General features: G+C 40.7%; 1 long non-coding RNA gene across 1 annotated transcript; it reads right to left on the reverse strand.

The window, feature by feature from the left end:
* Positions 1–46,482: 46,482 nt before the first annotated feature.
* Positions 46,483–198,563, reverse strand: LOC145543019 (uncharacterized). Its single transcript, XR_014080358.1, has 15 exons — positions 198,386–198,563; positions 197,198–197,441; positions 194,480–194,617; positions 77,244–77,407; positions 72,738–73,206; positions 70,986–71,166; positions 70,100–70,292; positions 69,026–69,115; positions 68,655–68,804; positions 67,174–67,402; positions 66,478–66,626; positions 51,620–51,814; positions 51,075–51,220; positions 50,660–50,926; positions 46,483–46,952 (listed from the first exon to the last, which is right to left on the reverse strand). It is a non-coding gene; the product is annotated as an uncharacterized LOC145543019 (long non-coding RNA).
* Between the last annotated feature and the right edge of the window lie 71,477 nt (positions 198,564–270,040).

Here is a 270,040-nt window from a genome sequence, read left to right on the forward strand (position 1 = left end):
GTGTACCATCTATGTGCAGATGGTACAGCCAGGCCACGGAGAGAGAGAGAATCATAGACTGCTGCTCTCAACGCTCAGGTCTTCCATTCAGAATGAGGGTCTTTCCTCCCCATCGTGAGGGACAGCCCCTTCATCCTCTCTGTACCAGAGGCTACTTGCCTTAAAAAATGATTCTTATATAACATAACTAGGGTGGACATACATCCTGATTTGTCCTTAACAGCCCACTTTGTGCTTTTTGTGACAGAATACATATAATAGCTCTCCCACCAACTTTTTAAGTGTTTGAGTTTGGACAATAAATTATATGACACACCAAATACAACAGATTCATTTTTCTGTTGGCACCTTCTCCACCCTCAACAAATACCTCATGTCTATTGCCAATATCCCCTCTGTCTTCAGCTTAGTTGTTTACGCTATACAAATAAAGATAAAGTTTTACTTTATGATTTTCACACAGCAATGTATATTCATCAGTATCATTTTCAGGGCACTCCTGACATGAGGGGAGACTCATTACAAAGAATTGTACTTTATAAAATGTGATAGTTCTAATGAGGAAGGATTAGTGGGAATCAACTAACATAATTTTTTATAAAGTGCCAATCAAATGGAAGCTACTATTATTAATAATTCTGAAATAATGACAACTAAAGAATTGTTTTATTCACTCATTCTTCAATTAAGCAATTATTCAAACATTAAACATTTGTATAATGTTTCCAGGCACTATACTAGATATTGAAAATACGAAAAACAATCTCTTTGAGCTCAAGGAATTCATAGAAAACAAGGTAAAGAGACAAGGCAGTGATGACAATCTGCTCATGTTAGCATGGAACAGGAGCCCTTAATGCGGTGTCAGGCCACTAGGCTGGAAGGGAAGGGGAAGGTGGTGAGGGAAGGCATTCAAGAGGCAGTGATGCAGAGTGGGTTTTTTTCCTTTTTTTAAAGATTTTTAAAAAATGTGTACCATTTTTAAAGTCTTTATTGAATTTGTCACAATATTGTTTCTGTCTTATGGTTTTATTTTTTTGTTTGGTTGGTTGGTTTTTTAGCCAAGAGGTATGTGGGAGCTTAGCTCCCCAACTGGGGACCAAACCCACATCTCCAGCATTGGAAGGCAAAGTCTTAACCACTGGACCACCAGGGAAGACCCTGGAATGGATCTTAAAGGATGCATAGGAGGTAGCCAAGGGAGGAAGATGTGAAAAGCATTCTCTTTCAGATCTTTCTAATATTAGAAAATAAGAAAAACAGGAAATTCCCTGGCCAGTCCAGTGGTTAGGATTCCATTCTCTCACTGCTGGAACCCTGGGTTCAGTTCCTGGTCAGGGAACTAAGCTCCTGAAAAACGTTAGACAGTGCCAAAAAAAAAGATAAAAGAGAAGAAGAAAGACAAATTCAGAAGTCAGAAACATTCTGATGTGTTCCTGTTGATTCTAAAGGAAGCTGTTTCTATTAGCGGAGGCTTCGTGGGGACTCTGTGAATAAACTTTCCTAATTAGGAGACTCTTAAAAAGCTAGAATCCTGTTGAAGCACTTTCCAATAGAGAGTTGTCACCCACATGTGAAATTGTAAATTTTCTAGTAACCATGTTATAAACATAAAAAGAAACAGGTGAAATTAACTTTAATAATAAGTTGTTTTTAACCCAGTATACCCAAAATATTATCATTTCCACAGGGAGTCAATATAAAAAATGAGATGTTTTGCTATCTTGTTTTCACATTAAGATTTTTAAAATCTTAATTTTTAAAGTAAGTGATTGCCTCAGAGATTGTCTGAGGCCGACGTCTGAGTTGGGAGAGTGAAGAAGGAATAGAATGAGGTATGCTTTGGGAGTGGTGAACATGTTCTATATCTTGATTTTTATTTGTTTATTTATAAACTCATTGAACTGTGAGTTCAATTAATGCATTTTATTGGGCATATGCTGTATCTCAATAAAGTTGATTAAAAACAAACAAAAAAAGATGTTAACGTTCAGTCTGGGACTTCCCGGTGGTCCAGTGGTTAAGAATCTGCCTGCCAAAGCAGGAGACACAGCTTCGACCACTGTTCTGGGGCATCACTGCCACGGGGCAACTAAGCCCTTGAGCCACAGCTACTGAAGCCTGCACGCCTAGAGGCCCTGCTCTGTGACAAGAGAAGCCACCGCAATGAGAAGCCTGCACACGGGCAACAAAGAGTAGTCGCTGCTCACCTCAACTAGAGAAAGCCGGCATGCAGCAACAAAGACCCAGTGTAGCCAAAAATAAATAAAAAATGTTTTTAAATTCCAGTCTGTATTTCACTCTCGGAGAACATTTCAGTTCGTAGTAGGCACAGGTGACTGGTGGCTCCCACACTGAACACTGCAGTTTTACGATATCTAACCTCACTGTGGTCACAGCTGAAAATGAAACCAGAGTGTCCTGGCTGGGTTTATTCATGACAGTTTATTCCCTCACCTACATAAATAACACACACTTCTTGAAGAAGGGAGAAACAAAGTTTCTACAGAGATCTATATTCTGTCCTAGGTATTTCTCTTATACTTGAGAGTCAACAGCTTATGACAGGTCTCTATACCTCATAAGCCAACTATACATACAGTCTTTGAAATATAAGAGTTTTAATTGTGGGGAGAGCCAAAACACTGGTTATACATTACAAAACTCTGGTTATACACTACCACCAGGGCAGGTTTGTATCTGTGAGATAATTCAGAACCAATTATTCCATCACAAAAGATCAAAAGATGTCGTCAAGGCAAACCTTCACACTTGCTGTCACTCATGCTAATTTCTCTCTTATTGAAATAGTCTATTTGTATACAGTATGTTATCATTTTGTGAATCAAAACAGAAGAATGATATTAGGAAGAGAGTCCCGTTAACAATTCACTGTTGGGCACGTGAGTCATCTCAGGCTCTGAATTCCCCTGTCTCTGCAATGGTGATAACAACTTGGGCCTCGAAGTCTTAGTACCTTGAAGACATGAACAAACACTTCTCATCTTTCTGATTCTTGGTTTAGCACAGAGCTGATAATTACAAAAGATTTCTTCCACCTCTGAAAGTGTTCATGAGCTATAGGGCCATCCGGAGAGTCACTTTTTCTCCTTTCTCTTTAGTGGGTCACTCACAGTTTGTGACAAGAACACTACTAATTGCATAGCTGGTGCCAGGGGCACTATGGAGTCGCTGAGGAAGTCGCTGTTAGCTACAACCCATATAAAAACTGATTATTCTCTAGAGAGGCCGCATGCCATCCTGCGAGAATGCAGACTGATGCCTTGAAGTTCTTCCACCGACAAGGTGCACAGCCTGGGGCCAACTATTTTAACTGCAGCCTTCTCAGCTGTGAAAAATGAGAACAGCGATCTTCACGGCTTTAGAAGAGAGTTGTGTTTATTAATTAGTCTGTATTTCAAAGTGCTTCACAACTGGAAAGTTTCACTATTGAATAAAGGAAGATTCCCTTTCATTTTATCCCCATCACATTAGGATGAAAAGAAACTGTGCTCACTGAAGCTGTGAGAAAAATGGAGGGGATTCAGGCAAAAAAGCTAACAAACCTGACTTCCAAAGGTAGTGGCTCATTTCCCTGACTGTAAGATGACACCCATTAAAGGCAACTTTTGTAAATTAGGTATCTCAAAGGGCAGCCAAACCTGCTATCTGAAGAACTGCTTTTCTTTTAGACTTAATTTTTATGATCCCTTCAAGAAAAAAAAAAAGAAAAGAAAATGAGCCAAATCACACAGTGATGGATATTTGAAAAGCAAAGCTTCCCCTTCTTCCTAGGAACTGACATAGACTTTATCATATTTTCTTTCTTGAGAAATACAACCTAGACCTGCTTGTATCTCCACCATTAGATCCTCAGACCTCTTTGCCCTTTTCCTAGCTTATAATAGAAAGCAGGCCCACCAGAATTTTCCTAAGTGTTCCATTATCACCAGAATATCAGTTGATTAAAAAGAGAAAAAAAGAATTGGTTCCTTGTTCTTCTTGTAGCTCTCTGTCCACTCATTTTTTCATCTCCTTCTATACTATAAAAATGTAGTTGCCTGACTGAAACTGGTCTTTCTGGTGTACTTTGCATCTAGCTGGGGTTGCATGATAAGTTCTCACCAATGGAAGGTAAGAAAAATGGGATTTTTAAGATGTGAATGTGCATGTTTACTCTCTCTGAGGGCTGGAAGAGATTCTGAAGACCTCGGGCAAGTCTGAACCTCCAGACAGAAACCTGAATCCTGTATCCTGCAGCTAAGGGACATCTGCTTTGGATTGTTATCTGAGTGAGAAACTTCTAGTGTGTTAAGTCAATTTTTTTGAAGTTTATTGTTATAGCAGCTAATAGTACCCTAACACATACATTTGCCAAAGCTGACACTCTTCCCCAAATTTCCCATTATAGCTGTCTTTTCCATGCCAGACCACAAAACTCCTTCAGGACTTTCATGACACTCAGGATAGTATGAGGTAAGATATTTGATAAATGCATGTGGAATAGAGGGAGGGAGGGAAGAAGGGAGAAAAGAAGGAAGGGAGGGAGGGAGAAGCGAATGAATTAATGTGAATGCACATCAAGTGACTCAGTTATTTTCTTTGAAGCTTTCAAGCTCAGCATGGCCACCACCCCATTAAGTGGTAAAGGTGGGAAATATTTCTCCTTTCTATACAGTCTTCTAAAGGATGGACACAGAGCCATGAGAGAAATCACTGACCAGAGAAAAGCAATCCCTTAGAGAAAGCAATCCAAATATCATCTCCCTCGAGAGCTGGGCCACCGCCAGCGTCTCCATCAGCAACTTGGAAGAGTTGTCTGTCTTCCCGACACAATAAAACCGGAGACATGAGCACACAGAGCTCTAGCCAGCACAATTACATGAAGCCAGAGCACATTATCACTTCTAGCTTGCAGGATTTATGACCAACTATGATGGAAAATAAAGACAGAGATATTTTACTTGTCTGAATTCATCACTCACAGAAGGCAATACCTTTTAATCAGAGAAAATTTGTATAAATGGTTCTTTTTCTAATGAAAACCCTCGCAAACAGCAGAAACAGATGCTGGCATCTTAGAAAGAAAAAGATGGCAACTTTGCTCCTGGTCAGAAAATATGCAGTTGATAGCCCTTATTACTGAAAAACTTCCAAATGCATTGAGGCAAGTAATGCTATTTTGGTGGTTTCCTGGGTTTGGGAAACGGCTTTTAACTTGAGTGGAACAGGGAGCAGGTTTGTATACCCTTTTGGTGTCTGCTGATCCAAGTATTGTGTGTCTGTACATGCTCAGTCATGTCTCACTCTTTTTGACCCCAGGGACTGTAGCCCACCAGGCCTCTGTCCATGGGATTTTCCAGGCAAGAATACTGCAGTGAGTTGCCATTCCTACTCCAGGGGATCTTCGTTTCTTGAGTCTCCTGAATTGGCAGGCGGATTCTTGACCACTGTGCCACCTGGGAAGCCAAGTATTAAGTAGTGAAGCTAAAATCACTCTACTTGTAAGAAGCCTGTGATTTCTATTTGCTGAGAGGGCGTTACTTCCTGTGGCAGTTCCCCTGCCATAAACTCGCTTAGAGCCAGGCTCTTCCAGCAGCAGATCATTCGTAGGCTTTATGCTCATTAGTTGCTCATTAGTTGTCTCCACTCTGTGAGCGCAGGGCCTGCAGTGTTCCTCGCCCAATGTTGATACGTGGTGAAAGCTCAGAAAATATTGAAGAGTTCTGATTAGGTTGTGACTTTATGTAATTAAATGGTCTTCTTTACACAGACCATTTGTTTTCACCATCAGTTAGCTCCTGTTGTTTTTGTTGTTGTTCAGTCACTCGTTCGTGTCCAATTCTTCACAACCCCATGGACTGCAGCGCGCCAGGCTTTCCTGTCCTTCACCATCTCCCAGAACTTGCTCAAACTCATGTCCATTGAGTCAGTGATGCCATTCAACCATCTCATCCTCTGTCGTCCCCTTCTCCTCCTGCCTTCAACCTTTCCCAGCATCAGGGTCTTTTCTAATGAGTCACTCGCAGACAACGAAAAGGTAAACCAGGTAGTTTTTGTCTAATGTTTTAAAATTTGCATCATTGAAATACATGTTGGTGAAACCACTGTTTATGGGAGCCAAAATTTTAGCCTCTAAATTTCTGCAAGATGGAAAAGCTTGAGAAAAAAATGGAAAGTGTTACATAATCCTTCAAGTGCAGAATATGTCCCTGCATTCTGTTGATGTTTGGTGGGGCACCCAAAACCCTAAAGGCAAGTTTGTTTTCAGAACACCTGAAACAGAGACCACATTTTTATGATGTTTGCCTCTCACGGTCAAGTTTACATTAAGGAGCTATATTTTCCTTATATTTATTTTAAAATTATTTGGGTTTTCCAATAAAATAACATTTTCATTTTTTCTCCCTCTTCCCAGATGAACATATTTATTGTTTTTATCCAAGAACATGGGGCTGTGGTTGGTGGTTGGGATGCCCTGAAGTGATATACTTGGAAAGGATATGTTGTTTGCATTTAACAAATTACTTAGTCGGCTGAATATCTAGTGACTAAAATAATAACACTTCATCAAAACACAGTTATCCCAGATATCCTTTCAAGAGCGGCAATCAGATGTCCTAAAGACTCCAAGAAAAGGGTGAGAATTGTGAGGAGGAGAAGACCAGAGGGACAAATGGTGTTTGGAAGCAGGAAGTAAGTCAAGGAACTAAGGATTTGAAATAAAACAGAATCTTCCCCTCTGAAGTCATCCAGTTTGAACCTAACCCAGGTTCAGTTCAGTTCAGTTCAGTCGCTCAGTCGTGTCCGACTCTTTGTGACCCCATGAATTGCAGCACATCAGGCCTCTCTGTCCATCACCAACTCCCGGAGTCTACCCAAACCCATGTCCATCGAGTCGGTTATGCCATCCAACCATCTCATCCTCTGTCGCCCCCTTCTCCTCCTGCCCCCAATCCTACCCAGCATTAGGGTCTTTTCCAATGAGTCAACTCTTTGCATCAGGTGGCCAAAGTATTGGAGTTTCAGCTTCAACATCAGACCTTCCAATGAACACCCAGGATTGATCTCCTTTAGGATGGATTGACTGGATCTCCTTGCAGTGCAAGGGACTCTCAAGAGTCTTCTCCAACACCACAGTTCAAAAGCATCAATTCTTCGGCGCTCAGCTTTCTTCACCGTCCAACTCTCACATCCATACATGACCACTGGAAAAACCATAGCCTTGACTAGATGTACTTTTGTTGGCAAAGTGATGTCTCTGCTTTTAAACATGCTATCTAGGTTGGCCATAACCTTCCTTCCAAGGAGCAGCCAGGTTAGGGGGAGTAAAATCATTATCTGATGTTCTGAGGCCACTTCAAAAATGCATTGGTACTTTCAATCAGGCTAGAATGAACATTGAAAAACCACCAGCACCTCTGACTTGGGCTGCAAGGCCCAGCTCTGGGTTCATATCTACCTGGAAGGGCCCACTGCCACTTAGTCAGGATGAGGGTCAGGGCAAGGGCAGAGCAGCCTGCTCACTCAAGCTGGCCTCAAGGGGAGGCTGGTGGTGTCCAACCCGGGGCTACTCGCACAACTCCTTTCTGGAGCGATAAACAGAAAAGTGGCAAGACGCTAAGCTCCTTTAAGTTAGGTGTTCTTAATCCTCTAAGGTGACTGGAGATTTATTTTTTAATTCAATAATAACTTAGAGTATATGTATATGTATATGTATAGACATATTCGCACATATACATACACACATACATATATACACACACACACACATATATATGACTATATAGTTACGGGTGTACATATATACATGCATATGTGTATATATATGGGCTTCCCTGGTGGCTCAGATGGTAAAGAGTCCATCTGCAATGCAGGTGACCTAGGTTTGATCTCTGGATTGGGAAGATACCCTGGAAATGGGAATGGCAGCCCACTTCAGTACTCTTGCCTGGTGAATTCCAGGAACAGAGGAGCATGGTGGACTACAGTCCAAGGGGTTGTACATTCATAATTGGTGTTTACATAAAAGTGAATGTAAAACATTCTAAACTTAGATTGTAAGGTGGTTGTACAACTCTATGAATACCCCAAAAACTGTTAAGTTGTACATTTTAAATGGGTAAGTTTTATATGTGAATTATATCTCAATAAAAATGGTTCTTAAAAGTGTATTTATCCCTTTATTTTTCTAAAAACATCATACACCAGGTTTTGTTATTGTTGTTGACTTCCTCCTATGCTTTTAACTTTTTCAAGTCTCAGTAGTACTAGCATATACTCCAAGATTGCTAAATGTTGATTAATGAATGATCCAGTTTTAGAGCTTCCAGGCCACATTGTCCATGTTATGGGGTCAGTGAGAAAAATTATACCAAAAAAATAAAACTCATCCAAAGTGCTGCTCTTCATGTGCTCCTGCCCCCTTTCCCCATACCTTCCGGCTTCCCATCATTCTCTGAGGGTGGATGCTTATTGTGGTTTCAGGCATCATCATTTTAAAGATGACATTTTGGATGATACTTTCTACTTATAATAGTCTATGATGTGGATGAGACTGGCAGAAACGGTTGTAAATGTAAGAATTGGTGGTTTTTTTTTTCAACCTGTCTTCAAAGCCAGTTCATATGCAATAATTCAGCCTTACAATGTCTTGTGTGGCATATATAATTGCAGTTGTTTTATAGATGATAAAATCTTATAGGGGTTATATTAGTCAGTTTCATAGGAGCTATACATTTTTTTTTTCTTTTGACAGTTGGTAAATCAAGTGAATAGCATAGGGCAGTGCTTCCCAAACTATTGTAAAAGATCAAATTTTATAAAATCTCCAAGAGATTGGTAACTTTTGTAAAAATCAATAAAAAATAAATTACCAGCTTAGACTACAAAATACAAGCCCCCTTTTTGTTTATTTTGTTTGGGGAGTTTAAATTTTCAAATTACACCTCTCCCTACTTCCCTGGTGGCTCAGACAGTAAAAGCATCTGCCTACAATGTGGGAGACCTGGTCTCAACCCCTGGGTTGGGAAGATCCCGTGGAGAAGGAAATGGCAACTCACGCCAGTAGTCTTGCCTGGAAAATCCCATGGACAGAGGAGCCTGGCAGGCTACAGTCCATGGGGTTGCAAAGAGTTGGACACGACTGAGCGACTTCACTTCACTACTCTCCCTTCTGTGAAGTGAAACTGTTAGTCACTCAGTCATGTCTGACTCTTTGCGACCCCATGGACTTGTGACCCCAAGCCCTCCAGACTTGTCTGTCCATGGAATTCTCCAGGCAAGAATACTGGAGTGGGTTGCCATTCCTTTCTCCCGGGGATCTTCCCAACCCAGGGATTGAACCTGTGTCTCCTGCATCACAGGCAGATTCTTTACCATCTGAGACACCAGGGAAGTCTACTTTCTCTATCTGCTTGCAAACTCCAGTAGCTCCTCCCACCACCCCCTCACCAGTCCTCTCAGATGCTCCCTGCCCGCCTGATCCCCCACCTGCAACTCCTACCGGGTCACTCCCATTCAGAAAAACACCTCCAAGCACTGGCCTTCCAACCACCCTCAAGGCCCTGTCCCTTGCCCTTCATTTTGAATATTAAATTATTGAATAGACATTAAGATGCATTTCAATAAATAGTATCCAAACAAACATGGCATAGAAAAAAAATTGAATTTTTAAAAACTAAATATTATAGGTTGTTCACTGAAAATATCTTTAGAGGTGAATAATAGAGAAAAGTGCTGTTACACTCAGAATTTTTATAACTCTGCCATCATAACATTAAATAATAAGTAGAATAAATTCACATGCTAAATACCTATATTCATGCTTTTAATGAACAATTTGTATATCAATATTTAATTTCAATGTGATGGATGAGTTTGCTTCTTGCTTTGTAACTTACCTAATCTAGGATAGATTGATGACAATAATACTCATAAGGGAAAATGTGTATCAAAACTCTTTCTATGTTTCAATAATACTTAAAAGAGAGAAACCTGTCTTGTAGAGATGTATCCATAGTAACAAGGACAAAACAGGATATTGGTTTTTAATTTTTTTCCAAAATGAAGCAAGTGATACTCTATTTGCAAAATTTCTCAATTCTCAGTATCAGTAACCAGTTCCAACTACTCATTCTGTAAAGTTATAGTTAAATTTAATTAATTTTGTATGAAAGACAAGGTTTCTGTCTTTAAAACTTTTGGGTTACAACTGACTAATTAACCTTAATATATCACGTGCTTAACATGGTCCTACTGCTCATTTTATAGACTTACTTCACAAGTTCAATACTCCTTGATCTGATCTGTATGCTATTCAGTGAAATGAATTCATTGATCATGCATTTGGAAGTCAAGGCAATGCCAAGTTGCTAAAAAAAATTTGTATCCACTTACTCTCAATTTCTGTACATATCTCATTGTGGGCTAGTAATAGTTGATAGTCCAGCACTGGGCCCATGGAGCACACTTTGAGTGGCACTGCCATGTAGATATAGCATTCCTTTGCTTCACCAAAGCAATTGAAGTCATCTCTCATGATGAAGTCAAGCATAAGATGGATGCTTGTGTTCAAAAAGCTGAGATTTTATGATCCCATGGATTGATGTTAACCTAAATGGAAGATTTAGAAAAACTGCTAATGAGTTCTTCATTTGCATCTTTTCTCTTCAGTAATTTTACCAATGACTTAGATGAAGGTGTGAAATTATACTCATCAGATTCAAAAAATAGTTTATATTTATGAAATACTTTGTATGACCCACACACTGGACTAATTATTTTACATTGATTGTTTCACTTAATCCTTAGAGTGATAATTCTGTGATGTAGGTACTGTAATTATCCCTGATTTAGAGATGGGAAAAGTTAAGTAACTTCCCAAAGTTCACACAGCTTCTTCATGGTGGAGTTAGGATTTGAATTCAGGCCACCTGACTTGACATACAAATCGCTGAACCACCTAACTGGCCACCAAAACTGGCCAGGATTGGCACAATTATATGTGATGGAAGCAGGAGACTTAAAAATATTCTCTAGGCAAAATTGCTGGGCAAAAATCAATCCTGTGAAACTTAAGAGGAATAAATATCAGTCAACACAAGTCAATTACACAAAAGCTGGCGGAGGAAAGCCTGGCATGTCAGAGTCCCTTGGGATTATCTCATATCCTGCCAGCTTCATCTCGGTTACCAGCCACCACAGCAGCATGTGTCCGCAGGCCACTTCTGCTAACAGCACCTCATTTAAAGAGCTTACCTCTTTGCCCTGACATTCCTAGGAACCATGCCTGGAGAAGACTGCTCAGGATACAGGCTATAGCAGCTGGAGTAATCCCTAACCAACCAGAGATGAGAGCTGATGGATAAATGTTTTGCTGTCAATGCTTCGTATTGAAAGCAACTCTGACAAGCATTCTACAGCCTCAGATGGTCCTGGTAAAATCCAGTCCCAGTTGCCTGCTGCCAGAACCAGCTTCACAAGGATGCTTTGATTGGTTTTTCCTCCCTCTTCATTTCATGCTCCCTGGTCCACCCCTGATCCCCGATATCACCTCCAAAGACACCACCTGTAGGCATGTTCTTGTCTTAGACTCTGCATTGGGATGCTGTCTTAGTTTAGGCAGCTATTTTAAAAAATACCATAGACTGGGTAGATTAAACAACAACCATCTATTTGTCATAGTCCTGGAGGCCAGGAAGTCCAAAATAAAGGTACTGGAGGATTTGGTGTCTGGTGAGGGTCCACTTCCTAGTTCACAGAGGACTGATTTCTCATAGTATCCTCATAGGGTGGAAGGGAGGAGAGCTCTCTCTGGAGCCTTTTGCATAAGGGCATGAATCCATTCATGAGGGCACCACCCTCATGATATAATCATCCCCAAAGCCCAACCCTCCTAATGCCACCGCATTGGGGATTAGGTTTAATTTAGAAGTTTGAGGAGAAACAGAGTCTATTGTACCAGGTGAACACATTATCCTGGCAATGAATTGTGTTTTGGCTGAAGATAGAAATGTAATATGACAGAAAGAAAGAAGGGGAGAGGAAAAGAGAGGGGAGGAGAGTGAGAGAAAAGAAGAAAATTGGGGAAAAGAGACAGAGAGACAGAGAGAGGGAGAAACTGGCATAAAGGCATTACCATCTGAAGACCTGCAACATCACCTTACAGTTGGCAACATCACCTTACAATTCTCAGCATTCATAGAGAATGCAGCATCTCATGTTAGGGCCTTTTGAGTCATTTTTGTGGGTACCAGAAGGGTCTGATAGACACACAGCCCCCAACATATACACACCGTCATGAGCTACAATTTGGTCCCCTTGCAATCCAGCTCTGTGCTCAGCCCTCTGCAGCCTTCCTGAGGGCAGAGTGCCCACACCCATCATATGATGCTCAGCTGGGCACTCCCAGATTGTCAAATGGGGTGCTCTTTCCTTTGTTTGTCTTGTTTTGTTGCTTTTACTTATTGGGCTTTTTACGAATGCCTCCTATGCTGCAGCATCCTTAAAAAAAAAGGCCTGCCACAAAAGGCAATGGGAATAACAGTAAAACCTTGGGTTTTATATAGCACCTTTTTTCTTAAATGCTTAAGGTGTCTTCACATCTATAATATCTTGCTGACATCCCTAAGTGGGCCAAAGCAGACAGCACATGGGTTAGGATCTAACCTGTCAGGTTTCCAGTGTTCCTAATAGAAAACTTAAGAGATACTTGACCGAGTCCTGAGTGTGTGCATGCTAGGTTGCTTCAGTTGTGTCTGACTCTTTGCGACGCTTTGGACCGTAGTCCACCAGGCTCCTCTGTCCGTGGAATTCTCCAGGCAAGAATACTGGAGTGGGTTGTCATGCCCTCCTCCAGGGGACCTTCCCAACCCAGGGATCAAACTCACATTTCTAACATCTCTTGCACTGGGAGGCAGGCTCTTTACCATTGGGCTTCCCTGGTGGCTCAGTTGATAAAGAATCTGCCTGCAATGCAGGAGACGTGGGTTCCATCCCTGGGTTGGAATACCCTGGAGAAGGGAAAGGCTACCCACTCCAGTATTTTCTCCTGGAGAATTCCATGGACTGTATAGTCCATGGTGTTGCAAAGAGTTGCAAAATTTACAAAATCTTTCACTCTAGTAGTTTGGCTTCTCTGATGATGGTTTATCTCTTTAAAAAAGGAGACGTATGGAGAAGGAAATGGCAACCCATTCCAATATTCTTGCCTGGAAAATTCCGTAGACAGAGGAGCCTGACTGGCTACAGTCCATGTGGTCGCAAAGAGTCGGACATGATTGAGCACACATGCCTTGTCTTTTTGTTGTTAAAAGGGTTGTTTATGTTGTCCACTGTAAGTCCTTTATCTGAAATGTGATTTGCAAATATTTTCTCACATTCTATAGGTTGGCTTTTCACTTTCTTGATAGTGTCTTTTTATGTACAAGTGTTTAATTTGATGAAATCTGGTTTGCCTATTTTTTCTTCTGTTGCTCATACTTTTAGTGTCATATCTAAAATCCATTGTCAAATACAAATAAAAGAGAAGACTTGCTTCTAAAAAAAAAAAAAAAGGAGACGTAGAGATATCCAGCCTTAGTGCCTAAAGCTTGCAGAAAATGGAAGAGCTTTTACCTCCCCTGATTTTGCCTTCTGTGCTTTAGCTTTAATTAGAGTCTGTGTGAGCAGGACAGGTTGGAGTGGTGTGAAACACGTAAATTACCATGGTATTAAAGAGGGTCGCTGTATCAAAGATGAGGAGAGTCAAATGTGTAAGCTTAAATAACGAACACAGGTCTTTCCACATTGATGGCTTTGTGGTGTCCAAAAAATGAAAAACTGTTTTCAAGGTACCCTTGAATGACCTGTTCCTGCCCAGGTTTATCCAGGGTACCTTGACCATGTCTACAGACTACACCACTCACCAAGAATCTGAGCCATTTGTCTGAATCTGAAATTATTCTACCATAAATGCTTAGAGAAGACCCACATGTATGTTCAGATGAGAAAAAAGAATGGTCCACAGCTTAACTGCTGTGTTTATTAGCTAAAAGTATTTCGATATATTCCAAGGTAACAAATCATCACATGTGCCAGGAGAGTTTTTTGATAATTAGATCTATCTATATGACCCTACTGTACACTGCCATCTAATAACAATAATACTAACGGACACCTGACATTTGTGTACCATTCTGCAAGTTTCAAAGCACTTTCCCACTTACAATAAACATGTCAATAGAGGTAACTTGGGCTGACCCTAATCCTAACCCTATTAAGGTGGTATGGTATATGAAGGTTCTCTCTCAAGAATGTAAGTGGAAATAAACAGATCAAATGAGGGTTAGCAGTAAAAGTTTGGGGGGGAAAGGTGCTGAGCATATTATTTGAATGAGGGTCGAGGGCATGAAGAGTCATAGAAGACCAAACCGAAAGTTACAAATAGTAAAAAAAAAAAACAAAAATGACTAAACAGAAGGAAGTACAGAAAATATGTAACGTACATAAATCTTTATAGTACAGTGCCTTAAGTAAATGTGTAAATTGGCAAATATATGACAATGATGCATGCTTTGTCAAAAACAATCAAATTCAAAATTTGCTCTAAAAACTGAGCTGGCCAAATAAAACACATTTTTCTGGGTCACCATTTTCCAAATCCTGGAGGATGAGGAAGGAAGAGCCTGTCAGTGTGGAGAGGCAGTGAGGCCCCAGAGAACAGATGCTGTGTGATGATGACCATGTCACTTGTGTGTGAGAGAGAGAGTGAGAGAGAACTGGCTGGAACAGACCCTCCAGGGCCCTCCATCCGCCACCCCACCTTACCCCACACCCCGGGACTCTGCTTTCCCCTCCCAATTCCAGCCCACGTGGGATCTGACAGTAAATGCCTTTTCTGATGAAGAGTGAGAGTTTTCTTAAAGTCAGAACAGCCGAACAGAAACCCTTCATATGACTTTTCTGATTTTCACAAAACCCTGCACAGGAGAGGAATGGAGGTTGGGGCCCATGGGGTCTAGTGCTACTTTCAGTAAACCCTGCCTGCTTTACCTTCTGAATAAGGTCAAGAGGCAAGGGTACACGCATCCTCCTAGTGAAGCGTGACATTTCAACCTACTTGATTCACAGAGGCCACACAATGATCTCTTTTCTGCCCCTCAGAGAAAAGGGGCTCCATAGAGAGGAATTAATGGTGGTCTTGCCAGTGCTGGGAGGGTTATCCCCTCAAACTGATCCAATTATATCTTCCAAAAGACCATGCAGAGGGACTCCTCTGGTGGTCCAGTGTTCAAGACTCCATGTCTTCCAGTGCAGGAGGTGAGGGTTTGATTCCTGGTCAGGGAACTAAGATCCTACCTGTCACACAATGCTACCAAAAAAAAAACAATGCAAACAACTACACAGAGGATCTGGAACACCTAAATATGTCATCATGTGAAGAATATAAAGTAGATATGTAAAGTAATACAGCCATACATAAATAGCACTAATAAACTCTTAGGCTTAGCAGGAAATGGAAAATAGCTAATGGAATAATGCAGAATTTGTTTATTCGTGGAGCGGACGGCCATCATCCATCATGTTCCCAGGTCCCCTACCAATGGCAGCAGCTAATAGGCTTGCTTGGGGTGATAAGGTGAGCCCAGGAAACCACTCTTTCTGAATTCCAAGGGAAGTGCAGTTGTCAGCCACACAAGGGAACTTTGTAGCAAGAACCTGTGATGCAGTAGAATCCAGTGGTGGTTAGGATCATGGCATTTGGAGGTGGTCAGTGTTATATCTGTGAATACAGATTTTTGGAGCAGGAGAGGTCACCTGACCCAAAGGAGATTAGTCCATAGGCTAGCATCCAACCTATTGTATATGTAGCCTTGAAAGTTTACCTAGCCTGGCTAAATCTCAGTTTTCTCTCTTATAAAATGAAAAAATAATACCTAACTCAAAAAGCTATTTCAAGTACCACATGAGATCTGGCAAGTGATGTGCCTCAGACATGGAACACACTCAATAATCGTTCGTCATGTTAACCTTTAGCCAAAGCAGCGGCCACAGAGCCCAGAGGCCAAGATTCCATATCTTTAAGGCCAGACTAGGAGGGCAAGTTTTCCCAGGCTTCTCTTCACCCTCAGAGGGAACAGGAGGAAGTCTGTTTAATCTCAGGTGAGCAGACCATCGTACCAGTGATGATTCACTTACTCATTCAAGAGACAAAATTCACTCTTGGATTAAAGAAGAAGACAAAATAATTATATCAGAAATTATCAAAACCTGGTTTGTAAGATATAATTTTATAACAAAAATTGGAGAAAGTAAATTGCCTTTCTATTTGACTATGAAGGAAAAAAATAGCACAATCACTTGTCATTGGTATAAGGCGACATAATAATATGCATGGGCAATCTTGCATTGACATACAAGTCAGTGTAGGTTGAGGCTGATAGTGCTGCCAGGATATCAGTGTGGATCTCGTGAGGTCGGTACTACGGCCCATCTTGAAGGATGCCCACCTGTTCCCCACGCTCCCATCCTTCCTGGAGCAGTGTGACCTCGGGACAGATGAAAGCCTGAGAGACTACTAAGGGGGCGACCTAGTTTTGTTATGATTTTCAGTTCTAAGGCTTTAGAAGAAAGGAACTGTATCTCATGTAGGCTCTCTAGGTTGTATTTATAGGCATCAATGATCAAATTAAAGAACTTCTGGAAATAAAAATGCATAGTTATTCACTGCAATAGCCTTAGTATCCAGGAGTCATTTTCTTTCTTTGAAGTGCTATGTGAACTTGAGTTATGTGTTCAAACAGTCCAAGGTCAGTTTGAGGGATAGGCTTTTTCAGCTTGCTCATGATAAGTGATTAAGTGAGGCAGAGAAATGACGAGAAATGTGGGATTCCATCACCTTTCCCTCCACATTCACTCTCCTCTCTGGTCCAAGGCCAAACTCATCACTTCGTGAGGTCATAGAGGCAGGCAAATCTGAGAGGCCAGACCAGGGGAGAGATTGGGCAACTATGGACCTCATTAGAGGCCACTTCCTTTCAGCCCAGCCTGTCTGTCTTCTCCATATTCTTGGAGTTACTGCTCCAACACCCACAGGAAAGCCTGGCTAGTCACTGAGTGCAACAGGGGCTGAAGACGTTTTCCCCCTTCTCACTGACATGAACAGCAAATGATTCTGCCAGGAAGTAATACATCTAATGCCACATTATTCCACTACACCGAGTCTTGGGGCTCAGATACTGCGTTCTAACACAGCAAAACACATGGACACTAAAATAAATGCTTTTAATAAATGAAAATACTTCTGAGCTAAGCGAGAGCTGTCAGCTGCTTAGGAAGCCTCCTTGGTCACTAGGGCTGCCCATTACAGATCAAACTATTTAGAAACATTAGAACCACAAAAGGGATGGGATTCTCAGACTCATCCACAGAAAGGCTTTTTGGTTCACTCTGCAGAATATTTTTTCCCTATTTGTAATAAACGAGTTTAAACTAGAATCAAATTTTGATACTTAAAAAATAAATCAACCAGTGCAATTGATAGCACCAGTTAAAAGAATGAAACACTTTTGCATGGAAACAATGATTCATGAACTGAGATTCCCTACAGGAGATGAAACCATTTGGGCTTTCCTCAGAGATGCTTATATTACCAGCAATGTTTTTTTGTTTTTTTGTTTTGTTTTGTTTTTTAAACTTCATTATATAGAGAAAATTCCAGCCTTCAATTTTTCTTCTTGAGAGGGCTCAGTGGTTGCTTTGGTATATGTGCATCTCTTGGTTAGTATGTGTGTGTGTTCATGGGCACACACACAAGTGTGTTTCGTAAAATTAGATTCTAGCAAAGGGAAAGAGCATTTATGCAAAAGCAATTCATCAACCACTTCTGTGCTCAGAATTCACGGAGGTAATTTAGATACTTTAATGGCAAGGTAGTTGAGGTAGGTAGGAGGCGATGTCCCCTCCCCCATCCTACAGCTATGGTAATAGAAAACGTGTGCTCTAAATGAATCTTTTCAGGAAAGTAATTCTCGTTTTAATTATTTATCCACTACCAAATATAAAATATAATTACATAGCCAATGTCCATGGGAACAAAATCTATGGCGCAGGATAGAGTAGAAGAGTGCTCTGCTTTGAGAAAATTTCCGTTTAGAAAAGAAGATATAAAACAAATAAGATTAGCCAAAAGCAGCTTTTAGTGCTAATCTGATTTTCATAATGTTAGTGTTTAGTAAGAGCCCACTGCTTGCTCAAACACAATGGCTCCAGAATTTGCAGTGTTTTTACTATGGCCTCGACCTTCATGATGTCAGACATATATTATTTCTCTGCTATAATTTACTATTGACATCATGGATTAAATTTGTTGTTTCAGCTAATGTAACTGAGCAAGCAAGGTAGATTGTGAAACCGAAGCCTGCTACTGAAATACGAGGGTTGTCAAGTATAAATTTACAAAAGATATTCAGACTGGGTGTGGAAGACAAAAATAAATGGACAAAGAAGCTGTTTTTGACAGACTGCAAGGGGCTAGAGACTTCAACTTGAACATTATAAATCCAAATGTCACGAAACACTGCTGCAGAGTGAGAGATGTATCTAGTCCTCAGGAATATAAATGGTGATAGGAAACCAAACTTTCAAGATGCTGTGTGTTTTTGAAACGTATATCCCAGCTGCCTACCTTATCAACTCTTCCTCCTCTCCCCCTACCCCAGCTTGAAAATCACTGCAAGACCCCACCCCAGAACCTGTAATGACCACAAAGCCAGGGTTCCCCCAAGATACCATATGGACAAGAAACCAAGGTATGTCAAGAAATATGTTAAGCTGTATTTTTTTTTTTAAAAGAAAAATAAATGACCTCAATGACTATATTCCCCAGACGTGAGCCATGACCAGTTTTCAAGTCCCATAAAATAATGTTTTTAATACCAAAGTGCAAGTTGCTTAGGAGGGAATATTGTAACCACTGAAACACATAAGGTGCTCACATCACTCAGCACAGAACCTCTAGGAAAGCAATCGAGCCACCTCCACGACAGGTCTCTTAGAATAACAGTCTGGCTGGCAGGGCTGTGGCCATATGAGACGGTTAGTTCATAGTCAGGTTTTCTTTGTAACCTCCCTAATGTTTTATTTTCCCAGATACCCTTCTAGCTAAAAGGATTTTAGGATAACTGAAATCAGAATACAATAAATGTGGACTCTATAGATCAGTTGATAGGTGGAAAGCACAAGAAACACAAGACATCTAGAAAGTGAAAATGCTCTTCTGTGTCACAGCCTGTTGTTAAAGATGACATCCACGTGGACTACCCACTGTAGTCTAGGGTTAGAGGGTTCATGGGCATGTTCAGCTGGCATGCATTTGGGGGCACTTTTAGGAGGATGGATAGCCTGGGGTTCCTCTTGTCTCTATAAGCTCATTTAATAGCTTGTTATCCAACCTCATCTATCAAAGGTGGGAGAACTCTATCCGAGTCTGTGAGTCATATAAGCAATGAACATTTATGGAATGCTGGACTAGGCCTTGAAATTACATAGTATCATTACATCTAGACTTTGTCCTCAGGTCCAGAGTCCAATGTCTTGTCTATGTGTAAGAGAGAAAATGCATATTCTAAGAGCGAATTTAATGTGAGAAATTGAGGAAATACATTTCTTGGCTCCTTGGCCCAGATAGTTCCTTTGAATAAGCTGTCAAACACGAGGGTGAGGCCAGGCAGTGTTTTCAGGTAGTCACGTAGAGAAATAACACTGAAAGTACTCATTTACATCTGCTTTGGTGAGCCACGGCAATCCTAGAAGGAGAATGGGGTGACCTTCAGAGGCCCGTCATCATTTTTGGTATAAGAAGCCTGGGAGGAAGACGCACTGTGAATCTAATCCAAAAAGAGAGACCAAGAGCCCCTTGAGCTGACTCCAGAGCAACCTCAGGGAGATTCACAACCTGCAAGGGAAGCTCAAACTCACCTAGACCTCTTGACATCTCTTTCAGTTAATTTTCAGGTGATTGACTGCAGGTTAATTGGACATCCTCCAGGGCTCCCTCTTCTGGTATAATTCAAATGCTCATGGTCCCAGAGCCTTAACATTTGTGTACTACATTCTTACAGCTACATGGGTAGGAAACGGATCATAAAAGCTGATGGCTTAACTCCTTCTGAAGAAAATATTACTATTTCTTTATTTAGAAAAATACCTCTTTTGTTTAAGGAAATTCACAACTTTCACTTTGCCTGACACTAGCACTTAGTCAACATCCCATCTCATATTTCCATGAGCTGTTTATGTTGGATTGGAGCCACTGTGTGTTAATTTATCTCTATTCCCCTCTGGGCCAGTGGATTAGTTCAGAAGTGTTCAGCTGCATTTAACAAAAATCCAAATACAGTGGCTTAACCCATATCTCCTCATATATCATAAATTTCACAAGTAACGTGAGCACAGTTGGTACAGCAGCTTTTAAACCATCCCTGCAGCTTATTGCTCTGCCATTTTAACATGTACCTTTCATTCTCCTGGTTTCACATGAGGAAGGAGAAAACAGCAAGGATGTAGGAAGAAATGGAGCCTTTATCAAGACAAGAAAACTTTTCCACAAATCTTCAGCAAAATTTAACTTGAAGTAAGAGTAATTTTACTAAGAGTTACTTTACTAAGTAATTCTACTCCGAGTAACCTCATTTGGGGGAGACTGGGAAATAGATGTGTTACCTGAGCATAACACCATCAAGAACAAAACAAAAAACAAACAAAAAAAAGGGAGTCTGTGGGCAAGGAGAAAGGAAATGAATGGAGACCAGATAGACAACGGGGTTATTGCCACACCCATACACTGGTAAGTCTGCCGCCGGATGTGCTTATTGACATGAGTTAGAAACTTTAAGACTGCTCTCAGTTTTTCTAATACACACACACACATACTTGAAAGTTTTCCATAATAATATTTTTTCTGAAGACTGGGAATATGATAAAGTTTCCAGATGCTCCTGTATAAATAGTCATTTAAGTCCCTTGGATATTTCCTTATTTGTAAAATGATAAGAACACAGAAACTTGAGGCAGAAAACCTGGACTCTGGAACTGATTTTTGCTCCCAACTCTGTTATTTTTCCTCTAACTGGTTTGACGCCTACACTCTTGGTACCTCTACAAGTCCATTCTCCACCGAGCAGATACATATCTCGCCAGTTCAAATGCTTCAGTGGCTTGGGCTGAAACCCAAAGTACTCAGGATCTGGTTCTTACCCAGATCCTGCTTATCTCCTGCTTCACCTGTACCCTCTCCTCGCCCACCCCTTGCTCACCCTGCTCACCGTGGGCCTTTTTCTCTTGCTATTCTGTCTGGAACGCTAACACCAAGGTCTTCAGTGACAGGCTCCTTCTCATAGTTCAAGTCTCAGTTCAAATGTCACCTCCTAACAATGATATCCAAATACAATTTTCCACCCAGACCTTCTCTATCATAAGACACTGTTCATTTCCTGCAGGAGACATACCACAGTCTTTAATCATCTTGATAATTTATGTATTTGCTTAGTGTCTGCCTCCTATTGAGAATGTACATTTTTTGAGAACAAGAACCTCCTTTATCTTATTCACCAAGGGTAATTTTGGCATAGTTTCTGTTAAATACACGTATCACAAATATTTGTTGAATAAATGAATGTATAATGAAGGTCTTTAACTTGATCTCACAGATCTTTCCAACGCTAAAATCCTATGATTTCTATCTCACAGGGCTACTCTGAGGATAAAATGAGACAATGAGTGTGAGTCTATTTTTTTTTTAGACTGGCAAATAGTGCACAAATGTTAAGGCTCTTTTTAAAATCACGTGATTTAGTGATTTAGGGCAATTTGTAAACTGTTAAACAAAACTGGGCTCTTTGAACATGGTTTATAAAACAGTGCCCGAAATAACAGAAATTAGATCCAGAGCAAATGAACCATTTTAAAATAAAGTGTTTTCTAAAGGGGTGACATTCTGGAAAACAATACCAACCAAGCAATTTTTTCCCCTCAATCAGCTCTGTAGAAAGTAATACTTGTTCTTCCTCCTATAATATTGGAGGATGTTCTATTTGCAAGTCATTTCTAAAGGGCAACCATTTATTTTGTATTAGTGATTCTGTGAACTGCAGACCCCACTCGGTAAAATCATATATCTCTGTAACGTCCTCCAGATATGTTACTAGATATGAAATTGCATTGGGGTGAGCTCAAGATTACAGAAGATATGCCCATCTGAAAACTTTCATTGACTCAATGGTGTTTCCAGGTGGAGTACCAGACAAGAAGCAACCTAAGAGTTGGCCTTCATGTTGTGTGCAGACTTGACCGGAGCCAGTCAATACTTGTTTTTAATGATAGAATAAGCATGTATTCCCAAGCGGTGACTCGAAGCAATCACCTCACTTCATGCAGACATTCATGTCACCTTGGTTTTGAGTAGTTCTCTTAGGAATGCCTGGCCTCATGTCACTCTTCTGCATCTACATAGTCACTGCATCTAAGTTTCCACTGTCCCAAAGGGAAGTCTGATCTCCTGGCTTTCAAGAGCCTCACAACACAGCCCAGCCTAACCCCTAAGCATGTAAACTTCCTGCCTCTTTATAGATAAACACCATATTCTGACTAAACAGAATTGCATGGAATTTTCAGCATATAACTGGTCCCTTCTTACTACCTGGTTTTGCCATGCTGTCCTCTTCCACAATCCCCACCACACCCACCAGGAAAAAAAAATTTACCTTCTTAAATCCTGGAATTCTTCACCTGGAAGCCATCTCTCCATCTTCGTTGTATTTGATCAATCATAGTAATTACAGGTCACACTTACTGAGGTCATGCACCAGACACTGTTCTAAATTCTTTACATGGCTCACCTTAAGGAACGCTCAAATAACTCTGTGCGACAAGTACTACCATAATCCCACTTTTCAGATGAAGATGCTGAAGCCTAAGGGGGTTAATAACTAAACCACAACCACAACTAGCATGTGACAGAACTGAGACTCAAGCCCAGGCAGATCATCTCTAGAGCCAGTGCTGTGCTGGTGTGGGCTGGTACTAGCTAGAGAGAGCCCACTGTTAGCATCTCTTTCCAACTCTGCCTTCAGAGATGTCATATTGACAGCTTAAAAAGAAGCTACAGTGTATGTATCTACACTAAAGAAACAGGCACAGTCTACAAACTGGCACAGCCCTCATTTTGTTCCGGATCACCAATTGTTAAAGTAAACAACTAGCTAGAGCCCACCGTCTCAACCATTATGCTATGCTGCCAGAGTCTTGCCTATTTCTGTGTTTAAGCTTTATTCCCACTAGATTGTGATTTCCTTGAGGTAAGGACATCACACTCAATTCTATTTCCTGCTTTCTGGGCACGTGGTCATCCTCTACACAATAAGTATGCAATACACAGTTACTGGTGTGATTCACATTCATTCCAAGATAGCTAATATCAATATTCTATATAAAGATGTAAAAATCAGTACCTTTTCTGGTTAAACCAAAGTATTCCTAACTTTTAAAAATATTACATATTCTGATATGATGTGGTCGGCACGAGCAAACCTTGAGAAAAGAATCCTGGACTCTGAACTCGAAAAAGATCTTAGGTATCATTGAATACAGTCCGGCCAAAACTGAACTCTAGAATCTAGTGGTTGTTCCACTTGGGACCAGAGATTGTCATGGAGCACTGGGGTGTAGTAATGGTCTTTTCAAAATAAAATCTTCCTTCATCAGTTCAGATATCTGTCTCCACCACAAACACACCACCTCCTCCCTACTGGGGACCAATGACTCACAGCACCTCAGTTACTGACAGAGAGTTGGTGTGGAAGAAGGATATTTAAGCAGTGAATTCCTCTAGAGATGCCTGCAATGTGGGAGACCTGGGTTCGATCCTTGGGTTGAGAAGATTCCGCTGGAGAAGGGCCTGGCAAACCACTCCAGTATTCTTGCCTGAAAAACCCCGTGGATAGAGGAGCCTGGTGGCCTACAGTCCATGGGGTCGCAAAGAGTCAGACACTACTGAGTGACTAATTGTCGGGACCAGCCCAACAACGAACCAACCCGAGGGAGCGGTGCCGCAGAAGAATAAAGAAAAAGAAGACTCAAATAAAGTGGGGATCAGAGGGCTGATGCCATTCGCAGGCAAAAGCCCAGACCCTAATCCTCACATGCATTTTATTGTTAACTTCTACTTCCTTATTCGTGCTCTAGCGATATCTGCTCTTTACAATCTCAGATCGGGGATAAAGATATAAAATGCACAGTCCTCAATGTCAAACCTTCAGCCCTTTCATGACTTTGTTTACCCTTTTGGCTAGTGACACCCTTTCTCAGCAACTCCCTCAAGGCTCTGGTTACAGGAACAGTCACTAATGGTTTTCCATCAGTCACATCAGTACTTCAACATCTTGTTTTCAAGATGTCTTTCCACGGTATACTTTGTACTGCTCCCAGCCCTTTGCCTGGGGGTGATGAGAAAGTCATTCTTATTTTTCAAAAAGCCCCATTAATTATAGTACAGGCCTGTGCATAGCATATTCCCTTCATATCCCCCTTTTTTATTTTTTGAAGCTTATTTTTGGTGATTATTGGCAATCATAGATGCCAAAGCGATAGTCACTAATTGCTGTTGTTGTCCATCGGCTTTCTTGGTGATTCGCTGCCAGACTATGTAGAAACAAAAAAAAAGACATACAAAATTAACATAAAACCAGCCATCGATACTCTGATAGTTTTCAAGTGAGGGATGGGATTTAATTGAGAAATCCCATCTGCTGCTGCATCCAACAGATTAGATCCTTGCAAAAGGTATAGTTTCTGAGAGAAAGTTTCCATAATCTCTTGTTGTAAGTTATTTAAATCCAAAGATAGGTTATGTTCATTTAAAAGGTGTTGTTTAACTTTGCCTCAATGAAATGATGATTCATTATATTTGTGAGGAGTGACACATAAAAAGGTAATATTCCAATCACACTTAAGACGAATCTGTTTTTGCAGACTATTTACTTGATCACCTAGTAGTATAACAACCTGTTGTAAATCAGCCATTTGTGCAGCTAATTTGCCATCTATTTGTCTTTGGGTAGACCAAAGAACAGCAGAATCTTTATGCCATTTTTGCACAAAGTACACAGTCTGTTCACTCTGATGTAATGCCACTCCTGCTACAGCTGCTGTAGTAGCTATAGCAATAGTTCCTAAAATGGCAGCAATTAACAGTCCAACAAACCATTTAGATCTGATAGAGTGCCTGATGAACTATGGACAGAGGTTTGTGACATTGTACAGGAAACAGGGATCAAGACCATCCCCATGGATAAGAAATGCAAAAAAAGCAAAATGGCTGTCTGAGGAGGCCTTACAAATAGCTGTGAAAAGAAGAGAAGCAAAAAGCAAAGGAGAAAGGAAAGATATTCCCATTTGAATGCAGAGTTCCAAAGAATAGCAAGGAGAGATAAGAAAGCCTTCCTCAGCCATCAATGCAAAGAAATAGAGGAAAACAACAGAATGGGAAAGACTAGAGATCTCTTCAAGAAAATTAGAGATACCAAGGGAAAATTTCCTGCAAAGATGGGCTCGATAAACGACAGAAATGGTATGGACCTAACAGAAGCATAAGATATTAAGAAGAGGTGGAAAGAATACAAAGAAGAACTGTACAAAAAAGATCTTCACGACCCAGATAATCACGATGATGTGATCATTCACTTAGAGCCAGACATCCTGGAATGTGAAGTCAAGTGGGCCTTAGAAAGCATCACTATGAACAAAGCTAGTGGAGGTGAAGGAATTCCAGTTGAGCTATTTCAAATCCTGAAAGATGATACTGTGAAAGTGCTGCATTCAATATGCCAGCAAATCTGGAAAACTCAGCAGTGGCCACAGGACTAGACAAGGTCAGTTTTCATTCCAATCCCAAAGAAAGGCAATGCCAAAGAATACTCAAACTACCACACAATTGCACTCATCTCACACGCTAGTAAAGTAATGCTCAAAATTCTCCAAGCCAGGCTTCAGCAATACATGAACCATGAACTTCCAGATGTTCAAGCTGGTTTTAGAAAAGGCAGAGGAACCATAGATCAAATTACCAACATCTGATGGATCATCGAAAAAGCAAGAGAGTTCCAGAAAACATCTATTTCTACTTTATTGACTATGCCAAAGCCTTTGACTGTGTGGATCACAATAAACTGTGGAAAATTCTGAAAGGCATGGGAATACCAGACCATCTGACCTGTCCCTTGAGAAACCTGTATGCAGGTCAGGAAGCAACAGTTTGATCTGTACATGGAACAACAGACTGGTTCCAAATAGGAAAAGGAGTACGTCAAGGCTGTATATTGTCACCCTGCTTATTTAACTTATATGCAGAGTACATCATGAGAAACGCTGGGCTGGAAGAAGTACAAGCTGGAATCAAGATTGCCAGGAGACATATCAATAACCTCAGATATGCAGATGACACCACCCTTATGGCAGACAGTGAGAGGAAGTAAAAAGCCTCTTGATGAAAGTGAAAGAGGAGAGTGAAAAAGTTGGCTTAAAGCTCAACATTCAGAAAACTAAAATCATGGCATCTGGTCCCATCACTTCATGGGAAATAGATGGGGAAACAGTGTCAGACTTTATTTTTGGGGGCTCCAAAATCACTGCAGATGGTGACTGCAGCCATGAAATTGAAAAACACTAACTCCTTGAAAGGAAATTTATGACCAACCTAGATAGCATATTAAAAAGCAGAGACATTACTTTGCCGACAAAGGTCCGTCTAGTCAAGGTTATGGTTTTTCCAGTGGTCATGAATGGATGTGAGAGTTGGACTGTGAAGAAAGCTGAGTGCCAAAGAATTGATGCTTTTGAACTGTGGTGTTGGAGAAGACTCTTGAGAGTCCTTTGGACTGCAAGGAGATCCAACCCATCCATCCTAAAGGAGATCAGTCTTGGGTGTTCATTGGAAAGACTGATGTTGAAGCTGAAACTCCAGTACTTTGGCCACCTGATACGAAGAGTTGACTCATTGGAAAAGACCCTGATGCTGGGAAGGATTGGGGGCAGGAGGAGAAGGGGATGACAGAGGATGAGATGGCTGGATGGCATCACCGACTTGATGGACATGAATTTAGGTAAACTCCGGGAGTGGTGATGAACAGGGAGGCCTGGCGTGCTGCGGCTCATGGGGTCGCAAAGAGTCGGACATGACTGAGCAACTGAACTGAAACCATTTAGTGCGTTTTAACACTTTCTTAAGGATTTCTTCTACAGTATAGACTGTGGGGCTATCCTGCCATGGTCTATTCATTTTTACAGGAAGCCATATTCCAGATCTGGTTTTTAGAATATATAGAGAATAGTCATTCTGAAATTAGAGAGAAGAATTAATTCAAGTGTAAAAGGAATGATTTTGACAAGTAAGTAGCCCAGAAGAGGCATTATAAAAAGTAGGTCCTATCAAAAATATGAAAGGTAGACGAACACATGCTTTAATCCAATGGGTTGAATTTTTATCAGAATGTAAGGAATGACCAGTTACTGTCAAATTAAATTGCCCCTTCCATGCTGTTACGGGTTAGAAAGCAGCTGATATTTTCCACAATTCTGAATGTAAAGGCATATAGGATAATTGAGCTAAGGGAGGAGAGAAACTCCCTCCATGCTAATATATAGAGCTATTAACAATGTTATTCATGGAGTCTAAAGTATTGTTTAACAATATAGGCAAATCCAAATTATTGTTTTTATCCAAAGGACCTCCTTTGGGACTCCAATCAATAATTTTTCCATCAGAAGTATTGGCCATAATATGTCCAGTATTAACTTTACATAATTTCCATTGTACCCAATGTTCTATTCCAGATTTTATAGAAATAATACAGTTAGGAAGATGGGGCGGAAACATAGTAGTATTTTCTCCTGTGATATTAAAAGAAAATGCCACTAATAACAAAAAATGAATTTTGTTCACTTGAGGTTCTTTAACTATAGATAGCCAACTTTGTAATCCTCTTTTAAGACAATGAGTTTCTGCCCCCATGCATATAGGGGTAAGATCTGTTCCCACAGTATAATTAACACTAACATTTGAAAGTTGTTGGCTTTCTTTTTCTGGTTTTAAAGAAAGGCTTGGGTAACCAAGAAGAGTCATTTATGAAAATTGGAACAGAAGAATCCTCCCATGTAATTGGTCTTAATAGGGGAGGATTGGGCAGATATGCCAAATAAGTATGATTGGCACCTACCATGGTAGTTGCCACAGATAACATTGCCAAGAACATGGTAGCTGATGTCAAAGGCTGTCCTTGTTCTTTGACCAATTTTTCCCTTTCAATGGTCAATTTCTTCTATTGACCCCAAGTGGGTGGTTTGGCTTTGCTGGTCCTTGGACTGGTTCAGAGCAGTTGCTGACCATCAGCCTTGTTAAACCTATCACTGGTGGCTCTCCAGGAGGATCAATGTTGAACCATGTCCTCTTCTTTCCTTTCTTTGACATGCCTTCCTGGTACCCAGTGGCATTGTCCATTATCTGAAATGACAAGAGCATAATCTTGTCCTTTCCTAAGTCTAAGGCCTTTACACCAATTGTTCATAACATTTTTCCACCATACAGGAGTATTATCTGCAATCATTTGACCAGGAGTATAATTTTCACTAAAAATAGTGTTCTGAAAATGCAACATTGCTGCTGGCTTTGTATGATCCAATCTTAAATCCAAAAAATTTAAAGTAAACAAAGCTTGCGCTAATTTTTCTTTTGGTATCATCAATATGCCATACTTTTCTCCCCCTTCCTGTTTAAATAACATATTTTTTAGAGTACGATGAGTGCATTCAATAATAGCCTGACCTTGAGAATTATTTGGAATACCTGTAGAATGAGAAATATTCCAATCAGATAAAACTTTCACAAAACCATGACTCACATAGGCAGAGCCATTATCAGTTTTAACATGTTTTGGTAGGCCCATGTAAGAAGAGGCTTATAAAAAATGTGAGATAACATGAGTAGATGTTTCTCCAGAATGAGCAGAAATATAAATCATGCCCAAATAAGTATCCACAGAAACATGAACAGCTCCCAAATGTCCAAAAGAAGGGACATGAGTAACATCAGTCTGCCAAATATCATTGGGATAAAGGCCTCTGGGATTAACCCCTGTAGTTGTAGGAACGTGGTGAGTAAGAGTACATGTGGGGCAGGCAGAAACAATATCTCAGACTTCTTGTCTGGATAACTGAAATTTATTCATCAACCCATGTGTATTTATATGTGTGAGTTGATGAAATTTATAAGGAGTAAGAAAACCAATTAACAATGAGTTGATGAAATCATTGCCCTTTGCCAATGGTCCAGGCGATTTAGAATGAGATCTGATATGTGTAATGTAAAAAGGGGCAGAACGAAGTCTTACTATATTTTGTAATTGAGATAATATCGTAATAATAGATGATTTAGAAGAAGCCTTTGGTAGAGATATGGCTTCAATAATTTTTGTTATCCATACAGCATATTGAGAATCTGATATAATATTTAATGCTGTGGGAGCATCCTGTAATAAGGTAGCAATAGCCTCTAATTCGGCTTATTGAACAGAAGTTAGGCTAGATTGCCACACCTTTGTTGTGGGTCCAGTATAACCAGCTTTGAGAGTTTTATTTGCATCAATAAAATAAACAGGGGCATTAGTAAGAGGAATTGTTTTAGTAATAATTGGAATTATCCATTTGTGTTTAACAGCAATAGTAATCAAAGGTGACTTTGGAAAACGGTTATGAACCTCATCTATGAAATCAGCAATGGCAATTTGCCAATCCATACTGGTAACAAATATTCTATGGATTTGATCATTAGTGAAAGGAAGAACAATTTCATACAGATCATAACCAGAAAGTTGTATACATCTGGATCTCATTTTTGTAGCAAGAAAGGAAATAAGCATTATGTAAGTAGTCGTTACTTTCTTAGGAGTGTGGGACAAAAATCCCCATTCAAGGGGACTGCGGGTACCGTAATATTCCTGTAGGGGAATCTAAAGTAGAAAGAATAAGTAAAGAAATTGGCACAGTCAAATCTACTTGTTTAAGTTGTCTTTGCTGGATGGCTTGATTCACAAGATCTAATTCCTATTTAGCTTGTTCTGTTAGTACCCCGGGGGCTATTTAAATCAAAGTCTCCTTGTAGGATTTGAAATAGATGTGTAAAGGAATGATTAGGAATTCCTAAAGATGGTAATAACCAATTTATATCTCCTAATAATTTTTGAAAATCATTTAAAGTTTTCAATGAATCAGTTCTAATTTATATTTTTTGCGGTTTAATAATATTTCTTTGCAATATATATTCTAAATAGGTACATGGTTCCTGACCTTGTAATTTATTAACAGCAATATGTAACTCATGTTCTTTTAACTTAATCTCTGTATTTAAGAAAATACATTGAAGTTCCTTGGCAGAAGGAGAAGCTAAAAGAATATCATCCATATACTGGATAATATAAGCATGAGGGAATTGTTTTCTAATAAATTCAAGTGGTTGGGAGACATATAATTGACATAATGTAGGACTATTAAGCATTCCTTGTGGCAATACCTTCCAGTAATATTGAGACACTGGTTTTTTATTATTAATTGGTGGTACAGTAAGAGCAAAACGAATAGCCTCAGATTCTTGTAGAGGAATAGTATAGAAATAATCTTTAAGATCAATGATTTTTATTTTGCAATATTGTGGTATCATAGAGGGTCACGGAATGCCTGACTGTAAAGCATCCATAAGTTCAATTATAGCGTTAATTTTTCTTAAATCAGTTAACATTCTCCATTTTCCAGATTTCTTCTTAATAACAAAGACAGGAGAATTCCAATGACTAGTAGTTGAGGCAATATGATTAATAGGTAATTGTTCCTCTACTAGCTGTTCAAGAGCCTGTAACTTTTCATGAGCCAAATGGGCTCATCAGATTTCCATGTTAATTTAAGTGCTCTTTTTTGTTGTTTGGCAGTGGCCCTCACTAAAAAGCCCGTGTATTTTGAACAGGATTATATCCCATATTTGCCATCATTTGTTTAGCTTGAGAAGATATAGTAGGAATTGTTGCATAAGCTCCCCATTGCATCAATAGATCTCATCCCCATAATTGTTGTTCGGGACCTGAACAGGTCAAAATATTAGTACTTTTTTGAATATTTTGCACAGTTCCAATTCCAGTTAACATAATAGGAACATCTGTTAAAGGCCAAGAAATTGGCTAATGCTTTTTAGATATAATAGAAACATCAGCTCCAGTATCTACAAGTCCTGAAAATTGCTTATTATTAATATATACAGATAATGTGGGTCTAGAATCAGACACAAAAGTTTGCCAATATACCTGTTTTCCTGTACTTCCAAATCCTCCGGTTCTTTTAATATGAGATTTACTAGTAGTGATATAAAGTAATAATAACAATTGAGCTATACGATCTCCTTTTATTATTTGATAAGGATACTCTGTTTTCATCATAATAGAAATTTCACCCTCATAATCTTCATCTATAATCCCCATTAGGACTTGAACTCCCTACTGCATCCTTATAATAATCCCACACTTCCTTTAGGTATTGGACCTTTAATTCCAGTAGGGATTTTATAAATTCCTGTAGCTGGCATAAGAAGTAAATTATCAATGGCAGGGATATCTAATGCTGCACTCCCAGATGTTGCAGGAAGGAGGTCGGCAACCCGGGTGTATGGTTTGGAAAGGCTGGATGGGGTTGCTGTTCACTGGCTGGGTACACAAAAGGAAGAGTGTTCCAGGTTTGTTGAGAGCTCATATTGTTTGCTGGGCCCTGAACGGGGCCCTTCTTCCAGTTTCCTGACAAAGGGGATCCATTTTTATAAAATTTAGATCTACACTGATTAGCCCAACGATTGCCTTTATTACAACGAGGGCATAATCCAGGTGTCTTTTCATTTGTGAGAGTAGGTTTATTAGGTTTATTTTTATTAGTCTTGCAATTTTTCTGCACATGTCCTCTTTTACCACAGCTAAAACATTTAACCTGCTGATTCGCTTGTTGTTTCAAGCCTGTAATGTCTTGGGCCAACAATTGCACCTTATAGGGTTCTGATCCAATATCATGACAAGCCTTAATATAATCCCCTAGAGGCTTTCTTTGTGCTTTGAGAGGCTGTAAAACCTTTTGACATTCTGAATTTGCATTATCATAGGCAAGCATCAATAATAACATATCCCTTAATTCAGTTTGAGCAACAGTTCTCACCAGATTTTGTTTTAATCAGGCATTAAAATCAGTATATGGTTCTCCATTAGGTTGTTTCACATTAACAAAAGAAGAATGAGACTGTCCTGGGGGGCTAACCTTTTCCCATGCCCTAAGACAAATAAATCTAATTTGACTTATAAGTTGATCATCCAATTGTAGTTGTCTCTGAACCCCTTGATACGCCCCTGACCCCATTAATTGTTCCACAGTAATATTAAGAGGAGGATTAGCAGCTGTATTTCTTTGAGCCTGTTGAGAGGCTTCATCTTACCACCATGTTTGAAACTGTAAAATTCTGAAGTGGATAAGCAAGTTCTAGCAATCATTTCCCAATTATATGGAATGAGTCGTTCAGACTCAGCCAACCCCTGAATAAGACCTGTGGTGTAAGGGGATGTAGTTCCATATTGTGTGCATGACTGTTTAATCTCCTTAATAGTTTTAAAAAATAGAGGAATATGTTCAAATTGTACCCTGCCTTGTGGAAGTTGAGCATTAGGGGGCACCTCAGTCATGATAACAGGCAAAACCAAAGCATCAAGGTCACCTTCTCACCTCACTGCTCATACGGCTTGTTGAAAAGATGAGAGAGCAGGTGTAGACGTCTTTGGTATTGTGACTGCAGCTCTAAATACCCCATCATCGCACGGTATATTGGGATCTAGTGCAGGGGGTTCCTGAACTATAGGGGGCTCCAGCCAAGGAGCTGAAGGCTGTGAGACTGGTGATAAAGGGAAAGCTTCAGGATGTTGCTCAGTACCATAGTTAACATGGGATTTAGGACTCAAAAATTGAGCCTCTCTCTCCCCTTCCAAAGGATTATATTTCCCTTTATACAGATTTTCATAAATATGAGGCAGCCAGACAGGTGATTCCTGAGATGCAGGAGGAGCAGGAGTATCAGATTCTGAATCAGAAGAGTCAAACTGTTCAGATTGTAAAGGAGCCAAAGTAGTATAAATAAGATTACAGAGAGGCCACACACTTATAGGAATGGGTTCCTCAGACTGATAGGCTATACGCAAACAATGCATCACTTCTTTCCACTCATTAAGACGCAAAGTCCCTTTTTCTGGGTCCAACCAGTGACAGTGCTTATGAATTGCTTGATATAATTCCTGAAAATTCTCTTCTTTCACTTTCACTCCAGAGCTACGTAGTAAGGTTTTTAGAAGCACAATATAGTCACCATGCTTAGAAGGAGATTGCCCCCATTGTGTCCCTGATTGACAAATCCACGGGAGTGTACTCACCAAGTACTTTCACTGTCCTCTGATCTCTCGGCTGGAATTCCCCGCATTTTCTGGCACTGTCAAAAAAGAGCCTCGAAAGCTATTTGCACCCTCAGGTCCCTGTTCAGGCGCCAAACGTCGGGACCAGCCCAACAACGAACTGACCCGAGGGAGTGGTGTTGCAGAAGAATAAAGAAAAAGAAGACTCAGAAAGTGGGGATCAGGAGGCTGATGCCATTAGCAGGCAAAAGCCCAGATCCTAATCCTCACATGCATTTTATTGTTAACTTCTACTTCCTTATTCGTGCTCTAGAGGTATCTGTTCTTTAGAATCTCAGATCAGGGATAAAGATATACAATGCACAGTCCTCAATGTCAAACCTTCAGGCCTTTCATGACTTTGTTTAGCCTTTTGGCTAGTGACGCCCTTTCTCAGCAACTCCCTCAAGGCTTTGGTTATAGGAACAGTCACTAATGGTTTTCCATCAGTCACATCAGTACTTCAACATCTTGTTTTCAAGATGTCTTTCTATGTGTACTTTTTACTGCTCCCAGCCCTTTGCCTGGGGGTGATGAGAAAATCATTCTTATTTTTCAAAGAAGCCCCATTAATTATAGTACAAGCCTATGCGTAGCATATTCCAGTCAACTAATCACAGCACAGCACAGATATTATGAACAGGTTCACATTACCTTCAGAATGAGACCATTAATGTGATTATTCTAGAGACAATGATGACTTTACTGAATAATTTTCCCAACTTGTAAACTTAAATTTTCTAAATATATCTCACTCTCACCTTCCACTTCCTCACCCCTGCATCTTTGCTCTTTCCTTTCCATCCACAAGGATTGTGCTCCTGTCCATTCTCTTCTGTGAAATCATACCAATATTAACATCTTACTATGCTATGCTGTGCTTAGTAGTTCAGTTATGTTCGACTCTTCAGGACCAGACTATAGCCCCCAGGCTCCTCTGCCCATGGGGATTCTTGAGGCAAGGATACCAGAGTGGTTTGCCATACACTCCTCCAGGGGATCTTCCTGACTCAGGGATCAAACACAGGTCTCCCACATTGCAGGTGGATTCTTTTACTGTCTGAGCCATGAGGGAAGCCCAATAATACTGGAGTGTGTAGTCTGTCCCTTCTTCAGGGGATCTTCTGGACCCAGAAATTGAACTGGGGTCTCCTGCATTGCAGGCAGATTCTTTACCAGCTGAGCTACTAGGCCTAGCTTATTGCCACATTGTCAGTGAATACCCCTAGCAAAGAAGAAATCACTGCTAAAACAGGTAGACCTCTGGGTTTGGAAAGCTGACGTTACTCTCATCTAGAATTTGACCATGAATGCTATTTGGGAACATAGTGCTTTTTCTTGGCAGGACTGCAAAGGCCCTCACCTCCTCTGTACCCTCCCCCTCCCCACCTCTTAGGCCCAGGCTGACCATGATGGAGCTCAATAAGAACTAGGTCTCCTTTGTACACAGAGACAAGTAGGAGCATGACCCAGAACTGGTTGGGAGGCCTACTCTTGTTAGACTCTGAGTGAATGGAGACTCAGATTCCTTCATATCCTGTTTTGTGGGCTGGCTCTCTGTTGGGCCTTCTGCCTTGGTATTTGGTTTCTCTTCAGAATGTTTGCAAAAATCACAGTCCAGAGTTGACTGCTGACTGAACAGGACCCTCTACCTCTTCCTATTTCCTGCCATTGTCTTCAGTATAGCATGGATACCAGGCAGGCAGAACACTAACTGTACTGGCCAGGGTTCTCCAGAGAAACAGAGCCAATAAGATAAATTTATGTATGTATATACATATGGGCTCCTATGATTATGGAGGTTGAGAAGCAGAATGGGAAATACTAGAGGTTTCTTCAAGAAAATTAGAGATACCAAGGGAACATTTCATGCAAAGATGGGCACAATAAAGGACAGAAACGGTATGGACATAACAGAAGCAGAAGATATTAAGAAGAGGTGGCAAAAATACACAGAAGAACTATATAAAAAAGATCTTCATGACCCAGATAACCATGATGGTGTGATCACTCACTTAGAGCCAGACATCCTGGAATGTGAAGTCAAGTGGGCCTTAGGAAGCATTACTATGAGCAAAGCTAGTGGAGGTGATGGTATTCCAGTTAAGCTATTTCAAATCCTGAAAGATGATGCTGTGAAAGTGCAGCATTCAATATGCCAGCAGATTTGGAAAACTCAGCAGTGACCACAGGACTGGCAAAGGTCAGTTTTCATTTCAACCCCAAAGAAAGGCAATGCCAAAGAATGCTCAAACGACTGCACAATTGTACTCCTCTCACATACTAGCAAAGTAATGCTCAAAATTCTCCAAGCCAGGCTTCAACAGTATGTGAACCGTGAACTTCCAGATATTCAAGCTGTATTTAGAAAAGGCAGAGGAACCAGAGATCAAATTGCCAACATTTGATGGATCATTGAAAAAGCAACAGAATTCCATAAAACATCTATTTCTGCTTTATTGACTACGCCAAAGCCTTTGACTGCATGGATCACAACAAACTGGAAAATTCTTAAAGAGATGGGAATACTAGACTACCTTACCTGCCTCCTGAGAAATCCATATGCAGGTCAAGAAGCAACAGTTAGAACTGGATATGAAACAGCAGACTGGTTCCAAATCAGGAAAGGAGTACATCAAGGCTGTATATTGTCACCCTGCTTATTTAACTTATATGCAGAGTACATCATGACAAATGCTGGGCTGGATGAAGCACAAGCTGGAATCAAGATTGCCGGGAGAAATACCAATAACCTCAGATACGCAGATAACACCACCCTTATGGCAGAAAGTAAAGAAGAATTAAAGAGCTTCTTGATGAAAGTGAAAGTGGAGAGTGAAAAAGTTGGCTTAAAACTTAACATTCAGAAAACTAAGATCATGGCATCCGGTTTCATCACTTCACAGCAAATAGACAGGGAAACAATGGAAACAGCAAGAGATTTTCATTTTGGGGGGCTCCAAAATCACTGCAGATGGTGACTGCAGCCATGAAATTAGAAGAAGCTTGCTCCTTGGAAGAAAAGCTATGACCAACCTAGACAGCATATTAAAAAGCAGACATTACTTTGCTGACAAAGATCCATCTAGTCAAGGCTATGGTTTTTCCAGTAGTCATGTATGGACGTGAGAGTTGGACTAGAAAGAAACCTGAGTGCCAAAGAATTGATGCTTTTGAGCTATGGTGTTGGATAAGACTCGTGAGAGTCCCTTAGACTGCAAGGAGATCCAACCAGTCCATCCTAAAGGAAATTAGTCCTGAATATTTATTGGAAGGACTGATGTTGAAGCTGAAACTCCACTCCTTTGGCCACCTGATAGGAAGAACTGACTCACTGGAAAAGACCCTGATACTGGAAAGATTAAAGGTGGGAGGAGAAGGAAACAACAGAGAATGAGATGGTTGGATGGTATCACTGATTCGATGGGTATGAGTTTGAGCAAGCTCTGGGAGTTGGTGATGGACAGGGAAGCCTAGTGTACTGCAGTCCATGGGGTCACAAAAAAATCGGACATGACTGAATGACTGAACTGAACTGTACTGAGAAGTCCTCCAAACCACCTCTGCAAGAAGGGCTAGTGGTTTGGTTCTGGTCTGAGCTCTGAGTCCCAAGGTCTGAGAACCAGGAGAACCAGTGATATAAGTTCTAGTTGAAATCTAAAGGTCTGAGAACTAGAGGGGCTATGAAGAGTATAAGTCCCATACTGAAGGCAGAAGGCTGATGGCCCAGCTCAAACAGTCAGAGAGAGAGTGCATTTTTCCTGCCTTCCTCTTTTTTCCTATCCAGTCCCTCAGTGGGTTGGACGAGGCTCATCCACATTAGCGAGGGCAATCTGCTTTACTCAGTTTATGGACTCAGATGCTAAAGTCTTCTGGAAATACCCTCACATACACACCAGAAATAATGTTTTCCCAGATTTCTGGGCCTCCTGTGGCCCAGCCAAGGTGACAACTAAAATTAACCTTCACACCAACCATTAAGCAGGAGAGATGCTGAGTAAACATTGATTATCCCCTGACCTCATCAGACCTCTGTGATTGACCCTAAAGCATCTTTCCAGATTCCAAGAACTATCCCCACCAGGAGTCCCCACTGTCAAGTTCTGCCCCATCCCACCCCTTTTAACTCAGACTTCTGGTCATATCTATCCCTCTTGCACTGGGCAGACTAAACTGCTGATCCCCTAGGAAGGGGCCAGCCTGTAGGACTCTGGTGGCCCCCTTAGTGCCTAATCCATCCCACATGCCTGAACTTATTCTCTCTTCCCTACTGGGGCCTCCTAACAAGCCACATGGCGAGGACAATGCCTTTTGTTTTGTTTTTGACCAACCTTAAGCTCCCTGAGGACAAAGACTGCATTATTCATCTGTTCTTGTCTAGTTGTACTTAGCACAGTCCTGACCCTAAAGGAGGGATAGCCTAAGGATGAAAGAAATTATAACATATCAGATGATAGTCAGTGTTCTGACAATGACATTCAAGTGAGTGACAGCCTCTATGGAACATCTAAAAGGAGTAAGTAATTAATGGGGCTCAATCAAGCAAAATGTTACCTGAAAAGGTAGGAAATAGCAAGAGGCAGATGGTTTGCACTTTATTTAATAAACACTCATAATGTTTACTAGGTGCCAGGCATAGTTCTAAGCACTTTTAAGATCATAACTCAATTACTCTTGAGGAAATAGAGAGGTTAAGTAACTTGCCTGAAGTCAAACAGCTGAGTTGTACAGCCAAGTGTTCTGGGAGCAGCGTCTAGCTATTAAACAGGACCTGATGCTGCTTCGGAAACAGTGGAACAGTGTCAGACTTTATTTTTGGGGGCTCCAAAATCACTGCTGATGGTGATTGCAGCCATGAAATTAAAAGACGCTCATTCCTTGGAAGGAAGGTTATGGCCAACCTAGATAGCATATTTAAAAGCAGAAACATTACTTTGCCAACAAAAGTCCATCTAGTCAAGGCTATGGTTTTTCCAGTGGTCATGTATGGATGTGAGAGTTGGACTATAAAGAAAGCTGAGCACTGCAGAATTGATGCTTTTGAACTGTGGTGTTGGAGAAGACTCTTGAGAGTCCCTTGGACTGCAAGGAGATCCAATCAATCCATCCTAAAGGAGATCAATCCTGGGTGTTCATTGGAAGGACTGATGTTGAAGCTGAAACTGCAATACTTTGGCCACCTCATGCGAAGAGTTGACTCATTGGAAAAGACCCTAATGCTGGGTAGGATTGGGGGCAGGAGGAGAAGGGGATGACAGAGGATGAGATGGTTGGATGGCATCACTGACATGATGGACATGGGTTTGGGTGGACTCAGGGAGTTGGTGATGGACAGGGAGGCCTGGCGTGCTGCAATTCATGGGGTCGCAAAGAGTCGGACATGACTGAGCGACTGGACTGAACTGAACTGAACTGATGCTGCTTCATGAACCAGGCAGTTATGATTGAGGCCTGAAGTTGGGCCATTTGGGCAGAATCAAGCTTGGGGAACTACTTAAGAGCCTGGAGCCAAGAAGCCAGAGTGTTGGAGAAGCCACAAGTGACCAGGACAAAGCTGTGACTGGGACACAACAGTGTCCCGGGACAGAGCAGTGACCAGGAGAGATGGTAGGCTGTCCTCAGCAACATTGGGGTAGCTGGGCTCAACAGGGGCAGAGCCAAAGGAAGCAGTTGCATCATGCCAGTCCCATTCTCTTCTGAGAGTAAAAGGCTATTGGTCCATCCTTGGCATGTAGCCTGATGGCCGGAGGCAGGCTCTGGAGGCAGAGAACCCCGGACCTAGATCTCAGTTCGGTCACTGAACAGCTATTGACCTTGGACAAGTGACCTGACCTTGCTGACCCTCTTGCTTCCACACTGAGGACAAAATCAGAGCTCCTCCCTCTTGAGATTTTCATGGACTATGAGATAATGTACATAGAGGGCCATACACTTGGTAAGCACTTACTACCTGTTGGTTAATATTATTATAAATGTTGTTGTTGTTGTTGTTACTAATTTCAAATCCCATTTGGCTTTCTATGCCAACAAAGCCAATTTAAGATTTATAATCTGCTCCTAAATTATGTCTGGTGCTGTTCTTGGGCCAAGTACATCTTCATTATGAGGAATTAACTCATTCTCAAAAGTTTGTGTGTTCCTACCATGTGAATGTGCCAAGAACTATCTTAGATACTCAAGAGACAAAGATGAATAAGACACTTTGTGCTTTAGGGTAAAAAAAGAGGTAAAAAAAAAAAAAACCCTGAAAATTATAATAATTGGTATCCCAGTGGTATGAATGGGCTTCCCTGGTGGCTCAGATGGTAAAGAATCTGCCTGCAATGCAGAAGATCCAGGTTCGATCCCTGGAAAAGGGAATGGCTACCCACTCCAGTATTCTTGCCTGGAAAATTCCATGGACTAAGGAGCCTGGTGGGCTACAGTCCCATGGGGTTGCAAAGAGTCGGACATGACTGAGCAACTTTCACTTTTCACTTTTATAGTGGTATGAATAAGCTGCTATGTGGGAATGGAGCCTGGAGTGTCAGCTGCTTGGGCAAGACCTGGAGCTTTCATATTTGAGCCAAGCCTTGAGGGTCAAGGACAAGCTTATGGTGGCAGAAGTGTCTGGCATTCCAACCACTTCCTGCCAAGGAAGGTACAGAATGGGCAAAGGCACAGAAGTGAAACAGAACAGATTTTTCAGCTGGGTTGTGAGTGGGGCTGTAGAAGGAGATGTATTTGGAAAAGGAGGCAGACATCAGATCCTGTAGACAGTGGGACAGTACTAAGGAATTTTATGTAGAGGAAAGGATGGGATTTAATTTGATTTTAGAAAGATTATTCTGGCAATAGTTTTAAAAATTGATTAATAGTCTCAACTTTAGCAAAAACTTGAATGATTTCCATATGCTGATCATAATTTTTGCCCTAACCATGTTCCTCCTGTACTCTAAGTTCCTTAATATTTTTCTTTAAATTAGCTTTTTCCCTCTAAGCTATTTTAAGAGAAACTTTATATCATAAGCATAAATGGAGAGTCAGTGTCATTTGCCTTAAAAAATGAACACAATAAATATAATATCAACAAAACAATATTACAACATTTGATCCAGATAGTTTTCTTATCAAAACTGTTGAATCTAATTTTGTTAAAAACAATAAGAATGAAAAGTAGGAGGTGTCAGTGAGTGGTAAGTATAGCTAGCGCCAACCTGAGACATTCTTCATGATCCAATTAGATAGACTGAATAGAGAAATTAGATAGCCTGGAAGAGAAACAGCAACAGTATTGTCATCACATGATCCAGTATCAAGAGCCCAAATTGCCTGGAAGCATTTTACACTTTGGGAAGCATGGATTAGAGCAGTTTTCAAACTTTTGTTTTTTGTCAGAACCTACAGAAGAAACACATTTTATATCTGGAACCAATGAGAGCAGGAGTATGCAGACACACACACGTGTGTGCACACACACACAGCTGTCACACACACGTGTGCACACACGCACATGGCTGAAGAAGAGTGCCAGGCGATAACACTTGCCCTTTCTTTGTGTGATGTGCTGCAATGTGCTTTGCCTCATTCTGCTCTGTTTCTTTTTTTTAATGTTAATAGGGGAACACTAAATTGATTTCACCACCACTAATGGGTTGTGGAAATCTACTCTGAAAACCTCTGAAGTAAAGGAAGCTGGACTTGGAGGTAAGAAAACAACAGAAGAGGTTATTGTAATAGTCTAGTTAAGGAATGATGGGTCTTAATGGACTCTAGTGGCACTAGAAATGAAATAGAGGTAAACTGACATGACTATTGTACTCACCTTGAAAAAGTTGTAACATGTCACACAGGGAGGTGGCATTTATAAATTTGTTTCTTTTAAGTTGGATTAATGTGAACTGAGCTCCCTTGCAAACAGTTAACTTTGGGATGACTCCTGATGGGGAAGCCTCACTTCCTGGAAAACTGGCTGCTGGCATTAAACTGTCAAGCCACACATTCAATAAGCACCAAACCTGACCACGTTGGGTTTTTTCCCACATTGGAAAGTATCAGTTCAGTTCAGTCCCTCAGTTGTGTCTGACTCTTTGCGACCCCATGAACCGCAGCACACTAGGCCTCCCTGTCCATCACCAACTCCCGGAGTCCACCCAAACCCATGTCCATCGAGTCGATGATGCCAACCAGCCATCTCATTCTCTGTCGGTCCCCTTCTCCTCCTGCCCTCAATCTTTCCCAGCATCAGGGTCTTTTCAAATGAGTCAGCTCTTTGCATCAGGTGGCCAAAGTATTAGAGTTTCAGCTTCAACATCAGTCCTTCCAATGAACACAGAGAACTGATCTCCTTTAGGATGGACTGGTTGGATCTCCTTGCAGTCCAAGGGACTCTCAAGAGTCTTCTCCAACACCACAGTTCAAAAGCATCAATTCTTCGGTGCTCAGCTTTCTTCACAGTCCAACCCTCACATCCATTCATGACCACTGGAAAAACCATAGCCTTGACTAGACAGACCTTTGTTGGCAAAGTAATGTCTCTGCTTTTTAATATGCTATCTAGGTTGGTCATAACTTTCCTGCCTTGCAAATTCTATTCATATTATACTCTTCAGGAAATCTCCAACTATGGACACACTTGGGTTTTTAAGTCTGTACTGCAATTGTTGTCTTGGTGGTTAGCTTGTTCTGTAACCCTCTGGTAACTGAGTGTGACAGTGATGGAATTAAAATCATAATTACATTGTGCTCACATTATTTGCTCGAGTGAAGGTTAATAACTGGGTTCCCTTGAGCAAATGCAAAGTATGAAAACGAATCAAGTTTATAGGACTGGGAAAAAATACATTTTCTGGAATGGCTCTATTTACAAGTGTGGCTGTAAAATAAACATTCTTCATCTTTAATTTACCTTTGCAACCTCACCAAGATGCCTAGGTGTTAAGAAAGGAGGCCTGTACAGCAATGCATCTGCCAGACAAAAAGCTTTCCCCGTTATTAATGACTGGTGGTGCCCCAGTGTAATCAAAGGGCACGGCTGCAGTGATATACAGCAGTGACAAACCTCAGGATCTTTCCTTCTCAATGCTAACCTAACAGCTAGCAGCTGACAACTTCTAGCACCGTATATCTACAAGATAAATAGCACAAGATACGAATATACGTATTGCTTACAGTCTTGAAAAGTATTGTTATATCCCCCCTCCACTATCATTCTAAATATGACGCACATGCATTTTTCACCATTTCAGTACAATGCTTGTTGTTCATAAATGGCATCAGTTTTCTAGTGGAGATTTAAAACCCCTCAACTCTACCAGTTACTGCAGTCTGATTTGAAAACCGGTGCCAACGCTGCTGATGGTGTCAGTAAAGCAGGTTTCCGGAAATTCATAACCTCTTTTACGCTGACAGGTGGCATCAAAAGAAGAAATCACTTCAACAATATACTAGAAATCATTTTTATTTTTGCTCCTCGATCATGCCAAGATGATCTAAACAGAAAACTCAGAGTCACTCATGATATGAATTTGACATGAAGGAATCCATAAGAAAAATTCACTGGTGTTTTTATTTTCAGCCATTTCCCCCCTCTCTCTCCTGCTTTGAGCTTGTGACCAGTAAGTGCCATATTTTGCTTTGTTAAGGGTACAAGAAATGCATTTAATTGGGAGTTATGGCCAAGGTAAAACACAGGCTAAATAACCAGCGTGAAGAGAGGTTAGCTTTCTGCACTTACTCAGGTGTGAATTCCGGTGGAAAAATTCTATAATTACTGATCAGGTTTCTATTAAAAATAAAGTGAACAAAACCACTGAATGGACAAAGCCAGGTCTTTTCCCAGATCAATAGCCAAGACACGTCCATGCACACACAGAGGAAGTCAGTGCAGCTCCATGACCTTTTCATGAACTTTCTGGGAGACGGAAAGATCATTCAAAGGACAGAGGTCAGCATTCATGCTGGTCACAAACAAAAATCAGATTTAGGCTCGTAATGAAGGATTTGGGGTTCTCACCTACTGGTGCAAATTAAATACTATTATTGCACATTTTCATGCATTATCAATTGCAGAAGAAACTACTTTTGTATTTGTAGCATGTATTAACATTTAGTTGTCAACTCATATTGTTTTGCTACCCTTATCAAGCATCACAAGATTAAAGGTGAGGTTGAAAAGCCAGAAACCTTCAGTTAGGATGGGCGTCTTAAGCTTATCACAAAGGACAGACACTCAAGATGGTCCTCTCTGAGTGATCTTCCCCACCACATACAGACACCAGCCCCAGCACACGCAGCACAAAGGGAAGAGTGGAATTCTTGAAAAACAAGACAACAGTGAGTTAAGGAGAGCGCTTCAGCTAGAAATAAATGACTCAGGTCATGAGGGGAAACCTAAGCATTGCTGCTCCGTGGATACAGACCCACCTCACAAAGAAATAGAGCAGCTCAAATCCCTAGGGATGTGCAGGGTGGAAGAGACAGAAGAATAACTAGGAATCTAGAACATTTTACAAAAGAACCTCATTTCCAGTAGCTCAGACTCAGATCATTATCAAGTGTGAAATTGAAAACTAAAGACGTTTCCTGGACTAGTGTCCACACAGAGGTGCCAACTGCTAACTTTTTTTATTCTCTGACACAGGGAAGCCCAAACAGAGCAAAGTCTGTTAGAATCATTTAGTGATGAGGTGTCTTTGGGGCTTTGAAGAATCACAGAAGTATCAAAATAGGCAAATCTTTCTATTCTGAAAATTCAATATCTTACCTCTCAATTAAAAAGAAAAAGCACTTACAGAGCAACTGATGAAACAACTACAGGTCACAAATGGCTCTGCCTCCCTCTCTGGTTGCTGCACAGTAGTTCAAAAATCAGAGAATTCTAAAGTCTTTAATAAATGCACATGAAACATATAGCGAAATTTAGACACAAGTTCTCTTGTGTTTCAACATGTGTCTTAGGACACTCATTATTCCTGTCTGGCCATGTTCTGGCAATTCCTGGCTGGCTCAGCGGGTAAAGCATCTGTCTGCAGTGCAGGAAACATAGGAGACAGAGGCCCATGTTCTACTTTCCTGGGTATCCGAGTTAATTCTCTTAGTTACTTGACATATGACATGAACAAATTTCAATATGTCCCGAGGCCATTCCCACCAGTTGCTTTGTGAAACTTTAGTTCTCCATATTGTGCGCTAAATTGGAAATTAGCTCTTAGTAAAACAAGTTTATCTACACGGGCATTTGAGGAGCGGAGTAGGCCTCGGAGGGCGGATGCCCACAAAGCCTGCAAAACTTAAAATTTAGAAGGAGTCTTGGGAAGGGCATTCCAGAAAAGGAACCTGTGCTTAGTGATGGGGATGTGTGTGTGTGTGTGTGTGTGTGTGTGTGTGTGTGCGCGCGCGAGCATGTGCGCACCCACGCGTGCATAGCACTAACCAGTCAGAACAGAGAGGCCTTGATGAATCACAATGGATTGTGGGTCTGTGCTGGGGCAGGATCCTGAAAATCTTTTGCAGTTCCTAGCCATATTGTTTGGCTGTGAAATGGTGGGTAAGTCGAGTATATACTAAGAAAGGGATTATTAGCTCAGGTAACAAATGACTTATAGCATTGTCCTGGGAGAAAGATGAAAGATGATGTTTGGTTAAATATCCATCTGCCTGGGTTAGAATCCTGACTCTATCACTTACAGGATAAATATATTTGGACAAGTTATCTAACTTCTTTAGGCCTCAGTTTACTCATCTGTACAATGGAGCTAATAATAGTGACTTCATAGGATTATAGAGAGAACCATATATAATGCTGCACTAAATGTTTTAAAAAGCACTGTTTATCTACCCTCAATGATCCCCTGAGATGGACATCTTTTACTATTTGCTCTTTACAGATGAAGGAATTGAGGCTCTGGCAGGATAACTAACCTGCCACCATCTTACATCGGGTAAGAGACAGAATAGGTGCTCAAGTCAGGAAGTCCTCCACGGAGCCCTGTGTCAACTGCACAGATTGACCCAAAAAGCTCTATTCAATGTTGGTCTTAATGGCTCTGCTTAAATACTTCCTACTGAAAGTTGTAGTATTTACTTAAACAAGGTGCTTATAAAGGGACTTAAGGTAATACATTTCTGCCTAGCTTTTTCCAGAGAGATTAGCTTGCCCACATTTGCACAACTAATTCATGACAGAATTGCATTGAGAGCCTATCTTTTGGCCTTAGTTAGTGCTATGATCTTTCCACTTGCACAAGGCCTTGAATATAAGGTTCAAAACAGGTTGTAAGACCACTCTCTGAACATGGCATAGTGGACAGAAATGTGAACTCTTGAGTCAAACTGCCTGAATTAGAATCCTGGCTCTACTGATATGACTTATGACCTTATGATCAATGACCTCTTTGGGCCTTACCTTCCTCATCTGGAAAATGGGTATGATGATAATAACATGACTTGTCTCTTCCAGGTTATTGTGGAGATTAAGTGAGCAATGCTCACAGAGCAATTAGAACGATGCCAAGACATTAAAACTACTCAATAAACTACTCAAAAATATTATTCTTTTTCATATTATTATGTAGGCTCTGTATAATCAGATCAACAGTTGAATTTCAGAAATGTTGCCTTGTACTTTTCAGAACTATGCTGGGTCAGGAGGACTGAAGTGCATGTGTAGTAGATTAAAGTACTAAATTAGAAGACTAGGAGTGATTTTAAGTCTCCTGAAGAAGAATGGTTAAGCCTTAGTTCTTAAATCAGATAATACTTCAAAGAATCTTGGTAACACTATAGAGAAGGAGACCTGAGAAAATATTTTAGTTAAAAAAGGAAAAAAAACAGAGGGGAAATCATGAAAGCATACCATATCCTAGTGACAGTAAATTTCACAAAGGGAAGAACTGGGCTTGCAAGGATCATGGTATTATTCAAGTCAAAAGGGAGCGAGAACTCAGCTAAATAATTAGTGTGAAATGTTTTATTTTAAGTGTCTATTTTTTTAAAGAAGATATAACAGGGGACATAACATAGCTGCATATTGCAATGAATGGCCAATTACAATAAACCTGAAGTAAATAGCAAATGCAACTTTTTAGGGAGAGAGCACAAAGATTTTTAAGAATCTATTTCCCTTTCACCTACTCTCATTAAAAAAAAATGTTTAATTCTTCACAGAGCACAGTGAGTAGGTTCCTGCCTCTTCTCCCTTTTAACATGTTCAATTTGATTGTAAGTACGCATTAGAAAGCAGCTCACAAATAAAACCTTTTGTTGTCCATAGAAACGTCAGAAGCTGAGTCCTGGCCAGCTCAAGGTATGAAAGAATTCCCTTCATGCCATCTGTCCTTCAAGGTCAAGCCCCACACAGCTGCCCACTTGGGATGGTCTGGGGTCACCTGGGTAACTTCTGGGTGACGTTTGTATTTGAGATGTGACCTAGGATGGAGAAGAAGGGGAGAAATAGCAACATGATACATAACAGATTCTGGTCCCAGTGCTCACACATTTGGCTTTCTGCAAGGTATAAATCCATTATTTTCAAAACCAGGCTGCTCATAGTGCAGGCATTTCTCCTAAACAGCTGCAAATGATAAGCCTCCCTCTACATAGTTTTCTTTACAGCACTTTAGAGATGTGATTACCCATATGCATTGATATGATGGACTCTATCTTCTCTGCTTCAGTATAAAAAATCTAGAGATTTCAGCGCCCCCCTCCGTTTGTAATCAACCCTATAAATAGGTCCGCCAAAACCGCCTCATTCTATAGAAATTCAGATTCCAATAATGATGCCATACCTTAAAAAAATAAACTTTTAAAAATTACAGAGCTAGATCACCATTATAATCTACCATTCTATTTTTCCTCATGTACGGAATTGTTTTCCTACAAGATTTTGTTAAACAAGGTGATTGTAACCAAGAGCTTCTGGGAAAAGACATGTGTTGGCACTGGTTTCTTGCAGTGCTTGAGTAAGGTCAGCACACATTGATACCTGGGGGCATGGGACACAGTTGTTTTCATAGCTTCTGGATAAAAAAAAAATTTTTAACCAATGGAGCTCTCCTTTCCCAATCTGTCAAATAGTCATAGAAACACAGCAGTGTAACTTGGAGGGGCCTACAGGAATGTGTGGAAACCAGCTTGTAGCTGGTGGCAAGAGTCAATCATGCATGCATGTTCAGCTGTGTCCAATATTTTTGCCACCCTGTGGACTGCAGTTTGCCAGGCTCCTCTATCCGTGGGATTTTTCAGGCAAGAATACTAGAACGGGTTGCCATTTCCTCCTCCAGGGGATCTTCCCAACCCAGGGATCTTCCCAACCCAGGGATCAAACCCACGTCTCCTGCGTCTCCTGCATTGCAGGCGGATTCTTTACCACTGAGCCACCAAAGAAGCCCCAGTCATGTGTATCTCTTCCCAACTCTTGCGAAAGTATTTACACCTCGGACACTGGTAAATGCTTCTTCTTCTACAGCCCCAGGAGTCGGTTGTTAAACATTTACTAGCACACCACAGATTTCACAGAGTCCTGCTTTCAGTATTGGACCCTAAACCTGGGAAAGATTATTTCTGTGGACACCAGTTCATTAAGATACATTAGATTCTTGAATGGTGTCTATTGAATTCAATGTCTTAAACAGATATGAAAGGACAATATGATGCAGAGGAGAGGGAAAATGCAAATAATGATGTTTATTTAGCTAGTTTTAATAAAACTTTGTTGTTATTGTTTAGTCTCTAAGCCATATCCAACTTTTTGTGACCCCATGCACTGTAGCCTGCCAGGCTCCTCTGTCTGTGGGATTTCCCAGGCAAAAACACTGGAGTGGGTTGCCATGACCTCCTCCAGGGGATCTTCCCAACCGAGGGATCGAACTCAGGTCTCCTGCACTGCAGGTGGATTCTTTACCACTGAGCCACCAGAGGAGCTCTTAATAAAACTATCTTTCAATAAATTAGAAAACTACTATTCAATCTTTATGTTTATTGATTGATATGGCCATGATTGTCAGCCAGATCCTGTAAAAGTATAGGAAAGTTGAGGGTAATGAATCTGCTAAAAACAGCCTTTATTAATCAAAAGAAAATATTTCTACTCAATGTTCTTTTCTTCCCCTAAAGAAAAATATTTACCTCATGTATTAAAAAACAGCAACAACAAAATAAGAATCTTCCCATATGCTTTACATTAATAAAGCAAGTTCTGCTCAGAGAGAGGTTAAACAAAGTGGATTTAACTCTAATGCATCGTTAGTTCTGCCTCCTTCCTTGCTCTAGCTTTCTTGACTTTCAGTACTACGTATCCTTCCAGGAGAGTTTCCTAGTAAAATCATAGAGGGAGTTAAGCTTTTATTGATTCTGAAAGAACAATATAACAAGATACTGACAATAATAAACAGATACAAAGTTGTTTCAGCCTAGAAACAATTGCAGCCATATCACCCTTGGTGGCCTCTTTTATATGAACTGTTATTTGTCTCTGCACAATGACTAACAGGGGAACTATCACCCACCCAATTAAGCAGGTTCTGGTTACTCAGGAAATGGTTAAACTATTACAGGTCAGTCCTGCAACCTCATGGAAATCCTTTGATTTGTCTCCCACACAAAACCAATTTGAGTCACTTATTTTACTAACAATTGCTAGCAGAATCAAGGCACTGCACTTTTCCTTTTCAGAAAAATTTACCCTCACACATGACTTTGGCAAGGAAGTTTCTTCTGAGAAAGACATGGACTTCATGGATTTTCATGAAGTGTCTGTTGAGCCTTTACTTAATATTAAGGAATTACACAAACTGGCAATCTTTATAAGCAACCGCACAATTTCCATCTAGTTTAATCAGATGCTATTTCTGTTACATAAAATAAAAGTTCGACTCAGGAATTCTCTGGGGGAAACAGTTCAAATGCAATAATTCCTCCAAGTGTTTCTAGTCACAGAAGAGAAGAATGCGGGTCCCTGATGAATAACCCTGGGGGTTATTCAGTCAGTCAACAAATACATACCTAGTATCCTCTGGATACATGATTTTGTAATAGGTACATGTATAAGTTATTCTTGTTTGAGAAGTCCAAATATTTCTACATCTTGTCTTCCAAAACAGAATCTCCAAGGGACAAAATCAAACAGTTAGCAATATATGTCTCAAATATCAACTCTTATTCCAAAATGGGTGATTTATAATAGAGTCAGCTTGTCCCTGCTTGAAGGTCACTGAAGGAGCAGCCAGGAGGGAGGGTGACATTCTCCTGTGATGTCATGACCCCTAGAGGGTCATCCTACAGCTAACAAATCACGGGCTTCAACCCATGTCCACCTGAGTAAGATTTTGGGTGATGCTTAAAGAGAAGAAGAAAAAAGAGAAAGAGGACAAAGAAATTTCTGGACTTTGAGATAGAAAATAAAATCCCTCTTTTGTATTCCAATTTCAAAGTCAGCCAAGTTCCACACATGCCCACCCTCAAACAGTAGAGCTTAAGAACACCAGCCTGCATCAAGTCGTTAACCTTTTAGGACCTACTCAAAGCAGTGTAGTGTGACTTTATTAATGAAAGCTTTAATGTGGTCTATAAAAGCTAACAAATACAGACACTTGCTATGATTCATCAAATTTAATATTCCAGCAAACCTTTCAGTTTAAAGACCAATGATTTTTTTAAATACCAAAACCTCAGAATGGAAGTCCTATGCTCCAATTAAATGTAATGCATCAAAAATTAAAACTGTAAGAATTTAATACCAGGTCAAATTTTTGAATAAATGAACAACAAAAGAAACAAATGCTGTGCAGCAAGAATTAACAACTCCAGAAAATGTTTTACTAAAACCACAGACAACCAAGACATGTAACCCGTGAAAACAGACTAGCTCTTTAAGGCACACATTATGTTGCTAGGAGGCAAAAGACTCTATTGTAAGACAGCTGGGCTTTTCACTCCAGGCAAAGGCAAATTTTACAGTCAAAAACTTAATGAGCAATTTCTAGAATCGCATTGCTTTACTCAATGATCTTTATATTTTGGAAACCCATACTTATGTGCCTGACTTTATACAATCCCTTCTTGTATAGTTACAATACACTGTATACGTTTTCCCATTGATATTTTATAATCTGTTCTACAAAAGAACAGTTCACCTTGCTTGATTCAGTGTTCATCTGCAAGAGTTCTTCGACAAAGTTTTCAAAATGTCATTTTGCTTTAAAAACACCTTGATGTCTCTCTTTGTAGATGTTTTGTGATGTGCTGTGGCATTTGTCGGAAGAAAAATGAAGCAGGAGAACTTTGGTGGTCAAATTTGGCCTTCTTGATCTTGTGTTCAAAATCTAGGTCACGATCAGTGCCTGATAGGTGTCAAAAATGAGTATGGTCCTAGGGAAACACAGTCTCAGGTCCTGAGAGAGCTTTGTGAACAAAGAAAAGGGCTTGTAAATTATGTCACCAGGACAATCTACCATATTATCAAAGAAAAATCCAAGTGGATTATTATCTTTTTCTCTTCAAATCATCCTATAGAGGTCTTCAGTGTTTTGGAGCTTTATTCCTACTTACCTGGTTGTCAGATAGGTCATCTCTCATTTTACTAATGAAGGCTAGACACCGTGACATTAACTGATGAGATGAGGCTCCAATAAAACTAAACCAGGAGGCTACAACATCAGAATCTTCCCCTCATTCAGAATGCCATTTCTTACCTCCTGGAACAGAGAATGTCAGATTATGCGAAGTTTACCCAGTTAAATTCATTTCTCTCAGATACACTTTTCATAGTGCAAACTTCTGAAGCACACTCTAAAACAAAGAACGTGTGCATGTGCACTAGATTTTTTTTTTTTAATGCAAACATAGAATCTAGGAGATATTTTACTGACACGGGAAATGAAAAGCTACTGTGTTTCTATTATGAACTGTGAATAATTCACTCACATCTTCTGAGATTTGTGTGGCAAACTGACTCATGAATCATAGGGTAATCATTAAAAAAAAAATAGTGTCCATATGACAAAAAGTGGAACAATTTTACAATTTCAGCTATATGTCAATCCCTCTTAGAAATAAATGAGGCTACATTCTTAGTCAGAATTAAACTTACGTACAGGAAGAGAGTTTGGTATGATTCAACGCCACAGAATTTATGCCTAGTCAGGACTTTCAAAGATATACTCCAAACCACTCAGCTGAGAGATTAGGATGCTAAGGTCTGAGAACTTCTCTCCTATAGCCCTAGTCAGGGCCACAGTTGACACTGTCAAATTCAGCTCTCTCTCTCATTTCAACTATAAAATGGGCCTCTGTGAAAAGAAAGGCTTGTATTAGCCATGGTTCGAGCTCCCTTCCAGCTAGTCGTTACCTCTTCTCAGGGAATATTCAGGTCCCCTGCTTTTCATTTGGTGCTCTACTCATTCTTATTTCATTCCCTGAACTTTGAAAAACAGATGTATGATATTGTGAAACTACATCACAAGTCACTTCATTTTGAATTCGGATTTGTTGGTGAGGATAGTTGGTAGCAGGCTTCCCTGGTGACTCAGACGGTGAAGAGTCTGCCTGCAATTCAAGAGACGCAGATTCAATCCCTGGGTGGGAAAGATCCCCCGGGAAGGTAATGGTAATCCACTCCAGTATTCTTGCCTGGAGAATTCCACAGACAGAGGAGCCTGGCGGGCTACAGTCCATGGGGTCGCAGAGAGTCAGACATGACCAAGTGACTTACAGACGCAAACTCATGTTGTTGGTAGCAGAGACCAGTGAAATCCAAGAAGTTTGGAACATGGCTCTGGTACCCTTTAGGAAACAAGAGGAACAAAGGCTTGTCCAAAGGAGCAGTTGATGGATGGTGCTGTGGAGCCTGGGTGACAGTGAGGTGAAAGCTCTCAATCTATGCAATTGTGCTAGGTAAGGGCAAGTGCTGACACTCAGTCCCCAACTTGGCCCTGGGCTAGCCCTCACTAGCTCCATCCACACCTCTAGGTCTTAATCCCTACAGATACACCCAAGAATTCAACTTTTTTAGCAGCAGAAGGAAGGATAGGGCAGCCACATTTAGCCAGGAACACAGTAGTAGAGGGGGATGAGACTCCACCCTCTATAGAAGGTATAGAAGACTTTGTTTTAGGAGCTGACTGAGCATGTACTCTTATGCATCTGCAAGTCCTCATCAAATATAATGTAACATGAGGGACAAGAAATTAGAAGCCCACAGGGCTAGCATTCCCTTCATTTAACTATTATGTGATGCAGCACTATGCTGAGTACTGCAGACTTTACAGGGAGCAAAAACATAACATAAGGTCACTGAAGTCTGGCCACATGTCTTTGCTGGTCAAAGCTGCCTCATACAATAAACTCATTCAGCACACACAGCATCAGACTCCATCAGGAGTGTTTTGTCATGAGCTCATCTCTGCCCAGTTCCCAAGAACTGTCTGCTCCCTTTAACTCCTATCTTCCAGAAAAACTGAATTAATAACTATTCTCCAGAGCCTCCATGGGATCTCTCATCTATACATCTTTCATTTCACTTTCTCACTACAATTATCTTCCCACTACCACTTTGCTGATTAATTCCTTTGAATCTCCTCTAAAATACCCAGGAATCTTTCTCTTTTCCTCCAACCCCATCCCGGATTGACCTGGGTCCTTTCATGTCTTCTCTCATAGTGCTCTATACACCTCCTAGCAGAGTTTTCAGTTGCCTTTTGCTTTGTTGTTGCTCCCACCTGGCTCTAAGCTCTATGAGGGCGATGTTCCCTTAATTCCTGTTATTTTATGTCCTAGTATCCAGCATAGGATCTGTGGCAGATTTTTTCCCCTTGGGCTCCAAAATCACTGTGAGTGGTGAATGCAGCCAAAAAATTTAAAAAGGTTTGCTCCTTGGAAGAAAAGCTATGACAAACCTGTGCTTAGTCACTCAGTCATATCTGACTCTTTGCAACCCCATGGACTGTAGCCTGCCAGGCTCCTCTGCCCATGGGGATTCTCCAGGCAAGAATACTGGAGTGGGTTTCCATGCCCTCTTTCAGGGGATCTCCCCAACTCAGGGATCGAACCCAAGTCTCCCACACTGCAGACAGATTCTTTACCATCTGAGCCACCAGGGAAGCCCATGACAAACCTAGATAGAGTTTTAAAAAGCAGAGACATCACTTTGCCAACAAAGGTCCGTATAGTCAAAGCTATCGTCTTTCCAGTAGTCATGTATGGATGTGAGAGTTGAACCATAAAGAAGGCTGAGTGCCAAAGAAGTGATGCTTTCGAACTGTGGTGCTGGAGAAGACTTTTGAGAGTCCCTTGGACAACAAGGAGACCAAACCAATCAGTCCTAAAGGAAATCAACCCTGAATGCTCATTCGAAGGACTTAGGCTGAAGCTCTGATACTTTGGCCACCTGATGTGACGAGCTGACTCACTGGAAAAGACCGTGATGCTGGGAAAGATCGAGGGTAGGAGGACAAGGGGGCAACAGAGGATGAGATGGTTGGATGGCATCACTGACTCAATGAACATGAGTTTGAGCAAACTCTGGGAGATAGTGAAGGACAGGGAAGTCTGGTGTGCTGCAGTCAATAAGGTTGCAAAGAGTCGGACATGACTGAGCGACAAGAACAACAATCCAGCATAGAATCTAGCCACAGCATGCCAGGATGAACTGTATTTCAATTAAATTGGTTTCTTTTATAATTCTGTGTATTTTTAAGTGCTTCTTAAAACCTCATTCTGCGAAGACATCTGTAGGTTTCATCTGACTGTCAAAAGAGTCCATGACATAAAATAAATCTAAGAACATCTCCTGAAGTGAAGTGAAGTGAAAGTCACTCAGTCATGTTGGACTCTTCACAACTCTGTGGACTATAGTCTGCCAGGCTCCTCTGTCCATGGAATTCTCCAAGCCAGAATACTGGAATGGGTAGCCATTCACCTCTCCAGGTGATCTTCCCAACCCAGGGATCGAACCCAGGTCTCCCACATGTGGGCAGATTCTTTACTGTCTGAGCCACCAAGGAAGCCCAAGAATACCAGAGTGGGTAGCCTATCCCTTCTCCAAGGGATCTGCCGGACCCAGGAATCAAACTGGGGTCTCCTGAATTGCAGGCGGATTCTTTACCAGCTGAGCTACCAGAATGATCAATAAACATATGATGAATTAGTTGGGCAAATAAATGAATGAATTAATTAAATGAAAGAAAAGTTCCCCATCATCCAGCAAAGAAAGGAGGCTTGACTCCAAGTGTGATAGTCGTGAGAACCTGCTCCTCATGAACATGATTTTATTTCACAAGGTGGAGACATGAAAGTTGCAGAAAAGATTCAGAATTTCCTGGATACCCAATACACATGTGGTCTGTGGAAAACCTTTTTGATTGCCTACTCTACCACCAACCCCTCCCCTTTCTTCCATGCTAGCAAAGCCTGCCTCTAATACCAGTGCTAAAATAGCTGGATACAACTCTGTGGCTATTCCTGGCCATGTTGCCTCATTCTGATCAAACAGATGTAAGGGTGAGTCTGCTAGAGCTTCTGGGAAACAGATCCTTCTCTGACAAACAGGGAAGGATATTGAGAGAAGCTTGCTTACACCCTGCCTTTGAGCACAGCTCTGTGAAGTTGTGGCATCTAGAGCTATGATGGCCCTATGATGTCCAAGATGATGAAAAGAAAACACCCTGAGTGAAATGGATGACCCTGGGCCCTCAGTGCAGGTAGAAATGGAAGAGTCCAGTCCTCAGTGATATAGTTAAGCCTCTAAATAGTCTGTGAGACCACCTATCCCAAACATCTTTATCTGTGAGATCATTAAATATCTTTACTGTTTAGTTCACTCATTCTTCAGTGGGTCTAATATTCAATGCCTGCCCCTTCTCATGTAGCCATATAACCCAATGACAAATTTGGCTGTCATGAGAACCAGGGCTGTGGTCCCAAGCTAGCTAAAGACACCACTCCTTGTTTTCAGTTATTGGTTAACATTTCCCTGTGCAAAGTTCAGGCTCATTCAATAATTATTTTACCCTAGAATACACCAGACAGAAGAGGAGTATTGGCTCTGTAGTAAGGATTACTTCATGATCCTATAATCCAGTTCAACAGTAGACCTTCCTGAAAAGCTTTTATTTAACTTTCCTGTGCCCTGACCTAACATGCCAGTCCTGGACGGAAGGCAGCATACACAGGAGGCTAAGGTCCAATACGAAATGGGAGGCTGCAATTCACACCCAGCCTCCCTACATCATTGTTTCCAACCCCAGCTCATCCCCTAACATACCTCCTGACAGCCTTCACTTTCTAATTCTGCTGATTGACATACCTCTCCACCAGACTATCAGCTCCTTCAGAGTGAAGGAGAGCATCCCAGGGATAGCTTATATTCTTCCTCAGTATCCAAACAGGGGGTCGATAAATGTTTATTTGATAATACTTTATCAACTCAATGGACATGAGCTTGAGTAAACTCCAGGAGTTGGTGATGGACAGGGGGGCCTGGCATGCTGCAGTCCATGGAGTTGCAAAGAGTCGGACACGACTGAGCAACTGAACTGACTAAACTATAAAAAGCTTAAGATCATTTGTAAGCTGGAGTTGAGAGTATTTAACAATGTCCCTGCAGAGAAAACACAGGTACGAAAAGATAATTCGGATTCCAAGCAGCAGGCACTATAATGCTGCATAAAGGAGAAAGCCAAGGTCACTTGGGCCTGAGATGGTAAAGAAAAGCTCTACAGAAGAGTTATATTTCAAACTAGTCCTGAAAGTGGATAAAGATTTAGACAGAAGAGGAATAGAAGGGCATTCAGTGCAGGACACATGATGTGAACAATGTCAGGAGCCGAAGGACTGTTTCTGGAGAGTAAAGGATCAGTGAAGAGAAATTAGGAAATAAAATGGGGAAAGGTAGTTTGATGTTAGAGGGTAGACAGTCTTTATTGCCAAGCTCAGGAGTTCTGACTTTACATTACAGGAAATAGGAAGCTATTGAAAGTTCTTGAGGAGAGTTACAAGTATGTAACTTACAAATACCATTTACTATGAAATCTAAGTCACTCACTGATAACAATGCCAGAGGCTCTACTGTCCATTAGACCAAAAAGTAGAAACATCTGGACCAAAGTTCCCATCTTCTTGGTGAATAGGTTGTATGGGACAGACACAAATGCCTTCTCATTTATGAACTATGGCTTCCTGCTAACAATCATATCTTATTTGAAGGAAAATATTTCCATTACATTCTCAGAGACAAACTAAAATTATAATCACTCTTTATCTTTCATTTTTGACCTCAGGAGCAGAGGTCTGTAATAATTCCATACTTCATTTGACAGCACACTATCTCATCATTCCAGTAGGATGCTTCTCTTATTTCATTATTTTCTCCTCCTTTCCCCAGAGTCCACATCACCTTTCCTCACCCCCACACAGGCATTCTCATGTTTTCACATCACATACATGTTTGTATGTCTAGTGCTAGATTGTAGTTAACAAATTTGAATTCATTTTTAAAATTTGGACAAAAGGCATTATGCTTTAAATCTTACTCCTTTTTATTTTTTAACACATAATTTTGCTTTTAAAATTTATCTACTAATGAGAACCTGCTGTATAGCCCAAGGAACTCTACTCAGTGCTTTGTGGTGACCTAAATGGGAAGGAAATCCAAAAAAGAGGGGATATATGTATATGTATAGCTGATTCACTTTGCTGTACAGCAGAAGTTAACAGAACATTGTAAAGGAACTATTCTTCAATAAAATTTTTAAAAGTAATAAAAATAATAAAATTTATTCACAGTGTATAGCCATTTGTCATTGTTCAGTTGCTCAGTCTTGTCTGACTCTTTGCAACCCAATGGACCGCAGCACAACAGGTTTCCCTATCCTTCACTATCTCCCAGAGTTTGCTCAAACTCATGTCCATTAAGTCAGTGATGCCATCCAACCATCTCATTCTCTGTCACCTCCTTCTCCTCCTGCCTTCAGTCTTTCCCAGCATCACGGTCTTTTCCAGTGAGTTGGCTCTTCACATCAAGTGGCTAAAGTACAGTCCTTCAGCACAGTCCTTCCAATGAATATTCAGGGTTGATTTCCTTTAGGATTGACTGGTTTGATATCCTTGCTGTCCCAGGGACTCTCAAGAGTCTTCTCCAACACCACAATTTGAAGACATCAATTCTTCAACACTCAGCCTTCTATATGGTCCAATTCTCACATCCGTACTTGACTGCTTGAAAGACCATAGCTCTATACGAACCTTTGTTGACAAACTGATATCTCTGCTTTTTAATACACTGTCTAGATTTGTCATAACTTTTCTTCCAAAGAGCAACTGTCTTTTAATTCCATGGCTACAGTTACCATCTTCAGTAGCATAGACATCTAAAATATTGCCTCCACTTGCTACACAGTATTCCACAGAATGCAAGCACCTAGCTTACTTATTCACCACCCTAGTGAAGGGCCTCCATGTTAACTCCAACTCTCAGTCACCACAAACAATGCTAAAACGACATCTTTGTACATGGAGCCTTTCTGAAAATTTCTCTGGGATATGTCTTCAGTAGTGGGCTTGCAGAAGTAGGGCAACTATACAATTTATCATCTTTCCTTAGACAAATATTTTGGGATGTGGAAAAGGGGCATGGATTACACGACCTGCTGTCCTCGGTACACGGGACCTCTCGTCACCTACACCTTGCTTAATCTCACTAAGATTGTCAGATCACTACAGTAATTTACTCTTCACCCAGCAACCAAATAGAGCTTCTATCACCCCATATGTTTGCAAACACCTAGCATTTTCCAGCTTTCTCATTTCAACATTCTAATGTCTTCAATGGTCCATGTTGTCTGATTACTAGTGATTTTGGGTACCGCTTCTGATGCCAGTTCCTCGTTTGAGCTTCTTCTCTGGTGAATGGCTTCTTCATACCCTTTGTGCATTTGTCTATGGGTTTTCCTGTGTTTTTCTGGTCAATTTTCAGGTGACTTCTGGATATTCTGGGCTTCCCAGTGGTGCTAGTGATAAAGAACCTGCCTGCCAACGCAGGAGACATCAGAATGACACATCAGACTGTGTCTCTACAAAGACACATCAGAATGTTGAAATGAGAAAGCTGGAAAATGCCAAGTGTTTGCAAACATATGGGGCGATGGGAGCTCTATTTGGTTGCTAGGTGAAGAGTAAATGACTGTAGCGATCTGACAATCTTAGTGAGATTAAGCATAGTGTAGGTGACGAGAGATCCTGTGTACCTGTGTCCCATGTAAGGGACACAGGTTCGATCCCTGGGTCAGGAAGTTCCCTGGAGGAGGGCATGGCAACCCACTCCAGTATTCTAGCGTGGAGAATCCCATGGATGAGGAGCGTGGCGGGTTATAGTTCATAGGGTTGCAAAGAGTTGGAAGCAACTGAGCACTCTGTATGTTCTAGGTATTAATACAGTGTCACTTTTTCTGTCAGAGTCAGTTTTAAGCATGGCAAATATCTTCTCCCAGTCTGTCATCTGTCCATTAACATTATTGATGAGGCTTATAGTTAATGGTGGTCAAGATCACCACCATTTTGTCTTTAAAAATGAAAAGCTATTATTATCTTCTTCCCCAGGCTCTGGCTGCCTCTCCAGCTCTTTGCACGTTCTCTACAAAACAACAGTATGTCTACAGTGACTGCAGCCAAGTCACTGACATCTCTCATGACAGCAGTGCTTAAACTTCACTGTGCACCCAACCACATGTGTGGCACCTGGACTCAGCATCTTTAAGGAGCTCTTTGGAAAGGTTGATGCCAAAGTCCAAGGGCCACCTGTAAGGAAACATGGCCCAGGATAGAAGACATTGGTGCTTGCAAAATGGGATAAAGGAACTAAAGGGACCTTGGCAGTAACCTAGTTCAAACCCTTCACTCTGCAGCTACAACATTCAGAATTACAAGAGAACAAGCAACTTGACTGAGGGGCCAAAGGCACCATCTCCTGCCTGGTTTCAAGCCAGGGCTCTTGTTTGCACGGCAGGCAGGTGAGTCTCCTATTTAATCAAATGGTTCCCTACTGACATCCATCAGGCCCAACCCTCCCATTTCACACAATGTGGAGTGAGCCTTGTTTTTGTTTCACAGTTGACTTCTTATCCTGGGTTGGAGTGGAAAAATGATGAAATGCTTTCATTTTAGGATGTCATTATCATCAGCGCGTGTATATTTTTGCATTTTCAACATTTTCAAAGTAAAGCAAGAGACAGATAACCCCACCTTGCTGTGGGTAACATTTCTGAAAACAGTCCATCAAACCTCCCCAAGACCGATGCAGACAGAGCTCAGCTCCATGGCTTCCCTGTTTCGTATTCACATGATGCAAAACACATGGGCCAAATTTATGTCACTGCAATTTGCCTGGCAGCCTGCGTTTAAATCACCAGGCTTTGCGGCTCCATGTTTTAGGGTGTCGTTTGCAGTCCTGTAGCCAAGAGCTCTGGAGGAACAAGCTCACATGAGGCATTGTTAGCCAGCGCACTGTGATAGGGCTCTTCTAACAGAACTCATTAGTATGCTGCAACGTATCTGCGTATCTCTCAAACAGACATTGTTTGTGTCTTTCCTCAGTGACAGGGGAGATTGTTCAGTAGGACACCTTACCTTTTAATATGCAGGGTTTGTTAGAAGAACAGCTCAATTCATATTTCCCCTGCTTTGATGGTAAGTGAACAGCAGTGGCAATATTAATCTGTAGTAACCTGTCAGTGAACTCTACAGCTAATATGATGTAGTTATGATTTTACCATCAATCAGGACTGAACAGGCTCTGGGCAATCCTTACAGCACAGCCTCAAAAAAATCTAATTGTGCAAAAGCTTCATTGGTTTCCAACATTTCTTTTTTATCTGTCACAGGCTTTAGGCCTAGTACACAACCTTGTATTATTGGCCTTATTGCATTAGCCTGTCGGACAAAGAAGAAAAGGCTAGAGCAGAGGGTTCCCCTGCATTCCATCATTTGTTTGCATGCAGGATTTTATTTGACAGTCCTGTATTGTTTTAGATGTAGATAAAAATGATTAGGACATGTGGCATCATATGAACTTTTGAACTGCCAATTGCCAATGTATCCTAGAGGACTAAAGGCATTTAAAAATTCTGCTCTACCTACAGAGATGGAGATGTTCTACGGACGAGCAAATAAGGTCTCCCTGGGGAATTGCATTTTAGAGTCAACATAATCTTGCAGGTTCTCCTTGACCAATTTTTATGCAGGGGAGGAGTAAACTCACTAGGAGATGGAACATTAGCAACTGATATGATTTTTAGCCAAAATGAAGGTTGAATATTTGTGATATGATCATAAAAAGCAGTTCCCTGTCTCCACGAACCTGCACAACCAGTGAGAAGTAGCATGGGACCACATGGCCTCCGTTCATGTGCAGAATGTTTTTCTGGGTGTCTGAGATGCAAATTCTGTTGCAGTGAAAGCATGTCCTTAAAACATAGATTCACATCAAAGGAGCTCCCGCCCTTGAGTCCACAGGGTTGGGAGGGACTCAAAGCCCTAAAACAAGTAAAAGCATTTAGGAAGATGAACTATTAACTATATCTATTTAGGCATTTTAATCTTTTGCATCTTAAATGCAATCGGGCTTTTTGGATCTGGGAAATTGCTAATCAGCATGTTGGATAAATGTTTCTCTTTTGAAACTGTGCACATTTAGAAATAACAGCTGGCCATAAAGTATATATTTATGCTTGTGATTTAATGTATCACAAACTTTATATTTTATTTCACTTAGCTTCACAAAGAGACCACACTATTTTTTTTGCAAGCATTATATAACTTTTACAACAGCTTTATGACTCAAAAACACGTATGGTTGTAAATCAGACATGTACACAATGCCCAAGATTTTTTCAAATTCAGAATGCCTTTTAATAAAAAAAAAAAAATTAAGGATTACATTCACTTCTTATACTGTTCTAACTCATTTAAAGGTTCAATTGAAAATTCCTCAATCATCAATCAGGAAAAATCTGCATAGAATTAGAGCAATTGTCTTTTGAAACACTGCACCCTTGCTTCAAAGGAAACATATTTGTGACTAAGGGCACATCCACAGCACAGCTGAGTGTTAACCCTTCATGAACCTGTGTGCACATTGTCCACAACCTAATGAAAACATCGGCACAAAATAAGGAAATGGCTGTGGCATCCTGCACTGAGCATGCAGAAACGCTCCTGGGAACGACTGCGGCAGCTGCTGGAGCAGAAAGACAAAAACAGGATGTGACAATAGTTGCAGCATGGTGGTGATTTTAAGAGCTCTCTGGCTACTGCGCTGTCATCTAAGGCATTTGTTTTAGGGAGAAAAAAAAAGTCTCCACATGATCTTGGCAAATATCCAAACCTCAGTGATTTTGAGGAAGATCACCTGAAATCATCTCCACTTTGCAGCCCCCTTAAATATTTACAGCTCCCAGTGGAAGTGTTCTTAACAATGTGGTCAGCACAGCAGTGGCAGTGGTCATTGTCAGGATAGGGAAATGTTTGCATTTGTCTTGTCAGAGCAAGTTGAGTTCCAAAGTAGTTAAGTAACGGGTAAAACTTACTATTAGGTCCTGCTGTGTTGTTAACAAGCAAAACATGACATAGAATGTTCATCTGAGCAGGTTAAAAGTGAAAAACTAGGAAAGAGCCCCAAACTGGATTATGACCATCAAATATAGAAAATCTAGACAGCTTAACTCAGGCATTGCTGGATACCCACACTTCTTTAATTAAAAAAGAGTCTACAGAGACAATGGTACACAGACAGGTACAATTCAAGTCAAATGATAATGACAATGGAAGTTCTCTCCAGGAGTAAACAGTGCTAAACCAGTGAAGAGTGCTATTTCATCAACATTTTCCTTGGGTAAACTGGAAAAAAAAGATAGCTGGATTCACCATATTAATGTCTCAATAAGTGTAAGTTGAGAAAATCATCTTTCAAAAGAGTTTGCTTATAACAAAGGCAAAAGGTTTATGAGGGCAGAGAAAGGGTGGAATTCCTTTAAAAGGTCTGTTAGAGGAAGCACACTGACTGAAACTGCTCACCCTGACCAGGCACCATAGCTACTATTTGCACGAGTTGTTTTACGACAGGAGGTCCTGGTAAGGAACACGGAAATAATAAGCCACCACCAACCGGAAGAGCTCAGGAAAGGTCAAAAGGTGACACCATGTGTCCAACCACCTCCCAGAATCCTTCTCGCTGGCATCCATCTTGGCTGAGCAATGAGTGTGCCACCAGAAAGGACTCTGAGTCAGAATGATTGGTCAGAGACAACCCAGAAACTAATCCCATCACCATAAAACCCAAGACCGTGAGCCATGTGGCAGAGCAGTTCTCCTGGGTTCCCTTACCCTACTGCTCTCTGCCTGGGTGCCCCTTCCCACTAAAATCTCTTGCTGTGTCAGACATGTCTCCTTGGACAATTCATTTCTAAGTCTTAGGCAAGAGCCCACTTTCCGGCCCTGGAAGGGGTCCTCCTTCCTGCAACAGGACTATCTGAGCATAGTGATAAAGATACAGAGTTATGGAGGAGGAAGGGAGAAAAATTTACAAAACCCACTATTAACCAACTGTAAATCTAAAGTATAGATAATAAAAATGATTGTGTAAATTGTATTTTCAAACCTTCATCTCAATATGTATATATTACATGTAAATGTAAAATATACATTTTCATGCCATCATAATGGTTTCTAGTAAAATGTCAACTAAAATGCATCACCGGTACATTTTTGGTGGATTTTGTCCTTTTTGAGAATATTTTCTAGAACCAAGAGAACCTAATGCAGTTTCATATAATTTAAATATTTTAAATTATACTCCTGCTTGAAGGTATTGTTATTGTTGTTATTTAGTTGCTAAGTCATGTCTGACTCTTTTGTGACCCCATGGACTGTAGCCCACTAGGCTCAAAGAGCAATAATCACTCAGGCAATATTGAGGAACTCAGCGTGGAAAGAACTGAGAAATAATATAAAAATCATAATGGCAAAATGAGTGAAGTTCAGCAGCCAAGGAGAGGGAAACACAATTATAAGCTCAGTTGGTCACAATACAATAAAGCTGATAAAAAAATACAAAGATTAATTTCAAAATTATTAGAAAAATGTCAAGACGTGTATGAATCATTAAGGTAGGATCAGTCAGGTACTCTGGTATTTTGCCACAGAAAAATTAGAGGAACTGAATTAGTCTTCAAATACAATCACATTTACTTGTATTCCTTTCTGAGTAATTTTATGGCATCAATATAGAATTTCAGATTAAGTCTATAGTTCAAACGAACTATATGTTCTGGGTCAAAAAGTTTTGGTTGAGCTATATGACTATGCCATTTTGTAAGCCAAAATTTTTTGAACTTTATCAATTTCATGTGATTCATGTATTGTTATATATTTTGCAACATAGACAATTTAGGATAGTTTTTGGAGTCAAATGGGACATGTATGGGATCCCTCTCAGTTCTACCCCCACTTTGCTGGCTGTGAACCCTTAGGCAAGTAATATGCTTTTATCTTTCCCGTGGTGTCCCCACCTAGATAACAGGCATCTGGTGTCCATTCTTGGAGTGCTGTGTGAATTTGTGTGGATCAGATGAGTGACCTACGTAAGTGCCTCACACAGGGCTTTGTCCCCATCTAATGAAAACATGGTTCTTCAAACATTTATGTTTCAAGTCAGCAGTTTAGAATTCAGGAAGGAGGGACATTTCCTAGGTTTTAATGAACCTTCTGAGATGTTCCAAGATTTTAAGTGTTCTGGACTTCTGGTCACCTTCCAGAAAAGCCACACCTAACACATGCCAGCTGTCCATACAGGTGAGAGCATCCCACCAGAATATCTGCTTTGAATTAATGTCAGCTTCACGTCTGAAAGATATCTCGAGTTTTGTTTCTACACCTCACTCTGCCAGGGACAGTAGAATTGAAAATAACCAAGAAGACGCAGAGAATAACGCTTTGAAATCCACAGCTGTTAAACTGTGAAGTAGGGTGGGTGGGGAGCTTATGTCAAGCCCCTCACACTTCATTAGCAATTTGATGACTCCTGAATGCCTGATGGTATTATTCCAATTGGCCTTACAAGTTTTGGTTAATTTCCTTCAGGGTAAGCTTTCTCACTCCTGGTCCGACCAGAGAAGTAGGTGCTGGGCAAACTCTGGAGGGCACTAGGGGGTGTTTTTTTTCTCAGTGGAGTCCTGATCTCAACACCCACTCTGCTTTCCTCAATCAGCCTACAAAGTGAATCCACTGCCAATAAGCATTCTGACTGAAGAACAGTGAGCCCTGAGAGTGAGTAACGATGAGCCCAAGGCTGTGATAAGTGATTTCCATGTAATATTTCATCCCATTCTAACAAGTCTGCTGTAGTATCACTGCCAGGTATAGAAAAGGAACTAAGTTCAAAGTCACACTACTAAGTAGGAAGGAACTCTGGAATCTGACATCTCTTCTAATATACCCCAGTGCTTCTGAAGACCAAGAATAGCTTAAGAATAGGCGTGATATAGAGGGCCTTTTTAAAAGTAGAATTTCCACATCAAATGATTACTGAGATTATATTTCTTCATTACATCCTCCAACTCATTCCCATTACCCTTCAAAATGGGTCAAAACACCACCCTGACTTCATTAATATGATTAAAAGGGTGCTCTTTCTTCTATATGATTTCCATTGTTTTAACACTAAAGGGGACTCTCTCAATGAACTGATACATTGTTTTCAATCTCAGCTTTCCTTCCAATCCTTGTCAGGGGTATTTTTCAACTTCAGCAACAGTGTCCCATACCACAGCTTCTTCTGGTGTTAAAAATATCAGACTTTGCCCATTTGCACCTTTAGAATTTGTGCGGGCCCAGTTTACAGGGGACAAATCAATATTCTGCATTAGAGAAATGCAGGAGTGAGCCAATAGAGTTTGCAGTCATTTGCTTTGCCTCAGCTACAGCTGGCAGGGACCTCAGAGGGAAGCTAGCAGATGTTTGTTTGCTAACGGTGGCTTCCTCAAGCAGTCAGAGCCAAGGCCCCGTACCTTCATCAGCCAGTCTGTCAAGCTTAACACGAAAGGATAAGGGACATTTGGGCTTCCTCAGTTCCTGAAACCAAGTGAGTTCTCCTTCTACTACTATTCACTGTAAATTTCCATGTTTTTTCATGGTTATTATATGAAATAATATTGTATGAAGACTTAGATTTGTAGTGCAAAGGGGAAAGGATTTTGACGTGGGACAAGCCAGAAACTGATATCGGGGTCATAATTACTTAAATCAATAATTATAGGAATTTCCTATAATTTGAGTGTTCAGAAAATCATGGCAAGTAAAGCCCCACTACGAGCTTGGTAGATAGAAAATAAAATGGCAGCAAGAGGCACTTGTAAGAACATGTGGTCTTCCCTTTGTTATAGCGATATAGTAATTTACAGACCTTTTCTTTTATCTCCCTAAAAAACAATGAATAAACATGTAACAATAAAACATAGAGTTAAGGAAAACCCTGTTTCCTTTGGAGTAATCTCTGTCCTGCCTACATGTGCACCCTCCTGGGAGGAAAACCAAGACTTCAAGTGTAGCAGTGCCCTCGTTTATAAGGCTGCTGAGGAGATAGAACACTGTGAAGCCACAGTAATGCTTGGTGACTATTTTTGGTTCTGTTTCCGCTTCTGGATTTTACATATTTCACTGGGATTTTTATCTATCAAAACTATTACCCTGAGATACATTTTCTGAAGATTACAATGGCTAGGTATGAGTCAGGTTCATGGGGGAGACAGTCTCTCAAATGGGAGAATGGTAAATGTACAAATGAATAATAAACCCAGAAATGGGTATAAACTTTGGGGCATGAGGTCAGGGAGGGTGTCTAAAAGAAGCAGATGAAATAATAATATAAAAGAGTGTTACTTCAGTTTGAAATCATGGTGGGACTTACACACAGCAGAAGGTGTGGAGGGGGAGCTTGATGGGGGAGCTGGAAAGAGACACAGACTTTGTGAAAAATGAGATTTTATACTTGAAGAACAAGGAGGAGTCACTTGGGCTGGACATCAGCTGTTGGTGAGGAAGTGGTCAGTGATAAGCCTGGAAAAGAAAAGTTTAGAGCTTAGAAAACTTTGGATGCCCAGCTCAGCCATGTGGACTTTATGTGGCAGACACTGGGCATCACTGTCAAGGTGGGGTGGCGGGTGGATCTCTCAGCATGACCTTCCCAATCAGTTCTGTTATTCAACGTAATTTGTCATCAATGTATAGGTTGAATTTGAGGGTACAGACTAGTAGGAAATTAGGGGAAAATGGAGGTGTGAACTAAGGTGGTGATATGGGAATGAAATGGAAGCTAAGGTGAGGATTTAATGTTAAAGGGCTAGAAAATGCAGACCTCCCCAAATGACTCAGTGATGTGCTGGGAGTAGGGTGGTTTAGGAGGAAGGAAGAGCCGGTGGCAACTGAGTTTTCAACCTTTGGAACTGGGTGATTTTTTTTAAAGAACTGATTTGAAGACACTGCTGATCATCTCAGCATGTCAAGTATTTTGCATGCACCATTTCATCATATGCTCACAATTTTTATTGATATTATTCCCACCTTACTTCTGAGGAAACTAGGATTCCAATAAAAACCAACTTGCCTAAAGTCACACAGATAGCACATAGAATCTTGAGGACTTGAACTCGGCTCTCTCTGGCTCCAGCGTATATGCCCTATTTCAGATGTTCTCCATCTTTCTTCTGAAGAATTCTAGAGATCCTCAGAAGTTCCTTGGGGTCTCCTGGAGGGACCTGAGAGAAGCTAGGCTCCTGGATTCCATTTTGGCTTCAACCTGGCTTAAGTTGTCCTTTGATGAGAGGGTTCTCCTACTAGCAAAACCAACATGTTCTATTCCATCTTAAGAGAAAGGCATGTTTTCAGACATGTTTAATTTTAAGAGCAAATAACACAGGTAGAGGTGTCCAAAGGTTAAATATGAAGAGTTGATCTTAGAGATGAACATACAGGTTCAAGAGCATGTCTATGGAAAAAACTGGTGAAAGGAAATTCCTAGTTCTATGCCAAGATTAGCTTTCTAGGGTAAGAGATCACATTCTGGTATTTCTAATATTGGTAAATCATGTTCAGCTGTCCCATGCTGGAAGGGCTACATGTTCCCAGTTTTCCTTTGATGCTGGGTGCCCCTCTCTCGAGCACCTACATACCTCTGCTCCCACCAACTGAGTGTCCAACTTATCAAGAGCTCTTGGGCTTATTCCCAACCCAGATCTTGTCAGCTGCCATTTATTTTTGTAATTCATCATTTTATTGAATAATATGTAAACCAGAGCAATGTGAATGCAAAAGAAAAGAAAAAATTTTCCTTGAAAACTAACTGGAAATTATTTGAAAGAAACAAGCAAATTATTCCAACTTCAAATGAAGGTAGAATGAGCCTGTTGTAAAATATTGGGGGAAAACCATAAAAATCTAGACAAATTCTGGGCTCAGATTGTTTTTCAACTGTCTTTAAATTCTTAGAGCATGAAGAAAGTAACACTGGAAGCTATAGGTGACACATTATAGGTACAGCTTATATAAGAAAGTTGACTTGGCCTTCAAGCCCCGGATCTTGGTTCTGCATCAAAAGAGTGGGAGATTGAAATATATTTGTAATTTTCAAGTGAAAATAAAATGTTACATGAGTTTGTGTTATCACTTTTTATGATGTCTTGCTTTAAATGACCCCTTTATTAACCTACAGCAACTAGTCCTAGCCAAGTCTCGTAAGAATAGGTGGGTCCATCAACTCAATAGGTATTGAATTGGCAAAAAAAAATTGTTCAGATTTTTCTGTAACATTTTATGGAAAAACTCGAATAAACTTTTTTGCCAATCCAATATTTCTAGTCCTTGAACAGAAAGGGGATTTTTACTACTTGAGCACAGGTCAATCACTTGACTCTCGAAATCTTTAGGTCAAATCAACCAGGCCGCCATGTGGCCAGAAACAAAAAATTATGAATTGGGCTGAAGCTTCCTTGACCTCATAAACATGAGAAGGCGGTGAGAGTTTAGATTTTACATGACTTAGTTACAATTTCCATTTAGCAAATCATGTGGAAAGAAATTCCTTCTTACTTTGTATGCAAGTTCCTTCATTGCTAATAGGCATAATTCTGCCAATCTCCACGGTGACAGGAAGGAGGGTTTCCGGCTAGGCTAGCAGGAGATGGACTGTTGTAAAGCATTTCTCACAGCGTGTGCAAGGTCGGATTTTACTGGGCTGCCCTGGAGAAATACGAGGAGCTGGAGCAAGCAGAAGGAGAGGCTGCCTTGCTCCCCAACAGCTGCTGCATTGTGACCCGGAAGCCCCATGAGTTCAGCACCAGCCATGAGGCCTGTGTCTCTAATTGGCACTGCAGCAGTTGAGACTCCTCCCTTTGTGTGCCCTAGACTGCCAGAGCCAGAGAGAGGGGGGAGAATAATACGCGTGTGTGGTGGGCGATCACCTGCTTCCCTTCTCTTGTTGCTATGGGTTACAGAGCCCAGAGCTGGAGAGTAGGGCCAAGCGCTCAGGGTGGAAATAACTGTGTCAGCCTCTGGGAAAAAAAAGAAAAAAAGAAAGAAATTAGAAATAGGGAGCAGGGAAACAATGGGCAAAAGAACAAGAATCAACATCCCAAGGCAGCCCAACTGTGAGCAAGGAAGCCAGGCAGGCAAATAAATCTCACTCCCACAAGACACACTGGTTTAATCAGTGATGAAGAGAAAAGAATACATGCAAATCTGTACAGCAATCCTGTGCCTCCACCCACTGGGGCCTTAGTTGCATGTGTGCGATCCACCTTGGAGATAAACAAACAACGTCTGTTAAGAGTTAAGTCAACAGCTGTCAGGGAGCCCATGCTTTGCATCCCATTATGGAGCACCAGGCACTGAGCAGAGAGATACACCAACAGGAAGGAGGCTGTGACCTTGGGGAGGCCATCATTTAATTAGGCAGCTTGAGTTTGTAAGTCAGGCTTATTGTGAACCCTGCACCCAAATACTCATTACTCTTGTTATTTGATGGCCCATCAGGGAAAAGAATGCGTTTCCTCCTCTTTCCTATGGTCTCTGACTATTCTGGATGAAACATCATAGACTAGGAATAGTGAGAACTTTTCACCCAGTTTAATCCCCTCGTTTTGCAACTGAAAAAACAAGCTCAGAGAGGTTTTGTGCCTTGATCAAGATAACCCAGCTAGTTTAGGGCTGTTTGGTTCAGCTTTGGTTTTGTTTGTTCACTTGCTTGCTCTTTGTGGAGGGAGGAAAAAGGGGGAAAGGGGATGAAATTGATGAAGCAAATGTTGAGTTGTGTGAACCTCAGACTGGATGGCCAGAAGGTTAGATCCCACATCTCTTCCGACTGAACGATCAAGAAATGACTAAGACCTCGGCATTGGGATAGGGCCCCCGCACTGCCTCTGGTCATGAGGACAAGGGCTGCGTCCTGTTAGTGTTGCTTGGTTCACGTCTCACGGTAGGGCATTTGGAGGGACACGGTCATGTGGCTGTGATCTACAAGCATTTTTAATTCAGACCTGGACACCGCCATGAGCTTCCAGGAGCGATTTCTTCCTTCTCTGACTCCGGTCAAAGAAGACAGTCCTCAGGATCTTGCAGGTGCTTGTAGACTTCAGCCTTTCTCTCCTTCCTGGTTTCCTGCACTCTCCTCTGGTTACCATCTGCTACTGGCAGGAAACGGATTCCGTGAGAGGCCGTGGCTGATCTGTGCTAAGGAGAAAGTGTTTCTCTATGCTGATGGACCGACTTGCGCTTTGCCATCTCCCTTTTTTGCTCTATCTCCCACTTGCTAAATACCATGAGGTGCCTGTCCTCTTCTTGGCTTCCATTGTATTTAGCCTCAAGAATTTAGCCCCTCACATTAAAACATGTGGGAAATGGTGTCACTTGCATGCTTCTGGCAGCTATTCAGAAGACGTAATATCTACCCAATGCCAACAGAGTAGAAATAACAACCATGGCAGCCTGCCTCCAGGCCCCTCCTAGAGAAGGCTGTCATCAGAGAGGGGCGAGTGTGACCCCCGCATAGAAGTGTGTTGGGCATGTCTAGCTCGTCTCTCTCTCCCTAGCTCCGTATGGGGTTGGGTGGGCAGGACACAAGGAGCAGAGCGTAGCCCAGGTTTCTTAAAGGGCAAATAACCTATTCCACAGACTTCTGAGAATCTTTATGAGGAAGAAGTAGAAATCTCTGGACTTGGGGAACACATAGGGAGCTGTAGGCCACATTTCTGAATGCAGGTTGTCCCAGGAAACAGACATCATCTAGGTCCATCCCATCTGAAGCACCACAGGTATTCTAAATGCTTTAGGAGGGAGTTGGACCCTTTTCTCTGCTAAAGAAATTAATCCAGAGTCTAAATCCTGACTTGTTGTTAAAGGCTAGATATCCTTGAGACAGATTACCCAGCAAGGTCCTTTGATCTTGGCCAGCCCTCTGTAGGCTGCATATTTCTCTCAGTAGCCAAAGTCCACAGATGGTTTTGCTGCCTTCAAAGGTCCATCCATATTCCACGTGCTTTTCAAAATCCTCATACTGTGTGCTCTACCTCACTTCATCACTTAATCATTTAATCGGTGGAAAAGACTGAAAGCAGGAGGAGAAGGGGACATTAGAGGACAAGATGGTAGGATGGCATCACCTACTCAATGGACATGAGCTTGAGCAGGCTCTGGGAGTTGATGATGGACAGGAAAGCCTGGTGCGCTGCAGTCCATGGGGTCGCAGAGTCGGACACAACTGAGTGACAACAATTACCTCACTTCACTCTATTTCTCTCATCCTTCCTCCAAATCACTCTTTCACTTACCTTTCACTCTTTGAGTTCCATCCAGAAATGATAGCTTCTTGGGGTTCTAGGATTCAGCAGCCTGCCCACAAGAAATGTTTACAGAGGACCTACCGTGTGCAGTTCCGGTCCAAGGGGCTAGCGGCAAACACAGTCAGTGTGCTCCCTGTCCCCACCAGATAGTCTAGGGAGACAGAAAAGTCAGAGGAAGTGAAGTTTCAGCTGAGAAGGAGAGGGAGCTAATGATGGGCAAAGGGAGAAGCAGGTACAAAGTCTCCAAGGCAAGAGAGAATACAGCAGGCATGAGAAACAGGCAGGAGCTGAGTTGAATAGAGCTTGAAGTAGGGATGGTGAGAGATGATCATCTGGCAGGCAGCAGGTCATGGAACACTTTAAACCTTCTAAACCACACCAAGGACTTAGATTTTACCCTTTGGGCGATGAGGAGCCATTGAATATTATAAGCAGGGTGTGGTGTGATCAGGTTTGAACTGTAGAAAGGTTGATGCAAGACTAGAGGAACATGGCAGCGTTAGCAGAGCGTTACAGAGAAATCAGGGGTGGGTAGGTATGACCTGAGCAAGGCTAGTTGCTGTGAGGATGGGAAAACCTGAACAGATTAGAGACTTCTTTAGAAGCAGAATAGACGTCTGATAGCTGTGTGGGCTGGTACAGGAGAACAGCATGGGTTGCTCTGAGGGACCTCACTAATTATGGAATGGGAATACAACAGTGACCTCAGATGTCAACCACTGCACTTGTCCAGTCACCGCCCTGCTGAAGGGACAGATCTAGAGGAGCCTGTGTTAAACAATGTAACTCCTCTCTATCTGTCCATGTGGATAAAGCCAGGAGTAAGCACCTGACCCAAAGGCAGGCCACACACAGGCTGGCCAGCAAACCATGATGTAGCCTGGCCCATAACTATAATCTGGACCAGTTAAACTTGCTCTCTTGGAAATATGGACTATGAAAATGCAAAAAAAAAAAAAAAGTGAATCAATTCATCCTTTTAATTGACTTTTAATTTAACCCTGTTTAATTCATCCTTTCTGAACTTCACAGAGGGTGGAACAAGAGAGAACCTGTTCTTGTAAACTCATAAGAAGGGAGGATGTTATGAGCAAGCAAGGAAGCCAGTCCACAAAGAGGGCAGGATGGAGTGGATGACAAAATAAGCAGTTAAACCCGTAGAGACATCCCTGTAGCTCCTTAGAGCAACAGAGAGCACAGGTGGTTTCTAGAACTATCTCGGACCCTGAGCATTTTCTATTTCTATGCTATTCCACAAGCATCCCTGAAATAAATCACTCCTGCAACTTGAGAGTGTCTGTTCATTGCAATGAAAGAGCGTTACCAAAACACTCACCTAATATTTTGCCCAGCGTCACATGCTTTTCTCTGCCCATCTTGCAGCTTGTCTCTGGTGTGGTCCAGAGATGCTTGCCTGCCTTGGATCCCTCAGGAGAAATTCTTCCATTCCTGATGACTTTCCAAGAGCTGCATTTGGTACACTCCATAGGTACATTAAAATCAGAAAGAAAGTAAAGTTTCATTCCAGAGATTCTGCTCTGTGGCAGAATTTTAAATCCATGACGTGTTTCAGTGGGTTGAAAATGTCTTTGAACGTGTGCGCCCATCTCAGAGCTATGATTAATTACTGGCGGTTGCTGCTGGTTATGCCTGCAGCTCTCAGCCAGAAAAAAAGTATTTGAGCTTTTACATTCTCTGAGAAAGAGTCTCTTGAAAAAAAGAATGAAGGAAAAGAAAAAGCTGGGTATAACTTGCAACAAGGTGTCTGTATTTTCCAGGGAGCTTTGGCCCAGCCAGCACCTGTCCTAAGATGAGATATGATGGAGACAGGTGAGGTATGCGGCTCTTCCCCACACACCAAGTTATCCTCATCATGCTCTGTGCACATTTCTGAATTAGTTCCAGCTAGTTAGCATCACTGCAGGACAATTTAGACTGCCATTGTTTGAGTATTCAACATATTCTTCGATGATGGATTCTCAGAAAAGGCAAAATCCATTATTTACACACAGTAGGAAAATAAACCTCCCCAGCCTAAGACAGGAAGATAGAAAAAGCTTTTCATTTTAGATAGTTGGAAATTTTGCTTTCAAGTGGCATTGTCAACTCTTTTAATCAATGTCCTTTGGAAAAACAAATTTAGCTATTCGGCTCCCTTATTCAGTATGGGTGAGGTGTAACTAGGGTATTAGCTATCAATGGTTCATGGTCTGTTAGCCAGCACTGGCTTTATAATAAAGTGCTACTAACTGACAGCTATGCCTTGAAGAAGCATCACAGTAAAAAAAAAAAAGTAATAATGCAAACAAACCTCCAGATTTAACAAGTACAATGAAGGGAAATAGGGAGAAAAGGGTATTTCTCTTCAGCTAGCAGAAAAATACTTTTCCCAGTGCATCAAAGCTGTTCTGTAGCATAGTCACGAAAGTTTTCAGGTCTTATAGCAGGTTATTCATGTTCTCTGAGCTACATTTCATCAGATGCCAAATGTCCTCAGGGTCAGGATGGGAATAGTGATCTTGCCTCCTATGGATGGGTGATTAGGAGATGGGGAAACCTCTGCTCCCCAGCAAACACTCTGCAGGGCACCACCTTTGTGGCCAGGAAGGCTTCAGGTGGGTAGTCAGTGTATTATAATTAGACTGGGAGAAAGAGCTATAAAAGGGTGTTTCCCAAAGGGTGTTTCTAGGAATGGATTAGTTATAATGTAAGATTAAAAGCCAAGGTCAAATTAATTGGGAAAATGATGGGTTAAGTACATCCAAGCAGGTCTATTTGTTGTAGGACTTCTTGAACCACTCAACTGTAAGAAGACTGTAGTTTGCAGTCTTCTCAGTCTCTTTTTCTGGGGACGTGGGTAGCATGGGAGACTTTTCTAGAGAAGCTCATCTCACCAAACCAGCACACTGTGAGAAAAGTCTTTGGGAGAGTTTCTGTACTCACAGTCTCCCTCCTAACCCCCTCCCCACATCCTATTCACAAGGTCTTTTGTACCCAGCTGTAGTTCCAAGAGCTTCCCTCATAGCTCAGTCGGTAAAGAATTTGCCTGCAATGCAGGAGCCCTGGGTTCGATCCCTGGGTCAGGAAGATCTCCTGGAGAAGGAAATGGCAACCCACTCCAGTATTCTTGCCTGGAAAATCCCGTGGACAGAGGAGCCTGGGAGGCTACAGTCCATGGGGTCACAGACTCCACTTGGCCCCTGCCCCATCCTATTTTCTCCTTCTTTGAGCTTGACCATACCACACCCATCTCACTCTGACTGGTTTCTCCTAGATTATACTCCTGAGAACACTCTTTGCAGCAGCCTTGAACAAATATCCCCCTGCTTTCCCCTTGCACTGGACCACAGGGCCAGGCTCACTGGTGAGTCCTGCTCAGCCCCCCTTGAAAACTTGTGCTGATTATCCAGTGGCTGATGCCCCAAAGAGCTGGGTTGGGTGCCTGCCTTCCCCCTCCTCCCTTCCAGGCCCCAGAAGGAGGCATACACTGAGCTGCCTCCATGGTCTATGGGCCCCTGAGGTGCCCTGAGGGGCTTGCAGGCTCCACGAGGCTTCCAGGGAAAGAAGCAGAGCTAATGTTGCTCCCTACTCCAGCACCTTCCTTTCCCAAGTCTGCCACCTTCTCCCTCTAATTTCAGTCCCTTCCTGTCTGGCATGGGCTTTCCTGGTAACTTGGATGGTAAAGAATCTGCCTGCAATACAGGAGACCTGGGTTTGATCCCTGGGTCAAGAAGATCCCCCGGAGAAGGAAATGGCAACCCACTCCAGTATTCTTGTCTGGAGAATTCCATGGACAGAGGAGCCTGAAGGTCTGCAGTCTATGGGGTTGCAGAGTCAGACACGACTGAGCCACTAACACCTGTCTTGCATAAACAGAACTGGCTTCGGGCATAGTCTCTGGCTTGTGCGCCCCTTCCTTCCCAGCACAACCTGCTCTTACCTAATATCTGTCATTTATACATAGGTATAATTTTAAGCCAGTTTTCACCTCTCTGAAGACATTTATTTTATATTAGGGAATGGAATGAGTGGCCTTAGGAAGTAGGATAGGGATATGTATTCTCCGCATGCTGAAAGCAAGATTGCCTTTGCAGAAAGCTGGTCCTGGTGATGATATTAAGCAGGAGAGCAAATTTGGGAACTAAATAATTTTGTGCCACTGGCTAGGCTCCCAGGTGTTGAGGGTGAATAAAAAGATCCCATATTTTGAAAAAGTTATACCTGGAGCTAACCATTCAATACCGTGATTATGGTTCTTACTGGCTGAACTTGCATGCCCTTTTAAAAATATTTTTATGTCTTGTACAGAAAAATGGTTTTATTATTTGAATCTTCAATATGGGTGAGAAGACAAGAAAGTAAACAGAGTTCTAATAATACATTTTCCCTCTTAACTTTGATGGGTCAGTCATTCAACCCTGGAAACCTGAGACCTAGTGAATCTGAGAGATGGCTGATGGGAACAAGAGAAGGCCTGCCTGACAGGGAACTACACGGCCACTTACTGAGAATGGTGAGTGTATCTGCTAACAAGCAAGCAAGCAAACTGGCTGGTTAAGAGCAAGATAATTGCTGAGTTAGTGAATATTCGATTCCCCACAACGCTGCAAAAATCCGTCGCTAAGTTATAGGCCTTTATGGATTCTTTTGTCTGTGGTGTCTGCCATTGGTGCTCACAAGAGAAACCCATTTTAGCAACCCCTCTCAGCTGGCCAGCTTGGGCATGGTATGAGAAAGGACACTTAGGTTTTGTATCATCTCTTGAGTCCAGGTGTATAGACTTTCTCAGGATGGAACTTTCTTGATATGGAAATGAAGCTGCACACTGAGATCCAGCAGCCATCTCTGCCTTCCAGATTCATGTCCACTTCACAGAAGCCTTCCTAGACGACCCTACATCCATTTGTACCCATCCCAAACACACGTGTTCCCTACCCTGACAAAGCTTATTTCTCTCATTTATCACCTTCTAATGAATTAAATACTCAGATCTTTTACTTTATCTATTTCTGTCTCCTTCACGCGTTCCTCATAATGCAGGACCATCCAACCAGAGATCTTTTTACATGTTTTGTTCCCGGCCTAGAAAAGATTCTGGCACATACTATATGCTCAATAAAAATATGTTGACAACAAACTATATAAATTAAAATTATTAACTCTCTGGAAACGGACAGTACCCTCCCTTAAACTATGAAGTCTATTGTTCTACCTGTACAACTTCAATTTGATGCATGTTTTTGAAAATGCATTACGTCCAAAGTAGGGTACTACCAGTCCTAATATTTAGAAGTAAAACTGTTATGTTTTGGTGGATAGGAATAATTATTTCAAAGTCATTAAAGGTGATTTTTTATTGTGTAATAAGTCATGTCTGAGTTATTTCTTCCTAATATATATTGTTGAGGTAGTACCTTACTTGACCTGTTTTCCCATATCTTCAAATTCAGTAACTTTCCCAAAAGATACCTAAGAGAATTTTAGGATATAAACAGCAACCTGAGGAGAAGAAATGTGACTCGCAAAGGTCAAGAGCTTTCCCAAAGATCACACAGCTGGAAACAGACAAGTTTACATCAGGAATTTGGCATCACAACTTCCTCATCACTGAGATTTCTGTTTACCATAAATGTTGTAGTAGAATAGTACCAAGCATTTGCACATTATTTACTAGTAAATATAGTTCATTCAATTTTCAAGATTAAAAGTGAATTCCATAGGAAAATTTGAGCAAAGACCCTAAAAGTTATATTTACAAGATCCATAGCTTCTAAAGCATCCATTTTGAGCTGAAAGTCTATTTTAAGCCATATGGAATATTTCTAATTAATTTGTCACCTACCCCAAAATCAGGTTTCCTTGGTAGTTCAGCTGATAAAGAATCCTCCTACATTGCAGGAGACCCTGGTTTGATTCCTGGGTCAGAAAGATCTGCTGGAGAAGGGATAGGCTACCCACTCCAGTGTTCTTGGGCTTCCCTGGTACCGCAGCTGGTAAAGAATCCACCTGCAATGAGGGAGACCTTGGTTCAGTCCCTGGGTTGGGAAGATTCCCTGGAGAAGGGAGTGGCTACCCACTCCAGTATTCTGTCCTGGAGAATTCCATGGACTGTATAATCCATGGGGTCGCAAAGAGTCGGACGCGACTAAGCGACCTCCACTTTCATCCAAAAATTAGAAGCCTGTACCACCAAGAAACCCTTTTAACATTTGCTTTATAAAGATAGCACTGGAAAGGACCTTGGTCGTTGTCTTAGTCCATTTGGACTGCTCTAAAAAAATGGCATAAACTGAGTGGTTTGAACAACAAACATTTTTTTTTCATTGTCCTGGAGGCTGAGAAGTTCAAGATTAAGGCACCAGCAGGTTTGGTGTCTGCTTTGTAAACAGCTGTCTCTTCACTCTCCTCTCAGGGTGGAAGGGGTGAGGAACTCTCTGGGGTCTCTTTCACAAGGGCAAAAATCCCCTGCATGAGAGCTCCACCCTCATGACTTAATCACAACTCAAAGGCCCACCTCCAAAAACCATCACATGGGGTATTAAGATTTCAGAATATCAATTTGAAGGGATACAAATAGTCCATCCGTAACAGCCATCATTGACTGAATCCCCTTGCCTTTATTTGAGAAATCTAAGACCTTTGACTATGTGGATCACAATAAACTGTGGAAAATTCTGAAAGAGATGGGAATACCAGACCATCTGAACTGTCTCTTGAGAAACCTGTATGCAGGTCAGGAAGCAACAGTTAGAACTGGACATGGAACAACAGACTGGTTCCAAATAGCAAAAGGAGTACGTCAAGGCTGTATATTGTCACCCTGCTTATTTAACTTCTATGCAGAGTACATCATGAGAAACGCTGGGCTGGAAGAAACACAAGCTGGAATCAAGATTGCCAGGAGAAATATCAATAACCTCAGATATGCAGATGACACCACCCTTATGGCAGAAAGTGAAGAAGAACTAAAGAGCCTCTTGATGAAAGTGAAAGAGGAGAGTGAAAAAGTTGGCTTAAAGCTCAACATTCAGAAAACTAAGATCATGGCATCTGGTCCCATCACTTCATGGGAAATAGATGGGGAAACAGTGGAAACAGTGTCAGACTTTATTTTTGGGGGCTCCAAAATCACTGCAGATGGTGATTGCAGCCATGAAATTAAAAGACGCTTACTCCTTGGAAGGAAAGTTATGACCAACCTAGACAGCATATTAAAAAGCAGAGACATTACTTTGCCAACAAAGGTACGTCTAGTCAAGGCTATGGTTTTTCCAGTAGTCGTGTATGGATGTGAGAGTTGGACGGTGAAGAAAGCTGAGCGCCAAAGAATTGATGCTTTTGAACTGTGGTGTTGAAGAAGACTCTTGAGAGTCCCTTAGACTGCAAGGAGATGCAATCAATCCATCCTAAAGGAGATCAATCCTGGGTGTTCATCGGAAGGTCTGATGTTGAAGCTGAAACTCCAATACTTTGGCCACCTCATGCGAAGAGTTGACTCATTGGAAATGACCCTAATGCTGGGTAGGATTGGGGGCAGGAGGAGAAGGGGATGACAGAGGATGAGATGATTGGATGGCATCACTGACATGATGGACATGGGTTTGGGTAGACTCCGGGAGTTGGTGATGGACAGGGAGGCTTGGCGTGCTGCAGTTCATGGGGTCGCAAAGAGTCAGACACGACTGAGCGACTGAACTGAACTGAACTGAACTGAAGACCCTTGGAAGTTCATATATCACACAGGGGTTAGTGGCAAAGGCAACAACACTAGCGGGGAGCTCTGACTCCCAGTCTAGTGTTCTTCTAGGTACTCCCTATTCTCCAGTGGCCTGCTTGGACCAGTGAAAACAACCATTAAATTACCTGTCAGTTCTCCTTGTTCCAGGGTGGCTAATTCAAATCATGTTGGTATTTTCGTGATGGTTTAGTCACCAAATCATGTCCGACTCTTGCAACCCCATGGACTATAGCCCACCAGGCTCCTCTATCCATGGGCTTTTCCAGGCAAGAATACTGGAGTGGGTTGCCATTTCCTCCTCCAGGTGATCTCCCCAAGCCAGGGATCAAACTCTGGTCTCCTGCATGGCAAGTGGATTCTTTACCACTGAGCCACCAGGTTGGTATTTTCCCTAGCATATCATGACTTTATGAATACTCAAGTATTTGAAGGTGTAAAATCTCAAAAACAAAACCAGTAAGGAAGAATTAAAATGATCAGGCCCTCCTAGTCCTGTCAGAGGCGACTCTGCACCAAGTCATTCAGGAGGAATGAATTTTGTCCCCAGGGCTCTGGAGAGCTGAGGCTGGCCCTGGTAATTGGAGGATCTCAGGAGAAGACCTGACACGGGGAGTGTGTGACTCGTGCTGAGCAATGCACTTTGTCAGCACCTGTAATCCCTTCATCACCCAGATCAGTGCTCAATATTTACTGAATTGAATCTGTATCAAATTTAAAACTGGGCTTGAAGCAAATATCTGATGTGTTAGAAGACAAGACATCAGGTGAGTCGTAAGTTTTCTTTGTTTAATTTTACCTTTGTTATCCTTTTAAATGAATGCAGTTTGTTTTTTTTTTAAAAAGTACCTCATAAGATTTTTGCAAAAACTAAATGAAATCATATGAAACAATTAACACAATCAGAGCATAGCATTTAATAAATGCATGTGATAATAATGATGATACATATACATGCCTTCTCACCATAGACAAGACATCTAGGCTCAATAATTTATTTTAATATTATACAGGGGTAGTATGAGGTATTTTTGTGGCAATGGGACAGTTCTTATCTTGATTGTGGTGGTGGTTTGTGCGTTTATACATGTGACAAAATTGCATAGAACTACACACATATATACTAAGTGCAAGTAAAACAGATGAAATCTAAATAAATTCTATGAGTACACCAATGTTAATTTCTAGGTTTTCATATTGTATCATAGTAATATAAGATGTTACCATGGAGGAAACTGGATGAAGGTACAGAGGACCTCTCTGTACTATTTTTGCAACTTCCTGTAACTTCATAATTGTTTAAAAATAAAAAGTCTTTTCAAATAATAGATGTTGGCAAGGATGTGGAGAAAAGGGAACCCTTGTACGCTCTTGGTGAGAATGTAAATTGGTGCAGCCACTGTGGAAAACAGTATGGAGGTTTCTCAAACAGCTAAAAGTAGAACTACCATATGACTCAGCAATTCCACTCCTAGGTATACATCTGTTTAAAAAAAAAACAACACAAAATCAAAAAGATAAAGATACATGCATCTCAATGTTCATAATAGCATTATTTACAATTGCCAAGATATAGAAACAACCTAAGTGCTCATCAACAGATGAACGGATTTGAAAGTTGTATGTATATACAATAGAATACTACTCAGCCATAAAAAGGAACAAAATTTTGCCATTTGCAGCACTATGGATGGAGTTGGAGGGCCTTATGCTAAGTGAAATAAGACAGAGAAAGACAAATACTGTATGATATCACTTATATGTAGAATCTAAAAAATATAACAAAAAAGGAAGTAGATTCACAGATATAGAGAATAAACTAATGGTTACCAGTGGGTGGAGGAGTGGGAGGTACAAATTACTTGTTGTAAGACATGCTCAAGGACATTATTGTACAACCTGGGGGATATAGCTAATATCTTGTAATAATTATAAATGGAAAGTAACCTTTCAAATAGCATTATAAATAAATAGTGTTTTTAGAAGGATTCATGGTTTTGCCGTATTTTCGTAACCTCTTAAAGATTTCATTTAAAATGTAGATGTTTTTATGTTTCCTCATTTATTGGAAACATTCTTGAGAGAAAGATTCTCACCTCTTACTGGACATTACTATCATTAAAATGGAAACTATTTTTACCTGTAAATGTGGTTCTAAGAGTTTGAGACAGATTTATGCAAATGGCTGATTTGTAATACCACTCATTTTAAAATATTTTATCTTTGAGTATACATTATAGGTGTTGAAATTTAAAATATTGCTGAGCAGCTTCCAACTTTTAAAGTTATAATAAAATCAAACTGCCCATTATCTAAGAAACCAAGCACAAGCCTGTAAAACTGTAAAGAAAATAGATAAAACAGCTCCAATATGTTTTTAAGAAATAATTATACACTTGCCTTGTACCCTTAAATAATATATTTTAGCTATGCATTATGAAGGCTATGTCTTCAAAGAAAGATGCATTCAAATAAAGATGTAAAGTTATCTTTATTTGCTCCTAAAGGAAATTTTATTTTCTGTAAAAAGCTGCCTAACTCGGAATGAAAGGTCTAATTTATATTTGACCACTAGGTGTCACTGTTGGTGGTTGCGTGAACGGTAAGGAGGGGGAGGGGAAATTGAAAGCAATCCCAGAGGATTTGGGGGGCGGGGGGGAGGTGAGATCTTTTTTTTTCCTAGAGCATAAAATTCTCACATTATTGCCATTCTCCCTTTCTGTGTTCAAAGCGGTGACATGGAAAGGAAATAGAGAAGTATAAAGATACAGCTCATGGAGAGTTTCCATACTCAGAGGCCATCACACCACCTTAGGAGATGGGATAAAAATACCCAACAAAAACTGACTATTAAAGACCAGTCCATTTTAATAATTCCCTAACCACATAACAGGAAAACAGAAAAACGTCAGTTACTTCACTTTCAGAAAAGGAGGCATTCCTCAGCTATGTCTGCCTGGTGCTGAAGAAATTAGATGAATAATTTATATCACAAAGCAGAGTGAGGGTCAGCGTGTGTGTGGAGGGGAGTTGAGGAAGGAGCTATCGCAGCACGTCAGAAACATCATCCGTGAGGCTGCAAACAAAGCCAGTCGGAAAAGCCTTAGCAAGTTGAATGGGATTTATTCTTCAGCAACTGTCAGCGAAGTCCAATTTAATTCTGGACTTGGCTATAAGAAATGGGAACTTTTTCAAAGCCCGTGGAAAAGCAAACAATGAGAAAGAGGTTTTCCTGGTGTTGTGCTTGGCACACACTCCAACGATAGCAAGATGGGTGGTGCCTGGCTGGCCTCGGGAAGGGGGTCGTCCCTTTCTTCAGAACACCCCCGGGCCTGCCGCCAGGCCACAGGGTCAGGGGCCGGCTCCCGGGGCCCCAGCGGCACCTCCAGGCTATGCGATGGCTGGATTCATCTGCAGAGAACTGCAAAGGAAGCTGCTGTGTGCCAGTGCTATTTCAAGCAAGCGTCTCTAGCTGGAGCTGTTATTCTTTGACTTTCCGAAGGGGGAAAAACAGATTAAGAAAACCAAGGAGCTAAAGTGGGTTGAGAGGTTGGAGGGAAGAGCCCAAATGAGGGGTAGAAGGGGAGAATTTTTTAAATGGGGAGGGGGGAGAAGTTGAACCTCAAGGGCCCAAACTTTTCATACTTGAAAATATTTCCTTGTTATAAATTAATGCATGAAATGATCGTTTCTGTCCTTTGCTTTAGACTTGTCTCAGGGCAATGTTAGTGGTTTATTCTGAACTACATTCACTGGAGGCAAGTTAGTGGGACAATCATTCAATTAGTGAAAGAAATGAAGAAAAGGAGAAGTAAGGAACTAACAAAGAGTGCTAATCATATGCTAGGTTAGCACTCTCAGCGTTTCCTGGGTATTAACTCATTTAATCATCAAACCGCCCTGTGAAGCAGGTACTATTTTATTCCCATGATAGATAAGGAAACTGAGGCAGAGAGGTCAAGCATCTCACCCAAGGTCACAGAGCCAGTGAGCAGCAGTCTGTCTCCTTGGTCACCCAGCAAGGCAGCCACAAAATCAGGACCCAGACTTGGAGGTCTGACTGGGATCATCCAGTCTCTTTATTAGAGCTTTCTGCATCTTGTAACTTGTAGAATATTTCTGCTAAAGTCAAGACACTAACCACTGAGACCCGCAAAATGGTAGGATTTCTCCACTTGCTACGGTCCGACAAAGTGCTGTACCAAAAGATGGGCTACATGCTGGAATGAGAGGTGCAGTCACGCTTGTCATGGCTGACAGCTCGAAACACTACCTGAGGCAACCCCTTGATACATCTCTCTCGACCAGCTTTTGTTTACATGTCCACATAATGCCTAGTGAGAGTCCACCAGCTGTATGAGACACCGTCATTTCTTTGTGATTTACGTGAAGTTGACTTCCAGAAAGTACAAGTCATGGTACTTCTGTATGAAAACACATTATGCCCATGATGCATCTACACACTAAGCTTTTGCCAAAATAAGTTTGAGCCAGTTGTGTAATTATACTCAAAACAGCTGAAGCAACAACAACAACAAGAAAAAACCAGCTTTGGGGCACTGACTCAGGGTGGGGAAAAGACAAGGAAAACACCACTGTGCTCTCTAATAACCCTGTAGCACTGATTCTAACGGATAGTTTTCTAGTTCAGCAACAGTACGGCAACTTGTTGTTAATGAATGCAAGGAGGCCAGTTTCCTTAGCTGGAACGAAACCATAACTATTAGTAGATAGCCTCCCCACTTCCCCCACCCCTAGCTCCCGCCAGTTAAAAATAAAAGCAAAAACACAACACAAGAAGCAGTACCAGGAGATAAACTCAGAGGAAGCATTTGCTAATATTAAAAACGAATATCAGAATACAGTCAAAAGATTTTGTGGAGTTTCTTCTTGTATTAATTTTAGGACAGATTCTAAGCCTGAAAAATGAGATCATCTGTCAGATTTCTCATTCCTTTTGTGCTTCTAATGAGCCAGGGTCATGTGACAGCCAGTGATTTGCCCAGGGAGCCAATTACACAACCAGAATTAGGGGATTTCAGAGTTAAACCATCTTCAATTCAAGTGACCAAAGAAACTTCACTTTCAAAATTCCCCCTAAGTTCTGATAGATTCCTGGAAAATGTTTTCTCTTTTATTTTGCCACATACATATCCAGATACCAATTCTACATTATTACTGGGGAAACTACAATAGGTAAGGAAAAATTAAAAATTAGGACACAAATGTTTGTTAAGAGAATTGCACTCAAACGCAAAATTTCGGAAAGTTTAATTCTTCCATATTTATGAAACCTAACTACAACAAGCAATCAATTGTCAATCTGTTGGAAGTAATTTTTCATTAATGGCTGTATTTTATAGTCATATTTTTGACAAATATTGTTGGACTCTGCTGTGGACAGAATTGTGCCCCTCCTCTAAAATTCATACATTGAAGTCCTAATCCCTAATATAACTGTATTTGGAGACAGGTCTTTTAAACTGTATTTGGAGACAGGTAATTAAAGTTAAGTGAAATCATAATAGGGTCCTATTATGATAAAATTGGTGTGCTTATAAGGTCCCTTTTTTTCTCTCTCTCTCCACACATGCACATACTTTGAGCCATAAACAACTAGTGCCCAGATGTGGTGTTTTCAGAAATGGGAAAGACTAACAAAGGAGCAGACCTGGGAGGTGAGAGACACTGTTTGGAATTGCCCTTGCACTTGCTTCTGTCTAGGACGCTGATCGTCATACTGACCATGAGACTGTTCGTAAGACTATGGATGTATAATAAGCATCAAATTCAGTTCCAGTGAGACTCCTTGGATGTAGGTTAGTGCAGGCTGGGGCTGAGCTCCTCCTGTGGACCTCCTTCTGGGGTCAGCAGTATCTGTCACTGGGCAGGTGTCAGGGGAGTATCAGAAAAGGAGAGCTTGTGAACTTTGTCCAATCCTCACCTCGCATGGAAGGGCTGGATCACAAATGAACTGAGGAAATTCTCTAACTGAGCCATTACATGACTCAAGAAATGAGGGTGAGGGGGTTTCTAGAGTGGATTTTGCCCTACTTGTTCCTTTCCCCCACAGAGAGGGTGCCACCACCACTGTGGTCTGTTAAGACACAGGACTTAGGAACGCCTTTGCCAAAAGCCTTGAAGAGACAAGATCCTTCCTCGGTCTTTTAAAGGGTTACTCAGTTGTGTCCGACTTTTTGCGACCCCATGGACTATATATAGTCTGTCAGGCTCCTCTGTCCATTGAATTCTCCAGGCAAGAATAGCGGAGTAGATAGTCATTCCCTTCTCCAGGAAATCTTCCCAACCCAGGGATCGAACCCAGATATCCTGCATTGCAAGCAGATTCTTTCCCATCTGAGAGCCACCAGGGAAGCCCCTTTAAATGGTCTAGTATTGAAGAATAAGATACAAACTTGAGACATGTGTTTTTATTGACTATTTTCCTAATAGCAAAGGATACTGTTGGTTTCCTTCCAACTTCCCTTCTTTCCTCCCTCCATACCTGTGGAACCTCAGTGCTTAGTGAGGGATGATGGAAGTTTGTCCTAGCATTGTGGTGTAGAGATGAAAAAATACGGTGAGCAGGAGAGCTGCCTAAACCAGGTAAAACCAGAAGGAGTTAGTAGTTTATGGATATAGGGGATGAGGGAGGGAAAAGCCTCCAGCATAACCGTGTCTGACATGCAAAAGAGAATAAACAATGATGCTGTTTCCAGGGAGGAGAGAGAGAAAAGAGAGAAAAAAAGACCAGTTTGGGGAGGGGAGGTCATAAGCTCCATTTTGGATATGTTGATACCCATGAAGAGATCTGAAGGATGCAGCTGGACATACAAGTCTGGAGTTGAAAGAGGGATCTGGACTGGAAATATATATTCGTCAGTCATCTGAGTATAGAAATGAAAGATCGCCTAGGGGAGAATTACTGAGGGGAAATGTGAGAGGGCCTTGTGAACATCAATATCTCTTGATTGGGTAGTAAAGATGAGCCTGCAAATAAGGCTGAATAGAAAATGTAAATGATGAAGAAAACTAGGAGAGTGTAGTATCTTGGAAACCACAGGAAGAAAGTATTTCAAGTAGGAGGGCTGACTTATGGCATAAAATACTTCTGAGAGTCTAAGTTAAATGTGGACTGAAAACTAACCCTTAAATTTAGCCATATGGAGGCCTGGTGACTTTGGGAAGAATTCTTTCCAATGAGAGAAGGCAAATTAGACTGAGTGGAACAGTGAATAGCATGTGAGAAATGGAGCCAACGAGGATGGGCTCATTTCCTTGCCAGCTACTCCCTGCTGGTCACAATTATTCATAAGTAGTGGTCAGCAGCTCCCCTCATTATAGTCTTTTCTATAAAGATCACTATTACCATCAAGAGTAACACTAATCAGGGCACTGTTGTAGGCTCTTCATTGGCTTTTGAAGATGTTCATCTTTGATGGAAGAAGAGTCTGAATGGCTTTGATGTCAATGATGATAGATGTGGATGCTGACTTGTCCACCTTCTTGAACTCAATCCCCATTGTAAGAAGGTTGAACACAGGGTAGGAGTGCAGTCCATGGCCATGGAAGTGACTAAAGCTTCAGTTGGGATTTGATGTCTGACCCTCTTTGTTCTACTATCAGCAGACAACCCACGGAAATCTCCCATTGTGAGTAGCAAGTAAATAAGGAACCAGGCAACAGTATCCCTGTTCTGTGAGCCATCTGACATAAGGGAACAGGGAAAAGCAAGTGTGTCCTCTAAGGACAGATCAAGGAAGCATTCTTTCACCCAAGGCCAGCAATATAAATCTATTCATAGTACAGATGCAAGTTTCGACTTCAGGGGAAAGGAATAAAAAAAGATGGGGGCCATTAACTAAAGAATGGGATGTACATACCAAGGGGAGAATCCTCAAGAAATGATTTTGAAGTGAGAATTCTGTAGTTTGGCACAGATTAGAAAGGATATTTATAGCCAAGGAGAATGGAATACTTGGAAATGGCTTAGACATCTGAGGAACAGAAACAAAGGATGAGCAGTCAATTCTAGCTCTAGGGTTTCTACAGGTTCAAAATTTCTAATTGGTAACCTCAAATTTGAAAAAGGTCTGAAAACTGAAAGATTTTCCTTAACTCATTTGGCCATTAATTCTTACTTGATCCGAACACATTTTCTTGCTAAACCTAATCTGAAAATATGTGTAATATAGTCATAATTATCTCACTTCAAGGTGAATAGTCATACATGTCACTGCAGAAATACTAATGATTCCTGAGGGCCACCTGGACCCCATGAGGGTGTTAAGCACTATAAAGCAGACAGCACTGAGTTATCTTTCTGAAATACATCTGGCCCTGGAGATCTGGATAAAGTCTTGTGGACCTGTAGTGGGAGGAGCCAAGAGGACTGTATTCCTGACAGTGTGAGAACCATTAACACAGAACAGATGCGGAGTTCACAGCCTGGGCAGTCCACCTTTGTGGAGCACGTGTGGGGCCTGCGGTCGTGGCAAGGGGCTATGAATCAGCCTGGGACTGTGTTCTTGTAAGAGGAGGGTCTAAGGGGCCCTGATGGTTTCTAGTTAGGAAACTCGTGTTCTTTGAGAGCCTGCAGCATGCCAGGCACAACTTACTACCTCATTTGGTTCCTCATGCTAGCGCTCAGAAGGGAAAATTAGGATCAGAGAGTAAGGTCACAGAGTAAATGGCACAGCTGGGGATCATACCGGGTCTGAGTGGCTCTAAGCCCCATTCATTGCCCATTATGCTGTGCAGATAGCTTGTGGAACGCAAGTCAATGGGGCTGTGGGCTAGAGAGCAATTAAAGCTAATTGTTTGTATTCTACATGCAAGCACCTTGTTTAATTCTCAAAACAACCAAGCTGGGTTGGCGTACCATGACCCCATTTTTTTCTACAAGAAGAAACCAAGATTTAGAGAGGAGAAGTAATTTGTCCAAGACCTTATCAACCTAGTAAGTGGTGGAGCTGGATTTCAAACCAACATGGAGATATCTGCAAAGCTGGCCCTGTTCCCTTGTATGCTATGTGCGTCCTCCTGAATGTAGATTGCTGGTGCCAGTGGCTGAATATTTACACACACACAAATATAAACATACAATCCCTTTATTAAGAGCCACGTGATTACCCAGAGTTCAGTGTCAGTGGCCTTCTGGGATCCCTCTGACAGTGAAAGGATAAAGGTTATAGTGATGGCCACAGAAACCTGGTTATTATCAGGAGATAACATTTCCTGTCACTTTAAATGAGTAAGAGAGCTCCAGACACTCCAGAAAGTCTCCCATTACACAGGAGAACAGCTTTAACATCAAAAGGGAAAGAGATATGGGCAAAAGATGGGGAGACGTGCTTTTCTTCAGCTGCTGATGGTTGGTCAAGAGAGTCTAATGGCTTATTAATAAGAAGCAATTAATTGTGTAGCCAGCCCAGTAGTTCTAAGAAATGAAATCCCTAATCTGATACATGAAGGGCATCAGGGATTGAATAACTGTTAAAAAGTAGTTTCTGGCACTGCTTTGCATCAATAAAGATGTAAAGAACAAAAGAATAGTGTGCAACAATTGCACGATCGATAGACACCTGAAATACAAAGCTGAAAAAGCCAAGAAGCGTGGAACCTAGTAAAACATTACTATTTGCCTTCCAGAGAGAGAATCAGAATTATGGAGACACAGAGCTGGAAGAGACTTCAAGAGGTCATCCTGTCCCATAGCTTAAATTCTCCCAGGCTGAGGACAGTCTCTTAATTGAAGACATCCAGAGAATTACAGACTGTATTCCAGAGAAATGGGAGAATGTGCATTTACATATTGTGGGCACTGAACATCTAGTCCTCTAGGAGCAGTAAATCAGAGTCCAAAATAATGAAATACAAGGAATTTCTGGATTCATCAGACCTCTTCTGATAAACAAGACTGACATCTGCCTGCATTCCAAGAGAAGTCTTATAAAGTCAAAATTTCAGCCAGAAGAGGTCTGGACCCTGGATCCAGGTAATTCTTATCATTCTAAAGCCAGAACTCCTAAGTTCCAGCCACTTAAATGAAAGGATGCAGAGACCAGCTGGGGGAAGCCTGTGGTCAATGTGACAACCTGTACTACTTGGCAGGAAATAATACCCATGTAGAAGTGATATTCATAGTTTGTAATCATAAGCTAAGAGAATCCCAATGCCAGACTGAAATTAAAAGACAAGCACACACACCCATCTATACACATTTGGAGACTCCAGGAATATGAGAGCAGAGGATAATAGCATTTGTACAACACCACCAGTTTATTGGGCTTCCCAAGTGGCTCATTGGTAAACAGTGTGCCTGCCAATGCAGGAGACACTGGAGATGCAAGTTTGATCCCTGGGTAGGGAAGATTCCCTGGAGGAGGAAATGGCAACCTACTCCAGTATTCTTGCCTGAAAAATCCCATGGATGGAGAACCCTGGCTGTCTTCAGTCCATAGGGTCACAAAGAGTCAGACACAACTGAGTGACAAATGTTAAGATTTCCATTTTAAGTGAATTTACACCAGCAATGTGCCTGCATCCTTAATGTCCTCAGTTCCTATTAATAAAGGTAAAAGAAGATTCTTAGTGAAATGTTTGGGATGTTTTGAGATCTTTGAAGCCCTTGGGAACACTAGTCAAAACAATAGAACAGATCTAATGATCTCTGTATCATGCAAAGCTGGTTGCCTAGAAACATACCCCAAAGATTAGTGGATGCGGCTTTTGTCCACAGTCTGTATTTCCAAGCCTTTTTCACTTGTCCTTTTAATCAGAGAGAAGATATGTACAATTTATATCTAATCAGACATTGTTTTGGAGAAGGCAATGGCAACCCACTCCAGTACTCTTGCCTGGAAAATCCCATGGACGGAGGAGTCTGGTAGGCTGCAGTCCATGGGGTCGCTACGAGTCGGACACGACTGAGTGACTTTGCTTTCATGTTTCACTTTCATGCATTGGAGAAGGAAATGGCAACCCACTCCAGTGTTCTTGCGTGGAGAATCCCAGGGACGAGGGAGCCTGGTAGGCTGCTGTCTATGGGGTCGCACAGAGTCGGACACAACTGAAGTCAGACATGACTGAAGCGACTTAGCGGCAGCAACAGCAGATATTGTTTCATTTCTAGATGCCTTTTAGGGAAGTGTCGAAGAACTCAGGGGACCTAGAGAATCGTTTCACTAGTTGTCAGAGCATTTCTGAGAGGTTAAATACATTTGGTCTTTAAGTATTGCCATATCAGTGCTGTAACTGATGAAACGGAATCAAAGACGCAGGGTTGAGACCTACATTTATAACAGTGATTTCTATTTTCAGTCTAAGAGACTACCTTGGTAAGAACAATCCCCTTTAAGGGACTTGAAGCTGCCAAGTAAAGGCCATTTGTAATGAGACTTTTCCTTTAGTTACAAGATTGTCTTCTAAATTAGTTAAATTCCATGGGCCTTAAATATAAAACTGGTGTAACCTAATTTTAATATGGCAGTGCACCATACTATGTTTGAAATATGTGCAAGTGATGGGAAATTAGGCCTGTTCTTTAAGAGAGTTGGATAGCTATTTGTTTCTAGGCAGCCTAGCCCCTAAAAGACTGATCACTCTCTACAAGTCAGGGCTACACCCTGCTGACTCCATAAAGGAGGACCTGGTGACTGTCCCTGGGATGCAGGAGACAACAACAGGATATGCACTGCCCATGTTGCTACTGTCACACCTTCTGAAATCCAAAGTTCTTCCACCCTGGAGTATAAAAGGAAAGGCCTGGCTTCTTTGGAGACATGTAGTTGGAGTAACTCATCAAGATGCATAGTACTCTGCCTAGATGGTGAGAAATCCTTCACATTTCTCTTTGACTATGCATTCTGCACTTTCTTCACTGGGTCATGGAAGGGAAGGGTGTGGCATTAAAACATGCTTTGTGCTTTATCATGTCTGTGAGCCTGTGGCTTGGGGTAAAGGCTCAGTCGTTAAGAGGGAGAAAAACCTGTTTCAAATTCCAAATCCAGACTAGAAAGTTAATCCTCAATTAGACAAATGGTAAGATCAGTAACAATTAGAAATCATACCCAGAATCCTACCAAATTATAAGGTCTGTGAACCATTGTGTTTCTTTAAGAGCAAAGGAATGAAGGACTGACTCACTTTCATTTGGCTTCTTGAGGAGGATTGAAAATAGTACAATGAATTCTTTCTACAGAGTTGTTTTCCCCCTCTCTATTACTCTTCTTGTTTGGTGTTTATATGAAATTGCAAGAAAGAGCCACTATTAATGAATATACACTGAGTGTCAAAGATGTACTAAGGGATTTTGAAGTACAGAAACATGATACTGTGAGCCAACAGATTAATGCAGGCACATACGTTATTCGTATGTAGGCTCTGATGTTTTTATGCATTGAGCCCATCCCACAAATCAAATAAATAAACAAATACAGTTGGCAATAGCTCATGTTCATCTGTGGATTATCTAGATGATTGCAAGTGGGAATGAATTTTTTTTCATATTTCACCAAATTTGCTAATTTTATGATGTGGAATGCCTTCTTTTTCTGAGGGTTTAAATGTTAAAAGTCTCTAGATGAACATAGTATAAATTAATTGAATGCTAGATTGGAGAAAGACGTGAAACCTTATACAATGGTTATTTTTTTCCCCGTTGAGTCACAGAATGCAAATAATATAAGCCATCTCTGATTTTTGAGAGTATAAGTTGAAGCACTATAAAGATGAGGAATCCTTCATTGCATCAAGTTTTAGAGTTAGAACCAGAGATAATGAACAATTAGAAAAATAACAAGAGGAAAGTTTATGAGACTATAACCTGAAACTATAGCCTTAAAAAAGGAAAAGAGATGAATCAACACACAAGTTATCAGGCAATGTCCCCATGTAGTGCAACTCTGGTGTTCAGGCCTGCCCAGAATTTACTTTCCCTTTTTCTGCTAACCATACCTTTGATTTCCGGGATAAAACTAGAAATCTCAGGGCACCCTGAGATTAGGCATACTGCCACTGCAGGCGTGCAATACAAGCTTTTATCATGAATGTATTCACTCTCCCTGGCAACAATGATTGGCTCAAAGATAGGCCCATGACTCTATTTTAAGCAGTCATAACCAGGCCTAGAAGCTCTTTGCTGAATTCAACATGAACCCAGGAGGATATAAATCTGAAGTTGCTGGGGGTCATCATAAGAAGAGGATTTATCTAAGAGTGAAGCCAACAAATGGGAAAGTAAGTGAGTGAGACTGAGTCCAAATACATTTGAACTCCAGGATCCAGCCATGCCTAAAATGTGCCTAGATGATGATAATGATTATGATGATACGATCTATTAAAAATGATTTTTTAACCTAAGTCATCTTAGAGGTGGGTTATCTTTCCCTAGTAACTGAGACAGTCCTGACTAATACACTCCAAAATTGTAGTAAGTCAGTGAATATAAAGTCTGAATCTGTTGTTCTGGTAGATGTCATGGAAGAGCTCCCATCTGTGCCCCAGATGAACCAAGACTCTTCACTTGCTAAGTCCATGTGCCAAACCCAGGGTCAGCTGGAGGTGGAAGGGTACCATGAATAATTACAATCCTCATATTGGGGACAAACCATTTCCAGGCTAAGATGATTTGACTCAATTAAGAAACTGAAGTCCAAATTGACACAGGTAATCTCTCATTTATCCACTGCCAACAGCAAATGCAGAAAAGAGAAGATAGGAATGGAGACCAGCTGGTGGACATGTTTTGGATTTTCAGAGCATCAGCGCAATCTAAGATGAGGGAACATAGTGGATTGTAGAGGTTCTAGGTCAGCAGACCAAGTACAAACTTCCAGGAAGCTTTTGATAGGCAGGTTTCCCTGGGTTGTTTCCACCATTCCATCAAGTTTCCTCTGACCTCTGTCTGATATGATTGACAAGTATCCAGAATTTTACAGTGGAAAAGAAGCAGAGAGAAGGAACTCCTTTCATTTGATCAACTTGGTACAGTTTTATAACAACATATCAAGAAAGAGCTGCTCTGTAAAACAAAAATATAAGCCAAAGTTCTGTGTAGGAGGAATAGGAGGCCAGGAAAAGTACATCAAAGGGTGTTCTGTGCAGAGAATCTAAAATCTAATTGTTAAATGTTGACATTCTAAAAAGAAAACTGAAAAGGAGAACAGGCAACAGATGAAATATGAAGAAAAAGATTTTTAACACTGGTGAGAAGTAATTCAAGTCTCGAAAACATGATCTAGGATAATGATAAAAAGCAAAGTGTCAATAAAGGCTTAAAAATCCAGACAGATTCAGGAGACATCCCTGGATTTGACATATCCTATGTGATTTTGAGAACCAGATCTTCCCAAGGGAACTACTTACTCATCCATTTTCTTTACCCTATCTAGAAGAAGCATTGACTGGGAGATTCTCAAGGGCAGAAGAGATTTCTTTTTTTTCCCCTAAACCCAGGACTTTTCATAATGGCTGTCAAATAATGTTGAATTAATTAATTCCAAATGGAAGTGACAATGGCAGTCTGAACTAACTCCTAATTTTACTGATGAGAAACTAAGGGTAAGAAAGGTGAGGAGTTTAGCTCAGTCACAGAGTAAATTAGAGGATCTTCTAAGACAACAGTTGGATATTCCCAAGCTGAGAGAAAAAATGTTCATATGCCTAAGAAAGTATCCTGGATGGTAGTGACTCTGCTAATGGATTAGAAGAACATTATGGAAGAGGGTGATAGATATCTCATTAATTACTGGGAATAGAAGATTCCTTTCTGTCTTGTTTTGCCCACAGACAATTCAAACAAGGATAGCAGTGAACTTAGGAACAGAGAACAGAGTGAGCAGGAATAAATAGAGTCTTTTGCAGAAAGTTCATTTGGACAGAAGCATCTATATATCAGCCTGCTGGTAAGCCAGTGGTGTTTATTAGTGCCTTTACCTGTGGACCCTGGATTAGGGACAGAGGAGGAAGCCAGAGAGACAGTCCAGGAGAGTGGGAGACCTCACTTACAAACACTGGTTTAATTCCATATGGCACGTTATGTGGAAATTGTTAGACTGGGACTACTTCTGTCTTCAACATTATCTAAGTGTGCAGCCCTCTGCAGATGGTGGTTGCCACATCGGCCACTGAGGGCTGAGGATGGAGTGATCTCTGAGATCTCTTCTGTCTCTAACATTACCAAATTCTGAGTACTGTAAGGATGTGGCTTAATGGCCTAATTAAATCCAGTTGAGGTTACTGGAATTGTCCACCCTGACTTCCTCTTCTGGCTTTCACTGACAAATGAATGTAAACTTGAAATTCATTATGTTTCCAGAATGCCTGGGATGCTGAAATTATTCATATTTTAATTGACTTTTAACAAGAATGGGTAAAAAAGAAAATTAGGACAATTAAGAAATAATGAAGCCATTATAAAAACAGTAATGATTTAAAAGAGGGTAAGGGAATACTCTTATTGGAAATGTTGAATACCTGCAAATGAGAAGTGAGATGACAAGCACACGATGGGAATAAGGGGTTTCACTAATGCATAAACAGAACCATTTATAATAATTCCTTCCCAAAATTGAGGATAATGCAAGTGTCCTGATTATTGCTGGAAATGTATATTCTCTTGAAAATTGACCATCCTGCAGAACGTTGGATATTATCTCTGAAGATGTTGTTAGTGCTTTGCTCAAATGTATTCTTTTTAAAGAGAGCAACTTCCTGGAGTTGTTCTTGTAAATCGAAACATACTTTTGAAAACTACTAGAATCAGAATTGCTTTCTTAAAAATAATAATAATAAATAAGTCATGGTGTGATGCTAGCAGCTGTAACAAATCTCAGGCACTAGCTCACTCTGGACCCGTGTGGACATCCCTGTCTGGGAAGGGTACCTGGGGCCACTTCTATGCCATGAGTCAAGGGTCTGAGCCCCTTCCTTCATGAAGATCCTCCATCTTCTCGGCCCTCTGATGAGCTGAGTCTTAGCTCCAAGGACAGTGATGAGGAGAGGACAGAAGGTTTTATGGCCAGGCCTGGCGGTAGCCGAAGTACCTTCTGCCCACATTTCATCATCCAGAACTCAGTCTCATGGTTTCACTTAGCTCTCTGGGGGTGGGAAGAAAAGCTTAGCTCTGTGCTCAGGAAGAAGAGGAGAACTGGAGACTGGGGAACACTAGCAATCTCTGCCACAATTCAGGAATCACCACACACAGAGAGAAGCTGAGGAGAGCTGGAAGACAGGCAGGGTTTTGCACTGGTCATTCAATACACGTGCATGTTCACCCCCAGTCCAACAGTCTACAGAGCTTCTGGGTGGCCCTGTATGCATGGTTCAGGGGCTCTAGGAAGAGGGAAGGAGCTGAGCAAATGCACCCTCACTGAGACAAGGTCCTTGCCCTCATGAGTCTTATAGTATGGATGAGGGGATAACATATGGAGATATAAATACCAAGATACAAATAAATAAATAAATAAATAAATAAATACCAAGATACCATATAATGATATGAGACAATATTACCCTGAGCTTTAAGGATAGAGTTTTGGCTTTCTTTTCCATCCCTAGTAACAGGCATAGAGCATGGCATAAGTTGGCACAGCATAGATATATTTGATTTCAAAATATACTATAATCAAATATAATATATTTGATTTTATATATACTATATAAATATACTGAAACAGATAGTACACAACAGTAGACTGATAGTAGACATTGGTTTGTTTCTTCCATAGCATAGCCACTACTCCCATCTCCACCAAATAGTTTTCTAAAGGGGACTTTCCTCTTCTTAGATGTGTGGTTTATCCACCCTCAATTTCAGAGGTAGGCACCAGTTTAGCTTGTACTGAAATTCTCGATACACAGATTGGTGCAGGTCTAGGCATGTGATCTGTTAAGGTTAAAGAGAGACACACAGAGATAATGAATCTAGAAGCAGGTGCTACCACAAGAAGTATTCCCTCCTTCCCTAGAGGAGAGGGAAGATGTCAGATCTGGGACAGCCAAGCCAGTCTGGTATCCTACGGGGAGATCTCTGAGCTGTGGGGTGGATGCCACATAGAACCCAAAGACAGAGCATCACCAGGGCCAGGGGTTCTCCAGCATCCCTTCCCCTTAATTCTGCTAGAAGTCCCTAGTTATTCTCAAAGGAAGTTACATACTCAGCTCCCTGCATGGTACATATTCTGGTGGGGCCATATATTGATGTGTATTTGATTTACAATGTTCATTTACAATCATTTACATTCTGTTCATTTCAGATGCATAGCAAAGTAATTCAGTTTTACATACACACACACACACACACACACATATATATATAGTATTTTCAGATTCTTTCCTATCATAGATTATTACAAGATATTGAATATAGTTCCCTGTGCTATACAGTAGGTCCCTGTTGTTTATCTACTTGATATATAGTAGTGTGTATCTGTTACAAAGCCTCTGATCCTTAAAGAGGGTGATTAGGTGAACAGTGAGGGAACAGAAAAATTGGAAATGGTCCCAAAGGAAGCCTCAGTATCCCTCTGCTAAAAATCGTAAAGCCAGGAGTGGCTATTAGCCCTGGTTGGCAATTTACTGTGTAAAGAATCGGGATATGACTAGAGCAAGAAGGAATCCTCAGCCTGTTCTCTTTCCCAACTTCTTTCAGTTTTCTCTGTCTTTCTCTCTCTGTCTCTTTACACCACACATCACACACACACACACACACACACACACACACACACACACTCACACTCTCACACAGAGGCTGTGAGAACTGAGAAATGTACAGACATAAAACAAATGGAACTGAAAGAAATCCACCACCACAACCCCTGGGAACGATAATGATGAAGAAAAGCTGCTGCCAGATGCATCTTGTGATGACGCCAATGATCTAATTCTTGTATTATCGAAAGACGCAGGTAAAGGCAGCCTTGACAGAAGGCTTTGAAAAATCAAAAGAACACAGCATCACTGGAACTGTTATCTGATTTATGTCTTTTCAAAGACCAGGCTTGTGTCATATGCTGATAATAGACTCTAGCCATCAAAACATTGTTTTATCTGGCATCTTGATTTTAAAGAATTGTGGAAACTAGCAAATGGAACTGGGCTATTTATACAATGTTTGAAACTACATTAGTCCACTAGGGGAAAACAGCAACACATACACAGCAAATTTCAAAACCCAAACTGGATAATAATATAACAAAAAAGCAATAGCCTTGATTTTATAAATGGTCAATGATGTGGAATATAATTTGAAAATTAGAGCAGACAGTTTTGTTTCATAATTTCTTAATTAAAGTATGAATGAGTGATCAGTTGTTGTGTGAGTGCCTACCAGATGAGACCCTTACCCACAAGGGCTTGGGCACTACCAGATTTCAAAGCCAACACTACCAGCAGATGGAGACTTGTGCTAAAGAAGAATTCACATCAGGAAACAACCTCATCTTTTAAGTTACGCAGGGAAAGGAGGATCTCCTTGGAGCAGATACAACAGACACACACACATTTTTTTTTAAGTTTTCAAAGAAGTTTAAGTAATTGAACATAAAAACTCTCCAGAAGCATGACCTAATCATTTCACATTTCATGCAACTTAGAGAAGACATCTTTTTCCTTAAATGACTAGACATTAATCAAATGGACCTCCACACTTGAGAAGATAAATGCTAAGCAAAGAAAAGGAAGCCTTCTGTATATTTACCTTTTAAAGCACAGACGTTAGAAATGAATGAGATTTTTGACCATTTATCATACAGCGAGACCAATTGTCTCACAGAAATTTTTATGTCAAACCACACCTGGCTATACATGTTTGTCTCTTGATTCATGAGCTCTAAATATCACGTTGCAACATTGTTGGGTTTAAGCCAAAAGTAATGTGTTTAAAACTCTTACCTTGCAGTCTTAAATTAGCTGCACTACTAGAAGGAAAAAGCTGCCTTGATGATCCAAAACTATGGATAATCTAAGTGTTATTTATTTAGTGTTTTAAACATATTATTTAATGGGGCTGGGGCAGTATATTGACCTTCCTAATGAGGTTTGACTAAAGCCAATATTAAAATTAATGTGCCCTCCCTGAACACCCGGTGACACTGTGTAAGAGGAGCTATCTCAGAAGGGTCTGTGTGGCAGGAGAAACCAGCCTGGCAATAAAAATACGGCCTTGGACCATCCATACGCAGATGGTCAAGAACCAACTTCATCCCTGTTAGGGATTCCAGGAACCAACTTTTCAGACCAGTCTCAGTGTTCAACAGTCAGAATATACTGACAGAAAATATTGCCCACAGTGGTTATAGTTTAAGGAAACACAAGAAGAGAACATAAAAGTTCTTGAAAGTGGCTTTAAATGGCAAGACCAGTACTGCATGCATCAGAATGCCATGGTTGTTGGAAACCACTGCAGGGTTGTATCAATGCTTAGGACTGGCCAAGTCCTACAGCACATCTACACTCTCTTCTGGTGGTGGTTTAGTCACTAAGTTGTGTCCGACTCTTTGTTACCCCATGGACTGTAGCTTCCCAGGCTCCTCTGTCCATGGGATTCTCCAGCCAAGAATACTGGAGTGGGTTGCCATTTCCTTCTCCAGGGGATCTTTGCAACCTAGTAATCGAACCCACATCCCCTGCGTTGAAGGCAGATTCTTTACTGACTGAGCTACGAGGGAAGCCCAAGCTTGTACATTTTCCAGTATCACATACATTTTTAAGACGTTATCAAAATGCTCGCTTGCTAACTGATCTCCCCAAAGAGTCCTGATTCTTATTCCCACACGTCAGAGAACCATGTCACCCCTCACTTCTGACTGCACAGCCAGGCCAGGCCAATGGTAACACAGGTGAAGGTTGTCATTTTCATCTTCCAGCTGCCCCATTTCATATGCCTCACTCTCCTCCTCTCCCTGGACCTCCAGGCTGAAATACTAATCATGACTTATATCATGATGTCTGCTGGAGATCCAGGGCAGATTTCAGAGTATGGCCTTTAGTGAGAATAAGCCTGGGTTCCACTTAGGAAAACTTTCCTGGTCACCTCACAGTTGTGTGACTTTGGGTGAGTTATTTTACCTTTCTCATAGTTTCTCCACTGGGGAAAAAAAATAGGGATAAGGAATGAAATTATAGTCATAAAGTTCTTAATATCAAGACATCTTTCTTAATAATAGAAAGGATATAAGTGGAACAGCTTTCTCGTTATTCTGAGTCTGGAGATTCTAAAACTGGATGCTGGTTTATTTAATATAATTCATCTGGATATTTCAAACTCCAGAAGGAATCTGCAGAACAAATGACTTCATTCATCCTCCGAATAACTGGCTGCTTATGCCACTGTGCCCTACACAGAATAATCCCTATCTCAGACCCACTTTGGTGAAATCCTTTGGCTGTGCTTTTTAAGATGATTATAGATGCTCTCTTTTCTTTGTTTTGAATCTTCAGCCCGAGTGGACAAGGCGAGCAGGTCGGGGAGAAAGGAAAAAGGCAAGCAAAGGGCAAGGACTGACTTTCTGGCAAACTTGCCCAACTTCCATTTCAAGTTTAAGATACCAAAATAGTTCTTCAAGTATGCTTGCAAGCAGCGGTACTGCCCTTGAATATGTTCTCCTGGCTCCCATCTGAGTCAGTGTAATGAGTCTGTATTTTATAAGAGCTGAGCCTGGTCCAAATGGAACCATGTAACTGTTAGAAAGATTAATGGAGTGTATCATCCCACAGTTGACTATAAACTTCTAATTGTGTGAATCTCAGTGTGGCGTCTAGAGCTAAGTCAGAGTCTGTTTCCTCAGTCACTAATATCCACTGATATTGTTCATTATTTTTCTAATGCCAACCCTAGGTACATCGGGGCTGGGCAGATCCCTGAGGAAAACAACAACTCTTGTTGTAGGTACTTGAGAGCAGTCATTATCACCGTTGCCAATTAATTCATCAATCAGTGTTTACCAAGCTGCCACAGAGAACAGGGACCAGCACAGAGCCCTGCTGAGCAAAGGAAGGATGAAGGAGGCTGTGAAGACAGGGCAGCTGCAAGCAAGAGCCAAGAACTCTCTTTCCAGGTAGGGACTGCGTGACCTCAAGCAACTCGCTTACTCCTTTTAGCCTTAAACTGGGAAACAAGACACCAGTCAGGCCACCTACCTAAGGAATAATGGACTCATTGTGTATGAGCAAGCTTCAAAAAATGTTAATCTTGACATAAATGAAAACATTCATCGTGACCTATAATAGAAAATATACTAATGAGAACCACTGTCAAACACAGGGAACTCTACTCAGTGTCCGTAGTGACCTAAATGGGAATGAAATCCAAAAAAGAGGGGATATGAGTATATGTATGGGCTTTCTGATAGTTCAGCATGTAGAGAATCCTCCTGCAATGCAGCAGATCCTGGTTCAATTCTAGGGTCAGGAAGATCCCCTGGAGAAGGGATAGGTGACCCACTCCAGTATTCTTGGGGTTCCCTGGTGGCTCAGACAGTAAAGAATCCACCTGCAATGCAAGAGACCTGGGTTCGATCCTGGGTCGGGAAGATGCCCTGGAGGAGGGCATGGCAACCCGCTCCAGTATTCTTGCCTGGAGAATCCCCATGGACAGAGGAGCCTGGCAGGCTACAGTCCGTGGGGTCGCAAAGAGTCAGACTCGACTGAAGTGACTTAGCATGCACACACATGTCTATGTATAGCTGATTCACTTTGTTGTACAGTAGAAACTAACACAACTTTGTAAAGCAACTATACTCCAATAAAGATTTTTTAAAAAAGAAAATATAGATCCTATAGCACTAGGAACAAACCTGGTTAACAGGGGTGTATTTGCACCTATTTTCTTCCTTATAAATTCACACTCCTCTCTTCCCACATTACAGAACGTTTTGAGTGGTTTCTCTACCTAAGCACCCATATTCTCTTTCAGCTTTAAAATCAGGTGTGGAGACTTCTGTAAGCTGCATTTGCTCTGTCCTTGGCAGAACCACATTCTATTAAAAGAACTGTCAAGTGTTGGCCCCTGGTTAAGATCAAGGGAAAGCTTAGAGCAGACTTCTTTCCCCCACCCCTCCCCACCTGCTCCTTCCCCGAGTCCCTCTCTTCCTGCTCTCCTCGGCTTCCTCTGAACAGGAAACACAGAGCTCTCAGCCACAGGATGCCCCGCTATCCTACAGGACACGGACCTCTGAGCGGAAGTCATCACCACCTCTGGGTCCTTCGTCCCGGGCACCTACTTTTATAAGTCGCTTTTAATCACTGCAAAAATGTCCCTCTCTCCTCCCTTAAAGCTACATTAAACAAACACACTCATGTTCTGAACAGCCTTTTCTTTTCAATAGATGGAGGAGAGAGAACTATTATCTCTGTTGTTGCAATGTGTTGTGAAGCTCTGGATGGCATCAAGCTTGTTGTCAAATGGGACTGTAAGTCTCCAAAGTTAAGGAAGTTGCTGAGGTTTTGAGGATCTGGATGCTGGCAGAATTTGCTCACACACACACACCCCTGCCAAGTTGGATGGTTAACTATCTGAGGAACAGTAAATATAGAACACACCACTGCAGCATTAAAAAGGATGACGGTTGCAGTCCTGTATAGCCAGCATGTCCCCGAGTGTTTTCAAAACTTCCCTTTTTACTAAATGGGGAATAATAATGTATATATGCCTTCCTCAGTCCTGGAAAGAGCTTTGCTGTCACTCTCAAAAACACTGGGGCATTTGCCTACAACCTCATTTACAAAAAACTAATTTATGCTCTGTAGATCAGAGAAATGGATTGATTAGGAACAGATCTGTATAGGTTTGAATCAGCCCTTTGAATGGTGAAAAAGCTTAAGCTTAGTAAGCACTCCTGAGTTTAGAAGAAACTCCGATTCCATCACATGTCTCCAGTTGCTATGATGAGGCCTATGAAAGGACCATCCCAAAGAAGCCTGAAACTAATGAACTGGCAAAAGACGCAGTATCACATTTTATCAGCAATGTTCATAAAGTTCTTTACCAGAATATGTGAGGGTTGTGTGTTAGCCAAGATGCCTTTATATATCACTAAAGGGATGACAGCCAAGTTTGGGTCTTAAGACTTCACCAAACGTTTTCTGTTGCTTTCCCCAAGGACAAGTATTAGTATGAGATTTGGTCCTGCTGGAGTTATTCTGCTGCATGAGGGGGGAAGAAGATTTTGGGAGGGAAATGAAAGCAGGAGGAAATAACAGAAGGGAAATTTTCCGAATACCAATGAAATCCTGCCATTCCCAAACATGGTTTTCCATCAAATTTGGACCATGCAAACTTTGGTAAGTGAAGAAAATTCCCTGGGTGCTCCCAGAATACAGGAGGAAATGGTCAAAGCCCCAGAGATGCAGAGAAAAGGGCCTGTGGCAGCTGAAGGAGCTGGGGTTTTTCCTTTCAACTTTGGAGTATAAATTGTGGAGGATATGAACAAACAAACAAAAAGCCCAATGAGACTATTTATGAGGAGATGCAATAAAACCCACACAGATAATGTATGACAGAGAAGGGGAAATGAACATTCCCAAACAGAGTGCTACTAACATGCAAGATTAACAATGCCACCCTCTGACCCCGTGGTGGCATTTCAGGACCTGGCTTTATAGCATTGTTTCATTTCACTGGGATGTAAATAATTGATAACTTGAAGGAACTTGAGAAACCCACTGCAACTGAACACAGATATTTTTTATGACATCAATTACTGGGCTAGTGACTTGATGAGAAAAGGAAAATATTTCAAATCACACTTTAATGATCTCTACCAAGAACCCCTAGTGTTCCAAATGAAACGTGGGTCTCTGGGCCTTGATTTTTTTTTTTTCCTCCATTTTCCTCCTCACAGGGAATATAAGTTACAGCTGAACAGAAGAGATGGCTAATTATTTTCGTGTCTGTGCTTTTCAGTGGTGGATTGCAGGCTTCCTTATTCTAATAGAGAAGGAAAAGCCTGGGAGAGCAGAGGGCTTGAGGGGAGGTCTCCTGTGTACCCCATCAGGGCCACGTGTTACATGACAGAAATGTTGTGGAGTTAGGCTTGGCAACTAGGACTCCAACTGTAGTTGAGATTGTCATTTATGACATTATAACACCGGAGCACGTTAAAATGATATGGTAAGCGGTACCATTAAGGCTGTTGAAAGGAAGTCAGAGTTCAAGTATTTGTGCACGAGGTACTTTATGTGGTGACGACTTCTGAATTTATAGTTGTCAGGACAGGAGTAGAAATGTTGATTTGGCCTGAGAACGGGTCTGTTCACGCTTGTGTCTAGTTGATTGTGAAGTCCAGTTCATTTTTCTTTCTTTCTGGCAAAACTCTCACAGGGCGGCTACTGCTTCATGAGAAAGGTCCAGAACTGCATCTGGAGAGTTATCCAAAAGCCCAGATGATGCAAAGAAGTGGGAGGTGTGCTGAAAACTCACTGCACATGGGTCCTCAGGGAAGAATGCTTTGAGGTAACATCGGGGTGGGGGTGGCAAGGGCCTGGGTATATCTCAGAATGAAGGAGTGGGCAGTAGTTAAGATGCTTCAACAATAAGAACAATAAAATCCTCTTCTATGATTCATTGCATACATTTGTGTCTACTACAAGTCAAAACATATACCTTGAAATATCATTATAGGAAAAGTCTCCTGGAATCGCTATAATTGGGGCTTGGGTGTGTTTCTCCATTACCAGCACCGTCACTGTTGGGCCAGCATTTCTTCTTTTCTTTGGAAAGACCTGAAATAAGAGAAGAACTTTTTTTGGTCGATGAGTTTAGGACTTCATAGATCTGCCGTACTGCTTGTTCTCAAGTTGAAAAAGATACTGGCTGGCTCCTGGACCAGAAGACTGAAACCCTCCTGTTTTAAAGCAATGTAATTCTAAGCTTCCACATCTTGTGAAGAGCTGTTCATTGACTTGGCTCATGAACAGCAGAAAGGAGTGGGGTGGTGAATGGTACCGTGAAAAAAAGAACTCTTTCTCTTCCTTCCAGTTTTTTGGTACAAATATGCCCTTGTTTCTTTAGTTTAATTTCCTCACCATTCTTCTACGCCTTCCTGATACTCAGCATCACCTGATGATGTCAAATAAGCTATAGGATGTAAGATCTTCAAGGTGTCAGCAGCAAAATGCTTCTTGTGGCTTCCTTTTTGGTCTGTCTTATAAATGGCACCATGGAAACTCCTAGCTATTTTTCTGTGTTTCAATACAACTGGTCTACTTAAGAAAAATCTCCAGATGAAATGTATTGAGATGTTCCTAAAATGCCTCCTATTTCTATTTCACAAATGAAACTTAATTCACAACTTGGAAGTAATTGTGGAAGAATTGAGTCTTTTCAGATTGAGCCTGTGTCAGTTCAGTTCAGTCACTCAGTTGTGTCTGACTCTCTGTGGCCCCATGGACTGCAACATGCCAGGCTTCCTTGTCCATCACCAACTCCCAGAGCTTGCTCAAACTCATGTCCATCAAGACAGTGATGCCATCTAACCATTTCATCCTCTGTCGTCCCCTTCTCCTTCTGCCTTCAATCTTTCTCAGCATCAGAGTCTTTTCCAATGAGTCTGTTCTCTGCATTAGGTGGCCAAAGTATTGGAGTTTCAGCTTCAACATCAGTCCTTCCAATGAATATTCAAGACTGATTTCCTTTAGGATGGACTGGTTGGATCTCCTTGCAGTCCAAGGGACTCTCAAGAGTCTTCTCCAATACCACAGTTCAAAAGCATCAATTCCTCTGCGCTCAGCTTTCTTTCTAGTCCAACTCTCACATCCATACATGACTACTGGAAAAACCATAGCTTTGACTAGACAGACTTTTGTTGGCAAAGTAACGCCTCTGGTTTTTAATATGCTGTCTAGGTTGGCCATAGCTTTTCCTCCAAGGAGCAAGCGTCTTTTAATTTCATGGCTACAGTCACCATCTGCAGTGATTTTGGAGCCCCCCCAAAAATAAAGTCTGTCACTGTTTCCATTATTTCTCCATTGATTTGCCATAAAGTGATGGGACCAGATGCCATGATCTTAGTTTTCTGAATGTTGAGTTTTAAGCCAACTTTTTCACTCTTCTCTTTCACTTTCATCAAGAGACTCTTTAGCTCCTCTTCACTTTCTGCCATAAAGGTGGTGTCATCTGCATATCTGAGGTTATTGATATTTCTCCTGGCAATCTTGATTCCAGCTTGTGCTTCATCTAGCCTGGCATTTCACATGATGTACTCTGCATATAAGTTAAATAAGCAGGGTGACAATGTACAGCCTTGGCGTACCCCTATCCCTATTTGGAACCAGTCTGTTGTTCCATGTCCAGTTCTAACTGTTGCTTCTTGACCTACACACAGATTTCTCAGGAGGCAGTTAAGGTGGTCTGGTATTCCCATCTCTATAAGAATTTTCCATAGTTTGTTGTGAGCCTGTAAGAGTAGGTCAGAATCAGTAATGAAAACTGATCAATGGAGTAGACATTTCATCACAACTGTGTTGATTTGGGACTGCTAATTTATCATTAATAAAGCATTTGGCTAGAAAACAATGTCCATATTTGATGGTCTGGTAACTTTTTTCTCCCATTTTATGCCACAGTAACTGCCCAGTCTTACTGTTGCCCATTATGCATGTGTAAAGTTTTATGGACTAAGTAATGTCAAATGACACAGTGTCAAGTATATCTGGAGACCAGTTGGGAGGGTTTAGAGGGAAATGAGAGCTGTGTGGTCTACGCCAGCCTTGCTTGCAGTTTTACTGGGTATTGATCCCTTTTTACACACTGATTTAGCATCCTGAATTACAATGCAGTATTAAATTTAAACACCAGTCAAGAGCTTCTACCTCAAAGGTTACACTAAGTCGCAGTCATTTTTGACTTGACGGTCTCTGCCTCCCTGCAGTGGGTACTTTATTAGAAATGTTCCTTTTAGGAATTTCAGTCAGCCTGCAGTGGAGGACACATGGTGCTTTATAAGCATCTGGAGTGCTAGGACACAAGGAGTGGTTTGTATGACAAAAATATTCACAAAATCACAGTCTGTAAAGGAACCGCCTGAGGTCATTCAGTCCAATCTGCTGCCTCTGCGGGGAACTGCGTGTAGAACATTCTGTAAAATCTTCAGGAAAGGGGGTTCCACAGACTTCCTGGATAGCAAAATTCACTGTACAACAACATTCTCTAGTGCCTCTTCAAAGCCCCTAATTTCATGCTCATTTCCATTTCTCCCAAATGAAGGGGTATCGAAATCCTCCATGGTCTACCACAGGAAGAGGTGGAGTATAGTCTATTGGCTGGTCCCATTACTCCATGGGAAATAGATGGGGAAACAGTGACAGACTTTATTTTGGGGGGCTCCAAAATCACTGCAGATGGTGACTGTAGACATGAAATTAAAAGACACTTGCTTCTTGAAAGAAAAGCTATGACCAACTTAGACAGCATATTAAAAACCAGAGACATTACTTAGCCAACAAAGGTTTGTCTAGTCAAAGCTATGGTTTTTCCAGTAATCATGTATGGATGTGAGAGTTGGACTAGAAAGAAAGCTGAGCACAGAAGAATTGTTGCTTTTGAACTGTGGTATTGGAGAAGACTCTTGAGAGTCCCTTGGACTGCAAGGAGATCCAACCAGTCCATCCTAAAGGAAATCAGTCTTGAATATTCATTGGAAGAACTGATGCTGAAACTGAAACTCCAATCCTTTGGCCACCTGATGCGAAGAACTAACTCACTGGAAAAGACCCTGATGCTAGGAAAGATTGAAAGCAGTGGGAGAAGGGGACGACAGAGGATAAGATAGTTGGATGGCATCACTGACTCAATGGACATGAGTTTGAGCAAGCTCTAGGAGTTGGTGATGGACAGGGAAGCCTGGAGTGTTGCAGTACATGTGGCCCAAAGAGTCGGACACAACTGAGCAACTGAACTGAATTGAATTGAAATTTTTAATTAGGTATAATGCATTACACCTCAGGTGTTATTTATACAGCTTCTATTTGTTTCATCTGCACCATGGCTATTTTTGTGAATGAAATTTGTCTGAACACCATACTAGAACTGTTTTGCTTTTTTTTAGAATCAGGCAAGATGGATTGAGTTCTAGAGTCTCTTTTTAATAGATGTCAGTTGCCAGTATTGCAAAATACATACTATACTCCTATGATATTTAATATTAAAGCATATGAAAGAGGGGAGAGAGAAAGAAAGGGGAAAGGAAGGTAGGGTGAAGAGAAGGAAGAAAGGGAGGGAGGGAGGAAGGGAGGAAAGTGTTTGTCCAGTGATTTTAAGTCTGCATGCAACTCACTCCCAGACTTCCCAAGTCTGATGTGATGTCATCTCACTTCTCACTGCTCATCACTAAGGCACTGAAGGGAAAGGGGAAGGAGCAGACAGCTGATGGGCCACAACTGTTTTGTGTTCCATGCAGGTGAGAGGTGATTCCTCCATTGCTGGGTCTAGATTCCAGGAGGACACAGAGCAAGGAGGAGCCAGTAGGAGAAGAGAATGTGACTTCTTCATGGCAGTCTAAGATGATTCCTTTCTTGCTCACCTTTCCTTTCAACGCTTTGGGCAAATCTATTAATCCGTCCCACACAGTGGGGGAAGAACAAGAGACAAACCCAGTTGAGACCAAAATGAGATTAAGGTGTGGATTTTCCCTTTAGCAGTATGAAAATATATAAGTTTCAGAAATGAAATAATTTAATTATATCTGGAATCACCATGTATCTATTCTATTTATCAAAATGTAATGATTCATCAGGTTTTATAAAGAGTTAAACATTGAACCTCAAACAAGTTAAATATAAATTTTTCTTTCAATCAAATGACTAACTCACTGAACCATGCATTTTATACAATTACCACTTTTAATCCTCACATAATGGCTTAGGCAATCATCCTAAAAGTGTGGTTCCTGGTGCAGCAGCATCACCTGGAAACTTGTTGGAGATGTTACAAATTCTCAGGCCCCATCCCAAACCGACTGAGTCAGACACTGGAGGCAGGACCAGCCATACAGATTCTAACAAGCCCTCTGGGTGACTCTGATGCACACTACAGTTGAGAACCACTGGGTTAAGGAGAATTTCCATTTTAGAGATAGAAAAACTGAGGCAGAAAGAGTTGAAGCAGTTTTCCCAGCACCACACAATTAGAAAGTGATTGAGGCTACATGAGTCCAACCACTAGGACATACTCTTAACCACTAGGGTGTGCTGTGTGGGAGACCTCAGTTTACTTGGGAAGCCAGTGTCAAGAACATAGATAAATGAGACATATTACTCAAGGAAGAATTTAGATTAAAAATAATAATAATAATAACTAGCAACATAAGGCTTTATGGCTTAAGGCATGTCTTGCTTTGGTGAATTTCTATCTACAAAATACTTTAACTGAAAAAGTTATGACTCAAAATGTTAAAGTCAAATGTCAGGTAGGAGTTGGAGGAAAAATGGCTGTAATCAAAATGTCCAGTGAGTGAACGGCTCCTGCCCCATGTGAAGGGGTGACCACTGAACTCAGTGCCATCAGAGCAATGCTACACCTAAATTCTCTCAAGAGAAGCCAGGGATTCAAATCTGTGAGTGAAATCTTGCAACTTTCAAACATTAGCTACTAATTCATAAATTTTGAAAAAACTTTATAAATTGTTTTTTGAACATGGATTTTTGCTTACAAGTTGCCATTTTGCAACTTCTCATTGAGAAATTTTCATAACATCTAATGAAGAGAGATCAAAAGGCTGAAGGGAAATTAAAAATATGTATGGGGAGCAGCATGGGAAATTAAACTCGGATAACAGAGCTAAGTGATCACATTATCAAAAATGTGCTTGCTGAAACCTGACAATTGTGTCATAGCAGCCAGTCTTATGAATCTGTGTTTGGAACAGTTTCATACCACCACCGTGTCTGTACAACTTTCATGGAGAGCTTGTGACTACAGACCATGGTTTCACAAGCACTCATGACAGAGTGTTTGGAAATGACCTTTTGAGGCATAGGTCAAGGGTTTAAAGGGGCGCCATTTTCAATTCTCATTGAGAAAGCCACTCTACGGGCTGAAAAACATTCAGAGGAAGCAGGTTTGGAAAGGTTGCTGCAAAATCCATCTCAACTGCAAGCAGAAGTGATTTTAATGCCTGTTGTTTTGGAAGCAGTTCAAAGTTGTTTTTTCCATTGTAAATAACATTCGAGTGCTCTGTGAAGGCAAGTATTACTTTTTTCTTGGCCCACTGCACTTAAGTAATGGCTCTTATCCACTGAAGGCACAACAGTCAGACTCAGGAAGTTATGCACAGCATATCAGGGACAGCAGAGGAGAAGTGGGAGGGGAGAGGAGGTCATATGGTAAGTGTGGAGTGGAGAAATTTGGGGGTGGAGATGCTGTGCATGTGAACACCAGCCAAGACAGGGAACATCTGGAAAACCTGCTCTGTATTATGTGATCATTCCACAAACTTTTCCAAGGAGTCACATAAGGAGAATATTACATTTTAATTAGAGTTGGGATTTATCCAGAGTAAAGGGGGGATGGGGAAGAGGATGGTTTGGTGAACAGGCCACATTTTCATTTGGCTGGGCCCAAGAATTGCAATTAACCACTTAGCTCCCTCTAGACCTGCTCTGCCCATTCCAACAGGTCAGTGATTTAATGAAACATCTCACTGGGCACTTGCCCAGCCCTAACCTGTAAAAGAAGAGCAGAAGCGGTGGCAGGCAGGGGGTGGGGAGGAAGGAGTGTGGATTAAAGAAATGAGGTCAAACAGTGGACAGTTCTATGAAGAAAGCATCAGAAAGCTAAGGTAATATCTATCTCTCCATTCCTTTCTTATTTTTGTCACATGGCAGGTTTATCAGTTATTCTCCAATAATAAGAAGATAAGAGGGGAAAGAATAGACACAAAAATGTGATGATGTATGTCATTTCTTTAAAATAGTATTATTCCGTTTTATTTTATGAGAAAATACAAGTATTATGCCAAGATATAAAATAGTCCATAAGCCTTAAAGCCTACTTAATAGAAATTAAATGCTAATAATTTGTCAGTTTTTTAGTTAAGTAACTAACAAATTTAATTGATCTAATATTAATAGGAAGAAATGAAATAAATATTTATCAGTACTTTGTTGTTATTTACAAAGTCATCACTGTACACTTATTGAATGTAAACTACACAGTCGGTACTGTCCTAAACTCCTCAACCCCTCCACTCAGGGAACTAACAGTCAAGAAAGAAAGTCAAGGTGTAGGAGAGCCTTAAGACATTAATAACAATATAAGACAATGATCTAGATGACGGCAATCAGTAAATTGCGAATCTAATGGCTCAGAATCATCGTGAGCTCCAGGGGTCAAGAAAGCAGAGGGGCTTCCTGGGAGAAGTAGCGTTTTCTGGACCTTGAAGGTTGGGTAGAATCTGGATGAGTGGAGAGGAGAAGGAGGATCAAGCAGAGAGCAGAGAGAGCGTCCTGAGCAAATGCCCAGGGAGTATTCAGTGAGCAAACCAGAGTGGCTGGAAGAGGCTCCTGGAGGCCAAACAGAGAAAGTAACATTTGAAAGAAGTCAGTGACCAGATCGTATAAGGCATTGAGGATGCCCTGTATACAGTACTATATAGGAGTGTAGAGGACCTTGTTTGAGGAGGGATTCCTGGTGTAAAGAAGAAAACTTTGTAAGTGAAAAGGGCCCAGAAGAAGTAACCAAGTATTTCAGGAGTACACATACTAAACATACACCAGGAATCACGAAAGTAGGAGGATACTACTTCCAAATGTGGAAAAAACATTTTCTTCTAAAATGGGATCTCTGTGGCATATGACAGTTTGGACATGATATCCATTGTGATTTCTGTCTCCCTTCCTTTATATCCCAGGCCCCAAATTGTTATGCCCTCTGAAATACTCTAAATTCCTGACCCTGTGCATTACTGACCCCATGCCAACAACATGTCAACTCCTTTTCTCTCATCTTTCAGCATATCTTCTCCAGACAATATTTCACCCTTGTACATGAACTACAGACTTTCCAAAAGTTGGAGAAATCTCGCAAAGAAGGGACATGGCCTCTGATTGTTGGAATCACCCTCCCCCTATCCTCTTTCATCTGCTGCACATACATATACTGCTTGATTATATTTAATAAGAAAGCACAGAATGTTTCCCAGTTTAGAACATAACCCTGCATGTTGCTCCCTCTAGTCTAACTAGAAATCCCATTCTCCTTCTCCTCTAACTTAATAAACCAAATCTAATTGGAGAATAATTGTAAAATACACTGATGTGCAATTTGTTTCACTAACCCAATAATTAATTAATATGCTACTTATGGTTTGGAAGAGCTCTTAAAACACAGCACAAATTCCACTAGATGAAGGAGGATATCAAAGACATAAACCAGGGGCAGCATCTTTACACAAGACAGACCAGGAGAAAAAGATAAGAGAAAGAGAGAGAGAAACAAGATCTATTTGGCCTTTTTGAATCTATGGTGAGATTTGCTTTACCCCATCTGAGAATTCTCTTCTTGCTCTTTTTTATAAGTGAGGTAGATTGTGTGTTTTGCAGATGAATTGGCAACAATATTCACACAGCTGAATCCAGCTGGTGGATAGACTTTCTAATGTTTAAACTTTTCAACTACCAGATGCTTGCAGGTGAGAGAATGAACGCTCTCCTATCAACTCCTAGTTGGTTTGATACACACTCTGCACTTGCCTATGTCATACACAACTCCTAGCCTCTTTTGCCTTTACACAATTGCAGCTTGCAGCAGACAGGGCCTCGGATTTCCCCTTTCATTGTTTAAAATGTGCAGGGCACATAAATTGCTCTGGAGATTTCATTTTAAAATAATTAAAATCCTATCTTCTATTTGCCTTTGGAGAAGTAAGAGTTGAAGCTAAATCAAACTCTTTGTAATTACTGCAATGCACAAGTATTAAATAATTACTAAATCAACCAAATCTTCTAAAAATTGTTTCTTTTTGGACAATTTTAACTTATTCTTCATAGCTGGTACAAGATTCTGAGTGACACCGGGTAATGGGCCACCAAAGCACCTTCATAAACTGAAGGATATTACGTCTTATCTTAATCCTTTCAGCTGTCTTATAAAATTGGCTTTTATCTTTGGAAGTGTAACGAACTCTCCTCTACAGTACCCACCACCCAGGGAGCTATGTGTTTCTCATCCGAGGGTGGTAGAACCTCAGATGATCCAAAATGGTTAGTGTCCCTAACATCCTCTCCTTCACAAGGCTCTTGGCAGCCTGTCTTTTAATCAACTCCTTTTATTTGGCAAAGCACGCTTCAAGCATGTCCCCAGCGCGGTCTGGGTGTGCCTGTGTCAGAACCCCGTTTTCCTGGAGACCTCGTGTTTACGCAGCAACACAGTTCACTTTGGCAGGCAGGCTGGCCCCACACAATGACGAATGAGGGCTCAAAACCTACCAGTTCAGCTGATTTCTAATCTGAAACCTATACAGAGAAAAGAGTAAATCAGCTACACCGTGGTTCTCTGCCAAGGTCTGCATACAAGCACCACTTTATATTTTTATTGCTCTTAATGTGAGGTTTGAGATTCAGCTAAGACTTGCCTCATCTTATAAAAAGTAACTAATCAATTACCTCCTTATTGTCTGCAGCAAAGGATGTGGCACACTCATTGTGTTTTCACTCCACAATTCTTTCACACAGGATGTTATGTAGAGAGGGTAGAGGCTTTCTGCTCACATGCAGCAGAGTTAACTATTCAAGTCTCTCTCTTCAGCGTGTCACCTGATCCTTTCCATCTCGTGTTAGAAATCTCGTGATCTTGGCAAAGAGATCAATTTTTATGCAAGCTTACTTTTTAGGAACACAGACCTATGTTGAGAAATTCCTTTTTTCTTTCGAAAAAAAGAAAGGAAAAAAAGCACACAGTGTTTTGTTTTTTTTTTTACAGTCATGGGGTTTCCTTAACAAAGAAAATTAGCCAAGCCAAATACTCTGGGCTCATCCCGCGTCAATTCATGAAAGGAATGCCGATTAGGAAATTCCATTTTGTTATATGAAGCCATATTGGACAAAGATAAGACAAACTTGCTTAAATGAATTACTATTTCAAGACTGGAGGAATTTCCAAACTGTAGAAAATTGAAAGGAGCAACTCCCTTCCTCTCTAACTCTTTGAGTTCTGCACCGTACATCTTTAGTGTTACTGTCATTGTTCAGATTTAAACTATCTAGATTCTAAAAGGAAATATTTTCTCATTCTATAGGAACCTCATCATGGCACACTATGTGTATGGATTTTTTAAGATGATTGTGGAGATAAGGCTAATAGATGCATCCAACATTAGAAAGCATCAAACAACCTCATAAAATAGATAAAAACAGATTACAGACTTTCTCCAGGTCATTTTCACTGAGACTAAAGTATGCATTTAGCAGAATGTTTGCGTAATAAATGTGTATTGATGTGATGATAATGTTCACATAATACAGTGACTCTCAAATTTCGTTGTACAAAAGAGTCACCTGGGGTTGTATTAAAAGTGCAGATTCCTGAGCCTATCCTCAGAAATTACAATTCAGTAGTCATGGAATGGGGCCTGGGAGTTGGCAGTTTTGACCAACACCCCAGGTAATTTTGATATAGTTAGTCTGTGGGCCACACTTTGAAAAACTATTGCCATAGGACATCTATTGTGAAGAAAGTAACATTTATTTCCAGTAAGTCAAGAAGCACTTCACAAAGCTGTAGGCTGACAAATGCCCTCTTAAGAACAGAAGGAACATTGCCAACCTGGAAAGAAAGGACGTTCTGTTCATTTGTTCATTCACTCATTCCTTCACTCATTCTTTAGAATCCACTGAGTACCTATTACAAAGCATTTCTTTGCTTGCCAGGCCCTGTTGTTCCTCTGGGGGCCCCAAGCATAATCAGGGCTTAGCCAATAGGGAAGTCCATTGTCAGAAATAGGATCATCAGATGCAGAAGAGTATTCATTTTCCACTTGAAGTTTTCTTTGAGGTCATAAGCAAATGGTTCTTCCTTCCAGAAAGGCCTCACACAAGCCCTGTGTTCTACTCCTGGCTGCCACCATTCAAACTGCCTGTGATTCTGGAGGGGTCCGTGGTTGGCTTTGAGTCTGAGCCTGCATCACTCTACCGTCAGGCTGGACCCTCTTTGTTCTGATGACAGGGGTGGAGCCTGGAAACCAGTTTAACACCAACTCAGGCAAAGTGGGGAATTGCTATGGTTCTACTGAGGATAAATAAAACTCATTTTGAAAACATATCACCTTTTTCCCTCAAGCTGAAGGACAGGCCAATTAAATTGAGCCTTTAAAGTAGGCTGCATCCCAAATTCCTTAGAATTGTATGAAAATCACTCACATTTAATACCACCATACGTGGTATAGGGCTGGTATAGGTCTCGTGAAATCTCTGATACAGGATTTCATAAATTCAAAAATGGTAGAACATACATTGCCAGCTAGTACAGGAGAAGTGGAAACTAGTCTCCTTATTCCAACCCTTGAAGCCCTGACTTAATATAGTTCCTGGAGGTAGCTTCTATTGATTATGCTTGCAAACTTTAAACTCAATTTTATATCTAGAGAAGTTCTATTTCCAGAAGTTCTATAGGTTTTTTTCCAGACCAAATTTCCTGCAGAAAATAACTAAAAACATTGGATAAAATATTAACCAAAAAATCTCATAATTGAATGACAAAGCTGACACGACTGTAAGGAACTACCAGGCCAAAATCTAAGGGAAAGAGGGAAGCTAGAGAGGAAAATAAGACCTGAGCACCACAGATGCTTTTATCCAGAAGGCATTTGCTAAGTTTTGTTGATCTCCTGCAGAGGAAGACAGAAGCCACAGCTTAGGGCCAATGCAAGAGAGGAGCCTAAGAAAAAAGCCTTCCCCCCATTAAATGAAGCCCATCCTCAGAGTATGTGTCAACTAGAAGTAAACTAGCCTCCACTACACACATAGGTGAAAAAGGGAAGGCAAGTAGGGGACAAAGAAGGAAATCCATCCCTGTGGTATTACCAGCTCTCGTGTGGATTGCAGCTGGGTTTGCCTTGCCTGGAGGTTCCAGAGAACCTCAAACTCTGAATTTGATTAAAAGTGGTCAGGACAGGAAATGCCCACAAGTGCCAGGCAGATGCAAAGCCTCTCTAAAGGACTATGCCTCCATGACAAGCCTCAAAGACTCCCACAAACAATGTTTCAAAAACAATTAATATACAAACATAAGCTACCAGATACATCAACACAAAGCACCACAAGCAAATTTGTTCTCTGCTGGGATGCCCCAAACTCTGCTACAGGAGAGAGGAATCACTAGGAGAGAAGGAGACCCTTGGAGCAGGGGTCCTCAGCCTCCAGGATCTAATGCCTGATAATCTGAGGTGGAGCTGATATAATAATAATAGAGATACAGTGCACAAGAAATGTAACACACGTGGATCGTCCTGGAATCATCCCCCCACCCCCAGTCCATGGAGAAATTGTTTTCCACGAAGCTGGTCCCTGGTTCCAAAAAGATTGGGGACCACTGCTCTGCAGGAAATCTCCAAAGCACGTACCCTTTAATCCATTTAATAGGTGATCCAAAGTCTCTGTGGCTATAAGAGTTGGAAATACCTGTTTAGTTCCTTAAGAAAATAGAAACACTGGGTTTCTTAATTACACGACTCAGAGTGGCACTCCGCTTCCTGACAATTAAGAAGCCTAATGGAGTATAAGTCATCACTTCCTTCAGGGAAGAATCAGATCTACTTACAAACAAACTTTATATATTTGGAATTCAAAAAGCATATAGTTTATTTTAGAATCTAAAACAATGACAAGAGGAGGGATTTAGTATCTTTATTCATTCTTGGAGACAAAAACTGAGATTTGAAACTGAATCCCAGATGACAACGAGGCCAGAGACAGCACTAAGAAGCGGCCTACGTTCTCAGAATCCTATGTGGCAGATCACCTTAGTCCAAGTGCTATAATCCATCAGGGCTTTGTGTTTTGTTCATGTGTTTTAGATTCAAAAAGCATATTCTGCCAGAATTCTTTGCCCTTAATTTTTAAAACCATATGTGTTTTAGGGTCAATTTAATCTGCATGTTTCCTATTTTCTTCTAATTAAGCTATCAAAATATTGTCCTTTAAAAACTATTTGATGTCTGCAAAATCTTCTGAGCCCTTTGAATAAGCTTCTTAAAAGGGTTTTTATCCCACTTAAAAACAGAAGTTGCACTGTGTTATGGGTGACCTGATGCAAAAACCAAGAATCCCCTTTAAATTCCAAAATCCTTGAAGTTGGAATAATTTTTGAACTTGGAGAAAATGAGTTCACTCACTGCTGAAATTTCTGTGTTGCTAAAGAAGACATTTTGAGCAAAGATGAGTCCCTTAAGAGGGGAAATCAGAGCAGCAGGAGAAATTGGAGGTATGTGAATTTAGCTAAGGCCCTTGAGGAATAGCTGGAAGCCTAACTTGTCACACCGCCATCCATAGAGCAAGGAAAAACTTGACTGCACATCAAATGTTTGACAGGACTAAAGAGAAATGTGATGTCCATATGAAATAATATTTGCTCACAGTGCTAAGAAAACAATGGAATATAAATGTATGGGTTTCAGCACATCCAAGTTGCTCTCTAGTATAATTTTCTACTGTTGGCAGCCCATGGAGAACCCTTAAGAAGTTTACCAAAGTTGAATAATTAATTCCTCATAAAGGATAAATAGGATCTGTTATTCTAACACTAATTCCTGTTATTCCTGTTATGGAACTGGAAAACTGCAGTGGTGGGGCCAGTGGATGTAGAAGGCCTTTTCTAGAAGGTTATGGAGAGCAAGCCAGGAATGTGAGTGGGGCTCTGTAGAAAATTCTCTCCCCTGCTCTGCTGGTGTTGACAAGAGCTCAATAGCTGGGCAGCAGCAAGCATGCCAGTGCTGGGGACAAGCTCTCCAGCCAGACTCCAGGGTGCGTTCAGCAGGCATTTCCAGGGAACTCATAAATACTTCTCTTCTGAGCAGTTCCCAGCTCTTGGAGAGTGTGGGCTCATTATCACCAACCATCAAATACTGAGCAGACAGGATGCAGGGGTTTCCCCACCAGGGGAGCTGGCACACGAGCTCTGAGGAAAAGGGAGCTGAGTCCATTTCCTGCAATTGTTAGAGAGGGATGACGGCCTGGCCCTTGGGTATTCAGAGTCCTGTGTGCATTACTGTTCTCATGTGACTCTAGGACCTCAGTATAGGATCTCAGGTCTTCATCTTCTACAGAGAACCCCCCTCTGCTTAGGTACCCAAGAGAATAAATGATTTTTTTCTATTATAGTTAACAAAAATTTATAGAGTGCTTCACAGTTTGCAAAGCCCTGACATGGAGATTAAATGTCTCATTTGACAATATTTTTTATTTTAATCACAATAGCAACAGTAATAGTAACAAAACAAGCATTATTAGAATCAGTGAGTTTAGCTAAGTTGCAGGATATAGAGTTCATATATAAAAATCTACTGTATTTCTATATGTTAACAACAAAAACTTGAATTATAGCTTGCTGAGGTACAGTTGACATAAATGAGCTACACATACTTAAAGTGTACAATTTGATGTTTCATACATGCATACACTCATGAAACCATAACCCCAATCAAGAAAATGAACTTATCCATTGCCCACAAAATTTTCTTCAATCCTTGTAAATCCCTCTCTCTCACCCCTCTGTGCCCTTTCTTCACCCTCATCTGTTTTCTGTCACTATTAATTGGTTTGCATTTTCTAGATTTTCATATATATGAAATTATAGACTATGAAGTCTTCTTGGTCTGGTTTCTTTCACTCAGCATTTTATTTTGAAGTGCCTTCATGTTCCTAGGGGCTCTTTGAGCTTCCTAGATCTGTAGCATTACAATTTTCACCAAATTTGAAAATGTGTCCAGTTTTTATTTCTTTAAATACTTTTCATGATCCTCTCTCTCCCCTCCCCTCCAAGGAATCTATAGCACACAACTCAGGACATATTGGGTTGGCCAGAAATTTCGTTCGTGTTTTTCTGTACGATGGTATGAAAAACCCCAAACAATCTTTTTGGCCAACCCAATGTATTAGGACTCATAGCTCACTTATGCTCCCTTTTGTGTGGGTTTATTTTCCGCAGTCTTTTTTTATCTCTACGTTTCATTTTGGATAGTTTCTATTGCTTCAAATCTACTAATTTTTTTCTGCTTTGGTGCTCAATCTGCCACTAATTCCATCAAATACATTTCCTGATACAAACATCATAGTTTTCATCACTAGAAGTTCAATTTAGTTCTTTTTTTTTATATTGTTCATGTCACTACTCAACATTTCCCATCTTTCCTCTACTATCTTGGATATACAGAATACAGTTAGGATTCTCTTAATGTCCTTGTCCACTAATTCTATCATCTGAGTAATTTCTGGGTCATTTTCAATTGAATGAATTTTCCCAGAATTATAGATCACAATTTTCTGCTTCTTTACATATCTGGTCATTTTTACATTGGATGCCATACAATGTGAATTTTTTACATCCTTGAGTGCTGGATTTTGTTTTCCCAAATATTCTTGAGTTTAGTTATGGGGTGAACTTATGTTACCGGGAAACATTACTTTTGATCCATTTGAGTATCGTGGTTAGGTTTTATTAAAACCAAAGCAGCATTTAGCCTAAAGCTTATGAAGTTTTTGAGGTTTCTCTACTCTCACTGGTAGGAACAATAACTATTCTTGGCTCTGTGCAAGCTCTAAGTATTGTTTACTCTAAACTTGATCAGTGATTCTTTCCCTGGCCTCTGGTAGTTTCCTCTCCAGCATGCCGGGATTTGTACTCAGCTTAAAGACTCTAGGGGACTCTGCAGACCTCTGAATTCTCTCTCAGGGCAGTTCTCTTCTCTCCAGTACCCTGACCTGGAAACTCGAGCCAGCTTGGCCTCCCTGAATGCCTAACTGCATGTTCTCAGCTCCAGGAAACTGCTGGGCTCTGCCGGAGTTGCTGCCCTCTCTACTATGGTTTGGACACACGCTCCAGGTGATGAGTGAGGCAATCATAGGGCTTAATTAGTTTTTCTTTTCCATCACTAAAAAATCACTGCCTTTTATTGCCTGATGTCCCATGACTTGAAAACCTTTGTTTTATCTGTTTTGTTCAGCATTTTAGTTCTTTCAGTAAGAGACTATATCTCTGTTACTCCATCTTGGTTGGAAACGAGTTTTATAACTGGAAACTGAAATTGAAAAAAAAAATACTTTGTTTACAATAACATCAAAACCTATATGGGAAAGAAACTTTAAAAAAAAAGTGGCTACATGTATGTGTATAACTGATTCACTTTGCTGCACAGCAGAAACTAACACAATATTGTAAATCAGCTATACTCCAATAAAAATAATATATATTAATTATATGTTAATATTAATAATATAATATATAATTATATTATATTCAATATTAATTTATATTAAATATATATATTAATATATATCAATATATATTAATTTTTTCAGGGAATAAATACAATGTGTATAAAACCTGTATACTAAAAATTACAAAACATTTCTGAGAGGAATTAAAAATGGACCTAGATAAATGGAGAGATGAACTGGGTTTGTTTATCAGAAGACACAATACTGATAAGATGTCAATTCTCCCAAGACTGATCTATTGACTCAGTGCAATTTCAACCAAATCGCAGCAGGGTTATCTTTTGTAGAAACTGATAAATGGATTTTAAAATTTATATGGAAATACAAATGAAGATCTAGGCAGTTGAGTTATTCTGAAAAAAGGAGCAAATTTGGAGTAATTATGTTACCCAATTTCAAGACTTAATAAAACTATAATAGTAAAGATGTTGTGGTATTAATGTTGGAGTGAACAGAGACATATAGATCAATGAAATAGTATATAGAGTCCAGAAATAGACCCTGATATCCTAAGTCTATTGATTTTCAACAAAGGTACCAAGGTAATTCAATGGGATAAAGGATAGCCTTTTTCAGTTAAAAAAAAAAAAGTCCTTGAAGAATTGATTACATGGAGAAAAAAAAAAATCCTAGACCCTTACCTCACACCATGTGAAAAATTAACTCAAAATGTATCACTTAAATATAATATTTTAAACTATAAAAACTTCTAACTAAAAGAAAATGTAGGAAAAAACTTCTTATTTAAATTATGAAAATATTTCTTAGGTGACACAAAAATAAATGAACCACAAAAGAACAACTATGATAAATTAGTCTTAACAAAAATATAAACTGTAATAAGGAGCCTGACATTTTAATGTTTCATTTTTACTGCTGACATCTTTCAAACCCCACAATTCTACTTTCCCTTTCTGCCCCACATCTGGGTTAGTTGATAAAAATTCAAGGTACTCCCACGTTTGTTGCCAAGTTCAAACAGGCAAGTTCAAAACAGGCAAGGCCTGGCTCTCATACACAGGAATCCTCACTCCAACCCCATTCCCTAACTACAATAAAAATAAAACCTTTTCCCTGCTTTTGCAAGCCATTTTTGGACCTTTTTAGGTGCCTGCCCTGCTCTCCCCAGAAAGTCTTATTGTTGAGTAATAAACCTTTTCATACCTTCTTGATGCATGTGTTGAATCAAAGTCTCAACACCTAAATCAAACTTGACGGGGAGGAACACATCCTGTTTCCATGAGATAACAACACAAAAACTTTCACACTTCAAAAGACACTATAAAGAAAATGAAAAGGCAAGTGACAGGCCAGGAGGAAATATTCGCAAATATATGTCTATAAGGGGCATTTATCTAGAATATATAAAAGAACTCTTAGACCTCAACAGTAGGAAAACAAACAACTTCACGTTAAAAACTGACAAAAGATTTGAACAGATTCTTCACCAAAGAAGGTGTACAAATGACAAACAGTCAAATGAAAATAATATGAACATCATTTATCATAGGAAAATACATATCAAAACAATGAGATATCAGTCCACATTCACTAGATTAACAAAATTACAAAGACTGACAATACTGAGTGTTGCTGAGGATGTAGAAAAATTGGGGATTTTCATCCATGGCTAGTGGAAATACAAAATGAATTGTATAGTCACTTTTGAAAGCAATTTGGCAGTTTCTTACAAATTAAACATGGACTTATTATACAATCTAGCAACCTCACTTTTAGGTATTTACCCAGCAAAAATGAAAACATATTCATACAAAGATTTATATCCAAATGATTATAGTAACTTTGTTCAAAATAACCAGAAACTGGAAACAAGCCAAATGCCCACCAAGTAGTCAATAGCTAAACAAAGTGTTCAGTTCAGTTCAGTTGCTCAGTCATGTCCAACTCTTTGCGACCCCATGAATCGCAGCACGCCAGGCCTCCCTGTCCATCACCAACTCCCGGATTTTACCCAAACCCATGTCCATCGACTCAGTAATGCTATCCAATCGTCTCATCCTCTGTCATCCCCTTCTCCTCCTGCCCCTAATCCTTCCCAGCATTAGGGTCTTTTCCAATGAGTCAACTCTTCGCATGAGGTGGCCAAAGTATTGGAGTTTCAGCTTCAACATCAGTCCTTCCAATGAACACCCAGGACTGATCTCCTTTAGGATGGACTGGTTGGATCTCCTTGCAGTCTAAGGGACTCTCAAGAGTCTTCTCCAACACCACAGTTCAAAAGCATCAATTCTTCGGTGCTCAGCTTTCTTCATGTATCCACAAAATGAAATATTACTCAGCACTAAAAAGGAACTGCTGATACATGCAACATTGTGGATGCATATTAAAAGCATTATGCCACATGAAAGAAGTCAGATACAAAAGAGTATATGTTACATGATTCCATTTATATAAAATTCTACAAAACATTAAAGCAGGGATATGGGAGGATTTATTGGCAATAAGACACAATAGAATGGGTAATGGAAATGCCCTGTAACATCACTGTAGTATCAATGATATAACTATATACACTTGTCAAAACACATCAAATGAGAAGTTCTCACAAACTATTTACTGGCTTAAACCTGATTCCTCCAGAGGAACCTTGGTCCCTCACAAAAGTGATGAACCCAATAGCAGAGCTGCAAAGCCTTGTGAACCTGAGGTTGTGGGCAGGGACCTGAAGTTTTAGGGAGAACAAGATGGCGGAGGAGTAGGTGGACGTGGAGTACATCTCTCTCCACGGATACATCCGGAATACACCTTCAGACACAGAAGTGCATGCAGAGCACTAGCTGAGAGCAGACAAGAATACCTGACCAGTGGAAAAGAATATAAAGAACCACACAAAACTCGAGATCAAGCCCTGAGCCTTAGGTATGGAAGCACTGACTACATTAGACCACCAGAGAACTAACCCTAGGGCGTATCAAATAGTAAGAACTCACACAAACAAAACCACTTGAATATAAGACCCAGCATCACCCAACCACTAGTAGCACCCTGTGCAGGATGTCTCATCTAAACAACAAACAAAACAAAAATACAAACCAAATCATCAGCAGACAGGATTACCACTTCACTCAGCCTTGCCTATCAGAGGAAAAACAAACAAACAAACAAAAACTCAGCACAAATCTAACCTTATACAAAGCTTGCACAATTCACTGGACCAACCTTAGGAGAGAAGAAACCAAAAGGAAGAAAGAATTCAACCTTCTTCAAGGAAAGAATTCAACTTTCCTTGAAGCCTGGCAAAAGGAGACCTCAAACACAATAAATTAAAAAAAAAAATAATAATAGTGGAAAGGCAAAAAAATACTACACAAATGAAGGAACAAACTAGAAACACAGAAGTCCAAATAAATGAAGAAGAAATAGGCAAACTACCTGAAAAATAAATCAGAATAATGATAGTAAATATGATAAAAACCTTGAAAACAAAATGGAGAAAAATGCAAGAATCAACAAAGACCTAGAAGAATTAAAGAATAAACATACAGAGACAAACAACACAATTACTGAAATTAAAAATACTCTAGAAGGAATCAATAGCAGAATATCTGAAGCAGAAGAATGAAACAGTGAGATGGAAGAGAAAATGGTGGAAATAACTTCTGAAGAGCAGAATAAAGTAAAAAGAATGAAAAGAACTGAGGATAGTCTCAGAGACCTCTGGGACAATATCAAACTCACCAACATTCAAATTATAGAGGTCCCAGAAGAAGAAGAGAAAAAGAAAGGGTATGAGAAAATTCTTGAAGATATTATAGCTGAAAATTTCCCCAACATGGAAAAGGAAATAGTCAATCAAGCACAAAGAGTCCCATACAGGATAAACCCAAGGAGAAACATGCCAAGACACATATTAGTCAAACTAACAAAGACTAAACACAACAAAAGAATATTAAAAGCAGTAAGGGAGAAGCAACAGGTAACATACAAGGGAAATCCCATGTGCTTAACAGCTGATCTTTCAGCAGAAACTCTACAGGCCAGAAGGGAATGGCAGGATATATTTAAAGTACTGAATGGGAAAAATCTCCAACCAAGATTACTGTAACCAGCAAGGATCTCATTCAAAATTGATGGAGAAATAAAAAGCTTTTCCGACAAGCAAAAGTTAAGAGAATTCAGTACCACCAAACCAGCTTTACATCAAATGTTAAAGGGACTTATATAGTCAAGAAATACATGAGAAGAAAAAAGATCTACAAAATCAACTGCAAACAATTAAGAAAATGGCAATAGGAATATATATACCAATAATTACTTTAAATGTAAATAGGTTAAATGCTCCAACCAAAAGACACAGACTGGCTGAATGGGTACAAAAACAAGACCCATATATATGCTGTCTACAAGAAACTGAATTCAGACCTAAAGACACAAATAGATTGAAAGTGAGAGGATCGAAAAATATATTCCATGCAAATAGGAAGCAAAAGAAAGCTGGAGTAGCAATCCTCATATCAGACAAAATAGACCTTAAAATAAAGAAGATTACAAGAGATAAGGAAAGACACTACATAATGATCAAGTGATCAATCCAAGAGGAAGACATGACAATTGTTAAGTATCTATGCACCCAACATAGGAGCACCTCAATACATACGACAAACACTAACAGACATAAAATGAGAAATTGACAGTAACAAAATAATAGTAGGAGACTTTAACACCCCATTCACACCAATGGACAGATCATCAAAACAGAAAATTAATAAGGAAACACAAGTCTTAAATGATACATTAGATGAGATGGATCTCATTGATATCTTTAGAGCATTCCATCCAAATGAGGAAGAATACACCTTCTTCTCAAGCGCACATGGAAAATTCTCCAGGATAGACCACATCTTGGGTCACAAATCAAACTTCAGTAAATTTAAGAAAATTCAAATCATATCAAGCATCTTCTCTGACCACAACCCTATGAGACTAGATATCAATTACAAGAAAAAAACTGTAAAAAACACAAACACACACAGAGGTTAAAAAACACATTTCTAAATAGTCAACAGGTTACTGAAGAAATCAAAAGGGAAATCAAAAAGTGTATAGAAACAAATGACAATGAAAACACAACTCAAAACCTAAGGGATGCAGCAAAAGCAGTTCTAAGAGGGAAGTCTATAATAATACAATCCTACCTCAAGAAACAAGAAAAACATCAAATAGACAACCTAACTTTACACCTAAAACAACTGGAAAAAGAAGAACAAAAAAACCCCAAAATTAGTAGAAGGAAAGAAGTCATAAAGATCCAAGCAGAAATAAATGAAAAAAAAAAAAAAGAAAGATACAATAGTAAAGATTAATAAAACTAAAAGCTAGTTCTTTGAGAAGATAAACAAAATTGACAAGCCTTTAGCCAGACTCATCAAGAAAAAAAGAAAGAAGAATCAAATCAACAAAATTAGAAGTGAAAAAGGAGAGGTTACAACAGACAATGCAGAAATACAAAGGATTATAAGAGACTATTATGAACAACTATATGGCAATAAAATAGATGACTTGGAAGAAATGGATTCTTAGAAAAGTTCTATCTTCCAAGATTAAACCAGGAAGAAATAGAAATTATGAACAACCCAGTTACAAGCACTGAAATTAAAGCTGTGATCAAAAACTTCCCAAAAAACAAAAGCCCAGGACCAGATGGCTTCACAGGAGAATTCTATCAAACCTTTAGAGAAGAGCTAGCGCCTATCCTTCTAAAACTCTTTCAAAAAATTGCAGAGGAAGGAACACTTTCAAACTCATTCTCCAAGGCCACCATCACCCTGATACCAAAACCAGACAAAGACAACACAAAAAAAGAAAACTACAGGCCAATATCACTGATGAACATAGATGAAAAAATCCTCAACAATTTTTAGCAAACAGAATTCAGGAACACATCAAAAAGCTCATACACCATGATCAAGTTGGGTTTATTCCAGCAATGCAAGGATTCTTCAATATACGCAAATCAATGTGATACACCATATTAACAAATTGAAAGATAAAAATAATATGATAATCTCAATAGATGCAGAAAAAGCCTTTGACAAAATTCAGCACCAATTTATGATTAAAACTCTTTAAAAAATGGGCATAGAAGGAACCTACCTCAACATAGTAAAGGCCATATATGATAAGCCTACATCAAACATTATTTCAATGGTGAAAAACTGAAAGCATTCCCCCTAAGATCAGGAACAAGACAAGGGTGTCCACTTTCGCCACTATTATTCAACATAGTTCTGGAAGTCCTAGCTACAGCAATCAGAGAAGCAAAAGAAATAAAAGGAATCCAGATTGGAAAAGAAGTAAAGCTCTCACTGTTTGCAGATGACATAATACTGTACATAGAAAACCCTAAAGATACTATCAGAAAATTACTAGAGCTAATCAGTGAATTTAGCAAAGTTGTAGGATACAAAATCAATACACAGAAATCACTTGCATTTCTATATACTAACAATGAAAAATCAGAAAAAATAAATCAAGGAATCAATCCCATTCCCCATTGCAACAAAAAGAATTAAATATCTAGGAATAAACTTACCTAAGGAGACAAAAGAACTGTACACAGAAAATTATAAGACACTAATGAAAGAAATCAAAGATGACATAAACGGACGGAGAGATATTCCTTGTTCCTGGGTAGGAAGAGGCAATATTGTGAAAACGACTATACTACCAAGTGCAATCTATAGATTCAATGTGATCACTATCAAATTACCAACGGCATATTTCACAGAACTAGAACAAAAAATTTCACAATTCATATGGAAACACAAAAGACCCCGAATAGCCAAAGAAGTCTTGAGAAAGAATGGAGCTGGAGGAATCAACCTTCCTGACTTCAGATTATCCTACAAAGCTACAGTCATCAAGACAGTATGGTACTGGCACAAAAACAGAAATATAGACCAATGGAACAAGATAGAAAGCCCAGAAATAAACCCATGCACCTACGGATACCTTATTTTTGACAAAGGAGGCAAGAATATACAATGAGGCAAAGACAGCCCTTCAATAAATGGTGCTGGGAAAACTGGACCGCTACATGTAAAAGAATGAAATTAGAACACTTCCTAACACCATACACAAAGATAAACTCAAAATGGATTAAAGACCTAAATGTAAGACCAGAAACTATAAAACTCTTACAGGGAAACATAGGCAGAACACTCGATGACATAAATCAAAGCAAGATCCTCTATGACCCACCTCCTAGAGTAATGGAAATAAAATCAAAAGTGAACAAGTGGGACCTGATTAAACTTAAAAGCTTTTGCACAGCAAAGGAAACTATAAGCGAGGTGAAAAGACAACCCTCAGAATGGGAGAAAATAATAGAAAGTGAAATAACTGACAAAGGATTAATTTCCAAAATATATGAGCAGCTCATACAAATCAATGTCAGAAAAACAAACAGCCAAATCAAAAAGTGGGAAAAAGACCTAAACAGACATTTCTCCAAAGAAGACATACAGATGGCTAACAAACACATGAAAAGATGCTCAACATCACTCATTATCAGAGAAATGCAAATCAAAACTACAATGAGATACCACCTCACACTGGTCAGAATGGCCATCATCTGTTGGTGGGAATATAAATTGATATTCCACTATATAAACTGGCTTCCACTATGGAAGACAGTACGGAGATTTCTTAAAAAACTAGTAATAAAACTACCATATGACCCAGCAATCCCACTCCTAGGCGTATACTCTAAGGAAACAACATTGAAAAAGACACATGTACCCTATTGTTCACTGCAGCACTATTTATAATAGCTAGAACATGGAAGCAACCTAGATGTCCATCGACAAATGAATGGATAAAGAAGTTGTGGCACATATACACAATGGAATATTATTTAGCGAAAAAATAGGAATGCATTTGTGTCAGTTCTAATGAGGTGGATGAACCTAGAACCTATTATACAGAGTGAAGTAAGTCAGAAAGAGAAAGATAAATATTGTATTCTAATGCATATATAAGGAATCTAGAAAAACAGTACTGAAGAATTTATTTACAGGGTAACAATGGAGAAACAGACAGAGAACAGACTTATGGACATGGGGAAAGGGGTGGAGAGGGTGAGATATACGGAAAGAGTAACATGGAGATTTACATTACCATATATAAAATAGATAGCCAACGGGAATTTGCTGTATGGCTCAAGAAACTCAAACAAAGGCTCTGTATCAACCTAGAGGACTGGGATGGGGAGGAAGATGGGAGGAAGGTTCAAAAGGGAGCGGATATATGTATACCTATGGTTGATTCATGTTGAGGTTTGACAGAAAACAATGAAATTCTGTAAAGCAATTATCTTTCAATAAAAATAAATAAATAAATTTTTAAAAAACAAATCAAATTATACCTTAAAACTGATACATTTTATTGTAGATATTTTACACCTCAATGAAAAAAATTTAAAACAATAGCTAGCAGGGATTGCCTGATGTAGCACCATACAGTGCTCTTTAGATTGTTCTCTGTTTCATATACATTGACTTACTTGATCCTTGCACGTTTCCGGAATGGTTCTGGAATATTACCCAGAAGCAGGACAAAGATATGACAGAGCAAATAGGAAGACAGCCCAGAATCAAAACAATGCTATTTCCTAATTGCATCTATGACATTCAGTCCATTCAATGAATCATTAAAGTTAGAAATATTAATTATTGTATCCCTAAAATCATGTTACATTCCCTCGATGACCCACATCCCCCATTCTATACTTTGGCAAAGACTGAGTCTCATTGCATTAGAATAAGGAGACCACAGAAATGACAGCACTTCAGCCTCCAGAAGGTCCTTAGCTACCACCTATGCTAAGTATCAAATAGAATCATTTAGTGATAAGGACAGGATCTCAAAGAGAAAAAATGACTTGGCCATATTACACAGCTAACTTAAACAGACCTCAAGTGTTTTAATTCCTAGATCAGAGTGTTTTCCTCAATACTATCGCATCTCTGACTCACCATTTGTTGTTGTTGTTTTAGTCTCTAAGTCATGTCTGACCCTTTGCCACCCATGGACTGCAGCACAACAGGCTTCCTTGTCCTTCACTGTCTCTTGGAGTTTGCTCAAATTCATGTTCACCACTGGTAAGTTTTAATACTGTGTTGGATACTATTGTGTTTATATATTGTTAATACAGTGTTAATAATATTATTAATATATATATAGTGTTAGTATTGTATATAATTCATCTGCCAGATTGTTTTACTAAAAAAAAAAAAACTCCCTGAATTTCCCCAATTTAATCTAATATTAAAAACTGGAAAATTGTCTTCAGATTCCTACTTTATCTCTAGTATGTCTGCTAGCCACCCATTTAGCTCAGAGGATGGGCTGGAAAAGCTCTGAATAGGAGCTTTTATGTAGAGTTATCATTAATTCAACAATTCAATACACTGCTCATGTGCCAGGCCTTGTGTTAAGTATTGGGAGAGTGATGGAAACAAGTTAGAGTTCTTGCCTTCCAAGCTGTCCTGCAGTGACAGGTAAGATGGGCTTCCCAGGTGGCACTAGTGGTAAAGAATCCACCTGCCAGTGCAGGAGAGACAAGAGATGCCGGTTTGATCCCTGGGTAGGGATGAGTTCCTGGAAGAGGGCACAGCAACCCACTCCAGTATTCTTGCCTGGAGAATCCCATGGACAGAGGAGCCTGAAGGGCTACAGTCCATAGAGTGGCAAAGAGTCAGACAGGACTAAATCGACTTAGCATGCACACACAACAGATAAGAACAGGCAAATATGGAGAAGGAAATGGCAACCCACTCCAGTATTCTTGCCTGGAAAAGTCCATGGACAGAGGAGCCTGGTGGGCTGCAGTCCATGGGGTTACATGACTGAGCACGCGTGCATGAGGGTGGAGGGAAATGGGTTGGTAGCAATAAACTGGTAGAACTAAAAAAAAAAAAAAAACAGGCAAAACAATGGAGTGCGGTGAGCAATCCGAGGAAGGAGTTCTGACTGCGTGATGCAAGAAAGAAAGACATCTGAACAGTCAGAGGAGCCAAGGGGGCTCAGGTAAAGCTTTGCCTAAATAAACACGTATAAATATCATGTGTTTGGTTCACCTCAGCAGTCATGACTAACTAAAGCGACAAAGATTTCTGTTAGCTTGCATGGTTGAGTGGGCAGGAAAAGGTCTCCTGACAGACCTCACGCTCCTCCCTGAGGGCTCTAAATGTAGGCCCCTCCTCACCTCCATCTGATTTAAAAGAAACGCCATTGCACCCTGAGCAGACAGAAAAAGAGAACCAGGTTGTTCCAGAGCCAGGACGTCTGCCTTGAAATTACATGCACCTTCTCCTGTGATTTTGCAAATGAAAGACATCAAAATGAGCAGCGATATTGGTGAGAGCCTGTGGTAGGTGGAAGAATAGCCTCCAAAGATGTCCCCATCCCAGTCCTCAGAACCTGTGAATATGGAACCTTAGTTGGCAAATGGGACTTTGCAAATGTCAGCCAGGTTGAGGACTTTGAAATAAGTATCCTGGATTATCCGGAGAAGGCAATGGCACCCCACTCCGGTGCTCTTGCCTGGAAAATCCCATGGATGGAGGAGCCTGGTAGGCTGCAGTCCATGGGGTCGCAAAGAGTTGGATACAACTGAGTGTCTTCACTTTCACTTTTCACTTTCATGCATTGGAGAAGGAAATGGCAACCCACTCCAGTGTTCTTGCCTGGAGAATCCCAGGGACAGAGAAGCCTGGTGGGCTGCCGTCTATGGGGTTGCACAGAGTCGGACGGACATGACTGAAGTGACTTAGCAACAAGCAACAACAAATCCTGGATTATCCCGGTGGACCCTATCTCCTTAAAAGTAGAGGAGGAAGTCAGAGAGGCAGAGGGAGGTGTGGCTCAGAGGAAGAGTCAGAGAGTACAACTTTTCTGGCTTTGAAGAGAGAGAAAGGAGCATATGAGCCAAGAAATGTGGGCAGCCTCTAGAAGCAGAAAGGATCCTCCCCTAACCAGCTAACAGGTGGATTTTAGCCAGTGAGACTTATGTTGGACTAATGACCTACAGGACTCTAAGGAGATAAATTTGTATGTTAAAGCTGCTGTTTATGGTAATTTGTTACAGTGGCAATAGAAAACTAATACAAAATTTGTGACCCCTCTCACTAATGTGAGCTGAAAATGTGGTTAAGAAATAGTTTCCAGAAGTTAATAACCTATGGGGCTTCCCTGGTGGCTCAGATGGTAAAGAATCTACCAGCAATGCATGAGACCTGGGTTTGATCCCTGAATGGGGATCCCTGGAGAAGGGCATGGTAACCCACTCCAGTATTCTTGCCTGAAGAATTCTATGACCTACGAAGAAGCTAGTGTCAAAGATAACCATCTGAACTGGGGTGTGTGTGTGTATAAGGCTGGACATGGAAGGCTATTTTCGCTATTAAAGAAATATGTTTTGGGGACTTCCCTGGTTGTCCAGCAGTTAGGACTTCACCATCTAATGTAGGGGGTGTGGGTTCAATCCCTGGTCAGGGAGCTAAAATCCCACATGCTTCACAGCCAAAAAGCCAAACCATAAAACAGAAGCAGTATTGTAACAAATTCAATAGACTTTAAAAATGGTCCACATCAAAAATATTTTTTAAAAATCATTTTAAAAAAAGAAATGTGTTTCATTGCAGGGAGAGACGGTTTCTTGAGGAAGATGTACATTTTTCTGCAGGTGTTGTTGGTTGTCTTTGAGAGTCTGAGTTCACTGTGAATAACATGTACATCTTCTCCCAAAGGGAAAACAAAGGTAGAGAATTGACCATCAGTGGGCTATAGGCCATGAGAAGCTACAGGGAGTGATGCAGGCCTGAGCACCAGAATCTATGAGTTCATTCTTTTCCCAGGACTCAGTGCTGCTGAGAATATACCTAAGGAGACAAATAGGTTATTGGGGCAATAAAAGCCTGAGATATGTGGTGTGAGACTCATTACTTGCTTTTACTGTCCAAACAATCAGAAAGAGCAATCTGTAAGTATGCTTTCACAGTGACGTTGGAAAGGAATTCTTCTCCCCCTTCTTAGCCATAAAAAGACACCCATGAGAATACATGGAATTGCATCATGAATTTTTCCTTTGTCCCCAGCAGGATTCTGCTTTGTATTTGCTAAAAGTGGGATTTATGTGAAATAGACTCTTAGCCTCTCTAAAAGTTCACCTTCAGACACAGATCAAACAATAATAGCTGTGTGATAATACCTCGGCCCTTATGATATTAAGAAACTGTCCAAACACATTTGGAAATGGTCTTTCCCATCTTTGCTTTTCCTGAAGTGCAAGTCATTTGCTCTTTTATTTTCCTGTAGCTCTGTCCTTTGTACCCCTTTTTGTTCATGTTCCTGGAGATGACGTGTTAGGTTTGAGGAGCTTTATACAACATCACAAACCTCTAGAACAGAAGAGGTCTTCAAGAGTTCATCTAATCCTCTTCTTAGCTCCACTAATCTGGGGCTTGGCCCAAGCACGCTGAGGTCTAAGATGTTTTCCATGCTCAGAAAGACTACCCAGTTTGGGGACTATTATAGGTTGCATTGTGCCCCCACCCCAAATTCATATGTTGAAATCCTAACCCCAGGACTTACCATGTGACTGTATTTGGAGACAGGGTCTCTAAAGAGGTAATTAAATTCAAATGAGGTTATTAGAGTAGGGTACTAATCTGACTAGTGGTCTTATAAGAAAAGATTAGGACACAAACACACAAAGAAGGAAGACTATGTGAAAATAGAGTGAGCAGACGGCCATCTCCAAGCCAAGGAGAGAGACCTCAGAAGAAATCAACCCTGTGACACCTTGACCTCGGACTTCTAGCCTCTAGAATTATGAGACAATAAATTTCTGTCTAAACCATCCACCCAGTGGACGCTTGTATGGTAGCCCTTGCAGATTAATAGAGACTAAACCTTTTAGTCTATTTACTGTTAGGAAAATTATCCTAACATCTAAGGAAAATCACACTTGCTATAAAGAGTGGCCTTTTTATTTTGTCTTTCAGGATATGGTTCAGTTCAGTTCAGTTCAGTTCGGTCGCTCAGTCGTGTCCGACTCTTTGTGACCCCATGAATCGCAGCACGCCAGGCCTCCCTGTCCATCACCAACTCCCAAAGTTTACCCAAACCCATGTCCATCTAGTCAGTGATGCCATCCAACCATCTCATCCTCTGTCGTCCCCTTCTCCTCCTGCCTCCAATCCTTCCCAGCATTAGGGTCTTTTCCAATGAGTCAACTCTTCGCATGAGGTGGCCAAAGTATCGGAGTTTCAGCTTCAACATCAGTCCTTCTGGTGAACACCCAGGACTGATCTCCTTTAGGATGGACTAGTTGGATCTCCTTGCAGTCTAAGGGACTCTCAAGAGTCTTCTCCAACACCACAGTTCAAAAACATCAATTCTTCAGCGCTCAGCTTTCTTCACCATCCAACTCTCACATCCATACATGACTACTGGAAAAACCATGGCCTTGACTAGATGGGCCTTTGTTGGCAAAGTAATGTCTCTGCTTTTTAATATGCTGTCTAGGTTGGTCATAACCTTCCTTTCAAGGAGTAAGCATCTTTTAATTTCATGGCTGCAGTCACCATCAGCAGTGATTTTGGAGCCCAAAAAAATAAAGTCTGACACTGTTTCCACTGTTTCCCCATCTATTTGCCATGAAGTGATGAGACCAGATGCCATGATCTTAGTTTTCTGAATGTTGAGCTTTAAGCCAACTTTTTCACTCTCCTCTTTCACTTTCATCAAGAGGCTCTTTAGTTCTTCTTCACTTTCTGCCATAAGGGTGGTGTCATCTGCATATCTGAGGTTATTGATATTTCTCCCGGCAATCTTGATTCCAGCTTGTGTTTCTTCCAGCCCAGCGTTTCTCATGATGTACTCTGCATAGAAGTTAAATAAGCAGGGTGACAATATACAGCCTTGACGTACTCCTTTTCCTATTTGGAACCACTCTGTTGTTCCATGTCCAGTTCTAACTGTTGCTTCCTGACCTGCATACAGGTTTCTCAAGAGACAGTTCAGATGGTCTGGTATTCCCATCTCTTTCAGAATTTTCCACAGTTTATTGTGATCCAGTTTTTAAAAAAACTACCCTGAATATATTAAGGAAATGCAGAGTGTTAGCCAAAGAAGGGGTATGCAGATTACTATTTCAGCCCTTTCGTTTTACAGATGAGGAAACTGCAACCCAAATAGGTGACCTGAGACTTGCAAAGTCCCCCAAAGTCATTGCAAGCCAGCAATGAAACCCAGAAAGGATGTGGGCACAGGGCCTCAACTCTGGCCCACTGCTGTCTAACTCTCACCAGAACAACTAGGAAAGGTGTTAAGAGAAATCAGTGTCAGGAAGAATAGCCTGAATCAAGTGAGGTGTGGAGAAAGGGTGGGAGCATGGTTGTATGGTAGCTTTTGGTTCTTATTTTCCATGATAATAAAAATTGTGCAAAACTTTAACAGACCAAAAAGCTCTAGACATACATTTCATAAGCAGTTCAGATGATTCCCTGTACTTCTGACAAGCTGCCATTATCTGATGTTACAGTCTCCCTCCTCTGGGAGCTGAGGAAGTCACCATTTCCTCGCTCTGACATGGAGAACCTCAGGATGGGAGGCACCACTTTGTGTAACCAGGCATGCTTCCTGGCCTCTGAAGGTTTCATCCACTCCCCCAATTGTCCTCCATCTCACTTTTTTTTTTGTCAGGACCTTTCAGCTCATATCTATCTTTTTCTAGAAGCTTTTCAACAGACAGAAAGCTCTATATAAATCATAAAGTAAGGACAGGCAGAATTTCATTATCTTACCCTTATTTCATTCTCATTTTTTTTTTCACCAATTCTTCAATCTCTCACATAACGAAGGAGTGGCAGAGTTCACACATGAAAATCAAAGCACTAAATTTCCTCACTGAGAGTCTAGCTCCCTTTCCATGAAAGCACATCAGATCTATCCATTTCCCTGGTGACCTCTGATGCCACTAGGAGCCAAGGCAGGAGCGGAATCAGCTGATGGAGATGGGTGGGGTTCTCACCCTGCAGAGGGTTAGAAGCAAAAAATGGAGGCAAAGCCTTCAATTTAAGGGTGAGATTAAGTCCATCTAATAAAGCACAGAGGCAGGGGCCAGAGCTAAGCTGGACTGTGACATCTCCAGCTATCAACTAAGCAGAATTGTCCCCTGCGAACCTTCTGAGTAGGTTCAATCTTCTCAAAGTGAAGTCTATAGACCACCTGTGACAGAATCACCTAAAGGCCTGTTAAAAACTCAGATTTCTGGGCTTTCCAGGTAGCTCAGTGGTAAAGCATCCTCCTGCCAATGCATGAGACACAAGTTCAATCCCTGGTCTGGGAATATCCCACATGCTCCAGAGCAACTAAGCCCACGCACCACAACAATCGAGCCTGTGCTCTAGAGCCCAGGAGCCCCAAATACTGAGCCCACGTGCCCTAGAGCCCGTGCTCCACAACAGGAGAAACCACTGTGGTGATAAGTCTGAACACCACAATGAGGAGTATCCCTTGCTCTCTGCAACTAGAGAAAATCCCAGTCAGCAACGACGACCCAGCACACCCCAAAATAACTAAGTTACTTATAAAAAAATACTCAGATTGAGTCCCACTCCAGACTTAGGATTTTAGCAGCTTGTCAAAAGCAGAGGTGACAGCCTTTGGGGACATTCAACCTTATACTTTTGTGCTTGTTTTTAAAAAGCAATGGGATAGACATTCTAGAACATCAGGAATGGTAGCAAAATCCAAATTTTAAATATATATGTGCTTTGTAAACTGAAAAATACAATAGAAATATTAGCAGAATGTGAATAAAAAAAAAAAACTTATACCTATTTATATTTTCAGAGAAGCAAAAAAGTTCCACTCAGCAAAAACTATTTTTAGAAAGAGATTCTTGGTTTTTCTGTGTGACTTTAACATCCATCTCACTGATTATAACATCATGAGATTTTCTCTTTTACTAAGTCCCTGTTGTTTTATGTGTTATCAGGCAGGCAAATTCCCCAAAGGAATAAAAGCATTAAATACAATGCTATACACACTACAGTAAAAACTTCCATCCATTTCCCAACAGCTGTTGCTTTTTAGAGAAACCAAATATTTTTGGAAAGGGCCACAAACATTCTGGATTCAAACCATTTATTGGCTTTGGAAATGTAACATGCAGTCATCTTGCCAGTTTTAATCTTGCAGTTCCATTAAACACACCACAACTGCATCATAAAACAGAAAAGGGAAGAATTTATAAACAAATAAAGCAGTTAATTGGGGCAATAAAGTAGCGGTTTTCTCCTGAGTGTGGAATTGGTTGTTTCAGCCTACAGAACTGTTTTCCATGGGTCTAGAGACTACCGGAGGCAAACACAGATCAAAGATTTCAGGATTGCTCCTGGGTCCCTGACACTTACCTCCATTGACATGCCCTCAGCACCTCCAGTTTCATTGGCTGCAAATATTTCCATGGAGAGGAGCAGCTCCAAGGCCGGTCCTCTTCTGATCTCTGCTCCATAGCTGGGGTTCTGAAGAGCCAAGAAGGGAACGCTGGGAGATCCACAACTATGGCTGCCTCTGCAACACAGAACTCAGGTGCAGGGCGGGAGACGTAGTCTCGGGTGAGCTTCTCTTTCCTGAACCTGAGGACTGGGCACTGCCATGACCTAACTGTGTTGTCCCTCACATGCACTGTTAAGAAAAGAGCAAGCTTTGGAGCCACAGGAATTGTGTCCCAACCCTTGCCTCTCACTTGCTTTATGACCAGGAGCAAAAGCAAGATCTTTAATCTGAGTTTCATTCATTTAGTCATTAATACATATTTGTTGAGCATCTACTACATAGCAGGTTCTGGTTTTTGAATTTTTAGCAGTTAAACAGTGATCCTAAATCCCCAAAAGCTGTTTTGAGAACAAATGAGGGGAAAATATATGTGTGTGTGTGTGTGTGTGTGTGTACTTAGTCACTCAATCATGTCTGACTCTGCAATCCCATGGACTGTAGCCCGCCACGTTCCTCTTGTCCATGGGGATTCTCCAGGCAAGAATATTGGAGTGGGTTGCCATGCCCTCCTCCAGGGGATCTTCCCAACCCAAGGATTGAACTCAGGTCTCCCTGCATTGCAGGCAGATTTTTTACCATCTGAGCCACCAGGGAAGCCTATGTGTGTATATGTGTATATTTATTTATTTATTTATTTATTTATATACAGTGGTGGTTTAGTCAGTAAGTCATGTCCAACTCTTGCAACCCCATGGACTCTAGCCCACCAGGCTCCTCTGTCCATGGGATTTCCCAGGCAAGAATAGCGAAGTGGGTTGTCATTTCCTTCTCCAGGGGATCTTCCCAACTCAGGGATCAAACCTGCATCTCCAGTATTACAGGCAGTCTCCTGTATTGCAGGTGGATTCTTTACCAACTGAGCCACTGGGGAAGTTATGCCCAGTGTTATACATATACACTCGTGCATATAGTATGTATTCACAAATATTCATTAAAGTAGCAGGTAAGAATTGCAGTAAATATATTGTATGTAGAACTAAAATGATAATATCTTGCAGAGTGTTGCTTCTATTCAAGAAGAGACAAAGAAGACTTGGAGTACCCATCCCTGCAACCCCCAGTAAATGAGTCCTGGCTTCACTCATGTGAAGGATGGAATAGTCGGGTCGATTGCCTCCCAGGGGGCCTCTGAGATAGTGGGATGGAGCAGAGCCAGCTGGACCATGTGGGGAGTGCACTCATGACCTTTGTCTTGTTAACACCTAGGACCTGCACTCTCTCCCACCCCTGCAAATGTTTACAGTATATTTATGTAATCAGATGTGTGTGCATGCATATGTGCACGCGTGCACACACACACACACAATACCTAGCAGGAAATTGTGCCTCTTTGTCAAGGTCTGGCTTTTGGTATGCTTTGTTTAAACTCTCTAGAGATAAACTGCCATTTACCTTGTTTAATAGCCCTCATAGTGCATAGACTAGAGCATACCCAAAAGATGCTCCGTGAATGACTTATAGTACTATGCACAGTTATCGTCCCAATTTTATTAAAAAACGAGATTAGTATATGGGACCCATGTAAACTATCTCTCAAGTCCTGTCAACCTAAGAGAAGGAAATACCTGACAGTCAAAATCTGTGTGAAGCCTACATAAATGCTTGATACTCCTTGAAATCTTCCTTAGACATAGCAACTGCATGTGGGCCACTGCTTTGGAAAATGTCAGCTAGGACACTAATGATTAAAGTTAGAACCCAATCTTAGCCCTAAAAAGGAGGCTGAGAAAGTTGGATGAAGGGAGGAAAAGAATTTAATCTCTTCTCCAGGTTAGTATCTTAAATACTTACATTACTCAAAGGTTTCCAGGCTGTGCAGGCAATATGTTGGGTTAACTGGCTTCCAAATGTACTGGGTTTGCTCAAATCTAAATGAACCTTTTATTTTTGGAATCATATGTGGCTGGAGAGATTGAACCCATGTGTGTCATTCATTTGCACATTGGCTATAAAAACATCTTTCAGTTATACTCTGGAAAAGATCCGTAAACCTTCAGCAAGCACACCGTCTCTTTCACCTTAAGACCCACTGAGAAACTTTATGAGGGATAATGCCTTCTCGTCTCTAAGCCTCGCCAGCCCTTGTCTCCCCTTACATGTAAACAAAGCTCCAGTGAACCCGGAGTCATTTGGAAGGCAGTTGGAGTGCTGTCCTTTCATCAGCTCACCTGGTGCTCTAATAAAATATCCACATCTGGTAGGTAATAAAATCCAGAGTATAATGAAGATGCCTGGCTGCTGAAGGGCTCCAGCCACCAGACAAAGCCATCGCGACATTATTTCAACTATAGTTGATGCCAGGATTTTAATGGGGCAAGGCTGAGAGCCCTCTTTCTATATATTTTTCCTGCACTCGGTTCACTGGTTATGCTGCTCCCATGCCACAGTGGATTCCCTTCACAGCACCATCAAACCGGCTCACAACCCAAACAAGGAAAAATGTTTCTTAACATGACAGAATCAAACACAATAACACTTATCTCATACTTCCATTTTCCCAGGGTGGTGGCACCAAGGGTGGATCTCCTTTTTCCCCTACCTCTTCTTAGTCTCCCAAATAAGAATAAATGTTAGATCTCTTTGCAGGAAGAGACAGGCTATGCCAACCGCAGAGGACATGTTCTGACTGTCAACAGTGATGGATGAGATTCTGTACATTTAATAAATATAAATGCCATAATCCAACCATCAAATTTAATAAACAAAAATACCACAAACCATCTTTCCTCTCTGCTCCATGTGCTCCTTTAAAGCTGATAACATTAGAACACATTTTGCCCAAGCTGTAACCTCACCATCTGCCTGGCTCCACTTCTGAAGACTTGGTATGGGCTAGAAAGAAAAGCAAATGACTTCACACTGAGGAAAAAGTGGGGCGGGGGGTAGTGAATGGTTTTTTTCACTCCTTCTTTTACTTCTGACCCATTTAACCGTAGAACCAGATGTAACTATCTGAGTCTAAGTTCAACCCCCAAGAATTATTAGGGAGGCAGGTCACAGGGAACATTTTTTTGTACGAGCTACACAAACTAAAAAGCCTGCTTCACCAGAAGGCTGAGATCTGCCTTTCAGGGCTTTGATTTTAGAAATGTGTGAAGTGAGATGCAGAAACTAACTGATTAAGGATACATTTCTTTTGATGGCAAATTGATAATCATAACCACCACAATAAACACATACAAAAAATAGTTTTGTTCCCAGAGGATACAGAAGGCCAGATTCGAAGCTGCAACTGGAAGGGGTTCTTTATGTTGAGTTTAGGAAAACTCAGAGGTTAAGGGAATGATAAAAAATATAAGCAAGTACAAAGAACCTTGCTGCTGCTGCTGCTGCTGCTGCTGCTGCTGCTGCTGCTGCTAAGTCGCTTCAGTCGTGTCCGACTCTGTGCGACCCCATAGACGACAGCTCACCAGGCTCCGCCGTCCCTAGGATTCTCCAGGCAAGAATACTGGAGTGGGTTGCCATTTCCTTCTCCAGTGCATGAAAGGGAAAAGTGAAAGTGAAGTCGCTCAGTCGTGTCCGACTCTTAGCGACCCCATGGACTGTAGCCTACCAGGCTCCTCTGTCCATGAGATTTTCCAGGCAAGAGGACTGGAGTGGGGTGCCATTGCCTTCTCCGCAAAGAACCTTAGAGGATGTCTAATATGAAGAGAGCAATAGATATGCTAGATCTATTTTTTTAATTCCTTTTTTATGAGCTTGCTATGTCCCAGATGGGCTTTCCTGGTAACTCAGCTGGTAAAAATAATTCTCCTGCAATGCAGGAGACCCCAGTTCGATTCCTAGGTTAGGAAGTTCTCCTGGAGAAGGCAGACTACCCATTCCAGTATTCTGGGCTTCTGTGATGGCTCAGACAGTAAAGAATCCACCTGCAATGCGGGAGACCTGGGTTCGATCCCCGGGTTGTGAAGATACCCCGGAGGTGTGCATGGCAACCCACTTTAGTGTTCTTGCCTGGAGAATCCCCTTGGACAGAGGAGCCTGGCGGGCTAGAGTCCATGAGGCTGTAAAGAGTTGGACACGACTGAGCGACTAAGCACAGCATGTCCCAGCTACTTTACACAGTTTTACAATTTAATCTCATTGAGTCCTTTCAAGAACACATACCACTAAGCCTATTTAGCAGTTGAAATGGACAGAGCCTCTAGAATGTGGTCAAGTCCACGAGGCTAAGCTGTGGGAGGGCTGGTCTAACTTACTTCAGAACTGCCACTCCTTCCCCTCTGGGACACCCCAGTTTTTCTTTGGGAGCTACTCCTCCCTCAGTCTCACACCACATAGTTTGACCCCCACCTCCCAGTTCCAGGATTGACATTTGTGACATTTGCCCGTGAGCCCATGTTCACAACTACCATGCAATGATGCTCAAAAAACAGATATTCTGGGACACTGGTGGCCAGGGCCACTGTCAGCTACAAAAAGGACAATTCTTCACACCTAAAAATCCCCAAGTTGTTCAAGTTAAATCAAAAAGAGACAGTGGGTTTTCAGGGCATGTTTGTTGGATACTGGTATTCTTGTTTCCCATCAGAGGTATCTAGGCAGCACCCCATGCCAACTTCTGCCAAAGAGAAATCATTTGACCCCCTTCCAACTGTGGTGATTCCCCACTCTGTGCTAACGGGCCCCGTAGTTCTTCCAGAGCACACTTCAAACCTCACATCATACCCTGCACGCTTCCTGATGAAGCCAGGGAAGCTGAGAGGCCATTCTGTCCCCCTTCTGGTTCTGCTTGTCCAGAAGTAAGCTAGGGTGTCCAGGTCTTGCAGCTTGTCCAGCAAATAGCAGAGTAACCTGCGCCCCAAGACAGAACTGACCAGCACAGAGAAGGGGGAAGTGGAGAGGGGCAGGCTCTGCACGTATGTCCATCCAGACAGCCTCACTGGAAACTTGGAGTCTCCTGGGTTCCTTAATATATAAAATCAGAAGCCTGCAGCACTGGGCAAGAGGAGGGGTGAGAGGATAGAGCCTACGTAGAGAAGCCCTTTACTTAAGTTGAAGTTGCCCCACATTTCCTAGGTTCACAGGGCAGGGGAAAATGCAGCACAAAAATCTCAGCAATTCTGCTCTCAAACTACTATAAAGACATCACATTGCAACTGAAAATTTTATGCGGAGCTGGGTGGGATCACTGACTGCAAAGTGTCTCTTTCCCTTCTTAGCTTTGATTACGTGTGCGTGCTAAGTTGCTTCGGTCATATTCCCACTCTTGGCAATCCTGTGGACTGTAGCCTGCCAGGCTCCCCTGTCCATGGAATTCTCCAGGCAAGAATCCTGGAGTGGGTTGCCATGCCCTCCTTCAGGGGATCTTCCAGGCCCAGGGATTGAACCCGCACCTCTTACGTCTCCTGCATTGGCATGGGGTACCACTAGTGCCATCTGGGAAGCCCAGTTTTGATTATACTGCAAGTTGTTTTGCTAGTATCACAAAAACGCACTAACTTCAGTTGTAACAATTATCATTTTTCCTCTTGACAGAACTCTCAGGCAACAGGAAGAGAAATATTCAAAACAAATATTGCTGCTTACCAGAGAGGATGACAGGGATGGGCAAAATTTTACAAAGGACAATTCTTGCCCTGAAAACTAGGAATCAAATCGCAAAGGCCATGGTCATTGCTATACTGTGAAGACTTCTACAATTTTCATGGCATGACTTCACACCATGAAGGCCAAAAGTTTACTGTCGCAAAGTTCTTCTCTACAGGGTCTTCATGATATAAATAAATTGATTAATTAGAGGACAGGGATGAGGAGGGCATTGGAACCAAATTTTTCACTCCAAATGCCACATCCCATCAAAACACACACACACATATAAGTGATGGAAGCTGAGATGTGGAAAAATTAAGGGAGAAAAAGATGGAATCCATGGCTCCCTGTGTCCATATCTGTCCTTTCTTACTTGCCAAAGCTTTTAAAGGAAAGAAAGAGAAGCAAAGGATTCTGTGGGCCACTCAAGAAAGGCTGTCTCCCTTCTGGGCCATATTCTTATCACCTCAATCAACAGTAGAAGAATCTGCCATTTGCTGTTGATTATCATTTTTAATTCAGAATACTAAACAACCTTCAAGAGCCCCTGTCATTTTAACTGTCCCCCTTGAGCTCTGGAATTCAGAGAAGTTGGGTGTGTTTCCCAAACATGCACAGCAAGAGCTTAGAAATTAATCTCGGACATCTGACTTGTTTCTGTCGCTCTGTGAGTGAACAATGGCTGACAAATAGCAAACTTATTTTGAAAGTGCTTGCTAGCTCTTTTTGCATCACTAGATATTACCTGGTAGTTTGCCTCATAAATATTGTATCATTATGTTTCCTAATATCTCTCAAAGTTCTTAACTTTTATGATAATAGGCAACTTGGAAATACTTTGCTAGACATTAGGCTGTAATGCACAAAATAAGTGACTTACAAATGGGTTGCAGCTATCTAGAGCATGTCTGGGAAGCAAATAACTGATACTGGACAACAGTGAAAGTCAAAGCCTAAGTGCTGTCTTTGTGAAGCAAAATAAAATGATATGAAATGAAACGAAGACTGCTTTCTGGTTCTTTGTCTCACTATGAACTGCCACAGCAGCCGATTTCCTTTTAATTATAAACAAGTCCTTGAAACAATAAACCTAGGAAGAAACTATGAGAGACAAGCGCAACCATTCTCTAACACCTATTACACTTTACACTATCTGCTGAGTGACTCTATTAGTATAAACTGAATGTCCAATTCCCTAAACTTTAATCTCTTTAAATTCCAAAGGCAAAATGCCCCCATGAAGAACTGAGGCCATCCTTTGAGGGTAGAAACCCAGAAACAATTATTTGGGGAGATAATCAAGTTCTGATTGAGAACATTTTTCTACAGATGAGACCAGATTAAAATAAATTTCAAGGGCACTCTTGATGAGGAAAAGAAATACAATTTTTAAAATTCAAACTTCAGCAAAATTGGAAATAGTAGGATGAAAAGATTTTGCCTGGGTGATGTCAGAGGTTTCGTTGTTGTTCAGTCACTCAGTCGTGTCTGACTCTTTGTGACCTCCATGGACTGCAACATTCCAGGCTTCCCCGTCCTTCGGGCATTTTTAAACCTTTTATTTCATTTGCTTTAATCTTCTGCCTCGTTTCTACCAAGCTTTGAGGTGGCTTACAGAAATATAATATGAAAGTACTTTTTAAAATTGAAATGTCCGAATAAAAAATTCAGGTGAGAAAATACTAACTCCAAGAGTGATATTAGCAGAGAGGAATGTAGCCCATATGCTAACATAGAGTAGCTCCTAAGCCTCATGGGAGCCAAAACAAAAAGTGAAACAGAGTCATTTGTAAGATTCAGCATGTCAACAAAACCAAAACAAACCAAATGTTCAGGAGGATCACACTTCCTGGAACTGAGACCTGGAAGCACATTTCCAGTGACTTCCTGTCAAGAGGATGCAGGCTGATGCCCACAGGATCCCTGCAACAGATGCCACCAGGGGACCCTGAAGGCAGGTCCATCCTCCTTTGTCTGCTGTGGTATCCAGCCAAGGTCCAACGGAGTCAGCATGATTCCAAAGCAGGTGGGGTACTGGTTATTTCAGAATAACATAATACAGTCAACTCCAACCTAGCTATGCTCTTGGAATATCCCAATGCCCAGACCATACCCTAGACCAATTAAATCAGAATTTCCAGGGACAGGTCCCAGGAGTCAGTGTTTCAGAAAAAAACAAAACAGTTTTCCAAGTGTGATTCCAGTGTGATTCAGCCAAGGTGAAAGGCCTTTGTGACTGATGCTTGCCCTTCTTTCTCCCCCAGGTGCCTCCGCATTCCACGTCCCCAGGTGAAGCCCAGGGCAACATATAAGGCTCTCTGCAGCTTGGAGATTTCATTTCTTTCCCTGTGGTTTTGATCATAACCATCTTCCTTGGAGGACCCTCCTGACTATCTGTGCCTTGGCTGTGACCCTGCTCCTGCTGTCAGTCTTGATGTGTTACCTTTTAATTTGAAGGTGACACCAACTGTAAAATTTTTGCGTAGGCATTTGTCTCTTTAGTCACAGTCACACACACAGAGACAGAAACCATGATTTTTCTTTTTAAATAATGTAGAACACGTCATGCACTTTGACAGGTGCCACAGAATAGCTCACTCAGTACCCACTCCATCCCTCCTCCCATCTCCCCAGCCTTCTACTAGGAAGGTTGGAAAACTGACAGACCTTCCCAGCTTCCCACATAATCAAGGTGGCCATATGGCATGATTCTAGCCATAGATAGAGGCAAAGTCCTTGCGGAAAACATCTATTCCTACAGAAAAAGATGAAGCTTCATGGAGAGCAGGTTTTTGTGCATCTCCTTTCTTCCTGCCTGGGAGCAGCCAGCTTTAAATCATATGGATGAAAGGAGCGCAGTAAGGCTGACAAGGAGAACCTGGGTGATGACATGCAGGGCACTAGCCCTAAATTGCCTCTCCTGGGAGTTCTTACTACATGAGGAAAACAAACCTCTGTTTGGTACTAAGCCGCTGTGCTCAAGTTTATGTTCCATATAATCACAAGGAATCCCAGCCAACACATGTATGGGACAACTGGACAAGGTGGACTAGAACAGCATCTTCCAAACAGCAAATTACAGCCACATATGACTACATATTGAATCAGCCTTAGATATGTAGAGGGCTTCTCAGGTGGCACCAGCTGTAAAGAATTTGCCTGCCAATGCAGGAGACACAAGAGATATGGGTTTGATCCCTGGGTTGTGAAGATCCTCTGGAGTAGGAAATGGCAACCCACCTTAGTATTCTTGTCTGGAAAATTCCATGGACAGAGGAACCTGGAGGGCTACAGTCCATGGGGTTGCAAAGAGTCGGACACAACTGAGCACAAATAGATACGTAGATGTACTTGACAGATAGAAGAAAGATAGATGATAGATTGATTGATTTCATTAAAAATGAAGGGTTTCATTAATCTACTCAATTTCTCCTCAGCAAGTTATTATGGTTGTGCCTTTTTCTGTGCTATAAAAATTAAGAAAGAATATGGAGGCTTCTGTATTCCTGGGGAGGAAAAACTGAGACTTTTTTATTCCAAAGATCATAGAGAAGATGAGTTAAGTGGTCCAGTATGGCAAAGGGCTCCAAGGGGTAGAGAAAGGGGACACAACCAAATCCAGAGAACAAGTATTTGCCCTCCATAAAGGATGAGAAACAGAGGGTCTAATTAGGCCCTCAAGTGGTGAAGACCATGTGCCACTCCCACCGGGGAACCAGGCAGCAGATGGATGGTAAAGATCATGACCTTGAGAACTGTCGGGATGCCCTATGGCTTGCCTGAAGCAGGTGAGAGAAAGCTTGGAGGACAGCCCTGTGGGCTGCCCTGACCAACACTGCCTGGCAACGTTGGGCAGCATCTCACTTAGCAGAAGGTTTATTATAAAAATTAAGGCCACCATAAGCTAGCATCATGGTGTCTCAAGTTTTCCCTACACTGTTTAAATTCATGGATCCTTGTTGATTCATCGGAGCTGAAGGGAACTCCCAAAATAACTGACAGTGAACTTGCTTTGATCAGAGGGAACTCAGAGTTAACATGACTGGAGAAAACAAAAAACTGTGAGTGTTAATGGTTCTCGATTCTGAGCACTGGAGAATTTACTCCTATTGTCCAGGCCCCTGTTCAGAGTGGTGTTCATTCTGCAGGGTAATATTTGGGAGAAATCCAGTAGCTAAGGACTGTATTTATCCAAATATAATCAAGCCTGGAAAAAAGTTCCATATTTATTTTTTATCAAACTAGAGGAAAGGGGTGAGGAAGCCCGTTGCCTCTCTGGTGAGACTGCAGAATCACACAATGGGGATTGAAAGGGACTTTGAAGATCACCTGGTCCTACTACTCATGTGATGCTGAAACCCCCTCTCCAATATCCCCATCATTACACCTCTTAGAACTCTGACTTGAGCATGACTTCTGGCCACAAGGCACTGGGCCCAGTGGGACAATCAGGAAGTGAGGGCATAGACTCTGCCCTCAAGACACTCAGAACAGAGAAGTGAGACATGAGTTCATAAAGGTCTGTAACAGCACTCAGCTTGGGTGAGAAGCACGGTGACAAGACTGGGTGAAGTCTGAGTAGGGGGGATTTCCTCAAGGACAAGAGCCTGCAATGAAGGTCTCCAGGGGGTGGAAGTCGATGAGAAACTCATTAAGGATACTTAGGGAAAACCTTGGTAGGATGGGGACAGACTTCACCAGCTTCACAACTGTGCTTTTGGATGGTTGGCAGGCGAGGGACAGAGAAAGGTCTAGCTCAGGTGGCAACAGGAAAAGGAAGAGGGGTGAAAAATATATAAGCCAGGCAATGCTAATATTCATAATTCAAATCCTACTTCCTCCTCTGTTCTGTAATATTAATTTTCCCAAGAAAGATTATTGCATCTCATCTAGAGTTTTGAAACCATTAAGAATGCACTCAAGTCCTTCCAGCACCTTTGTCCAGCAATAAACATTACTGAACCCAGCAGCAGTCAGCTCTTCCAGCAGTATGTGAGGGACTATGGGGGAATTTGAAAATTTTATGGTCTGAAAAGTGGGCCTTAGCACTTTAGCTTTTATTCTCTCAGAGAGCTTATAAATCCCTCTTCATTTAGCAGTCTTCAAGAGAGTGACAGCTTTTGTTAGTCAGGCTAAAGAGAGATTAGAAATAAAAATTTTAGCCATTAATCCTCACTGATTAAAGTGAAACCAGAAATCAAATTGTTACCAACTGTGTGCTAATTTCAGCTTAATTCTTTGGCAAGAGGTGTTGGAAATTTTCAACTGGCTGCACTAATTCACAATGCCTTACTACTGATGGCAGAAAGTCAAGGTCTCCTTCCCTCCTGGGTCCAGCGTGTGAACAATGACTATTTCAAAATCAGTCCAATAAAATACAAACATTAAATCCTCAGCTATGCTGCTTCTCAGCCATCACTTTCCACACTACTTTCTCCTCCTATTACCCCCCTCAACACTCGCCACCCTAACTCCACCAGCAGCAATGAAAAACTATCTCCCCAGAGACCAGAGCATCACAGCTGAATGGCTAGCCTTTCTGCATCAAACAGAATGTCTGCAGCATCAAAGCAGGTGTCACTCCCACACAAGTCGTTTCTATTACATACAGTGCTGGGAGGGAAGGAAAGTCTTCATGCCAATAAGCCACATCAATTCATCAATCAAAATGAATTCATGAGCTAATTAAACTGGCAAAAATTTTAAAAGGCATTTGTGTTACAGACGGGAGAGAGGGGTGGGGAGGGAGATGGAGAGTTACAATTCCAGGGAAGTCAAAACTTGACAGACACGGCACCAAATAGCAAAGGCAGTAAATACATGACTGGAATTAACAGTGAGCCTTTTGTTAGGCTTAAAATTAAAAGTAAATAAACAAATAAATAAATAGATGGTACTCACACTTGAGGGAAAAAAAGGCAAATATGTTTCTGGTTGGGCCAAACACAGGTATTAACAAGAGTGTTTTCTGGATTGTGTACTATCATTGAGGAAATCTGTCAGCAAAGTCAAACTCTGCCTCCCTTTCTTCATACCTATTTCTACCTTCTTATAAGCGTTTCTCCTACTCCTTTTGATGACTTTCCAGAGATACCATGTACAGTTGTATGGTTAGCGCACTGTGCAAAAGCTTTGTGCTGAGGGAAGAATGGTAGTAGTCCACCCTCTGACAGCCAAGTCACACAATTTGGAATAGGGTTGCTGTCATCAGGAAGCAGTGCCTTTTCCTCATACCCTCTGCTTGTGTACCCACAGGACTGTGAACCCACAGAGGCCAGCAAAAGTCCTCATCCTTGCTTTTATTTACTTTCTTGTCTTCTGTTTCTTTGTTTCCTCCCTCGGAACTTTGAACTGAATACTTCTTCACCTGTTTCAGTATATCATCAGATTTTGAAGCAAAAAGAAAAAAAAAAAAAAAAACACCTCAATTATCCATCCAAGTGTTTCATCTATATGACACCAAGCATCCACATATAGGGGAAACATCTTAATGCTTACTATTGTGTAGACAAAACATCTGGTTGATCAAATTGGTTCATGTTTCTTTCAGATGTTTGAGTACCATAAATACACTCTCATGCCCACTCACAGGCTGAATTCTCCTTTGTAGAGTTCAAATTTGTTGTTTTTCTAGGTTCAAAGAGTATAGCAAGGGTCGGTATAGCAAGGGTCTAACGGATAATAAACAGACAAGGGGGCTTTTTCGCCTTGACACTAAATAAACTGCATTTAATCCATATGCTAAATATTATGGGGTGAGAACTTATCTTTAGTCCATTTGTTCTAATGCTTCATTTGACAAGCTTCTTTCACTGTTTCTTATATGTGTGTTGTATTGAGAACAGAAAGACATTTACCTCAATATTCCAATTTTTATAAAGTCTTCCAAGTACATCTTTTTTCTTCTAAAACCTGCTCCTGAAAACCAAACATCATTCAACAAAGTTGAATGACCCTTCTAAAGTTAACAACATGGCAAACAACTGGCTCAAACTCAGCCACCTTTGTTTAAAATGATGGAGGAAAGTGATTATATTGAGCATGTCATTTGAATCTAGCCTCATCACCAGAGCCCTTTACGGCAACCTCATGAGGTGAAAGACGAACGTCATTCTTCCCATTTCCCAAAAAGAGAAGTGGAGGCTGATCAAGTTAAATGCTAGGTCCACGATCAGACTTTGAGTCAACAGCATAACAAAGAACTTTCCAGAGCTTTTCAGAACTGGCCCTAGGACAACGCACTAGGTGCACAAGGGGTGAAAACTAAAACTCCTTTTCTTTTCCCCAAGGCAGACCATGAAACTGTAAAGATGAGCTGGCATTTTGTTTTATTTTGTGTAATAAACTGTTCTTTTCACAGCAGTTGGCCCTGGGGGAGTTTCAAATAGCACTGCTTGGCTGCAGCTGTGGGTGTGGCCCCACTCGATCCAAAGGCAACTTGGAGAGCCCAGCTGTGTCAGGCAGAATGGGTCTTAAACTTTACATCTGGACTGCACACTTCCAAGTTCACCACCACTGCCCCCTCCAGCAAATTGAGTCATTTTCACAAGCCAGAAGCCTTCAGATGGAGGTTCTATTCTTCCTCTGCTTGTGGTTACTTGGGGAGACATCAGATGTTCCCAGAGACTGACACCCGCATCTGGCTCTGGTCAATTTCTGAATGGTCCCTGAACCCATCCCTTTCTAATCAGGAGAGACTCTACATTTGAGTCGATAAAAGTGGTCAGTATTTTCATGGGTGCTGTTGGGTGGTAGGATTTTTGTGGTTGTTGTTTTGGGGTTTGGGTTTTGGTTTTTTTTTCATTTATGATCTTGAGTTGTGTGTGGCTGTCACAGATAGCTTGGATAAATGGGTGCGTGCTGAGTCGCTTCACTAGGGTCTGACTCTTTGCGACCCTATCAACTGCAGCCCGCCAGGCTCCTCTGTCCATGGGATTCTCCAGGCAAAAATACTGGAGTGGGTTGCCATGCCTCCCGCCAGGGGATCTTCCTGAACGAGGGATTGAACCAGCATCTCTTACCTCTCCTGATAAGTGGAACCCATCCCAAATCCAGTAGTTTCATACACATTCCCAGAAAAATTTTCCTCAAGAGTTTTGCTTTGAGCCCCTGCTTCCAGCTGGAGCAAATAACTGACAAATTCAGCCTCCATCCTTAGTGTCCAAACCCAAGGACGGAAGTGTGAACTCTGAACCCCTTCTCACCCTGCTAAGAGAAAGGAACAATCACTTGCTTCTTTGCTTTATGGAGGAAAAGATCTGGGCTTGTGAATGGCTTCTTTTCCGACTGGATTACACAAACGTCAAAATGGGCATGGTCTGAGAAGGCCCGAGGGAGAAAGCACAACCACAACCGCGTGAGGACGCCTCGGCCTCTGCCTCCGGACCCTCACTCTCGCGCAGCCGCGGGGAGGTCCTGGAAGCCGGGAGCGCCCAGGGCTGTTCTCCACGGACCCGCCGCCAGGGGGCGCGCCTCGCGCCTGGCGAGCGGCCTTTGTGTGGGTGTGCCTGGATTTCAGCCCCGCCAGGCGGGGGCCGCGGGGGCCGCTGCGAGAAGGGGCAGACAAGTCATCTATCTATTCCTTTGCAGTAAGAGTAGCCGGCCTCCCGGCGTTCGGGTGCCTTTTCAGCGGGTGCCTGCGGCCGCACGCCCTCGCTTTCCCCACATCTCCAGCCTTCGATGATCTGAACGTAGAGCCAGAGCAGGGCTCGCAATGCGCCCGCGTCCCGCCAGACCCACTGCACGGCCGTGAGGACCCGACAGACACCCCGCTGGCGGGAACAGCCCAAACAAAGCCTGAGTGGAGGTCAACTTACAGGCGGCCGGGGAGGGGGAAACGGGGAGTCGTGAAAGAGGACAGAGCTGGGGGGCAAGGGGCACAGAGACAGAGACTCGACCCAGCAAGTTCCTGAGTGCAAAGCCTAATGCTGTCCACTAAAGGAGAGGCATGTGTCCTTCGGGGGACCCCTGCCATTGGCTGCTTGTTGGGGAGACAGGAGAGTGAACAGATCTTCCAATAGAAGACAGAATGGTTTAGAGGTATAACGAATGGGACAAGAGATGCCCCGGGCTTCTCGGGGATCCTCCTTCCTAGATAAAGGGGCCAAAGTGGCCCTCCACAGTCACAGCGGCTTCTAAGTAGTGTCAGGCTAGTTCAGAAGAGGTTCCACGATGGAAGAGTCAGGGAAGAGTGATAAAAACACAAGCTCTTTTCCAGGTGGCAACTCAGAACCATGTCCTGGGACTGTGGCCGCCTTCTTCTCTTGTCACTCTTCCTTCTGCTCCATTTTAGCCGGTCTGACTACCTGGTGTCCCTGTAGACTTGTGACCCATTCTCTGATACCACCAAGAAGGAAGGACTGAATGTGACCCGGAGATAAAGGTCACTAGGAAGATCTTTAGACCTGCTTCCTTAATCTGGAAGAGAGGCAGGGGGAACAATAGAAGTGTAGCCATGACGGTTTAAATACTGGCTTTGAATTGTAAACTCCACTCTGGGTACAGTAGAAAACAGAACAGGTGCTTGGGTAGCTCCTTTCATTTTGAAAGGTCAGCCCTTTAATTCCTAAAATAAATCATTTTTAAAATATGAGCATGGGTGAGTCAAATGGTCTTTTCTTCCTCAGTAAAATTGAGGGGTTGGATCAAGTTGTCTTCCAGGTCCAAAATTAGAAGAAAACTTATGTCTGTTTAGGCATTTGTGGAGGAACTTTCCTTATTTAAATGTACAGTGCAGTCCTGGAATGAAGAACATGATAGACAAAGTTTCAGAATGAAGTAGTACAGCATTTTCTCCAGCAAAACCTCCATTTCCAAAGTTTGCACTTCTAATGGTGATAATTTACTGTCACATGAAGTTATATCTAAAATAATTAATGCTCCTTTATGAGAAGACAGTGTCACCTCTGAGACCCAAAGAGGAAATCAGACAGGAAGACCTATGGGCAGGAAGATTTGCTGTTCAGCAGGAAACCATTTTCTTCCTCTTTGGAAAGGATCATCCTTGGGTGTTCAATACCAAACCCTGGCAGGATGTAGCTGATTTTTCAGACCATCTAAGTCTTTCTGTCACATTTTTGTCCTCTTCTCATTAAGTTTGAGGGTTTGAGGACAACAGAGAGATACATATCCAACTTTGTGGCAAGAACATTTCTCAGTATGCTCATCAAATTTTCCCAGTTGTGAGAATGTCCATGGTTAAAGCTGTTTCACCTAACATTTTCCTAAGCTGAGAAGGTTCCAACAGTGAAATTTAAAGTCTGTGGCTAATGAGGAACACAGGTTTTTTTAAACTTCACATTCAGAGGCAGCCCTTTCGCCTCTCTGTTGGAACTATGACAATGTGGGCCTGATAAAATATGACTTGGTTTCAAACTATCCAATAGCATTATAAAAATGTTTGGACTAGATTTAGTTCTCCTAAAAGGTGGCAGATTGATAGAGCATGGATAAAGCAAGTCAGCTTCCAGGAATGATTGCTTCATGAGAAACGGGGCCCTTCTTTCTCCAGAGAGACGTGGACATTCCAAGACAACGTCTTAACTTGCAGAGTTCTCAGAGCATAGAGCCCAGCTTCCTTCCCTGCTGAGGCCTCTGACGAGAGTAGGAATTTCTGTAGGAATTTCATAGTGGAATGATACCTTCCTGAAATGAGGGTCACCAGGTTATTGCAGTCTGATCAGCCAGAAGCCCACAGGGCTCTCAGCATGGCTAAACCTTCCCAAAGAAGCCTGTGAAATGTATTTTCTGAGTATTCTGATCCTCTAGGTTGGCCACCTCCCTACTGTGAGTTCCTTCCTCTGCCCTCACGTTCTCACAGGAACCACAGCTCCACCCTGCTGGCCTGGGCCTCCTGGCCCCACTCTTTAGCTTTTTCCCCTTCCTCCATCTCCTTTCCTCACCGCCCTTCTAGGTATATTTGCATCTCATTTGTGTGATTGCTACACCTAAGGCCAGTTGGCATTGTAAAGCAGGAATGTCAATCATCATCCTGGAGAAGCAGTTGATAAAGCTTGGGCCAAGTATTTTGATTATAAATGTTTATTGGCTCAAAATCACTTAAGTATTACTCCTAAAAATCCCAGAATTCGTTTTTAACTCAAGACTTTTATGGACAACAAAAAGAATAAAGGTGTATTGAGACAAATAAACTTGCCTTCTGGAATAACTAATAGAGAGGTTGCTAAATAGATAACTCACACATACATGTGTGTGTTCATAAATGCACATAAAGCTTCAAGTAATCCTTTGGCTCTTAAGCAACTCCATATCTGTTTGGAATCTTTACCACAGACAGGCCGAAGGAAATGTGTCTGTCTTGTTCACCTTCTAACCATCATTAGAGGACAGTTCCCTTCTGAGTTTTATCGCTGACCTGCTAATTACTTTAACATTCTGTCTGTGTCTACATGCTCAGAACTCATACTTTACAGGGCAATCACTCTCTCTTCTCTCCCTGTTTCCCTCCATCTCCTCCTGCCTCCCTCCTGGAAGAACAGGAGGAACTTTACCAACTCTCTCAGCTTTTTACCAGATAGAATAATTTATGGGCTAAGCCCTGTGCCTGCTCCTCAAAAGTCAGTCCCCATGGTTTGTGCCTGGGTTGACTATTAAATATTTCTTCTCTTCGTTGCTCCATGGTCGCAACTGTGGTTTTAACTGTCCAGTAGCTGTCCGGCTGGGATTTTGTTCCTTCATCACAGCATCCCAGTTTCTGAAAAACTCCACAAGCATCTTCCCAGAGGAGGCCCAAAGTCGGGAGCTAAGTTGTCAGCCCTACACCATAACCACCCCTTCAAAATGGCCTCGGTCACTTTTCTTTCCACAAGGAAGCAAAACCACCAGTCCCATCCTTTAAGTGCCAAAGAGGATCCCACTTTTGTATAAACATCAAGTCACCCACATCTGTTGATTGCCAGCATTCTAAGCAAAGCACTCTGCTAGGCACTAGCAGAGTAACCAGGTACAGAATCAGGGGAGGTTGCTAAGGACACTGCAGAATTTCTGAAAATAGCCAGCGGGAGCTCCAGAAAGGGAGAGAGCCTCCCAGAGGCCAGGCTGCAGCGAGTCCTGGAAAGCGGTGCCTGACACTGGAGGTCCAGACGGCCAAGCGGCCTCAGCAGAGCAGCATATTTTTACCGAGTTCATTTAAACCATTATGTCATGTACATTCTCTTTTTTCAAAATGATACATCACCGCTGACAGTTGGCATGTACTGTTTTCATAGCTTAGCCTTTATAAATATTATGAGCACATATCACAGCAGTATTGTTATAACGAGTTACAATGATGTGCTCTTTGAGAGAGTGCCAATGACTGGTTTATATCCTTGGTGACGTTGCAGCATCAGAATAAATGTGGTATAAATCTCTCCCAAGATTCAGCAGTTCCTTTAAGCCAAGAATACTACATGTGGGTTGCTGGGTTCCCCGTGTCATTCCCTGCCCCAACCTTTGAAACCCCTGCTTCCTCAAGGCTTTGATATATAGTCCCCAGTTTTGAGGATTTTAATATGGTCAGTGATCTAACTGCACTCCTTTAATAGAGGGCAGCCTTTCTTATAATCTGGAAATAATTTTCATCTAAATATCACCAACAGCCAAACATAATAAAATATGTATAAGTCAAGTAACATTACACAGAGGCCCCGGCGGCTCCAGCAGCGCAGCCACAGCCGCTGCACAGCAGTGGGTCTCAGGAGAGGGAGGGATGGGGAGCATCTCTGTCTGCTTTCACCGGGACGCTGTCATTGTTGAGGGGTTGTGGGCGAAAGCAGTCACCCTCTACTAAGACATCTCTGTTAACTGCAGAGGAAGGTCGGAGGGTTGTCTGTGTGAATATCAGGAGCCAAAATGCAAGGCTGAGGCAGTGAAATAACCAGCAAACTGGACACAGAGAGCTGTGAGAGTTCACCTCTTCTGGCCACAAACTTACTTTCTTGGTTTGGATGGGTAGTGGGTCCTGGCTTCCCTGGGCTACATGCTACTGCTACTGCTAAGTCACTTCAGTCGTGTCCGACTCTGTGCGACCCCATAGACGGCAGCCCACCAGGCTCTGCCGTCCCTGGGATTCTCCAGGCAAGAATACTGGAGTGGGTTGCCATTTCCTTCTCCAGTGCATGAAAGGGTAAAGTGAAAGTGAAGTCGCTCAGTCGTGTCCGACTCTTAGCGACCCCATGGACTGTAGCCTACTAGGCTCCTCCGTCCATGGGATTTTCCAGGCAAGAGTACTGGAGTGGGGTGCCATTGGGCTACATGAGGGACCAGGAAAATAGCTGAGAAATACAGACCTTTAATACTGGCGCAATACTGGCGCTAAGTCCACACTCACTTTTCTGGGGAAATTCCGGATGGGAATAAGCCTGCAGGGTTCACTTTCATCAGCTCCTCTAGTCAGTTCCTCTAGGATGGCACCATCGCTGGCCCCTGAGTCCCCAAACTGTGCCCACAAAAAACTGTCCCAAGATACTCTGCTTCCTCCAAGGTAAGGTGCCTCAGAATGATTCGGTGGAAATTGTAGGTGTACAGAAAACTAAACAGCTGAATTCTGGGTCATTAAGTATTCATTTAACCCTGCTAATGGTACACACGAGCCAACAGCTGCCTTTAGATGCTCCTGCTCAACCGAAATTGGCCGTGGAAATGGCATTGATCCATAGTCAGCTGAACCAAGCTTGAAGTGGTAATTCTTTTGCCAAACACTAATCTATTGTATATCATCAGTGAAACCACACTTCGGTCAGTTAGAACAAACCCAAGAGAGTACGTTGGGAGATGTCCAACAGGGCCAGGGAGAAACTCCCAGGAAGGTTCGTCCTTCGTGAAGGCTCTAAATCAGCTCCAGTCCCGACTGGCTGGAGTTACTTCATTACCTTTTCCTGTGAATTATTAATACCAGAAGCACTGAGCCTTGAGGCAAGTGTTGGAGAAAACTCCACGCAGGGAGGAAATGAACCCCACCTATTGTCAAATGTTCTCCTTTTCTTTCACTGGAATTTCCTCTCGTTTCCCCCCAGCGTCTTACGTGTTTGCGCATTTGAAATAGCTGGCGTTTGGGTCATTAGTGTCCCTAATGCTGTTGCTCCAGTTTGTTTGTTCTTTTGTAAATATATTTTTGAAAGAAAAAAACTAGTTCCTGTAACTTTTTCACAGCGCATGTCCCAAGTCCCAAGTGACCTGTGAGGACGTGAGTTCTGACTGCATTCTCTGCCCACTTTTTCCTTTGGTGTGAGAATAAACCAGCAGGTGAAAAATTACTTCCGTCAGCAAACACTTCCTGTTGCCACAATAATCTGTAATCTCAGAAGACAGATGCCTAGATTTGGAGTGCCAGGGTCTCACTCTCACCTCACAGCACAGATGTGCCCTCCTAAGTTCCACCTCCGAGTTTCCTTCCCAACCCTTGGTGTCCTGTTTGCATGGCCTCTCCTTCTCCTCCTCCTCTCTCTAATGCCCCTGGGAGCACACTTCGTCTCAGGACAGCTACCTTGCCTTCTTGTGCTCACACCTGCTCTGTAGGCATGGACACATTTCCTAAACTGTCCAGATGTCATGAAAGGCATCCTGTTCAAAATTAATGTTATCATATGCCGCATCCTCCAAGGACCTATCTCAGCACCAGACTTCCAAGAGATACTAAATAAATCTTTGTTGGGTGATTGAAATCAGAAAAATTAAGTCAAAAGAAAATCTTTGCCATGCATATGCAGTTTTTAACATCTTAAATCCATAGACCAAAGAAGACTTGGAAAATTAGAAATTAGAAGAGAACTGTGGACACTTTTTGGACCATAATTTCTAAAGTATATATATATATATGCATGTATGTATGAATGTATGTATATCAAAGGGAAGCTTCAATGATTAAGTGACTGATTCTTGGTGCAAAGGGGTCATCTAAGCCTGAGAAAGATGGGTTTGACTGAGTGGGAGGGAGAAGGCAACATGAGGCTTCTGGAACCTCAACCACGTCTCAGAAAATAACCTCTTGAGGAATTAGGTATACATGAAATCAGAAACATGTGGAATATATTTCCCTTTATACATGAGGCTAGAAATTAAGGGAAAGTGTTCAGCTAAAGTTATTTAGGGTTTGGCTTTGCCCACTACATCTGAAAAATAGTTCAAGATGTTAGATGAACCCAAAGTGCAACCACGTTCACCTTCTCCTACTGAAAATAGAGTGTGTGTAGCAGCTGCGGGGAGACATGTTTAATGTCAAGCTAATAAAAGGAGAAAAAGGTATGTTGGAGCTAACAGGAGAAGGGAGTGTTCAAATACACACAGAGAGAAATTTAAAAGCTAGAGGGCTTTGGTAGGGAAAAGAGAATCTGAAGTCTTGGTCCCAGTTCCTGAGACTCACAGCTTCCTGGGGGATGTGGTTCACTCAGCAAACAAAACTTTTTACAAGACTCTTTCTTGGGTCACCAGACTGTCCATCAAAAATCAAAGCTACTACATCTTGATTAAAACAGAGGTGTCTTACAGACACCAAAGATAGGTTTGAAATGTGACTGGCTTTTAGCTAAATGTGCCTTGGTATTTGCACTCCTGGAGATTCAGACACTCAGTAAGACAGCTCCACTGTGAGAAGGAGGGCCTGAGGATCACCTCTCTAGGACTGTCTGAAGAAATAGGACAGGCTTATTCTGCTGGGCAGCTGTCATCCCTGCTCAGACCCAGTGAATGATAAAACCGTCCCTCCACTGGCCAGTCACAGAAGGACCAGTTTTCTTCAGAACCCACAGATCGTACCTCTACCATCATTTCTGTTGTGCCTACTCTGTCTGGATTGATGGGAACCAGGGCCCCGAACTCCCCTTTGGACCAAAAATCGTCCTCTTTCTTTTTTCACTGGACCTCAAGACAAGAGACAGCAAAGTTGACGTGTTCTATCAATGTTTGTGGAGTCTGAGACTCTATAAAGGAGACAAAGCCTACGTCTTGTTCCACATGCAGAAAACTAGGAAACAAGCCTTAAATCAGAATAAAACACTCAGTAAGACTTTGAGATGAATGAATAGACCCAATGGCCACGTCCCAGGGGATGCCCTTGGGATTTGAACACATGAACTTGGCCAAGTCTCTGAACATCTTTTTGTTTCAGTATCCCCACTATGAAAAACAGGATAACAATATCTGCTCTGCTGACTTCATACAGAGACTGTTCATGATTAAATGAGATAAAATTTGTATAGGTGCTTTGAAAGATACTACATGCCCTAAAATGCACATCCCTCCACACCTTTCTTCTGAGCTTGGGGCAGGGGTTGGGGGTGGGAGGGTGGAGGGAGCTCTATTTGTTATTTCTATCTGAATGGTCTACTGATATCTCACACAAATCCAATATGGACCTCCACAAATTTCTATCTACTTCAACTTTCCCTTTTCTGCAAATGGATCTACCACCTAACAAGATGTTTAAGCCAGAAGCCTGTGAGTTTTTTTTGATACCTCCTACTCCCTCACTCGGAGAAGGCAATGGCACCCCACTCCAGTACTCTTGCCTGGAAAATCCCGTGGACGGAGGAGCCTGGTAGGCTGCAGTCCATGGGGTCGCTAAGAATCGGACACTACTGAAGCGACTTAGCAGCAGTAGCAGCAACTCCCTCACTAGTACTGCCAATTCATCACAGTGCCCTAGTGATTCCACTCCATTTTTCCAGAATATGGGCACTTCTTTAGCCCAGATTCTATCACACTCACCTGAACCACTGAAAGAATCAACTATTAGTCTCCTGCTTCATCTCCATCCCCCATTCCCCCACTTCCTCTCTCTCCACTCCTTCCCCACACCTACAAAGTCTTTCTCCTCACTGCAACCAGAATAGTGTTTTAAATCTGATCATGCCACTCTCACTCTCAAAATACCTCAGAAGCTTTTCTGTCTCTCAGCAACTTGAAGAAAAATTCAAGAACATAGGAATCGAGAGAAGGCTCCATTATGTTGGGACCTAGGATGTATGACTTACCAATTGGTTGTTTGCTGTGGGACGTACACGCAGAGCCAATATATTCCAAAACTCTTCCATCTCCACAACAACTCTGACAGAACTGAGTCTTCCTCAGTCAGGAGTCTTCAATAGACACCCCAACAAAGTCCCCCCATTAAGATCGAATGTGTGTGTGTGTGTCTGCTTATTTGTGCAACTGTTGTGCCTGCCATCTGTTCACCAGCTGTAATTTCAAAAGGGAAGAGGGGAGGGAATCAAGGACATATGATGAAATGGATAACAAGATGAGTTCTTTATTTGTACTTCTTATTGATAATAAGTGTTTTTAGTGGTCTGAAAATATCTCTCTAAGTTTTGAGTATTAATGCCTTGAAAACACTGAATCTGGAAAAGACTCAAACTGTTTTACTAAGCACCTGAAAAGCTTCTGGATAACAAATATGCTTGAAATTTGGAATACAAACAACTCTATAACATCTATGTGCAAATTTGTGGCTCCATGGATTATCTAAGACAAATTTTTAATTCAAAACTGACTTCCTCTACCAACCACTATTACTGATTTGTGCTCAGGGCAGCCAAACTAATTTTAACATTTTCCTTTTAAAATATATTTAGGAAAGATAAATCCACTACCAGAAATATCCTGTAAAGTTTTACAAAATCAAACAGCAAAGCTTTCTGAATTATCTGCTGTTCCAGATTCTCTGTTCAGAATTTTAATACGCTTGGTCAGAAGTCATTGCTAGACATTCAGAGTAAAAAGCAAGTGCAACGTAATTTTGAGAATAAGTCATGCATTATAAAACAGAACAGAGCTAAAACATGTCTAAGCATTTAAAGTTTGGATTTTTTTTCCCCATGAATCTGCATTTTCATTCTAATCCACAGTCAAGAGTTAACTAACTATATTTAAATTTTTGATAGCACTTTTTCTTAATGATCTTTGAAAACTTCACAGACATGACCTGGTGCCAAATATAGTGCATCTCAGATGCAGAGCACTTGGGTGATTTGCCATAAGCATAGTATAGGGAGAGCTGTGGTGCTGGGTGTCACAAGTCAGAGAAGACACCCCAACAAACCTGGTGCCCATTCCTCTACCCGACGTGTTCCCAACCATCAGCTGTGTCATCCAGTTTCTTAGGTGTTCAGTTGCAAAGTGAACACCATACAATGGCAGATGGTTTCTCAAAAGCATTTTCCAAGATCCAAAATGCCTGATCCATGGCTCTGATTTAATATACAGCATAATTTAGAAAAACTTCTTCAAGTGAATCCATTCAAGGCAGAAACAAAAAATTCAGAGTAAATTATTGGAGATTGTGGGTAAGGTGTGAATGAGACTTCAATTTGAAAAGCAAAACTAAAAATTATTAAAAGAGGTTTACTTTATCATATTTTAAATTTGACATGAGGTTTTAATTACAACTGTTAATTACTTTTTGGAACCAAGAATGAAAGCAATAGATTTTTTTCACATAATATTTCTACCAAATTTTATGATAGCTAATACCACATTATGATATCCCTTCAGTCAGTTCAGTCGCTCAGTCGTGTCCGACTCTCCGCAACCCCATGAATTGCAGCACGCCAGGCCTCTCTTGTCCATCACCAACTCCCGGAGTCCACCCAAACCCATGTCCATCGAGTTGGTTATGCCATCCAACCATCTCATCCTCTGTCGTGCCCTTCTCCTCCCGCCCCCAATCCTTCCCAGCATCAGGGTCTTTTCCAATGAGTCAACCCTTCGCATGAGGTGGCCAAAGTATTAGAGTTTCAGCTTCAACATCAGACCTTCCAATGAACACCCAGGATTGATCTCTTTTAGGATGGATTGATTGGATCTCCTTGCAGTCCGAGGGACTCTCAAGAGTCTTCTCCAACACCACAGTTCAAAAGCATCAATTCTGCGGCACTCAGCTTTCTTCACCGTCCAACTCTCACATCCATACATGACCACTGGAAAAACCATAGCCTTGACTAGACGGGCTTTCGTTGGCAAAGTAATGTCTCTGCTTTTAAATATGCTATCTAGGTTGGCCATAACCTTCCTTCCAAGGAGTAAGCATCTTTTACAGACACAAAAATAGTAAAATAGTTTGGGACTTTATCTTTTTCCCAAAGGCCCTCTTCATCAAATGACTTTTCAAACATTTCTGATGACTTGCTATTTCATCATCATTCTCCTTGATTTTTCCCCTTATTGCTCAGTTTTCTAGGTCTTCCATTCCTATCTGTCAGCAGCTTTGTGTGATTCAAACAATTGTCAACATTGCTTTTATCAACTTCACAAACTCTTGCATCTTTTGCAAGATTTACAACTTCACTTTGCAGTAGATTTATATTATTTTGTCAAAGTAATTGGCAAATCTAACATTAATTAGTAGAGAGACTTTAAAGAGGAGGCTAATTTATCTCTGTTCGTTTCCAAGGCAAACCATTCAATATCCTGGTAATCCAAGTCTATGCCCTGACCAGTAACGCTGAAGAAGCTGAACTTGAACGGTTCTATGAAGACCTACAAGACCTTCTAGAACTAACACCCAAAAAAGATGTCCTTTTCATTATAGGGGACTGGAATGCAAAAGTAGGAAGTCAGGAAACATCTGGCGTAACAGGCAAATTTGGCCTTGGAGTACAGAATGAAGTCGGGCAAAGCCTAATAGAGTTTTGCCAAGAGAACACACTGGTCATTAGCAAACACCCTCTTGCAACAACACAAGAGAAGACTCTACACATGAACATCACCAGATGGTCAACACCAAAATCAGATTGATTATATTCTTTGCAGCCAAAGATGGAGAAGCTCTATACAGTCAGCAAAAACAAGACTGGGAGTGGACTGTGGCTCAGATCATGAGCTCCTTATTGCCAAATTCAGACTTAAATTGAAGACAGTAGGGAAAACCACTAGACCATTCAGGTATTACCGAAATCAAATCCCTTATGATTATACAGTGGAAGTGACCAATAGATTTAAGGGACTAGATCTGAAAGACAGAGTGCCTGATGAACTATGGACAGAGGTTCATGACTTTGTACAGGAGACAGGGATCAAGACCATCCCCATGGAAAAGAAATGCAAAAAAGCAAAATGGCTGTCTGAGGAGGCCTTACAAATAGCTGTGAAAAGAAGAGAGGCAAAAAGCAAAGGAGAAAAGGAAAGATATTCCCATCTGAATGAAGAGTTCTAAAGAATAGCAAGGAGAGATAAGAAAGCCTTCCTCAGCGATCAGTGCAAAGAAATAGAGGAAAACAACAGAATAGGAAAGACTAGAGATCTCCTCAAGAAAATTAGAGATAACAAGGGAACATTTCATGCAAAGATGGGCTCAATAAAGGACAGAAATGGTATGGACCTAATGGAAGCAGAAGATATTAAGAAGAGCTGGCAAGAATACACAGAAGAACTGTACAAAAAAGATCTTCATGACCCAGATAATCACGATGATGTGATCACTCACCTAGAGCCAGACATCCTGGAATGTGAAGTCAAGTGCACCTTAGAAAGCATCACTACGAACAAAGCTAGTGGAGGTGATGGAATTCCAGTTGAGCTATTTCAAATCCTGAAAGATGATGCTGTGAAAGTGCTGCACTCGATATGCCAGCAAATCTGGAAAACTCAGCAGTGGCCACAGGACTAGACAAGGTCAGTTTTCATTCCAATCCCAAAGAAAGGCAATGCCAAAGAATGCTCAAACTACTGCACAAACTCATCTCACACGCTAGTAAAGTAATGCTCAAATTCTCCAAGCCAGGCTTCAGCAATACGTGAACCATGAACTTCCAGATGTTCAAGCTGGTTTTAGAAAAGGCAGAGGAACCAGAGATCAAATTGACAACATCTGATGGATCATCGAAAAAGCAAAAGAGTTCCAGAAAAACATCTATTTCTGCTTTATTGACTATGCCGAAGCTTTTGACTGTGTGGATCACAATAAACTGTGGAAAATTCTGAAAGAGATGGAAATACCAGACCATCTGACCTGTCTCTTGAGAAACTTGTATGCAGGTCAGGAAGCAACAGTTAGAACTGGACATGGAACAACAGACTGGTTCCAAATAGCAAAAGGAGTACGTCAAGGCTGTATATTGTCACCCTGCTTATTTAACTTATATGCAGAGTACATCATGAGAAATGCTGGGCTGGAAGAAACACAAGCTAGAATCAAGATTGCCAGGAGAAATATCAGTAACCTCAGATATGCAGATGACACCACCCTTATGGCAGAAAGTGAAGAAGAACTAAAGAGCCTCTTGATGAAAGTGAAAGAGGAGAGTGAAAAAGTTGGCTTAAAACTCAACATTCAGAAAACTAAGATCATGGCATCTGGTCCCATCACTTCATAGGAAATAGATGGGGAAACAGTGTCAGACTTTATTTTTTGGGGCTCCAAAATCACTGCTGATGGTGATTGCAGCCATGAAATTAAAAGACGCTTACTCCTTGAAAGGAAGGTTATGACCAACCTAGATAGCATATTAAAAAGCAGAGACATTACTTTGCCAACAAAGGTCCGTCTAGTCAAGGCTATGGTTTTTTTCCAGTAGTCATGTATGGATGTGAAAGTTGGATGGTGAAGAAAGCTGAGCACTGAAGAATTAATGCTTTTGAACTATGGTGTTGGAGAAGACTCTTGAGAGTCCCTTGCACTGCAAGAAGATCCAACCTGTCCATCTTAAAGAAGATCAGTCCTGGATGTTCATTGGAAGGACTGATGTTGAAGCTGAAACTCCAAAACTTTGGCCACCTCGTGTGAAGGGTTGACTCATTGGAAAAGACCCTAATGCTGGGAAGGATTGGGAGCAGGAAGAGAAGGGGACGACAGAGGATGAGATGGTTGGATGGCATCACCGACTCGATGGACATGAGTTTGGGTAAACTCCGGGAGTTGGTGATTGACAGGGAGGCCTGGTGTGCTGCGATTCATAGGGTTGCAAAGAGTTGGACACGACTGAGCGACTGAACTGAACTGAATTTTACAAATAAATGAATAGTTTAGTGAATGTTTTCAGATCATGGTTACTTTTGCTCCTGTGTGCATTTTATAATGGAATTATCTCAGATAATAAGACAACCTTATGTATGTGATTTCTGGAATCTATTTTCCTTTTTGTCTATACAAACCCATCTTACATATATTTTTACAAAAGATTTTTCCATGATTCCTGATCCCTAGGAAATACCTGTGGGAAAATACATTTTACAAATATGATACTAACGTTAGTGGAATTCTCCTCTTTTGAATAATTAATAAATGAAAGACTTGACAAACTGTATAAACTCTAAAACAAGTATGTGTTGTGACAGCTCACATAAAAATTGTGATAACTGTCTTCATAGGATATTTCACAGTGAGAAAATTTCCTTTTTAAAAATATTCTTGGCAGCAGAATCCATGATATCTTTATGTGAAAGGCCATTTATCAGGTAAAAAGGCAGATCACCTCACAAGGATTCTCAGCTTGAGGTCATTTGTTTCTGGGGAAAAAAAAAAAGTATTCTCACTGAGACCTGTGTCCATATTATGGAAAAAAAATGGATTGACTTGTTGACACTAGAATGTAACTTTTTTAATATCTAGTGAAAACAAATCCTTTTACAGAAGGTGTTGGCCAGCCATTCTGATTATTTTTATTTCCCTACCTGCTTCTTTTCTGTATTTTGCCTGCAGAAGTATCATTTGGCTCCAAGATGGAGCCCTAATGTCCATGATTTAATGGTGCTAAGCATGGGTTTCTGAGTCAGGATTCCTCCTCAACTCTTTACCCCAAACCGTCGCTTCCAGGCAGAGTCAAAGACAGTGGGTTGCACTAGGTGGAAAGGCAAACACAGGACATGCGAGTGAGATATTGTTGACAATATAGCAGGAGAGAACGGTGTGTTGTCCAGTTGGTCAGCGCTGTGACCAGAGCTCAGCCCCACCAGGATGGTTGAGCCACTGTGAGATTGCACCTCAGCATCACAGATCTGTGGAACAGGAGGGGGAGCTCTTTCCCTCCAGCCTTTATTCCCATCCATCATGGGAGCTGCAAGTTCCCACCCTTCCAGGTTGCATGTACTAGTGGGTTTCCTCAGGCATCTCTCTCAGCCTTGATGTCAGAAGGGCAGGAAGCCAGAGGTCCACAGAGTACCTGAGGTGAAGCACTGTCAAAACTGGCCAGCATGAAGCTAATTACAGGAGCAGCAACTAGATTATTAAAAAGTGAGCCAAAAGCATGAGGCAATGTGGATGAAGTCTTTAACACAGGGAGATAAAATCACTGAGGTGAAGACTGACAAGTGAATTTGAAGCAGAGTACCCAGCTGGGAAGTTCAAGATCAAGGTGCTGGCAGATTCAGTGTCTGGTGAGCAAGAGCTTGCTTCTTCCTTAATGACTATCTTTTCACTGTAACCTCACATGGCAGGATGGACAAGGGAGCTCTCTGGGGTCTCTTCAATGACACCACTAATTTTATTTATGAGGGGTCCATTCTCATGATCTAATCACCTCTCAAAGCTAAACCTCCTAACCATCACCTTCAATGTTCAGTTCAGTTCAGTTGCTCAGTCATGTCCGACTCTTTGCCACCCCATGGACTGCAGCATGCCAGGCTTCCCTGTCCATCACCAACTCCTGGAGCTTACTCAAACTCATGTCCATGGAGCCAGTGATGCCATCCAACCATCTCTGTCATCCCCTTCTCCTCCCACCTTCAATCTTTCCCAGTATCAGGGTCTTTCCAAATGAGTCAGTTCTTCGCATCAGGTGGCCAAAGGGTTGGAGTTTCAGCTTCAGCCTCAGTCCTTCCAATGAATAGTCAGAACTGATTTCCTTTAGGATTGACTGGTTGGATCTCCTTGCTGTCCAAGGGACTCTCAAGAGTCTTCTCCAACACCATAGTTCAAAAGCATTAATTCTTTGGTGCTCAGCTTTCTTTATAGTCCAACTCTCACATCCATACATGGCTACTGGAAAAACCATGGCTTTGACTAGATGGACCTTTGTTAGCAAAGTAATGTCTCTGCTTTTTAATATGCTGTCTACCTTGGTTGTTAGGTTTTCAACATATAAATCTAGGGAGGACACATTCAATCTGTAGCAGTGGATTTACATATGGTGATTGTTGTTGTTCAGTTGCTCAGTTATGTCTGACTCTTTGTGAACCCATGGACTGCAGCATACCAGGCCTCCCTGTCCCTCACCACCTCCCAGAGCTTGCGCAGTCTCATTTCCATTGAGCTGGTGATGCCACCCAACCATCTCATCCTCTGATTTCCCCTTCTCCTCCTGCTTTCAATCCTTCCCAACATCTGGGTCTTTTCCAATCAATAAGCTCTTCACATCAGGTGGCCAAAGTATTAGAGCTTCAGCTTAAGCATCAGTCCTTCCAATGAACTTTCAGGACTGATTTGCTTTAGGATTGACTGGTTTGATCTCCTTGTTGTCCAAGGGACTCTCAAGAGTCTTCTCCAACACCACAGTTCAAAAGCATCAATTCTTTGGCACTCAGCCTTCTTTATGGTCCAACTCTCACATCCATACATGACTACTGGAAAAATCATAGCTTTGATTATATGGACCTTTGTTGGCAAAGTAATGTCTCTGTTTTTCAATATGCTGTCTAGGTTGGTCATAGCTCTTTTTCCAAGGAACAAGCATCTTAATTTCATGGCTGCAGTCACTATCTGCAGTGATATTGGAGCCCAAGAAAATAAAGTCTGTTTATTTTGTTTCCATTGTTTCCCCATCTATTTCCGATGAAGTGATGGAACCAGATGCCATGATCTTAGTTTTTTGAATGCTGAGTTTTTAGCCATTTTTTTCACTCTCCTCTTTCACTTTCATCAAGAGGCTCTTTAGTTTCTCTTCACTTTCTGCCATAAGGGTGGTGTCATCTGCATATCTGAGGTTATTGATATTTCTCCTGGCAATCTTGATCCAGCTTGTGCATCATCCAGCCTAGCACTTCTCATGATGTACTCTGCATATAAGTTAAATAAGCAGGGTGACAATATACAGCCTTGACGTACTCCTTTCTCAGTTTGGAACCAGTCTGTTGGTCCATGTCCGGTTCTAATTGTTGCTTCTTGACCTGCATGCAGGTTTATCAGGAGGCAGGTAAGGTGGTTTGGTGTTCCCATTTCTTGAAGAATTTTCCACAATTTGTTGTGATCCACACAGTCAAAGGCTTTAGCATAGTCAATGAAGCAGAAGTAGATGTTTTTCTGGAATTTTCTTGCCTTTTCTATGATCCATTGGATGTTGGCAATTTGATCTCTGGTTCCTCTGCCTTTTCTAAAACCAGCTTGAATATCTGGAAGTTCTCGGTTCACGTACTGTTGAAGCCTAGCTTGGAGAATTTTGAGCATTACTTTACTAGCATGTAAGATGAGTGCAATTGTGCAGTAGTTCGAGCATTCTTTGGCATGGCCTTTCTTTGGGATTAGAATGAAAACTGACCTTTTCCAGTCCTGTGGCCACTGCTGAGTTTTCCAGATTTGCTGGCATATTGAGTGCAGCACTTTAATAGCATCATCTTTTAGGATTTGAAATAGCTCAGCTGGAATTCTATCACCTCCACTAGCTTTCTTCATAGTGATGCTTCCTAAGGCCCACTTGACTTCACAGTCCAGGATAGCTGGCCCTAGGTGAGTGATCACACCATAGTGGTTATCTGCATCATTAAGATCTTTTCTGTATAGTACTTCGTGTATTTTTGCCAGTTCTTCCTAATATCTTCTGCTTCTGTTAGGCCCATACTGCTTCTGTCCTTTATTGTGCCCATCTTTGCATGAAATAGTCCCTTGGTATCTCTAATTTTCTTGAAGAGATCTCTAGTCTTTCTCATTCTATTGTTTTTCTCTATTTCTTTGCATTGTTCACTTAGGAAGACTTTCTTATCTCTCCATGCTATTCTTTGGAACTCTACCTTTAGATGGATATTTCTTTCCTTTTCCCCTTTGCCTTTCGCTTCTCTTCTTTCCTCAGCTGTTCCTAAGGTCTCCTCAAACAACCATTTTGCCTTTTTGCGTTTCTTCTTCTTCAGGATGGTTTGACCACTGCCTCCTATACAATGTTATGAACCTCCATCCATAGTTCCTCAGGCACTCTGTCTATCAGACCTAATCCCTTGAATTTACTTGTCACTTCCACTGTATAATTGTAAGGGATTTTATTTAGGTCATATCTGAATGCCCTAGTGGTTTTCCCTACTTTCTTCAATTTGTCTGAATTTATTAGTAAGGAGTTCATGATCTGAGCCACAGTCAGCTCCCAGTCTTGTTTTTGCTGACTGTATAGAGCTTCTCCATTTTCAGCTGCAAAGAATATAATCAATCTGATTTCGGTATTGACCATCTGGTGATGTTCATGTGTAGAGTCTTCTCTTGTGTTGTTGGAAGAGGGTGTTTGCTATGACCAGTGCGTTCTCTTGGCAAAACTCTGTTAGCCTTTGCCCTGCTTCATTTTGTACTCCAAGGCCAAATTTGCCTGTTATTCCAGGTATCTGTTGATTTCCTACTTTTGCATTCCAGTCCCCCATGATGAAAAGGACATCTTTTCTCTTTTTTTGGTGTTAGTTCTAGAAGGTCTTGTAGGTCTTCATAGAACCATTCAACTTCAGCTTCTTTTGCATTAGTGGTTGGGGCATAGACTTGGATTACTATGATATTGAATGGGTTGCCTTGAACATGAACAGAGATCATTTTGTCTTTTTTGAGATTGCACACAAGTACTGCATTTCAGACTCTTTTGTTGACTATGATGGCTACTCCATTTCTTCTAAGGGATTCTTGCCCACAGTAGTAGATATAATGGTCATCTGATTTAAATTCGCCCAGTTTGGTCCATTTTAGTTCACTGATTCCTAAAACGTTGATGTTCACTTTTGCCATCTCCTGTTTGACCACTTCCAATTTACCTTGATTCATTGACTTAACATTCCAGGTTCCTGTGCAATATTGTTCTTTACAGCATCAGACTTTATTTTCACCACCAGACACATCCACAGCTGGGCGTTGTATCCACATATATGATAGATGGTTCATTATTGAGTATATTTCTGACAGAAAAGAACTTTCATTTTCACTGGTCATTGGTATGGCTAGATTCTGTGTCTGTACACTTCAAACTTTATATCTTCTTCACCATTCACTTATTTCTATGCTGGGACCTGTAAACCGTGCCAGTACTATGATATGACTTCTGGACTCTGCCTCTTATATCCTGATGCTGAATGAGTCCACACAGTGGACAGAAGTTTCTATATTGGGATGGTTAACAACAACCTGACCAACATGGAAGTGACTGCAGGCCACATAAATACACCTCAGGAGACCCAAACTAAATGTTGTTCCAACCCAGTTTCCTTCAACTGGATTGCCACAATACTGGTAGCCGTTCCAGACATACTGGTTACCAACTAGCAGAAGGATCAAGAAGGGAAGTTGCAGTGATCTTAACTAATTGCATTTAAATACCGGACTTTTCCAAATTAAAAAAAAAAAAAAACATGTGGCCATGTGAACTTATGACCTGGGCCTTATACAGTGTCTTGGAAGGGACTTAAACAAATGAGGGACCTCATTTAAGTTTAGGGTTCATTAGCAGTGGTAAACCTGAGGCTAGTTGAAAGGATAACAGTGGTCGACACATCACTGTTCTACCCTTCCTCCTCTCTAGGCTCTTCTAGGCCAGCCCCTCCTAGGATTCCCAGGCCCAGCACCCAGCACACAGGGGCGCTTAAATGATGTACTTAACCAACATTGTTGTTGTTCAGTCACTAAGTCCTAGCTGACTCTTTGCAACCCCAGGGACAGTAGTCTGCCAGGCTCCTCTGTCCATGTGATTCCCCAGGCAAGAATACTGGGGTGGGTTGCCATTTCCTTCTCTAGGGGATCTTCCCAACCCAGTGATCGAATCTGCCCTTTCCTGCTTGGCAGGTAGACTCTTTACCACCGAGCCACCTGGGAAGCACTAATCAACACGTACAACCACTATTCAACTCAACTTAACTACACTTTGGATGGATTTTTATTTGAAGTGAGTCCAATTTTTTCAACAGAAAATAAATTTGGTATTTGTAATACTCTATCTGACAGGATTTCTTAAAGTGTAGTCTATAATGACCATACTTCCAAGAATAAAAGAACTGGAGGTTGGCTTTTGAAAGCAGATAAATTACACAGGAACAATGCCCTCATAATAAATTCAACCAACACCTCATTTACATCAATATTGTACAGATGGACACAAAGGAATTTATTATAAATCTTGGCCCCAATCCACACTCTTCACTAAAGTGTTTTCGACTTGGATTACTTTTTCCTCCACCAAAGAAAAAAAGAAAAGAATACAGGCAAAAGGCCTCCCCACAATGATTTATTAAATTTATTTTTTAAACAATTAATTTTTTTCTCAAAAGATAAAATATGTTTCCATAGCCTCTTATATCTAGGCAGCAGAAGTAGAAGGCAGTCTTTCCAGAGGCTTAAACACTCTTTGTTTTAAGCAAGATTCTAATAAATGCACACAATTTATAAGTGATACTTTGAGGACTATCTCACAGAATTTAAAGCAATCCAGGATTTAATAGCAATCAACAGAATCAAGGCAAAGTGAAACTATTATGGCTGAATACACTGGAAAAGCAGAGTTTGAATTGATGCTGCATATTATTCATTTTGACAAGTGCAAACTCACATTGAAGATAGCAGGAGTAGAGACGCGGACTGCAAGGAAAGGTAATACAAATGTATTATTAACACAGAAACAAATCTGACTTTAAACCTGGCATGCCTCCTGGTTAGCAAGAATAATAATAAGGCCTTGAATTCTCATTGTACTTTACATCGAAAGTAATCAAAGAAGTTACAAATTTTCATGGGAGGTACAATGGTTGGTCTACATTCAGTTACATCTTCCAAAGGAAACCTATCACCAAATTGAATGTGTGCATATCGGGTTGAGTACAAATAGGTGACATCAAAAATGCAGTCAGACATGAGAAATATGGAGAGTAGAGCTGCAGTGTTCTCCCTGCAAAGATCAGCCAAGCAGCTAATCTGAGACTGACCCTATTCATAAGGTTTAGGGAGGCTCTGAAGATACTGGCAATGCAGTGAACTCCAGCAAGTCTGAGCATCTACTGTAGACTGGGTCGTGGTGGGGAGGTGACAGCCCTAACAAAACATCTCAGAAAATTGCCTGTGTTTGGTGGGGTCCATTGGACTTTCACAAGTACTGTAGTAAGATGGAGAGGGCAAAGGTACAATCAGGATTCCAACCATGGTGACTGCCAAGGCCCAGAGCATGTATTGAGCCTACCTACCATGCGTACATATAAGCACCGTGGATTGTGTCCCCTTACTCTCAGAGTACTCTTGTGAGGCAAGTCCTATTATTATCCCCATTTTGCTTATAAGGAAACTGAAGCACAAATAGATTGAGGAATTTCATAGGGTCATAACTAGGTGATGCCGACAAAATGTCCAGGAAGGAAGAAGCTCAGTTTAGTGGCCATAAGATCCATCCTTTCCGACTGTGTATTCTGTTTGTTTGCTAGCTTGCTGACCGTATCCACGGACTGCCCCCAAGACTGCAAGATACAGTCAAACATCCTGGGTTCTAATTTCCCACGGAGCCCATCCTCTGTCTCTTCATCTGTTCCAGTGACTTGTTAATGAGAAATTTATAAATATAACTGCTAATCTAATGGCCCAAATAGAACTAAACAAAAGATAGAGAATGTGGTGAGAAGGCACCTACTAGAGAAAGCACTCCAGACAGGGGATTATTTGATATGTCTGCTCTACATGGAAACATCCACAGCCTAAGAAAGAGTTAAAGTAACACTCGTGGCTGTCACAGGTAGCCATTATTCTAATGCCACTGCTCCCTCTGAATTAGTGTCAAGTATGTAAACTCAAATTTATATTAGCATAAATATTGAGGAATGTTTAACGCTGTGCTGTATTCTTGATTTATAGGAGGACAAAACAAAACAGATAAATCATTTTCCTTAAGTGCCATGGCAATACATCTTAAAATAACCAGCCCCTCAACTCCAAAGGCGCCAGTTTTTCCTTTACCCACATTTGTAATTCTCATTAGTATCCAATGAGGGCTGTACCCACCAGGGAGAAATAAAACTGAACAGATACCATGCACTCCAATTTTCAGAGCAAAGTGAACAAAGCAGATCTTTTGACTTAATCATGGTCAAGTAGTGCCACTAACGCAAGGAATACCACAACATCAGAAATTCAGAATTAACCATTTGTTAACATTGAGCTACATTAAATTCATCAACAGTGGAGATCGTAAATGAATTAGCTCCCTATTGAAGTGTTGCAGACTATAAAGAAAGGAAGAATGATTGAATGGAAGTACATCTTTCTTATCTGCCCTAGAAGTCTGGTTTTCAGCTCCATGAGGAGTACATTGTTCTTTAAGAATTAAAAGGGAGAAGTAATTATCAATAATGTAGTCAGCTTGTGTATGTCTGACAGATAAAGTCAAGCCACTTTTAAAAAATCAATGAGATACAGAATATGAATTTATCTTCTAATGGACAGGAACAAAGAAAGAAGAGAGGAAGGCATAACCACAGTCCTAGACTCAAGGTTTTCAAGTCGGGTCCAAAATTTTTATGCAAGGTGCTTCTTAGAACCAAAAATAAAAGTGGGAAAGACTGAAGAGTCAGCTGCCGGCAGTGAGCTAGCTTCTTACCAGCTAAGAGGCTTTTGTTAAATATCCAGGAATTTCCTGAACTAGATCTTAGACTGTTTTAGCTTAAAATTGGCCCTGGAAGGAGTATTTACACAACGGAAATAAGCAAATGCTACCAAACAGGCTTCCCACCCACCCATCTACCTCCTACCCCTTACCCCTGCTCCCAGAAGCACTTACTGCACACTATTGGTCAACTCTAAGGATGTGTCCAAATACATCTTGAGCCTGATTCCAAAGTTGTAGACCTCTACTCTCACACTTTTTAATCCTTCAAATCCTTCAAATCCTTTAATCCTTCAAATTACTTCATTAGTAGTCAATTCAGTGAATAGGAAACTTGCTGCTTTTTAAAATGCACTGGGTAATGAAGATGCTGCCCAATAAAAGGTGACTCAGTAAAAAATTATTGTCTGGGAAGAAGAAACCTTGCCTTTGGAATTGGGAAAATCACTTGACTCCAGGCTTTACCTCTCACCAGCTGGATTCAGTTCAGTTCAGTTCAGTCATTCAGTCATATCCAACTCTTTGTGACCCCATGGACTGCAGCACATCAGGCTTCCCTGTCCATCACCAACTCCTGGAGCTTACTCAAACTCATGTCCATTGAGTCGGTGATGCCATCCAACCATCTCATCCTCTGTTGTCCCCTTCTCCTCCTGCCTTCAATCTTTCCCAGCATCAAGGTCTTTTCCAATGAGTCAGTTCTTCGCCTCAGGTGGCATCAGCATTGGAGTTTCAGCTTCAGCATCAGTTCTTCCAATGAATATTCAGGACTGATTTCCCTTAGGATGGACTGGTTGGATCTCTTTGCTGTCCAAGGGACTCTCAAGAGTCTTCTCCAACACCAAAGTTCAAAAGCATCAATTCTTCGGCACTCAGCTTTCTTTATTGTCCAACTCTCACATTCACACATGGCTACTGGAAAAACCATAGCTTTGACTAGATGGACCTTTGTTGGCAAAGTAATGTCTCTGCTTTTTAATATGCTGTCTAGGTTGGTCATAGCTTTTTTTCCAAGGAGCAAGCATCTTTTAATTTCATGGCTGCAGTCACCATCTGCAGTGATTTTGGAGCCCAAGAAAATAAAATGTGTCACTGTTTCCATTGTTTCCCCATCCATTTGCCATGAAGTGATGGAACTAGATGCCATCATCTTAGTTTTCTGAATGTTAAGTTTTAAGTCAACTTTTTCACTCTCCTCTTTCACTTTCATCAAGAGGCTCTTTAGAGAGTGGACTTGGGCAATTCACTTTGTCCTTCTGAGCCTTCCTTTTCTTTCTCATCTGCATAATGGAAATAATGAAACCATCCTTGCCTACGTCACAAGATTGTTGGAGGAGGTGCATATGAGACCATATTCTAAACTGCGAGGCTCTCAAAAGGTCAAGAAATTCACAAAATTAGCAGTGCACTATATTTGTCTTATTTTCTACCCCTTCCTCTTAATTTTTAGCCTCTATAATTGCAAATGACTCTATCTCCTTGTAGTCTGGACCTGTATCATGATTTCCTAACTATCCTATTAGTCTTAAGGGCAGAGATTCCACCATGTGTTTTTGAACACTCACAATGCCTCGCACAGCCATAGACACATTGCAGTGTCCCCATACTGGCTTCTTGAGGGCTTCCTACTACCAGGAATGAATAGTTAAGAGCTCTGCAGAACTACACAGAAATTAAAATTCCACTGAGAAGTTCCTTTGTATCATTTCAGCCTGAGCATCTTTTTGGCTCCCACTGATCACAAGTTTTCTCAGATTTGATCTTTGAATCATCCACAGCCTCTATTTCAAATCACTCCTCCAAATTTTCTGTTTCATGAAGTTCTTATGGCCCCAAATGCCATAAGATTCTTCCCAGTCTACACCGAACTGTATGGGTCTTATTCTAATAAGCAGCAGAATAAAGATGCCACAGGTAATCAGGTAATAAACTGCTATCAATGTCCACTAATCCCTATTCATTTTAGTTTCTTATTGTCCTCCTTTGTGCTTGTTTTTCACTTACATATTTATAACCCGCAGAAGAGGTCCTCTATTTTTCCCCGTAGAATAGCAGAGAGTAGTGGAGAACACATGTAGGATTTTGGACTCAGCAGATCAAGGGTCAGATCCCAAATTTACTGGTTAATAGTTGCATGATCAAGGAAAATTATTTCACCTCTTTGACCTTCAGTTTTCTCATCTATGAAATGGGAACAATAAGTTAAGTGAGATAGGGAAGTGAAGTACCGAGCACAGTGCCAAGCACAAAGCTCCTCTTACTCACCTCTCTCTCCTACCTCTGGAGACATTTACAACCCATACTGCAGTCACACAAAACACCCTAAGAACAGAGGCTCAGGCACACCTGCCTTTTAGCCTCCAGCTGGCGAGTGAAAACTAAACTTCTAGCTAGCTGAATTAATTGAGGTAAATCACCGTTTACTGCTATTTGGGAACAGTTCAGAAATGCTTCCTCTGATTGATCAAGGTTGAATTTGATCTTCCCAGTTGCCACTGGATTTTTTTATTTGGATTTCCTTTTCTTCTCCCTCTTTTTCCCTCCCTGCTTCTCTTTTTTACTTCCTGTCTTTCCTTATTTTATTTTATTTTTGCTTACTCATTAGGTCAACAAATGTTTATTGCATGTCTACAGGAGACAGGTACAGGTTTTGTGGGGCCTGAAGTTGGTAGGAGTTGGGAGACCCTCTTATGAAAAAGAATATAAGACTGCAAATACAAAGTCAGGTACAAAAGTGAATATTTTTAGAATGCATAGAGAAGGGAACCTAAAGCTTAAGGCTGTTCCACTCTGTAGTAAATATGTGTCTGATGTCCACCACATGCCAGGCACCTAGTGAGGCTCTGGGATATGGAGATGATAGACAGAGTCCCGCTCAGGTGGACCTGGTGGGCTAATAACTTTCCAACAATGCTGAGGCTTTTCTTGCTTCCTCAAAGGGCTCCTGGTCCTTGCCCCTCTCACAGGCCAGTGTCCTTGAACACCAGCAGCCTTTCTGGTGTCTTCCCTGCTCTGTACTAGAAAGAGCCCAGATTCTTCAACACCTAGTGGCTATCCACTCTCGCACATTTCCTCCAGCTTCCCTCTGGGTGTCAGTGGAGCAATTCCTGGAATTTTCTCAGAATTTGAAACCTCCTTTATGGATGAAGATCTGGGGTCCAAAATGCTTTTAATGTAGAAAGATAGTGCTTGCTGGCTAGGAGCAAAGCCGAGAGCCCTGCATTGGGCTTCAAAGGCACTTCTGTTTCAGGATATTGTCTCTCCCAGACTTGCTGTTCACACGGAGAATTAAAAAAAAGCAAAGAAACTTTATCCCTCCCTGGAGAGGAATTTTAGCAAGCCAGCTCACAATAAGAATTGTAGATAGTTAGCTCTCTCTACTACCTTCTTGGCTCTATAACTAATCAGCCTTTAAAATTCAGCAGTTGTCATTTTTGGTTGTGATGGCTGTCAGCTTTATCTAAAATATACATCAAGGTCTAGAAAAGAGTTGCATCTTTATAAGTATTAAAAATAAATTTAAAAATTAGGACGTAACACTTGCGTTCTTTTTATTTTAAACTTTATTTTCTCTTTCTTGCTGAAGAACGTAGTCCTATTCATCTAAGAGATGGGTCCAGTCTCACCAAATTAGCATCTTTTTTCTGGTCTGGGTATAAGAGTTTGGGTGTGTGTAACTGCTGAATCTTTTATCTTAAAGTGACAAGGATTAGCTACTATGTGCTCCTTTAAATATTCATCAATATCTCACACATGCAGAATATTGTTTAACATTCAAGACAATATAATTGTGCCTTTTCTTGAATTTTGGCTTTTGATTAAGTGGCGCTGGTATTCAAGCAATAGAAACAATGATCCCTGAAAAAACATATATATAAGATAGATATCGATTCCATTTGAGAGTAATAGCAACCCACAACACTGCTGTGAAATTATCAAATTTGGGTTAGAAAGCCTTAAAGAATGAAGGCTGGGGAATTTATTGTACTATCACATATTGCATCTTTGCAATAGCGGAGAAAAAGCATGTAGCAATTGCAGCTGAAAACATCAATGTAAATGTTATTATGCCTTCCCAGCTCTCAGTCATATTGGCTGCTGACATCTCTCAGTGCCGGTTGATTGTCAGTGGCAAAGCAGGTCTGTTGTCGATTGGCTGGCCAGTGTCACATGATACCACTGCCTGCACCCACGTAAATCACCCAGTGAACTGTTGTGTGAAATTGTTCGTACACCCTTTGGTGAACTTGCAATGTGACAGCTCACACAAGAAATAGATCAGATGTCTTCAGACCACATTTGCACTTTGGGCAATCCATCCAGGAACCCGAGGTTCCTGCGGACCCCAAGACTCACATTCTTATTGTCTATAATTCACATGCCGGGTCGTATAGGCTTTGCTCCCTTACGGGCACATCACCTGCATCTTTATTTGTTGCGCCTCCCTTTACCTTTGTGTCATGTCTCCTCACGAACCTTCATGATGAACATTCTGCAGTGGCTTAGACAGCCTTCCCAGTTGATGTTATTTCCCCAGATCTGATAAAGAGCTTAGCAACGCGCTTCAGTCTTTGTGTTTGGATAATTTATGTGGTGAAGATGTAGCAAAATCAGAATTAGATGTACATTGAGACATCTTCTTACCTATGAGAAAAAGAGACTATGGACTACATCATCAAATCTCAGTGTGGACACATTTTGCTTCACAGATCTCTTATTTTCTGAATACATAATAACATTTTCATATGCTGATAGTGAGGGTGAAAAATACAGCCTTTCTGGAGGACAATTTGGCACTAGCCTAGAAGAAAAATTTGTAATGTGTGCAAAAATGCAGTTATAACAATGCTGAAACAGAGTTGTTTATAATAGCAAAATAGCTACTTATAATTATATGTATTTATAACAGTTATAAATACTTGTGTATTTTAGTATAATTATAATATTAAAATAAATGGGAAAAGGATAGTTAGACCAAAAAAAAAAACCCAGATGTCTGTTCAAACATGAAATACTCTGCCATAATTATTGAAACGTTTGAGATTATGTTTATATTTAGTATACCTAAGTAAGCAAGATACAGAACCAAGAACAGAAAACAATATTTTTTGCTACCACAAATTTAAAATATATTTGGCATAGCAAATAAACACAAAAACAAAACAGGATAAACAAAATCAAATGCTTGTGACACATATATTGATAAAAAGTATCCAAAGAGCTTTCACAAATTGATTTCAGAAGAAAGGTGGAAAAGACAAAGAAGAGGATGCTAGTATAAAAACAGATAAGGAGCATAAGCAGAAAATTCAAAGAAATTCAATGACCAAAAGACAAATGAAAAGATGTCCAGCTTCACCAACAATCAATAGAAAGCAAATGGAAGCCATCATTAGATATTTTTCAGCAATTAGACTGGGGAAAAGACCAATAATATTCACTCTGGGCAACAGAGTAAGGAAACAGGCAGTAAGAGTGTAAACTGGTTCAACGTTAAAGAGCATTTGGAAACAACTAAAATAATACATACATGATTTATAACAATGTAACAATTGCTTGCAGTTATTATGTGTTTAGCATGTGCTCAGGCTAAGAGCCCGTACAGCTAGCTACATGTATTAACCATTCCGTCCTCACACTGGCCCTATGAGCAGTGCTGGGCACTCTGCCATTCCAGAAAGCACAGTTCACAGACTCTTGTGTGAAGGTGCCTCCTGGAGTGGGCAAAGCAGGCTCCCTGAATATGAGGCAGGACTTCAACTTTTCCCCATTCTACATAGGAGAAAACTAAACCCTGGAGAGGTTATGTAACTTTTCTGTGGTCATGGCAATGGTATGACAGCAAATCAGCAATCTCAAAAAAAAAAAGAAAGAAAAGAAAAGAAAAATAATGAAGAAAAAACCCTGATTCATAGCGTTTGCCAATGTCTGTGGTGTAAATACTTCTACCATGACAGATTTCAAGCTATTGATAGAAACATGAAGTCATGGAACTCAGAACTGGGAAGATTTATTTGTAAGTGGCTCTCCTGTGCTGGTCTCAGCACTGCACAGTTTGTAAGTGGTACAATGAGGATGCAAATCCAGACAGCTTGGCTTCCAAAGCACGTGCTCAATGCTCAAAATTCTAGTTCTAGGACTACACACAATCTACAAAATATATGTGACCGAAGTTTTATGTGAAGGAATATATCTAATGGAGAAAAATTGAAAACAATGTAAGCTTATTCATGTATCAGTTATTGATTGAGAGTCTCTTATGAAGCAGTCACTATATAGGTGCTAGGATACACCTGTGATGAAAGCGCACAGTTCCACACAGCCTGCAGTCCAGAGAAAGAACAAGAGACTAGGACTTAGGTAAATTGTAATTCATTTAATCAAAGGATACTGTATAAACGGAAACATATGTTATATATGTATATATGTGAAAAGATTGAATTTGTGTCCGACTCTTTTGCCACCCCATGGGCTGTACCCCACCAGGCTCCTCTGTCCATAGGATTTCCCAAGCTAGAATACTGGAGTGGGTTGCCGTTTCCTTCTCCAGGGGATCTTCCTGACCTAGGGTTCAAACCTGCATCTCCTCCATTGGCAGGAGGATTCTTTACTCCTGAGCCACCAGAGAAGCCCATGTGAAAAGATACAAAGTTTAAAACTTTTAACATTACTACCATTGGTCTTCTCTGATAGCTCAGTTAAAAAATCAGCCTACAATGCAGGAGATCCCAGTTTGATTCCTGGGTCAGGAAGATCCCCTGGAGAAGAGATAGGCTGCCCACTTCAGCATTTTGGGGCTTCCCTTGTGGCTCAGTTGGTAAAGAATCTGCCTACGATGTGGGAGACCTGGGTTCGATCCCTGGGTTGGGAAGATCCCCAGGAGAAGGGAAAGGTTACCCACTCCAGTATTCTGGCCTGGAGAATTCCCAGTTCATGGGGTCAACAAAGAGTCAGACACAACTGAGCAACTTTGACTTTCACTTTCACCACAAGTAATGTTTTCTTCTTTTTAAAAACTGTATGTATGTAATCTTTTTATAATTAAACATAAAAATAGACAAACATAATTGCTATGCAAAGATGCACTGAGGTTGTGGTTTAACAACAACACTTTGCATGGTATGAATCCTTTAAAAATAATATTTCTGCGTAAGACAAATGCCTACAAAGATATACACTGAATTGCTAGCAGTAGTTGATTAATGCTTTTGGCTTCTTCTTTTTTGTCTGTTTTTATTTAGCAATGTTTCTACTCAGGGGACATACATAGTTTTTGCAATGAAGAAAATAAACAATATAGATTATTTTAATAAATAAAAGGAATACAAGAAAAAGTCAATTAATGAGACCTTCATTTTTTTACGTGTATAAGCTCAGAGTCACTTTTCTGCATCAAATCCACTGGAAAGAATGAGCTGGTGGGGTGTCTGCTATCCCTAAAGGATGGAGGTGGGCTCTCTGAGCCTGGAGGCACCACAACAATGGACAGGATGTCTCCCTTTCATCTGGGTGTCTGCCTCCAGGTAATAACGGCAACTCTGTGAGCTGGTTCAATGCAAGGGGAAAACAAGAGAGAAAAAGGCCCAATAAACTCCATACACGAAATCACCTCCCCAGTGGAAATCATTGTCAGATTCCAATGAAATCACACACTTTTACGCATGTGCCTCTGCTTCCACTTATAATGCCAAAGGTCAATCTACGGTTTTCATTTATACAAATATGACGTGTCCCAGCCATTGTCATTCTCAGAAAAATACAATGCACAACTGCACACCAGAAAAACAACCACCCAGCAAGGGGAAAAAAAAAATTCAATAGCATTCACATGGCTCAACAAACCAACAAAAGCCAGGAAATTCAAAGTGAAGTTTTACACTCCCTCCTTAGTTCCACACTGTTGTGAAAGGGAAATAAAAAGGCACAATGGCGTGTGTTAGGGGTGCAATGTCAGCAGTAACAGCACTTCCAGGCTTTTATTGACTTGTGTCATAACCTTAACATTCTATAAACAAGGGACTCGGCTTAACACCTGGGACCTTTAAAAGAGAAATATCTTCTGGAAGCCTAGGCTAGGGAAACCCAATGAGGTTTCTCAGTCTCTTAGGTATACACAGTAAATCATTATAGAGAGAGGAAACAGATAAAATTGTTGTTAAGATTACAGCCTTTCTGGCCTCTCAGGGAAATAAATAATTACAACAAAGAAATCCTACTTACTTATGAGACCAGAAGAGACTCCTGAGGACTCTGGCCTACTAGCTAATTATTAGACGTGTTCCTGTGCAAAGCTGTGCATTTAGGGAATAAAAGTATTGTTCAGTGATACTTAAAAGTGCTGATAGTTTAATGTCTCTTGTCTCACCGTTTGTCAAATACAGAAAACTTTATTTTGAACATTTAATGCCTAAATAAATGGAAATCCCAGCCAATTCAAGGAGGACAGAAACTTTTGGAAAGTAAGCATAGTGTCATTATCAGGCATGAAACCTGGACATTTTTTTAACCTGTTTTTTTTTTTTTAATCAGTTCATGGGTATGGAATGGTATCAAATGCCTTTGAAGGCATCTTTGAAGAAGATTATACATTTTTTTCTCTTGTAATTTATCAATATGATGAATAACATAATAGCTCCCATAATGTTAAGCCATACACGTATTTTTGGAGTGAGCATCAATCCATTCATATGTAGTTGGCCAGAACTTAGTTCCATGAAGATATTTAATGAAAAGGAGGCAGAGAAAGGTAGACGCTTCATAAGTTTAAAAAGAAAGAGAGATGGGTTTGGTGACGAGCTCCCAGTCTCTGTACACCAGCCATGGCAACTCTGAACCTACAAGAACCCCAGGTGCCGCAAGGAGGGGTCTTGAGGGAAAGAACGAAGCACTTCCCTTCTCCACCACACCACCAGTTCACAAGAACCAAGAAACAGCAGCAATCTGGAGCAAGTGGGGCTGAGCTGAACTTTCTTACCTCATAAAAATAAAGTCATTCTTGGTGTCACATTTCAAGACTCTGTAGTCACATCAAGAATGCAGAAGGTCTATATTTTTCACTCCTCTATGAGCTGAGTAAGTATAAGCCATTACTTACATGTACTATGATTGTTAGCTTTTTAACTGTAAAATGATAAACATTTTCATATATTTTTATATTGTCTAATAAGTCAACTGTGTAACTATTACAGAAACCAAATTATGCACTTTATTTTTAAAACTAGCAAGAGGAAGCAGAGGTAAAACAACAAAACATTTAGCTGAAAAGTCAAAAAACCTATTTTTTAGATGTTTTAAAATTGCTTTTATGAACTCAGTGGATAGTGTATCCAAAGGTGAGTTCCATCTAGCTGTGAGTGTGGTGGATGGAATCTTGACACTCTGCTCTGCCCAGGAACAATTTGTGTGTTTGGCTCCTCAGACTACAGAGACTCCTCGGTAAAGAAAAAGGTCTATCAATATAGAATGGTTATTCGCTCTGCCTTTCATCCATCAGCCTTAACTTGATTGATCAGCTAGATCTTACAGAGAGATTTGATGAGGTTTGAGTGACGTTGTACATGGTTTGACTGAAACCATTGATTGTTACAGTCCCTAAATCATTGATACACACTTCCAGCCAATTTATTTAGATCAAATCATACGACTATCATTTGGCCTAGGATTGCATAAAAAAAAAGTCATCTTATATTTTTGAATAAAATATTTAAAGATCTTGCATTTTCTAGAAGGCTGAAGGAAAGAAATACTCAAAAGTAGGAAAATATGAATGGTAGTTGAATCTCAAAGATGATTAGAATCTCTAAGCCAAATATTTTAGAGCACTTCTTCTTTGCCACAGATTTCATCTCAAACACTCCTTTCTCTTCTAAAGGTTTGGGGAAATCACGATAACATCTTGTCTCACCTGGGGAACTCCCAACAACACCCCTGGAAAAGCTAGAAACTTTCCTTTTTCAGATAAGAATTGGGGGACTTGACTGGTGGAACAGTGGACAAGAATCTGCCTGCCAATGCAAGAGACATAGGTTCGATCCCGTCCGGGAGGATTCCACATGCCATGGAACAAATAAAGCCCATGTGCCACAACTACTGAGCCCTTATGCCGCAACTACTGAAGCCCATATGCCTAGAGCCTGTGCTCCGCAACAAGAGAAAACACTGCAATGACAAGCCCATGCACCACAATTAAGAGAAGCCCTTGCTCACCACAACTAGAGAAAGCCCGTGTGCAGCAATGAAGACCCAGTGTAATCAAAATAAACAATTTTTTTTTAAAAAAGGACTGGAGCATAGAGACCTTAGATAACCCACATCCATAGGGAGAGAGGCAGGTACCAACCTTGAGCTTCTGACAGATCCCATGGCCATGCTCATTCCCAAACACTATGTGCCCTCCCTGATCAATCAGGCACTTGACCTGGGATGGTGGTACTAGTGGTTTAGTCACTAAGTCGTGTCTGACTCTTTTGTGACCCCATAGACTGTAGACTGCCAGGCTCCTCTGTCCATGGGGTTTCCGTGCAAGAATTCTGGAGTGGGTTACCATTTCCTTCTCCAGATCCTGGGATAGGTCCCACCGCAAAGAGGCTCACAGGCTCATCCTCCTCCCATCCTTAGTACAAAACCTAAGGCTCAGGCATTGTTTTCCCCAGAATAACAATGGAATCTTTGTCTTAGAAGAACCTAGAAACCCCATGCTTCTACTTGAGAGCTCTTCAGATTCCAGGATTCCATCACATCTCACTACTTTAGTGCGCCATCACTCTGGTCCACCACCACCTTCCACCTGAATTAATACAATGACTTCCTGCAGGTCCCCCTACTCTGCACCCTCCTTTTTCCTCCCCTCAGTCTAATCTTAGCCAGACAGACTCTTTTAAAACCTAAGGCTTATTATGGCACCACAATGCTCAAAGCTCTCCAGGTTAGCCATCAAATCAAAACCACAGTGAAATACCACTTTACACCCTCTAGCACGGCTGTAAAGCAAAAGGAAAAAATAAACAGACAATAATACATGTCGGTCAGGATGTGGAGACATTGGAGCCTCATAGACTGCTCGTGGGAATGTAAAATGGTGCTACCACTTGGGAAGACAATCTGGCAGTTCCTCAAAAAGTTAAACATAAGACATGGCAACTTCCCTCCTAAGGGAGAAAAATTGATGAAACATATTCACAGCAAAACTTGCTCGTGAATGTTCCTAACAACCTTATTAAAAATGTCTAAAAAGTAGAAACAACACAAATGTCCATCCACTGACAAATGGGTAAATAAAAAGTGGTCTATACAGACAATGGAATATTATTCAATAATAAAAATAATGAGGTGTGCATGCAGACTACAACATTGATGAACCTTAAAAACATGATAAGTAAAAGAAGCTAGCCCCCAAAGATCACATATTATGGCTCCATTTATACAAAATGTACATCGAGTGCAGAGAGGGCTAGGGGGATGAGGAATGACCATTGGTGACTGTGGGATTTTTTGTTGAGGAGATGAACCTGATCTATTGATTAGAACAATTTCACAACTCTATGACATACTAAATTGTATGGAATGTGAACTATATCTCAATAAAGCTGCTATTTTTTATAACTTTCCAGGACCAAACAGAGAACCTGGCACATAGTAGGTGTTCAGTAAATATTATTTGAATGAATGCATGAATGGGAGTTTTTCATTTGTAAATCAAATTAATATCATGGAGTGAGCAAGCAGAGTTCAGACAAGAAACTTTGGTTTTGTCTTAATAAATCATTCCTTGAGAGGCCGTCACTGAAACCTCAAAATCTGGTCACTCCCCTTGGTCCAGTCTCCTCCAGCATTGTCCCATTCATGTCACATGAATTACCTGCTCTCCATGAGGACAGAGGCCATAGTTGCATCCTCACAATGCCCCCCACACCCCCGCACCAGCCACCGGCACAGATCCTGGTGCTGTCTATGAACATCTGTGAACTTAGTGCTTGTATGTGGACTAAGTCAGTATTTATTTACACCTGCTTCATGTCAGGCAATAAGTAGTAGATGTTATGGTGACTATAAAAAGGCTAACAGTTCTGAACTCACTTGTTATCATTAGCACATGTTACTTTTGCAATGCAAAAATAGTGTTTAAAAGCTTTTTAAAGTTCTAAATCCTGGTTTCTTTTGCATATTTGGAAGAAAACAAGTGATAACTAATTCAGAGGGTTTGCCATTGATATCTGATCACCACAGGTATGAACACAAGTAATTTGGATATGAGCCATGATATGCCAAGTGGCAGAAAGGAGTATATTTTATATGAATGCTCTTCCTGGTCTGATCCTTGGCTCAGCCACAAATCACTTGTGTGGGTTCAGGTGGGCTCCTTGGCTGCTCAAAGCCTCAGTTTCCTCATCTGTAACTTGGGGATCTTGACACTAGGCCTACTTCACAGGGCTGTTTTGAGGATAAAACAAGATAACCAACTTGTTATCAATACTGCTAATTATCAGTTGCAATATCAGCAGCAGCACAAAGAGGAAGAGGCGGTTTCTAGAGAGATCTGGGAAGGAGGTAACCCTTCATCTAGGGTTTCAGGAAGGTCTGATTGACACCATGGTCTAGGAGTCAGACAGCCCAGAGTTCTAACCCTGGAGTGACCACTCATCAACTTGGGGAACTGGAGCAACTTACTTCTCAGCAGACTCATTTTCTTTTACTTCTAAGTGGGAAAATTAAAAATCCCTACTTTTGGAGTTGTGACAAGAATTCAATGAAAAACTAGTATGTTGTATGTCTTTACATGGTGACCCTCCCATCGGTTGTGGCTGTTACTCAAATCCTGATTCTTAAGAGAAAACTGTGCCAAGCACTTTTCAAAATGGATGAAAAGATAAAGTGAAAAACAACCTCCTAACCAGAGAAAGGCACACACCTTACAACACCCATGAAAAACATTATTTTGCTTCCTAATAATAGTAGTTCACTGTGATCACATCCCACAACTATCTTCTAATGGTTATCACAGTTACTGAAGCCAAAGGTTTCCTTTCTGGAGCTGGTTGGAAATACCTTATAGAGAGCATTAGAAAGCTTCTCTAGCAATTGACAATCCCTGTGTTTCCCTACAATGGACTGTCAGAAACTCCACCACAACACTGATTATTAAGCAAATTGTAGTTTCCCATAAGAATGGTATCAAAGTTGGGAACAGTGTTCCTCTGTGTCCCGTCTCCACATGGCACTAAAGATGTGTTGTTCCAGAAGGACAGAAATCAGGCTCAGTACATCAGGACCCTGTCTTTGTCCTCATCTTAGTTGAAGGGCTTGGGTCCCCACTTGACCAACTTCTCATCTTTCATATTACATATTCCCATATTAACTAGATTATGAACTCCTCAGTTATTTCCATAATTCTCCAGTAGTGTGCATAAGAGATTCAAACAGCTTGAGAAAACACAGATTGCTGGGCATCACCCCACCACCTCTTACTCAGCAGATCCAGCATCAGTTCAGTTCAGTCACTCAGTCTTGTCCAACTCTTTGTGACCCCATGGACTGCAGCATGCCAGGCTTCCCTGTCCATCACCAGCTCCTGGAGCCTACTCAAACTCATGTCCATCGAATCAGTGATGCCATCTAACCATCTCATCCTCTGTTGTCCCCTTCTCCTCCTGCCTTCAATCTTTCCCAGCATCAGGGTCTTTTCCAATGAGTCGGTTCTTTGCATGGGGCACTAGAATTCACATTTCCATCAATTTCCAGGTGAAGTTATGCTGCTGGACTAGGAACATACTTAGAGAACCAGTTACCTATCCTAACACACAGCTACTTGGGGAAAAAAAAATTAAAGCTGCTTTTCTTTTTAAAAGAATTCTAATAGTAGTAGAGCCTTTCAGAGTAGTTCAATGTGCAGAGCTTGGGACATTTCTAAAGGGTGGACCTTTGGAGAGGCATTGAGTCAAGAGCTGATCAGTTGCAGCTGCTCTGATGAAATATCCTATAATCAGTGCTGGTCTCCGCAGACCTCCCTTAACACAAAGGGTTCCCAGGCCAGCTGCCTGCTCCCGGCTTCCTGGAGCAGAGCTGCAGCTGGTCCCACTTCCCTCTTCACAGAAGACCCACGGGTGTGATGAGGACCTGAGCCCGGCCTCCAGGGTGGACTTCCTTCCCACTTCCTCCCATCTCCTGATGTCAGGAATAAGTCTACTCTGACTTGAGAGCAACTGTTGGAGGTTTGGTTGCCATGGTAACTGATCTTCTATCCACGGAGTGGTAGAGGAACCCTAGTGTGTGATTCGAGGGATGGGCTACACCATTCCCATTTCCCCAAACAACAACAATTTTCACCACTAGCAACACCTTCTTTTGGATTAAGCACTTTTCCATTCAAAATCCCGTCTTACCATGCAAACAGTCCTCAGGAAGAGTAGGAATTCTTCAAATTGAGCCTGGTACTAGCCTCAGAGGAGAGATTGCCAGACCTCACCCACAAAGGCTGAGAGCAGCAACTTTGCCTTCCATACAATTGTACTGAAGTCTTGCATGAGGTACTCGCTGAGGGTGGAGAGGGGAGTGACTGTAATCACAACGAACTGAGGTTGGAATCAGTAGCTCTCAGTTGCTCAGTCGTGTCTGACTCTTTGCGACCTCATGGACTGTAGCCCATTCAGGCTTCTCTGTCCATGGACTTCTTTACCATCTGAGCCACTAGGGAAGCACCCCCTACAGATAGGGATGTTTTCAAAATTTTATGACCAAAAGCTGAGCTCTAGGGATGATCGCAAAACACCTTACCAGTCTGCCTGTCATGAGACTATGGAGAAATGAAGAAATACCCTTTGTGATTACAACCCTACTTAACAGAACGATTTGTCGATGTTTCAGGACAGTTGTACCTTCATGGTTTGTATTTTATTTATTTTGCTATCATCTATTTTAAGATCTTGAGTCAGGTTTTACATAAAAGAACTAGAGCCAGGATGTTTGGGAAATTAACAGATGATATTTAGCAAACATTTTGACGGGTCATAAAGAAACATCTGCAGTGAGCCTGGGACTAGGAGCCTGTGATGAGGGAAGGAGGCCCCTTTCCAGCAGCTGCATTAGGTTACAGGGTTGAGCTGAGCTGAGAGTTCAGAGCTGATGACCATGCAATTCAATGAGTCCTCAGCAGGGGGCACCCTTTTGCAGGAAACTCGGTCTTTTTTTTATAGCTTGGCTCCCCAGCATCAGACCTTACAGATAATTGACATTTTGATTTCTCTAACCCTCTGCTTATGCCTCCAGAGCAGACACTCCCCTCTAGGAAGCTTCCTCCCAGAGCTTATGAAAATGGACATTTTGATAGGAGGTGGCTCTTGTGCTGAGGACTAAAAGCAAAATCTGAAGAAGAAAGATAGTCAATGAAATTAAATAGATTATGAGGAAAGTTAAATATATACTCACAAAAGTTTAAAGAAGGTCTCACCTGATTTTCCTGACTGACCCAAAGAGCACAAGGAATTTCTAGACTGTCTCATGAAGGTTTGAGTTAGTAATACACAGGAGTATCAGTGTAAAACTGGCCTCCTGGTATTTCATTTCTCAAGGGTCAATTGTGTTACTTGACAGACAGCCTATGCCTGTCTGCTCATCCATGTTCTCCCAGCAGTGATAGTCATAATAAACAATCCACTCATTAGCTAACACAATCAGCCCTGTTTTAGACAATCCCAAGATGTCTTGGACTCAAATAATTCAGAAGTAGACATAGTGTTCTTCCCTCAAAACCAGGCTCCAGTATTGCCAGCCATAACAATTTAAACATTTTGAATAACCTATTTCTTTGTCGTTTGAATAAAATTAGTCCATTTAGTTCATTACACTCACACTTCACAGTTCTGTAGACACATTTGGGCAATATTCTCATTTTAAACTTGTTATGGATTTTGTAATTTGATAAGTGCTTTTTCATTTCTCCTTTAAAGATTTTCTTGCTGGAGTTATTGTCTAGCAAGATTTCACTGTTCACATTGGCACTCTTCTCAGTCACATCTAAAAAGCCTATTCATTCTAGAAGTTGTAAGTCATAAGCAGTAGCTGAGGCAGATGTCCTAAGACAGAGGGGTAAACCAAGGCACTGTGAAGTTAATAACTTGCCAGAAAATACCTACTGGCAAGTAGCCCAATCTGGATTCAGGCCAAGAGGTATGCAGCTGAAGTTCAAGTACTTAACCCTCGTGCTATATAATCTGTTAATAAGGAAGAGTCCTTGGTTGTATACAAACTCAGCTAGTAAATGGCTCTTTTAACTAAATGTGATGATTTATATAAGATATCTAGTCCTAGCCCTGGTTTATAACAGATGCTCAATAAAAATTGGGGGTGGAGGTGGAGGAGATATGTATGCATGTATATTGATCCTCAGTATTCATATACTGAAGTAGTTGAAAGTGCTAGATTAAACAGAAGTAGAATAGCTCTGGTTTTTCAATCAAAGTCTGGGTAGACTTACACAACCAACTTAATCACACCAAACTCAGTTTCCCCACCTGTGGATAACACTCAAGTCTACCTCCTAGAGTTGCAACCAGGATAAATGAAAGAAAGCATGTGAGAACTTAGGAAAGTGCCTGGCACAGGAGAAAAGGTTGCAATTTTTCCTTTCAGTTTCATTTAGATTCAGTTTTATTTAAGGATTTTATCAGTCTATAGTTTTATATAAGAGCAAATATTTACTCAAATGTAAATGAGGCCAATCAAGGAGCAAGTTCAAGTCTTTCTGGAGAGAAACAGAAGCACTTGGTCATCAGTATTGACTGCGGGTTTTTAAAGGAAATAAGATGAAGAGCACTATTAGAAATCAGCTATGGACTGAAATTTGGCAAGGTTTACAGAGCTTCAAGTTCAATACTCCTCGGTAGCCAATACTCTTTAATGTGTGCAAGAGAAAGCTGGAGACTGCCCTTAACAGGCCCAGAGGATAAAGAAAGCAGAGAAAAGCCCAGACGAGCCATGCTGAGCAGCACAGAGAGGAAAGGAGGTCTCCTCCCCCCTCCCACAGCCCTCTCCTGGGCCCAGCTCATCCTCTCACGGCTCCTCATTTCATTCCCACTTCCCCTGACCCAACTCTTCCCCACCACCCTCCTGGAGCAGCTGTTGGCTGGTGAAAGAGCATTCGAGCTGCCTTTGCTGCCCAGGGGCTGTGACATGAGCTGGATGGCCTCAGTGAGGGACCAGGGGTGGGGGACAAGGGGTGAGTGACCAGGGGTGATGAAGGTCCGAGGTGTAGAAAGAGATTTCCCTCAAACCACCATAGATGCGTAAGGGCCATGGGCACCTTTGCTGAATGGTCATCTTTGCTATAAAGAAAGGAAAACAATATTCAGTCCTAAATGCTGTATTTGAGACCACTGTGTGACTCATGATTGGTAATTCAGTATCAGTCTAGGGCAGTGTTTTACCAGTGGTCACATGCTTTGCTGGGAAGTAGCTCTTGCACAATGTCTTCCTGAGAATCTCATAAGCAACTTTTAAGATGACATTTTAATGTTGCTATTTCTTCTCTATCTCTCGACATTTTCCTTCTCACACAAAACTGATGACAATCATGTAAGTCCAAAATACATGAAGAAAAAGAAACAGTGCAAGAGATCCTGGTGCCAGTAGGAGTTAGATGTAGTGAAAAACAACAGAATCCCCTAATAACCCATACCCAACCCTAGAGACTCTGCTCTATGATAGATATCCCCACATTTGTGCATCTCAGGGGCCCCCAAAGGACAGTTGGGGAACTTTTACTAAACACAGTAGGAAATAAATTCCAAAGAGACTTCACGAGATAAATTATTTGTTCATTCACATTATTTTGAGCTCTTATTACGTGCCCAACACCAAGAACTACAGAGAAGAAAGAGGCACACTTCTTGCCTTTAAGGAACTCGTGGTCTGGTCGAGGGGAAAAGCCAAGAAATCCAGCCTTCCACGAGGTGACAAGCCCAATAATGGAAGCACAGTAAGGGGATCTGGGTACCAGAGGGGAGCTCAGAGAGGGGAACATAACTTAGCTGAGCTGACCAAAAGGAAGGCTTTGCAAGGCATCTGACCCTTAAACCTAGTGAGCTAGAGTAGGAAGCGAGGGCAGGAGTGTGACGCTAGGCATCAGGAACTCAACCAAAGCATGAATTACATGCGGCAGTTGGAAACTGCAAGAAGCAGAGCTTATTTGTGGACCATGAGAGATGACTCTAGACAGACAGGCAAGAGCCGAGGTGTGGAGAGTCCTGTGGGCCAGGCTAAACAATGAGTTGTATCCTCCAGGCAGAAGGAAACTGCTCAGGTATAAATCTGAGACTAAGCTAAGTCAGATTTGAATCTTAGAAAAATCATTCTGGTAGGAGTAGAGGAGCTCACTGTCAAGGGTTGGTCCATGGGAAGACTATGACCTGGACTCATTCCACATGTCCTTTCCAAAAGTGAGTGCTCACTTCACATTAAGCAGAAGTTCTGACAGTCCAAGCTGGGAGGAGCCCACAGTTCTAACCCTGACCCTCCCATCTATGATGCATTCACTAAGCAGGGCAACAAATTATCTGCAGCTCCACCCACTAAGAACGGGAGTCCGTTTCCCACACCTTGTGATTCACTTTGACCCACAGAATGTGGCAGAAGTGACGTAGTGTGACATCAAGCCCAGGCCTCAAGAGATCTTGCAGCTTCCACTTTGCATCCTCTGGGGTGACCACTCTTGCCATATAAGGAAGTCCAGACTAGCCCCCTTGAGACTCAGAGACCCAAGTGGAGAGAGAGGCCCCAATATCAAGCCATTCCCACAATTCCCTCACTTATGAATGCGACCATCCCCAGCCAGCCAGTCTTCAACCAACCTACCAACCAACTATAGCCACACAGATGGCCCCAGGTAAGACATGCAGAGGAACCATCCAGCCAATCCCAGTGCAAATTACAAAGCCAAATTCACGGCTGTTGTTTTACACTACCATGTTAGTTACACAGCAACAGAGAGCTGGGCCTCCTCCGTACCATAATTCCCGAACACTGGCATTGCCACAACTGGCTGTCCAGAGCTTGACTGAATTAATACTGTCTGGAGGGTAAATATACTCCATATGCTTTGTAGAGAAAGGGTTTCTGCTGGGATTGTCTGAGTATCCTCCCCTCCAGAGTGCCAATTAGTGCACTTGACTTTCTCTAACTTATATCTAACTATAAATGCACTGCCCTGATTGATGGAGCATCAATATTCATTAATAATTCGTGGTATGGTCAGTCTTTTTCACATGTAATCACAACTTTAAATCTGGAGCAATGCTCCTATAGCTAGCTGGAAAAGCAACTTTTCCTTCATATTCTGACTTAAAAAAACAAAAACAAAAACAGTTATCTTAGTCCCTTAGAACAGGATTTTGGGAAAGGATGTGAAAAAGTCAAAATTGGCCAGAGATGACTTTTTTCTCCTCAGGGCAGGATACCCTTCTGCAGAATGTAGCTTTCATGTGAACAGCCCCTACCATGGGCTCAGGCAAGGAGAAGATGGAATGACTGGGATTCACGGCACTCGGATTCCATATGGTGGGATGGGGGAGGGGCACTGGAGTGGGCACTTGAAACCATATTGATGTTATGAAATTCACAGCATCTAGATTCCTGCATGTACATCAAAAGGGAAAGAGCCTTGTTGCCACAAACTTGAACTTATGTTGAACCTGCAGGACTACCAGGCCTCATCTTTGTTCCATAAATCTAAAGTTACATTTCTATCTCTCAGCTGTCACCACATCATACCAAAACAGCTAGGCAGATTTTTACCAAATTTAGAGGATATATTTGGGATGTCCGAATTTGGGGGGAAAAGTACGCCCTGGGATTTGCAAGCATGAAAGTTACTTCAGGAAGCCCCCAATGACTTGGGGAGGCTCATTTTAGCTGCAGAGAAAACCAAGACATGAAAGACGCTCATAACCACAGATCGGAGGCAGGGTGAGGAATCAAAAGGCTTGAGCCAGAAAAAAATGAAACCGTTTCAAATGTGAGCCTAAACTCAGACTCATTAAGGGCTTCCACTGCAGACATCCACTTCTCAAGAAGCTCCATTCATAATGTCCTCCAGGGTGAGGAGCTGCAGAGATTTATCTCTTTAGCAAAAGCCCTCAATCAAGATCCTTCCTAGCAACACAGGGGAGGCCAACGAGTATCCTAAGCACAGCCGGGCAGTGCCCTGAGGAGACAGAGTCAAAGCTGAGCTCAGACCTAAGAGATAATGTCTTGGGTTCTTTGAGGTAAGACTTGTCACCACAATAGGGTAGTTCAAGCTTTCCCTGTGACCAAGCACAAGTTGTTCCATGTAAACAGTTCTGTCAGAAACCTGCCGGGAACCCTCCAAAAATCACTTGCATGTTTCCATTGCAGTATTGTCTGTATATTTGCACATATGCTCCCAGAGGCATTTAATAAACAGTAGTTGCATGAGGGAAGGAAGGAAGGGAAGAATGTTGTCTGAGATGTGAGAGGTAGAAAAGTGAAATGAAGCATCGAACAGACCCTTTGCAGGAAGTCAACCTTGTTAGCCTGGCTTTCGATTGAATGGCGTGTTTAGTTTCATTACCCAATAGAACGTTGAAATTTTTCAAACTATGTTTAAAAATCTAAAACAAAACTGGGGCTGCAAAAGGCCAAGATTATACTGCTTCCATAATACTTTTCCTAAGAACTGTTTACCTCATGTTTAATATTGGCACTACCACTGTTCCTACAATGAATTGACGAAACAGTTCAATACACCTCATTTAGAACTATTATGGGGCATTTCATCAAAGATCTGGTTATGAATGTCTCCAAAGAAAGGATCAATGAGGTTTTTATTATGGTTGGGACAGATTTCTTTAGGGAAAAAAAAAAAACACATAAATCCTTATAAAATGAAGGTGATGGGAATAAAGCATGACCTGGGCAAAGGACATGTTCTGTTTGATTCCATTGAAAGTAAACATAATTTTTAATTTTACCATAGTCTATTCCCCCATATATTATCCATGTAATTGTTTTTGTTTCAAAACCTACTTGATGGCAGTTTTACAAGCAGCATGGATAGACTATTCTCGGGAGTTTGTGCCTGGGGATTGCCTTAAAGAGAAAACTGCTTTATAATTAGCACATTTGGTGTATTAGCAGCAAAGCACCCCTTGGAGGGCAAACAAGCCTGCAGTTCACCAAACCCCTCACTCTCAGAAGAGCCAGGCTCTGGTGACTCCCACATCCCTAGAATTGGGTCAAGGTTCTCTAACGTTGCGGTCTTAAAGAGCCTGTGAAACATCATACATCATTTATTTATGTATCTTCTTTATGCAAAACACATTCACTTAGCCTTAGTGTGATTCTATTTAGTCCCAGACAGTTGTGTAATTTGATAAGAAAAACATTTCTAAGTGGCTTTACTATTTTTCCTTAGTTTGTACCTATCAAGTCAATAATTTAAAGCACGCGGAATAAAACTTTCAAAAATGTTCTGTTTTACATCATTTCCCTGATTTCACTCAGCTTTATTACTAAGCTCTTATACTTTCTGTCCTTTATAAAATCTCAGAAACATGTTAACACAACAGCTTGAGAAAAGCAAATACTGTTTTCCTGTAGTGTCAGTCAAGATTCTTTGGGTGCAAGGCAAAGGACCAGACTCTGGCTAGTGTAAGTCAAGAACAGATGGTAGGGAATGAGACTAGGGCAGCTCAGGGTGAGGGAGGGCTGAAGAGTGTCTCAGGCAGTGATGGAGGGCTCCCCACTAGAGCCTCAGCCTGGCTCCACCAACCTTTAGTCTCTCAGGATAGGGAATCTGATTGGCCCAGCAGGATCTAGAATCTCTACCCTTGAACCAATCAGATATGGTCAGGGACTGGGGAGGAAACCACTATGAGCTGAGCAGCCCCCTTTCCTTATGGCCACTACACTGCAAACTTAAACCTTGTAATTATCTCTCAAGTGACTTAGGTTGTATTATATCTGCCAGTGGTAAGTGCTTATTTTTCAGAATATGCTCAACAATAATGATACCTGGTATCTGTGCTGAGTTTTATAGTTTTCAAACACTTGGTATACGTTATTAATAGCACATTATTATTAATAGTAAAAAGCTGTCATTTTAACACTTACAAACGTTCTTATGGTAAATTTCCACTTAAGGTGTGCTAGCAATGTGTAAGGCTGGTGCTAAACACTTGTCACAGATTACCTCTAATCTTCACTGAGAACCAGCAGGTATGTATTCTTATCAAGTTTGTCAGATCATTTCTGGAATAAGACAGGATATAAACAAAATAAAATAATAAATACAAAACCAAGGTGATATCTCACATATGGACATATCTGACCCTCCCAAAACCATGATGAACTCATAATTATTCACACTGCACAGACAGCCAAGGCCCAGAGAGTGTCTGCCCTGTACCTCTAAACCTATAAATGGTAGAATTTGCTTCTCCTAACTGCCTGGCCCAGTGCTCTTTACAATATTGGGCCAACAGAACTTGAATGAATTTATTGATAGCACTGTTTCTAGAACTTTGTCTATCCTAGACAAACTCAGATAAAGTACATAGGATCAGGAGTAATTAGAGATAAATCCTTGCTGAGTTGAGTTTGTTTTGTTTGTTTCTTTTCTTTGACAGAGATGGAGGGTGAAATGAATGAATGAAAGTGTGGTCTAAGCTGCCATAATCAAGAGACTCAAAAGTTAAGTGACTTAGTTTCTCTTGCACCTGGAGTGAGCAGGCCAGGAAAAGCAGGGCAGTGCTACTATCCTTCACCTGTGGCATCTATTCATCACCATTACCAGCCAGTGAGAAAGAGGAAAAGGGAAGTTCAGGGCAAGCGGCTTTTGCTTTAAGACCTAGAATTCCTACATTCTCACTTCAGTTTACCTTCTGGTTGGCCCAACTTTAGACACATGGTCGTACTTACTGCAAGGGAGGATGGAAAAGAGATTCTCTAACTGTTGAGGCAAATGCCCACCTAAAACTTAGAGGAGTGCTGTTATTGGAAGGCGGGAGGGGAAAGCAGAAACCAGGGAGAAATTAGCCATTTCGGACACAAGAAGTATTTTTACATCTTCTTTCTTTAAGCGATCAAAATTTGAAAAACATTACCCATAATCAAGGGCAGATCTAGGTTTTCTGGAGCCTGAAGCTTATACAAACTGAAAGGAAGTGATGTGCAGAGCTCTTTTTCAAGAAAAATAATACAAAAATATCTAACTTTTGGAAACATTACAAAAACATGTGATCTTAGGAACATACTGCTTGCCGCTCCCAGGGCCCTCCAGGGTCTGTTCAAGCAAGAGGCCTAGAAGCCTAAGCCTCATTAGTGGCAGGGTAAACCAGTCGTGCCTATAACAGCTGCATTCTCCAGTTCCTTGTCCCCGTAAACTCTGAACACATAAAAGCTATGACTTTGTATCTGAAATAAACGACTGAGTCAATGATGGAGACAGTCAGTGTGGTTTTTATAGTAGCCAGTTCAGTCGGCCTGAAGCCTGGCAGCCCAGCTGGTGGGTGAGAGGCCTTTAGTGAGCTCTACTGACCAGTTAGCTCTGGCAGCCATAAACAGACGTGGTGGAACAGTGACTCATAAAGCAAACGGACGTGTTTGTTTGTTGTGTTGGGGTTGAAATGGAAGAGCTGGGTCCCATCTCTGAGCATCCTGACTAGCACTGTGGCCTCGACAGCATGGAGCAGTATCCTCTGCCTGCCTCGGGCCCCAGACCCCAGCAGAGCTAGGTCCTGCTCAGGCTTCTTACTCTGGAGGAAAGATTCTGGGGGAATCTTACTAAAATGTGCTCTCACCTGCTTCATCTTATGGGCTTGAGCTGGAAGATAAATGAGCTATTGTTAAGATGGTCACTTAACTATTTGCCCAGAGGGAAACCACAAAGTATGACAAGTACAGTTTTCCTAAAAGTGTACCATGAATGGGGAAGAGAAAGCTGTTTGGAGGTGTCCACTCCTCCTGGAAGGCCTGCTTCTCCATTGGATATTTCCAAATGAGCACAGTTCTCCTCAGCACAGCTTAAATATTCATTCATTCATTCATCCATTCATTCGAGGAACATTTATTTCCTACTTGCTCTATGCAGGTGGGCCTGAGGATACAGGAATGGATAAGGGAAGGATGCTGACATCGACAGTGCACACACACACACATACACACACACAATGCAGGGTGAGAAGGGCTGTGCCAGCATTAGAGCCCATGGGAACACAAGCATAATCCTGAACTAGAAGGGAGGTGAAGGAACTCCACAGTGGAGGATGAGAGGACATTAGATATTAGTCAGCACGGAGATTATTTCTCTCCTGGGCTCTCCAGGCTGGGGTGACCTCTCCCTTTTCAGAGCACTGGGTACATACGCACCAGAGACATCCCCCTGCATAGCACATAGCATCAAACTTCTCTCTCCCACTGGAATATAAACTGGATGATGATAGAATGGAATACAAAAAGTAAGCCTCTGAAAAGGACACTGGTATCTATTAAGCATTCGTTTTAAGTTAGGCAGTTTATATAATTCTGTTTCATTTAAATTATATTTTTAGAAACTCAATGAGGAAGATAATATTCCCATTTTGTAGGTAAGAAAACTGAGGCTAAAAAAGAAAAAAGAAAGTTTGTCTAGGTTCACACACCAGGATCTGAGCCTCTGACTGCAAAACCAAGAGACTTTGTAGATACTAGACTTACTCATTTTTCTTTTACTTCACAATATATAGAACACTTCATTAGTATTTGTGAATAAGGGAATCTTTCTGCTGAAACATCAGCCTCATGGGGCCTTTCTCCTTGGACTTTGTTTAGATTAATGATAAAGAAACTTACCACAACCTGGTTTCCTCCATATAGACATCCATCGGTTTGGGACGAACATGTATCGGTTTGGGATGAACATGTAGAACACGAACTACTGTAGCAACAGGCATTAAATAATGATCCCTTGGTAACAACTTTGACCTTAGCCATATTTTGAAAGGAAGTTTGACAATTAAACACTCCAGAATGTCGTGTCAACACATTGCCAATCCCAAGTCTTCTACAGGTAAACCTGTACTCTGAACTTTCAGTTCTTAGAAGGAAAGAAACCAAAAAAAAAAAAAAAGAAGAAGAAGAAGAAAAAAACAAGGCCATGATTATTGGAAGTGTTGTTTTTCCCCCACATAAACTGATTTGTCTGTTGACTGGCAGCTGGGTGATTTAGTTTGGCTACTTGTGGTCATACCAAAAGCAAATTTGCTTTTTACCAAATCCTATTATATACCTTATTGCTGGAGCATGGGAAAATATTACCTCATATTTCCTATTTGGTGTTCTTAGAGGATATCTATCTTCCTTTCTAAGCAAAAGTAACTAGATATGACTTTTAGTTAGTATTAATATTCTTGTCACTAAGTTCCGTTATGGAAATCATATACAATGGATTATTGAGAATAAAATAAACCTGGGCTGTAACCCATGTGATGTATAGTGTTCCCAGCACTGATGTTGGGCCAGCACAACCACTCTCTGCTGCTTTAGGATTTTGTGTCTGTGCACAATCAGCCAGCAGTCTGTCTTCTGAGGCTCTTTCTAAACTCTTATCTCAGCCAACTTTGCATTAAATATTTGAAATTACTTATCGTAAGAGTCAAGTTTTAGTGGCATCTCACTCATTTAAAAAATAAAAATCCTTTGTACTCTCTAAGAGGAATATTCAAGACCCTACAAATGATACAATAGAAAGCAAAAGTAAACTGAGAAATTGTTCTCAGAAAATAATATATATATATACATGGAGATATGGGCCCCTAATAGTAGACCAGAAATAGCAAGGTGATTCAAAGCAGCCAGCTGGGAAGAGAGAACAGATACCCCAGTAATAATGTAGCAGGGAAAATCAAGTAATTATTTCCTATCAATTCATTTCAATATAAATAGAACATTTTAAATCTAACTAATATACTTCAGTCTTTGCTCAGATTTCATGAAGAACAGAATCAGCCCTTTTTTCCAGGCATGGACATTATTATTTACCTTCTTTAATGAACCCAGAATCACAGAGTTCATGTAGCTGCGCAAACCAACATTATAGCTGTGACCCTGAGGCCAAGAGAAGCAAAATGATATGCCCATGTTCACACCCTTGGAGAAGCCAGGATGAGAAGCCAGTTCCTCTAGACCAAGTGTCCCAGCCTCAGCACTGTGAACATTCTAGACCAAGAATTCTTTGTTGTGGGGGCTTTGTTGTATCTTGCTATCTATTGGACAACCTATTATGTATGAATGAACTAACTCCAAACTGTGAACTGTCTCTGTTCTACATTATTGTATCAATGTGTTTGCATTATTGATATCAATGATATCAATATTATCAGTATCTCTGATCTCTAGCCTTGATGCTGGTAGCAATGGTCTCCCCAGTTGTGACAACCAAAAATGTCTCCAGGTTTTGCTAAATCTCTTCAGCCAACATCACTCCAGTGAAGATCCGCTGCTCTAAACCTACCTTGATATGCCTAATTGATTCCTCAGCCCAAAACCAGTCCCAGATAGGCCCAAGCTCGCTTTAGGAGGGTCTGTTTCTTACAAGTCCATGTTTTTCTTGGGAGGAATTGTGGTATGATAGAAAGAACACATAGGATTGAGTACTCAGCAAAATTTAGGTTTACATTCTGGCTTTGCCACCCACTTGGACAATGTTTTTAATTTCTTTGCCCCTACCCTGCCATTTCTTCAGTCATAAATGAGAATGACAATGCCTATATCCACAGCTAAGTATTAAACAAGCAGCCTGTGAAAACCATGACTCATTGCCTTGCACCCAAGAAAGTACACTAATGTTAACTCCCTCCTACTTTGATCCCTCCCACTAATCATGGTACCAAAACCAGTAGAAAGGAGGAAGCCTTTACCGATATAGGTGCTGCCACACAAATCTTAAAGACTCAGGGCTGCAAAATCTAGTACCTTGAGAAATTTTGTAACCAAGCTTTGGCAGGAAATCTCAAGCCTGAGCAGAGAATAGAGTTTATCTGAATTCTAGCTGTTGGTGAAACTAAATCAAGAGAAGGGCACCCAAATAGCTGGGATCTAACTGGGGGCCCCAGGGCAGAAACACATATGCAGGTAAGATTCAAGTCTTGAGTGAGAAGCCTAGTAAATGAGCTCTGAGAGAGCTCATCAAGGTTGGGAAGGAGATCAGGGGTCAAGGGATTTTCCCCATATTATAGAGATCTTAGTTTTCTGGCGAAATCTTCCCAAAATGTAAAATTTCTTCCTTCTGGAAGCCTTTGGCAGTGTTAAAAGTTCAAAATATGCTGAAAACATAAGTTCCAATTATCTCCCATGGAAAAATATCTGGTAAAACTTTACCACACATGGCAAGACAATATGCTTCTCAAAACAACCTTTCTGAACTAGAATTAACATTTAGTTAAAATTTACTATTCTAAAATTTTCATTTTGCCCAAGATAAACTACCTTATTAACTACTGAACAATGCTCATCTCTTTCTGAGCCTACTGTTTATGAATGAACTGATTCTAAGCTCCAAACCATCTCGATTATAATGAACTGACTGCAAACTCTGAACTATATTTTACTTCTCTTTACAGTATCAATCAAAAACATGTGAAAATGGAAAATAGAGATAAATCAAGGTAAACTTCTTTATTTCCAGTCTTTTCTCTTTTAAATTTTAACATTCTATTCTAATAGAATTAGAATTCTTTGTTGTTGAAGATATCTATAGCAGCTTTTTCTGTACTAGTACCACCATCGGCCTTCCCAGGTAGGCCAGTGGTAAAGAATCTGCCTGCCAATGCAGGAGACAAAAGAAATGCGGGTTTAGTCCCTGGGTCAGGAAGATCCTCCAGGGGAGGAAATGGCAACCCACTCCAGTATTCTTGCCTGGACAATCCCATGGGCAGAGGAGCCTGGCAGGCTACTCGTCATGTCGCAAAGAGTCAGACAGGACTGAGCACACTTCCACCACCACTATCAGCAACACCACATCAATAACAAAAACCTGGAAACAACCTATATACCTGTTATGGATTGAGTTGCATTTCCCTGAAAAGACACACTGAAGTCCTAACCCCTGGTACCTTGAAATATGACCTTATTTAGAAATAGGGTCTTTGCAGATGTAGTTAAGATGGGGCCTTAATCCAATATGACTGCTTTCTTTATTAAAAAGGAATGTTTGGAAGCACACACAGATAGGCATGAGGGAAGACTATGCAAATAGACATAAGGAGTATGCCACGTGAAGAGGCAAGACCAAAATAAGCTCTACAAGCCAAGAAATGCCAAAGATTGCCAGCAAACCACCAGAAGCTAGGAAGAAACAAGGACGGATTCTCCCACTGGTTTCAGAGGGAGCATAGTCTGACTGACAGCTTGATTTTGGACTTCTAGCCTCCAGAACTGTGAGATAATAAGTTTTCTAAGCCACCCAGTTTGTGGTATTTTGTTATGGCCACCCTAAGAAGCTAACACAAAGCCTAACAAGAGAGGAATGTTTAACTTTATGTTAAACAAACAATTTATGCTACATCAAATCCGGGAAATAGTTTACAACCGCTAAAAATGATGATTTAGAATGATTTAATTGGTCAATATTATAACATAAGGAATAACTACTGTAAGTATTGAAAGACATATTATAAATGGTTTACACTCTGAATGTATAAAATATCTCTGTTACTGGGACAATGCAGTGCAAATGTTAAACTTGTGTATTTATATATCCCACTTTAAATCATGTCTGCTTGCAACCTTTTACTTCTTGGGCTAACCCAGTAGGGTGATTATCCCAGGGAGGATACGTTTCCAAGTAGCATGGGGTGGAGGGGTGTAGTAAGAAAAAAAGAGGCTGTGGATTAACTTCAAGCCTCAGAACCACCTTTTTATTTAATGAGACATTGATCTTGACAGCCAGACTTGGATGAAGGAGATGCGGTGTCTAAATGCTCTTATTAAAATGTCAAAAGTGTGGCCTTGCCAAATAGACCATAGTTTTATATGAGGAAGGTTCCCACCCCACAGGAAGAGGAGGGGAAGCTTGTTGGATGTGGAGGGGAGACTGAAGGGACAAGAGCTTTGGCCCTACCTCATATGTGGACTCTTGGGAGGGATTTGGCCCGTGCCAAACCAGAGGCTACTTCATCAGTAGACTCTGGAGTACAGCACAGGTTGTGAGAGAGGGCTTTCCCGAGTCATCCTGGAGTCCATGTGGCTTGACTAAGACCAGGAGTTTCTTTGTGTCTCAGAGGTCAGACACAGATGTTAGCAGCTGAGACCTAGCCTGGGGGCCCACCAGGCGAAACACAAAACAGAAGGACTAGCCCCCTGGCCAGAGCCAGCATGGTGGCACAGATTCAAGGGGCCTGCAGCACCTGCAGTCAAGGCAAAGGACACAAGTTCCTAGTGGAGACCTCCAGCCTTACCCACACCGACCAGAGGCTAATCTAGCCATGGGTCTCAACCTCAGCTACTTGCCAACACTCACTATGAGCTGGTCCCACCCAGGTGGTTGCCTTCACAGGAAGCCAACTAACCAACAATTTTAAAACAGGGACAGATAAGGATCCCAAGGGAATCTCTACAAGATTCCAGGACCCCTATCTCCTTCTGCCTCCAGTCATATGCCCAGATCCCTCTGAAAGAAGGAGGGTCAGGGCAGGCCTGAGCAGAGCCTGTTTTATCTAAGGCATCTGAGCACTCAAAAAGACGATTTAAATGATTGCACCAGACTAAACTTATCAGCTAGCAAAAATCTAGCTTTTCACTTTTTTCTTTTCCTGCTACCAGAACACAAATTGGGGATCCATGAGGTAGATCAAACTAGCCTTATGCCCCAAAGAAAAAGCTAAATATTTTGCATATCTGAGTGTATTATGAGAAAACTTGTGACCCTACTATATAGCTATGTTCAGTTCAGTTCAGTCGCTCAGTTGTGTCCGACTCTTTGCGACCCTGTGAATCGCAGCACGCCAGGCCTCCCTGTCCATCACCAACTCCCGGAGTCTACTCAAACCCATGTCTATCGAGTCGGTGATGCCATCCAGCCATCTCATCCTCTGTCGTCCCCTTCTCCTCCTGCCTCCAATCCTTCCCAGCATTAGGGTCTTTTCCAATGAGTCAACTCTTTGCATGAGGTGGCCAAAGGATTGGAGTTTCAGCTTCAACATCAGTCCTTCCAATGAACACCCAGGACTGATCTCCTTTAGGATGGATGGGTTGGATCTCCTTGCAGTCCAACGGACTCTCAAGAGTCTTCTCCAATACCACAGTTCAAAAGCATCAATTCTTTGGTGCTCAGCTTTCTTCACCGTCCAACGCTCACATCCATACATGACCACTGGAAAAACCATACCCTTGACTAGATGGACCTTTTTTGGCAAAGTAATGTCTCTGCTTTTAAATATGCTATCTAGGTTGGTCATAACTTTCCTTCCAAGGAGTAAACGTCTTTTAATTTCATGGATGCAATCACCATATAGCTGTGTAGACAAAGATTAAAAGGAAATATCCAACATTAAGTTTTTTTCAAATTTTTTACATTATTTTTAAAAGGAACATCTTGCCTAGTCCCTGCCTCTAAAGAAGGTTCTACAGCTGCTGTATAACTGCATATTTACAATAAGACTAAGTTTTTAAAAGTAAACTTCTTTCCAGCCAAGGCCTGGTTCCCATGTGCGTGCATGCATGCTAAGTTGCTTCAGTCATGTCCGACTCTGCAATCCCATGGACTGTAGCCCACCAGGCTCCTCAGTCCATGGTATTCTCCAGGCAAGAACACTGGAGTGGGTTTCCATGCCCCCCTCCAGGGGATCTTCCTGACCCAGGGATCAAAACCAAGTCTCCTGCGGCTCCTGCACTGCAGACAGATTCTTTACCACTGAGCCACCAAGGAAGCCCAGTTCCTATATAAATGTTTAATAAAGTTAAAGATGCAGAAAACCTCTTTTTTTTTTTAGTCCTCAATTCATCCTGCTTTCTGGGATAACCAAGAGTAAAAATAGGAGACAGAAATAGAAATGGCTCAGAAAAATCTTTACATCATTCATTCTGTTCATCAGCAGATAATCTGCAGATTTTGTGTGTGAAAAGCAGCCGTTCTCAGCTCTGCAGCATCAAACATGCTCCAAAGAGCTGGTGGGGCAGCCACCACCCAGGTCCCCCTACATCTGTAACCACTTGTCCCTTCACACACTTTCCAGAGCTCCCGTGGTATCTCCAAAAGTAATTCAAACTTAATGTGAAAGAACTGTCTGTGTGTTTCTGTTTATTTTCTTCTCTCTTATTTAGAAGGGAGGCCGGCTGGCCCTTGCATGTTGCCTGAGAACAGGATCAGTCCCATGCCTGGAAATGCCCAGAACATGTGGCTGGAAGGGTGCGATGACAGGCAGCCCTCCTCCCTGGAAACATCTGCTCTATCTGTGCCAGGAATCCTAACATCAAGGATTCATTCCGCTGGTCTTCAGGATGCCTCTGCTCTCCAGAATTGCTTTTAAAAAGCGTCCAGCAGCTGGCAGAAGTAACACCTTTAATATCTGTCAGCTACCACTCATCCAGGACTGACCAACCAGATATGTGATCAAGCAGCAAAGCCCTGGAGCACAGAAGCCAGGGTGAGGACTGGAAGAAATACAGAATCATCCAGTTGGTGGGGAAGAGGGGGAAAAGGAATCCATGGCTGATTATTTCACTCTCAGGAAGTAATTACAAGAACAACAGTCACTGTTTTAAGTGATCTCTCTGCACTTGGTACTTTACTACCATACCTCATTTAATTTTCATAGCAATGCTTTGAGGTAAATATTATTATCGCCAGTTTTCAGAAGGTTAGAATAATGCTCAGAGAGGTAAAGTAAGTTGCTCAAGGCCATGCAAGTTGTAGAACTGTGAGCTGGAGCTACCTCTATTCTGAGTGTGTGTGGTGGGAGGGCAGGTTCACAGACACTACTGATAGAGGATAATTTGAAAGTACTTGTTAAAAGCACAAAATATAATAACTCTGGTACTTCTTTTTTAATTTTATTAAGTTATCCTGAGAAATAAGTCATAGATATGTACAAAGATTTAGCTCGAAGGTTTAGCTATGAAACAAACTAATCTAATATTCCATCTGAATATTCAGATGGAAAGATATATCCATCTGAATGCAGAGTTCAAAAAAATAGCAAGGAGAAATAAGAAAGCCTTCCTAAGTGATCAATGCAAAGAAATAGAGGAAAATAATAGAATGGGAAAGACTAGAGACCTCTTCGGAGAAGGCAATGGCACCCCACTCCAGTAGTCTTGCCTGGAAAATCCCATGGATGGAGGAGCCTGGTAGGCTATAGTCCATGGGGTCACTAAGAGTTGGACACGACTGAGCGACTTCACTTTCACTTTTCCCTTTCATGCACTGGAGAAAGAAATGGCAACCCACTCCGGTGTTCTTGCCTGGAGAATCCCAGGGACAGGGGAGCCTGGTGGGCTGCCGTCTATGGGGTCGCACAGAGTTGGACATGACTGAAGCGATTTAGCAGCAGCGGAGACCTCTTCAAGAAAATTAGAGATACCAAGGGAACATTTCATGCAAAATGGGTACCATGAAGGATAGAAATGGTATGGACCTAAAAGAAGCTGAAGATATTAAGAAGAGATGGCAAGAATACACAGAAGAACTGTACAAAAAAGATCTTCATGATCCAGATAACCACGATGGTGTGATCACTCACCTAGCGCCAGACATCCTGGAATGAGAAGTCAAGTGGGTCTTAGGAAGCATCACTATGAACAAAGCTAGTGGAGGTGGAATTCCAGTTGAGCTATTTCAAATCCTAAAAGATGATGCTGTTAAAATGCTCCACTCAATATGCCAGCAGATTTGGAAAACTCAGCAGTGGCCACAGGACTGGAAAAGGTCAGTTTTCATTCTAATCCCAAAGAAAGGTAATGCCAAAGAATTTTCAAACTACCACACAGTTGCACTCATTTCACACGCCAGCAAAGCAGTGCTCAAAATTCTTCAAGTTAGGCTTCAACAGTATGTGAACAATGAACTTCCAGATGTTCAAGCTGGTTTTAGAAAAGGCAGAGGAACCAGAGATCAAATTGCCAACATTCACTAGATCATCGAAAAAGCAAGAGAGTTCCAGAAAAACATCTACTTCTGTTTTATTGACTATGCCAAAGCCTTTGACTGTGTGGATCACAACAAACTGTGGAAAATTCTTCAAGAGATGGGAATACCAGCCCACCTTACCTGCCTCCTGAGAAATCTGTATGTAGGTCAGGAAGCAACAGTTAGAACTGGACATGGAACAACAGACTGGTTCCAAATAGGCAAAGGAGTGTGTCAAGGCTGTATATTGTCACCTTGCTTATTTAACTTATATGCAGAGTATGTCATGTGAAATGCTGGGCTGGATGAAGCACAAGCTGGAATCAAGATTTCCAGGAGAAATATCAATAACCTCAGATGACACCACCCTTATGGCAGAAAGCATAGAGGAACTAAAGAGCTTCTTGATAAAGGTGAAAGAGAAAAGTGAAAAAGTTGGCTTAAAACTCAACATTCAGAAAACTAAGATCATGGTTTCTGGTCCCATCACTTCATGCCAAATAGATGGGGAAACAATGGAAACAGTGAGAGACTTTGTTTTCTTGGGTTCCAAAATCACTGTAGATGGTGACCGTAGCCATGAAATTAAAAGATGCTTGCTCCTTGGAAGAAAAGCTATGACCAACCTAGACAGCATATTAGAAAGCAGAGACATTACTTTGCCAACAAATGTTCATATAGCTGAAGCTATGGTTTTCCCAGTAGTCATGTATGGAAGTGAGAGTTGGACTATAAAGAAAAGTGAGCGCTGAAGAATTGATGCTTTTGAACTGTGGTGTTGGAGAAGACTCTTGAGAGCCTCTTGGACAGCAAGGAGACCAGTCAATCTTAAAAGAAATCAGCCCTGAATATTCATTGGAAGGACTGATGCTGAAGCTGAAGCTCCAATACTTTGGCTACCTGATGCAAAGAGCTGACTAATTAGAAAAGACCCTGATGCTGGGAAAGATTGAAGGCAGGAGGAGAAGGGGATGACAGAGGATGAGATGGTTGGATGGCATCACTGACTCAATAGACATGAGTTTGAGTAAGCTCCAGGAGTTGGTGATAGACAGGGAAGCCTGGCATGCTGCAGTCCATGGGGTCAAAATACTCAGACACAACTGAGCGACTGAACTGAACTGAATCTAATATTCAACCCTGGGGAATTAAATTTGAAATAGTATGCTATTTCCATAAATAAAATTGTTCTACAACCATAAAATGATGCACAAGGAAATGGAACGAACCTAAAGAGTTCCCAGTATGCTGCTAAGTTTGTTTGTTTGTTTTAAGCATGTTTTCTGGTTACTATTGCTGTATAACAAAGTACCCAACTACTTCATTTGGTTTTTCTCAAAATCTGGCAGGTCAGGAATTTGAGACAGGCTCAGGGTAGTTCTCATCCTATTGAGTTACTGCAATAGGATGAAAGCTTTATCATCTAAGACTGATTATGCAAGATGGCTACCAGCTGAGAAATGAGCCTGGACTGTTGGCTGCAGTGTCTACCCGTGGCCTCTTCATGTGGCTTGAGCTCCCTTGCAGCATGGGAGCTTCAGGCAACTGAAGTTCTTGCATGATGGTTCAAGGCTCCAGCACAAGGGTTAGGAAGAACAAGGCAGCAGAAGCAGAATCTCCTTTTTTGACCTGGCTTTGGAAGCCAGCTAGAGTCACTTCCCAGAGTAACATTCTGTTGACTATAAATGAGTCACAAGCCTGCTCAGGTGGGTTAACAATGAAAGGAGTATCAAAAAGTTTACAATCTTTTTTAAAACTGCATTTTATTCAAGTGTTTCTTATACAGTTGCATTTTTATTTTGACACGTAGCTAGGGGAAAAAAAGATTATAAGATAAAAAATATTGAGAATGATTTCGTCAGGAATTTAGGTGAGCTTTATTTTCATCTTTCTTACCTAAATTTTGATACAGAATCTCTATTAATGTGATCAGAGTCAAATTGAAAGTATTTAATTTTTGAAGTTTGAAATGAACACTTTTATCTCTATATTCCTCACTAGTTAGGAACTTTTCCCCACATATCCATCTTTTGAAACCACCACAGAGCAATCTATCATACATAAAACCCTCAGGTACACATAACATGTGAATTCATACTTGTTTTCTATCACTTTCATGTAATAAATCTATTCAGTGTCTTGAACAACTAGGTTACCTGCCATGCCTGGCAATCCATAATGAGGCTGGGAACACAATCTGTGCGGGACGCCGTGGAGGAAATGATCACTGCCATGATTTTCTTATGCAACACCTTCAAAGAGGGTCAGTCACAAGAGCTTCAGCCACACTCTCCTGATAATGGGAAATCTGGGGCTAGCTTCAGCATTTTTTCTTATAGAAAGTAAAATGAGATCTCAGATCAATCAGTAACATCAGCTTTTGAAAATGTTACTCTGGGAAGAAAAGAAAAAGAAAGATCAGCTCAATTAGCCAAGTCCATCAGAAATTATAAATATGCCCTTTCAGTCACATGGATAGAAGCATGATTGGGATGAGCCATTCATTTAGGCTACCTTCAATGCCAGGACCAAAGGCTTCAGACAGAATGAACAGATGTCTTTCACTTAGTGAGTGGAGGCATGTACTAGACCAAAATATTCACAAATGTCTCAGAGGTTAGACCATATTAATGACCCTCTCTTTTTCTTTCCTCCTCTCCTGAAAACTCTATTAAAAAACTAAGGTCACCAGCTGTTGCGTGCCATCAAAAACTAAAGAATTTATGGCAAGAGTCCTATTTAATTACAGCTCATGAAACTGATCCTATGGTATTGCAGACCTTATATATAAATATTATTTATATCCTCAACTTTCAGGAAAGCAAGGTCTATTTCACAACCTTGCCAAAGGTCAGGGGACTGCTCCTGATGTTAAACATAAAAGGTGTTGTATAACATAGCTAAACAGATTACAGGCTGGTTTGCAGACATGGTTTTCTTCTCCACACAACTATAGCTCTCCTTCTCTGACAATGGAGAAAGAGCTCCATTCATGACACATCTCCTTACAGCCAAGAGTACCTGTCTGAAGAGTGTGTATTTAATTCAGAGGGCCACAGGGACCTATTGAGGGCTTACCAAGAAGGGAATGACGTGATCTAAACTATACCTTTGGGGGATTAAAGCTGAAATTAGTAAAATAAAAAACAAGGCTACATAAATTTGAAAACTGGTTCTTCGAAAAGACAATTAGAATAGGCAGACTCTTCCTATGCTTGATTAAGGAAAAAGAGCAAAATAGTAAAATTAGGAGTGTGAAAAAGAAAGGATATAAGTTCAAGTCCTTAAGGAGGCAAAAAGGGCTTTAATGAAATATTATATAAAACTTACAGTGACACATTGAAAGCCTAAAAATAGGTGATTTTCTGAAAAATATATTTCCTAGTCAATTCAAGAAGTAGTAAATGTGACTAGACTATGCACACAGAGAGGTAATGACTGGCCCCATATTGGATGAATTCAAGAGATACTTTTGGATTGGAAACTGTAGGGAATGAGAAAGAGGTGTATGTGTGCTCAATCATGTCCACCTCTTTGTGACCACATGGACCCACCAGGCTCCCCTGTCCATGGAATTCTCCAGACAAGAATACTGGAGTTGGTTGCCATTTCCTTCTCCAGGAGATCTTCCCAACCCAGGGATGAAACTCACATTGACAGGTGGATTCTTTACCAGTGAGCCACCTGGGAAGCCCAAAAAGAGGTGGATGAAGGTAATTCATACTAACCTGGCCTAACTGAATGAAAAGTCTGACTTCATGCACAGAGAAGCCAGCAGGAGAAGCTGGATTTAGGGGAAAGATAATGAATCACCTTGGAAACATCATAAGGTATAGCCAAATGATGACGTATATCCAAGTGACATAATACAGTAGTGACCAGGTGTGTACACTCACAGACTAATCAGTCTGAGGCACTGGTACACTGGTATGCAAGGAAAAAATAGGTTATATTTTTAATCTCATCATTTTTTATCTCTTAGATGTTTATGTCTTTATTCTGTATAAAATATATTAGTACTTTTGTACAAATATATAGAGTGTATGTATAGCATGGTGGATACTCAAAAAAATTTTTTGGAATATGGATAAGCAGTCAAAAACATTTAGAGGGATATCCAGACAGTAGACTATTACTCAGCAACAAAAAGCCTAGAAAACAAACAGTCCCAATTAGAGCACATCAGAAGGCTGCTTTTCTTCAAGAAGATGCCATTTATGCCTATTGTGTTTGACCTATTGAAAACAGATTTGTGCAATTTCAGGAAACCTTCGGTTGAATTCAGTGATAAGTACATAGATACAACAATAAATTTTAAGACAATTATAAACTTTAGGATACATAAAATATTGCATGAAACAGAAAAGTTATTAAAATTACATGGCTCAGTACATGAATAGCATTTACATAGTCATAATTATTTAAATACAATGCAAATGTTGACATAAATAAAATTATCATATAACTACACTGAGTGAGTGAGGACACAGGAAGGGTATGTATGTTACAGGAGGAAGGTAAAAGAGAGTTATCACTTCATTTCCCAAGTGAGAAGTCAATGTGCTAGATAGTGTCTGACATGGAAAAATACAAATAGATACTTTCTACATAAGTATGAAATAAGAAGGTAAATCCCAAGAAGAAGGAAACATTATGCTTGATCTCAAAGAGAACAGACTCAAGAGAGAGAAAGATATACAAAACATACTTGTCATGAATACAGGACCCAGAGGACAGAGAAACAAACTCCACCTAAGGGAAGCCTTCACAGAGAAACAGGGGTAAATAACTGGGAACGCCATTATCCATCCTTCTCTTCCTTTATGTAACAGAACCTACTCTCTGTACCTATCTCCACTTTGGGTTGTAACTGAGCACAGTCACTAGAGATTCCATTTCCTAGAGATTCCAGCTTCCCTTTCTGCTGATTATGACTATGTTACTAAATTCTGAAGGGGGCAGATGTGATATTTGCAACTTCTAAATTATAGCCTCAAAATAAGCTTATTCTCTATTGCCTATTTTAGCTCTTCCTGAGGGCTGAAATGCAGATGTTAGTAGCCTGTTTAGACTCTATGCAAAAGGACAAAATCTTAAGGGATGGCAGAGCAATAAAGTAGAAAATACCCAGGCCCCACGTGACTGAAAGGAATAGTGCACCCTATCCCCAGCCTGTCCAGCAGCTCAGACTTTTATGCGAAATAGAAATAAACCTCCCCCCCCCCTTCTAAGTCACTATTAAATGATCTTGGTTAAAAGATCCAAGCCAATATCCTAAGTAACGTAAGGAACACTATCTGGAGGAAGTTCACAGTCAGGTGCAACAGGGAGAGGCCAGGGGCCAGGAATAATGAATGGGGCTGGAGTGGAGAAGCCAAAGGAGGCAGAAAGGAAGTTGGACTCAATGATGGAATCCATGCCAAAGAGTTTTCACTTTATAATAAATTGGAAACTATCAAAGTTTCCTTCACACCAATAGTGCAAATTGTCACTAAAATGATCTTGTGATTATCTGAAAATAACCTATAATCTAACTCATGCATTTTTAAAACCACATACAAATAGGTATGTATGTAATCTTTTCATGCAGACTGTAGACAACAAATTGCATATAATAATTGCTGTCTCAAAGAATATCCTGGCTGAAACTAGTAGTTTTTCTATTATATCCAAAGGTCTTCCTCCATTCAAATTATTCCTTGAGAGTATTAGAAAATAAATGCTTTATTTCATGTATAATGTAGGCATATCTAGTGATAAAATTATCTTCCCAGTATTAAAAAAACTCATGAAAATGTTAATATTCTTCTTTATTAAGCAATGTTTCTAAATAGTCTCTAATATTGAGTAGAAAGTTTAACTAAGACTAGTAAATTGATTGGAAAGCTATAAATATTTTAAAATGTGCTAGTGGAAAGATTAGCTGGATATCTGTTTGGAAAAAGAAGTTAAATCCACTTTACATGTGATAAAAACAATATAAAAGTAAAGATAAAAAGGTCACAATTCTCATTCCAATAGTAGTGAAAGGAACCTCATAGCAGTTGAAAGACATTATTGACAAGGTAAATGAGATCAACTAAAGGAAAAATGAAAAATGTATCCAAAGTATGAAGAAGAAAAAAGAAGAAATGTAAAATGTTATTTGCATTACATATTAATAAAATATTTAATTTTTTTAAATGAATGTCAATTCATAATGTTTTCTACTTTTTACTAGGCAAATTGACAAAAAGGTAAGGAACTGATGAGAAATTACCAGAGTCAATGTTTAAAATAATATCATATTTCCTAATATTAAAAATGAAAATTGAAACAACTGTGACCTAGTTCCTGCTATTATATTAGCAAAAAATTAACTACATGTACCCTCATGCCAGTAGCATTGTACATAAATTAATCTTTTATAAGAGCTCTATAATAGGTCTATCTTTTCACATACTAACTTTGAGTAACGTGCTCAAGAAAATATTTAAAAGAAAAAGCTACTTGTACAAAGTTGTTCTAACAATTTCATTCATATGAGTTTTGTTAAAGCTACCAAGTTAGGAAGTGGATAAATAAATTTTGGTGTAATGTTACTGCTATCATAGTTTTTTATAGTTATTAAAAATAATGGTAAATTATATGCAAAAATGTTTGTGAGACCCAAAAATGTTAAGTAGAACATAAATTATTCTTTTATTTTATTCATAAAATTTACCGATTTTGTAAAAATTTAGGTCACTACATTAAAAACCATCAATAGAAGGTGTATATGTAGTTATCTGGAGTCTAACATTAAATGATTATCCTTTTTCTGTAAAACGTTGAAATGTGCAATAAAAAAATAAAAGATTATTTGATAAAGTAAAAATAAAAATAAAAAAACCCTTCTACCAGCTTGTAATTATCTTGAACCCCAGAGTAGTAATTATTATAAGTACTACTTACTGTCTAATGTATGCCAGCAATTCTGCTAGGCTCCTTCCTGCAAGCTGGAAGTTATCATCCCCATTTTACAGATGATACCTTGAGGCTCAGAGGCATTAAATAATTCACCAAATATCACTCAAGTAGAATATGGTAGATCCTCAATTAGAATCTAGTTCTGCCTCCAAAGTTTCAGTAAAACATTTTTTTCATGGGGATCAAAATAACTCATGCTTATTGAGGAAGATATGGAAAGGTACAAATACTATTCGGGGAGAGAGGTGGAAATCTGTGATTCCACTATATGGAAGCAATCACTCAATTATTTCCCCAAATTTCCTTCCTATGTTTCTCTAGTATATTTTCTTTCTCATAGTTGAACTCATCATCTATACACAACTTCATATTCTGCCTTTTTATTTAACATTACAGCCTATCCATAAGTTTTAATGGTAGCATAATATACTATTACATTGATATTGCATCATTTCATATTCCATAGTTAACTATTCTACTAATGTAGATTTAGATGCTGACAGTTTTTCTCTATTACCAAAAGTGCCACAATAAACCTCTTTATACATAAATCATGCTCAGCAAGAAAATCAATTAAAAGAGAATAATTGTAATAAAGGTAATGGGGATTCTTAAGACTTTTGTTACATTTTGCCAAATTTCTTTCCAGGAGGGTTGTATTAATTTACATCAGTAGTGATTGAGAATGTTTGCCTTTCAGCCTTTATCATGGCTATTGTTACATTTAATCTTTGCTAATAGATAGGTGGAAAATTAGTCATACTGTATCATTCCTGCTTGAATTTACAGATGGAAGTTGCTTTTTTGCATGTTTTTTAATGTAATATTCTTTTTCAGAAGTTATGCTAATTCCCCTGAATTATTACAGTTTTAGACATGTCATGAAGCCATCATAAGCCCTTGAGCTTTCTGTTGCCTACTAAAATACAGGGCCCTGCCATCTTTATTTCATTTATTCACCCCATCTAGTCATGCAATCCTTAGACAATCTTTATAGAAAACACTTTGACAAAAGTATCAAGTCTTTAAAATATTTATATCATTTAACCCCACAGATTTTCTTTCAGTAAAATGCCTTCTGAGGACCAGTCACATTTGATGTGTCTTCTAAAGAAACGAGGAAAGTAATCCCCAAGGAAATAGCCCCCATCTTTTGCTTATCTTTCTCTCACTTCATTTCAAAAAAGGAAAACATATTACCAAGAACAGCTGTCTTGAAAATGGTGGAAACTAAGCAGGTGGTACCACCTGTAGCTATGAAATCACAAGCTCTGTACAAGGCTATCCAGTTGAGCTGATATCCAACTATTCTCAATTTTGTTGGGAACAGTGTCAAGCCTAGACAAATTCCAGTTCAGAATTCTCCAGATAGATAGATAGATGATAGATAAATGATAGATAGCCACTGGAATAGCAATTAACAATCATCTCACTTTATGATTTAATTTTCATGAATCACATTTTCCCCTGATCACCTTATTTAAAATTGTGAATATTAACCCTCCTCTTCTACTGCTCTCCTCACAGTTCTGTTCTCTTGAACCCACTCGACCTTTTCATTTCCTGGGACATCTTCTAACACATCATGTAGTTTACTGATTTGCTGCCTTTAGGTTTTATCGTCAGTCTCCCATGTGAACGTAAGTTCCCTGAGAGAAAGGATATTCGTTTGGTTTGCTGACCTATCCCAAGAGCCAGCAACAGTAGCCAGCAGGTAGTAGGCTTTCAAAAAACACAATTATATGAAGATAATCTGAAGTAATAAATAGCACATTCATGTTTTAAACCAGTTTTTTCCCATAGAAGGATCAGAGAAAATCATGCTGTTATCCACAGCAATGGAAGAACTGAGATGGGACTCTTCAATACCTGTTGTCCCTTGTTCTTTCTAATCCCAGTGGTAATTTTCTTATGATATTAACAGCCAGCTTCCTCAAGGATTTTTATTTAACATTGTGTTCATCTGTGGGTATTACCTGTGCTGGAGTGTCATTCACTTGGACTGGTGTAGGGGCATGAAGCAATGTATGTTTTATTGCCTGTGACTTTTGTGTTTTTCCATATAGTTCTGCTGTGAGCAATAATAAGGAAACTAAAAAGCTGGTTCATTTACTGGAATGGACTATTATGTATTATGTAGTTATAGTTATCAACAGTATTGCATAAACTTAGAGGTATGCCAGATAATTAGCCACTACAGTTATTAAAGCTTCAGGAATGGATGAGAGATAACTTGCAAGATTATTATATATTTATTATATAAAATGTGTTGACGAGTTTTGCTCAAAATTATACATACGTTCAGGAGCAGAGTCATAAAACAGAACCAGGATGACAAAGTAGCCACAGTGAGACTCTAGTACAGGCCCAGGACCCCTGAGGGGTGTGGTCCAGACCCGCACTGTGTGAATACCATTGCTCCAGTGTCTACTGCTTTCATTTGCGAAAAGCAAAACACTGCCTGTGCCTTAAGATTTCTTTTTTTTTAATTTGTTTTGCCATACATTGACATGAATCCACCATGGGTGTGCTTGTTTTCCCCTTCCAGAACCCCCTACCACCTCCCTCCCCATCCCATCCCTCCAGGTCATCCTGGTGCACCATCCCCGAGCACCCTGTATCATGCATTGAACCTGGATTGGCGATTCATTTCACATATGATAATTTACATGCTTCCATGCCATTCTCCCATATCATCCCACCCTCACCCTCTCCCACAGAGTCCATAATACTGTTCTATTTATCTGTGTCTCTTTTGATGTCTTGCATACAGGGTTATCTTCACTGATTGACTAAATACCATATATATGTGTAAGTATACTGTATTGGTATTTTTCTTTCTGGCTTACTTCACTCTGTATAATAGGCTCCAGTTTCATCCACCTCATTAGAACTGACTCAAATGTATTCTTTTTAATGGCTGAGTAATATTCCATTGTGTATACGTACCACAGCTTCCTTATCCATTCGTCTGCTGATGGGCATCCAAGTTGCTTCCATGTCCTGGCTATTATAAACAGTGCTGCGATGAACATTCGGGTACATGTGTCTTTCAATTCTGGTTTCCTCAGTGTGTAGGCCCAGCAGTGGGATTGTTGGGTCATATGGCAGTTCTATTCCCAGTTTTTTAATAAATTTCTTAATAAAATTATAGTCCATTTTATAATCCCAAAGAATGTCATGAATAGGAACTTTCAGAAGAGTGCCCTGAGGCACTGCAACTTCAAAGTTCCAGGTCCTGCCAGCAGCAGCTCATTGGTTAATCATGAGTACTGCTCTCAACCTCTCTGAAGATGCCTCAGAAGCTGCTGGTGACCTGTCCAAGAGCCAGTCCCCCTTGGCCCTCCCCTTGAGAAATCCCCCGTTACTCTGGCTTCCAGTCTCCCTCAGTCACATGCCTCAGAGGGTGAAACGTGGTGTGTCACCATCCTGGCCAGTGAGACACAACCTTCTTGTGAGACCTCTGAAAACGTTTTCATCCTTGGTAAAGAGATGCGGGAGAAGAAACAGCCTCTTCACAGCCCTTGGTTGCCTCAGCTGGAAGTGATTGTTTCTGCAGTGCCTGAGAATGCAACCATTATCACACCCAGTACCAAGAGACAGGCTGGCACGATGAAGACGGTTCAGCAGAGAAACGTAAGAACCTGGAATATGATGGTGTTGCATAGCCGCTACCCTCCTGAAGCCCCTTGCTTCTGGACTCCTTGTTATGTATGATAATAAAGCCCTTTATGGGTAGAATAATGTGATAGGCTGGGTAATGGCCCCCCAGAGATGTCCATAACCTAATTTCTGGCTCCTGTGAATATATTAGGCTACAAGTCAAAGAGGAACTCAGGTTGCAGAAGGAATCAAGGTTGCTCATCAATTGAGCACTTAAATTAGGGAAATTATGCTGGATTATCTGGGTGGGTCCACCGTAATCACAAGGGGCCTTAAGAGTGGGAAAGGGGATCAGAGAGATGGCAGTGTGAGGACTCAGCAGCACATTGTTGGATGAAGGGGCCACAGCCAAGAAAGGCAGGTAGTCTCTAAAAGCTGGAAAAAGTAAAGAAACAGATTCTCCCCAGAGCATCCAGAAGGAAGCAGGTAACACCTTGGTTTTAACCCAGTGAGACTGTTGTTAAGCTTCTAACCTACAAAACTGTAAAATAAATGTGTTGTTTTAAGACTCTAAGTTTGTGGTAATTTGTTACATCAGCTATTGAACTAACACAGATGACCACATATTTTATCAATCCAGTATGGGCACTTCTGAGCATGCAAGGGGTGTTAAAAATCAGGACAGAAAAATATAGGTCTATTGCAAATGTCCTGGGAACACCTCCCTTATTGCTTACATCAATGAATTGGGTTTTCTGATGTCTGTGCTCCCCAAAATCCTAATTACAGGGAACACATTCCATGTACTGGCATCAATTCACTTTTGAAATGCTTTAAGATATTAATTTCAACCCAAACAGAGCCAACACACAGGAATTAGTAGCTACCTCAACCTGGGAGCCAGCTCTACACGTGAAGGCCTCCCTCATAATACGGAGAGCCTAATGCCAAAATTAGCTCAGAAGAGAAAAGAAAGGAAGAACCAGTCCCCACTTGCAAAAGTTTGCAATCGAGTTGGAAACACAAATGTCACGGAAATTAAGGGCCTAATGAACTGATTTATGGAAGTAGCTCTTTCTCAGCAGCCTTCAGAATGTTCCTATGCCAATTTTTTTATTCCCTGAAAGACAAGGGAAACGAAAAACTAGCATTTTTCACTCCCTGGTCTAAGCATCCTTACTCCTAAATGCTGCAAGAGTTCTTTCCCTGAGTGAGCCAAAAGAAATAGAATGCAAAGGTTCACCATGAAAATCTCAGTTAAAAAGAATTTGGCATTATAAAAAAATGACATTCAACCTTTGACTATAGGAGAAAATAAATATGCATAAGAACTTCACTGAAAGAAACTCTATCTTTAATGCAACTCTATCTTTATGCAAGAAAACCAGAATCAGAACTGCAATGAGCTTAGGGAATTTGCCTTGGGTATTTAAGTGAAGAACAGCAGCAGAATTAAGAGGCAAGGGCTAAATGCAAAGAAACCCTGAAGGAATTAACTTAGATTATCTATCTATGAAGTAATGCAAGAAGAAAGAGGTAAACTCGGGGCTCCAGCTTGGGAAAGGAATTCCATTTCCTGGGGTCACTGGAGGAGTGTGGGGTCCTAAGCACAGAGCCATCAGACTGGAGAGGGTTCAGAGGCCCCTGTGCTGTGGCCAGTCTGGGAATTCCTGGGGGAGGGACTCCATCTCTCAGAACATTTCCTGCACTGGGAGGAACGAGGAGAGCTGATGGGAGAGTATTGATTTAGGACGTGTATAGGAAGAGATTCAACCGTCTGTGAAGTCACAAAATCTGTCGGAAACCGCCAGTCAACCTTTTCTTTTAATTGATTTGTTCAGGTGTATTAGGAAATGTTTGGAGAAAAGCAAAATGCCCTTTGAAGAGAGAAGGCAAGCCTACAAAAAGACCATAAGCAGGTTAGGTGAAAAAACTGCTGATACTGAGAAGCAGAGTGAGAGAACTTGAGTATTCCATGCAAAATAACTTTTATACCAAAGCACGTGTGTCTCTGGGGAACCAGGCACCTGGAATTCAGCTCCTGATGTGTTTATTTCCATGAGAAGGGAAGCAGGGAGCATTAAGGATATGAATATTGATTGGTGGGGAAGCTGAAGATCTGGTGTAACCAGGGCATCTAATTGAGTCAAAAAGATCCAGCCCCTCCAGCTTAACTTCCACCTGCGTCACCGCAAAAAGAAACCACAATTCCCATCTAGTTAATGACTTCTTCACTTTTGTAAAGAAAAATGGCTCTACTCCATCCTGAATCTTCTTGAACTCTCTATAGCCTCCAGCCATTAATCAATAGCTATTATCTTCTCCTACTTCTAAGCATTCCCCCCCTAGTTTAGTCAGCTTCCTTTCTTCCTTCCTTTCCTTCCTGTCTCCCTTCCTTCCCTCCCTCATTCATTCAATAAACACATATCCATACACCCCCCAAGAGTGCCAGACCCTAAGGGAAGATGAATAAAACCCAACCTTATTCACTTCCAGTGTAACCCTCTCCTCTGGCAAAAGAGACAGAAAGGCCATCCCCATTTCTTTGGCTTTCCATATTTTCCCACTTGCTTTCCTAAGCAAGGCCCTCCCCAAATATCCTTCCAGGGCTTCATCAACAATCTCTTGATAGATTTCCTTTCTCAATAGAGGTACAGTGTAAACCTGCTCCAACCCTGTTTCCACCACCCAACCCCAGAGACCCAGAATAAAGTGACACCTTAATTTGCCCATTGCCATGCTCCGGTTACCAAGCTCACTGCCGGATCACACCAAGGCTCACTGCCAGATCACACACACAGAAGGCGAGACTATGGCACCGGCTTCTGAGAAAAGAAAGAGGTTTGCAGCAAGGCCAACCGGCATAAAGAATAGGAGCAAGGCCCACAGATCTGTCTCCCTGATCTAAGCTTCCAGGAGATATTTAATGGTTAGGGAAATTTCAAAATCGGAAGCTAATTGGCTAGTCTTCAATTACAGCATCCGAGCTACTCCGGCTGCTGGAAGCCAGACTGTCCCAATTGAAGGACTTCTCATTTTGCAAAGGGCTCCAGTGACATTTCTAGCCTTTAAGTTCTGTAGACTAAAGATTCTTGGTTCCGCTGTCATCCTGGAAACATGAATTCCCATCTCACACATACAAAATACTGTCTGTGTAAAATGACTCAAGGTTTGATTAATCAACAACCTATGAACAGAGGCAAAAACAGTTTAAGCTGGTGCTATTTTAATTTGATTGTTCAACAACTCATTTAAAGAGGCAAAACCAGTTAAAGCTAGTGCTATTTCATTCCTACCAAAAAAAAAAAGAAATCTTCCCCACCTGCTCCTACTGATCAGATGAATTCTTAGGAGCTTAGCTTAAAACTGAAAAGATCCCAAAAGTTACATTGCTCACTCCACTTAACTCATTGTTGCTCCTTATCAGTGATGTACTCCAAACACATGAAAACATTTCTTATCTTCTGTTTGTGGATTGCTATTTAATTGCTCCATGGTTCTGCCTATTTTGACTTCCTCAAGAAAGTTCATTTTATATTCTCAAAAGTGTCCAGTTCAGAACTGTACTCAATACAACATTTAAAATGCTGTTTACTACATCTTTGTTTCATCATTAATTAAAAGTGGAAAGTAAAGAAATTCCATCCCTAATTTACCACAGAGCTCTGCTTACTCATTACCATGACAATGGTGGCATTTCAGGCTCCTCCCAGGCAAAAAAAAAAAAAAAATAGGCCAAGAGTCATGTTGAACCCTCATCATCTTCTACACATCTTCTAGGACCATAGCAAAATGCTACCACTCTCAATGCATCCCCTTTTTGTTCATCTCCTTCCTCTCAGTCTCCACAAGCAAGGTGTTAGCCCAAATCCTGTCTGCTCTAATGACAGGAGCCCCATCTCCAAGAACTGAAGATGATATCCACTACCTCACCCACTGGATTCGGCAAATGAGCCTCAACTGATAATGTAAAATTTAGGTCATTGCATAAAGCACGATGTATGGAGTGCTTTGAGGATGGCCGGGGCACATCAGATGTGCAGCACTATGGACTGCCCAGGCCCTTCACTTTCCACAGCACTTTCTGGGGCAGCCCCCAGTAGCAGAAAGTCACCAGCGGCCTGAGCCAGATGAGTCTGGACTTAAAAGCTGTATCAGCCACAAATAGTGTGAAATGGGTGTCGACACCTACCCTCCCTCTGCCTCAGTTTCCTCATCTGTGAGCTGGAGGTGATGCCATCTTCTTTACCACATCACTGGGGGCTTTAGATGAGATGGTAAATGCCAGCGTTATAGCTTTTTACCACTTCCTCTTGCCCTGGTCTGCCATATCACCCACTCTACCACCTTGCTTCTTGAAGGATCACAGGGATTTCTCTCTGCTTCTGGATATTGTTTTTATTTTCACCAGATAAAAATAAAAGGATTTTGTTTTCTGATAAAATTAAAATGCTGTTCAGTGGCAGAAAGGAGGATTCCTTTCTGAGGCAAGTGTCAGAAAGCCCCATCCAAAGTCTGAACAGAAAGGGAATTATAGGTAACAGCTGAGAAGTCCAGGGTAGCGCCTGAGTCAGACCCAGCTGGACAGGGGCTTCAGGATGTCTTTAGGACCTAGCCCTCTTAGCTGAGCTCTGCTTTCCTGCACTTGTTGATACACCACTCAGACTCGCAGTGGTCCATGATGGTGCAGCTATTTCTGCAGATTCTGCCTCCCAGATTCAAGGCCACAGGAAAACCATCCTCCTTTCTTTTAGCTTCAGAAAAAAAAGAACTTGGATGAACTCCGATCAGACTAGCTTGAGCCATGGACCTAAGATAATTACTGCAGTGGGGGAGCCGAGCTGGATTGGGCAGGCTAACAAGCAAACACCTGAGCAGTACCATCTCAGGGCACATGCTAAGTTCTGGAGATGATCAGTTATGATGGTAGATCTCTGCTCCGAGTTGAGGTGATGGTTCACGTCCAGTGTGATAGTAACTATGGGCCAGGGGAGGGTTGCTTCTGAGCAAAGAAGCAGAAGGAGGATTTTGGAAATAGCAGAATGATTTTCAAGGGATTTGCCCTTTTTCTCTGAGCCTATCTGGATCATGGTTAAATGCACAGATTCTAAGCTGCCTGGGTTCAAATCCTGGCTCTGCTGCTCTGTTGCTTAAAACAGTCTCTTCACTGTGCTTCACAGTTCTCTTGCGTGAAAACAATTATGAGTCTTCAGTAAGTAAAAAGCTTAAGCAGGGCTTGGCCTTGTAAGCACTCAGTAAAGCTCTGCTAATGGAGATCTTGGGGAGAGTACCCACATCACTGCCATGGGATGCAAGTAGATGATGGAAGCTGGGCTGGTGGAAATGTCTTTGGAGAAACAATGACCCAAAAGTGGCACTCTGGGTTTCCAAATCCCTTGCAATGTGAGCATAAAAACTTCATATTTTTTGAAGTTTAATTAAAATGTGGTTAATATATAAAATTTTTAAAGAATGAGGTATTGAACTTTCTAGTTCCTGGGTGCCTTTGCTCACTGAGCTCTTACACAGCCAGGCATCTAACATGCATTTCATTAAACCAAGAAAGCTAGAGGCAGGTTAATTGCATACCTAGTAGCAGTATTCATTACAGAGGCCCCTTAATCAGATGGTTAGCGTGAGTGATTCCCCTTGGAAGGTGACCTGACTAGTATCTAAAAACACTCAGATGTCCAGGCCCAGTTGATGGAGGGCAGGAAATGTAACCTTTGACCAGGCGAGTGGTAACAATGTTGCCCTTTCCGCAACCAAGAACCAAAGGAATTAAAATTGAGTCAGTCACCAAGTAGATTGCATTTAGGGTCATCTATAAATCTCTCAGAGGCATTTACCAAAATGTTTACTTTTCTTAGTAATTTAAAACGAATGGGGACAGGCTTTGTACCAAACATTGGAAAGAGAAACTTGGTTCCTGCTCTGTAGCTCTATCCAGCAATCTGGCTCAGTTCCTCTCAGTACACTTTCCTAAGCACCTCTTCGACAGGATAGCCATCATGCAAATGACAGTGAATTCTTTCACAAATGAAATATACTCCTGTCCCTTCAGCTGGATAGGCCGAAATTATTCTTCAATGATGTACATATGGGGCTGATATTGAATTTCTCACAAACTAAGGCAGAGATGACGAAAATTCGTTTCATGTAATTTATTTTAAATCTTCCTTTGTTTTCCAATTACCCTTTAATAACATTCAGATTGTGTTGTGCAATGCCACCAAGAATCTGAGTAGGACACAAGGGACCCAGTTCTGTGGTTGATCCTGTTTGTAATTACACTGTTTATTCTATGTATGGGGGCAGGTCGAAGATGGAGAGATTCTTTTACAGTTAGGTTAAAACTAAGCAAATATGAGTAGAAAAGCTGCTTAAAACCTAATTTTCAGCCCCGTCCTGTATCATAAGGTTTGGTTAGTAGAATGTGAAGATATAGGTCAGACTGTGACTCTGCTTACAGACCTTCCTCTCTCTGATGTTCCAGTACTGACCAGACTACTTAAGGACTGATGTGAAGTAAATATAGCTTTGATAATGCTTCCTACTTTGACACTACGTCATGGTATCATGCTCAAGCAATGTATTGATTTTAAAATTGGCTTCCTGACTTCTAAGTAATTGTCAATTCTTTTTTTTAATGGAGTTCCTGTCTACTGAATATACACTCCCTTTTTGTTTTTCTCCTTCTGTAAGTGAGGTCCATTCTGAATCTCTCAGAATCATCTTGTATTCTTAAGATAAAAGAATGAAGGAAAGTGAATGGAGTTGTGATTCATCTCCAGGAATTTTCTCTACTGTTTCATGAAGATTCTCTTCCTATTTTCACACTATCCCTAAATTTTGGCTTCAAAACCTCATAGAGCAGTGGTCAAGTTGTAAGAAAGATGATTTTGTTTTCATATAACCAAGGTTTCTGTTTGGGTTTTACATTTGCTTTATGAGGATAGCCCAGTTTGGCATCTACTTCATAGGCCCTCCTGGGGCAACATGACAAAGAATGAATTTACCTGGCCTTGCAATTTCACCTATAATTAGAACTTTAGACATGGTGTCAGGTGTGAGTTAGAAATGCCATGTAGATCTAGAAACTCCTGGTGACAGAAAAGGAAAGAACCTGAGGGTCCAGGTCATTTCTCATGAATCCAGCTTCTATTTTGTGTGTGTGTTTGTGTGCCAAGTCACTTCAATCATATCCGACTCTTTGCAATCTCCATGGACAATAGCCCGCCAGGCTCCTCTGTCCATGGGATTCTCCAGGCAAGAATACTGGAATGGGTTGCCATTTCCTCCTCCAGAGGATCTTCCTGACCCAGGGATTGAACCTACATCTCTTATGCCTCCTGCATTAGCAGGTAGGTTCTTTACTACTAGTGACACCTGGGAAGCTCCCAGCTTCTGTTGGTTTGAGTCATTTATGAAATGGCCTGAGATTATCTCTTTATTAGGCATCCAGGTAGATGGAACTTTCTCTGCATGCCCTTGAAGTTTATAGAAAAATAATGAAAATAATAGCAGGAGTACAATATATTACAGTGAGTGTTCCAACAGAGCCACCATGTCCCCCCCACCGCCCCGCCCTGCAGACTCTGTTCCCTCTTCCAGGGACTCTTGAACACCTGCATGGTCTCCCTCTATTCAGGCCCCCAGAGGTCACCTTCATGTTTTCTCTCTGTGGCTCTGCTTCAGCATATTAATTGATAATCATCCATTCAACAGTGTTTCTGGAGTGTTGGCAACATCTCCCTTAGCCCCCGACAACCACTACCTCTGCCCGGGCCCCACAATCTAGAGATCTTGTTCTGGCTCATTTCCTCCCCTTTTAAGCCAGGCTCCAGGTACCCAAGACCCCAGAATTCCCTGTCCAAACAACCCTGAGGAGGAAGCAAAGGACTAGCTATGGTAGGTAGAGAAGGACGGATGGAGCTTGAGTATAATGCTGGGGTGTTCAGAAATGGAAGACAAACAGGGAGTGGACCAAGGCCTAGGGTCTCCATTTGTGGCTCTTCCTCAGGTCCCGCATGCAGTGTTGAGTGGTGAAGGAGAGAGACAGTCCCAGCGCTCCTGAGACCTCCAACTCAGCTGGGAAGACAGATGGGGGAGAGTCGTTAGAAGGGTGACAGGTTCTGTAAATGAGATGTGAAGGGGACCCTGGTAGCTTCTGCTGCAGGTTGGAGAGGAAGGTAAACCAGGCTTGAGTAAGAGGGGAGATGGAGGAGAGTAAAAGAGGCCTTTTCCAAGGAAACCCTGCCCAGAGTATCTACCCCAAATTTCCACCCCAAATTTCCCACATTCTCAAGCCAAAATTCATACCCTAGGATTCAAATACATAATTTTCTTTATTACACACAAGTCTGATGTGCTAAAATAACTTTGATTTCAGCACTCTTTTCCAGTGTAACTCATTCTCTTTCAAGTTCTCCTTAATTCACAAATACATATTTTTCTTCCATCAGCATGTGGCAGAGTGGTGTCTTAAGAGCAATGTAAGAGCGTTTTCCAATGAAGGAGGCTTCTTTTTTTCTCTTAAACTGCAGAGTATATGGTCCCCACCTTGTTACCCATTTCAGATGTAGCTTGACTCCCAGTTCAATGAATTTGAGCATCTCATCTGTATACTGGGGAGAACAATGTCCATTTCAGGGGCTGGCATGAGGGGTAATGAGATGAAATACTTAAAGTAGGCAACACAGAGCCTGGAATGGGGTAGATTTCATTCCACCTGCAATGCAGGAGATGCAGGGTACACAGGTTCAATCCCTGGGTCAGGAAGATCCCCTGGAGGAGGAAATGGAAACCCACTGCAGTATTCTTGCCTGAAAAATCCCACGGACAGAGGAGCCAGGAGGGTTACAGTCCATGGGGTCAAAAAGAGTCAGACACAACTGAGTGACTGAGTACAACGCAGGACAGTAAATGTTAGTCACACTTTTCTGTCTCCTATTAACCTTAGAAACCCAGACTATTTTAGCTTTTGAATTAAAAAAAAAAAAAATAGGAAAGAAAGAAACACTATATTCTTCAACCTCAATAATACTCTGGTTCACTTTCATGCTATTAATAAGAAGTCATAATTTTATTTTCTACAAAGACGGGTACTTAATAATAAATACTTGCAGAGAGAGACTGAAGGAGAAACACATTCCTTAATGGTGAAAAGAAACGCAATTAACGTAAATAATGTTATCCAGATTGCTATGTTATTTACAACTAGATTTTTAATTTAAAATCAGACAAATGGATTCCTGACCAGGAATGGCATTTGGGGGAATATACTAGACAGAACTCACCTGGTGTTGCCAGGGTTATGGATTGCAAACAAGTGAACAGATGTGGAGAGGATGAACACCTTTATACTTAGGATATCCTCTGAGTCAAGGTTTCCCTTCCTTCTGTTGCCATTTTGGTTGTAGACACTTCACAGCCTCTCATACCTACCTCTGGTCCCCATCAGGCTCCCACCTCCTAGTCTCTACTTCTGAGTTTTACTAACTAGCCCTCCAAAGATAAAATTTCAAGATAAAGCATTAAATTCTGGAATTATCTAAACTCCAATAATGCTGAAGACACAAAAATTCACAGAATCATGGCTCTCGGTGGGTTGATAAATAGCACCTCTATCTTCATCTTGGGTTTCTGTTGTGTTATGGTAATGTAACACGCCACCTTTCTTTTTTTTTTTTCCCCTCTGTTTTTTTTTTTTTTTAATAAATTTATTTATTTTAGTTGGGGGCTAATTACTTTACAATATTGTAATAGTTTTTGCCATACATTGACATGAATCAGCCATGGGTTTACATGTGTTCCCCTTCCTGGACCCCCCACCCACCTCCCTCCCTATCCCATCCCTCTGGGTCATCCCATTGCCCCGGCCCTGAGCCTTTGTCTCATGCATCGAACATGGAATGGTGTTCTGTTTCACATATGATAATATACATGTTTCAATGCTGTTCTCCCAGAACGTCCCACCCTCACCTTCTCCCTCAGAGTCCATAAAATTGTTCTATGCATCTGTGTCTCTTATTCTGTCTTGCATATAGGGTTATCGTTACCATCTTTCAAATTCCATATATATGCATTAGTATACTGTATTGGTGTTTTTCTTTCTGGCTTACTTCATTCTGTATAATGGAACATGCCACCTTTCTTGACTGACTATCTCTGCCTCCTTTATGTATGGTGGTGGTGGTGGTGTAGTCGATAAGTCATGTCCGACTCTTGTGATTCCATGGACAGAGGAGCCTGGTAGGCTACAGTCCATGGGATTCTCCAGGCAAGAATACTGGAGTGGGTTGCTATTTCCTTTATGTATAGGAAATGACAAAAGCAGGCATCTGTATTTTTTGTTTTGTGTAGTGAGGCGGTGATTCCATAGGCATATATAAGTGCACTATTTTCTACATAATGTAGTAAGCACAGCCTAATAAAGTTTTTCTAAAGGCAGCATAACTATCTCCCCAAAGTAAATTTAAAGAGAAAAGCTTTTTGGAAGTCTGTTATTAGTTGTTGAGAAAAATAATAAATGTAGTAAATAAAATGTTCAAAATTTTTTCCTATGAAAAGCCACATCCATATTTCTACCATTCACTACAACTACTTTCACTGTTTTCTGGGTTGTCTTTGTTGTATGCATGCATTTTACAAAGTAATCTTATTTTAAACGTCATTGTGGTTTTTGCTTTCTAAACTTATAAATGGATCCTCAGTTTTCTGCAGAATGAACAAGTTTTTTACAATCACTCTGAGTCTATATAATAACTTAGTTACTATTAATGACTCCAATAAATAATCTGACAGAGGATAAGATGGCTGGATGGCATCACCAACTGGATGAACATGAGTTTGAGCAAGCTCCGAGAGTTGGTGATGGACAGGGAAGCCTGGCGTACTGCAGTCCATGGGGTCGCAAAGAATCAGACATGACTGAGCGATTAAACTAAAGAATCCGCCTGCCAATGCAGGGAATGCAGGTTCAATCCCTGGGTCTGGATGTTCCCCTGGAGAAGGAAATGGCAACCCACTCTGGTATTCTTGCCTGGAAAGTCCCATGGACAGAAAAGGTGGTGGGCTACAGTCCAAAGGGTTGCAAAGAGTGACATGACTGAGCACACACACACAATGACTCCGGTCACAGTGATTTACACTTTGATAAGGGCTGTCTCCTGAAGAATTCAAATAGTTTTAAAATAGCATCTTGGAAAACACAGCATAGCTCAGGAATCCTCCTAGTTCAATGTCTCAGTTTTATTAGTGGGAAAACTGAGGTTCTAAAGAGGTTATGGGACCAGCCAGGATTCTTCTTGGCAGATCCAGGACTGCCACCCAGGATCCCAGACCCAACCCAGACCTGTCAGCCCTCGCATCTCTGTCCCATTCTGGGTGGGCACTGGAGGGGACAGGGATTCACAGAAAGATAACACCTCACTTACCAAATTTTCCAACTTAAGTGGACCAGGTAGCTGGTATCTGCCTCTACCCAGGGCTTGTTTGAATAGCGTAATTCTCACCTGACTACCAGAAGTGTAATTACCATTGAAAAATTCTTTGTTTTATTTCATGGGCAACGGAGTCCTGGGTACTACTAGGTGCCAGCACCGTTGCGATCCTGACTACTGTGTCATAGAACTGGAAGCTCTGTGAACATGACATACACCTTTCTGCAAGGGTTACTGCAACCAGGTCAAATCAAAGGACCATGCCAAGACTCTCCTAGAGGTACCTTCAGGGTGGGATGGGGGCCTGGAGGAAACTCAGAGCTACGTGACTTGTTCAAAGACCTGGAGTCAAACCTGGAAGCCAAATCCTTTACACGCCAGGCACGATTCTGGGCAGCTGGATTCAGGCATGAAAGGGTTTCCTCGGGGCTGCCGGAATCGGTGCAATCTCAGAGTCACAGGTCAGGCGTTCTCCCAGCCCCCAGCCCCCGCGGTAGAGCCCTGGGGAGGCGTTAAGAAGGCGGATAGCAGCCGGGCTCGGCGGCCCAGGGGCGGTCTGGCAGGTTCAGGTTTCCCCGAGTGCCAGCTGAAACGGCGGTCCTCCGCGCTGGGTTGCAGCTGCAAGAGGACCCGGGGCACCCGCTTCCCAGCTGGCTTCCGAGCCCATCCCGGGCGGTGACTTTGTCATGGCTGAGCACAGCTGCATTTGTACTGATGACCCACTAATCTGCGCTAGAAAGGTCCGTATCCTTTTACAAATCCCCAGAGCCTCACCATCTATTTGACTTGTTGCTCTTAAAGTTTCACATCGTTTTCAACATGTTAAGCCACCACTTCAAGAGTATTATTGAATGTGAGGAAGAGAGCCGCCCTTGAGCGTGTCGTTGGCCGCTTTTGCCCTGCGCCTTTTATTTCACAGTTCACACACCCAGAGCCAGCAGGCGTGCCGTTGGTTTAAGGATCCCATGCTGCCCTGCTCTCTGGGAGGATCTGTCTGCTGATTATCTAGAGAGAAAATAGCACTTGAAGAAATGCATTAGAGAACATCTCCACCCCACGCAGACGATCCTGTGTGACAAATAGGAACACCGCATCCTGCACCATCTCAGAAACATACTGATGGCTTCTCCCAGACAAGCAGGCATTCGTCAGGAACGTTAAACAAAGGAAGTTTTATGTTCACAACATTATTACCACTGCCAGCAGTGTTTGTTTAGAACTAGCTGGCAAAAAAAAAAAAAAAAATCAACTTACTTTTGCTTCATGAGTAATATTGCACTTCAGTGCATGGTCCCAGAAATGGCAACTACAGTAAAATGCTTTAAAATATGCATTTTCCTTCCTAGTCTTTCATCCAACCAACATATGATCATAAATATTTAGTGAATTATATGTATGTTTATTAACTATATGTTATTTACCCTAGAAAAACACAGAAATCATATAAAATCTGACACAATTAGAACTCCTGGATCACTTCAGAATTTTTTAAAATATTGTTGTTTTATACAGCTTTCTAGTACCTCATGGATTTAAAGATGCCAAAACTTATTTAAAACCTGACACAATTAGAAATTCTGGGGCATGTTGGAATTGTGGGGTTTTTTTTATTATGGTTGTCATTTATACCACTTCCTGGTGCTTTATGGATCAAAAGGTATTAAAATCTTTTACATTTCATCAGAATTGTCAACCTGCTTTTTGCCCCAGTATAACTCTACTTGAAGAATTCTCTGGTGGTGAATGTTTGGCAGCATTGTTTTTTTATCTTATGTGCTGATATTTATGACAAAACTGAGAAATAAATGTGCAGGGTATCCAGACTCCTTCCCTTCACCCATACACACATTTTATTCCAAAAGAAAAGTGATGTTCTTGCTCATGCTGTTTTGCAGAAGACCTAAAACGGGAAACATTATGCAAAAAGTTTCCATACTCTTTTGAGTTTGGGGGGCAAAATAGAAGGGGTTTTATATGAATAATGAATAGTTATGAATAGTAGTGAATAGTTTTCAGATAAACTGGCAAATAATAAGTACATTCTAATAGCATCTTAAATTTGAAAGTTCGAGGTAGAAAGATAACCTTCCAAAGCACCTTTTCCCATGAACATTTGTCATGGTCCCTTACATGGGAACCTAGGGGAAAATGAGTACAGTTTCTGTGATGCCCCCCAGAATGGCTAGAGCTTACTTTTCAAAGTCCATTTTCTAAAAGCATAGTTGTCTTTTTTTTTTTTTTTAATACATCCCCACTAGGTACAGAACAGAAATTTTCCTCAAGGTAGACAACTTCTAGCTAAAATGACGTCACTACAGACCATGCCACAGTCCAGTTATTCAGCCAGAACCCCCTGCCCTTTTACCATGCTGCCACACCTCAATCTAGAACCTTGCCCAAAGACACAGAAAGCCAACAGAATGGCCAGTGTTATGAACACTTCGGTTACTACAGTTGCCCAGGATTTCAAGAAGCTGATGATTGCAGGGCTAAGCTAAAATAAGGAAATATTTCTGGAGCCCTCAGCAGAGAAATTCAAATTGAACTTACCATAAAGGGAAACATATTGTACACAGAAGGGGCACTGTATCCTGAATGGAAAGCTCTTTTTGCTAATGGCTCTGTGCGAAGCAAATATTAAGTAAACAAAGAATCTTTTAATGACCAGAAGGGATTTCTCAAGTATCAATATTCCCAGACTCTATGGGCTGTAACAATTACACTGTAATAGTCAACTCAGGTTGCCATGACAAAATGCCACAGACTAGGTGGTTTAAATAACACAAATTTCTTTTCTCACAGTTCTGGAGGCTAAAAGTCCAAGACTAAGGTGTCAGCAGGACTGGTTTCTTATGAGGCCTCTGTCCTTAGCTTGCAGATGGTCAATTTCTCTCTGTGTTCTCACAAGTCACCCTACTGTGCTATTTCTGTCCTATCTCCTCTTTTCTAAGAACACCAGTCAGACTGAATCAGAACCCATCAATATGACCTCATTTTACCTAGATTATTTCTTTAAAGGTTCTCTCTCCAAATACAGTCACATTCTGAGGTACTAGGGGTCAGGACTTCAACATAGGAATTTGAGCAGGGACACAATGCAGCCCATAATATATGCTTATGAGAAACAAAGTAACTCTTAAGTGGCAATATTTGTTTTGGTTATTCATAACATTCTTATATGTCCATTAATGTAATGGTGGCACTGAGTTATTTATCTGCCTGGTGGTAGTGGTTTAGTCACTAAGTCGTGTCGGACTCTTGCAACCCCACAGACTGTAGCTAGCCAAGGTCCTCTGTCCATGGAATTTTCCAGGCAAGAATACTGGAGTGGATTGCCATTTCCTTCCTCCTGGGTATCTTCCTGACCCAGGGATCGAACCCACGTCTCCTGCATTGCAGGTGGATTCTTTACCAACTGAGTCACCAGGGAAGACATTTATCTGCCTATTTGGTGCTAAAGGACTTGAAATGCAGGCAAACCTAGAAGACTTTGCTGAGACTATTAGATGTATTTACTTTCCTGTGGCTATGAGTCGCAACACACTCCAACTGATAACAGGAAGGGTCCAAAAGAAATTTCAATTTATCTGACATGGTTATATACAGTCTGGTGAGGTAGAAAGAATAGTGCAGTAGAAACTGAGAGAGCTGAGTTTTACCCGTATTTACCCAAGAGAAGTAACTTGCTTCAGGGCCCTTGTAGAGTATTTCCTCAGTAGAGGGTAGCAGTTAAAAGAGTAGACTTCTGAAATCAAAACTACATAGACCCAAATCTACTACCTATTAGCTCTGTGATCTTGAGCAAACTGTTTAGCCTCTTTGTTGTTCTGTTTCCTCATCTGTAAACAATAATAGTAATCTACCACAGAGGCAGTGAGATTAAATGACACCATATATTCAAAGCACTTATAGGAGTATTTATCATCATCACCCCTTTCAAGGTGATTTCTTTCATGAGGTTGAAACTGGCAAATAACCAAAGGTACTTCTTCCCAACACTTCAGCATGATCAGAACCATCTGGAAGTCTTGTTAAAACACAGATTACCACAATTACAGCTAGGGACTTCATCACTCCACTCAGCAATTGATAGAACCCCCAGACAAAAAATCAGCAAAGAAGTAAAAGAACTGAACAAAACCATCAGTCAGCAGACTCTAAATGATATTTATGGAACTCCACCCAATAAAAGAATAAATTCTTTTCATATCTCAATGAAACAAAAACCAAAGTTTTATGGGTCATAAAACAAAATTCAACAAATGTAAAAGAATTGAAATCATACACATATGTTCTCTGGCCAGAATAAAATCAAACCAGAAATTAATAACAGAGAGACAACAGGTAAATTCTTACAAATACTTGGAAATAAAACAACAGACTCCCAAATAATTCATAAATGGAAGACAAAAAACTCAAAAGAAATTTTTAAAATTCATAGAACTACATGAAAGTGAAATGCAATATAATAAATTTGTATTTATTTTACAAATTTACAAATTACAGGAGTACTGCTGAGAGGGAAACATACATTTACATTAGAAAAGAAAACAATCTCAAATTGAAAATCTAAGTTGCTATCTCAAGAAACTAGAAAAAGATCAAACAAAGCCCTAAGCAAGGATAAGGAACAAAATAATAAGAAAAGAGATCAATGAAATTGAAAACAGGAAAACATTAGAGGAAATCAATAAAGAAAAAGCTCTCTTTATTAAAGCAATGAAGTTAATTAACTTCTAGAAGGACTGATAAAGACAAAAAGAAGATACACATCACCAATATCAGAAACGAAATAAAAGATTTCAATACAGATGTTGCAGCCATTAAATAATAACAAGGGGGTGAACACATAAATTTGACAACTTAACAGAAATTGACCACACTAGAAAATCACAAACTACCAAATGTTAGCCAAGATGAATAATCTAAATAATCAATCCTATAACCACTAAAGAAATTGAACTCATAATTCAGAATTTCCCTCCCCAAATTTCCTGGTTCTGTATAGTTTCACTGGAGAATTCTTCTACATACTTAAAGAAGAATTAACATTAATTTTATACACTCTGTTTCAGAGAATAGAAGAGGAGGGAACGAGTCATCCTATGAGGCCAGAATAATACCACAATCAACAAAGAGCACCAAAAAAAGGAACCTACAGACAAATATCTCTCATGAACTTAAACACAAAAATCCTCAATGAAATTCAGAAATTGAATTTGGCTATTTTTTAAATTAAAATTTTTTTAATTTGTTTATTTTTAATTGAAGAATAATTGCTTTACAGTATTGTGTTGGCTTCTGCCCAACATCAACATGAATCAGCCATATGTCCCCTCCCTCTTGAATATGAAATTATATACTACAACCAAGTGAGATTTATTCCAGGTATGCAAGGCTGGTTCATTATTCAAAAACCAAATATATATATGTAACCTGTTATTATATATATATATATAACAGGTTACAGAAGAAAAATCATATAATCATATCAATTGATGAAGGAAAAGCATTTAAAAAATTCAATAGTCATTCATGATTAAAAACTCAGCAAACTAGTTTTTGCTGATGAGAACTTTCTCAACTTGATAAAAGCATCCACAAAAAATTTTCAGCTAATATCATACTTAATGGTAAAACACTGAATGCTTTCTTCCCAAAATTGGGAACAAGGTAAAGATGTCCTCTGTCACTGCTTTCACAGTTACCTCAAAAGGATCACAGTCTTCAATGGAAAATAAAAAATTATAAAACTCTTAGAAAAAAATAAAAGGAGGAAATCTTTGGGACCTAGGGCTAGGATAAAAGTTCCTAAACTTGACCCCAAAAGAATAATCTCTAAAAGTAATATTTGATAAACTGGACCTCACAAGAATTAAAAACTTTTGCTCTGCAAAAGACTCTGTTAAGAGAATGAAAAGATCAGCTACAGACTGGAAGAAAATATTTACAAATCACACATCTGAAAGACTCTCAACACTCAACAGTATAAATCAAACAATTTAACTAGAAAACAAGCAGAAAACATGAACCAATATTTCACCAAAGAGGATATACATTTGACATATAAGCATATGAAAAGATGTTGAAAATCACTTTCTATTAGAAATATGCAAGGCAAAACTACAATAAGATATCAATACACACCTAACAGAATAGATAACTAAAATTAAAAACAGTGGCCAGAAACTGGATCACTCATACATTACTGATATAAATATAAAATTATACCACCACTCTGGAAAAGTTTGACAGTTAAAAAAAATAAAAATCTAAATATGCAACTACCATATGACTCTTTGGCATTTATCCCAGAGAAATGAAAATTTACGTTTACACAAAAACAGATTCAAGAATGTTTACAACAGCTATATTCATAATAGTTAAAAATGGGAAACTACCCAGTTGTCTTTCAATGAATGAGCGGTTAAGCAAACTGTGGGACATCCCTACCGTGGAATACTACTCAGCCGTTAAAAAGGAAGGACTGTTGATACGTTCAACAACCTGGATGAATCTCAGAGAATTATATTGAGTTAAAAGAATAAAAGCCATTCCCAAGGGGTTACAAACTATACAATTCCATTTATATAACAAATATAAACTTACAAATAATACATAAAATTGAAATAATGTAATTACAGACATGAAGAATAGATTAGTGGTTGCCAGAGATTAAGCATGCGATTGGAGTAGAAGGGAGGGGAGTGGATGTAGTTACAAAGAGAGAACACATGGGAGCCTTGTGGTGATGGAACAATGGTGTATCTTGATTGTAATGGTAGTTGCACAAATCTATGCATGTGATAAAGTTGCTCAGAAGTACACACACATACACAATTGAGTGTATGAAAACTGGTGAAGCCTAAATAAGTTCTGTGGATTGTCCAATGCCAATTTCCCAGTTTTGAATCTTGTACTCTAGTTATACAAGACATCAGCTTTAGGAGAAATTGGAAGGAGGACCTCCCTGTACATTGGTTTTTTTGCAACTTCCTGTGAATCTGTAATTATTTCAAAATTAAAAATTAAAGAAAATAAACTAAACTAAACTATTTTTACAAATCGTGAAACACTCAGGAGAGGAGGTTGGGTGGGTCTTTCATCTTTAACTTGGTACATTTCTATAACTGGTTGAGGTGTATATATCATAAAAATTCAGATCTCAAGAGAAAAATTTCACAGAGTGATGGATTGCATTCCTAGAATTTCTGATTCGGTGGATCTGGAGTAGAGCTTACGAATTGGCGTTTCTAATTGGTTCCCAGGTCTGGAGCCCACACTTTCAGAATTACAGAATAAAGTAAGTAGGAAATCAATTCAGTCCTTGCTTGTTTGGTCTGATCTAAAAGTGCTTCTTAATCTGATGGTTAGATAGCTGTAGAAACTAATCTGAGCTCTCATTTCAAATTTCACAGAGGTTGTTCCTCTCAAATAGACAAATGTAGACAAGCATCAGTTCAGATCAAAATGTCTTTTATCCCAAACAAATGGCTGCTCAACCCAGTCCTGGAAAATAAATGTTAATAAAAATAAAATAGAATAAAATCAGTTTGTAAAGGGAGATATCCCCATCTAATCTGTATCTTAAAATGAATCAATCCTTCTAAAATGTCAGGCAAAAGCAGCCTATGTGAAAAATCACCTGTTTCACCAGGTAATCCAGAGCTTCATATTTTTATATCAACTACCCACAGGAAGGAAGGACACCCACCATCCCCCAGAGGGAAAAGCTTTAGTGTAGCTCAGTGAATAAAATGTTATTTTCTTTTTCAGTTCTTTTCTCAGTCACATTTCATGCCCTCTTCTCAGAATGTTTATCACCACCATGAGTCATATTTCTGTTTCACTATCTGGCAAGTGACTCCCTGCTGAATGGGCAGGGGAGAAGCCCCATAAATCAGAGACCTTCAGTCCCCATGCAGCCTCCCAGCCAGCAGTGGGACCCTCACATATGCTTCAAAGCTAAGTACTTCAAGCAGCCCTCTTAAAAATAGAGATCCAATTACTCAGAGCTGGAGGGCATTAGAAATATGCCCAAATTCCCAAGTGAGTGGCACCTTGAGGGGCCGTGAATGGTTCCCTTGACTTCCCAAGAGGCCTGATCAGTGCTGACCCCGTGAGTTCAAGGGAGGCATACCTGTCTGCAACCCTAGCCTTCTCTGATGTGAGGACGAGGTTCTCACTGGGACATCTGTAGATGGAAATAAAGTACAAAATCACGGGTCTGTAATTATCAGTAAGAGACCTTGATAATTCAATATATTAGCAAGTTCAGCATATCTGGGGTACTTTTAAAAAGAACAATTTGGAGCATGAACCAATTCTTCTAATTATTCCTATGTCCTTAACACTCAAAGTTCCTCAGATGCCAGCAGCAGCATCACTTGGCATCTTCTGCAAGCCTAGACTCTTCAGATCCCCCCAGACCCAACCCATCAGAATCTGCATGTTTACAAGATCCCAGGTGATCCGTGGACACAGTGAAGTTTGAGTGGCACTAAGGCCAAGGTAGCACACACCTGCGGATTACAGTGAGGGGAGCTGCTGAGAAAGGAGGGACTGGAGCTGCTGAGAAAGGAGGGACTACAGCAGCAGAGATCTCATGAGTGACAGTCATCACCATGAATACTGCAAGATCACACTGGAAAATTAAGCTTTGTGCAGTCTCAACCTGAATGATCAGGAAAACTGCTGTAATCTGTGATACTCCGCCCTCCTAAAATGCACCCCAAAGACTAGAAAGCTCAGTCCTAAATTCAAACCTCACACCTTTTCAGAGAAGCATTAATTCAACCTCACTTACCATTCCCTAATTGAATTTCTTCTTTCCCAAATAACTAGGAGTTGGATGGTTTGCAGAGGTTTCTTGTTGGGAAAAGTTTGGAATAACTGAATAAAATTGCAGGTAAGATATTCTGGAAAGACTGAAAAATTTATCAGAGAATCATTATGAATTATTGCTTGTTCTTTGCTTTCGAACTTCTTTTCCTTAGAGCTGAAACCACAGACATTCACCAAAGAGAGAGGCTCACAGGCTGAGAGGGTCTGGAGAGACAGATCTTATTGGACTTAGTAGAGGGTTACATTCAGTGGTGTTTAGAAAACTTCTTTCGATCTTACATTATAAGAACCTTTATGTAATCATAAATTATCATAGTAATCATAAGTATGGCTAAAGTTTAGGTTTTACACACAGTTTCATCACTCAATTTAAAACATTTTATCTAATTATACAAATATTTTTAAATTATATATTAAATAATGAATTTAATACTGGCTTAGGGTAACCGTGCAATACCTTTTTATTTTGAAGTGATATTCTTTTGATAAGAATATAAATTTGTCCTTTCTCATAAATAACTATTGTGTAAAATATTGGAGGAGATAAGGAAGGAATGAAGGGTGGGTGGATCAGACTTGGGGGAAAAGAGAAAAAAACCAGGAACAGAAGAAACATTAAAAAGTAAGAAAGATCCTCAAAAATATACTTATTAAAAGATGTACTCAATGAACAGTGAAGAGTTTTTGGAGATTATGATCACTGAAATTTTTTTAAAGTAGTAGAATGGTTGGAAGATAAAGTTGAGAAAAATCCCCAGCAATCATATTTTTAAAATAAACATATGACTGTGGAAAAAGTAAGATGAAAAATTCAGATAACCTGTTTGGAAAGTTTATATTTTGATCATAGCAGCTTAACAAAGAAAAGAATGAAGAAAGAGGTGGGGAGGAAATCTTGACATTAACATTGGAAAAGAATACGCAGTGGAGAAGGACATGGGGTTCCATATATGAGGGCTTTTCAAGCATCTAGCACAGTAAGTGAAAAAAAGGGGTGATACCAAAGCTCATAATCATAAAAATTTCAGAACTCTGGAAACAGAAAAGGAAATCCTTGAAATTTGGGCCACATAACAAAGGATGGCAGAGGAAATTTTAACAGCAAAATTGGAAACAAGAAGACATCAAAGCAATGCCTCCAAAGTACTGAAGGAAAGTCATTTGCATGTAAGAGTTCTATTCTCAGATGAACTGCCAATCAAACGTAAAGACAGATTAAAACATTTGTGGAAATGCAAAGATCAAACAAGATGATCTCCTCTGACTTTTTGTATTAGGAAGCCAATAGACTTACTGCTCAAAGGGTGGTACCACACAAAGGAGTGGTAAAACAAGAGAGAGGAAGGTCTGGGATCCAGTGCAGAGAGAGGCACAAGGAATCTATATGCTGATGGCCAAGGGAGCTATAGGGCTACAGCCGTGACGCAGTCTAGACTGCGGTAAGTTGAAAGGAGGATTCTGGAAGGGGACGTATCCAAGAAAAAGTTTACTGGATTTATTTGATTGTAGTCAGAGAGAACTTACCCCTTGGTCCAAGATGTGGGGATAAACTAGAACAAAAACAGAAAACTAAGCAAATGAAAAAGAGAGAGCATTAATCCAGGGAAAACAACAAAGAAGATAATAATGGCAATATCATATCATGTGGCTCATAGGCAGGAAGCGTATGAAAGCCAAACCCTGTCATTAGAGGCAGGAAACTAATCTTAGATGGTAAAGAATCCGCCTGCAATATGGGAGACCTGAGTTCAATCCCTGGGTTGGGAAGATCCCTTGGAGGAGGGCATGGGAACCCACTCCAGTATTCTTGCCTGGAGAATCCCTGTGGACAGAGGAGCCTGGCAGGCTACAGTCCACGGGGTCACAAAGAGTCAGACACGACAGAGCGACTAAGCACACAGCACATGGACTGTAGCCCTCCAAGGGATCTCCCCAACCCAGGGATCGAACCCAGGTCTCCTGTGTTGCGGGTGGATTCTTTACTGTCTGAGCCACAAGGGAATCCCAAGAATACTGGAGAGGGTAACCTATTCCTTCTCCAGGGGAATTCCCAACCCAGGAATCGAACCAGGGTCTCCTGCATTGCAGGCAGATTCTTTACCAGCTGAGCTACTAGGGAAGCCCTAAAGAGTCGGACAAGACTGAGCGACTAAGCACAGCACAAAGCTGAAAAAAAAGCATTTTAAATTGAGGTATAGTCGATATGGCTTCCCAGGTGGCTCAGTGGTAAAGAATCCACTGCCAAGCAGGAGATGAGGGTTTGATCCACGCGTTAGGAAGATCTCCTGGAGAAGGAAATGGCAACCCACTCCAGTATTCTTACTGAGAAATCCCATGGACAGAGGAGCCTGGCCAGCTACAGTCATGGTGTTGCAAAGAGTTGGACCAACTTAGTGACTAAACAACAAACAAAACTTGGTTGATGTACAATATTACATAAGTTTCAACTGTACAACATAGTGATTCACAAATTTTAAAGGCTATATTGCATTTATAGTTATAAACATTGGCTGTGTTTCCTGTGTTGTACAATGTATCCTGTAGCTTATTTATTTTATATACGATAGCTTGTGTTTCTTAATCCCCTACCCCTATCTTGCCCCTTCCTCCTTCCCTCTCCCCACTGGTGAGCACCTTTGTTCTCTACATCTGTGAATCTCTTTCTTTTTTGTTATAATCACAAGTTTGTTTTAATTTTTAGATTTCACATATAAGAGATATAGTACAGTATTTGTCTTTCTCTGCTGACTTATTTCACTTGCAAAATACCCACTAAATCCATCCATGTTGCTGCAAATGGCAAAATTTCATTCTTTTTATGGATGAGTATTCCAATGTATATGTATACATATACATGCTGCTAGGATCACTGGAATGTGTATATTTTTCAAATTAGTGTTTTCATTTTGAAAATAAAATTCTAATAGTAGTGTAAGGATATTATTCAGAAACATAATCACAAATAATAGAACAAATTAGAAGAGTTACAGGTGGGTGCCTCTGGAGAGGACTCAGGAGGGAAAAGTTGAGTCAGGGGCTGTGGTTCTCAATTTTAAGATTTCAAAATACTTTGCCTTTTTAAACTGTTGTTTATGTACATTTCTATAAGAGTTTAAAAAATAAATGGATCAAAATAAGTAGAATCAAGATATAAAGATAAATTTTCATTTTAGAATCAGATGCATTTATGATAGTGAATGTGTATTTCAAATTTAATGGAAAAAACTCTCTAAATAATCTTTCAAGTCTTGTAATTTCAAGGTAATATACCTTTTAAGGAAGAACAATCAGAGGACTGTGATATTGCTTCAATATTTTAAAAAGTGGTTTCTAATTATGTGGTGGTGCAGTTAGTAAAGAATTCACCTGCCAATGAAGGAGATGCAAGAGATGAGGGTTTGAGCCCTGGGTCGGGAAGATCCCCTGGAGGAGGAAATGGCAACCCACTCCAGTATTCTTGCCTGGAAAAGTCCATGGACAGAGGAACCTGGCAGGCTACAGTCCACGGAGTAGCAGAGAGTCAGACACAACTGAGCACATACACACATGCACAATTGTGTTAAGTATACACATTTATACTTAAAAATAAGTGTGTTGTATTCTTCTTTATAACGTATATCAATCACTCTTTCCCAAATATGTGTTCATCCTTATGAGTTATTTAGAAACAACACTGGTTAAGTACAAGATCTCCAGTCCCTCAGAGATTTAAAAACTTCATTCCCCGTGTTTTCCAGATGTTTATCTGGTAGAATTCGTCATTAGCTTCTTTTCAACTCACTATTTGAATAGTTTTTCCCATCTGTAAATATGAATATCTCCAAACAGAGGCTCACAACATATCTCAGCTAAGACACAAACATTTCCATGGGACAGAAAGCTGCATTTTATTCAAACAACAGATTAGAGATGAAATAGTAGTTTTAAGGTTGTTCTTGACATTTAAAAAAGCCTGAAGTATTTTTATCCCATTGCTGCCTGTTGTTTCTCTAGATACCTAATAACTTTGAAGAGCAGATCCCGGAATATTATATATACTGAAACCCTATCCAATGCAAAGTAATATTTTTCTTTCTATTTTTCATTTCTGAATGCTGGCTCCAGTCAACAATATAATCAGTTTCTCTTATTGATTTTCTTATAAAATGCATCCTTGTTAGATTCATTGATGACTATACATTACTGAGGCACCTGATAAAATTTCATTGTTATTACCACTGCACAGGAAATGCTTTATGCTGGATGAAAATAACTATTCCCAAGAAGAAGATGAAACTAGGCTTAATGCAAAATTCCAGAGACTGGTATCCTTACCTGAAAACTAATCATCAAGAATTGCTACCCTCAAATCAATTCAATATTATTCTCCACTAAGATGTACTGTATCACTCCAGCTTGACCTGGGTTTTTCAACTAAAAAAAGGAAAAAAAAAGATGAATTTTCTCACTCTAAACAGTTAACAATTTAAAGCTCTAGCTCTTCAAAAGAATTCTGATGCTCTCATGACTAGCCTGGGCAGTACACCTCCTAAATCACTCTGGATAGTTTTCAGTGGCCTGTATCCGATTAACTTGAATTGATTTGGGCTAGAAGATTTGTTAAAACAAAACAACTGAAGTCAAATAGTGACTTTGTATTTGCAGGGTTGAATAATACATAGCCCATATATATATATATATATGTATATATATACACACACACACACATATATATATAGGTATAACCCAAGTTCTTTTTCCTTTTGTATTTGGGGTATCAAAATAAATTATTGTATCACTGAGTTCTCCTTTTTACTGAGAAATGCTGAAGTAGTCTCTTTTATTTTGCCAGAATTATAGGCTTCCTGAAATTCCTAAAGCACCACACTGACAAAAACAACAAAAGATACATTTACTTCAGTTTATTCAAAGGTTATGGATTATTCCTAGGAGGTCCAACTTAAAAGGAAAATAGAATGTTAATACTTAAAAATCTGACAGGACATACTCTTGCATGATAATTTATTTTTCAGTTAAATTCCATCTCAGCCTGTGCTGTTCCTTATGGAGTGCCTCATAGAGATACTGTTTCAAAAAATAAAGTTAAATTTTCTTCTTGGTGGGAAATGGTTTCTAAAATCAATTTCTTATTTAAAATTAGAATGTTAATTCCAAATAGTGAAAGTATTCAGAACCCCACATAGATCTGATAACAGCAAATTTATGAATCAATCTTTCATACTGAATTTTAGTTTTAAAAATTAAGACACTTAAAGCTAGCACTTTGTTCATAAAAGATGGCATATTGTACTACAACACTTCCTCACTCAGTCTCATCTGAATAAGAGAATATTTTCAATTAACATCATTTTATTTCCTAAACCTATGCATAAGAATTCTAATTAGGTATTATTAATAAGAGATTAGGGCTTCCCAGGTGGCGTTAGTGGTAAAGAACCCACCTGCTAACGCAGGGGACATAATGAGACTCAGGTTCAATCCCTGGGTCGGGAAGATCCCTTAGAGGAAGGCATGGCAATCCATTCCAGTATTCTTGCCTGGGGAATCCCATGGCCAGAGAAGCCTGGTGAGCTACAGTCCACAAGGTCTCAAAGAGTTGGGCATGACTTAAGCAACTTAGCACACATGTATGCAATAAGAGATTATTTACAGACCTGATTGACAAATAGAGAAATAATTCATAATTAGCATGCTAACTGCACAAGACCAGCTGTTCCCTTAGACTTAAAATAGCACCTGCACTAAACTGTCCTTTTAGATTATTTATTTGCTTAACAAATCCTTTCTTCAGCCTAGAGGTAAGAGCTCCATTCTTGTCTCCTTTATCAGAGCTCTTCTGACTAAGGAGATTTCCCTACAGTCTACAGGCAGCACATTGACTACATTCTCCAACAACCTGACTTTGCTCCTGATTACCCTGTTTTCTTTGCCTTCAAAAGGAGCAAGTTATTCATCTATTTGCAAGCCTCAGTTTTTCCATTTGAAAAATGGGGCCAAGGGTCTGTACAGATTCAAGTGAATCAAGCGCTAAAATCAAATCCAATCCTAAGAAAGATGACCAGGCAGATAGCCATTTTCTCTGTAAATCATTTTGAGGGAGTTCTAACCACAATAACATTCCATTTGGCCACTGTATTAAATGTGTAAACAAAGCTACTCTTTTAAATCTTTCTGAAAAATATGCACTGAGGGACTTATAAACAGCATATTTTTATTCATTAAATCATTTTTAAAATAGGCTGTGAATGAGAACTTAAAAGTGCTTAAGAAAATATTATTCATTCTGCAAAGCTTACTACAGCCCAGAATGCAAACTGGTCACTCGGGACTATTTTAAAGCTACAAGCAGAAGGACACAGCAGTCATTGCCTTCCTCCCTCTGTGACAAGCCAGACCTTCTCAGACTTGGCCTGTCCACTCCTCATCTGGGTTGGGCCATCCACTTGGGCTGGTGCAGCCTCCACGTGACCAAGGTCTTTTATGTGAACAAGGCAGAAAATCACAAAACTAAAAACAAATCTGCTGTTAAGAGAGGGAAAATGTACTTTGCTTTCCAGATTTTATTTTAAAACATTTATTCAGGCTTCTCTATGATTTCAAGCCCCACAGCCCAAAGGCATTAAACTGTATTGAAGCTTAATGGCCTGAAAAGTTTCCTTTTGAATTACAACACATTCAGTTACAAAGAGGGGAGGGGTGGGCATCTGCAACTAACCTGAAAACTCCATTTCTGATCCTGGACTTTGAGGACATAAAAATAGCCAGCAAGAACACTTTCAAATCACACAGGGGAGAATATGACTTCTGGGAGCTGGGTTTCTATATTGATGCCTGATTAAGAGAATTTTCCATTTGTGAAGAATGACCTTTAAAATAGAGAGGTTTAGATGAGCATCAAGAAGAAAAAAATAAGCTACACATGCTTCTCTAGACTCTGTTTTCACTAAGTGATTCACTTACTATAGAGGAAAATTCTGGGAGCTTTCATTGTACAGATGAAATGGGGAACTTGTTTCTAGACCAGTAGGCTCCCAAACAGGAATGAGATACTGGGTACAGGTAGAAATTTAAATTTTTAAAAATGTGTCTGTTGGACCTAGATCATCTTTAACTTTTTGTTTGGTATTGAAGGTACATGTAACAGCATCCCCTTAAATAAACTAATGTACCTGTGTTATGGTACAGAAGTCAATTCAGAGACAACTCCTCTAGACACCATACCTGAGGCACAGTGAAATTGTTCCAAATCTTAGTTCTGTAAAGGAATCCTTTGAATGCTGCGGGCATGGCCATCCCAACTACAGAAACCTTTCATATCAACAATAGCTCTACCCATTGGAGTTCTGTTATTGACTTCTGGTCTTTTTCCTCTCATAAAAAATGTCCTACTGTGTATCACCAATAACAGGGCAATAAGAAAGGTACAAACAGATGAGTCCTGTGCAATCTTTATTATCAACTTCACTGCAAAATATGTATATTTGCATTTGTGCAAAACAGATTTTGACATAATCGTGTTGCATGAGATGGCCTATTTATTATGGTAGCATAGATTATCTCAGGAACAGAGACGGAGAAACGCTCACTATCAAAGTGGATGTTTTTAATATTAACTTCAGTCTGCTATTTTTGAAGAGCTATTTTCGTCAGCCATACAAACAGGATATCAAGTACAACTTTCTTTTGTTGATAGAGTGTCAGTGTTTCCTCTTTTGTTAATTGAGTGTCAGTAAGTTGCCTGAATGGTTATTTAGCAAAAAGAAGGTCAACTCTGAGAAATATGGATTCTTTTCTAAACTTCAGGATGTTCCAAGGAAGACAGAATAACACAAACTGCTATTTGAGGATTTGAAAAACATATTTTTAAAGATCTAGATGACTTAACATTTCAAAATAAGGAAGAATCTTCATCTTCCAAAAAATGTACTATCACATGAAAGGATTGCAACGATCATTGCCAATGGACACTGTATTTAAACTATATTTAAACAGTTTTTGTTTTTAAAAAAATTACATTTTCTTGAGGTTTAATATATCAATTTTATTGAGATATAATTGACATATAATATTAGTTTCAGGTTTACAACATAATAATTCAATATATGTATATTACAAAGTGATCACAGTGTCTAGCTAACATCCATCACCACACATGGTTACAATATTTTTCTTATGATAAGAACTTTCAAAATCTACTCTCTCAGCAACTTTTAGATACACAATACAGCACTGTTAACTATAGTCACCATGCTGTACATTACATTCTCATGATTTATTTTTTTATAACCAGAAACGTGTATCTTAATATGTTTTACTTTAAAGATAAAATGCCTAGCAAAGCTGTTTAAGGCTCAAGAAAAACTAAAAACAATTAATATGGTCAGTTTGCTTGTAGGGAACAACTGCATCCTTTCCTCAGGACCTTTCCTCCTAGCTCAGGTGGCCAAATCCTCACTCCCTCAAAAGTCCCTCTGTTATAAACTCTCATATCTCTTGGAGACCCTTATCATAACTGTATTAAATAACTAATTATACATTTCTGGCTTTAAGATGTTGTAGACTGACTTTTCTGTTCCTCTACGTCACTTCTGAAAACTACCCACACAACAGTGTGTGAAACAAGAAACAAAAAACACAAGCTCCATCTCTGTTGAGCCTAGGAGTCATCTGAAATCCTGTCACGATTATGAACACGTGCAAAGCTGGTGGAAAAGGTTAAAGCTAACTGCCTGCAGAGAGACGTACTGAAGAGAAGCCAGCTAACAGAATGCCCAAACCAGGAAAGCCTCAGGAATGGGAAGCATCGGGTGCTGGAGAGAGGGGGATTAAATGTCCCGTGAAACCAAGGTGTTCAGCTGAAATCCATACATGGAGCAGTTGTTCACTCCTTGCTATCCTGGATCCTCACCTCCACCCTGCAAGGCCAGGAGATGGGAAATGCCATGAGCTAAGGGACGGGAGGCAGAGCAGAGGGCACTGGGGAGATGGCACTGACTGCTCATCCTCATGTTACACAACGAGGTGCCAGAACTTGCCCCTTCCTACTTTCCAACACGATAATCAGATTTACACACTCCTAACAGCTCTGAGTGGGCAGCCCCAGAAACAGACCAGCAGATATTTATATTCGGGGGCTTGTCAATGAAAAAGGCAGTTCATAATCTGATAATTCTATAGTGACTCTCACCAACTGACAAGTTCCTCACATACAAGCACCTCCAATCTCACTACCTTCTCAGCAACTTTCCTTTAGGAATATTTCCTGAAAGAAAAATCAGGCAAGTGGACAAAGACGTGTATACAACAGTGCCTAGTAAGTACAATATTATAAATCAACTATACCTGAATAAAAATTAACTAATTAATCAGTTAAAAGAAATGTGAAAAATGCCTAATGCAGCATTACTTGTGGTAGTAACAAATTAGAAACCTAGATGTTTTCAACAATAAATGACTGGTTAAAGAAATGCTCTGGCCATTAAAAAGGATACAGTATATGCATTGACATGAAAGATACTAATGGCCTAGGGACAGTAAAAAAAAAAAGGGTAGGTTTGTTTCAGACATATATGTTACAATTCCATTTACATAAATATCTCTTTATATATGCATATAAACATGAAGGATTTTTTAAATAGTAGCTATCTCTAGGAGGCAGAACTATAAGAAATTTTTCATTTCTCTGTAAATGAATATTTTATCAAACTTACATCAGGGGACTCCTTGGCAGTCCGGTGGTTAAGAATCCACCATCCCCAAATGCAGGGGACATGAGTTCGATCCCTGGTCCAGGAAGATTCCCAATGCCATGGGGCACTGAGCCCACACGCCACAACTACTGAGCGCGAGTGCTGCCACGAGGGAGAAGCCCCCGCTTGCTGCAACTAGAGAAAGCCTGTGCACAGCAGTGAAGACCCGGGGGAAGCCAAAAATTAATAAATTAATTAAATGGCTGGAGGAAATTATTTTTAAAAAAAACAGAAACCTAAGTCAGTAAACTTAGTAGAAAGGAAAGAATTTTAGAGGTAAGAGAAACAACATATGGTGCACTGTTGGAAAACATCCAAAAAACAACCTTTAGTATCTGTAAGGGGAAAAGAGAGAATATTGCATCCATGAAATAAGAAGCTATAACAAGGGGACAAACAAGAAGGAAGAGCTTATAGAAAAGAAAAATATGACAGCTAAATGAAAAAGTCCAGCAGAAGAACTGAAAGATAAATTTTTTTTTAATCTGCCAAGGAAATAGACAATGAAAGAAAAACATGAGAGAATTAGAGTATTAGTGAAGAATGTTGAACAGCTGACAAACAGAACAGACAGAAAAGAGAAAACAGTTGGGGGGGAATTATCAAATAAATAATATATGAAACATCACCATAACTGAGGTTTACAAATCTGAAAAACGAAAAGCCTTCTGAGATTCTGGTATAGCTAATGAAAACTAGGCACATCGGAAAATTTTAGAGCACTAGGGATAAAGAGAAGATCCTAATACCTTCCTAACAGGAGAGTAGTAAACCCGGAACACACAAAGGGTCAGGAATAAGAACGGCATCAGACTTCTCAAAAGTGGCATTGGAACACAGAGGACAATGAAGCGATTTTTTTTCCCTCAGGAACTCTTTTTTTCTCACAAAATAAGTAAACAAAAGAAGAAAAAGAAAAAAATTTTTTAATATTATAAGTAAAGCTACACTGGGCATTTTTGCACATTTCTTTTAATTAACTAATTAATTAATTGGCCCAGTTGTAAAGAATCTGCCTGCCAAGCAGGAGACTCATGGACTCCTGGATCCAGCAGACTCCTGGATCAGGAAGATCCCCTGGAGAAGGAAATGGCAACCCACTGCAGTATTCTTGCCTGGGAAATCGCATGGACAGAGGAGCCTAGCGGGCAAAAGTCCATGAGATTCCAAAGAGTCAGACACGACTCAGCAACTGAACAACAATAGTAGTTGATTTACAATATTATATTTACTAGGCATTGTCATGTACACATCATTGTCCATTTTTCCCTTAGGAAAAATTCCTAAAGGGAACTTGCTAAGAAAGTTAAGAGGTACATATTTAAGATTGGAGGTGCTTGTCTGTGCTTAAAGAAAATAGAAAATCCAATGTAGGAAAAAGGCAAAGGAAAATCCCAGGATGACAGAGCTCCAGAGCTACTGGTTCAGATCAGAGCAAGGATATACAGGATCCAGGAGAGGTTTCCAGGGAGAAAAAGTCAGGAGGGCAGGTAGAGGAAGAACATGAGAGAGAATCAGACAGATTAATACCAAGGGAACCTGTACTGGGAGATCAGAAGAGAGTATATGTACATACCCGCGTGTTCAGTCATGTCAGAATTTTTGAGACCCTATGGACTATTGCCCACCAGGCTCCTCTATTCATGGGACTGTCCCAGCAAGAATACTGGAGTAGGTTGCCATTTCTTCCTCCAGGGGATTTTCCCGACCCAGGGACCGAACCCTCCTCTCTTGTGTCTCCTGTCTAAGCTTGTGGATTCTTTACCACTGCGCCACCTGGGAAGCCCAGAAGAAAGTATAGAAAGACATATTAATGGGTGGAAAGAAAACAAGTCCAGTGAAAACCAAGGGAGTTAGTAACTCCAGAGAAAGTAAAGGCATAATGAGAGAAGAAACATAATCACGGCACACTATTTGGCTCAGACAACAGTATCTGTAGTCATAGTTTTATAAACTCAGAAGCACTGAACCAAAAATCAAGTGGAAAGACGGGAGGGTGTTGTCAAAGAGCAGTCTTCTCTGGCAGAGGAGATACTCCACAGAAGTGAGGAAAACTGATGCCTCAAGGGCACATCATACACTTACTGAGAAATATGGAAGTCATTCCAGAAGAAACAACTAGAAGAGCTGAAAGTAGTTGAAGGATTGGGGAGCAGAGCTTTATTACATAGTAAATAAGACAATTACTCTTCATGGAAGACTTTTATAGCTTTTACCTAATGATGAACATCAGTTCTGATAGTCAACTGCTGCTGCCTTAGCTCTATACTTTAAAATGTACATTATCATGTCCCTATAAACAAAAGGCAAAGAAATTCCTCCTATCCTACTCCTTTCATCACAGGCCTGCAAAGCCCTCCAGGCCAAGGCGAATTGAAGAGGACTAGATGGTCTTCTAGTGGCCTGAATAAAATACAGACTGTCTCCAACTTGCAAATGGCTTTGAATCAGAAATCTCTGGGCCACTTGTTTGGAACATGGGAATTTTTTTTCCTCATCCCTATCTCAAAAGACATATTTTAGACAATTATTTACCAAAAATTCTGGATGGTGGCCTCCTTGGATCGAGAGCAGGGAGATGGATGGGGGTGAGGGGAATGACTATCAGTAATGTGTGTGTGTGCATGCTAAGTCACTTCAGTTCTGTCCACCTCTTTGTGACGCTATGGACTGTAGCCCGCTAAGCTCCTCTGTCCATGGGATTCTCCAGGCAAGAATACTGGAGTGGGTTGCCATGTCCTCCTCCAGAGGATCTTTCTGACCTAGGGATCGAACCCAGGTCTCTTACATATCCTGCATTGGCAGGTGGGTTCTTTACCACTAGCGCTACCTGGTAAGGTGGTTACTGTTAACATTAAGCTTTTGTGTTAGATGGTAGATTCATGGATATTTACTAGTTTATAAAATTATATTAATAAACAAGTAAACAATAAAAGCATGACCAATGATAAGAATGTGTCAGAAACCAAAAATTATCAACCCATTTCTACATACCTGAAGCCCAGTGGAAATCAAAACATATTAGCCCAGAATGCTGTTTAACTGATTATATAATAGATAGCACATTTACCCATATAATCAGCAATTACATGCAATAAATATTTATTAAACATATCCTCAGGAGGTAACACACTGTGCAAGTCCTATGGTTATGGTAATCAGAGAGACACAGCCCCAGGCTTGGGGGTGTTTAAGAATCACTTTTATCTTTCTAATTCAGAAATTAAATATAAATATATGGACCATTTCAAATGTCTTTAAAACATACACATAGCAGTTCCCTTTTGCGTTCCATGACTAATAATCAAAAAAAAAAAAGAAACACAACAGTGAAATACATTAGGGAGAGTATATTGATTTTATCTTGATTGTTGGGACTACAAAAGCAGATTTGATGAGGAATATGGAGAGTTACAAGGAGGTCCAAGCAGGCTCTGAAGAGACACCAGGGCCCTTTTGAGGACTGTAGTTGCTGACAATGCTGGCCCTGCCCTCTCCCTTGACACGTGTGTCCTTGAGAGCTGCTTTACACTTATCAGTCAAGATTAGGGCCACATTTAGGTATAGTAAGTACATGTTAATACCATCAAAGTAACTAAAGTCTCTGGATTCTCACCAAAAAAGCAAATTTTCCCATTATTTCTTGATTCCTCCTCTCCTTTACACACATTCTTTTCCAGGTTTCACTCTAGTTCTCTTCAGTTGCTATTTCTCATTCTAAAAAATCTCTGTGAGAGTCTTGAGTACAAAATAGGCTTTAATCCATAGAGATTCTGGTTTGACACTATATCCCATACATCTCACAGACCACACACACACCCTTAGTTTTGCACACCACACACACTCACCCCACATATACCTGATCGCTTCACAGCCAGAAGGACCCCGAAGTTCATGCCGTACATCAGGGTCAAGGCTTCACACGGGCTCCTTCAGAGAAGATGCACTAACCCTGCAGCCATACCTTTGCCTGGAAATGGGCCTGCAGGCAGGTAGTATCTGATTTCTGGTCCCCAAGCACACAGCCTTGTCTGCCTGCCACCCAGAAGAACAAAGTTATAGGCAAGGTAGTTAGCTGAGGAGGAAAAAAATCCTCATGATTTGAGTAACATTTCCGCAACATTTACTCTTTGCCAGGTCTGTTCTGCTGACAAGGGTCTATCTAATCAAAGCTGTGATTTTTCCGCTAGTCATGTATGGATGTAAGAGTTGGACCATAAAGAAAGCTAAGCGATGAAGAATTGATGCTTTTGAACTGTGGTGTTGGAGAAGACTCTTGAGAGTCCCTTGGACTGCAAGGAGATCCAACCAGTCAATCCTAAAGGAAATCAGCCCTGAATATTAATTGGAAGGACTAATGCTGAAGCTGAAACTCCAATACTTTGGCCACTTGATGTGAAAAACTGACTCATTTGAAAAGACTCTGATGCTGGGAAGGATTGAAGGCAGGAGGAGAAGGGGACAACAGAGGATGAGATGGTTGGATGGTATCACCAACTCGATGGACATGAGTTTGAGCAAGCTTCAGGAGTTTGTGATAGGGAAGTCTGGCGTGCTGCAGTCCATGGGGTCACAAAGAGTCAGACTCGACTGAGCAACTGAACTGCACTGAACTGAGGTCTAAATGCTTTACGAATACTATTAATCTGTGAGACAGATACTGTTATATGCATTAAAAGATGGAGGCCAGAGAAATTAAATAATTTGTCTAAGGTCACACAGCTACAAAGAGATGGATTTGATCCAATCAGTCTGGCTCCAGAATCTGTGCTGTTAATTATGACCCTGTGCGACCTCCTTCAAGCTTTCCAGGTAGCAGGGTGATAAAGAGTCTGCCTGCCAATGCAGAAGACACAGGAGACGGGGGGTTTGATCCCTGGGTCAGGAAGATACTCTCGAATAGGAAATGGCAACCTGTACTTCAGCATTCTCACCTGAAAAATTCCATGGACAGAAGAGCCTGGCAGACTATGACCCCAGTCCATGGGGTCATAAAGAGTTGGACACAACTGAGTATGCACGCACACATGTGCAGCCTCCTTCATCCTGAGCTAGGAAGCCTCCTCTCTACCTAATTCCTGGGATCACTAATGAGCTATTTTTTTCTATCAGAAGGAATAGAGTGTGTGTGAGAACTGCTCAGGATAAATCCAGAAGCTGCCTTCCCAGCCACTCAGTGGGTCAGAAGCTATAGTGTGGAGTCAGGGAAGGAGGGCTGGGGACTGGAGCTTTAGACACTGAAAATCATGTTTTCCTGACCAGACATACATGGAATGGATAACCCTCGTGGCCAAGGAAAAGAGAGGTGATGCCAGGGCTGGAGGACACTTGTAAACAGAAAACAAATCAAAGGTGGAGGGTAAAGTCAGTCTGAACTAAGAAGAGAACACTCCAACTCTCTGTGGATAACGCACTGTGGATACTGGAAAATAAAGCCAAACCATTCTCATCAGAGAAGCGTATAAATAGCATTCAGAGAACCTGGCTTCTGTGCCCATTCAACTCTGTGAGCACTCGAAAAAGTCCAACTGAGAGGAAAACATGACATGGGACAGAATGGAATACGGAACACGGCCCAGATTTTTCTCATCTCAATGGAGTCTTGATTCTGGCCTTAGTATGCATGTGGGGGGACCTCAGCTGCCCAGGGCACTTGAGAACATCTGACAGCACAGTCTGCAGGGCTGAGAGCAGATGGGCTTCTCGGAAGCACCACCAGTTGGAGGGAAAATAAATAAATAAATGAGGAAAAAAACAGAAGAGCTGACGTTAGTCAAGATAAAAGAAATCCACAATAGGAAGGTCAGCCACTCTAAGAATAACTGTCCTGCAAAAACAAAACTAGGCCAAATATAACGTCCCCTACCTCAGCCCAAATCATCTGCCTTTTGAAGTCAGTGTTATGTTTCTGTATTTTTTTTTCTCCCTTATTCCCTATGGGCTCGTCTAAGGTAGGCCATTCTCTGTGAGAAGATATATGTGAACAAGGTTTCATTTGACATCCGTTTTGAGCTATTAAATTTGCAGTGGTTATTTTTAGAACAAAAGATAGTTTAAGAAATAATTAGGTGCCCATATGTGATACAGGCCAGATAGCGGGAAATGTTTTTAGGATTATGTCTAAAATATTCAAACTGACTGAAGAGTAGGAAAAAATAATGTAGATTTGAAGTTTATTAAAATGATTAACTTTTTTAAATGCAGCAATATAACATAGCCGTACCTCAATTTCCTCATTGGCATGCTTCACTGTTGTTTGCATAAAACAACTGCCCTGACCCCACCCAGCCCTCAATCTGTGAGGCCAGCATGATCAGTTGGGTTTCCAGCAGTGGTGATGGATTTGCTGTGATCCACCCTCACCCTCTCCTGTTTCCGCCCATGATGAATGGACACCATTACAAGATGGCGTCTGGGGTTAGGAGTGCAGCCTAGGGGAGCACACCCCCACAGAGGAATCAAACACCGGACCTTGGCCTCTTTTGTGTGATGCCTTAACCTACTGAACTAATCAGCCACAGAGAAATAAGGATGCTTATCACTGAGTTGCCAAATAGAAGTGCTGTGAGAAAATATTTTTTAAAAAAAGAAAGGTGATCTTAGAAGCTTTGCTTCCACAGTAAAACATCTATTTAAATATTATCTTAAGTCAGGGACAAAGAATAAATGTGGTGTCTCTAAGTCAACAACTGGCTAGCTACTACATGCATCTACAAAACGAGTTTCATAAGATCATGCTAATTTTAGAAACATCAATACTAAAACAACAGTAACGGTTTTTCTCCTTAGTTTAAGCACTGCTTGGATATGCATTATCTCCAGCCAAGCAATAACCAAACAAATTGCTCTCTTACATTTCCCCAAGTTCAAGTACAAGTCTTTGAGCACACCACAAGCTTTATAAAACAGCCTAGCTTTAAGTATGCAATGATCGCTCATTTCCTGGCCATTAATTCAGACATCATGCAATCATTCAAAGGCATCCATTTTCCTTGGCTGCTATTTTGGGGACTGCCGCCCTATTGTCATCCCTGCCTTAGACCCCTGACTTCACCGTCTTTTAATTAGAGCAGCAAGAACGACAGGCGGAGTCAGCCTGCTGAGGGTGATCCATCACAAGGCTCACTTTGCTCCCTGGCCCCTTGGATGACAGTTTATAAACAGGACATTTTGGATATCAAGATAGCTGCTTAAGGAAACAGAAAAACAAATGGTGACCATCTTGTAAGCTACTCACTGAAGACTATAAACTCTAGACTAGGGCTGTATTTACTGACATTGTGTTTTGATTAAATATCCAAGTAGACTGTACCAACAGTGATACTTTGGAAGATGTTTTATCTGAGCCTGCCCTCAAATAAACTGATGTCATAACCTAATAGTTGCCCAAGGTGTGAACTCATATTCTTACAACTGAGCAATTGCACCTATTTTTAGTGGATCTGCTTTTTAGCTAAATATTCCATGAAAGATTTTAAAAATCTCAGTAGAAATTATTAAAATTCAATAGTTTAGGAAGTAATTATTCCATAATTTTTTCATTCTTCCTTGATCATGCTCTACTCTATTTTTTAAAACAATGCAGACTTTACAAATACTGTACAATAGAAAATAAATTTGATATTGAACAACTGATTGACTTCCTAGGCTATTTCCAGGCATTGATTTAAGTGCTGAAGATACAGCAATGAACAAAACACACCCACTTCAGCCTTCATGGAGTTTACATGGCAGCAGATGAGACAGAAAAATGAAACACAGAAATAAACATAAAGTATTTACATCAGAAGGTGATGGTACTCAAGAAAAAGCCTGAGAGGGAACCAAGTAGTACCTGACAAGATGGGGGAAGTGCATTTTTCTGAGTAGCCAAGGAATAATTCAGTAAGAAAAAGAAAAAGAAATGCAAAAAAGCAAAATGGCTGTCTGAGGAGGCCTTACAAATAGTTGTGAAAAGAAGAGAAGTGAAAAGCAAAGGAGAGAAAGAAAGATAAACCCATTTGAATGCAGAGTTCCAAAGAATAGCAAGGAGGGATAAGAAAGCCTTCCTCAGCGATCAATGCAAAGAAATAGAGGAAAACAATAGAATAGGAAAGACTAGAGATCTCTTCAAGAAAATTAGAGATATGAAGGGAACATTTCATGCAAAGATGGGCTCAATAAAGGACAGAAATGGTATGGCCCTAACAGAAGCATAAGATATTAAGAAGAGGTGGCAAGAATACACAGAAGAACTATATAAAAAAGATCTTCACAACCCAGTTAATCATGATGGTGTGATCACTCACCTAGAGCCAGACATCCTGGAATGTGAAGTCATGTGGGCCTTAGGAAGTATCACTACAAACAAAGCTAGTGGAAGTGATGGAATTCCAGTTGAGCTATTTCAAATCCTAAAAGATGATGCTGTGAAAGTGTTGCATTCAAGATGTCAGTAAATTTGGAAAACTCAGCAGTGGCTACAGGACTGGAAAAGGACAGTTTTCATTTCAATCCCAAAGAAAGGCAATGCAAAAGAATGCTCATACTACCACACAATTGCACTCATCTCACACGCTAGTAAAGTAATGCTCAAAATTCTCCAAGTCAGGCCAACAATACATGAACCATGAACTTCCAGATGTTCAAGCTGGTTTTAGAAAAGGCAGAGGAACCAGAGATCAAATTGCCAACATTCACTAGATCATCGAAAAAGCAAGAGTTCCAGAAAAACATCTATTTCTGCTTTATTGACTATGCCAAAGCCTTTGACTGTGTGGATCACAATAAACTGTGGAAAATTCTGAAAGAGATGGGTATACCAGACCACCTCACCTGCCTCTTGAGAAACCTCTATGTAGGTCAGGAAGCAACAGTTAGAACTGGACATGGAACAACAGACTGGTTCCAAATAGGAAAAGGAGTATGTCAAGGCTGTATATTGTCACCCTGCTTATTTAACTTATATGCAGAGTACATCATGAGAAACGCTGGGCTGGATGAAGCACAAGCTGGAATCAAGATTGCCGGGAGAAATATCAATAACCTCAGATATGCAGATGATGCCACCCTTATGGCAGAAAGTGAAGAAGAGCTAAAGAGCCTCTTGATGAAAGTGAAAGAGGAGAGTGAAAAAGTTGGCTTAAAGCTCAACATTCAGAAAACTAAGATCATGGCATCTGGTCCCATCACTTCATGGCAAATAGATGGGGAAACAGTGGAAACTGTGGCTGACTTTATTTTGGGGGGGCTCCAAAATCACTGCAGATGGTGACTGCAGCCATGAAATTAAAAGACGCTTGTTCCTTGGAAGGAAAGTTATGATCAACCTAGACAGCATACTAAAAAGCAGAGACATTACTTTGTCAACAAAGGTCCGTCTAGTCAAGGCTATGGTTTTCCCAGTAATCATGCATGGATGTGAGAGTTGGACTATTAAGAAAGCAGAGCGCCAAAGAATTGTTGCTTTTGAACTGTGGTGTTGGAGAAGACTCTTGAGAGTCTCTTGGACTGCAAGGAGATCCAACCAGTTCATCCTAAAGGAAATCAGTCCTGGGTGTTCACTGTAAGGACTGAGGTTGAAGCTGAAATTTGGCCATCTGATGCGAAGAGCTAACTCATTTGAAAAGACCCTGATGTTGGGAAAGATTGAAGGCAGGAGAAGAAGGGGACAACAGAGGATGAGATGGTTAGATGGCATCACCGACTCAATGGACATGAGTTTGGGTAAACTCCGGAAGTTGGTGATGGACAGGGAGGCCTGGAGTGCTGCGGTTCATGGGGTCGTAAAGAGTCGGACACAACTGAGCGACTGAACTAAACTGAATTCAGTAAGAAGGTGATATTTGCCAAGAGATTGAAGGAAGAGAGGTGAGAAGGTGGTCCAGGCTGAGTGAACAAGAAACAGCATTAAGGTCCATTTGGCTGGAACCTGGTGGATGAAAGAGGACATGGTAAAAGGTATGTTCAGAAAAGTAGCAGGGACCAGATCTCGTCGGGCTTATTACACCTTTGTAAGGGCTTTGAGTTGAGTTGGTAGAAATGAGTTCCTAACAGATGCTTTCATTCACATTCTGAAAGTACCCACTTCTTTCTAAGGTCCCTACACTCCATAACATTATTTGGTATGGATTCTCACTGATGCATTTTTATATACTTTCTTCCCATTCTAATCACTTAATTGTAAGTCCAATTAGAATCATTCTTATCCAAATGGCTATCCATGAGTTTAAGAGCTCTGTCCTTAAAAGCTTTGTCATTTTGTCAAGGAGAGAGAAGTATAAAAGCTAAAAACAAAAAAGCAAGTAGAAGTCAATATTCTCCTGGACACAAAAATGAGTTTCCACAGAGATCAGAATTTGGACCATATAGATGTCCTGCAAGAGAGCACAAGAAAAAGCTCCTGGACTATAGGTGATGTAAGATAGCCAACATGTGAAATGTCCATAGAAACAAAATACCAGAAGAATCTCTCAAAACTCTGTGATTTCATATAGAATAGAGAGATGGGTGTCAGCATTTAGAAGTCACACAAAATGTACCTATGAAACTGCAGGATTTTGGCTTTTGGTTTTACCAAAGAGTTCAAGGGCTTTTCCTATAGACAATGTCCCCTGCCATGGGAGCAAAGAAGTGAATAAATGTGGGATGGCATCAGAAAATGCCATAAACATTCTTTCAAATAAATATGCACTGAACACAGACTACATGCCAGGTACTATGCTTGCTGTTGGAAATACAGTCTTGCAGCATGACAAATTTTTTTTTTTTTAAAGAAGCTTTTCATTATACTTTATTTTTTTTTTATATAAATTTATTTATTTTAGTTGGGGGCTAATTACTTTACAATATTGTAATAGTTTTTGCCATACATTGACATGAATCAGCCATGAGTTTACATGTGTTCCCCTTCCTGGACCCCCCACCCACCTCCCTCCCCATCCCATCCCTCTGGGTCATCCCATTGCCCCAGTCCTGAGCATTTGTCTCATGCATCGAACATGGAATGGTGTTCTGTTTCACATATGATAATATACATGTTTCAATGCTATTCTCCCAGAACATCCCACCCTCACCTTCTCCCTCAGAGTCCATAAAATTGTTCTATGCATCTGTGTCTCTTATTCTGTCTCGCATATAGGGTTATCGTTACCATCTTTCAAATTCCATATATAGCAGCATGACAAATTGATGTAATATGATGAATTCTCTCCTAGATGGCAGCTCATGATGCTATATGGAGAAAGAAGCAGCCTAGATGGTTGTGGGCAAGGAAGATAAAATAAGTGGTGAGTGTTAGCTGGACACAGATGGGCTGAAAGGATTCAGTGTCCCAGAAAGAAAAAAACTACAAGAGAAAAGGCCCACAGGGAGCCTAGGAGGTGTTGATAAAGCTGTTCTGAGTGACCAGAAGAGAGGTGAAGAGATGGGGTCTGGGAGTGATGAAGGCTGAGAGGTAAATACTTGTTCTTACCCTCCCAGCCACAATGGCACATTCATATCTGGAAAAATGCATGTGATTCTGGTCCTTGTACCTAACATTTACACATGGCCAGAAGCTTAGATGAAAGGCAACTAAAATGATCATGTGTATGAAACAGTTTTCATAAAAAGGAAGACTTAAAAAAAATTAGATTCCCTACCTAATAAAACCTAAAGGGGCAAAACGTACCAAAGTCTATGAAACTGAAATAAATAATGAGCAGGGTAACATGATGTACTTGCTCATCAAATCCCACAGATCAAATTCTAGCCAATATCCAAGCAACTGGGGCACTTGATACATTAAGCCTCTCTAAGTCAATGTCTTCTAAACTTGCAGAATCTCCAAAAGAAGGCCTTGGAATTTATATTTTAACAAATGTCTCAGATGCTTCTTAGGCTTAGGCAATCCTCATACAGCTTAATGATTATGGTATGTAGGTGCTTCAAAAACATAGATTTCAATAGTTTGTAATAAATGAATATGTTCTAAGTAAGAGCTCAACTAACTAGAATCAAATACAACTGTTTCACAGCCCAAATCCCAAACTCTGGAGGTCTGGAACAAGGAAAAGATCTTCATTAGTCTGAATCAAATGTGGTCCCTTGTTTTTTGGCCATTTCACTGCTTGATAACACCTACAACAAATGGCAAAGGAAACATCACAAATCAATCAAAGACAGATGCTATCTAGCCAACAGGAATTTGCTGTATGGCTGAGGAAACTCAAACATGGGCTCTGTATCAACCTAGAGGAGTGGGATGGGAAGGGAGATAGGAGGGAGGTTCAAAAGGGAGGAGATATATATATACTTATGGCTGATTCATTTTGAGGTTTGACAGAACACAACAAAATTCTGTAAAGCAATTATCCTTCAATCAAAAAATAAATTAATTAATTTTTTTAATCTTAAAAAGAAAACAAAACAGATGCTGATTCACTATATAGGGACACCTAAGTCTGAAAACTCTGGAAAGACTTTTTCTTGGATAATATAGAAGACCAAAAGAAGTTTCTTCTGGGCAAAATTTCTCATAGGCTAGGTAAGTGCAACAACTGTATAAACTACACTTACAGCTTAATAAAGGTTACCAGCCAAGATCAGGATCACCCTACTATAGCCAAGTAACTTCTTAAGAGAATTATGTGAATTTCTTATATAATAGGCAAAAGACAACACTGTCAAAAGGAGGTACTCCCATGTTCCACCTGTTATTTTTTAATTGCCCTCACGTGACAGTGTTGTAGGCCATTTGATAATAGTAATTCTCCTTCAGATGCTTTCCCAGAACTCTGTCTCTTCTGTTTCTCCATATAATTAAAGACTGGCCACTGGTGATATGGACCCTTATGTAGAAAAGGGGACAGTTCTCTAAAAATGGTAGCTCTAGTTATAGGTATCTATTACCATCTTTCATTATTCAACACTTTGTATTATAAGACCTTTTTCAAAATAAATTCTGAGCCAATATATTAGTTCATCTGGCGTATTTGTGGACCCTAGACACACATCAATGTTATTTTCTTATTTCCCCTTCAATTCACTGGATGATAGCTCTCGGGGCTGAAATGCTTCTTTCAGTTACGCTTGTAGTAGATCTAAAGATTCAGGATTATAAACTCATTACACTGGGGTAACACAGGAGAACAGTACCATTGCTGGTGGTCCTGCATATCCAGATGTAAAAAGGCGGGGGTTCCTTAAAACAAGTTTCAAACTGAATCTTTGTGTGAGTGGTTTCAATGCCTATGGAGACAGAATCATACATCAAAATCCAATAAAAAGAACTCTTATGCAAACTCCACAGTTGTGAAACATTTAACAAAAGTCAAGTAGTGAACTTGGACTAAGGGAAGAAGACTTTGTACCTATTATGACCTGTTGGAGGTGAAATGGAAACACCCCGTCTCATGTTGAGCCAGACAGCAGAAAGGGGCTGTGTGATCCAGCTCAGAGAGATTCTTAACTCCCCACGGACTGGGGGTGTTTTCATTCTCAGACATTGTACTTTACTATTTAATCATTCTAAAGGTTCTAAAAGCTGAATAGGTGAGTTGTACGAGGACTTCTGGACAGGGTTTACAGACAGATGTCTATATTAAAAAAATAAAAATAAATCAAAATAAAAAATAAACCGAAACCCACATAGGTTTGGGCTTATTTTAGCCATACTTCCATGTTAAATTTCATAGATATATAAACATGAATACAGTAAGAAGGATCTCTTGCCAAGAAGTCCAACAACAGGGTTGCCAAATTTAGCAAAGAAAAATACTGAACATCAGTTAAATTTTAATTTCAGATAAATAATAAATATTCAGTGTTGAAATATGTTCCATACAATACTTGGAACATACAAAAATATATACATTCTTAACCTGAAATTCACATTTAATTAGGCATCATATATTTTATCTGGTAACTCTATCAGCTTACTGCCACTAAAGATCACACGAGTCTACTATAAGAAACTAAATTTGAACTAATTTGCCTGGTTCATTATTAGCTGAAGACCATGAGCGTTTAGGCCAGGGGCAGTAGATTTGGTACAAAGGAAAACCTCAGTGCTATTGTCCTTTCCTAAAGTAGGGGGACACTGCATACTATGGTAATGCTTTTATTTTTGTTAAATTCCCTTGAATTGTTGTTGTTGTGTCCAACTCTTTGCAGCCCCATGGACTGCAGCACGCCAGGCTTCCCTGTCCTTCACTATTTCCAGGAGCTTGCTCAAACTCATGTCCATTGAGTCGATGATACCACTCAACCATTTCATCCTCTGTAGCCCCTTTCTCCTGCCTTCAATCTTCCTTAGCATCAGGGTCTTTTCCATTGAGTCGACTCTTCACATCAGGTGGCCAAAGTATTGGAGCTTCAGCTCCCTTGAGTTAACATAATACAAAAATGTAAAGCTTTGAATTTTATGGTAGCCTGTGTGAAACCAGAGGAAGGTCGTCTCTACACAGTCTATGTGTATTTCTAACAAGACTATAATGACAAGGGACATGTAAATATATACCTCAATTATATTTAACATAGGGAAGGAAGGGGCTGTTGATATGGCCCTTATACTTACAAATGGGCAAATCTGGAGTGGGTTGACTTGTTTGAGGTTTAAGGTGTATATATGTGCGTCTCAGGGTTCCCCCCTATAATAGGATAAATCTCAGAAAAGCTCTGACTATTGCACTGATATAAAAAAAATATGTAAGTCTGCAATAAAAATACAAAATTATAAATACTTTGAGCACTGCAGAGTATGTTTTTCTTTTCTTATAAATAGATAACTGTAAAGGGCACAAAGAGATGGGAATACCAGACCACCTGACCTGCCTCTTGAGAAACCTGTGTGCAGGTCAGGAAGCAACAGTTAGAACTGGACACGGAACAAGGGACTGGTTCCAAATAGGAAAAGGAGTACGTCAAGGCTGTACATTGTCATCCTGCTTATTTAACTTCTATGCAGAGTACACCATGAGAAACGCTGGGCTGAATGAAGCATGAGCTGGAATTAAGATTGCCGGGAGAAATATCAATAACCTCAGTTATGCAGATGACACAACTCTTATGGCAGAAAGTGAGGAACTAAAGAGCCTCTTGATGAAAGTGAGAGTTCAGTTCAGTTCAGTCGCTCAGTCGTGTCTGACTCTCTGCGACCCCATGAATTGCAGCACGCCAGGCCTCTCTGTCCATCACCAACTCCCGGAGTTTACCCAAACCCATGTTCATCGAGTCAGTGATGCCATCCAACCATCTCATCCTCTGTCGTCCCCTTCTCCTCCTGCCCCCAATCCTACCCATCATTAGGGTCTTTTCCAATGAGTCAACCCTTCGCATGAGGTGGCCAAAGTATTGGAGCTTCAGTTTCAACATCAGACCTTCCAATGAACACCCAGGATTGATCTCTTTTAGGATGGATTGATTGGATCTCCTTGCAGTCCAAGAAACTCTCAAGAGTCTTCTCCAACACCACAGTTCAAAAGCATCAATTCTGCGGCACTCAGCTTTCTTCACCGTCCAACTCTCACATCCATGACCACTGGAAAAACCATAGTCTTGACTAGACGGACTTTTGTTGGCAAAGTAATGTCTCTGCTTTTAAACATGCTATCTAGGTTGGCCATAACCTTCCTTCCAAGTAGTAAGCGTCTTTTAATTTCATGGCTGCAGTCACCATCAGCAGTGATTCTGGAGCCCCAAAAAGTAAAGTCTGACACTGTTTCCACTGTTTCCCCATCTATTTCCCATGGAGTGATGGGACCAGATGCCATGATCTTAGTTTTCTGAACGTTGAGCTTTAAGCCAACTTTTTCACTCTCCTCCTTCACCTTCATCAAGAGGCTCTTTAGTTCTTCTTCACTTTCTGCCATAAGGGTGGTGTCATCCGCATATCTGAGGTTATTGATATTCCTCCCGGCAATCTTGATTCCAGCTTGTGTTTCTTCCAGCCCAGCGTTTCTCATGATGTACTCTGCATATAAGTTAAATAAGCAGGGTGACAATATACAGCCTTGATGTACTCCTTTTCCTATTTGGAACCAGTCTGTTGTTCCATGTCCAGTTCTAACTGTTGCTTCCTGACCTGCATACAGGTTTCTCAAGAGACAGGTCAGATGATCTGGTATTCCCATCTCTTTCAGAGTTTTCCACAGTTTATTGTGATCCACACAGTCAAAGGCTTTGGCATAGTCAATAAAGCAGAAATAGATGTTTTTCTGGAACTCTCTTGCTTTTTCGATGATCCAGCGGATATTGGCAATTTGATCTCTGGTTCCTCTGCCTTTTCTAAAACCAGCTTGAACATCTGGAAGTTCACGGTTCACATATTGCTGAAGCCTGGCTTGGAGAATTTTGAGCATTACTTTACTAGCATGTGAGATGAGTGCAATTGTGCGGTAGTTTGAGCATTCTTTGGCATTGTCTTTCTTTGGGATTGGAACGAAGGCTGACCTCTTCCAGTCCTGTGGCCACTGCTGAGTTTTCCAAATTTGCTGGCATATCGAGTGCAGCACTTTCACAGCATCACCTTTGAGGATTTGAAATAGCTCAACTGGAATTCCATCACCTCCACTAGCTTTGTTCGTAGTGATGCTTTCTAAGGCCCACTTGACTTCACATTCCAGGATGTCTGGCTCTAGGTGAGTGATCACACCATCGTGATTATCTGTGTCATGAAGATCTTTTTTGTACAGTTCTTCTGTGTATTCTTGCCACCTCTTCTTAATATCTTCTGCTTCTGTTAGGTCCATACCATTTCTGTCCTTTATCGAGCCTATCTTTGCGTGAAATGTTCCCTTGGTATCTCTAATTTTCTTGAAGAGGTCTCTAGTCTTTCCCAATCTGTTGTTTTCCTCTATTTGTTTGCACTGATCGCTGAGGAAGGCTTTCTTATCTCTCCTTGCTATTCTTTGGAACTCTGCATTCAGATGAGAATATCTTTCCTTTTCTCCTTTGCTTTTCGCTTCTCTTCTCTTCCCAGCTATCTGTAAGGCCTCCTCAGACAGCCATTTTGCTTTTTTGCATTTCTTTTCCATGGGATTCTATGGGATTTCCATGGGATTCTAAGAATCCCTTAGAAGAAATGGAGTAGCCATCATGGTCAACAAAAGAGTCCGAAATGCAGTACTTGGATGCAATCTCAAAAACGACAGAATGATCTCTGTTCGCTTTCAAGGCAAACCATTCAATATCACGGTAATCCAAGTCTATGCCCCAACCAGTAACGCTGAAGAAGCTGAAGTTGAACGATTCTATGAAGACCTACAAGACCTTCTAGAACTAACACCCAAAAAAGATGTCCTTTTCATTATAGGGGACTGGAATGCAAAAGTAGGAAGTCAAGAAACACCTGGTGTAACAGGCAGGTTTGGCCTTGGAGTACAGAATGAAGCAGGGCAAAGGCTAATAGAGTTTTGCCACGAGAACGCACTGGTAATAGCAAACACCCTGTTCCAACAACACAAGAGAAGACTCTACACGTGGACATCACCAGATGGTCAACACCGAAATCAGATTGATTATATTCTTTGCAGCCAAAGATGGAGAAGCTCTATACAGTCAGCAAAAACAAGACCGGGAGCAGACTGTGGCTCAGATCATGAACTGCTTATTGCCAAATTCAGACTTAAATTGAAGAAAGTAGGGAAAACCACTAGACCATTCAGGTATGACCTAGATCAAATCCCTTATGAGTATACAGTGAAAGTGACAAATAGATTTAAGGCACTAGACCTGATAGACAGAATGCCTGATGAACTATGGACAGAGGTTCGTGACATTGTACAGGAGACAGGGATCAAGAAAATCCCCATGGAAAAGAAAGTGAGAGAGGAGAGTGCAAAAGTTGGCTTAAAATTCAACATTCAAAAAACTAAGATCATGGCATCTGGTCTCATCACTTCATGGCAAATAGATGGGGAAACAGTGGAAACAGTGACAGATTTTATTTTGGGGGGGCTCCAAAATCACTGCAGATGGTGACTACAGCCATGAAGTTAAAAGATGTGTGCTCTTTGGAAGAAAAGCTATGACCGACCTAGACAGCATATTAAAAAGCAGAGACATTACTTTGCCAACAAAAGTCCATCTAGTCAAAGCTATGGTTTTTCCAGTAATCATGTGTGGATGTGAGAGATGGACTATAAAGAAAGCTGAGAGCAGGAGAATTGATGCTTTTGAACTGTGGTGTTGGAGAAGACTCTTGAGAGTCCCTTGGACTGCAAGGAGACTCAAGCAGTCCATCCTGAAGGAGATCAGTCCTGAATATTCATTGGAAGGACTGATGCTGAAGCTGAAACTCCAATATTTGGCCACCTGATGTGAAGAACTGACTCATTGGAAAAGACCCTGATGCTGGGAAAGATTGAAGGCGGGAGGAGAAGGGGACAACAGAGGATGAGATGGTTGGATGGCATCACCGACTCAATGGACATGGGTTTGAGTAGACTCCATAAGGGTGATGGACAGGGAGGCCTGGCGTGCTCCAGTCCATGGGGTCACAGAGTCGGACATGACTGAGCGACTGAACTGAACTGAGAGGGCACAGAATACCTCTAATTAAACATTTATTTAAGAAATTAATTTGTAGTAAAATTACCAAGGTGACTCAAGATCAAAGATTACCATATATCATTCATTTCCAATTACACGGGATATCTTTAAGACTGAAGTAATCATTCAACTATCTACTAAACTTCTTGGGTATTTGGATTTTTTTCAGTATACATAGAATCCTGTTATTTCCCACTATGCACCTAGAAATCAGAAAACTGATTTCAAAATACTGAAATTGAACTTCTTTATTACACACATTAGATTCCCTCTTTTTATTCAGAAATCACTTAAGCAAAAGAATTTCACCTTAACTGTTTTTTATGTCCCTGCAACCTGGCAGTGTCTTACTCACCACAGGAGCTCAGTAATTTGTGTCAAATGACTGAATCAATGATTCTAGCAAGATTTGTTTGGAAAATCATTCAGATATTATATACAATATTGAAAAGTGTCAAACTGAATCTGCCATTTAGCATAGATTTCATCAGTTAAGATTTGAAATAAGAGTTTTTTTAAATCAATACAGAGTCTAAAAACACTGAGGTCATGCTTGAGCTCTAAGCCAAAATGGTGTATTGGCGTTCTCTGCATCTGAGAAGGATTCTATTTGCATCTGTGGAGGAGAGCAGCAGACATTCCTGGATCTATTCACCTCTTGAACGAGATTCCCTGTGAAAGGAGGAGGTTTACCTACCACTTTCTTCTTTGCCAGCTCTTGTTTCAAATACCATTCTAGCAAAAAAGACAAACACATTCTTTTTTTCTATAACATTCTAACTCCAAACAAAATGAAATAAAAGCTAAATGTGAGTTTCTTCACCAACACAGTGATAATAAAGCCAAGATCATTGCTTTAATTCCTAGATGTGTCCATCCACTGGCCTAATACAGAGAAAGACCAGGGCATGAAAATAAACCATAGCCTTCTTGAGTCACAGCTTATTAATGATGCCTTTATAAAAGACAAGAGAAAAGACTACTATACACTTCACATTGAACTAGCTCACCTAAGGTAAGCATTATATATTTTACAAGTGAAGAAATTGACTTCCCAAGGTTATAACTGGGAAGCAGAGGTGCTAAGATTTGAACCCAGATCTGACTGATTGCAAAAGCAGTGCTTTTGAGGAGGCAACAGAATGCCCCTCATTACACCAAGAGCAGATGGCTTAGAGTAGGCCATCTTTGCTAGTGGCTAGTTAATTCAGTATACACAACTGATTAAGACTAGATCAGTGGTGTCTTTTTCTATCTGGAAGGAATGACTTATATGGGCTGGTGGTTTGGTGGTTTAGTCATTAAGTTGTGTCCGACTCTTGCAACCCCATAGACAGTAGCCTGCCAGGCTCCTCTGTCCATGGGATTCTCCAGGCAAGAATACTGGAGTGGGTTGCCATTCCCTTCTCCAGGGGATCTTCCCAACCCAGGAATCGAACCCAGGTCTCCTGCGTGGCAGGCAGATTCTTTATCAACTGAGCTATGGGGGAAGCCCATTATATGGGATGAGAAATGCCAAAGTTAGAACAAATCAGCTCTCACTAAAAACTTCAAAGGGACACATAAAATCAGATTAGTATGAAAAGAATCAGATACTTCATTATCTCTTTCATTGTTATTTTTGGATTTGTGTTCTCTGTGTTTTTCATACTAACTTCCTGAAACATCAAGGTTAATGTTTCAGTCAGGTTCCAACTTCCCAAATGACCTTTATCCCAATTGCCCTTTGATGCAACACCTGCTTCAAAAAAATTAACCTTCAAAATACTCTTGAAATGGAACTTTCTCTACAGATCTGTATCCCCTAAAAAATAAGCACCTCCCCCTCATCTTCCACTCACTTTTGGAGTTAAACAAGTTGTTTATAAAGTTCATTTGAGAGAACAAACAAATAATAGTCTGAAAAACAAAGAGCAATGGTGAGGAAGCCAGTCCTACTGAGCAGAATACATACTTTAAAGGCTCAAATATTAAAACAGAATCATTTTGGTGCACTGATAGGCAGAACAATGAAACAATGAAAATCCAGAAATAGATCCAGCTGCACATGGAAATTCAGTATATGATAAAGGCAGTATCTCAAATTGGTGGGGGAAATGGACTTTTTAATAAGTAGCATTGGGTAAACTTGAGAGCTATATATAAATTTTCCAAACCTGAGAATGATATAAATCCAATGATATATCTAGTTTAAATCCAGATTCCAGAAGTTCAATAAACCCCAATAAGAATAAGTGTACATACACAAACACACACACACCCCACAAACCACACCAAGATATCAAAGTTCAGAAAACTAGGAAAAATTAGAAAATCTTAAATACAGACAGAGGAAAAGATACGGTACATACAGAGATGGGCTTCCCAGGTGGTTCAGTGGTAAAGAAGCCTCCCGCTAGTGCAGGAGACATGGGTTTGATCCCTGTGTTGGGAATTTCCCCTGGAGAAGGGAATGGCAATCCACTCTGGTATTCTTGCCTGGGAAATCCCATGGACAGAGGAACCTCAGTTGGACATGACTGAGCAGCTGAGCATGCATATACACAAAGAGGAACAAAAAAAGAATGATCACAGATTTCACATCCAAAAGAATATAACAAGAAGACAGTATTTTTAAAATATTTAAAGAAATTATTGCCAACTTAAAATTCTATGCCTAAAAAATATCCTTCAAAATGAAGGTAAATAGACACTCTTAGAAACAAAAGCAGAGAGAATCTATCATCAGGAGACATGCACTGCAAGAAAGGTTCTCAGACTAAAAGCACAAAAGAGAATTTAAAACAACTGGCAGTGGCAAATATGAGGATTCATGTGAAAGACTCTTTTACTCATTCATTAATTTCATTAAGCAACAATTGACTAAGAGCAAAAAATAATGACAAGATATTGTGGAGTTTATAACATATGTATTGATAAAATAAATGACAATAATAATCACAGGATAAGAGGGGGAATTGGAGATATATCAACTATAAAGTCCTTACATTATACAGGAAATGGTACCTTATTATTTGAACCTAGACTGTAACAAGTTAAAGATGCGTATTCCAAAGCCTACAGCAACCTCTAAAAAAAAATCAGTGAGAAAGAGGGAGCAATAAGAAGCCAATAGTAAAATTCAAATGGAAGACAAAAAAATATTCAATCTCAAATAAGGAAGGAGAAGAGGAAAAAAGAAGGAATGAAGAACAGACAGCATAAATATAAAACAAAGAGGACTATTGTAAACTTAAAGACAAATACATTGATGATTACATTAAACATTACTGAAATAAATACTCTAAAAGTCAGAGATTGTCACACTGGAGTTTTTCCAAAGTTATATCCCATTGTATGCTATCTAAAAAATGTGCTTTATAAGCCAAAAAGTAAAATATGGGGGAAATACACTAATCATAAGAAAACAAAATAGCTGCATTAACACCAGAGATAATAGATATCAAAACAAGGAACAAGAGGAATATTTTATAATGATAAGAGAGTAAATGCATCAAGAAGATGTAACAATAGTAAATGTGAATTTACTTAATAAAAAAGCTTCAAAGTAGAGAAAAGCAAGAACTACAGATTTGAATGGAGAATATACAATCCACGAGCATAAGCTGAAGACTTCAATATTCCTCTTCCAGTAGTTGATAGAACAAGTATACATAAATTCAGTAAGAACACAGAGGACAAACAACACTATAACCAGTTTGGTCAAATTGACATTTATAGAACGCTATAGGCAAGAACAACAAACAAAATTTTTTCAACTGTATATGGAACATTCACCAAGATAGACCTTACACTGGACCATAAAACATGTCTCAGTAAATGTAAAAGGACGGAAGTCACAAGGAGCACATTTTCTGACCATAATGGAATTACATTAGAAATCAATAATAAAAAGATAGTTGGAAAATCCTCATATATTTGTAAATAACACACATATGAATTGAAGAAGAAATCTCAAGAAAAATAATATGGTATCTTGAACTGAAGCGTTAGGGTTATGGAATATGGTATATTCAGGACAGAGATAGAAATTCATATTCTCTGAATATGCCTTGGGTATCGTTTATGTATATGAATATACTTATATTTATATTTCCTAGTTCTGTTCACTGAAAATGCCTAAAATAATGATCAGCCCCAATAGCAACAAACATCTAATCTATGTTGTCCAAATACCATTAACCACCAAAAAGAGCCAGAATTTTTAAGAGAGATAGTTGATTCTGTGTCTGAGAAAGAAAATGTATCAATGGATCACAATAAAAACCAAAGGAAGCTACCAACTACTACCCCAGTCAAAAGGGCTCAGATGTCAAATTAAAGAACCTACCACTGGCCAAAGATGGGACCATCTGAGCATCAGTGAGATGCTAAGTGTGTGGATTGAACAAACAAACTTTTAAAGATCAATTTGTTCATAATGATTCTAAAACAACAACAACAAATCCACTCGTTGTTCATTGAAGGATATTAGGGAATAAATTCATTTATTTGGAAACTGGTAAAATAAAAAGGGGAAAGGAGATGCCATCTGCAAATCCAAACTTCAGGAAAATATAGAATAAAAACTTAGTCTTTTCCACAACTACATTCCAAGAAAAAATAGAGATGAAGGAGTTCTCTGTAGCTTAATCAAGAGTAAGTGATGCATCAACCTGACAGCAATGTGTGGACTTTATTTAGATCTTCATTCAAACAAACATAATTTTCAAAATACCTTTATGAGACAACTAAGGAATATGAACATTGACTGCCTATTAGATGATAGTAAGATGTCACTGTCAATTTTGCTGTATTATAATGGTACTTATTAAGGTTTTAAGAGAGTCTTCATTATTTAGAAATATATACTATGTTTAAAGATGATATATATAATCTAGGATCTGATTCATTAAAATGACTCACAGAAACAACGGTCCATGAGTTCATTACTGTAGAAGCTGGGCAATGGGTACAGGGGTGTTATTACATTTATTCTCTCTAGATTTTTGTATGTTTAAAATGTTTTATAAGTTCTTTAAGTACCATATGTTAACAGTTGAAAGCAAAAGGGAAATCAGAAACTGGACTAAAAATAGATGTCACATACAAGAGAGATCAGAGATGGTGAAAGTTATAATAAAATGTAAAGAATTGATTCCCAAATTCAATAAATGCAAAAAATTAACAATAAAATAGTTGATAAACAGCCTCTTGATAAGGGTGAAAGAGGGGAGTGAAAAGGCTGGCTTGAAACTCAACATTCAAAAAACTAAGACCGTGGCATCTGGTCCTATCACTTCATGGCAAACAGAAGGGGAAAAAGTGGAAGCAGTGACAGATTTTATTTTCTTGGGCTCCAAAATCACTGCAGACAGTGACTGCAGCCATGAAATTGCTTGCTCCTTGGAAGGAAAGCTATGACAATCCTAGACAGAGTATTAAAAAGCGGAGACATCACTTTGCCAACAAAGGTCTGCATAGTCAAAGTTAT

The sequence above is a fragment of the Giraffa tippelskirchi genome, chromosome 3 (assembly GCF_054371585.1).
Source record: "Giraffa tippelskirchi isolate mGirTip1 chromosome 3, T2T-mGirTip1v1.2.pri, whole genome shotgun sequence".
NCBI lineage: Eukaryota > Metazoa > Chordata > Mammalia > Artiodactyla > Giraffidae > Giraffa > Giraffa tippelskirchi.